We start from the raw sequence: 288,358 nt of genomic DNA, 5'->3' as shown, positions 1-288,358 counted from the left end.
GATTCTACATTTTACCCCAGCTTAGTGTTTTGTTGATGAGTGGTCATTCCTTGAGCCCTCATCTGGTTTGGTAGTGGCGTTCAAAGATTCGTTGGTTGCTGGGATTGTGGTGAAGTCTTCTGTTGCAATCTTTGTGATCTCTGTTTGATGTTGTCATGTGCATTTATACTTGTTAAAAATATATATATCTTGACTTGATTTGAATTCTTGTTTCTAAGGATCTCCAAGAGGAACATTACATACATAGATATATGTATGCATGCATTCAATGTATACATAGATATATGTAGGTATGTATGCATGCATGCATACATACATATATATGTCTGCATATATATACATACATACATTTATGGATGTATGCATCCATGCATGCATGTATGTATGCATCCATACATACATACATACATACATGTGTGTGTGTGTGTGTGTGTGTGTACATGCATGCATAGATATATGTATGTATGTATGTATGCAATATGTATGTATACATGTATCAATGCATCCATCCATATAGACATGTATCTATGTATACATTAATATTGCATATGCATGCATGCATGCATCTATGTATGCATACATGTATCTATGTATGTATACATGTATGTATGTATGCATGCATACATCCATACATACATGTATCTATGTATGTATACATGCATGAATACATACATCCATATGCATGTATACATAGATACATGTATGTATGGATGGATTCATGCATGCATGCATCCATACATATATCCATATATCTATGTAGGCATGTCTACATAGATATATATGTGTATGTATGCATGCATGCATATCTATGTATACATATATCTATACAATATCTATGTATAGATATTGTATACATAGATATATGTATAGATATATATATAAAATATCTATGTATAGATATATGTATGTATAGATATATGTATAGATATATATGTATAGATATATATGTATGTATAGATATATGTATAGATATATATATGTATAGATATATGTATGTATAGATATATGTATAGATATATATATATACACAATATCTATGTATAGATATATGTATGTATAGATATATGTATAGATATATATGTATAGACATATGTATAGATATATACATACAATATCTATACATATATCTATGTATACAATATCTATACATGCATGCATGCATATCTATGTATGCAATATCTATGCATCCATAGATGCATGCATGTATGAATGCATGCATACATACAAGATATATACATCTAGACATGTATCTATGTATATATGCATCCATGCATATATACATGCATGCATCATACATATTGTAGTGCCTCTCCCATCTAACTTTCGTAAGTTGTCCTGATGGATGCACCCTTGCTGATATTTTGTTGTGATGGATCATGATTGTGACCCTGAGTGGTCTACACCGTTGAGGTGTTTGGATTTATGTTTCTTTATCAGTTGCTTTGATTATGCTTTTGACTGATCTTTGAGATTATGATGTGATTTTTGGTTCACTGAGGTTTGTGCCAATGGTTACTAGGATCAGTGTGGTATCATGAGGTTGTTCCGTGATTACCTTGAGATGTGTGTAGAGATTTCTCTATGTACTATTACCATGCTACACTGGACTAGGTTCCTGTAGCAGTGGTTAGTCATGTTTATGACTATGGTTGTTTATGTGTTTTAAATACCTTTTTAATGCAGAGTAATCAATCATTATTAAATGCATTAATGATTAGAAATGGATTGTCCATGTTGATTTATTGGGTTATGTGCTAAAGGCATTTACCTTGTTTTATTTTGATCTGAGAGATATCTATTCTTATGTGATGTTTTACATTTGAGATGACCTAAGGGTCAAATGTTACTCTTTGATTCTAGTATCATAGATATTAGACTATTATGATGTTCAGTTAATCATATTGCATGATGATGCCATTTTGAGATGACAGTGTGTTTTATGATGTTATCTAGTTATCTGGTATTTGGACATATCTCTTATTATGTTGTATGATGGATTTAATGCTATGGTTATCTACTTCATTCCTGTGTTGCTATGCCTTTTGCGAACGTGAGTGATGTAAATAGATTATTTTAATATAATTAAATAAATGGTTAAATTAGGTGATTTAATACATTTATTGCTTCGACTATGTTATTATATGCAATTGCACTTGATCATGTTGTTTAGTGTGCAGGATTATATTCCTGGCAGTGGCACATGGAGTTAGTGATTCAACCATTCATATTTTACCAATGTTGTCCTTGTATGGTCGACATATCCTTAATTAAATGTTTAATTTAAACCTTTTAGTGATTATTAAATCCGAACTCATTGCATTATGTGATTAGACCAGTAAGCGTATCTATGCATTTAGAGGTTTGCATTGTCGCGAAAGTTGTTAAGGTGATTTTTGTGTTTTTGGGTTTTTGGGCTTTTTATTTGATTTGTTTTAATTTCTGGCAGCTTTGCGATAGATGAATTTCTATTTATAGGAATAGCCTATTTTTGTTTGGGTCGATTTGGGGTTTAACTGGATTGGCTGGTTAAATGCCCTAATCGATTATTCACCCGAAAAGTGAATAAATATCCAAAGAGGAATTTAATTCCTCACTTCTCACTTTCAAATTGGAAAGTTGGAGAGTAAAACCCAAAATCTTCTTCATGAGGATTTACTATTTTGTTCATTGTGGGAGCTACAGGCATGGGATCGTCGCGAGGTTGGGCTCGTTAGATCTAGCTCGGGGAAACCTTGGATTGCCGCGATTTTTAGCTACTTCTACAGGATATTTATTTTATGGTTCAGATTCTCATTTTTCCCTTTTGGCTATGAGGTAGGGATTTCTTGTTTTATTTTTTCTACTCCGTTTCTGCTTTTGTTTTTTGTAGCCATTTTTTTGGAGGCTGAGAACTAGTTTTCCCCTCCGTTTCTGTATGTTAGTTCTACCCGGTTGGGCGGGTATGAACATTTTCTTGTTTTTTGGGATGAGGGTTTTGGATTTTGCGTCATTATGCTGGTCATTTTTGCATACGGTGTCCGATTCCATTTATTTTTGGATTTTTGGGGTTTTAATGGGTTTTAATTTTGAAGTTTTCCAATTTTTTGGAGTTTTTACCTCGTTTTGCGTGTTGCCCTATTTTCTCTAGTTTTCTTGGCACAATGTCGGTCGTGGACCTTGATGATTCATTTGGCTATCAGTCAGACCACTTTTGCACTTTTATATTGCATTGGGATGCGTGTTGCATCCGTACTCCCAACGTTGTGTTCGGTTGAGTGATTTTACACTTCTTTTGGTTTCTTTTGGAGCTTTGCTTTTGTTCATGAATGTTAGGATTCGTGTAGAATCCATACTCTCAGATTGAGGTCGGTTGAGTGAGTTCATGATGTTTGGTCTTGTTGCATCATTGGGATTCGTGTAGAATCCATACTCTCGGATTGAGGCCGATTGAGTGATTTAATGATGTATGGTTTTATTGGCTTTGGGATTCGTGTAGAATCTATCCTTCCCATGTTGCTTTCAGTTGGGTGTTTTCTTTGCATTGTGTTCTCATTCTTGTCCTTGTGTTATGATCTTTGTGATGGTGGTGCACCACACACAAGTACGTGCACATACATTTGTTGGGTGACTTGCAAGGCCCTATCTTCCGTGGATTGCCTAAAGTTATGATCATTGGGGTTGGGATGGGAGTATGCATGCCCATGGGCACTTGTCGTAGGATGAGCATGGGTAGGGTAGCGTAGCATATGGAGGGGGTTTCTATCCTGTAACCTGGTGACTACTTCCCAGTTGACAAAGGAAGTTTATATAAGTGATAACTAAATAAAATGTGTGACTAGTAATAAAACTTAAGATAATAAAAAAGTTTGGGGTGCAAGAGCCTTTCCGTTGAGGGATGTTGAATCTGCACAAGTCCTAGCTTGGGCTTTTTGATTCCAAGCGACTCTCCATGATGTTAGTCCCTACATAGTAGCCTATTGAGTGTCTGACCAGGACCTATACTCCTTGCATTGTCTTAGGTTCTTGGTTGCAGCCATCATACTGTCTGGCATGAGTGTTAGCCATGGATGTTGTGTTATATGTGTGTTTTTGGTTGGATCATTATCTCCATCAGCATGGTGGGTGTGGACCTACGAGTTCCATGTGGTTGGGAGGTGTAGCTACCTTCAACACTGCTAGGGATCGGTGTATAGAGACGATCTTTTGTCCTAGTGTGACCATTGCTAGATATTTTCACTTGGTACTTCGGGTTCTAGAGTAGGCTTTCTTGTGATTTATGCTTTCATTGGGATGCTTGTATATCATGTTTAGATGATGTTATTTTATTTGGCACATTCCCTTATTATGATGTTTAGCAAATGATTAGATGATGTGATTTTCTTTAGTAGTATATTTGTTGTTTACTACTGTTTAGCATGTGATAGGTGATGTTTTTTACTGTAGGATTATCTTATGCATTATCACTAGCATGTTAGATTTTTTTATTCTATTATTATGCATGTTTTAGTAGTGACGTCCCTATTACGATAGTACTGATGATTTGGTCGGTGGCTTGGGATGTTACGCGCGGGGGATGGCTAGGACCCACGATGGTCTTATGATGCTATTGACGCTTGGGAGGAACCACATACTTAGTTTGGTTGTTTTGTTCCTTAGATGTATTTATGTACATTGCGATGTTGCTTTTGTTCTCTGCGATGTTTATATTCAGTGTGTTCTTTGCTGCTGTAGTTTAGATGGTTTGGTGTTCTTCTTTCTATGTTGTTCTTGCACTCGAGTGCTCATTCCTCGAACCTTTGTGGATCCAGTACTCCCCAGTGTGGATTTTCTTTTGTTGGTTTTTCCCCATTTTTGAGTTCTAGAAGTGTTTTTACTTTCTATGGGTGACATTTGTTCAGCATTGTGCGACACTGATAAAGTATTCCACGCCCATAGAAAGAATTTTGTACGATACTATAAAGTGTCGCATGCATTACTGGAGAAGTTTCATACAACACTAGACGAGTGTCGCATGGCTTTATGAGAAATGTCGCGCGATACTTTTCCAGTATTGCATGCCTTCTTGAGAAGTGTCGCCCTCCCTTAGTAAAAAGTGTCGCACGATTTTTGTGAAAAACCTGCACGTGCCATTAGCTGGCACTTTTCTTCATGATCTGATCTTTTTGAGAGTGGTTTTGGATACCCTTTTGGGCATTCTTGGAGCCTATGTTATTGCATTTTGAATTCAGGAGGTTTCTTTTGAAATTCAGTTTTTGGGTTTCTGTTGTAGTCCTTCGGGGTTTAAAATATATCGTTTAAGTATAAGTTGACGTAAATAATTCCTTATACTTAAGATATATTTTAATATATGCGTCAAATTGTTTGAGATAGGTTTCAGACCTCTTAGAGATAAGTTATGGATTCTAGGAAATTTCAGGGCTTCAGAAATCCAGACTTAGCCAATTTTTAGGGCTTCAGGATTTCAGGCTTAGCCAAATTTTGGGATTTCTCATTTTACCCCAGCTTGCTGTTTTGTTGATGAGTGGTCATTTCTTGTGCCCTCATCTTGTTGTGGTGGTTGTTGGCTTTTGTTTGGGTGTGTCAGTTAGGTAGTGGCGTTTGGAGATTAGTTGGTTGCCGAGATTGTGTTGAAGTCTTCCGTTGCGATCTTTGTGATCCCTGTATGATGTTGTCTTGTGCATTCATACTTTTAAAAAAAAATAAAAAATCTTGTCTTGATTTGAATCCTTGTTTCCAAGGATCTCTGGGCGAGGCATTACACATATATACATCTATGTATGACATAGATACATGTATGTATGCATCCATGCGTGCATGAATGCATGGATGTATGCATCCATGCATGCATAGATTCATGCATGCATGTATGCATGCATACATACAAGATATATAAATGTATACATGTATGTTTGTATGCATGCATGCACACATATATTCGTGCATGTACGTATGCATCCATAGATGCATGCATGTATGGATGCATGCATACATACATATGCAGACATACAAGATATATACATGTATACATGTATGTATGTATTTATGCATCCATGCATACACACATGCATCTATGCATGCATGAATATAGATGGATGCATTCATAGTCACATGCATGCATGCATGCATCCATACATTATCTATGTATGCAATATGTATGTATACATAGATACATGTATGTATGATGTATGCATGCATGCATGTATGTATGGATGTATGCATGCATGCATGCACGTATATATGGATGTATCTATGCATAAATCCATACATACAGGTATCTATATATACATTGCATGCATGCATAGATATATCTAAGTATGCATGCATGCATGCATAGATATACATAGATGCATGCATGGATGCATCCATGCATAGATCCATCATGCATACATGCATCCATGCATAGATATGCATGCATCCATGGATAGATATATCTATGCATGCATGCTTGCAATGTATACATAGATACATGTATGTATGCAATATGTATGTATCAATAGATGCATGCATGCATGCATGCATAGATACATTTATATATCTATGTATGCAATATGTATGCATACATAGATACATGCATAGATACATACATATATATATCTATGTATGCAATATGTATGCATGCATACACACATACATAGATACATGTATGTATATATATGTATGCATGCATGCATGTATACATATATGTATATGTATGCATCCATACATAGATACATGTATGTATACATAGATGAATGCATGCATACATGTATGTATGCATGCATAGATACATACATATATCTATGTATGCAATATATATATATATATATATATATATATATATATATATGATGCAGGAGCATCCAGAGGTATAAGGGCAATCCTGTGTCACCCAAAAAAAATATGTACTTAGACTTAGTTTCTATTTCATATGTTTTCATTTTTGGATACCCATTTGGGTCAAATAAAAGTTTCAACTCTCACAGTTCCACTATCAGTGTTCTAGGATAGAGTGTTTGAACACATCACATCCATACATAGATATATCTATGTATGCATGCATGCATATATTCATTTATGTATGCATGCATGTATACATACATACATTGCATACATATCTATGCATGCATGCATGTATGCACAGATACATGTATGTATGGATGTATGCATGCATACATACATCCATCCGTGCATGTATCTATGTATGTATGCATGTATACATAAATGCATGCATGTAAATATGTATTTATATGTATGAATGCATGCATCCATCCATACATACATGTATCCATCCATCCATATATGTATCTATGTATATGTATGCATGCATGCATGCATCCATTCATACATGCATGCATCCATTCATACATACATGTATCCATGTATATGCATCCATCCATACATACGTGTATTCATGTATATGCATGCATGCATACATACATGGATCTATCTATGTATGTACACATGTATCTATGTATGTACGCATGTATACATAGATGCATGCATGTATGTATGCATGCATCCATCCATACATACATGTATCTATGTATATGCATGCATACATACATTGATCTATCTATGTATGTATGCATGTACATGCATCCATCCATACATACATGTATCTATGTATAAGCATGTATGTATGCATGTATATGTATGTATGCATGCACATATCCATACATACATGTATCTATGTATATGCATGCATGTATGCATGCATCCATTCATACATACATATATCCATATGCATGCATCCATCCATACATACATGTATCTATGTATATGCATGCATGCATCCATTCATACATACATGTATCTATGTATGTATGTATGCATGCATGCATACATACAAGATGCATGCATATACATAGATACATGTATGTATGGATGGATGGATGCATGTATATGCATCCATCCATACATACATGTATCTATGGATATGCATGCGTGCATACATACATGTATCTATCTATGTATGTATGCATGTACATGCATTCATCCATACATACATGTATCTATGTATATGCATGTATCTTGTATCTATGGATATGCATGTATGCATGCATGCATGCATACATATATATGTATGTATGCATGCATGCATATGGATGTATGTAGATATATATCTATCTATACATGCATACATGCATATATATATCTATGTATGTATGCAATGTATGTATGTATGCATGCATGCATGCATACATCCATACATACATGTATCTATAGATGTATGCATGTATACGTAGATGCATGCATGCATACATACATCCATGTATCTATGTATCTATGTATGTATGCATGTATACATAGATACATGCATGCATGTATACATACATACATACATGTATGTATGTATATATAATGCATGCATGCATACATAGATATATATGTATGCATGCATACATGTATGTATGTATGTATATGTATGCATGCATACATATATATGTATGTATGCATGCATGGATACATAAATATAAATATCTATGTATGGATGCATGCATACATAGATATATGTATTTATATATCTATGGATGCATGCATGCATGCATCCATCCATACATACATATATCTTGCATGTATGTATGCACATATGGATGCATAGATACATACATACATGTATACATGTATGTATGCATGCATGCATGCATTCATCGATACATACATGTATCTATGTATACATAAATATATCTATGCCCATGTATGTATACATGTAAGCATGCATCCATGCATACACACATCTATCTTACATGTATGTATGCACATATGCATGCATCCATCCATCCATACATGTATCTATGTATACATACATATATCCATCTATGTATGTATGCAATGCATGTATGTATGCATGCATGCATACATCCATACATAGATGCATGTATGTATGTATCTATCCATGCATACATAGATGCATGCATGTATGTGTACACGTATGGATGCATATATATGCATGCATACATATATGCATACATATATATATATGTATGTATCCATGCATGCATATGTATTTATGTACATATATATATATATATATACATGATTGCATGCATAGATATATCTATGTACATGCATGCATCCATCCATACATACATATATCTTGCATGTATGTATGCATGTATGCATGCATGTATCTATGTACATGCATGCATATGTATGTATGTACATATATATATATCTATGTATACATGCATGCATGCATGCATACATCCATACATACATGTATCTATGTATGTATGCATATATGTATAGATGTATGCGTGCATGTATACATAGATGCATGCAATTACATAGATTCATACAATTACAATCATCTGACCAATTTACACCTCCTAGTTCACCAAAATGATGGCTCAATTACATACTACTATTTTTAAAATATTTTTGTGTATCCTACGGTGCTCAAATACTCTAACTTAGAACACTAATAGTGGATCTGTGAGAGTTAGAACCTTTATTTGAACAAAATGGGTATCCAAAAATGATAACAAATAAAACAAAAACTAAGTTTAAGTACTTTTTTTTTTGTGACACAGGATTGCCCTTATACCTTTCGATGCTCCTGCATACATACATGTATCTATCTATATATTTATGCATCTACATGCATCCTTCCATACATACATACATGTATCTATGTATATTCAAGCATCCATATATACATGTATCCATGTATATGCATTCATGCATACATACATGTATCTATCTATGTATGTATGCATGTACATGCATCCATCCATACACACATGTATCCATGTATATGAATACATGTATGGATGCATCCATACATGTATACATGTATATACATGCATGCATACATATATATGTATGTATGCATGCATGCATATGTATGTATGTACATATATATATCTATATATACATGCATGCATGCATAAATATATCTATATATGTATATATGGATGGATGCATTCATACATGTATACATACAGGATACATGCATGCATGCATACATAGATACATAGATGTATGTATGTATGCATGTATACATACGTACATGTATACATCCATAGATACATGTATGTATAAATAGATGCATGCATGCATGCATGCATATATCTATATACGCATGCATGCATGCTTGCATATGCAATATGTATGTATACACATATACATGTATGTATGGATGGATGGATGCATACATGTATACATACATAGATACATGCATGCGTGCATGCATACATATATCTATGTATGCAATATGTATATACATACATACATATATGTATGCAAGTATACAAAGATGCATGCATGGATGTATGCATCCATACATACATATGTATGCATGCATATATACATACATCCATACATGTATGCATGTATGTGTGCATGTATACATAGATGCTTGCATGGATGGATGCATCCATGCATGCATGTATGTATGCATGCATATATACAAGATATATACATGTATACATGTATGTATGTATTTATGTATCCATGCATGTATACATAGATGCATGCATGGATGTATGCATCAATGCATGCATAGATGCATGCATGTATGGATGCATCGATACATATATATGTATGCATTCATATATATACATACATACATACATACATAGATATATGTATGTATACATAGATACATGTATGTATGGATGCATGCATGCATATATCCATACATATATCTATGTATGCATGCATGCATACATGCATCCATACATACATGCATGCATGCCTTCATACATACATATATTTCTATATACATTGCATACATACATAGATATATCTATGCATACATGCATGTATACGTAGATATATATATGTATGTATGCATGCATGCATATCTATGTATGTATGCAATGTATACATAGATATATGTATGTATGGATGCATGCATGCATACATACATATATATATGTATGCATCTATAAACATACATACATGTATACATGTATGTATGCATATATAAATAGATGCATGCATGGATGTAGCATCCATGCATAGATGCATGCATGTATCTATGCATGGATACATGCATATGCATACATAAAAGATATATAAATGTATACATGTATGTATGTATGCATGCATCCATGGATACATACATGCATGCATATGCATGGATGCATACATACATATATGCATCCATGCATGCATGTATGGATACATACATGCATGTGCATATATACAAGATCTATACATGTATACATTTATGTATGGATGCATCCATGCATGCATCCATGTATGGATGGATAGATACATGAATGTATGGATGCATGCATGCATACATACAAGATATATACATGTATAGATGTATGTATGTATGCATGCATGCATCCATCCATGCATGCATGCATAGATGCATGCATGGATGCAATGCATACATACATGCATGCATGGATGTATGCATCAATGCATGCATACTTGCATAGATGCATGCATGCATGCATCTATGTATGGATGGATAGATGCATGAATGTATGGATGCATGCATGCATACATACAAGATATATACATGTATAGCTGTATGTATGTATGCATGCATGCATCAATCCATGCATGCATGCATAGATGCATGCATAGATGCATGCATGGATGCAATGCATACATACATGCATGCATGGATGTATGCATCAATGCATGCATACTTGCATAGATGCATGCATGGATGTATGCATTCATACATGCATCTATGCATGAATGCATCCATGTATGCATGCATATGCATGGGTGCATACATACATCCATGCATCGATGCATGTATGCATAGATGCATGCATGTATACATGCATATGCATATATAAAAGATATATACATGTATACATGTATGTATGTATAAATGTATGCATCCATGCATACATGCATGCATCTCTGCATGCATGGATAGATACATGTATGAGTGGATGGATGCATGCATATGCATCCATCCATACATACATGTATCTATGTATGCATGTATGGATGTATGCAATGTATGAATATATGTATGCATGCATGCATACATACATACATACATATATATATATATTGCATGCATGCATACATATATCCATACATATATCTATGTATGCATGGATGCATGCATCCATCCATACATACATGTATCTATGCATGCATGTATGGATGTATGCAATGCATGGATAAATAAATGCATTCAAGCATGGATGTATGCATAGATAGATGCATATATATATTTATGCATACATACATATATACATCTATACATAAATATATTTTTTATGTATGCATATGCATGTATACATACATCGATACATGCATCCACGTATGAATGCATACATACATGTATGCATCTATACATTTATGCATCAATAGATGCATGGATGTATGTATGCATGCATCCATACATACATACATGTATTATGTATGCATGCATGCATCCATCCATACATACATGTATCTATGTATACATGTATGGATGTATGTAGTGTATGTATCTATGTATCCACCCATCCATACATAGATAGATATATCTATGTCATACATAGATGCATGCATGTATATACATACATGCATGTATGTATAGATGCATGCATGTATACATACATAGATGTATCTATGTCATACATAGATGCATGCATGCATGTATGCATGGATACATATATGCATGTATGTATGCATATGCTTGTATGCATGCATCTGTGGATGCATACATGGATGCATGCATCTATTCTTGTATGCATCAATAGATGCATGCATGTATGTATGCATCAATCTATGCATCGATGCATACATGTATCTATGTATGTATACATAGATGCATGCATGTATGTATGCATGTATACATAGATCCATGTATGTATGCATCTATGTATGTATGTATGCATACATACATACATCTGTACATGTATATATCTTGTATGTATGCATATACATGCATGCATGCATACAAACATGCATGCATGTATGGATTGCATACATGCATGGATGCATCCATGCATGCATAGATGCATCCATGCATGCATAGATGCATACAAGTATCTATGTACGTATGCATAAATGTATCCATGTATGTATGCATGCATGTATCCATTCATGCATCTATGTATACATGCATAGATACATGTATGCATGCATCTAGTGCCTCTCCGATTTGACTTCTGTAAGTCATCCTGATGGATGCAACCTTGCTGATTTTTTTTTGTGATGGGATCATGATTGTGACCCTGAGTGGTTTACACCGTTGAGGTGTTTGGATTTATTTTTCTTTATCAGTTTCTTTTATTATGCTTTTGACTGATCTTTGAGATTATGATGTGATTTATGGTTCACTGAGATTCGTGCTAGTGGTTACCAGGATCGATGTGGTATCATGAGGTTGTTTCATGATTACCCTAAGATGTGTGCAGAGATTGCACTATGTTCTATTAGCATGTTACACTGGACTAGGTTCCTGTAGCAGTGGTTAGTCATGTTTGCGACTGTGTTTTCTTATGTGTTTTAAGTGCCTTTTTAATGCAGAATAATCAATCATTATTAAATGCGTAAGTAACTGAATGGATTGTTCACGTGGGATTATTTGGTTATGTGCTAGAGACATTTACCTTGTTATATTTCTGATTAGAGAGATATTTGTTACTCATGTATGTTACATTTGAGATGACCTGAGGGTCAGATAGTATACCTAGTTTTTTAGTATCATAGATGTTATACTACTATGCTATTCAGTTAATCATATTGCATGATGATGCCATTTTGAGATGATAGTGTGTTTTACGATGAGATCTTGTATTTGGACATATCTATAATTATGTTATGTGATGGATTTAATACTATGGTTATTTATTTCATTCCTGTGTTGTTATGCTTTATGCAAACGTGAGTGATGTAAATAGATTATTTTAATATAATTAAAAAAATGGTTAAAATTAGGTGATTTAATGTATTTATTGCTTTGGTTATGTTATTATATGCAATTGCACTTGATCGTGTTGTTTAGTGTGCAGGATTTATATCCTTGGTAGTGGCAGATGGAGTTAGTGATTAAGCCTTTCATAGTTTACCAATGTCATCCTTATATGGTCAACGTATCCTTTATTAAAATATTTAAATTAAACCTTTCGGTGATTCTTAAATCTGAACTCATTTGCATTATGTAATTAGACCAGTAACAGTGTTTGTGCATTTAGAGGTTCACATTTTCGCGAATGTTATTAAGGAGATTTTTGGGTTTTTGGATTTTTGGTCTTTTTAATATATTTTTTTAAATTTCTGGTAGCTTTCCATAGATAAATTCCTATTTATAGGGATAGCCTATTTTCGTTTGGGTCGATTCAGGGTATAACTAGGTTGGTTGGTTATTTTCCCTAATCAATTATTCACTGGAAAAGTGAATAAGTATCCAAAGAGGAATTTAATTCCCCACTTCTGACTTTCAAATTGGAAAGTTGGAGAGTAAAACCCAAAATCCTCTTCATGAGGATTTACTATTTTGTTCGTTGTGGGAGCTACGGGCATGGGATCGTCGCGAGGTTGGGCTCATTGAATCTAGCTTGGGAAAACCTTGGATTGCCATAATTTTTAGCTACTTTTGCGAGATATTTATTATATGGTTCATATTTCCATTTTACCCTTTTGGCTGTGAGGTAGGGCTTTCCTGTTTTATTGTTTCTGCTCCATTTCTACTTCTATTTATGGTAGCCATTTATTTGGAGGCTGAGAACTAGTGTTCCCCTCCGTTTTTGTATGCTAGTTCTACCGAGTTGGGCAGGTATGAACATTTCCCTATTTTTTGGGATGACGGTTTGCGATTTTATGCCGTTATGCTAGCCATTTTTGCATACAGTGTCAAATTCTATTTATTTTTGGATTTTTAGGGTTTTTGAACTCAAAGGTCAAATGGGTTTTAATTTTGATTTTTTTTTAAAATTTGGGATTTTTACCTCGTTCCACATGCCGCCCTGTTTTCTCAGGTTTTCTTGGCACAATGTGGGTCGTGGACTTGGATAATCTATTTGGATATCAGTTAGACCACTTTTGCACCTTTTTTTGCATTGGGATGCATGTCACACCTGTACTCCCAACTTTTTGTTCGGTTGAGTGATTTGTTACCTGTTATGTTTTCTTTTGGACCTTTGCTTTTGTTTTGTGAATGCTAGGATTTGTGTAGAATCCATACTCTCCGATTGAGGCTGATTGAGTGAGTTCATGATGTTTGGTCTTGTTGCATCATTGGGATTCGTGTAGAATCCATACTCTTGGATTGAGGCCGATTGAGTTATTTAATGATGTATGGTTTTATTGGCTTTGCGATTCGTGTAGAATCCATCCTTCCTATGTTGCTTTTAGTTGGGTGTTTTCTTAGCATTGTGTTCTCATTCTTGTCCTTGGGTTATGATCTTTGTGATGGTGGTACGCCACACACTAGTACGTGTGCATACATTTTTTGGGTGACTTGGGAGGCCTGATCTTCCATGGATTTGCCGGAAGTAATGATCATTGGGGTTGGGATGTGAGTATGCATGCCCATGGGCACTTATCGTAGGATGAGCATGGGTAGGGTAGGGTAGCATATGGAGGGGGCTTCTATCTTGCATCTAGATGATCATGACACCATGGGTATGGCTGAGAGAAGCTTGAATAAGTGATAATTAAAGAAAATGTGTGATTGGTAATAAAACTTAAGAGAATAAAAATTTGTGTGATGGTTCCAAGGGAGTACCTCGAGACAAAAATACCTTTCAAGTGTTTCCACATGTGAATAGAGCTTGGGCTTGTCCATACCAAGTGACTCTCCATGATGTCAGCCCCTACTTAGTATCCTTTTGAGTGTCTGACCAAGACCTTTACTCCTTGCATTGTCTTAGGTTCTTGGTTGCAGCCATCATACTGTCTAGTGTTAGTGTTAGCCTTGGATGTTGTGCTTTATGTGTGTTTGTGGTTGGATCATTATCTCCATTAGCACAGTGATTGTGGATCTACAGGTGCCACATAGTTGGGAGGCGTAGCTACCTTCACCACTACTAGGGGCCAGTGTACAGAGATGGTCTTTTGTCCTAGTGTGACCATTGCTTAATGTTTTCACTTGGTACTTCAGGTTCTGGAGTATGCTTTCTTTTGATTTATGCTTTCATTGGGATGGTTGTATATCATATTTAGATGATGTTATTTTATTTGATGCATTCCCTTATTATGATGTTTAGCATATGATTAGATGCTGTGAATTGTTGTATTAGCATATCTGTTGCTTATTGCTATTTAGCATGTGATAGGTGATGTTATCTACTATAGGATTATCTTATGCTTTACTACTAGCATGTTATATTTTCTTATGCATATATTGTTGCATGTTTTTAGTAGTGATGTCCCTATTACAAAGAATTGTGTACTAGTAGGAACCAGAGGAATGAGGGTTTTAACCACTCCCATGATCAAGACTTTGAAAATCAAAGAGGAATAGGTAGAGGACATGGACAAGGAAGAGGAGGGTTACATGGTACCTATTTCCATTGTAATGAAGAAGGTAATCATGCCTTTGAATGCCCTCAACAACAAGGAAGGATAGATAGGAGAGCTGAGGGCCAAGCTAGGGTTGCTCATGTGGATGAGGATGCACAATCATCACATTCAAAGGATGCAATAAGATGAGAGACCTTGGTGAATGAAAGGGTCCTACTAAGTGGTGAGATTGAACTAGGAAAAAGGAGGAGTTTGTTTTGTACCAGATGCAAGTGTGAGGATAAATGTTTAGACGTGATCATTGATGTTGGTAGCACTGATAACTTAGTATTAGAAGAGATGGTCTCTAAGCTGAAGCTCAAGAGTGAGAGAGATCCCCAGCCCTATCAGATTGCCTGGGTAAAAGATGATCATAAGGTCCTGGTAAGTGAACAATGTTTAGTGAAATTCAAAATTGGGAGTTACCATGATGAAGTTCTCTGTGATATTATTCTGATGGATGTTTTCCATCTATTTTTGGGTTGACCATGGCAGTTTGATAGACATGCAGTACATGATGGTCATGCAAACACATACTCTCTAACAAAGGATGGAGTTCACCACAAACTAAAGGCCATGAAAAAGGAAGGTGAAAATTTATGTAGCAGTGCTAGAATTTGTCTTGTTGATGGAAGGAAGTTTTTAGATGGAATGAAACATCAGCGTATGTGCTATGGTTTTATTCCTAGGAAAGATAAAGAAGGTAGTAGTAAAAGACACCTTGAAGTTTTAGATTTACTAGGTGAATTTGGAGATATTATCTCTGATAATGTTCTAGAAGGATTGCCACCAGTAAGGCAAGTTAGTCATCAGATAGATTTGATTCCAGGAGCTAGTTTGCCTAACAAGGCTACTCACAGGATGACTCCTACTGAAACTGAGGAGCTAAACAGACAGGTTCAGGAGCTCTTGAGGAAGGGCTTGATTGGAGAGAGCCTAAGTCCATGTGTAGTACCTACAATACTAGCACCAAAGAAGGATGGAGAGTTGAAGATGTGTAGAGACTCTCAAGCTATAAATAGGATAACCATCAAGTACTAGTTTCCTTTGCCAAGGATGGATGTTCTCATGGATTGCTTGAGTGGAGCTCAATACTTCACAAAGATAGATCTCAAGAGTGGCTATCATCAGATATGGATACAAGAAGGAGATGAGTGGAAAATAGCCTTCAAGACCAAGGAGGGTCTTTTATGAGTGGTTAGTCATGCCCTTTGGATTAATGAATGCCCCAAGCACCTTCATGAGGCTCATGAATGAGGTACTTAAGAAGTTCTTGGGAAAATTTGTTATTGCTTATTTGGATGATATTTTAATTTTCAGCAAGAGTTTGGAAGAACATTTATTGCATATTTGTAGTGTTCTTGAGAGGTTGAGAGAAGAAAAACTGTTAATTAATTTGAAGAAGTGTATCTTTGCTAAAAGAGAGTTAGTCTACTTGGGGTTTGTTATATCACCTAAAGGTCTTAAAATGGACCCAAAGAAGGTAAAAGCCATCTTGGAATGGCGTACTCCAAGGTCTGCTACTGAGATAAGATCATTTCATGGTTTGGTTAGTTTTTACAAGAAGTTCATAAAGAATTTCAGTGGCATATGTGCACCGCTAATTGACACAATAAGAGGGGATAGAAAAGAGTTCAAATGGACTGCAACAGCTACGAGAAGTTTTGAATTGCTGAAGGAGAAGGTAACAGAACAACCTGTGTTGGCAATTTTAGATTTTAGAAAGGTGTTCCAGGTGGATTGTGATGCCAGTGGCAATGCTATTGGGGTTGTATTAAGCCAAGAAGGTAAGCCTATTGCATATTTTAGTGAAAAATTGAGTGATGCAAAGAAGAAGTATTTTGTTTATGATCAAGAGTTCTATGCAATAGTTCAGGCCTTAAAGAAATGGAGATATTATTTGTTGCCAAAGGAATTTTTTTTATATACTAATCATCAGGCGTTACAGTACCTAAATAGCCAAGGTAAATTGAATAAGAGGCATATGAAGTGGGTAGAGTTCTTGCAAAACTATACATTTGTGTTGAAGCATAGAAGTGGAAAATCTAATAGGGTTGCAGATGCACTAAGTAGTGTTGGGTGATGCGACGCGCTCCCCTGCCCACAGGTGGTTAATTATGTGGTGTTCCATGTTCACTAATAGTCATGGCTTTTGGTGCAACTGTAAATGGGCCCAACAAGTAGGAGACAGTTGTTGCTTATAGTAATGCAGGTTGAAGTAGTTGGGTTTGATGAACTCAAGAATTTGTGCCCTAAGGATCCTAATTTTGTTGAAGCATGGAAAGCTTGTAAAGAGCCATTTTTTGTAGATAGAACCAAGTGGTTAGACTATTATATTCAGGATGGCACGTTGTTCAATGGTAGTCAATTATGCATTCCAAGGAGTTCCATGACAAAAAATCTGATTAAGGAGAAACATAGTGGAGGGATGGCAGGACATTTTGGTTGAGATAAGACCATTGCCATTATTAGAGAACATTATTTTTGGCCTCAAATTTAACAGGATGTGAAGAAGTTTTTACAGAGTTGCAAGCTTTGTCAAGTTGCCGAGGGATTTAGCCACAATACAGGACTGTATCAATCATTGTCTGTTCCATCAAAGCCATGGGAGGACATACGTATGGATTTTTTTCTTGGATTGCCAAGGACACAAAGGGGTAATGACTCAATATTTTTGGTGGTTGATAGGTTCTCCAAAATGGCATATTTCATTCCATGCCACAAAACTCATGATCTTGTCCATATTGCAGATTTGTTTTTCAGAGAGGTGATGAGGCTACATGGTCTCCCAAGGAGTATAGTTTCTAATAGAGATGCTAAATTTGTGGGGTATTTTTGGAGAACATTGTGGAAGAAGTTGAGAACAGACTTGAAATTTAGTTCCACACATCACTCATAGACTGACGGCCAAACAGAAATGGTAAACAGAAGTCTGGGCAATTTGTTGAGATGTTTAGTTGGGGATAAGCTCAAGGGATGGGATTTGATTCTACCACAAGTAGAGTTTTCTTACAATAACTCTATAAATAAGAGTACTGGAAAATCACCATTCCAAATTGTATATGGAAGTAGCCCAAGGACTGCATTGAAATTTAGGAAGATAGAACAAGGGGAGAGGACAAGTGCTAAAGCTAAGAAATTTGCTGAACATATCAAGCATCTACATGAGGAGGTTCAAGCACACATTACCAAGATGAATCAAGATTATAAAGCTAGGTATAATCAAAGGAGAAGGCATAAGGAATTTCAACTAGGGGATCTAGTCATGGTGCACTTACAAAAAGAAAAATTTCTAGCCGATACTTACAACAAGCTGAAAATGAAGAAATTCGACACCTGCAAAATTCTGAAGAAACATGACTCAGGAAATGCATATGAAGTGGAGTTTCTAGATGGTGTTCACATTTCTCCTATTTTCAACATTGCAGACTTAATAGAGTATCATGATGATGGTGTAGATGAGGAGCTGGTGTTAGAGCAATGTCCAATTCCTACTTCTAAGAAGGAGGAGATAGAAGACATTCTAGATCATCATGTGGGTAGAAGTACCAGAAATAGGTAGTATGAAGAATATTTGGTCAAGTGGAAAGGATAGCTGATCCAGGACTCAACTTGGATTTCAGTAGCTGAGGTTTCCCATTTAGGATTTCCTCTACCATTCAAAAAGTGATAGGGTCACCTTTCAATCTACCCTGGGTTTCTGATGTAGGAGCATCCAAAGGTATAAGGGCAATCCTGTGTCACCCAAAAAAAGTACTTAGTCTTAGTTTCTATTTCATGTGTTTTCATTTTTGGATACCCACTTAGGTCAAATAAATGTTCCAACTCTCATAGTTTCACTATCAGTGTTCTAGGATAGAGTATTTGAACACCTTGGGATAAGTGTAAATGTAAAAAAAATAGGAGTATGTAATTGGGCCATGATTTTGGTAAACTAGAAGGTGTAAATTGGTCAGATGAATGAAATTGTAATTTAGAGCATTCTAGAAAAAGAATCAGGTCAAAAGGCCCCACGGTTTGAAAGTTATTGCAATTTTTTGGGTTTTGGAGACCACCTAAGAATGCTTCAAAGTTAGGTTAGGGGAATTAAATGACTTTGAAAAGGGCCAAAAAATGGGGGACAAGCAAAGCTGGTCCATAGGGCTATAGATCACTTTGAGAGCTTTTTGAAAATGTAAACAGTTCGTCAATCAGAGCTACGGTTCAAAATTAATGCCTCCCAGAACTTCGGTTACCATTTCTGGATTCTTCTAGATTTGCGTCAACTTCTAAGATAGCTTCTAGAGCCTTCTATTTTGTTGGTTGATGCCTACTAGAACTTTCTAGAATGTATTCCTAGTCCTTAACCCTTTGGGGTCTATTTAAGGACATTTCTGGCATTGTAAAAGGCAGTTCGAAGTGGAGCTTGAGAGGAGGTACTGAAAGGAGAAATTATCTCCAGATTTATATTATTGTAAGCCCATAGGGCATGTTATGTAGTCTATTTTCTCTGTACTAGATGTATTAGCTTATTTACAAAGTTAATAAAATTTCCCTTTCCTATTGTGTCCATTTTGTGCATGGGTCATGTCCCCATCAGTCAGTTTGGTAGTGGCATTTGGAGATTCGTTGGTTGCTCAGATTGTGGTGAAGTCTTCTATTGTGATCATTGTGATCCCTGTATGATGTTGTCATGTGCATTCATACTTGTAAAAAAAAAAATCTTGGCTTGTATTTCATCCTTGTTTCCAAGGATCTCTAGGCGGGGAATTACATTTGGTATCAGAGCCCATGTTCAAACATTGGGATCTTTGTGTGTATGTTGCCCTTGTAGTTATTGCTGGGTTGGTTGAGTGCGAGTGTCTTGGTGAGAACTTGTGATCTTTTTTCCTTTGGTATCTACTTGTGATGGATTTTCTTGTCCAGTAGATGTGACTAGAGTAGTATGTGGAGAAGGAAGTGAGTCTTCCTGATTTTGTGAGCGAAATTGTTGTGCCTTGTTTGGTTGGTTGCTTGTGTGACCCTTTTTAGATGGAACCACTGATTGGTGTCCATGTGTTGGCTTTGAGTGCTGCTTTTTGTTTCTCCTTGTAGAGTAAGGTGCATTTTTTCCCTATTTTTCTCCTTATTGCAAGTATATAGATGAATCTTATTTGTGATTCTATGTTTTATCTTTAGGGTGATAAAATGGTTCCTTTCATTGAAAATGAGTTTTTATTGTGAATCATTGCAAAGAGTAGGTTTGAATTATATCCTTGGGTTAATGACTTAAGTCCCCAATTTGATTTCTTCTTAAGCTTATGTAAAACTATATTAATTTGATGGATATCTAAATGTTGCATTGCATGGAAATTATTGTTGTCTACATATGCATGAGGTTACTGATGGTATATTGCTTGATGTGTGTGAGTGTGTTCTCTAACATTGTTAGGATGATGTATTCCTTAGCATTGTGCAGTGACTTATCCCTCTTGTGTGACTATACTCAGTCATCACTTGTAATGTGATTTATTTGATGCCTTATTTTATTTGGCTAGAGGTATTTTCCTCATGTTGTTGGGCTAGTAGTGGTTTTTAGTATTTTCCTCTCTTGGAGCAGTCATTAAATTTGATCTATCGCTCTCTTTGTGACAGTTGTCACATTTGACTTATTGTTGAAATGAGCTCTTTTTGGTACTTACTATTGAAAATGATAATTTCCCCCATTTGGGCTTTTGATTTTATTCATGATGACTATTCTGGATGTGTTTTACTGCTGCCCAGTTGTGTGTTGTGACTCTATCATGTTCATCTCGAACCTCTGGTAGTACGTTCAAGGGATAATATCATGGAGAACATGCTAGTGTGTCTTTGTTAGATTTAAAGTTTTTATTGTTATTGAATGGTTTGAAAGATGAGTAAACATAGTGTATTCTTAAAGAAATTGAAAGGTATGTGCTTGTTTTATGGTGACTCTTGGACCCTTGCTTGAAAATCTTTCAGTTTCATCGTGCATTAGTGCTTATATTATGTTTAATTAATGAAATTATGAAAGAAGAGTAATGATGGTTTCAATGTGTGAACTACCTCTCATTCCATGTCTTATGTTGTTTTGGACATGTGTGCTCTTGTGTGGATTTGGACATTTTGTCCATCACTTGTCTTGGTAGCCAAGATTGTTGTGTTGCCTTTGTGGTTTTATTTTGAGTGGTGACTTAGATCTTGGGTCTTAGGACTCTCGAATCTCCATCTTGTTGTAGTTTCTGTCGTTGTCTTTTTGGCACTTTTTTGATGGAGCCAATCTAAGTCTAGACATGAAGCTATGACTTCTAGAGTTGTTGATCGTTGCTCCGAGTACCTTCTCGAGTAGAGGCCAATTCAATCATGATATATCATATTTATGGCCATTGGAGAAGTTTAACTCTTCATGTTATTCATAATGGAAGAGTTATCTTGTCTTCATAATCTTCTAGGTACTTGTTGGGGTTTGTGCTTGGGTTTTTGTGTTTTCTATTGCATTGAACTGCCCTTGTGAGGTGTAGTGTGGTTTGTGAGCATTCTGTGCTCAGGGTTGATGTTGCCTTGTCTTTTGGGAGTGACTCAATTCTTTGATGAGTTTAGATTCTCCTTCTTGGATGTTGTCTTGGGTGTACCTCTGTATCCTTTTCTCTCTTGTGAGAGTAGCCTAGTGTGGCTATGCCACTAGCTCAGTTAGTGTTTTTAGGTAAGTATGTTGATGGTTGGTGAAATTGTCAGTTTCCTAAAGCATCATGGACTGGTTAGTGTAGAGGTTGAGAGAGAGACTCCCTCTTAGTCCTAATACTCTGTAGTATCCTTCTCCCTAAGCTTATATCTTCAGGTGGATTTCCTCAGTCAAGTTTTCTCATTAAGTATTCACTTGAGGCTAGAGATTGAGTTTAGTGGTAGATTGGGTTTAGTTTTCCTAGCATGGTGCTAGAGGGACATGGTATCATTGGACACATGTTACCATCTTGTGAGTTGGTATGCAGACATTTGATGATTTTATACACTGACAAAAGTCTATGCAACCTTGTGGAAAGGTTATATCTTGTCTAGTTGGGTTATGTTACCCTAGTTTCTAGTGGTAGTTGAGCTTTTGTGCCTTCATGAGGTGTTGTGCTCCTACACTTGGTGGTGAGCAGTCTTTTGGAGTGTGTCCTTTTGTTGGTAAAATTTCATCCTCTTTGTTCTAAGGGTGAGTTTACGTGGATTCCAGAATGATCATGTGTGACATGATAGTATTCTTGGGAATTTTGGGATGGGTTTTTCGCGAGATTCAAACTCTTGTTGGAAGTGTGTCTTTTTTTGACCTTGTTTGTGGTCTGGTAGTTGGTGTATGTTATAGTTGGGCACCTGTTGACGAGGTAGAGAGGTTTTTTCCTTACCATGTACTGTTGAATCTATGGCTAGATGGGATCTTCGTAGTGCATAGAAGGCTCCTTGTTGGAGGACCTTGTGTTTATGTGACACCCATTCTCTCATGGTTAACCCATTTGACTTCTGTAAGTCATCTTGATGGATGCAACCTTGCTGATATTTTGTTGTGATGGGATCATGATTGTGACCCTGAGTTGTGTACACCATTGAGGTGTTTGGATTTAAGTTTCTTTATCAGTTGCTTTGATTATGCTTTTGACTGATCTTTGAGATTATGATGTGATTTATGGCTCACTAAAGTTTTTGCCAGTGGTTACCAGGATTGATGTGGTATCATGAGGTTGTTCTGTGATTACCCTGAGATGTGTGCGGAGATTACACTATGTTCTATTACCATGCTACACTAGACTAGGTTCTTGTAGTAGTGGCTAGTCATGTTTATGATTGTGTTTGCTTATGTGTTTTAAGTGCCTTTTTAATGCAGAGTAATCAATCATTATTAAATGCGTAAGTAACTGAATAGATTTTCCATGTGGGATTATTCAATTATGTGTTGTAGACATTTACCTTGTTATATTTTTGATTAGAGAGATATTTGTTACTCATGTATGTTACATTTGAGATGAGGTGAGGGTCAGATAGTATACCTGGTTTTTAGAATCATAAATGTTATACTACTATGCTATTTAGTTAATCATATTGCATGATGATGCCATTTTGAGATGACAGTGTGTTTTATGATGATATCTGGTATTTGGACATACCTCTGATTATGTTATGTGATAGATTTAATGCTATGGTTATTTACTTCATTCCTTCATTGTTATGCTTTATGCGAACGTGAGTGATGTAAATAGATTATTTTAATATAATTAAATAAATGGTTAAAATTAGGTGATTTAATGCATTTATTGCTTTGGCTATGTTATTATATGCAATTACACTTGATCGTGTTGTTTAGTGTGCATGATTTATATCCCTGGTAGTGGCACATGGAGTTAGTGATTCAGCATTTCATATTTTACCAATGTCATCCTTATATGGTTGACGTATCCTTTATTAAAATGTTTAAATTAAACCTTTTGGTGATTATTAAATCCGAACTCATTTGTATTATGTGATTAGACTAGTAAGCGTGTCTATGGAATTAGAGGTTTGCATTGTCGCGAAAGTTATTAAGGAGATTTTTGTGTTTTTGGATTTTCGGGCTTTTTAATTGATTTGTTTTAATTTCTGGCAGCTTTTCCATAGATGAATTCCTATTTATAGGAATAGCCTGTTTTCATTTGGGTTGATTTGGAGTTTAACTAGGTTGGCTAGTTATTTTCCCTAATCAATTATTCACTCAAAAAATGAATAAGTATCTAAAGAGGAATTTATTTCCTCAGTTCTCACTTTCAAATTGCAAATTTGGAGAGTAAAATCCAAAATCCTCTTCATGAGGATTTACTATTATGTTCATTGTGGGAGCTATGGGCATGGGATTGTCACGAGGTTGGGCTCATTGGATCCAGCTCGAGAAAACCTTGGATTGCCACAATTTTTAGCTACATCTGTGAGATATTTATTTTATGGTTCAGATTCTCATTTTTTCCTTTTGGCTATGAGGTAGGGCTTTCTTGTTTTATTGTTTTTTCTCTATTTTTGCTTTTGTTTTTGGTAGCAGTTTGTTTGGAGGTTGAGAACTATTGTTCCCCTCCATTTTTGTATGCTAGTTCTACCCGATTGGGTGGGTATGGACATTTCCCTTTTTTTGAGATGAGGGTTTGGGATTTTACGTCGTTATGCTGGCCATTTTTGCATATGGTATTCGATTCCATTTATTTTTGGATTTTTAGGGTTTTTGAACCCAAAGGTCAAATGGGTTTTAATTTTGAAATTTTTTTAAAATTTGGAGTTTTTACCTCGTTTCACGTGCTACCCTATTTTCTCAAGTTTTCTTGGCACAATGTGGGTCATGGACTTGTATGATCCATTTGGATATCAGTCAGACCAATTTTGCACCTTTTATTTGCATTGGGATGCATGTCGCACTCGTACTCCCGACTTTGTGTTCAGTTGAGTGATTTGTTACTTGTTATGTTTTCTTTTTGACCTTTACTTTTGTTTCCTGAATGCTAGGATTCGTGTAGAATCCATACTCTCAGATAGGTTTCAAACCTCTTGGAGATAAATTATGGATTCTAGGAAATTTCAGGGCTTCAGAAATCCAAACTTAGCCAATTTTTTGGGGCTTCAAGATTTTAGGCTTAGTCAAATTTCAAGATTCTACATTTACCCTAACCTGGTGTTTTGTTGATGAGTGGTCATTTCTTGAGCCCTCATCATGTGCGTTGTCGTTGTTGGCTTTGTTTGTGTGTGTCTATTTGGTAGTGGCGTTTGGAGATTTTTTGGTTGTTGAGATTGTGGTGAAGTCTTTCGTTGCAATCGTTGTGATCCCTGTATGATGTTGTCATGTGCATTCATACTTGTTAAAAAAAAAAAAAATCTTGGCTTGTATTTCATCCTTGTTTCCAAGGATCTCTAGGTGGGGCATTACAATGCATGCATACATACATTCATACATGTATCTATTTCATACATAGATGCATAAATGGATGTATGCATGCTTACATGCATGGATGCATGGATGCATACATACAAGATATATACATGTATACATTGATGTATGTATGTATGCATCCATGCATTCATGCATGCATCTATGTATGCATGGATGCATAGATGCATGCATGGATGCATAGATACAAGATATATACATGTATACATGGATGTATGTATGTATGCATACATGCATACATGCATGCATCTATGCATGCATGGATACATAGATGCATGCATGCATGGATGGATGCATACATGATGTATATATCTTGTATGTATGCATCCATGCATATAGTATGTATGGATGGATGCATACATACATACATCCATGTCTACATGTAAATATCTTGTATGTATGCATTCATGCGTACACATGGATGCATACATACAAGATTTTTACATGTAGACATGGATGTATGTTTGTATGCTTCCATCCATACATACATGCATGGATACATACAAGATATATACATTTATACATGTATGTATGTATGTATGCATCCATGCATACATACATGCGTGCATCTATTCATGCATACATCTATACATGCATACATAGATGGCTGCATTATCTATGTCATACATAGATGCATGCATGTATGTATGGATGGATGGATGTATACATACATACATTCATGGATACATGTATATATCTTGTATGCATCCATCCATGTATATATCATGTATGTATGCATGCATCCATGTATATATCTTGTATGCATACATCCATGTATATATCATGTATGTATGCATGCATCCATGTATATATCTTGCATGTATGTATATGCATACATACAAGATATATACATGTATACATGGATGTATGTATGTATGCATCCATCCATACATACAGGCACACATCTATGCATGCATGGATGCCTACATGTGTGCATCTATGTATGACATAGATACATATATGTATGCATCCATGCATGTATGCATACATCCATGCATGCATCTATGCATACATACATGTATACATGTATATATGTATGTATATATATGCATGCATACATATATATATATATATATATATATATATATATATATATATATATATATATATATATATATATATATATATATATATATGGATGCATACATCCATACAAGTATGTATGTATATAGATACATACATATATATGTATGCATGCATGCATGCATCCATACATACATAGATATGCATGTAGGCATACATACATAAATATATCTATATATACATGCATGCATGCATGCATGTATACATAGATATATGTATGTATACATGTATGCATGCATCCATTCATACATACATGTATCGATCCATGCATGTATACATGCAGGCATGTATGTATGCATGGATGCATACATACATACATACATGTATACATGTATATATCTTGTATGTATGCATGCATCTATCCATGCATCATGCATGTATCTATGCATACATGCATACATACATAGATGCATGAATGTATGTATGCATCCATGCATATGCATGCATTCAGACATACATGTATCTATGTATGTATACATGTATGCATGCATCCATCCATACATATATGTATCTATCCATGCATGCGTGCATGTATGCATGGATGAATACATACATATATACATGTATATATCTTGTATGTTTGCATGCATCTATCCATGCAGGCATGGATGCATTCATCTATGCATACATGTATACATAGATAGATGCATGCATGTATATATGCATCCATGCATATGCATGCCTGGATGCATGCATGCATGCATGTGCATTCATGCATGCATACATACATACATGTATACATGTATATATCTTGTATGTATGCATGCATACATACATCCATGCATCTATGTATCTATGTATGTATGCATGTATACATAGATGCATGCATGTATGTATACATGTATGGATGGATGGATGTATGCATTCATGTGATACATGTATGTATGGATTTAGGCATCCATCATGCATGCATGCATCCACTCATATATCTGTACATATATCTATGAATACATGCATGCGTGCATCCATACATATATTCATACATATATCCATGCATGCATGCATGATGGATACATACATATATCTATGCATCCATGTATGCATGCATGGATATATCTATGCATGCATGAATGCATGCATAAATATAGATATATCTATGCATGCATGCATGTATACATATATCCATGCATGCATGCATGCACAGATATATGGATGGATAAATGTATGGATGCATGCATGCATGCATAGATATATGGATGGATTTATGGATGGATGCATGCATGCATGATGGATGCATACATTCATACATACATGTATCGCATGCATGCATACATATGTAGATACATGCGTGCATGCTTGTATACATAAATATATATATATACGTACATACATATATATATATGCATGCATGTACATAGATACATGTATGCATACATACATATATACATGTATGTATGTATGTGTGTATGCATCCATACGTGTATACATTCATGCAAGATATATGTATGTATGGATGGATGCATGCATATGTATCCTTACATATATCTATGCATGCATGTATAGATATATCTATGCATGCATACATACATACATCTATGTATACATTTCATGCATGCATGCATAGATATATCTATACATATCATACATAGATATGTCTATGCATATATATATATATATATATATATATATATATATATATATATATATATATATATATATATATATATATATATATATATATATATATATATATAGATACATACATACATACATACATGTATACATGTATGTATGTATGCATCCATACATGCCTACATGCATGCATGGATGGATACATACATACATGCATGCATACATACATACATGTATACATGTATAGATCTTGTATGTATGCATAAGCATGTATGCATGCATCTATCCATGCATGCATGGATACATTCATTATGCATGCATCTATCCATGCATGGATGGATGCATTCATCTATGCATATATGCATACATACATAGATGGATGCATGTATTTATGCATCCATGCATATGCTCCATGCATATGCTCCATGCATGCATCTATGCATACATGCATACATACATAGATGGATGCATGTATGGATGCATCCATTCATATGCATGCATGCATGTATATGCATACATCCATGCATGCATACATACATACATGTATATATCTTGTATGTATGAATATGCATGTATTCATGCATACATACATCCATGCATCTATCCATGCATGCATCTACATCCATGCATGCATGCAGGTATTTATGGATCTAGGCACATGCATGCATCTATGAATGCATGGATGCATACATCCATGCATGTATCGATGTCATACATAGATGTATGGATGTATTTATGCATCCATGCATGCATTTATGCATCCATGCATGCTTGTATGCATACATCCATTCATACATACATGCATTCATGAATGCATACATTCATGCATGTATCTATGTCATACATAGATGCATGCATGTATGTATGCATGGATACATACATACATACATATATGTATATATTTTTTATGTATGCATACATACATGCATGCATCTATGCATGGATGCATCAATCCATGCATGCATCTATCATCTATGCATGCATGCATCTATATATACATGCATACATACATGCATACATGTATGTATGGATGCATACATACATGCCTGGATGCATACATCAATGCATGCATCTATGTATACATGTATACACACATGTATGTATGTATATACATTTTTCATACATAGATATATGTATGCATGTATGCATGCATGCCTGCATGCATACATAGATATATCTATGTATGCATGTATGCATACATAGATATAAGTATGTATGGATACATAGATATATCTATGTATGCATGCATGCATGCATACATAGATATATGTATGGATGCATGCATCCATACATCCATCCATACATGTATCTATGTATGTATACATGTATGCATACATATATTTTTCATTTAATGTTCTATGTATATGTATGTTGATGAAATCAATAAATGTAAGATTGATACTTTGATTTAAGAGATTTTAATGGTTAAGAAATGAGAGAAAATTCTGACTAATTTATTGATGTATGTTTTGATCTATGTGAATTTCTGATACGTAAATACATATGTACATGTGATTTTATGAGACTACTAATATGTGCAATTAGTGTGCAAGATATTTTAGATGAGAAACCCGACAGAGGAACAAAACTGATCCCTATATGCTAACTGTCAAAACCTTGTTGTTCGTAATCAAATGTATTGTGAGATGTATGTATGTATCTTTCTATGATCAGTAAATGTTAATGTTCATAACTATGTTCTTTTAGTGTTGCTTGACACTTGTGAATTGTTTGTGATCTTCAACATGCCTATTAGGGTTAGTTTTGTAACCTTTGGACCTAAGTCAGATTAAGTTAGTGTCTTTTTGCTAATTTGGTTCTTAATCGAGTTTAGTCATTCTTAATCTGGATTAGTGGTTAATCTGCATTGTTAGAGTTGTTAGATGGTCCTAAATTATTTCTTAACTTTTTTTTGGTTCCAAACCTATTCCTAAGGCTTTAAAACATGAAATATTTATACCCAAGGGGTATGGGTATGGGTTGGGGGTCTTTTCCAACCCCTAAGCCCCTTTTATTGAGTTTTGAGATCACTCAAAAAGTCTCTTTTTACCTTTGTGCGAAAATTGACTATGGCTACCTTAAGTTGCATCACCTCACCTCCACCTAGTGATTAACCATAGTGTGGGTTGAGTTAGGAACTTCTAGATTTGTAGGTGGGTGGGAGAAGTTATTGCTCCTTTTGGTGGGTGAGTTTGAGGCCTATTTAGAAGCCCTTCTTGGAGTAGTTTAGGTCGTTACCCAATCTCTACATTTATAGAGGAGTCTTGGAAGATTGAAGCAAGGAAGGCAAAAGCTCTACTCAAATTTGTTCAATTGCCATTACCTCTTTGTGAAGGTAGGAGTTCTTCATCTCCCTTGTTCAGATTTTCATGCTTGCTTCATGCTTATGCTACCTTGTTGTTGTTTGGATTCTTGTATGTATGTGGGTATGTTGGGAAGGATTGAAAACCATGTTCTTGAATGTTTTCCTTTCATGTTTATGTTTGAATTTTGAAATTTTCTTGCATGGGTGTTTTGGTATTACTCACCCTTGGATAGGGCAGAAGTGACCAATTTTGGGAAAGGTCTTTTTAGTTGGACTCCAACCAGTGTAGAGTCTCTTCTCAGGATGAGACGAGGGAGAGAGGGTAGGGTGTTATGGGTCCCTACCTATCAGCACAAAACTTTTATGAGTTTGGTATGTTAAAATGGAAGAACAGAAGTTCTTGGTTTATAGCCTCGATTGGGCATCTATTTTGGTGTTGTGCCTAACTTCTCCTATTAGAAGAATCCACCTTTCCCTAGTTTTGATTCATTATGAATCCTATTGTGTAAACCTTGTATGAATATGCATGTTTTCTTGTCTCTTGGTCATGCTTGTTGTCACTTGATCAGATTCTGTTCTCTCCACGATTCTTAGAAATGTGTTGCGGAAATTGTTATGGAACCCTTGATGAGGGTCATGAAGGAAATTCGATTAAATTTTTGTAATTCGAGATTGAAATCCTATGTAATTTGTATTTCAAACTTTGTTGTAATGGAAACAACGTCGAGTTTTCTTCCTGGTTCTTTCCCAGCTAAGCCTTTGAATCAAGTTTGCCAATAAAAATGGTGATTGAGTATATTTGTTTATCATGTGATTTAATCGTAATTTTCAGTTAGATGGATGCACATAAAAAATAAGATGATAGGATGATGGTTTAATTAAGAAAAATTTTCAAGTTCCTTAGATGTTAAATATGAAACAACTATGTTAAGGAAAGAAAAATGGTTATGGTTGCTAGTTAAATTCAAGTTGTTTAAGATATCAATTAATCTTGTATTATTTTGTCACAATGATTAAATCTTTGTTTTAAATCCATCCAAAAAAAAAATACACCTTGAAAAAAAAAATACATTACTTTGTAAATCCACACTTAGAAAAAAATTTGACAAAAGAAATTTATATCCTAGAGCCAAATAGGCTTTGGAATTTGTATGGGAGAAACTAATTAAATGGCCTTTGGTAACAGAGAATCAAAATGATTCCTTAAATATCCCTTTTTCTTTTAAAAAAAAAAATTATATTTAAAATGAAAAAACAATAATAAAATAACCATCAAAAAAAAAAAAAAAACATAACTAAATATCCTAAACTTACCTAATAAACTTGATGACTTAAATGTGTCACCATCTCCCCTTGGGCATTGCTCTTGGAATGAATTTTTAAAAAAAGTTTTACTAGAAAGTGTTTTGCAAAGTCTTTGGTCATCACATAGGATGACATCACCCCCTATCCCCTCCATTGTTTTTTGTAGACCATGCTTAGGAGATTTAATTGTTTTTAAAAGTCTTTTTTTTTTTCGCCTTGAAACTTGGTCACCACCTCACATAATGGTGGAGAGGGGGGTGTCAATATACCTCTCTTGGACTATGCACTATCCTAGGTTACAACAAAATATAGAGTAGCAGTTAGGGAAATTCCAATATTTCAAATTGTAATTTGATTCAAGTCTTCCAAAAAAATGAATTAGAAAGGTGAATCACTAGAGAATCCAAATATGTCACCCTCTCAGATCAATCTATCTGTACATGATGTTTGAACATCAATTTTGCAGGGAAAACATTGTGTTTTATTGATTGAAAAGAAAAATCACATCTCAATGATCCTACCACCCACCTATAAGGGATATTTAGGAATTTACAATGGTCACAACAATTTTTTAAACTAATTTGGCCATTTGGAAATGATTTAAAGTTGCTTGACAACTTTTTAGCAACAATGCAACTGATTATGCAACTTTGTAACTAATAACCAAACTTGGTTTCAAACCTATCAAAGTTATCCAAAAAGGACCAAAACATGTTAGTAGATGAAAATAACAATCTATCCTAAGATTTTGGGCTATTAGACACCTTTCACAATAGTTGACCAAGGGCTTATATTTGTGCCAAACTTGGAACTAGGCCTTACAAGTGGGTCCAAATGTACAACCACTATTCCTAACCTATCCTAAAAGTTTTAGGACCTTGAAGAATTCCTTGAAGTGTATTAAGAAACTTCATTTTTTTAGGGTGCTCCTATACCAGCCAAGTTACTTGATAGAGAAGTGCATAATGACTCTGAAGTTGACAAACCCATTGTAGAAAGAAGTGCATGACCAATATTGTCAAAGTATGTCAGAAGACATCACCCTACTAGACAAATTATTAGAGACAAATAAGCCAGATCAATGAGAAGGAATAGGCTAAGAAGTGATACATTTTTTAAAAGCATGCATAAGCCTAAGTGAGTGAAGGATGCATTAGAGAAAGAAAACCTAAGTAAACCCATGAAAGAAGAGATTGATTAGATTGAGAAGAAAAAAAAATGGAATCTAGTACCCAGACTAGAGAATAAGAATGTTATTGGAATCAAGTGGGTGTACGTAAAAAAATTTGATGAGAATGGTGAAGTCACAAGGAATAAGGCAAGATTAGTTTTCGAGGGGTATGCATAAGAAGATTAAATTGACTATGGAGAGACATTTACCCTAGTTGTAAGATTGGAAGGAGTAAGAAACTTCTTTCTTACTTTGCATAAAAAGGATTTAAGGTTTATCAAATGGATGTGAAATCATAATTTCTAAATGATATACTAGAAGATAAGGTTTACATTGAACAACCAAAAAGGATTTTTTGATCCAAACAACAAGAACATGGTATGTAAATTGTACAAAGATTTATATGGTTTGAAGCAAGCTCTAAGAGCATGGTATGAGAGGCTTCACAACTATCTTGTAAAGATTGGTTTTGAGAAAACCTATGATAACAACAATCTATACTTGAAGATAGAAGGAGGTGAAGGGATTTTACTAGCTGAAATATTTTTTGATGATATCATATTTGGAGGACTAAATGCATTGTGTAAGAAATTTGTAAATGAAATAAAGAAAGAGTTTGAAATGTCTATGTTTGGAGCGATAAATTTCTTTGTTGGATTGCAAGTATATTAGATGAAACATGGTATTTACACCACTCAGTCCAAGTATGTGAAGGAAATATTGAAATTCTTTAGTATGGAGGACTCAAAACTAGTTAGTACTCCTATGGTGATAGGACACAAACTATCCAAAATAGATGATTCTACTGAAGTAAATCAAACATTGTATAGGTCTATGAATGGTAAATTACAATATATAGTTCATAGAAAACCTGACATTGCATTAGCTATTGAGATTGTTTCAAGATTCTCTGCAAATCTTAAGGAGAATAATTTGATGGCTATTAAAAGGATAATGAGATATCTGAAAGGAACAAAAGACTATGGTCTATACTACAAGAAGAATGATAAGTTTGAATTAAGAGCCTATACAGATACTAATTGGGCTACAAATATTGATGACAAAATAAGTATAAGTGGTGAAGCATTTTTCTTAGAAAAAATATTAGTCTTATGTGCTAGTAAGAAACAAAGTTGTATATCACAATCTACTACAAAAGCTGAATATGTGGTTGTCACAATGAATTGTACAAATGTGGTATGGATCAAACAATTACTCAAAGAAATGGACGAAATTACTGAACCTATGATACTCTATTGTAACAATACAAGTGCTATAAACATATCTAAGAACCTTGCGATGCATACAAAGTCAAAGAACATTGTAATGAAGTATCATTACTTGAGAGAGGTGGTTCAAGACAAAGAAATGAGAATGGAATATGTGAATATAAAGGAACAAATAACTAATATATTCACAAAAGCTTTACCTAAGGATGCACATGAATATCTTAGTGGTAAATTAGGGTGATACCCCTATCCAAAGCACTAAAGAAGAAAGAATAGTACCCTACATCAACTAAGTTAAATGTCAGATTTAAAAATTCGATGTAGTGGATCTAACTTTAGGAGCTAACTAAAGTAATGGAGGAGTTGAAATAGAAGATTTACACTCATAAACAAGGTGATAGAGGGAGAACCTGAATTGATTATATTTACACATTGAGATGAAAAGTCTTTTTCATTGTTGTCAAAGAGGGAGATATAACATAGAAGTCAAAGGGACAAGATACATTGAAGGAGATTGACAAATATTACATTTCCCTATATAGGGGAAGGACAAATATTGATAGAGGGAGAGTTTCAAATGTATTAAGTCTCTTTTTGGTGTTGTTTTGGGGATTGGCTTGCCATCAACACCAAATAGGGAGATTGTTGATAAGAGATTATTTGAAGGATGGAACCTATCATGAAACAATCATTATTTTATTAATGATATCAAACTTGCTACTTCATGGTAAGATAATTACATTTAGTTTTAATGCTATCATTTTTTTGATTGATGAAGAGGATTTGAAAAGATAAGATTAACAAGAGTACCTAGAGAACTAAGACCAAATAAGACAAGAGTATCTAGAGAAAGGTTGAGTTATTTGGTGTATAAAAAGAGCACTAAGACCAAATAAGACATGGATGATATGATGTATTATTGATCTACTTAAGGCTAAAGTAAATGGTTACTTTGGCTAAGCCAAGAAGAAGAGTTTTCATAAAAAGTGTCTACCAATCCTGACTAAGAAAATAGTGTAAGCTGAGAAAACTTAGTTTAGGCCGAGCATAATTTAGTAAGTGTTGAGTGTCAAAAAATACAACAGGTGTTGAGCATTAGTTAAATTTAGTATGTGTCGAGTGTTATGGAAATAAAATTGATGACCAAGTGAGGAAGACTTAGTAGATGCTGAGAAACCTAGTGTTGGCTAAGCATCAGAAGCTTGTTATTGCTGAGTGAACAATGTGGATGCCGAGTGATAACTAAACAAGTTAAATCAAAGATTTGAAAAATTTGAGTTGACTAATTTAATTTCTTGAATTGTGTGAAGTGTGTGGAAGATAAGTATGATGAGTTGGTGGCACAAAATTCAAGATAAATAATTTTGAGTTGAATTCAAAGAGGATTGTAGAAGAATTTTTTAGAAGGGACTAAAATGGAAAGGTGGGTAGATTCATTAAATCTTATCTAACCCTAAAATGGACAATTGTGGTTAAGAAAAAAAAAGACCTAAATTCTCTTTATAAGAGGATACAAGGCCAGAAGCAACTATTTTCATGTGTGAGAAACTAAGCAAGACAAGGAGTCTAGGGTTTTGCTTCATATGGTGGCCAAGTAGAAGAGTCTACAATTGGCATACAATGAAAGAAGGCTTAAGACGATGAATGTTGAAGGGTAAACAAGTTGTTAGAATGAAGAATATGAATGCTAAGCAGAATGGAGGATTGAACCAAAGATCTATAATTTGGAAGTGAGTTATGTTTTATTATTAGATCAAGTCCTACTATTACTTTCTATCAACTATATTAGTCTAGATAAATCCTTTGGATTAAGGTTGAGCTAGTAGTCATTTGCAAATCCTTGAACTAGGTGACATTATAATAGAATGTTCTAAAGTACTCTAACAAGGCTCACTCCTAATAGGATGATTGAAATCATTTAACTAGGTCACATTTAATAATGTGATTTGTAACCTTTAATATGGTTAGCCTTCAACAGGGCATCACTTCAAAAGAGTGAAAATTGGTAGCATATTACTAGTGGTTTTTCCCAAATTAGGTTTCCATGTAAAATCTTTGTGTCAAATTGTGTGAATGAGTTTGTGGTATTTCATTTTTACATTACTGCAAAGTTATTTTGACCTAGGATAGTGACCTACTAAGTTAAGGTACTAGATGTTCTAATGGATGTATACATGATATGGTTTTATGGAAATGAATATTTGAAGTATTGAAAAAGTTTTATTTTTATATTTGGACCTTGGATAACTAATTCATACCCACTAGTTATTCTAAAGAATTCCAACAATTGTGTGTATATTCCTTCTCTAGATCTAGTGGTTTCCTTTATTAGATATAGTGGAGTCATCCATCAAGGAAAGGGGTATTCATGTTAGATAACTAAGAGGGGGGGTTAATCACTTATGTTCAATTATCCTATAGTCCCTTCAAACATTTTCAATACCATAAAATATCATAAACATTATTAGCAATCACCTGCTGTTGTTAGCATGAATATTGATGATATTCCTTTGGAGAAGTATCCTAAGAATTTGTGGAACATTTGGAAGATTGACATGTTACATTTATGGCTGTATTTTTCATTGATTTCAACATCATATTATATCTATTAAGACCCTAATAGTAACAGACAAAGAATGAGATTGTACAAATAGAGTATTGGTGATGAGGTCAATCAGAGTTGATGATATGTTCTATAGTGTATATGGATGATGTGGATAAGTGCACATATAAGAATTCAAAAATATGTGAAAGTTATTTGTGATTTACATAAGGTATTGTGTAGATAGAGTACCCGAGAAGTGTTTTCCAATGTTTGGATTATATCTCTTAATAGAGATAGAATCATGATGGGAAATGTTAGAAAATGACAATAGATAACCTAATGATGATGTCAGAAAGTGTTTGAGGTCTAAGGTCACACATGTAAAAAGTTCTGAAGATAGTGAGCCAATGATACTTTGTAATTGTGAAAAGATGCAATGAGTTATGTTATCTTAATAAGGTCCTATTATAATTAATTAGGAAAGCCTCAAGGCCAACTCAATTAATTAATTTGAGGATATGGTTTAAATTAAAGTTATTTTCCTTGTGATGATGGCATTGGTAAGTTTGATATAAGAAGTGACTAACGTATGTTGTTAGGATCTACCATGGATAGAAAGAACAATTACATGCAAATATAACCAATCTCAAAAAATAATAAATCGTACAGAAGAGAACATAAGACACAAACATTTAATGTGGTTCACCTAATCCCTAGGCTACATCCACCAACAAGTCTAATATTATTATTATCCATTGATTACAATCCATAATCACTTACAACTCAATACCACTGCAAGAATCTACAATCTCATCATACATTATGGAATTCCTAACCCTTGTTAGAAACTTACAATTGGAGCAATTATTTTTTTTTCATGGATGTCAAACTTATTGATAAGCGATATTGCCACCTAATCTAAATATTGTATCTATTTGATTGATGAAGAGGACTCAAGAAATTTCTCATAAAAATAACATCTAAAGAAAAGGTTGAGTTATTAAAAGGAAGTTACAATGGACATTCGATTAGATGGACTTTGATAAAGCAAAGTAATTGTTTATTTCAAGAAAGTTAAGCCAAGCCGAGCAATAGAGTAAAAGAATAAGGAATGCCAAGTGATGCTAGTCTTAATTGAGCTACAATTAGTGTTGAGAAAATCTAGTGTTGACTAAGTATTAGTATTGAATGAGCAAGATGGTTGATATCAAGCAAGATAGGTGATACCAAGCCAAAAGCTTTACAATGACCAAGTAAACTAGTGATGACTGAGTGCAAAAATTTAGAGATTGTTGAGTAACAATATGAGAGTGAATTTGAGGAAATCATGAGATTTAGCTGAATTAGTTGATTTCTTGGTAGATGTAAATCATGTTGAAGATAATATTGATGAGTCAGATCATTAAATTCAAGAAGAGGAATAGATAAAGACCTGATATACTAATTTTAGAGAAGTTTCTAAGGATAATCAAGAAGATAGAAAGATACAACAAACCACATCAAACTTGATTGTAACCCCTAAGATCTATAGTGATGATTAAAAATGATAAAGCAATAATTGCCTATTTAAAGAGGGAGAAAGCTGAAAAAATGAAAGAGTGTGAGTACAAGTAGATGTAAGGGAGGCATATAGACAATGGTGGGTCAAAAAAACACAAGTGAGTGAATGCAAAGCTAAAGGAGATTGCTTACTTAGATGATGTTGATGTTGATAAGTGAATCTAAGTAGAAGGTTTAAGTGTTTTTGAGAAGAGTGGATAGATTTCTTGAAGGGTTTCCAAGTGAATTGAGAACAAAGATGATGATGAAGAGTTTATCAATGAGTCAACACTTGAACTAAATAGAGATCTAAATTTGCAAAGTGTGTTGTAATCATACATATAATAACCTACTATTTTCTTTCTAATCATTGTAAACAATTTTTACTAAAATCCTTTTAACATAGGTTGACCTAATAGTCATTTAAAGATTTAACAATCTATGTAAATCCTTTAATAGGGTGACATTCTAAATGGAATGACCAAAGTCCTTTGATAAGGCCACTCCTAATAGGGTGATTAAATCCTTAACAAAGTCACATGTAATAGTGTGTTTTATAAACCTTTAATGGTGTTGGATCCTAATAGGGCTCACTTTGAAAGAGTGAAAAAATGGTGACATGTTGCTGGTGGTTTTTCCCAAATTGGGTTTTCATGTAAAATCTTAGTATCAAATTTTTGTTGCATGCTTTACATTTTTACATTTGATGATTTTTTCACTAAGGAAAGCATGTTATGTTTAAGACAATATTTTTGCAATAAAGACTGAGCAACAATAGGATAAGCATAATAATGAGTGTTTGTGTTTAATTGTTCAAGTGGTACTTAAGGACCTTGAGTAACTGATTCACCCCCCCAACCCTACCCCCACCTCATCTATTCTAAACATTTCTAATAGTTGGTATTAGAGTGTAGTGATTATGAAGAAAATTTTGAAAGTACTTAAAGCTAAAGATCATGACTCATAAGAGAGATGTATCCAAGCTGAAAAAGGAGAACTTTCCCACATGGAAATCCTTAATGAGGTTGCACATATCGAGTATTAGTGATTCTACTATCAACTTTGTAGACAATAAGTATGTAAAGGTAACCACTACTCATCTGACAATTGATCAATTGAAGTAGAAGCACGAATAGAATCAAGCAATTTTGGAGATTGCCTTAGCCCTAAGCTATGTTGAATTTGATGACTTAAAGGATTTTGATAGTGCAGATAAAATGTGGGACAAATTGAAAACCATATATGGAGATGATGACAATGTCTTGAGAGCTAAGTCTAAAATCCTGGGATGAAAATTTGATGATAGGAGAATGATGGAAGGTGAGAACATAGTGCAATACTACACAAGAGTCAAACACATTGTTAATGCTATTTATTGTGCAAATGGAGAATTAAAAGATGAAACATTAATAAGAAAGGCATTGAGGACTCTACTCCTTATTTATGTGATTAGAGTTTCTGCAATCTAAGAACTAAGATACACACTAGGTAACACTTCGGCCTTAGAAGGTGTAATTGGTAGACATACTACTTTTGAGATGTCTAACTTTGATAACTACACACCTACTACTATTGAATCTACATTCAAGTCACAATTAGTCCTTAGCAAAAGAAAAGGTAAACATGTGAAAAGTGATAGTGAGAATTCTAATGATGAGATTGATGAACTTGAAGCCATAATTGCAAAAATATGTGGAAGAGGAAAAGGTAAATTATAAGTAAAATTTCCTTCTTCTTTTTTCATGCAACAACGTTGGCTAGATTGCTACTAGGTGTCCTAACAGAGAGGATATAGATGAAAGGAGGGAAATAAAGTACAAAGGAAGAAGAGATGACAAAGACTACAAGAGAATAAAGGACGACAAAGGTAAGATATCTTGTTCTATTGTTGAAGAAGAAACTAATAATTAATCTTTGTGTAATAAAAATGAAGTTGTCTATGTTTCTGTGAAAGAAGATTCTAATGAAGATGAGAAAACTACATTAATGTCATATATAAAAAAGAGTGATAGATGAATAATTGATAGTAGATGCTCCAATCATATGACTAGTGATAAAGATAAATTTGAGGTTATTGGTCCATATAAAGGAGGGTGTGTTAAATTTGGTAATGATATCCCATGTGTTGTAAAAGATAAAGGCATTATTCAACTTACTGACAAGATAAAATGTGACAATATTTATTGAGTTAAAGGACTTAACTATAATTTGTTGAGAGTTTCACAGCTGAAAAAATCAGGTTACAAACTTGAATTTCACAATAGGAAGGCCAAGATACATGATGTTGATGGTAATTTCATTGGAACTGGTGGTTAGGCAAGAGATAACTCATTATATTTAGATTTATCAAATGAGACATTTTTGTTTGCACAAAAAGATGTTTAGTTATGGCACAAGAGATTATGGCATGTGAACTTTGACAATCTAGTGAATATAAGTAAAATAAGAAAGTAAGAGGGTTGTGTAAACTAAAGAAGCTTGACAATGCCATGTGTAAACAATGTCAATTGGGAAAAACAATCAAGTCTTTTTTAAGAGAAAAATATACTTTACTAGTGATATTTTGGAATTGGTTCATACTAACGTATGTTTCTTAAAGCTTAATCTAATGCTTTCAAGCTATTCAAGTGGTTTATAGCCAGAGTTGAAAAAGAAATAGGGAAGAATCTAAAATTCTTGAGATCTGATAGAGGTGGTGAATTCATTTAAAATGAGTTCAATACATTTTTCATTGATAGAGGAATTAAAAGATAGATGTCAGCACTAATGACCCCTCCTCAAAATGGGATAGCTGAAAGGAGAAATAGATCAATAATAGACTGTGCAAGAACATTAATGATTTAGAAGAGTGTATTAAAGAAGTACTAGAGAGAAGCTATTAATACTGTTGTCTATACTCTAAATAGAGTACAAGTAAAGAAAGGTACAAATGCTACACCTTTTCAACCATGGTATGTATATTCTCCTAATGTGAAATATTTTAAAACATTTGGAAATAGATTTTCTATACTAAAAGATAACAAGAATGGAAAAATTGATTCAAAGAGTGATGAAGGCATATTCTTAGGATATTCTACCAAACGAAAAGATAAATAAATAGTTAAATTTTAACACTAACAAAGTTGTGGAAAGTGCAAATGTGAAAGTTGACAAGTTTATAGAAAGAAGTGACATTTCATGTAATGAAGAACCTAAAGAGAAGGTCAAACTAGGGTGGGGATGAGAGCCACAATTCTTCACTACAATAGTAATAAAGTGTAGCCAATTAAGGTTACAATGGATTTACCATGCATCATGATCTGCCTTGTGAAAGGCATGCCCTATTAAAGGCTTACAAGGATTGTTAAGCCCCACCTTGTTAGAGGATTTCAACACCCTATTAAAAGTGTGCCTGGCTAAAGGACTTCATAACATCCACTTAGAATGTCACCCTATTAAAGGATTTACAATAGTCTGTAAGGACTACTCCACCTAGGAGATCTACCTAAAATCAATTATTAGGATGTTTCAACATAGATCTTGTGATTACCTCTGGTAGCCTAATTAAAGATCAAATGTGTATAGTATCTTTCTTGATCCTTCCTAATCTGATGTAACAATTGTTGTATTCCTCTATTTTTTGTTCTCCTCCAACTGATTCTACAATTCACTCTCTATAACTTCTAAGTCTCCATGAAATGCTCTATTTTTTGCATGCAAACTTCTCTATATTTCTCCTTCAATTCCTTACATGCTCATATAAAGTTTAGGGTTTTGTCCTCCTTAAGAAGACTAGAAGACTTAGGGTTAAGTATGAATCTATGACTAAGATTCATCCTTTTTGCCACTTAATCCTTCCTATTTTCTAATTGGCTGCATGTAATTGCATAGGGAGTCCGCATACAGATTCATCCTTATCTTCAAAGGATTGTATTCTATCCTTTGGTCAGTTTAACAATGGTTTACATAGTTATTTGTGCAATCACAAACAAATATTTCCAATTTGTGTTGCTCGAAACTTAAAGTTACTGATGCTTGGCTGTAATGCCCTAGCCGGAGATCCTTGGAAACAAGGATGAAATACAAGCCAAGAATTATTTTTTTACAAGTATGAATGCACATGACAACATCATACAGGGATCACAATGATCGCAATGAAAAACTTCACCACAATCCTGGCAACCAACGAATCTCCAAACACCACTACCAAATAGACACACACAAAAAAAGCCAACAACGATAATGCACCTGATGAGGGCACAAGAAACAACCACTCATCAACAAAACACCAAGCTGGGGTAAAATGTAGAAACTTGAAATTTGGCTAAGCCTAAAATCCTGAAGCCCTAAAAATTGGCTAAGTCTAGATTTTTGAAGCCTTGAAATTTCCTAGCCACCAACCAGATCATCAATACTGTTGTAATAGGGATGTCACTACTAAAAACATGCAACAATAAAAGCATAACAAAATCTAACATGCTAGTAGAAAAGTATGAGATAATCCTACAATAGATAACATCACCTATCACATGCTAAACAGCAAAAAGCAACAAATACACTAATACAACAATTCACAGCATCTAGTCATATGCTAAACATCATAATAAGGGAATGCGTCAATACAAGCATCCCAATGAAAGCATAAATGACAAGGAAGCATACTTTGGAACCCGAAGTACCAAGTGAAAACATCCAACAACGGTCACACTAGGACAAGGCCATCTTTGTACACTAGTCCCTAGCAATGGTGAAGGTAGCTACACCTCCCAACCATGTGGCACCTGTAGGTCCACACCCACCGTACTGATGGAGATAATGATCCAACCATAAACACACATAAAGCACAACATCCAAGTCTAACACTCACGCCAGATAGTATGATGGCTGCAACCAAGAACCTAAGACAATGCAAGGAGTAAAGGTCCTAGTCAGACACTCAAAAGGCTACTAAGTAGGGACTAGCATCATGGAGAGTCGCTTGGCATCAAAAATCCCAAGCTAGGACTTGTGTAGATTCAACATTCCTCAATGGAAAGGCTCTAGCACCTCAAACCTTACTATTATCTTAAGTTTTATTACCAGTCACACATTGTTTTTAATTATCACTTATTCAAGCTCCTCTCAGCCATACCCATGGCGTCATGATCACTGGGCTACAAGATAGAAGCCCCCTCCATATGCTACCCTACCCTACCCATGCTCATCCTATGACAAGTGCCCGTGGGCATGCATACTCCCATCCCAACCCCAATGATCATAACTTCTGTCGAAACCACGAAAGATCAGGCCTCGCAAGTCACCCGACAAATGTACGCACACGTACTCATGTGTGGCGCACCACCATCACAAAGATCACAAGACAAGGACAGGAATGAGAACACAATGCAAAGAAAACACCCAATTGAAAGCAACACAAGAAGGATGGATTCTACACGAATCCCAAAGCCAACAAAACCATACATCATAAAATGACTCAACCGGCCTCAATCTGAGAGTATGGATTCTACATGAATTCCAATGATGTAACAAGACCAAACATCATGAACTTACTCAACCAGCCTCAATCTGAGAGTATGGATTCTACACAAATCCTAGCATTTATAAAACAAAAGCAAAGGTCCAAAAGAAATCATAACAAGTAACAAATCACTCAACCAAACACAAAGTTTGGAGTACGGGTGCGACATGCATCCCAATGCAAAAAAAGGTGCAATAGTGGTCTGACTAATATCCAAATGGATCATCCAGGTCGAAGACCCACATTGTGCCAAGAAAACTTGAAAAAATAGGGTGGCACGCAAAATGAGGTAAAATCTCCAAAAATTGAAAAAACTTCAAAATTAAAACCCATTTGACCTTTGGGTTCAAAAACTCCCAAAATCCAAAAATAAATAAAAACAGACACTGTATGCAAAAATGGCTAGCATAACGGTGCAAAATTCCAAACCCTCATCCCAAAAAAAAAAAGGAAATGTTCATACCCGCCCAACCGGGTAGAACTAGCATACAGAAACGGAGGGGAACACTAGTTCTCAGCCTCCAAACAAACGGCTACCAAAAATAGAAGTTGAAACAAAGCAGAAACAACAAAATAGGAAAGCCCTACCTCACAACCAAAAGGGCAAAACGAGAATCTGAACTAAAAAATAAAACACTCACAGAAGTGGCTGAAAATTGCGGCAATCCAAGGTTTCCCCAAGCTGGATCCAACAAGCTCAACCTCGCGACGATCCCACACCCGTAGCTCCCACGAAAAACAAAACAGTAAATCCTCATGAAGAGGATTTTGGGTTTAACTCTCCAACTTTCCAATTTGAAAGTGAGAAGTGAGGAATTAAATTCCTCTTTGGATACTTATTCACTTTTCGAGTGAATAATCGATTAGGGCAAATAACCAGCCAACCTAGTTAAACCCTGAATCGACCCAAACAAAAAAAAGCTATTCCTATAAATAGGAATTCATCTATGGAAAAGCTGCCAAAAATTTAAATAAATCAACTAAAAAGCCTGAAAACCCAAAAACACATAAATTTCCATAATAACTTTCAAGACAATGCGAACCTCTAAATGCATAGACATGCTTACTGGTCTAATCACATAATGCAATGAGTTCAGATTTAATAATCACTAAAAGATTTAAATTAAATATTTAATAAAGGATACATCGACCATATGAGGACGACATTGGTAAAATATGAATGGCTGAATCACTAACTCCACGACGCACTGCCAGGGATCTATAAATCCTGCACACTAAACAACATGATCAAGTGCAATTGCATATAATAACATAGCCAAAGCAATAAATGCATTAAATCACCTAATTTAACCATTTAATTAATTATATTAAATAATCTATTTACATCACTCACATTCGCATAAAGCATAACAATGCAGGAATGAAGTAAATAACCAAAGCATTAAATCCATCACATAACATAATCAGAGGTATGTCCAAATACTAGATAACCAGATATCATCATAAAAACACACTGTCATCTCAAAATGGCATCATCATGCAATATGATTAGCTGAATAGCATAGTAGTCTAATATCTATGATACTGAAATCAAAGTGTAACATCTGACCCTCGGGTCATCTCAAATGTGAACATAACATGAGTAACAAATATCTCTCTAACCAGAAATATAACAAGGTAAATGTTTGTAGCACACAACCAAATAATCCCACATGAACAATCTATTCTAATTACTTAAGCATTTAGTAATGATTGTTTAAACAACATTAAGAAGGTGCTTAAAATACATACGCAAACACAGTCATAAACATGACTAACCACTGCTACAAGAACCTAGTCCAATGTAGCATGGTAATAGCATATAGTGCAATCTTTGTACACACCTCAAGGTAATCACTGAACAACCTCATGATACCACATCGATCTTGGTAACCACTAGCACAAACCTCAGTGAACCAAAAATCACATCACAATCTCAAAGATCAGTCAAAAGCATAATCAAAGCAACTGATACAAAAACATAAATCTGAACAACTCGAAGATGTAGACCACTTAGGGTCAAAATCATGATCCCATCACAAAAAAAGATCAGCAAGGTTGCATCCATCAGGATGACTTACAGAAGTCAAATGGGAGAGGCACTACATTGGCACATACTATAATTCTATTTTTCACTCGACACTTGAACTACTCTGCATCTACTATTTACTTGGCACTTGAATCACTCAACATGGTCTATCTGCTCAACACTTGAGTGACTCGGCACATGAGTGAATCGACACTCACTTCAACTCGACATGTATTATAGTGCCTCTCCCATTTGACTTTTGTAATTCATCTTGATGGATGCAACCTTGTTGATCTCTCCTTGATATGGGATCATGATTGGGACCATGAATGGTCTACACCATTGAGATGATTGGAGTTATTTTTTTGTATCAGTTGCTTTGTTTATGCTTAAACTAATTTTTGATATTATGATATGATTTATGGTTCATTGAGGTTTGTGCTAGTGGTTACCAAGATTGATGTGGTATCATGAGGTTGTTCCATGATTACACTGAGATGTGTCTAGAGATTGTACTATGTACTTTTACCATGCTACATTGGACTAGGTTCTTGTATTAGTGGTCAGTCATGTTTATGACTTTGGTTTCTTATATATTTTATGTGTCTTTTTATGTTTTTTTAGCAACCATTATTAAATGCTTAAATAATTAGAAATGGATTTTCCATGTTGGATTCTTTGGTTTTGTGTTGAGGATATTTACCTTGTTATGTTTTTTATCTAAGAGATATTTGTTACTTATGTTAAGGGTTGGATGTGGATTTTAGTATCATAGATATTAGACTACTATGTCATTCAATTGATCATATTGAGATGACAGTGTGTTTTATGCTGATATATGGTTAATAAGTATTTGGACATATCCCTGGTTATGTTATGTGATGGATTTAATGCTATGGTTATTTACTTCATTCCTGCATCGTTATGCTTTATGCGAATGTGAGTGATATAAATAGAGTACTTTGATATAATTAAATAAATAGTTAAATTAGGTGATTTAATGCATTTATTTCTTTGGCTATGTTATTATATGCAATTGTACTTGATTATGTTGTTTAGTGTGCAGGATTTATATCCTTGGTAGTGGCACAAGGAGTTAGTGATTCAGCTATTCATATTTTACCAATGTCATCCCTGTATGGTTGACTTATACTTATTTTAATTGTTAAATTAATCCTTTCAATGATTATTAAATCTGAACTCATTTGCATTATCTGATTAGACCAACGAGCATGTCTGTGCATTTAGAGGTTCACTCTATTGCAAAAGTGTTAAGTGATTTTTTGTGTTTTTGGTTTTTGGGCTTTAAATCTTCTCGAATTTAATTTCTAGCAACTTTTCCTTAGGTCAATTCTTGTTATGAGGAATAACCTATTTTTGTTTGGGTCAGTTTGGGATTTAAATAAATTGGCTGGTTAATTGCCCTAATCAATTATTCACTCAAAAAGTGAACAAGTATTGAAAAAGGAATTTAATTCCTCACTTCTCACTTTCAAATTAAAAAGTTGGAGAGTAAAACCCAAAATTCTCTTCATGAGAATTTACTTTTTTTTCATTGTGGGAGCTATGGGTGTGGGATTGTCACAACGTTGAGCTTCTTAGATCTAGCTCGGGGAGACCTTGGATTGCCAAAAATTTTAGCCACTTTTCTAAGCTTTTTATTTTTTGGTTGAGATTCTTGTTTTGCCCCTTTTGGCTGTGAGGTAGGGCTCTCCCATTTTATTATTTTTTCTCTGTTTAAGCTTTTGTTTTTTAAAAGCCATTTGTTAGGATATTGAGAACTAGTGTTCCCCTATGTTTTTGTATGCTAGTTCTACCTGGTTGGGTGGGTATAAACATTTCTCTATTTTTTGAGATGAGGGTTTGGGGTTTTGCGCTGTTATGCTGGCCATTTTTGCATATGGTGTCTTAATTATTTTTGGATTTTTGGGGTTTTTGTACCTGAAGGCCAAATGGGTTTTAATTTCAAAATTTTTCCAAAATTTGGCATTTTAACCTCATTTTGTGTGCCACCCTATTTTCTTGGGTTTTGTTGGCATGTGTTGGGTCGTGGACCTAGATTATCCATTTGGATGTTAGTCATATCATCGTTGCACTTTTTTGTTTGCATTGGGATATGTTGGTGTTTGAAAATGTTACACATTTCCAATTACCCTGATGAGAACAAAACACATCTAGGGGCAACTAACTCCCATTATCAGCACATCCATTCAAACACTAGGCCAACTATAAGGCTATACTCCTTTTGCACTTCAGGCTCTGCAAAACCTAGGAAGGTCAACCTATAGATTCCTTATATGGTACCAGTTGTCAAAGCATACACTAAATCTAATATGAAGTAGATAAAACCCTTATTTCTCCTATTAACTCATGAAATAACATGAATCTACAATAGTTAAATGAAGTAGATAAAACCCTTGTTTCTCCTATTAACTCATGAAATAACATCAATCTATAGTAGCTAAATGCAGATCTAGGATATTCATAAGCTGAGTGGGGGCATTCTATTATAGCTCTTCAACATGAAAGGGGAAAAGCGTTGATTATTGATGTTGATGTTCAACAAATCCTCAAACATGCAGCAAAACCTAAAGATCCTATCTCTGATCAGTGCCTAATCCATTGGAAAATTAAATGAATTATAACCATACATCTTTTGGAAATCTGAGACACATTGCTACATTTAGATCCCCGATCTATCCTTCACCTTGTGAATAGACATCTGCTTCAGATTTGAATCTCATACTCAAAATATCCCACCATGAAATCTGCAAGCCCTGTGATAAATACCAAGCAATTACATGGCTCTTTGATCCATATGCAAGACATTTTAAACACATACATTCCAAACGAGATGCAATCTAATCTATGATCCTTGATCACAAACTAGAAATATTACAGATCCATAAACAGGAGACAAGACTCAAATTGAATTTGGAAACCTTTGCTGTATTTTATTCATTCTCCTTGAAAATGAATACATGAAAGATGTACAAAAAATAACTCATAGATCACCTAACATAAAAGAACTATTTGCATAAAACATACATGTTGCTCAATACAATAGAGAAATGCTGAAGAATGGAGGTGGAATCACAATTTTGGATCCAAAAAAGTGGTCTCACAGAATGACTGCAACTTTCCTACCAACAATGGTCTCACAGTAACAAAAAAATGGAACCCTTGAAACAATGAAAGATAGAAAGATATAGCAAAGGAAAGAATCTTAGATCTGATCTTCATGTGACAAGTGTCCATTTGAAATGCAATCCTCTGTAACTGAAAAACTTCTTTCTTCCATCTCCCATCTTGATATGATTTTTATTCATCATTATCTGAAACTAATTTGCAAAAAATCTCTGCTTAATGATGAAAGCTTTTTGAATCACCAAAATATCTGATTGCCCTATGAAAAAGATAGTAAAAATGAGATTTTACTAAGTAAATTTGAACAAATTTGACCCTAACTACATTTCAATTTTCTTTTACTGATATTCAGGTCATTATCGTGACAAAAACTCAAAACTAAACTTTCGAGTCTAAATATGGTTGCAATTAAGGTACCTGATAGAAAACCTTGTACTCTTTAAACAGACAAATTCCTATGCAAAAACTAACCTTGGAATTAGAAAATTCATCTTCTCATGATTCCGACAGTGTATGATAAGGCATACTTTGCATACCAGGAGCCTCCAGAATCACAGTTTGAAAAAGTCCTCCTCTGCTATGAACTTTAGGTCTGTGACTCTTCACAATTTTAAAAATTGAAAAAAATAAATTAACCTAAAGTCTAGACTTTAGCCTAATTATCTTTTGAATTTAAAAGTCCTGCACGCCAGTCTCTTGACAAAATAATTTTAAAATGAAAATTTTAAAATTATTTTATTTTTCCTAGGCTCTTTAATTTTGGGTCAACTCAAGGTTTGACCAATGCCATGTGTAACTTCCTGATTGGATACCTAATCTGCATCATCCACCACATGTCATTGCCATCAAGATCTGCTACCACATGGCATCACCACATCAACCCTCGCTATGTTTCTACCTGAGTCAGCAATTGGCATGTCACTAGCGACAGAATGACACGTGTCATCCTTTGCCACATCATCACTTGCCTTGGAACTCATGCCATGTCATCATCTTCCAAACCTGCTGCCACATGTCAGCATCGCCTATCTCTTCGCTATGTCTCCATGGTTAACTAGCACAAACTTTTGGTTGGCAAGTTGCTAACACCCACTTGATAAAGACACGTGTCACAATCTCCTTCTTTGGTCTATTTTCTGCCATGTCATCTAGTGTACAGTTTGGTTTAAAATTTATGTACTCACTTCATCCTGCTGATGTCACCCAAGCCCCCCCGCGTGTTGTATGCCTTTCAAAAGGCTTCTTTCTTACAACAACAAACTTTTAGTGTGCACAAGCATTTAAGGAATGAAAACTTCACTATGGAAGCAATGTGGGATAAACAAAACATGTTCACGGCTTCCCCTACTGCCTTCAGTGGCTTCAAAACACACCCTCCTCGCATGAGCAGCTTTTATGCCTGCCACTTCTTTGCATTACGTGCTCTTTTATGCATGTGGCTTCTCATTTTAAACTACAGGTTGACTATATAAATGGTCGCTCCCTTTTGCTTGCTGGAAGCTTGCTTCAGGCATGTGGTCTTCCTTTAAGATGCCCCGATGCCATTCTTGGTCTACTGCGACTCCCTTCTCTCTTAGCTGAGGTTTATTGGTATCCATGATTTTGAATGGTGTCTCGCGTTACTCCACATGAGGCTTTGTTCCTCTTAATATGGCGTGAAGCTCACTCTAATTAAAAAATGATGTCTGTACTAAAAACTCGTGCAACATTTGCGCAATGGGTAATTGGAGCCTTCCCCTATTCTATCTGCTCATCCGTTTACAAAGATGGAAGTGGTTGTTTTACTATCAACAATTCATCAATAGGCAAAAAACTTGGATTTATCATGGTACCCTTGGAGGCCTCGCAAATTGGGAAAGGAAAACTTTGCCTTCCTCCACTATGGAATGTTGACTCTTATTGTCACAACATTTTCACATAGTTCTTGAATCGAAATCACTCATCCTTTGTTAAATTGGCTCTCTCCTTTTAAAAACTGCATTGATTTCCTCTTTAAAACATGGACCTTGTAGCTGAAGATTCCCCTTCTCTGCTAACTGGCGTTGATGAATGCATATTATTCTTTGTTAAATACGTTGATTGCTGGTGGTTTCTTTTCCTCATGCATGTGTTCTGCTTCTTAATTGTGTGACTGTTTGCTTTTCTTATGTGAGTCTTCTCTGTTGATGAATGTAGACTGGCTTCTTCAAATGTGAGACTCCCTATTTTAGCATTGAACTTCATTCCTATAGCTTGACTTTTCTCTCAAACCTTTTAGGCAATGGCTTCAATTTTCAAAAAAGTTGTTCTTCCTTCTTAAAATATATCAATGCTCGATAAACATCTGTTAATATGTAGGCAATTTGTTGTGTTTAGTATTTATCTTAATGGTTATTTGATCTTTTGTGCTAAGCATCTCTTAACATGAAAATCATTTTCTCTGCTTAATGGCTATATTTTAGAGACCCAAATACGAATGCTTGTTTTACCATAAGTGAAAGGACATGAACAGCGTGTCTTATTCATATATTACCCTTATTTGTATGATCTTTGAACCCATAAATTGAGCATAGATCAGATTTATTGAACACCATGCAATATATTGGGTGCCATCTCCATTAAGTTGATTGGTGTTGACAATAGGAATAAAAGCATCATTATATGAAAGCTATTCCGTGTATGGGGTCTGCTCTTTCTTGATGTCTTATGTCTTTGAATTGCCTCTTCTTAACATGTGCATTACCAGTAATACCCAAACCACTGAAGATATAAATTTTACTTTTTGACTCAACCATAAGAGGGCTCAATGGACAATTTCAATCATGCCTGACACTTATACGCTCCTAGTTAATCTGATGAAGATTAATCGGGCCCCAAGGTGGGTCCGACTAAAAAATTTCATTTCCAAAACACTGATCCTTGAGATTAATCTATTTGGCATCTTGAACTGATTGAAAATGAACTCTATTACTGAAAACACAATTAAAACTCATTTTACAACTTAATTGCAAACTATGAAAATCATGTCAGGAGGTCCTTTGACTCGCTTTAAAAATTGATCCAAACACCTGAACGAGCTCTGAAAGTTGGCATACTAATTTTCTGTTCTGCATACTTTACCCCGCTAAGTCTCATCTCATGATGAATTTAGGGTCAAAAGATATTGACCATCAAAGTCGCCCTTTTAGAATTACCTACACCAAAACATGTTAGAAAAGTAATAACTGGGTTTGGATTTGGTTCGGAAAACTAGGCAAATGAGCACATGGGGAAACAAAAATTGGGACACTGTTTCTATGTCATGAGGTGAAAACGAATATGCAATTTGGGTTCATGACGAATCACAGGGTGCGAATGGTGGACATTCAAAGTAGGCTACTTGGATTTTGCAGATTAAAAACACTGACAGAAAACATTTTTTGCGAATGGAAATGACCTCAAAACGTGTGCAAATGGATTTGTTAAAGCTCAAAAACTGGCACACTTATAGTATTTTTAGTGGAAAATATAGGGGAACAAACCATTTGATCTAGCCAATCACAAATTAGGAGTTATGAAATCACAAACAGGGGTTCCAATCAATCTGCAAATGCTGACACCAGTAAAACTTTAGAAATTCGATTTGGAATCGCATTTGAAAATTGGTCAAATGGATTCGTCAAGATTTGAACATTGAAACATAAGAAGTCTCTGACATCTAAAATGCAATGCAAAAGGAATTTCAACATTTGGGTCAACTGGTCAGAAGTTACAACACGTCAAACAAGGCTTCCTAGAATTTTGAATATTTTGTAAAAATATGAAAACAATAACTGACCAACTTTGAGGGATTCAAAACCTAGTCAAACAGACTCAAAACAAATCAAAATTTGAAAAATAGGTTCTTTGTTATGCATACTAAACATCCCCCAAAGTGGCAGGTCATGAAACATTCCTGGCTAAAAGATATTCAAATGCAAACTGGGCCTCTGGTCACTATTTGACACAGGCAGAATTGCAAATTTTGACACTAGCTCAAAATGGGACTTCGCAGACTGGTTTGAAATGTCAGTTTAACTTCATAGAACACATAGAAGCACTAAATGAAAGGTGTTAGAAGCATTAAACACCTCTTAGGCCTTAGATTAACAACCAGGTACAATCTCATCAAAAGGGCATTTATGGGGCTTGATTTTTTCAATGGTTCTCAAGTTGACCGTGCAATTTCTAGTCCCAACAGTGGCTCTGTCTGGGGATGCATGTCCCTTGTGAGCATGGCAAGATTTCAGATCTCTGGAAGAAGCAGACCATTCCCAAAGTAGCAAAAACTTTTCTTTCTCGAATAGCTTTATTGAAAGCAAGGAAACAACTACACTATTATGTACACACGATGGCCCTGGGCCACCCAAAATTTTCAAAACTTCTTACCTCTGTCAAAAACCTAATTCTCATTCACATCTCCCTGAGGTACCCAACATGTCAACACTTTCAGTCAGCTCATTAGGTAAAACAAAACTACTGTCATCATCTTCATAATGCGTATAGAAATCAAAGAAAATTTCTATACCTTGCACACTATGAAAATATGCATCAGTGTGATCATAATAACTAAAATCAAACTGAAATTGATCACTACTGACATAGTCATGGATTCCTTTAACTAGAAACACAAAAGCTTGATATTCTACTTCATTGAACGAGTTACATGAATCAGATGGTAACTAACCTTGTGCCTCTGAATATGAAGAGTATGAAAAATTTGATCTATCCTTACTTGCAACCATGTTACTCATCGAATCAGATTTATCCTTTGTTGAAACCTCTTCACATTCAAACAACTGATTAGTCACCAAAATTGAAAACTCATTATGAAAGTACTGATCCAAACTATGTTGATCACTATCATCTTCTTCATCAAACTGAAAGTCTGAATACACCTTGAACTTATCGTCACAAGACCTATCAGCATATAAAGAAAATCTATAATCAGATTGACAACACTCACTGTTTTCCACTTCACCATATGAAACATCAAAACAATGTTCAGCAAGATCAACATAAAAAGAATCTAAAGCAGCATTAACCTTCCCTTCATTAACATTCCCTACATCCAGCAAATCATCATGTGCAAAAACATTTGAGGTTCTGTTATATACACCTCCAAAGTCTAACAAAGATTGTTCGGATTCTACCTCTTTTTCCACATCAAAATTTGGGGAATTAATTTGACTAAATGAGAAAGTATTATGAGAGAACCTATGAAGATCCTTAGAGATACTGACGTGCTTTTCAAAATCACGAGCTAACAAAACAGAGATTTCATCAGAGCTCAAGAAGATTGCCTCACAAATCTTCTCTTGGCTATGATTGTCATCTGGATAACATGAAGAACTTACAACAAGTAGATGATTAGTGTAACAATCTGGAAAATTAGAATTATTATAACATTCTTTCTTATCATGGCAATCATTCCCCTTATTGCTGTTACAAATTTCTTCAACTTCATATTCACTATAACAAAGTTTAGCTTCTCTTTTATATCCATCTTTTTCATGCTGATTTCTATTACTTTATTCATTAACATTTGAATCCACCTCTTCACATTCGGAAGACAGATTATCTTGCTCTACAGACTCATTGTAATCATTACTACCTTGGCTTTCAACACACTTATTATCATTAGAAGATATGTCATGAAATCTATAATCACGGCTTTCCATCTCCTAAATGAATCTTTCAATTTGCAAAAATCTTTGTAATCTTATAGGTGCTGGCCAATTCACTGAATTAGGTACTAGAACATCAAGGAAAAAACTAGGTAGGGAAGATTCCTTAGGTCTACAATGAAAAGGCATCTTACTAATTACTGACCTAAGCCTTAAATAACATTGTTCGACACTTAAACCTTGAGTACTACCTAATTCAATTCTTATAAGATCGACAATCCTTTTGTAAACCAGTCTATTCAACATAGCAATGTTATTACTCACAGTTTCTAAACTCTCAGAATTTGGTAAACTAATCTCAAATCTTAGATCTGACTCCATCCTAAGATAAGATTTCTACCTCTTCCTTCTAGTGTTGCAAATCACTAAATAGAGGTACTAATTCTAACATTTGACTTTCATGAAATGAAAACATGAAAACTAAAATACCTCAAGTGTTGATGCTGAAATTCAATCTGCTGATTTGGCATAGGTGCAAGACTGAAAATCCTTTACACCACTGATCAAACTTTGTAGAGTTGCCATCTCTTTGCAAGAGGAAAATAATAATCATTTTTGTGATTCACCTTTTACACTTCAATTTCTTATAACAACAGATTTTAAATAGCACTTTAAAAACTTATCAAGAATTTAAAACTTCCTTTCCAAGAGACATCAACAGTTTCAAATTTGCCCATACAATTGAAAGTCCTTCAAAAATTTACAATGAAATCAACTAGGAACAAATTGGTATAGAGATTTGAGAGTCACCACTCACACTTGGTGAAAAATAAAACATGATTTGTCACTTGAAAAATCTAAACCAGACCTTCAATGTAGGAGAAACTTGTAGATCACTGACATCCTAAAAAGAATTTACACTTTATAAATGAATTCTTGACTCTGAAACTTTCTCAATAGTATTTGCAAATTGGACTGATTGAAGATAGACCTATGACAGTCATAGAACACAATTTTCATCTAGTTTCAACATACTGCTGATAATGAATAAAGCTTAATTGGGGAATATGAAACTTTAGCAAGGAAAAGGAACACATCTTGCTACATATTTGATGTATCCAATCTATTTCATGGCAGAGATTTTGGTTCTTTCTGAATGCAACCCCCCAGCAGAGTCACCATTTTGTTGGTGTTTGAAAATGTTACCTGTTTCCAATTACCCTAATGAGAACAAAATGCATCTAAGGGAAGTTAACTCCCATTATCAACACATCCATTCAGACAACAAGCCAACTATAAGGCTATACTCCTTCTGCACTTCAGGCTCTACAAAACCTAGGTAGGTGAACTTATAGATTCCTTATATGGTACTAGTTGTCAAAGCATACACTGAATCTAATATGAAGCAGATAAAACCCTTATTTCTCCTATTAACTCATGAAATAACATCAATCTACCGTAGCTAAATGTAGATCTACGATATTCATAAGCTGAGTGAGCGCATTCTATTATAGCTCTTCAACATGAAAGGGGAAAAACATTGATTATTGATGTTGATGTTCAACAAATCCTCAAACATGCAGCAAAACCTAATGATCCTATCTCTGATCAGTGCCTAATCCATTGGGAAATTAAATGAATTATAACCATACATCTTTTGGAAATCTGAGACACATTACTACATCCAGATCCTCGATCTATCCTTCACCTTGTAAATAGACATCTACTTCAGATTTGAATCTCATACTCAAAATATCCCACCATGAAATCTACAAACCTTGTGATAAATACCAAGCAATTACATGGCTCTTTGATCCATATGCAAGACATTTTAATCACATACATTCCAAAATGAGATGCAACCTAATCTATGATCCTTGATCACAAACTAGAAAGATTACAAATCCATAAACAGGAGACAAGACTCAAATTGAATTTGGAAACCTTTGCTGTATTTTATTCATTCTCCTTGAGAATGAATACATGAAAGATGTACAAAAAATAACTCATAGATCACCTAACATAAAAGAACTATCTGCATAAAACATACATGCTACTCAATACAATAGAGAAATATTGAAGAATGGAGGTGGAATCACAGTTTTGGATCCAAAAAAATGGTCTCATAGAATGACTACAACTTTCCTACCAACAATGGTCTCACAGTAACAAAAAATTGGAACCCTTGAAACAATGAAAGATAGAAAGATATAGCAAAGGAAAGAATCTCAGATCTGATCTTCACGTGACAAGTGTCCATTTGAAATGCAATCCTCTGTAACTGAAAAACTTCTTTCTTCCATCTCCCATGTTGATCTGATTTTGTTTCATCATTATCTGAAACTGATTTGCAAAAAATCTCTGCTTAATGATGAAAGCTTTTTGAATCACCAAAATATCTGATTGCTCTATGAAAAAGCTAGTAAAAATGAGATTTTACTAAGTAAATCTAAAAAAATTTGACCCTAACTGCATTTCCATTTCCTTTTATTGATATTCAGGTCATTATCATGACAAAAACTCAAAACTAAACTTTTGGGTCTGAATATGGTTGCAATTCAGGTACTTGATAGAAAACCTTGTACTACTAAAATAGACAGATTCCTGTGCAAAAACTAACCTTGGAATCAAAAAATTCATCTTCTCACGATTCCGACAGTATATGACAAGGCATACTTTGCATACCAGGAGCCTCCAGAATCACAGTTTGAAAAAGTCCTCCTCTGCTAGGAACTTTAGGTCTGTGACTCTTCACAATTTTAAAAATTGAAAAAATTTAATTAACCTAAAGTCTAGATTTTAGCCTAATTGTCTTTTGAATTTAAAAATCCTACACGCAAGTCTCTTGACAAAATAATTTTAAAATGAAAATTTTAAAATTATTTTATTTTTCCTAGCCTCTTTAATTTCGGGTCAACTCCAGGTTTGACCAATGCCATGTGTAACTTCCTGATGGACACTTGATCTGCATCATCCACCACGTGTCATTGCCATCAAGATCTGCTGCCATGTGGCATCACCACATCAACCCTCGCTATGTCGCTACCTGAGTCAGCAACTGGCACATCACTAGCGAAATAGCGATAGAATGACATGTGTCATCCTTTACCATATCATCACCTGCCTTGGAACTCATGCCATGTCATCATCTCCCAAACCTATTGCCACATGTCGGCATCACCTATCTCTTTGCTATGTCACCATGGTTAACTAGCGAGCACTTTCGATTGGCGAGTTAGTGACACCCACTTGATTGAGACACGTGTCACAATCTCCTTCTTTGGTTTAGTTCCTGCCATGTCATCTAGTGTGCAGTTTGGTTTAAAATTTATGTAATCACTTCATCCTGCTGACATCACCCAAGCCCCCCGTGCATTGTATGCCTCTCAAAAGGCTTCTTTCTTACAACAAACTTTCGATGTGCACAAGCATTTAAGGAATAAAAACTTCACCACGGAAGCAATGTGGGATAAACAAAACATGGTCACGGCTTCCCCTACTGCCTTCAGCGGCTTCAAAACACACTCTCCTCACATGAGCAGCTTTTATGCCTATCACTTCTTTGCATTAAGTGCTCTTTTATGCATGTGGCTTCTTTTTTTAAATTGCAGGTTGACTATATCAATGGTCACTCCCTTTTGCTCGCTGGAAGCTTGCTTCAGGCATGTGGTCTTCCTTTAAGATGCCTCGATGCCATTCTTGGTTTGTTGCGATTCCCTTGTCTCTTAGTTGAGGTTTATTAGTTTCCATGAGTTTGAATGGCATCTCACATTACTCCACATGAGGCTTTGTTACTCTAAATATGGCGTGAAGCTCACTCTAATTAAAAAATGATGTTTGTACTAAAAACTTGTTCAACATTTGCGCAATGGGTAATGCGAACATTCCCCTATTCTATCCGCTCATCCATTTACAAAGATGGCAGCGGTTGTTTTACTATCAACAATTCATCAATAGGCAAAAAAATTTGATTCATCATGGTACCCTTGGAGGCCTCGCAGATTGGGAAAGGAAAACTTCGCCTTCCTCCACTATGGAATGTTGACTCTTATTGTCACAACATTTTCACATAGTTCTTGAATCAAAATCACTCATCCTTTGTTAAATTGGCTCTCTCCTTTTAAAAACTACATTGATTTTCTCTTTAAAACATGGACCCTGTAGCTGAAGATTTGCATTCTCTGTTAACTGGCGTTGATGAATGCATATTCTTCTTTGTTAAATACGTTAATTTCTGGTGGTTGCTTTTCCTCATGCACGTGTTCTCCTTCTTAATCATGTGACTGTTTTCTTTTTTTATGTGAGTCTTCTCTATTGATGAACGTAGACTGGCTTCTTAAAACATGAGACTCCCTGTTTTAGCATTGAACTTCATTCCTATAGCTTGACTTTTCTCTCAAACCTTTCAGGTAGTGGCTTCAATTTTCAAAAAAGTTGTTCTTCCTTCTTAAAATATATCAGTGCTCGTTAAACATCTGTTAATATGTAGGCAATTTGTTGTGTTTAGTATTTATCTTAATGGTTATTTGATCTTTTGTGTTGAGCATCTCTTAACATGAAAATCATTTGCTCTGCTTAATGGCTATATTTTAGAGACCCAAATATGAACGCCTGTTTTACCATAAGTGAAAGGACATGAATAGTGTGTCTTATTCATATATTACCCTTATTTGTATGATCTTTGAACCCATAAATTGGGCATAGATTAGATTTATTGAACACCGTTCAATATATTGGGTGCCATCTCCATTAAGTTGATTGGTGCTGACAATAGGAATAAAAGCATCATTATATGAAAGCTATTCCGTGTATGGGGTCTGCTCTTTCTTGATGTCTTATGTCTTTGAATTGCCTCTTCTTAACATGTGCATTACCAGTAATACCCAAACCACTGAAGATATAAATTTTACTTTTTGACTCAACCGGAAGAGGGCTCAATGGACAATTTCAATCATGCCTGACACTTATACGCTCCTAGTTAATCTGATGAAGATTAATTGGGCCCCAAGGTGGGTCCGACTAAAAAAATTCATTTCCAGAACACTAATCCTTCAAATTAATCCATTTGGCATCTTGAACTGATTGAAAATAAACTCTATTACTAAAAACACAATTAAAACTCATTTTACGAATTAATTGCAAACTGTGAAAATCATGTCAAGAGGTCCTTTGACTGGCTTTAAAAACTGATCCAAACACCTGAATGAGATCTGAAAGTTGGCATACTGATTCTCTATTCTACATACTTTTACGTCGCCAAATCTCATCTCATGATGAATTCAGGGTCAAAAGATATTGACCATCAAAGTCCCCCTTTTAGAATTACCTGCACCAAAACTTGTCAGAAAACCATAAACTGGGTTTCGATTTGGTTCAAAAAACTAGGCAAATGAGCACATGGGGAAACAAAAATTGGGACACTAATTCTACGTCATGAGGTGAAAACGAATATGCAATTTGGGTTCATGAAAAATCACAGGGCACGAATGGCGGACATTCAAAGTATGCTACTTGGATTTTGCAGATTAAAAGCACTGACAAAAAACATTTTTTGCGAATGGAAATGACCCGAAAAAGTGTGCAAATGGATTTGTTAAAGCTCAAAAATTGGCACACTTATAGTATTTTCAGTGGAAAATATAGGGGAACAAGCCATTTGATCTAGCCAATCACAGATTAGGAGTTATGACATCACAAACAGGGGTTCCAATCAATCTGGAAATGCTGACACCAGTAAAACTTTAGAAATTCCATTTGGAATCACATTTGAAAACTGGTCAAACGGATTTGTCAAGATTTGAACATTGAAACATAGGAAGTCTTTGACATCTACAATGTAATGGAAAAGGAATTTCAACATTTGGGTCAACTGGTCAGAAGTTACAACACGTCAAACAGGGCTTCCCAGAATTTTGAATATTTTGCAAAAACATGAAAACAATAACTGACCAACTTCGAGGGATTCAAAACCTAGTCAAATGGACTCGAAACGACTCAAAATCTGAAAAATAGGTTCTTTTTTTTGCATACTAAATATCCCCCAAAGTGGCAGGTCATGAAACATTCCTAGGTAAAAGATATTCAAATGCAAACTGGGCCTCTGGTCGCTATTTGACACGTGGGCAGAATTGCAAATTTTGACACTAGCTCAAAATGGGACTTCGTAGACTGGTTCGAAATGTCAGTTTAACTTCATAGAAAATATAGAAGCACTAAATGAAAGGTGTTAGAAGCATTAAACACCTCTTAGGCCTCATACTGACAACTGGATACAATCTCATCAAAAGGCCATTTACGGGGCTTAATTTTTTCAATGGTTCTCAAAATTGACCGTGCAATTTCTAGTCCCAAAGGATATGTGTCACATCTATACTTTTGACTTTGTGTTTGGTTAAGTGATTTTGTACTTGGTGTTATGGTTTCTTTTGGACTCTTGTTATTGTTTCCTGGACACTAGGATTCGTGTAGAATCCTTACTCTCAGATTGAGGATAGTTGAGTGAGCTCATGATTTTTGGTCTTGTGGCAACATTGAGATTCGTGTAGAATCCATACTCCCAAATTGAGGCTGATTGAATGATTTCATGATGCATGGTTTTATTGTCTTTGAGATTCATGTAGAATCCATCCTCTCGAGTTGTTTTTAGTTGAGTGATCTTTTGTATTGTGTTCTCATCCAATCCTTGTGTTATGATTTTCATGATGGTGGTGTGCCACACATGAGTAGTGCACATACATTTGTTGGTTGACTTGTGAGGCCTAAATAAAATATTGGGTGGTAATAAAACTAAAGATAATAAAATGCTTGTGTCGAGCCATTCCATCGAGGGATGTTGAATCTACACAATCTGAGCTTGAACTTTTTGATGCCAAGTGACTCTCCATGATGTCAACCCCTACTTAGTAGCCTTTTGAGTGTCTAACTAGGACCTATACTCTTTGCATTGTATTAATTTCTTGTTTATAGCCATCATACTATCTGGTGTGAGTGTTAGCCATGGATGTTGTTCTTGTGTGTTTGTGGTTGGATCATTATCTCCCTCAGCATAGTGGGAGTAGACCTATGGGTACCATGTGGTTGGGAGGCATAGTTACCCATACCACTACTAGGGACTGATGTACAGAGATTGTCTTTTGTCCTAGTGTGACCATTGGTGGATGTTTTCACTTGGTACTTTGGGTTCCAGAGTATTGTTTCTTTTGATTTATGCTTTCATTGGAATTCTCATATATCATGTTTAGATGATGTTAGTTTATTTGATTCATTTCCATATTATGATGTTTAGCATATGACTAGATGATGTGAATTACTTTATTTTATTATCTATTGCTTATTGGTTTAGCATGTTAGATTTCCTATTCGTATGATGTTAGCATGTGATAGGTGATGTTATCTACTTTGTAGGATTATCTTATGCTTTATTACTAGCATGTTAGATTTCCCTATGCTTTTATTGTAGCATGTTTTAGTAGTGATCTCCCTATTATGATAGTACCAATGATCTAGTTAGTGTCTTGAGATGTTATGTGTGAGGGATGGCTAGGATCCATGATGATCTTATGGTGCTATTGATGGTCAGGAGGAACTACATACTTAGTTTTTTTGTATTTCTTATTGTGATGTTAATTCTATTTAATTGTGATATTGCTTTTAGTTCGCTGTGATGTTCCTTCTATTCTTTTCCTTCATTGTATGATTAGATGGTTAGATTCTAGTTGTTTGTCTTTTAGTGCTTGTTGAGTGTTTTCTCCTTGAAATATGGATCCAGTACTCCCCAGTGTGGAGGAATGTTGTTACCTTGTTTCCTTAGCTTTTTGTTATGTTTCATGTTTGTGTTTTGATTTAAGATCTCAAGCAAGATTGCACTTTCTTGCGTGAGGATACAAGTCTTTGCGCAACTCAGTACTTTCTCATGTGGAACCCTACGCTAGTCCTGAGGTGTTTTGGTGGTACAACCAACACTTCCTCACATGAAAATGCACTTTCTCACATGGAAATGGATTTCTTCACATGCCACAATGCACTTCTTCATGTGAAACCTTGGTAGAGGTAAGTTCTCGTATGAGAAATAGGAGGTGTGTCCTTCAATTTCTAGAGTTTCTAATACCCATGGGGTTGACCTAATTTACCTTGGTTGTGAAGTTTGGAGATTCCTTGTTCTGTTGTTAGTTTCTAGTGTTTTGGTTCTTGTAGGGTTGTGCTTGTTCAATCGTGGCATTAGGAGGTCTGTTGGTTGCTAGGATGGTGGTTAAGTCTTCCATTCTAATCTTAGTGATCCCTATATGATGTTGACATGTACATTCATACTTGTTAAAAAAGAATATTGGCTTGTATTTCATCCTTGTTCCAAGGATCTCCAGGCAGGGCATCACTTCTTGTATCAGAGCGCATGTTCAAACATTGGGATCTCAGCATATATGTTGCCCATATAGTTGATGATGCGTTGTGTAAGTGCAAGTGTCTTGGTAAAGAGCTCATGATCTTTGTTGCTTTAGTATCTACTTGTGATGGACTTTCTTTTCCAAGAGATGTGACTAGATCAATGTGAAGAGAAGGAAGTGAGTCTTCCTAGTTCTATAGATGGAATTGGTGTGCCTTGTTTGGTTGGTGTGCCTTGTCTCTAAGATTGCAAAGATGATGTATTCCTTAGAATTGTGTGGTGATTTATCCCTCTTGTGTGACTATTCTTAGTTGTCACATGTGATGTGATTTTTTTGATGCCTTATTCTATTTGGCTAGAGGTATCTTCCTCATGTTGTTGGGCTAGCATTGGTTTTGAGTATTTTTCTCTCTTGGAGTAGTCATCAAATTTTCTCTATTGCTCTCTTTGTGATAGTTGTCACATTCAACTTATTGTTGAACTAATATCCTTTTTTATTTACTATTGGAATTGAAAATTCCCCATTTGGACTTTTTTTTTGGTTCATGATGACTATTCTGAATGTGTTTCTAACTGATGCCTAGTTGTGTATTGTGACTCTACCATGTTCATCTCGAACCTCTAGTAGTATGTACAAGGGATAATATCATAGAGAATATACTAGTGTGGTTGTCATAGATGTAAAATTTCTTATGTAATTGGATGGTTTAAATTATGAGTAAACGTAATGTTATTATTGAAATAAATTTAAAAGATATGTACTCGTTTTAGGGTAAGTGACTCTTGAACCCTTGCTTTGAAAACCTTTAAGTTCTTTCTGTATTAGTGCTCATGTTATGTTTAACTAATGAAATTATGAAAGATAAGTAATGATGCTTTTAGTGTGTGAACTACCTTTCATTCCATGCCTTATGTTGTGTTGGGCATGTGTGTTCTTGAGTGGTTTTGGACATTTTGTCTATCATTTGTTTTGGTAACTGAGACTATTGATTTTTCCTATGATGTTTTTTCTGGAGTGGTGATTAAACCTCCTAAGTCTTAGAACTCTCTAAGCTTCATCATGTTTTAGGCCTTGTTGATATGTTTCTAACACTTTTCAAATGGAGCCAATCAAAGTTTGAATGTGAAAGTTATGGCCTCCAAAGTGTAGGTAGTTTTGTGTTATTTTGAAATTTCATGCGAGAATCTAGTGGTCATGCACTTTCTCACCTAGTTCATTTCACTTTCTCACTTGGTTTGATGAGAAACTTCACATGAGATTATACTAATGCAAAATTTTGCATGGGGAACATCAAGCAATTCTTTTGCACTTCTGAAGGTGCAGATCACTGTTTTGAGTACTTTTTATTGAGTAGAAGCCAATTCAATCATGACATGTCACATTTATGGCTATTGGAGAAGTTTAACCCTTCATGATTATTCTTAGGGAGGTGTTAACAAATCTTGATAATTTACTAGGTACTTGTTTGAATTTGTGCTTGGGGTTGTATGTTTCCTATAGCACCATCCCAACCTTGTGAGGTGAAGTGTGGTTTGTGAGCATTCCTTGCTCAAGGTTGATGTTGCCTTGTCATTTGGGAGTGACTTAGTTCTTTGATGAGTCTAGATTCTACTTTTTGGACTTTGACTTTGGTACATCTCCACATTCTTTTCTCTCTTGAGAAAGTAGGCTAGTGTGGTTATGCCACTAGCTCAGTTAGTGTTTTCAAATGAGTATGTTGATGGTTGGTGGGATTGTGAGTTCCCTAATGCACCTTGGGTTGATTTAGTGCAAAGGTTGAGAGAGACTCCCTCTCAATCCTAATACTCTGTAGTTTCTTCCTCCCTAAGCTTGTTTCTTCAAGAGGATTGTCTCAGTCAAGTTTTCTCTTAGACCATTGACTTGATGCTAGAGATTGAGTTTAGCAATAGGTTGGGTGTGGTATTCCCAACATGGTGCTAGAGGGACATGGTATTGTTGGACACATGTTACCATCTTATGAATTGGTATGAAAATATAACATGATTGGGTCCACTGACGAAAGTCTTTGCAACCTTGTGGAAAGGTGATATCTTGTCTGGTTGGGTTGTGTAACCCTAGTTCTCGGTGATAGTTGAGCTTTTGTACTTTGGAGAGGCATTGTGCTCCCACACTTGGTGGTTAGTGATAGTGAGTAGTCTTTTGGGGTGTGCAATTTTTTTAGTAAATTTTCATCCACTTTGTTCAAAGGATGAGTTTACGTGGTTTCAAGAATTCTCATGTGTGACATGATTGTGTTCTTGGGAATTTTGGGATGGTTATTTGCTCGTGATTCCAACTCTTGTTGGAAATGTGTAGTGTTTTTGACCTTGTTTTGTGATTATGTGGTAGGCACATGTTCAGTTGGGCACCTATGGACGAGGTAGAGTGGCTTTTTCCTTCCCTTGTATTGTTGACTTTATGGCTAGATGGATTTTTTCCTAGCATTTAGGAAGTTCCTTGTTGGAGGACCTTATGTCAGTGTGATACCCATTCTCTTGTGGTTGACATGTTTGGGGTTGATGTGATGCTTTGAGAATGTTTGAGTGATTTGGGTTTGACTTGTGGAGAGCTTCTTGAGTCATTCCTATTGCTCAGTTTTGATTTTTCTCTTGGTGTATTTTGGTTTCTATTCTTGGATTGTAGGCTTCTAGGAGTAAGCCTAGTCTTTGGGGGGGATGATGTAGTGTCTTTCCCATTTGACTTTTGTAAGTCATCCTGATGGATGCAACCTTGTTGATCTCTCCTTGATATGGGATTGTGATTGGTACCATGAGTGGTCTACACCATTGAGGTGATTGGAGTCATGTTTCTATATCAATTGCTTTGTTTATGCTTTGACTGATTTTTGAGATTATGATGATTTATGGTTCACTGAGGTTTGTGCTAGTGGTTACTAGGATCAATGTGGTATCATGAGGTTGTTCTGTGATTACCTTGAGATGTGTGCAGAGATTGCACTGTGTACTTTTACCATGCTAAATTGGACTGGGTTCCTATAGCAGTGGTTATTCATGTTTATGACTATGGTTGCTAATGTATTTTATGTGCCTTTTTATGTTGTGTTAGTAACCATTATTTAATGGTTAAATAATCATAAATGGATTGTACATGTTGGATTATTTGGTTTTGTGTTGAGGATATTTACCTTGTTATGTTTTGGATCCAAGAGATATTTGCTACTTATGTTATGTTTTAGTTTTGAGATGACCTAAGGGTCAGATGTTATACCTTGATTTCAGTATCATAGATATTAGACTACTATGTTGTTCAGTTGATCATATTGTATGATGATGCCATTTTGAGATGACAGTGTGTTTTATGATGATATATGGTTATCCAATATTTGGAGATATCCCTGATTATGCTATGTGATGGATTTAATGCTATGGTTATTTACTTCATTCCTACATTGTTATCCTTTATGCAAATGTGAGTGATGTAAATAGAGTATTTTGATATAATTAAATAAATAGTTAAATTAGGTGATTTAATGCATTTATTTCTTTGGCTATATTATTATATGCAATTGCACTTGATCGTGTTGTTTAACATGCAGGATTTATATCCCTTGTAGTGAGTGGCACATGGAGTTAGTGATTCAACTATTCATATTTTACCAATGTCATCCCTGTATGGTTGAAATATCCTTATTTTAATTGTTTAGTTAATCCTTTTGGTGATTATTAAATTTGAGCTCATTTGAATTATGTTATTAGACCTGTGAGCATGTATGTGTATTTATAGGTCACTCTGTCATGAAAGTGTTAAGTGATTTTCTGTGTTTTTGGGTTTTTAGGCTTTAAATCTTCTTGAAATTAATTTCTAGTAGATTTTCCTTAAATGAATTCTCATTATGAGGAATAACCTATTTTTGTTTTAGTCAATTCGAGGTTTAACTAAATTTTTTGGTTAATTGCCCTAATCGATTATTCACTCAAAAAGTGAATAAGTATTCAAAAAAAAAATTAATTCCTCCCTTCTCACCTTCAAATTAAAAAGTTGGAGAGTAAAACCCAAAATCATCTTCATGAGGATTTACTATTTTGTTCACTGCAGGAGCTGCGAGCATGGGATCATCGCAAGGTTGAGCTTGTTAGATCTAGTTTGGGGAGGCCTTGGATTACCATAATTTTTAGCCACTTCTACGAGATTTTTATTTTCTAGTTTAGATTACCATTTTGCCTCTTTTGGCTATGAGGTAGGGCTTTGCCATTTTTTAATTTTTGCTCCCTTTCAGCAGTTGTTTTTGGTAGTTGTTTGTTAGGAGGCTGAGAACTACTATTTCCCTCCATTTTTTTACACTAGTTCTACCTAGTTGGGCAGGTACGAACATTTCTTTATATTTCAGGATGAGGGTTTGGGGTTTTGCACCATTATGCTAGCCATTTTTGCATACGATGTTCGAACTTAATTATTTTTGGATTTTTGGGTTTTTTTACACAAAAGCCAAATGGGTTTTAATTTCAAAGTTTTTCCAAAATTTGGGGTTTTTACCTCATTTTGCATGCCACACTATTTTCTTGTTGTTTTTTGGACACTAGGATTCATGTAGAATCCATACTCTTGGATTGAGGCTAGTTTATTGAGTTCATGATGTTTGGTCTTGTTGCATCATTGGAATTCGTGTAGAATCCATACTCTCAAATTGAGGCGTGTGGAGTGATTTCATGATGTATGGCTTTATGTCTTTGAGATTCGTGTAGAATTCATCCTCCCAAGTTGTTTTCAATTGAATGATCTTTTGTATTGTGTTCTCATCTAGTCCATGCGTTATGATCTTCATAATGGTGGTGCACCATACATTAGTATGTGTGTGTACATTTCTTAGGTGACTTGTGAGGCCTAATCTTCCATGGTACTTTCAAAAGTTATGATCATTGGGGTTGGGTTGGGAATATACATACCCACAAGCACTTTTCATAGGTTGAGCATGAGTAGGGTAGGGTAGCATATGGAGGGGGCTTCTGTCATGCATTTTGATGTCCATTTACCATTTGATTGAAGAAGTTTTTAATTAAGTTATAACTAAAGAAAATATTGGGTGGTAATAAAACTAAAGATAATAAAATGCTTGTGGCAAGAGATTCCGTTGAGGGATGTTGAATCCGCGTGATTTGAGCTTGGGGTTTTTGATGCCAAGTGACTCTCCATGATGTCAATCCCTACTTAGTAGCCTTTTGAGTGTTTGACTAGGACCTATAGTCCTTGTATTGTCTTAGGTTCTTGGTTACAACTATCATAGTATTTGGTGTGAGTGTTAGCCATGGATATTGTTCTTGTGTGTTTGTAGTTGGATCATTATCTCCATCAGCATGGTGGGATTGGACCTATGGGTTCCATGTGGTTGGAAGGCATAGCTACCCATACCACTACTAGGGACTAGTGTGTAGAGATAGTCTTCTTTCCAAGTGTGATATTTCTTTTAGTTCATTGTGATGTTCCTTCTGTTATTTTCCTTCATTGTATGATTAGATGGTTAGATTCTAATTGTTTGTCTTTTAGTGCTTGTCAAGTGTTTTCTCCTTGAAATATGGATCTAGTACTCCCTAGTGTGGAGGAATGACATTACCTTATTTCCTTAGCTTATTTTTGTGTTTTGTGTTTGCGTGTTGATTTAAGATCTCATGCGAGATTGCACTTTCTCATGCAAGGATGGAAGTCTTCACGTGGTGTGTTGGGTTTCTTGGCATAGCTTGGTACTTTCTTTCACCAAACCCTATGCGAATCCTAAGGTGTTTTTTTGGTATAGCCAACATTTCCTCATGCAACAATGCACTTTCTTGCATGAAATTGTGTTTCTTCATGTGCCACGATGCACTTCTTTGCATGAAACCCTGGTAGAGGGCAAGAAACAAGACATGTCTCCTTTAGTTTTTTGAGTTTCTAATACCCATGGGATTGACCCAATTTACCTATGTTGGGTAGTTTGGAGATTTCTTTTTCTATTGTTAGTTTCTAGTTGTTTTGTTCTTGTAGTGTTGTGTCAGTTCGGTAGTGGTGTCAGGAGGTCCGCTAGTTCCTAGGATGGAGGTTAAGTCTTTTATTGCAATCATAGTGATCCCTATATGATGTTGACATGTGCATTCATACTTGTAAAAAATGATAATCTTGGCTTGTATTTCATCCTTGTTCCAAGGATGTCCAGGCAAGGCATCACATGTATTACTAGTTCGGCATGAACTAAGTAAATGATTTAAGTGTGTTGACACTCAATTGTCAAAACCAATCTGATATCAACAATCTCCCCCTTTGACACGAGTGTCAAAAACACTTGACAGTAAATAACTATCTAATATTCTTGAGTATAATATATTCATGAGTATCAAAAACACTTGACTATACATAACTATATAATATTCTTGAGTATAATATATTCACAACTCTTCTTATATACAAAACTTGAAAATTTCAAAATTTTGTAATAGACTATATACCTCAAAATTTTGTAACTCCCTCTGAGTTAATGTTCCTAATCTACATCAAAAATCTATTCTCCATTATGAGTAGATCTATCCCTTGCTGATACTCTTTCTCTTCAATGTATTTTCATCTGATGCTCTATCATCTAATATATTCTTTGCTCTATATTTGTCTCTGTATCTATTTTCTTCAAAATATATATCATTGGGGTCAAAAACTAATTTAGCTTCCCCTTTCATTTCTCTCTTCTTGCTTCTTCCTATTTTCTCCCCCTTTGGTTTAGTTTCCCCCCTTTTTCATCACCCCCTTTTCATTCACTTGTATCTCCCCCCTTCTCTTTTCTTTTATCTCCCCTTTTGCTTTTTTATCTCACCATTTTCGACACTTATGTCAAAGGGTCTATACACTTATGGTGTATTTGTCAAAAAAATATTTGTGGACCTCCATGATTATTTTTAGAAAAATATCCCAATTGTCACATGAAAAATGTATTGACTTTATTTTGATTGCTAGCTCTGTTGCAAGGTGAACTAGTCCATCTAACATAGAAAGATTAAGATGTTTCTTCAACAAAGTTTTCACATATCCTTGTTCTTTGTGGAGTATCTCCATATGGAGGGTAAGGAAGACTTTGATATTAATCAACTTGGCTCTTATATTAGCCTCTTTTGGTATTAACATAGCTAATTGACTTTGTGATTGAAGCAATGAGTTAAAATACTTCTCAGTCTGAGTTGGGTTCTAAGGTAGTTGCATACATAAGACTTTTAAAATTATCTCCAGACTCAAAATTTTATGGCTTGTTTCTTGAGTGAAGAGTGTGGGATCACACAGTTTGGTGTACAATGAGAAAATGTTATCAAGTACCTTATTTACTTTCTCAATTTTTGTAGCCAATTACACTTGCATCAATGCTATGTAACCAGATATCTTTTCATTCACTTTTTCTTGAAATTTCCTTTCAGACCATTCCAAAAGTTTTGCATTAGTGTATTGATCTTCATTGTTCACCAGTTCCACAAAGCAAGTGTTTTCAAGATGAATGCATCTAAGAAGATGTCTTTGATTTCTTTTAATGCTTGCCTCTGTCTATACTCGTTTCTCACAATTTCTTGATTTTTCTTCTTTACTAAGGCTTTTTGCATTATGCCTATCTATTCTAATGTTATGTTTACATAATCATACTTAGGTATCACTATTTCTTCATTTAGAGTTACATCTCCATAGTGAACTACCTTAGAAACTTTGAAGGAACTTGAGCCCGGTACCGAGATCTACAATGGTACAACTTCAGTATTTGGCTCTTGAAGGACTTTTTTAGGAGTGCCAGATGTTGGTAATCTTACCAATGCTTGGGTGGCCTTTTATTCCTTCTCCTTTGGTATGTCCTTACTTTCTTCAAATATTCTATGATCAATTATTGTTGGTGTAAATAATTATTCACTGTTTACACTTAAGTTTACTTAGGTTAATGTATTACTTTAATATTTATTTATTAGTCAGCTAGGAGTATGTCCACTCTTGTGAGTTGTCATCTTGGCAACACAAGAGTTCACACCTCTTTTATGCAGATGGTGTCTACAACATCTCCACTTGTGATACACCTTGTCATTCTTATCCTCTCATCTAGAATGATGGATAAGATGTGTTCTTAGTTGTCGTGTTTATCTTGTCTCCTAGCTCTTTCTGGAGACATTCTTGGTGCTTCTTGAGAGGCCTTTATATATAGGTACTCCTAGTGTGTTTGTACATACAATACAGAGAAATGAATGAGGACATACTCTGATATATTGACCATACTCCTTTTTGGGATATAGTTGTGCTTGTGTTCAAGTTCTTTGATCTTGGGTGAATTTTCCCTAAGAAAAATTCTTACATAGTATTAGAGCTATGCCAAATTCTTACATGGTATCAAAGCTTGGAGAATCTCTCTTCACATAGTCATTTGAGACCATTGTTGCTTCAACACCTCAACCTGAATTTGGAATACTACAAAAATTTGGAGTATCTAGAGCCAGAATAGACATTGCCATTGCATCCAAAATGTTAATTTGGTGAAGATTGGCTACAAAGTTTGGGAAGCTCTTTCCACATCTGGCAGCTTGTTATTTTACTACTATGGGAATGGGTTTTTAAACCCTTTGCATTCCTAAATCCCCATCGATGTGGGATAAAATTTTACCCTATTGGTTTTTATTAAGTAGGGCCTACTTACTCCTTTTCCAACAACAAGTAACAACTTTTCGCAACATTTTTTCCATTCTAACAGCAACTGTTTCAACTTTTAGCCCCCATGAATGGATTTCCCTCCTAGCAACATTTTGTTTGTGCGGCACATTTATTGTAATCTAGTGTCATGAACACTGCATTTTTTAGTCATTTGTTTCATGTTTCTAGTGTAGTTGTTAAGGCTCTGGCCCCTACCAAGTTGAAGACTACCGTCAAATTTTCCCAACCATTCTCCTTTCTCAACCCTCAAAAATATACTTTCGGCATTGGTTTTCAAAAACCTAGCAACCACATGAGGATTTTGGGCACTATTGACTATTTGCCACATGGCATTTCCTAGCCTCACCATGCAGTAATCTAGATTGCCACGTGTGACCTACAAAATGTAGTTCACTTGCCATATAAATAGACCCACCCACATCAAGTTTAACACTTGTCTGCCATTTTGGACTGACAACTCAGCCAACCATACCACTGGCTAAACAAACTTGTAGACTACCACAAGGATTGCCAATAAGAAGCCATGTCACACTTTTCTATATTGTTCCATATAGGTGATGTCATCTAGCCATACGACCGTACACCACGTCATCCTAGGGGACTTTTTTTGCTAATGTCAGACAGACATAAAGTTAAATTTGATGACCATTTAACCATCAAAACTAGGCATTTTATAACCACTATGAAGGCCATTTGACCATCAAATTTAAGCACACAATTTTCCTTCCAGATCCCTCTCCAAATTGTTTTTTGATTCGACAGTTTGACTTTGAGAGCCCATAACTCATACATCCAAATTCAAAATTAGGTGCAATTTTTTTTTTGAATTTGGCTAGAATTTCCTAAGAATTTTAGTGGTGGTGTTCTTTTCTAGTTTTGGTGAAAGGATTTGTTAGAATTTACATTTTTTGGTGAGTGTACCTATTCAATCCTACATATTGCAACTTCAAATGCTCCATACGGGCTCATCTGGACACAAAAATGGTTCCATTTTTTTGAAAGTGCATTATTTTTCATCTACTTTCTAGATTTGCAAATAGATTCTAGGGTTGTTTGGAAAAAAATCTCACTTTTAGAACTAGGTCTTTTTTTGCATACTTACAGGTTGACCATGGGAAGTGCTTTCTAGAAGCCTACATTTGATTCATTTGCAAAGATGTTGATTGTTGAACAATCTCACTTGATAGATTTGGGACTTCTGATGACATCAAAGACCAAAGCATTGGTCACTAGTGATGAGCACCAATCAAGTCAAGGAGGGAAAAGTTCTAACTATAGCAAGAAGAAGTAGTGGAAGTAGAAATCACAATATGAGACATAGCAATCCTCCTCATAGCAAGACAATTATTCTTCCAATAAGAAGGGAAGTAATGAAAAGAAGGACAAACCTTTTTGTACATATTGCAAAAAGCCAAACCATGATGAGCATCAATGCAAGACTAAAAGAATCAATGAGTTGGAAAACCTACTCAAGAAGAACAAAATTCAAGTGCCAAGTACTTCCAAGGATTCAACTCCAACCACTTCAAAGGGAAAATGGAAAGTAGTTATGGCAAACACAAGTTATTCTTTAGAATGGATACTTGAATTAGGTGCCTCCTATAATATGGGTTCTTCAAAGGGAGGCTTTTCTTCATTGAAGTAGTCACAAGTACCACACATCTTCATGGGAAATGATACAAAAAGTGGAAGTTGAAGGGAAAGGACACATGGAAATGGAAAATGGGTAATTTAGGGATGTTCTCTTTGTTCCAAACCTTAGCTCCAATCTCCTCTTAGTTTACCAAATCACTCACCTTGGAGATGGTCATAAAGTTGAATTCCTTCCAGATTTAGTGATCGTGCAAAGTTTTATAGATGATTCATTGGTCATAGTGGAGAAAGTAAATCATGGAAAAAGGCTTTATTCCTTCTCCTACTTTGTGCCTAAGTCTCTTTCACATGCCTTGTTAACTCAATCTAATTCAAAAATCAAAGTATGGCATGAGCAGTTTGGTCATCTTGCCTTCTGCTATCTTTAGCAACTTTTCTCAAAACACATGGTCGAAGGTCTACCTAACATTAAGTTTTCTAAGGGTGAGTGTTCTTCATGTTTAGTGGATATGTATCTTGAGGAGAAGTATGATAAAAGGAAGTCTTCTAGAGAACTAGTTATTCTCTAGTTGGTTCACATGGTATTAGTAGGACCTTTTGTAGTGACTTCAGTTAGCCAAGGCTACTACATGCTTACTTTTTTTGATGACTTTTCATGGTTCACATGGGTCTATTTCCTTCATCAAAAGAATGAAGTGGTTGATAAGGTTCAAGCCTTTAAGATTCATGTTTAACACAAATCTAGGAAAGCCATCAAGGTTATACAAATGGACAATGGAAGCAGATATGTGGATAGAAGACTTAAGGACTTTTCCAAACTTGAGGGAATTTATCTTCAAAATCCACCAGCATTCAGTCCACACAAGACAAATATTGCAGCCATGAGGATTAGAATTCTTAAGTCCTTGGAAAGTTGCATGATTAAAGCCAAGTCTCTTGATTCAACACTTGAAGTTGAAGCCATTAGCAGTGCGACTCACATACTTAGTAGGTCTCCTCATAATGCCCTAGATGGGAAGATCCCTTTTGAGGCATGGTGCATTAGAAAAGTAGTTGTGAGTCACTTCAGAGTCTTTAGTTGTCTAGCATGGGAAAACCTATCTTCCAGGGGATGCAAGGCACCAACACCTAGGCTAGATGGTGTTAAGGCTTACAGATTTATGGATCTTGAGACTCTAAGATTTTTGTGGAGAAGGATGTTCACTTTGAGGAAAGTTCACCCAACTTATCATCTAATCCTCTCCACACTTCATACACTGTGGAAACTAATTGTGACACCAATGATAGTGCTTCAACACATTTAGATACGTGGGGTTCTATCAATAGTTGTAGCAAAAGGTCATGGCATCAATATAGTCCACATGCTTATATTGCCACAGTGAAAGTTCCAGTATAGTAGGGTACATGTTGTCTTCCAGCTCTAGCTTTAGTTGATGACTTCTTGGCAGTCAATGTAGGTATCTTCATGGAGTCACACACCATAGATTTGGGAGACAACCTTGATAATTTTCATCTTCTCTTTGATGATGATGATCCTTCTACAATTGTTGTGAGGGCTCACTTTGAGCCTCATGTCCATTCTCTACATGATCCATATTTACAGGCTAATGTGATTGTGGATAATTATGTACAACAATTGTCGATGGTCTCTTTGTTAGTTAAGGAGATAGATGGTTACTTGAAATAGGTTTTGCATCACTCCTTGCTAGATCTGCACTTCTTCTCAATAGGTTTGGAAGGAGCCATCATTAATATTGACATAGGGAAACTTGAATAGGTTTTAGAGACACCTTACATCATTGAGATTCTTTCTATACAAAGGGGAAGTTTCTCACCAGTACCTCTACTATTGTTTCTTCCAAAGGGGAGGTACATCATTCAATGGTCATGGATTAGCTTCTACATTGGAGCATTTCTCACTGATCAAAAAACTACCTTTAGGGGCAAGACTACCTTTTCTCCTTCTTCTTCTCCTTTACCGAGGGGGAGTTTTTCCTCTTAAGGGGTTTTTTCCTTCTCCCATTTCTCTCTTGTATATACTGGATGTATGTTGAAGGGGGGTGGGCAAGGGGGTGTGGTTCTTGATTACTCCATCCATCCATGCATCTTGTCTCTTCATCTTTCTTTTTGGTGGAGGGTTTTTCCCATGAGATTTTCCCTCTTTCTTCACTTTATGAGGGACTTTATTTTTATTATGTACATGGGTACCTAACATGTCCTAGTAGCTGCAGCCCATTTTGCATTTCATCCTAGTTTTCATGAGCTTAAGTGCATTCCCCTAAGTTTCACTTAAAGGGGGGTGTTGGTGTAAATAATTATTCACTATTTACACTTACTTAAGTTTACTTAGGTTAATGCATTACTTTAATATTTATTTATTAGTCACCTAGGAGTATGTGCACTCTTGTGAGTTGTCATCTTGACAACACAAGAGTTAGCACACTAATTAAGCACATGGTGTCTACAACATCTCCACTTGAGATACACCTTGCCATTCTTATCCTCTCATCTAGAATGATGGATAAGATGTGTGTTTAGTTGACATGTTTATCTTGTCTCCTAGCTCTTTCTGGAGACATTCTAGGTGCTTCTTGAGAGCCCTTTATATACAGGCACTCCTAGTGTGTTTGTACATACAATACAAAGCAATGAATGAGGACATACTTTGATATATTGATCATACTCTTTTTTGGTCTATAGTTGTGCTTGTGTTCGAGTTCTTCGATCTTGGGTGAATTTTTCCTAAGACAAATTCTTACAATTATAATGATTTGAGTTTCACCTTGGATTTCTGTTATGTCCCCTTTTGGGACATTAGGGTTTATAACCTTATTCTATATATATTTTCTCCTTTTGCTCCCAGATTGTGAATTATTCATTTTTATTTCCCTTTATATTTCTCCTTATCATATCCCCCTCAATATTATATTTCTCAATGTATATAGTTTTCATTTCTAGGTGTCACGTCTTTTTATAATATTAATTATATTATATTAGTAATAATAATATAATTATATATTTATATTAATTATATACTTATATTAATAAGCTTGATTCATTAATATCATAAGATATATTATATTAATAATAATTATATTGTAACATATATTATTTTAATAATATATCAACTAAATAAATTATATTATTATATTACAATACTTTATATTAATAGTGTTTCTATATTAAATCATATCTTAATAATTAAAATATAATTATTTATTTATAATTATATTAGCTTATTATTTAATTAATTTCATAATTCCATATTGTTATTATAATGTGAGGATATTATTATATAATATTACATATAAAATATTATTACTTTAATATTTTTATTAATATAACTTTATATATAATACTTATTTATTATTTAATTTATATATTATAGTGGGGACATCATAGTTTTTGTTGTAGGTACATATGTCTCTTTCTGTCCTATTTTCTCTATTGTGGTTTCCTTTTCCTCTTCTCTTACAGCCTGTTGCTATTTAACCAAATCAAATTTCACATTTGTGTCAACCTTTGTCGATATGTCTACTGATGTTTGTATTAAAGGTTGAGCACGAGTAGCTAAAGGGATGGTAGAAGGTGGTTCTTTTATATTCACCTTATCCCTTGTAATGTTAGCTACTACCTTTTGAAGTTCATCAACACTAACCAATACTGTATTTTCACACAATCTGGCTTGTAGTGTGGATTGGTCAAGAATCTTCTTTAGATCTTTTGGAATTAAAGGATTGATGTTTGGAGCTGAATTATTAGGAAAATCCTTAACAATTATAGTTTCTACAGGTATGCTTGTGTCATGTGGAGGTCTCATGCTAGGCATTTGTGTGTCTTGCACACTCTATTCTTCTTGTTACTCTTCGGCTGTAGCCATGTTATCTTTTTCCTTTTACATCTCCTCTATAGTAGTATCCTTTTCTATGTCTTCTTCTTCCTTATCATTGTTTTCATCATCATTATTTCTTCCCTCAAAGGAATCTTCTTCTCCTTCTTTGACAGTTGTCAACCCATAGATCAATTTCCACATTTGAGTGGATTTCTTGACAACATCTTCAAAATTGTTCTGAAGGATCCTAAATGCCCTGTATTTTGGTGCAAAACATCCACCATATTGCTTATTTTCTTTTACAATTTGTCCTTTTGTCAAATCTGGCATCACTTGGGCTAGTGTTGATTCTTTGATTTGTTTCTCTAGGTTTAAACAATAATGCCACTTATTTTCAATAGTTGTATATAGATCCTTAGGCATTGTATTATCCAATTCAAGTGGAGTGTTCTTGAATTTTTACATCATTGCATATATTAATTCCTCAATCAAATTTTTTTCTTCTCTACCAACTTTCCCAAAATCAATATTTTGGAAATCTATCAAATTTGCATTGTTTCTAACATTTTCATAGAGATTCTCAAGATTATATTTTTTTGGATGACTTACCACTCTAAACTAGCTTGTATCTTCAAATTTTGTTGTTTCATCATCTGCTCAATATATTCATTGATCTGTACAACTACTAATCTATTAGTCTTCTAGCCGATTTTGCCAAAGGATGGGAATTCATTCTATACATAGAAAAATATGCATACAAGTAGATGATCAATGATGGTATCAATTGGCATTCCTCTCTTGTTCCATTTAGCTCATGTGTTCTTCTCAATTACTTCTTTTGAGTCACTTCATAGGGTCTTTGGTCAATCTCGGGTTGGAAAACCAGTCACCCTATGAACAATTCTTTTTGAAATATTGATTGGTACTCCTTCCAACCATAGACATCCATGATGTATCCTACTTAACACTATCTTGATCCATTCCATCTTGAACATCGTGAAAAATCTAGGGCATGGGTCAAACCTTTTCTCTCTACTATCTTAAATTCATCCTTTAAAATGTCATTTTCACACAACTTATCATAATCTTGCCTTATTTCCATATCACCTATGCCTCCTACTTTTTAGTTACAACATTTTCTTACATCTTGGACCATTATAACCTTAGGTGGAATCATGGATAATGTACCCGATGAGCCATTTTGTTAGGCTATATCTAGGATGGCTTTCAAATTCAATTGTTTGACATCATTGCTAACTAATTGGACATCAAAAACTTCTTTCTCCTTCACATTATTTGAACTAGAAGCCATTCTATCAAACTAGGGTTTTACAAATTTTAAACTGCATAACTCGGCTTATGGAGAATACCTCAAAAATTTGATGAACTAGTGCTTGATTATTGCTAGGAGCTTTGAAATACACTTCAAACTAGATTTTGAATCACCTCTTTTCTCTACTTGCTCTTGCTTGAATTTGTAATAACAAAAAAAGGTGAAAATTAACCTTATATGCTTCAAAACTTTGCATTTAATGCTTGGTGCTTGTACAACTATAAACTCGACATCAACACAATTTTTGTTCCACTCATTATCTATAGAGACTTTTCTCACTCAAAAATTACTATAGGCTTAGCTCTAACTATCTTTGACTAGTAGCTTGGTACTCAATAGTATTTCACTCAGTATATACAGAAGACTTTTAATGCTTGACAAAAACATGAGAACTTGAAGATTTAACATTGAATTTTCCACAACTTCTTGCATCTTAATTCATGCTAATGTAATCTTTTTAGTGATAATTTCTTTTGGAACTAATTTATAATACAAGACTTTAAGTATCAGTCCCACATACCTCTTGTTTGCTTAGTTTGATGAAGTGTGACCACTTTACCCCATTGGGTGAAGCGGTCCCTTCATTTGATGTACTGCCACCATCTTTCTTCTTCCATGTCTTGTTCATCTCATTTTTGATATGTTTAACTTCTTCCTTGCCTTTACCTTTATCAAATTCACAACTTGGTGCCTTGGACCTAGCTAAACAATACTTAGTTATGTGATCAGTCTTGTGATAGCTGAAACATATAGTTTGACTCAACCATCTTTTGTAGTTACCATTGAAGTGAGTCCTACTGTAGTTTTTAGGTACATGTCCATATTTCTGGCAATAGTGATAGCTATATCTTTTATTTTAATTCCAATCATAAGGGTTTTCATGGCTTCTTACCTTTGTTGGCTTGCTTGATGATTAGGTGGACTTGGATGTGCATTCAAAGGCTCTATGCCCATTCTTCTGACAATTGTAGCAGTGTCCTTCAAATTTTGGTACATGCATGGTTCTAGTTCTACATTCATGTCCTTGATGACCTTGTTTGTTGCACTTATGAAAATGAGTCATGTTCTTAGGCTTAGAATTCTAATTTGTATTCTTGTTCATGTACACATTAGCAGTATGTCCTTTCTTGCCACAATGATGACAAGTAGGTTTGGAGTTCTTACCTTTGTTGTTCCTTTTCTCAATAGCTTTGAATGATTATCCTTCTTTAGTGCTTGTGTAGCCCAGTATTGATGTATCTATACTAGATCTAGGGGATTTTATTAGTTTCTCAAAGTACTTGATGGCTTCATTTGGCTTGTTGAACCTTTCAATAAATTCTTTTTCTCTTTTTAGGTCATTTTGAAATTGTTCATTTGGAAACTTCAATGTAGTTATCTCAATGTCCTTGACAATAAACTCATGATGAGCATTCATTATTTGGATTAAGGTATCCAATTGATGTTTGAGATCCTAGATAGTTCTATTGACTTTTGTTCCAATCTATTTGCCAAAATTATTTTTTCTTCTTCAATCATGGCCTTATCTTCTATAGCTTTCTTCTTTTGTTCAATCACTTCACATAGCAGTATAGCTTGTGATTCTTACTCCAACTTGAGATTTATGATTTCTTTAGCTTGTGCTCTATTCTTTTCCATTAGATCTACAATTGCTACATCAAATTCACTAGAGCTACCATCTGAAAATAGCTTTGTTGTGTTGATCTCTTTGTATTATGTGTCATTTTTTACTATAGAAATCTCTTTCCTTCTATTTAAGGAACTCTTCAAAGCATCTCTAGCTTTATTTAGTTGATGTAGTATGAGATGTATCTCAATCTCTTGGTTCTCAATGTTGTTTCTAAACTTGTAGACTTCCATTTCAAGATCTTTTCTTTAAGCTGCAAAGCTTCTTCCTCTGGGAACTTAGCTCTAGTACCAATTGTTGGGATTACAAGTAGGAAAGATAAATTTTTGAGAGGGGCAGGGGGGGGGTTGTGGGGGGTGAATCAGAAGTCAAAACATGAACCCATAAAACTTTTGACCACTTATCCATCTCATGCATTCAATAGATAAACTGAAATAACATGTAAACCACATACATCTAAATCATGTAAACATATAATCAATCACACATTTGACAACTAATATGATTACCAAGAAAACCTCCAAAAAAAGGTAAAATTGGGGTGGGGATTATACCCACAATTCTTCACTATTCTAGCAATAAAGTGTAGACAATTAAGGTTACATTAAATTGTCCATGAATCATGATTTAACTTGTGAAAGACATGCCTTATTAAAGGCTTACAAGGACTATTAAGTCCCACCTTGTTAGAAGTATTCTTGGCTAAAGGACTTCAAAATATCCACTTGGAATGTCATCCCATTAAAGGATTTACAATAGTCTATAATGAGTACTCTGTTTAGGAGATTTAACTAAAATCACCTGTTAGGATGTTTCAACATGGATCTTGTGATTAGCTTTGGTAGCTTGATTAAAGATAAAATCCATATAGTTTCCTTCTTGATCCTTCCTAATCTGATGTAACAATTGTGGTATTCCTTTGTTCTTTGTTCTCCTCCAATTGATTTTGCAATTCACTCTCTAGAACTTCTAAGTCTCCATGAAACGCTCTATTTTTCACATACAAACTTCTTTATATTTCTCCTTCAATTCCTTACATGCTCATATAAAGTTTAGGGTTTCATCCTCCTTAAGAAGACTAGAAGACTTAGGATTAAGTATGAATCTATGACTGAGATTCATCCATTTTACTACTTAATCCTTCCTATTTTCTGATTGGCTATATGTAATTGCATAGGGAATCTATATACAGATTCATCCTTATCTTCAAAGGATCAGATTCTATCCTTTGGTCAGATGAAAAATGATTTACATAGTTATTTGTGCAATCACAAACAAATATCTTCAATTTGTGTTTCTTGACACTTGAAGTTACTGATGCTCATCACATACTATAATTCTATTTCTGACTTGACACCTAAACTACTTGGCATCTGCTATTTACTTAGCACTTGAATCACTTAGCATGGTCTATCTACTCGGCACTCGAGTGACTTGACACATGAGTGAGTTGACACTCATTTCAACTTGATATAATCTTGTATTTACATATTATACTCAACATATATTACTAGTTTGGCATGAACTAAGTAAATGACATAAGTGTGTTGACACTCAATTGTCAAAACCAATCCGAGATCAACACTAGCACTCAAAATAAACAAAAAAATCAAGATACAATTTTCCAAAAAATGAGAAATGATGAAGTGCAAATACTAATTGTTGAGCAATACAGAGTGGGTGTTGAGCAATAAACTAAAGATGCTGAGTCATAGATAGGGAATGTTAACCATCTGATAGAAAATGCTTAGGATGCAGAACACGAATTGGAACCTAAACAAGAAAGATCAAATGAGCTTGAGATTATTTTTCTAGATGAACTTGTAGAAGAACTAAGAAGGGAACTATTTGTGCTATAAAAATATGTGAGAAGACATCACAAACCTAGACAAATCATTGGTGATGTTAAATCAAGTGTTATGACAAGGAAAAGACTCAAAGATGACACATTCTTACTTTGTCAATTTGAGTGGGCAAGATAGTAAAAGATGCTTTAAACAATGAATAAGGAAATTGACCAGATTGAGGAGAAAAATACTTGGAATTTAGTGCCAAGATCAAGACCTAAATACAAAAATGTTATTGGGAAACACTAGGGTTATAGGAAAAAAAAATGAAAATGGGGAGGTAACAAGAAACAAGGCAAGACTGGTATGCAAGGGTTATGCTCAAGAAGAAAGAGTTGATTATGGAGAAATTTTTTGATGCAAGAGCATCCAGAGGTATAAGGGCAATCCTATTTCATGTCTTTTCATTTCTGGATACCCATTTGGGTCAAATAAAGGTTCCAACTCTCACAGTTCCACTATTACTGTTCTAGGATAGAGTATTTGAACACCTTAGGATACGTGTAAATGCCAAAAAAATAGGAGTATGTAATTGGGCCATTATTTTGGTAAACTAGAAGGTTTAAATTGGCTAGATGAAAGTAATTATAATTTAGAGCATTCCAAAAAAATAATCAAGTCAAAAGGCCCCACGGTTTGAAAGTTATTGCAGTTTTTTGGATTTTAGAGACCTCTTAAGAATGATTCAAAGTTAGGGTAGGGGCATTAAATGACCTTGAAAAGGGCCAAAAAATGGGATACAAGAAAATCTTTTCCATAGGGCTGTAGAGCACTTTGAGAGATTTCCAAAAATGTAAACGGCTCATCAATCGGAGCTACAGTTCAAAAGTTATGCCTCCCGAAAGTTTGATTACCATTTTTGGATTCTTCTAGATTGGCGGTGACTTCTAACGCAACTTTTGGAGCCTTCTATTTGGTTGGTGGATGCCTACTAGCAATTTCTAGAATGTATTCCTAATCCTTAACCCTCTGGGGTCTATTTAAGAACATTTCTAGCATTGTAAAAGGCAGTTCGGAGTGGAGTTTGAGAGGAGGTACTAAAAGGAGAAATTATCTCCAGATTTATGCTATCATAAGCCCTTAGGGCATGTTTTGAAGTCTATTTTTCTCTGTACTGAATGTACTAGTTTATTTTCACAGTTAATAAAATTTCTCTTTCCTGTTATGTCCATTCTATACTTGTGGGTTGTGTCCCCATCAAGTGGTATCTCATTATTTGGGTCATGTTATATCGAGTGATGGTGTCTCAGTAGACCCATCAAAGATCAAGGCTATCATGGATTGGCCAGCACCCACCAGTTTTACTGAAGTGAGGAGCTTTATGGGGCTAGCAGGTTATTACCGACGCTTCATTTTAGGATTCTCTAAATTGGCACACCCCATCACTTCTCTTCAGAGGAAGGGGAAGAAGTAAGAGTGGACGGAGAAGTGTGGTAGAGATTTTGAAGAGCTCAAGAGAGCCCTCACGAGTGCACCAATTCTTACAGTACCAGATCCTATTGCAAATTTTGTGGTGTGCACCGATGCATCTTTAGATGGTTTAGGAGCAGTCCTTATGCAGGGAGGACAACCTATTTCCTTTGAGTCTAGGAAGTTGAAAACTCATGAACTCAATTATCCTACTCATGACCTAGAATTAGTGGTAGTGGTTCATGCCTTGGTGAGATGGTGACATTTCCTTCTGGGTCATAGATTCGAGCTTCATTCCAATCACCAGAGCTTGTAGTACATATTTTCTCAGCCAAACCTTAATGCTAGGCAAAGAAGGTGGATGGAGTTCCTGTGTGAGTATGATTTTGATGTTCATTACATCAAGGGAAAGGAGAATGTGGTTGCAGATGCCTTAAGCAGAAGGCACCATGAACTTTCAGCGGTGACTACTTGCACTGACTTGAGGGAGCAGGTTTTGCAGCATTTGCCAGTTGATGAGCTTTATGCAGAAGTAAGTCAGTTAGTACATTCTCAGAGACCCTTGGAGGGGAAGTTTGCAAATTATTCTTTGGAGTCTGATGGACTTTTGTGGCATAGGGGACGTATGTATGTACCTTCCATTGGGAGTTTGTGCGAGCTCATTGTACTTGAGGCTCACAGAGCACCTTACGTAGTGCACCCTGGTGTTAAGAAGTTACATGCAGATCTGAGGCAGTTGTATCATTGGCCAGGCATGAGAGTGCAGATTGCTAGCATAGTTGTGAGATGCCTCGAGTGCCAGAGGGTGAAGGCGGAGCACCATCATCCTGGCGGGCTTCTCCAACCACATGAGATTGCAGTATGGAAATGGGACACTATATCTATGGATTTTATTGTTGGTCTTCCTATGTCACCTCGTCGCCATGATGCCATTTTGGTGATAGTTGACACATTGACCAAAGTTGCCCATTTCTCACCTGTGCGTACTACATTCACAACCCAAGACATAGCTCAGGTGTTCTTGTGGGACATTGTTAGACTTAATGGTGTTCCCCGTAAGATCATATCTGACAGAGACTCTTTGTTCACTTCCTAATTTTGGAGAGAGTTGCATTTGGCTTTGGGCACTAGGCTCAATTTTAGTACAGCATACCATCCTCAGACCAATGGCCAGACAGAGCGAGTGAATCAGGTTTTGGAGGACATGCTGCGTATGTACGTGATGGACCATCAGGTCAAATGGGAGGCATACCTTCCTCTTGTCTAGTTTTCCTATAACAATGGGCATCATTCTTCCATAGGTATGCCACCGTATGAGGCTTTGTATGGGAGACCGTGTAGGACACCCTTGAGTTGGGATAGGATTGAGGATCGAGTATCTATTGGGCCCCAGTTAGTGAAGGAGATGGAGCAGCAGGTGACCCAGATTAGACAGCGCCTGAAAGAGGCACAGGATAGGCAGAAGAAGTATGCAGATGCGAAAAGAATAGATCGAGAGTATCAGGTTGGTGATAGAGTGATCCTGAGGGTACGACCACACAAGAGTCTGATTCATTTCGGAAAGGGCTCTAAGTTGGCACCCTAGTTTGTTGGGCCATTCGAGATCCTTGAGAGGATAGGACCTGTTGCATACCGTTTAGCTTTGCCACCTAGCCTGTCACACATCCACAATGTGTTTCATATTTTAGTACTTAGAGGATACATTTATGACGAGTCTCATATTATTGATTGGGATGCCTTATAGGTGGAGTTAGACGGATAGCTAGCACTGGAGCCTATCCGCATTATTGCCCGACGGACCCTAGCACTTTGAGGCCGAGAGCTGGACTAGGTTAGGGTCCAATGGGATTGTTACGATGAGGTCACGGCTTCATGGGAGGATGCAGCGCAGATACGATCTGAGTACCCATACCTTTTTGATGAACTCCAGGAGGAAGTTCATAGCTAGTGGGGGAGGATGTGAGGCCTCGCCCTGACCCATCGTAGCATAGTGATACATTGCTCTTATTTTGTTATCCATGACTCGACATGTCGAGACATTATATGATACTTAGAAAATATTTTATTATTTCATGTTGTGTGATGTTATTTCTAGATATATTTGATGATTGTCATTTAATGATCATGTATATGTATGTTGATGAAATTAGTAAAATTGAGATTTGATTTAAGATATTTCAAATGGTTAAGAATTATGTAGGATGAAGAAACTCTTATTGATGTATGTTTTAATTTATGAAAATTTTTGATACATATGCATTTATATACATGTGATTTTATGGGACTACTAATGTGTGCAATGAGTGTGCAGATATTTATCTGAGAAACCCTACGGAGGAACAAAACTGATCTCCATGTGCTAAAATTTGGAAACCCTATTGTTCATAATTATGTTCTTTCAGTATCGCTTGATACTCGTAAAATGTTTATGTGCTTCGGTATGCTAGTTAGGGTTAATTGTTTAACCTTTGGATTCAAGTTGGTTCAAGTTAGTGTCAATTTTCTATTAGGTTCTTAATTAGGGTTAGTCATCCCTATTTCGATTTTGTGCTTGATTTGCAAGTTAGAGTTGTTAGATAGACCTATTTTATCTCTAGATTTTATTTGACTCTAACCTCTTCCCTAAGGCTTTAAAAAATGTTTTTTTTTCTAACCAATGGGTGTGGGTATGGGTTAGGGGTCTTTTCCAACCCCTAAGCCCCTTTTTTTGACTTTTGAGGTCACTCAAAAGTCCCCTTTTTTCCTTTGTGCGAAAATTGCAAGTGGTTGTCATGAGTTGTCTTACCCCACCTTCTTTTAAGGTTTAACCATAGTGAGGGTAGAGTTAGGAGTTTCTAAAATGGCTAGTGGGTGGGAATAGTTATTGCTCCTTTTGGGTGGTTGAGTTGGGGGCTTATTTGGAGGCCTTCCTTGGACTAGTTGTTTTGGGGGGACCCAATCTCTAAATTTAGAGAAGATTTCTTGAAGCTTGAAGGAAGGAGGGATACTCTACTCAAACTGGTTCATTGCCATTACTTCTTGTGAAGGTAGGAAACTCCCATCTCCCTTATTTAGTTCTTATGTTTTGTTTCATGTTCTTGTTACCTTGTTGTTGTTTCACTATTGTATGGTTGTGGGTATGTTGGGAAGATTTGTAAACCATGTCTTTTTGGTTGTTTTCCTTTCTTGGTTATGTTTGAAATTTTGAGTTTTCCTTGCATGGGTGTTTTGGTATTACTCACCTTAGGAGAGGGCAGAAGTGACCAATTTTGGGAGAGGTCTGTTTAGTTGGACTCCAACTTGTGTAGAGTCTCTTCTCAGGATGGGAAGAGGGATAAAGGGTAGGGTGTTATGGTCCCCCCTACCTGTTAGCACAAACCTGGTATGAGTATGGCAAGTTTAAATGGAAGAACGGAAGTTCTTGGTTATTGGCCCCGATTGGGCATCTGAATTGGTGTTGTGCTTGACTTCTCCAGTTGGAAGAATCCACCTTTCCCTAGTCTTGATTCATGGTGAATCCTATTTTGTAAACTACGTATGATTATGCATGCTTGATGTTCTTTTGGTTCTGCTTAATTGTCACCCGATCAGATATTGGTTTTCTCTAGGGTTCTGGAAATGAGATTCAGAAAACATTACAAACTCCTTATTTATGATCACGAAGAAAATTGGATAAAATTGTTGAAATTTAGGATTGAGATCCTATTGTAAATTGTATTTTTAAACCTTATTGTATATGGCAATGAAGCCAGGTTTTCTTCCCGATTCTTTCCTGGCTGAGCCTTGAATCAGGTTTGCCAATAAAATTGGTGTTTTGAGCATAATTGTTGGGTGTGTGATTAAAATTTTTAATACATTATTTTGCATGGATGCACATCAAAGATTAGGAGGAAATGGTGATAGCTTAGTAAGGAAGGTTTTTCCAGTTCTTTTATGTTCAAAATGAGAATAATGATGGAGGAAAGAAAACAATGGCTATGGTTATATTATTGCAATTCAAGTTATTTAAGGGATCAAATTACCATGCATTATTGTGACCACCACCTTTGGGTAGTATAAGAATACCAAGGAAGAGAAGTCCTTTGCCTAAAATTTGGTTGTCTCATTGTCTTGGATAGAAACATCTCTCAAGAAATTAGAATGCTTGATAATTGAGGGATAAACAAAGTATTTCTCCAAACTAAGTTGATAGCATAGCAGAGATAGTATTCATAGAAATGATTATCCTTGTTGAATTATTTCTATCATTTTGGTTCTAGTGTATAGTAGCTATAAATGTACATTCAAATTTAAATTTGCATGAGAATATAATGTCAGTCTTTGAGAGAGTGGTGTTTAAACTTCATAATGCATAGATAGGAAAAGAAAATTCAAATAGTTTCATATCAAGCTTTATCATGGAATGTATGTCCATTGTACTAAGTTTAATGTTGAATGCTAAGTGAATCACCATTTTAAAGACTATACTTAATTTATAAATATTTCAAATATACTTGCACTAACTTATCTTGAATATTCTAGATTATAAAAGAAGAAATCAAGCGAATAACATAAAATAAATAAGAGCAAGAAATAACTTGTTGTAGGTGTCCATTTATCTCTCTGGAAAATGTATGAGAGAACCAAAATATGAAACTATCTATTACAGTTCAATATTAAATTCACAAAGAATATTCCCCTTGACCTCTTTGAAAAAAAAAAGAAATTAAAATATAAAATACATTCTAATTTGAATAACTTTTAAATTTGTTATGACTATTTTTATCCTACCTACCTAATAAACTTTATTGTCTTTTCATCATTTATTCTTCCCCCTTGCACGTCAACTTGAAAGCAAGTTATTGGGGTTTTAAAAAAAAAATTTGCTATCTTTTAGCATGAAGTGGGGGTGACGTCACCCTGGTCACTCCCATGTCTCGTCCGCCCCTATGCGATTGGATTGCATACCTTTTGTGGTTGGGGCCTTTATTGTTTGGCATGACTTTATAAGTCCGCCGTCCCCTTTTTGTGGTCAACTCACCTTTTGGTGAGGTCTGCACAGGTTGTGTGGGGCAGTGCACTATCCCAAGGATAGCGCTTGGGAAGCGCCGCCCATAGCATAGGGTGTAGGGTCTTAGGGGTATAGGGTAGTTTTGTAGGAAGTTTTATATTTAGTGTTTTTTTTTATGTTTATTGTTTATTTGTAATGGTGTTTTGATAAATGTTAAAATAAATTAGAGATAGGTTTTAGATTTATTTGTATTAGTTTGTAAGTTATCTTTAGTAGTTAGTTAATTAATTTGATTTGCAAGATATTTTAGATTAGCTAGTTTAAGTTAAATCAATTTAGTTATTTAATAAATTTTAGAAAGGGTTCGTTATTATTCAGTTAAATTAATGCTTAGTAATTAAATGTTTATATAGTTAAATATTAATTGGTTAAGTTTTAATTCGATTAGTTATAGTTTAGGTTTGCTTGTTTTAATTATGTTAGATTATGTTGTTTTGTTAATGGTAAATAGTATTTAATTAATTTAAAGATTAGATTTCATTAGATGTGATCAGTTTAGTTTTGCAATTAGTTTAGTTGTAAATCAACTTAGAAAGTCATAACATAATGATTAGATTTGTTGTCGAATATATATATATATATATATATATATATATATATATATATATATATATATATATATATATATATATATATATATATATATATATATATATATATATATATATTTTCTTTTGTATAGTTTAGTTGTTAATAAAATTTTATTTTTGTGCCAATTGAATTTGGTAATGGATATGTGATTTCATGAGTATTAAAATGGTAAGTGTAGTTTGGTTATGAATTAAGTAATATGTTAAATTAATATTAATCATAGGTTCTACCATCTTTTAAATAAGTGTAACGTTAGTGCTACATTGATATGATTTTAACTAGTTTAAATGTATTTTGATTTATATTTAGTAAGATTTTGATGGTTTATTAATTTGTTAAAAATAGTTGAAAGGTTAAAGTAATAAATTTGATATACATATATTCAGTTGAATGCTAGTCAAATTGTTTTTTTCCTTAAAGTGACTTTTCAATATCGATTGGGTTGTAAATTGATTATTGTCTAAAAAGTTATAGTTGATTTTGATTATACATTTTCAATGAATCTAAACTCGAATACAATTGCCTTGTCATTTAAATAATTGTTTTCTTATTGTTGAAAGATAATGTAAGAACATAATTTTATCGATTTAAATCTTATAACTTAAGTTTCGAAGCTTAATAATATAACCGTCCTCTTGTTTATACTCTTCAGACGTAATGTAGAGAGATTGACTTAAACTGTAATCACAATCATTTTTCAAACTTAGAGTAATTTTATCGTTATTAAAAAAAAAATTTGTGTGTGTTTTTGCCCTCGTGGTTTGGGCATGACAGAGGCATAGCTACCTTCACCACTACTAGGGATTGATGTACAGAGATGATCTTTTCTCCTAGTGCGACCGTTGCTAGATGTCTTCACTTAGTACTTCGGGTTCCAGAGTTTGCTTTCTTGTTTAGATGATGTTAGTTTATTTGACACATTCCCATGTTATGATGTTTAGCATATGATTAGATGATGTTATTTGATTTAGTAGTATATCTATTGCTTACTATTGTTTAGCATGTGATAGGTGATGTTATCTACTATAGGATTATCTTATGCATTTTCACTACTATGTTAGATTTTCTTATGCTGATATTATGCATGTTTTAGTAGTGATGTCCCTATTACGACAGTACTGACAATTTGGTCAGTAGCTTGGGATGTTACGCGAGGAGGATGGCTAGGACCCACAATGGTCTTATGATGCTATTGACGGTTGGGATGAACCACGTACTTAGTTTGTTTGTTCAGTTCATTGCGATATTTATTTTAGTATGTTCTTTGTTGTTGTAGTTTAGATGGATAAATGTTCTTTGTTCTGTGTTGTTCTTTCACTCGAGTGTTCATGCCTCGAGATGTGGATCCAGTTCTCCCTGGTGTGGAGGTTCTTTGGTCTATTTTTCCCCTTTTTGAGTTCTAGAAGTGTCTTTGTTCTATGGGTGAAATTTGTTTAGCAATGTGTGACATTTAAAAAGTATCACATGCCCATACAAACTATATCGTACGACACTGTAAGTATTGCACACTTTCTTGAGAAATGTCATGCAACATAGTGCATGCCTTTTAGAGAAGAGTCATGTGACACTTTTTCAGTATCACACACCTCTTAGAGAGGTGTCATATGACACTATTGAAGTGTCACATGCCTTAAAGAAAAGTATAGCCCAGTCCCTAAAAGTGTTGCACTCCTTCTTGAGAAATGTCGTACGACACTTTTCTATGCTGCATTATAGTATCGCACTGTTTTTGTAAAAACCTGCATAGCTGAACAGTGAGCATTTTTCTTCATGATCTGAACTTTCTGAGAGTTGTTTTGGGTACCCTTTTGGGCATTCCTTGACCCTATGTTGTTGCATTGTGAATTTTGTTGGCTTCTCTTGAATCCAGTTTTTGTGTTTGTGTTTTAGTCTCTTGGGGTTTAAAATATATCTTTTAAGTATAAGTTGACATATATTTAATTCCTTATACTTAAGATATATTTTAATATATGCAACAAATCTTTTGAGATAGGTTTCAGACCTCTCAAAGACAAATTAAGGATTCTAAGAAATTTTAGGGCTTCAGAAATCAAGACTTAGCCAATTTTAAGTGCATCAGGATTTCAGGCTTAGCAGAATTTCAAGATTTTGCATTTTACCCTAGCTTAGTGTTTTGTTGATAAGTGGTCATTCCTTGAGCCCTCATCTGGTTTGGTAGTGGAATTCAAAGATTCATTGGTTGCTGGAATTGTGGTGAATTCTTCTGTTGTGATCTTTGTGATCTTTGTTTCCAAGGATCTCCAATCGGAACATTAATATATCTTGACTTGACTTGAATCCTTGTTTCCAAGGATCTCCAAGCGGAACATTACATACATAGATATATGTATGTATGGATGCATGCATGCATACATACATATATATGTCTGCATCTATATACATACATACATATATGGATGTATGCATCCATGCATGCATATGCATGCATGTATGTATGCATCCATACATATATATGTATTCATGCATATATATATATATACATACATACATGTATGTATGCATGTATACATAGATGCATGCATGGATGTGTGTATCCATGTATGCATAGATGCATGCATGTATGTATGCAAGCATACATGCATATGCATACATACAATATATATACATGTATGTATGTATGTATGCATCCATACATACATATATCTATGTATACATTGCATACATACATAGATATGCACGCATGCATGCATACATACATACATATATATATCTATGTATACATGCATGCATAGATATATCTATGTATATCTGCAATGTATACATAGATATATGTATATATGTATGTATACATGTATGAATGCATCCATCCATAAAGACATGTATCTATGTATACATACATATTGCATATGCATGCATGCATCTATGTATACATACATGTATCTATGTATGTATACATGTATCTATGTATGCATGCATGAATACATTCATCCATATGTATGTATACATAGATACATGTATGTATGGATGGATTCATGCATGCATGCATCCATATATATTGTACACTAGAAAAGGTGCACTTCTCTAAATCATTCTATCCGAAATTCTCCATAGATTGAAAAGCTCGAATTCTGACTTAGAGCTCCCTAGTCATGGAGTGCAAGGGGCATACAAATGAGTATATAGGAGCTCTCAGCTGAGTCTTAGAAATATAGTCCTTTCTAGTAAACCACAAAATGGGAGATTCTTTAGACAAGAGCAAGAGTGCTAGTGTCAAAGAACTCTTAGATCATGCAATGCAAAAAGGAAACTAGATTAGGATGAGATGCACAATGCAAGCTATGCTAACAATGAGATGGGAATGTTACAAATCCAACTATTAATCTATGTGATCTAATTATTTTCAAAGGAATCAAAGTTAAACTAAAATGCAACTATTCTAAGAATGTCATATGATCTTATGCTAATGTGATGGAATGAGAGAATGAGACAAGAAATGAGAAGTTCTCCACAAAGCTCCAAAGAAACTTGTTAGAAAACCTACAACATAAAAATATTCAAATGAGGATGGATCCTTTGAGGGGAAAGCTCTCTCCCTTTTAAATATGTATGGACAGTGGAGATCAAGATGAAGATGGTGGATGATCAACGGTTGAATTCGAAAATAGGAGTGATCCATGTGCACACACAAGTCAACCAATAGAATATAAGTTGACTTGTCATATAAGACAAAAGTCACAAAGCCTTTTCTTTTAATTGCAAAATAGAAAAAGGATTTTATGTGTGCACTTTAAGTGGGTTAGAAGAATGGGGTCTTTTATTTAATTAAAAGGGGACATGTTCTTTTAATCAAATAATGAACTTAGGATAGCATAGTCAAACTATAGGTTATAATCAAATAAATTAATTATTAGCAATTTGGTCTGGGTAAATGATTAAATTAATTTAGCCAAAACACTGAGAAGGGGGCTAATAGTCTAGATGACCATTTTTAGGTGATTACATTTTCCCCTCTTTGACTAATGCGTGATCAATCTGGGAACACATTATGTCAAAGAAAATTGAAGCCAAGTAGGTGATAGATATAGATATCTGATTCCAAAGAATGAAATGCAGAAATAGATAGCAAGTCCTAAATGCATAGCCTGATAGCGGTAGTACTATACATTAGGAAAATGATGTTAGGATCCAAAAAGAATTTTTAACATCTAGCAAAGTGAATAGATTGAGAGCAAGTGATAAGGTCAAACAAATGCTCCTAAGAAATAGATAGCTGTAACAAATAGCAATAGAGTATTTTTGCCCCCTCGAGATCGAAATTGAAATGAGGTAAGGGGATGCAAAAACTAGCTAGACATGAGAAAATTAGAATAGAGCAATGTCCAAGATGACAGATAGATGATTAGAACCCAAGAATGACTATAAGAAACTGATAAAATGCCCCAATTTGACTAGAGTTGACCTTGAAGGATATAGCATAAAAATTAGGTCAAAATGAGCAGAAAGGTGATTTTAGACATGAAATAGTGAATTTAAGTAGATATGAAGTATGGAAATGATGAAGACATGAAGAAATGAAGATGCCCCAACGATGATTTAAAGATTAGACCTCAAATGGTCAGCTAACTGCTCAGAAGAAGGTAGAATTTTAAAAGACAATTTTGACCATCAAGATGAACTCAAATTTGGATTTCAATCCCAAAAATGGATCCAAGACGTCGAAATTAGCTAGGGGTGCAATTTTTACGCAATTCCAAGGAGTAAAAAAATTAGGTCAAAATGAGGTTGGAGGCTATAAAAGGGGTCAAAGTGCCATTTTCACTATTCATTTGTCTTTTTGTGATTTGAGAGATTTTGTGTGGTCCACATAGCATCATGGCTTAGGCGAACATTCCTCTTCATCGACACCATTTTGAGCGCAGCCAGTTGCACAATCGGCCAGAGTGATATGGGGCGCCGGTAAGTGACTATCTTTTTGTTGCTTTTTTGAGCTTTTTGTGAGTTTTTTGCATGTTTTCAAGATTTTTGGAAAAAAAGTCGCGCGATAATTTTTAAAGTATCACACGGCTTCAGAAGTATTATCACGCGATACTTTTTTTGAAAAAAATGTTGCACTGCTTAGGAAAATGTGTCGCTCGAAGGACACCCAAATGTCGCATGACGTGGTGTGAAGTGTCGCACCATGTAAAAATGTCACACTTCTATTGAAAAAAGTGTCACACGACACTGTTTCAGAAAAAGTGTCGCACTCTTATTTAAAATAGTGTCGCGTGACACTGTTTCAAAAAAAGTGTCATTCTTTTTTTTGAAAAAAATGTCGTATAGATAGTTTTTTTGTTTTTCTGAATGCTTTTTTCTTTGTCATGTGACTATTACTGATGATTGCTTGTTTTACCTGGACAGGAGGTATTCTCGGCATTATAGATTAGAGCTCCTAGGGTGGTTGGTTTACGCATTGTGCAGCATTTGAGCGATGAGGAGCAGACTGCGGTAGTGGCTATGGGCTTGTACTGGGTTACACGAATGCCCCATATTCGAGAAAACCATTATTTGTTGTCTACGCTGGCAGAGAGGTGGCATAGCAAGCACAAAACCTTTCACTTACCGACCGGCGAGGCATCGATTACTTCAGAGGATGTATATCGCATTCTGTGAGTGCCATGCCATGGCGAGCCGGTAAGTTACTTGGTTAGTAGTTTGTTGATTTAGCCATTTCAATGTTGGATGCCAGGTGTACTGATGTTAAGTTTTCATGATGGTATAGGTGTACTATGATACGACCCCGACAGAGGGGCGAGCGCGAGTGCAGGAGCTTTTCCAGGATGTGACCATTTTGGATTGTCACCTGAGTTGGGAGAGATTGATGACTGAGTATGGATATGATTATCCTTTGCCCAGCTTATTATGTTCTTTGGTAGCCCAAGCCCTGGTGACAGACTGAGGCCAGAAGGACTTTCCACTAGGATGGGGTTGGCTAGTATATGATCTGATCTCCCGACCACGTAGGATGGCATGGGGGCCTATGATATTGGCAGAGATGTACCACGAGCTTCATGAGATAGTGTATCATGAGGGTGGATCATGGGCATGCAGAGCAGTGTTAGCTTAGATCTGGGCTTGGGAGCACATTGCTGTGATCCGACCACAGGTGCAGCCACGAGAGCGCAGCCAGCCATACATTTTTTGTTATAGCGGTTTCATCCCACAGAGACATAGTGGAGATGTGACCTATTATTGACGCGTGTTTGATGAGCTAACAACATTCACATGGCGACCATATCGAGAGTGTCAGCGATGGTCAGACTCATGGGAGTTAGATTACATGCGATATAGCAGACCGCTGGTGGGTCGGAGCATAGACATTGTGGAGTGGTTTGTGATTAGTCACGTATGGTGATAGTTTGCAGAGTGACAGGTGGTATTAGTGGAGACTACTACCTATGCCTAGATGCGCATAGATGAGGGATTGGGATGGTTGTCGATGTTGGACTATCATACAGTAGTTCAGGATACCGCAGCACTAGTGGCAACTCCCTGGGATTATCGCCCAGATGTGGCAGATGCAAGGGATGATCTGGGGTATCTTTATGAGATGCAGAGGCACCTGTTCCCTCGATTCACACATCCAGATGCAACACCTACAGGAGTGGGAGGTGGAGGTGGCGACGGAGGAGGAGGAGGCAGAGGAGGAGGGAGAGGGGGGAGGCAGATGGAGGGGGAGAGTTCTCGAGCAGGGCGGAGGAGGATGCGAGCACAGGCAAGGCATGCGGCAGAGGGGTCCTTAGAGTCGGAGGAGGAGGGGGTGCCCTTGAGGAGGCAGTGAGCGGTGGGAGTGGAGGCACCTGTAGAGTAGCCGGTAGGAGGAGAGGAGGAGGTGCGCTTGAGCCAACAGCGAGCGGTGGGGGTGGAGGCACCTGCAGAGCAGCCAGCAAGAGGAGATGAGCAGTGTGTGAGGATCCGTGCCTTGGAGGCAAAGATGCAAGCACTTCGGGTGACTATCGTAGTATGGGATTAGTAGCTGATGGACGAGCAAGCATGAGCAGATGAGTTGCACCGAGAGCGGGATGCTGCGAGACGAGAGTCAGTGCATCATGGTGCTCGAGCTGCCTACTATTATGCCACCTATAGGAGTGTGGTACCACCAAGATAGGGTCTTCCTGATTATTCAGAGCAAGAAGGCAGATCAGAGGGTGCAGTGTAGGCACTAGATAGGAGACAAGCTCCTCCACTAGGGCCAGCACCAGCCGCGAAGGGTGGCAGTCAGACATGACATTGTGTTTTGATTTGTACCTTATGTATTTTTGAGACATATATCCAGATTTTGGATCTCACATTTGTATATGTACCATGACACATTTGATATATATATGAGATACTGAGTTTATTGATATTCTTGTGTACTTGTCTCAAAAATGTATGTTTTCAGCTTTCATGTGATGTTTCAGCTTTTTTTGTTTCTAGCTCATGCATGTGTATATGCTTATGTGTATTGTTTTTGATCTCTCATATGGGTTGTATAGATTTAAATGTTTTCGTAAAAATGTGACACTTGGATAGATCATATGTGATGAATTTTTTGGATTAACCCCTTGTGATGACAGGTAAAGAAATGTAGTGAAAGATTAAGAAGGTGAAAAGACATGAACAAGAAGAAAGAAATATATGAAAGGAGTTAGCTGATATGTCCACAAAAATGATGAAGAGAGAGCTTACCCCATATGCAAGAATGCAAGACTAAGCTAGAAAATGAGCCTAAAATGCAAGCTAATATGCAAAGTGGTTTACCATCAAGAAGCGCATAACATTTAGACTCTTAATTTCATCATTGAGCATTTATTAGGGACATCATGAGATCATACAACCCTCACTAGTATAACTATGAGGATATGAATATGATCGATATTAGATAGGTATGTGGAAATCCAATCTAAGCATCAGAGACATGTAAGTCAAGATAACTACATAATTAGATTCCCTAAGTTTAATTTAGCAAGATTAGACCTGTATCAAGGCATAAGTGCCAGGATAAACCCTAAGTGCGGTCTTGCAAAACAGTCAAGGATGATACATTTATAAGTCAAAGTGTTGAATAGGACAAGCATGAATGCTTACAACACTATAGACAAACAAAAGTATACCAACAAGCAGAAATCAAGAAAATATGTCCCATGCCCCAGGTCTTCTAGTCAATGACATCCTTGAAAGACTATTAGGGAGGGAATACATGGCAAAGAAATCATCATAGATAGCACACAAAGTAGATAAATGTCGAGATAGCTCAGTTGTTTAAGTGTTAAAGTGTGTGTGTGCAAGTTACTTGGCCATTTCTTCAAGACTTGATTTTGATAGTGAGAAATATCGCAACATCGGAGACCATAGGTAAACTATCTGAAAAGTGTTGAAAAACACTTGATGTCAAAGTGGGGGAAGTGTTGAGAAACACTATTTTGTGAGTTGTCAAAGAAACCCTAATGCACAAGAATACCTCAATAGGCTAAGTAGCTATGCCCCCAAGATGAGGACAAGAAAAAATTCCAAGCTAGGAAATGTGTTGCGAAGTGGATGATTGAGTTTGACAGACATAGGTGCAGGGGTTTCAAGTAGCCCCTATTTCCAGGTTTTCACCACTTGACAGATTTTTTCAAGACATTTTTCATTTTTTTTTTAATTTTTTTATTTTTTGGTGATACATCAAAGTGTCTATTGCTAGGTTTTCACTAAGATGATCATTTTTTCAGGACATTTTTTCATTTTTAGGATTTTTTCAGCATCATAGATATATACAAGATAGCTGAGCAGCAAGCCTCTAAGTATATAACTTCTTCAAGTGTAGGATGTTGATAGGTTCTGCAAGTTCTTCACCCTCTGAAGTAGACAACTGGTAAGCACCAGACCCAAATGCTGCTATGATAATGTAAGGACCTAACCAATTAGGTTCAAATTTCCCTTTCTGTTCTCGATTTTGCTGATTTTTGGGATTCTCTCTAAGCACGAGTTCACCAACTTGGAACTCACGGGGGTGAACCTTTTTGTTATATTGTGTAGACATGCACTTCTGATAAGCTCTCATGTGATCAAAAGTAGCCTTGCGCCGTTCATCTAGAGTCTCTAATTCTTGTACTCGCATAGCTCTATGATCTTCATCGGTTATTAACCCATGTAAGGAGACACGCAAAGAAGGTATCTTGACTTCTAATGGGAGAACAGCCTCAGAGCCATAGACTAGAGAAAAGGGTGTAGCCCCTGTAGGAGTACGAATAGAGGTTCTATAGGCCCAAAGTGCCAAATTTATTTGCAAGTGCCAATCTTTCCTAGACTTGTGAACTATGTAGTGTAGGATTTTCAGCAGTGTTTTATTAGAGGCCTCAGCTTGGCCATTCCCTTGGGGATAGTAAATGGAAGACCAGTGTTGCTTAATTTGAAACTTTTTGCATAGCTATTTTAAGTCTTTATTTTTGAACTGTCCTCCATTATCTGTAACAATAGAGGATGGGATACCATATCGACAAATGATGTGATTTAGTATAAACAGGGCAACATGTTTTCCTGTAGCAGCAGATAATGGTATAGCTTCAACCCATTTAGTGAAATACTCCATTGCTGTGATGATGAATTTATGATTGCTGGATGAGCTTGGATGGATCTTTCCTACCAATTCAAAGGCCCATTTCTAAAATGGCCAATATGTCACAGAAGGGATTAACTCTCGCCCAGGAGCATGTATCAAGTTACCATGTAGCTGACATTTCTGATAGGACTTTGCATAGCGCACAGCATCAGCTTGCATGGTGGGCCAGTAATAACCCGTCCTAAGCAGTTTTTGGGCAAGTGCAAGGCCATTAGAATGCGCCCCACAAATGCCATCGTGGACTTTGGCAAGTGCCTTCTCAGACTCTTCTAGCTCTAAACACCTAAGCAACTTTCCATCTAGACCCCTCCTATACAAGTCACCAGAGACCAAAGTGTAGTGTGAGGTATTACGAAGGAGTTGGCATTTTTGGTTGCGCACGAGGGTTTCGAGAATAACTTGATCATGTAGGTACGAGAAAATAGCTGCATAGCAGGAGGAATCGTGACCCACAATAGTGTATATCACCTGGTTATCTAAAGAATCATAGGTTGGATGACACAATTCTTCCACCAGGAACTCAAATCATGATTCATGTTCTTGTAATTGGAGGATAGATGCTAAGGTGGCCATAGCATCAGCAACCTTGTTTTCTTCTCTAAGAATTTGTTGGAATGTTAAAAAGGTAAAATAGTTCCTTAGAGCATCTATCAACTTTTTATAAGGGATCAATTTATCATCCTTTGTTTGATATTCATTATTCACTTGGTTCACAACCAGTTGAGAATCCCCATAGATGTGTAGCTTAGTTATTTGCCATTCAAGGGCCATTTTGATCCCGTTTGTTAATGCTTCATACTCTGCAATATTGTTTGTACATGGGAACATTAATTTGTAGGATTTTGGGATCGTATAACCATGAGGGGAAACAAACAACACCCCTGCTCCTGCTCCATTATGTGAATGGGATCCATCAAAAAACATTTTCCATGTTCTGTCAGTAATGTTCATGATTGAGGCATCTGGAAACTCAATTTGTAGAGGTGCTACATCTTCAAGTGGGAAGTCAGCCAACTGGTCAGCTATGGCCTATCCTTTGATTGCCTTACGTTCAATATACTGAATGTCAAATTCAAAAAGAATCATCATCCATTTAGCAAGGTGACCAGTAAGTGCAGCTTTACTCAATAAATATTTCAAAGGATCTATCTTGGCAATCAAGTGAACTGTATGGGCAACAATATAATGCCGAAGTTTTTGGGAGGCAAAAACTACAGCAAGGCATGCCTTCTCTATACTTGTATAATTTAGTTCATAAACCACCAAAGTTTGACTAATATAGTATATGGCTCTTTCTTTACCCGTCTCATCACTTTGGGCTAAGAGTGCTCCTAGAGAAGAATTCGTAGCTGAAATGTACATAATCAAAGGTTTTTCCAGAATGGGTGGCATCAAAACTGGCGATTTCGCCAAGTAGCCTTTGATTTGGTCTAAGCTTTGTTGACAGTCACTGTTCCAAATATGGGTAGATCCTTTATGTTGATTTTTATTGAAAGGTTGACCCTTATCAGCTAATTGAGAGATAAATCTTCTTATGGATTGTAGCCATCCTTGCAGACCTCTAAGCTAACTGATAGTCTTTGGTGGAGGCATATCCATGATAGCTTGGACCTTTTCAGGGTCAACCTCAATGCCTTTTTCTGAGATGATATAACCTAGCAATTTTCCAGAAGTGACACTAAAGGCACATTTTTTTGGATTCAACCTAAGTTGGAATTGTTCCATACAGTCCAATATCAAACTAAGGTCTTTGAGATGTGTGTCTCGTTTCTTTGATTTCGCCAGTGTGTCATCAACATAGTCTTCCATGTTTTTATGCATCATATCATGAAAGATGGTTGTCATTGCTCTTTGATATGTAGCGCCAGCATTTTTGAGCCCAAAAGGCATGACATTCCAGCAAAAGGTACCCCATGCACATGTAACGGCTATCTTTTCTTGGTCTGCTAGAGCTATCTTTATTTGGTTGTACCCAAAAAATCCATCCATGAGTGAGTACATCTCATAACCCGCAGTCATGTCCACTATCATATCGATGTTTGGTAGTGGAAAGCCATCCTTGGGGCACGCTTTATTGAGATCTCTAAAATCAGTACAGACTCGTATGGATTTGTCATGCTTGGAGACAGGTACAATGTTGGAAATCCACTCAGCATAATCAATGGCCCTAATGAAGTTTGCATTCAATAGTTTTTCTAACTCTGTCTTGACCAGTAGAGCCACATGTGGATGCATTTTTCTTAACTTCTGTTTGATAGGCTTGACATCTGGTGAGATTGATAAGTGATGCATGATGAGATCTATATCAAGCCCTGGCATGTCAGAGTATGTCCATGTGAAGTTGACCTTCTTGTCTTGAAAGAACTGAGAAAACTGTGTCTTTTCTTTGTTTGACAAAGATTGAGCTACATGGATAATTTGAGGACATTCTTCTATTCCCAAGTTGATAGGTTGTGTAGGTTCAACTAGAACCAAAGATCTATCCTAGAAATAGCTTGGCAGACTACCAAGTACCTCATTCGCAGGTGCCTCAGAGAGTTTTCACCATTAGATACATCTTTATTTTTACTTTTTTGAGGGTTAGACACTACCACAATGTGGTTTTCGCCATCTGATCGCTTATTTTTTCTTTTAATTTTTTGACTGAGGTACTTGACATATGATTTTGTCATGTTAACTGTGGGTTTGCTAGTGGAAGAAATGACAGGTTCAATTGCGTTTAGATAACAAGCGATCTCATAGTCATTTTGGAAAGACCGTATTTCAAGTTTTTGATTTTGGATAGACCAATCTATGAGCTCTGGGTAAATTAGTGAGAGTGAGGGAGAAGTTTCAATGTGATTAATATGGAAGGAGTCATCTCTGGTGACCTATGAAGTTGAGCCTATAGAAAATGTCACAAAAGAGTCCAACTCAGGAATAGTCCTAGAGGAACTAGCGTGACCCATTGAGACATGTTGTGAGTCAAACTCATCTGACCTCATACTAGATCGTTTGACTACATTGGATTGGGTTGCATAGGCATGAATGACATCCACCCCTAGCTCGCAAGATGCATCAGAGAGGCTTTCCCATTCATACTCATGAGAATCTATACTTTGGCCCCTATTTATGAGATGAGCAATATTCTGCCTAATTTGTCCTCTATTTATGTCCTCAGAAGTAGACCCTTCTTGTTCCTGTTGTTGGGAGGTAGAAGCTTCTTCATTATTAGCAGTAACTATGTCTTCTCCCCAAAGGAGGGAAGTGAGAGGAACAAAGTCTTCATCTTGTGTAGTAGTAACAATTACGGGAGAGTCATCATCCTCTGATTCACTAGACATGAGTAATCTTTGACTACAGTTTGGTGTATTATTGTCTAGCCCAAAGCCTAGACCAGTGGTGTCTCTAGCATCATGACCTTGAGTGTGACTTAAAGGTTCAACTAGAGCATTCTTACAACAAGTTAAGGACCCGTGGCCCTGGTAGCCCATTTTTGTCAAAAATTTATAGCCTTTTCCATATTTTTTGGGAGAAATAGGGATAGTCATTGTAACCTCCTTGTCTTCTTCTTCTCTGTAGATCCAGTCCCTAATGGCTTGTTCTTCCTTCTCTGCTTCCAGTGGTATGGAAGATTGCACAAAAGTGCCAAAAAGTGTCATAGCAAAAGCATAAGACTTCTTTGCAACAGTTGGTTTTCCATAAGATCGAGGGGAAATTGGTAAGGCAGCAATAGAATCCAAAGTATACTTGCCCATACCAAGGCTCATCATTTTCAGTTTTTGTTCACATTCTATGAAAGATGGTGCTAGGTCATGAGAAGAGAGATTGTGCAGGACTAGCGTTTCGGTAGTAGATAATGTGTTGATAGACATGGAGTTGTCACCAGGGACAACTACTTCAGTACCATTAAAAGGAAACTTAATGCATTTATGGTATGTAGAGGGTACTGCTTGCATATCGTGAATCCATGGTTGTCCCAACAACAAGTTGTATGCAAGTGGTATGTCTAAGACTTGGAAGACGACATTCTTCTCAACTAGACCAACTCTGATTGGTAGTACAATTAGACCTTTAGAAGGCCTTTCAACCTCATCATAGGCCTTTATAGTGATCTTGCACTTAGGATCAATGGTAAATTTAGACATGCCCAATTGTTGGATTACATTGAACAAAATGGTATTTAACCCTGCACCATTGTCTATCAGGACTCGACGGATGCAGGTACGAAAGATTTGAACTTCGATATGAAGAGCAAGGTTATGGGGATGACTGAGAGCTCGATCATCTTCTTCAGAAAAGGTGAGATAGTGAGGCGAGAAGATGTGGTTAACCATAGCTTGGAATTGTTCCACATCAATATCTGTGGGAACATTGGAAGTACGTAAAGCTTTCTCAAGGATATCCCTGTGCAAAGGAGATAATTCTAGCAATTCGAAAATGGAGATTTGTGCTTGTGTGTGTTGCAGTTGGGTAACAAGATCATAGTTGGAGATTTTGGAAGTAATTGGCTATTTAGATGATGAAGCAATTTTAGGATCATTAGCAACTTTTAGGACAACCTTAGATTGCCCCCTAGTGACAGCGTTGAGTGGTTCACCTTGAGAAGATGAAGACTCAGCCACCTGGAGTACCACCTTGGGTCTAGTATCAGTATGATTTTGAGGAGTGGATCGTGTCCTTAAGACCACTTTTGGTCATTCATCTTCAGCATCATAATTTTGCCAGTTGTCATTGTTGGAGCTTGTCATACATACGTATTCAATGGGCTCAAGCATGCTTATAACATTATCAGTTTCAGCGTAAGCATTACTGATTTTGGCATCATGATTCTTTTTGGCAGTTACCCTTGAGGTCTCACCCTTTTCATATTCAGGTAATGGTTCTTGGAAAGCCTTATGATCAGTATTCTTAACAAGGCCATCTGTAACAACTTTTCCAACTTCGATGAGGTCTTGAATTACATCTTTGAGTTTGAAGCAATTCTCTGTGTTATGTCCCTTACTTTGGTGATAGCTGCAAGTATGATCTTCTCTCCACCATGGAGGTCTAACGGGTGGATCATAAGGATGTGAGTTGTCTGGCAAGGTGACCAATTTGTTTGTAATTAAGGTTTTTAAAACCACTTCATAAGGTTCGACCATAGGTGTGTAAACACGTTGCTTCTTTGCAAATTTAGAGCCTTTGTCAAAGGTTTGTGGTTTCGAACCTTCTTGTTGCTTTGCTGCATAAATGGCATTGGAAAGGTTAAATGCAGGTTCCTTAGTCTTAGGGGTGTCCACTACTCCGTCATTGACAACATACTTGTTTTTGTTCCAAGGTTTGCCTTTGTCTTTACTGTTCCCATTGTTAATCCTATCCTTGTTTATGGTAATATCACCTTTTTTGACAGCAACATCCTCAATGCGATATGCACTTTCTACCATGGCGTTGAAGGATGTGAATAACTGTTTTCTTATATCAAAGTATAATTCGGGTACAAGCATGTTGACAAAGATGTCAATTTTTTCAGCCTTGGGCACTTGCCGAGGATACCGAGAGTATAAAGATCTCCATTGTTGAAGGTATATTGCAAAAGACTCTCCTGGTCTTTGTTTGATGTTGCATAAGTCTAGCACTGTCATAGGATGTTGAATGTTGTACGAATATTGCTGGATGAAACATTGCGCATGTTCATCAAATGTTTTAAGAGGAGGACTCAATTTTGTGAACCACTCCATAGCTTGTCCTCTTAGACTTCTAGGGAACAAACGCATAAGAAAGGTGCCTTCATGCATAAAGTCCATGCTAATCGCATAGAAATGTCTCACATGGTCGTGAGGGTCACCATTTCCATCGTATTTGTCATACTTAGGAACCTCTATATCCTTAGGAAATGGTAGCATGTATAGACCCCTATCAAATGGAAGAGCACAAATTGATTCAACAAATGATGTCTTAGGTGGCTCTTTTGAAGTTTGCAGTTGTGTAAATTGTTTTCTTAGTTCTTGTATTTCTTCCCTTAATATTTCAGCCTTAGTGGGCTCTCATTTTGGGATAATATGTTCAACATTAAAACCTTGAGGGAGTTTTCATCCCCTAGCTACCATGTATCGGAAGTATTGGTCTCCATTTTCCTCTAAAGCTCTGAGCATTAGTTTTTGGGCGAAGCCATCTTGTTGAAATTTGATCACATCTTCGCTAGTTACTTCTTCATCACTATCATGATGAGATGGTTTAGGTGAAGGACATGTGCCAGCAGTAGCTCTAGGAGTCCTTGGAGGCATGTGATTACCATCATTATTTTCAAAGGGATTTCGAGGACAAGTTCCTTTATATCCTTCGTAGCGTGCCTGATTGTCAGTTTTAGCTTGTTGATTTTCTCTCTCTGTAGCGTATATAGCCTCCAAAGTCTTTTGGGTTTCACGTGCTTGTTCTTCTAAGAAACATTTAATTTCATCAGGATGCACCATAGTGACTATACCACTCATACCCTCGGGTGTCTCAAAGGGTGTACCAAATGGATTTTCGAAACTATAAAGTGGGTTCTGCCGAATGTTAGCTGTTTGCGTTTGATCAAATTCGAGGTTCTTATCACAAAGTTGTTTGCGAGGACATTTGGGTGGTGTTTCCAATTGTTTGAAAATGAAAGGCGTGTGGCTATTTTTACCACCTTGATATCTAGTTGTGACCGGCATGTAAAGAGTTGTCTTTGTTTAGTAGGACAAGAAAAGTGAGCCAAATTTGAAGCTTTTACGATCAGGACTAGTCACTTGTCAAAATGTGATTAGATGGCTTGTCAAACAGTGCTCAAGATCTTACAACACGGGTGACTTGAGCCAAGCGGATGAGCGAGAAGCTCAATAGTGGATAGCTATAAAGATAATAGCTGAATTTTGACAAGTGATTTATCAAGACGTTTCAAGACTTACATTCGACAGACTAAACCCATCTTTTCAACTTAGGATGAATTCTTCACACACTGATACATGACTAGGATCAAGGGTGACTAGTGTGATGCTCCTTAGACCAAACAAATCTAACGGAAAACTCTGTTTTTGACCCAAAATGACTCTGGGTGATACTTTTTCAAAAGGAGGGCGACATAAGTTCAGCAAATAATGTCATGCAACAGAATTTCAGGAACAGTGCGATACTTTTTGTCCAGGCGATAGATATTTAGACCAAGTGCGACATAATATTAGACACAGTGCAACATAATTTAATACTGACGTGCGACATAATTTTTGAAAAAAATGTTGTGCGATATTTCTCGTCAAAGCGTGCGACAGAGTGCTAGTCTTGTGTAAAAAAAAGTCAATTTTTTGGTTTGGAGTTCATTTCAATTTGTCAATCAGATAGTCATTTCAATCAGACAGTGTTTCGTCTCAGCTTGTATCAGTAATCAACAAAGTTTGTAAACAGTAAGTGTTGTAACATGTCTTCAAAACAATTGATCAAGGGTAAAAACAACCTTGTCAATACGCACTTGGGATATCAGAACAGCCTTTCTAACAACTCTTTATCGGAATGTTTATGTTGCAAGAATGTTAACACTGGTCAAAACATTGAAAACAATAGCCAAGCAATCTACCTTAGAGTCACGGTTCATTACTCAACAACTTAGCCCAAGCTTGATGCTCCTTCGCCTCACACCAAGTGGTTGCCCACAAGAGATATTGGCTTTGTCATGGAAGTGCCATAAGCACAACCAAGGGAACACATATGGTGAGTGTAAATCTTGGGGCGATCCAGGTAGTCCACTAGGATCGATCCTTGCACCAAGAAGTTGAGCGGCTAAAAAGGGTAGTTACTAACTTAGAGTTTTTAGATCGGGCTTTCGTTCATAGTGTTCCTCTTGCTCCCAATTATGGGACACCTCACCTTGCAATGAGTAACCGATCTCGCAATCACAAGAGTACCTTAAGCATTCTTGCCTAGTGATTTCCCTATGGTCAAAATCCCATAAGCGATCACACTAGGCAAAGACAAACACTACGTCTACCAAAGTTTTGTGTCCTTGGTAGCCTTGAGTTTATAGTGGGTTGGAAGAGCTAGGTAATCGACTTGTCCCCACTTGTGTCATCCCTCTCAGGTTGTCCAAGAGTAGGCCCTCTAAAGGATCTTAACTATACAAAGTGGATAAACTTTCGGAAGTCAAGATTTCTGATTCACCACAAGGGTGAAGAGCATACTCTCCTATTCCAATTGTTTTCTCCCAAACATGCTAAGAAGATTTAGTTACCCCTTGCTTTTGAAACCAAATGGCAAGTCAAGATTTTTGATTCACCACAAGGGTGAAGAGCATACTCTCCTATTACCAAAAGACTCCAATCACAAGTTTTATGTGCCTATAAAAGATGAACAATTTATTCAATGCCGCGCATGGAAACAAAAAAAAAAAAAAAAGCAAGTTTGGATTTTTATGCTTTGGGCAGCCCTACAAACAACGTTAGTAGCCCTTGTGCATTTGAAGCTTTGACATGCCTTCTTTTTGTATGCAAGGTTTCGATATTTTCTTCACAAAAAAAAGCAACCTGCAATCACAACTCATTAGCCCATAAGTTAGCACAAAATAATCATAAAAACTATGAATTAAACCTCTGTAAAATAGTTTAGAAATTTGTTTAAAGATGACAGTAAACCAGCTACGAAGAAATTTGGTCAAATTCCTCAAGGAATGAGCAAAAAAAAAGTCAGGCGATACTTTTTTCTGAACAAAAGTCACGTGATACTTCGCAGTATAAGAGGGTGACAATACTTTTCTAGGTGACAGTATTTGCATATCCGTGTGACATAATTCTGGACAGAGGGTGACAATATGTAGGCTGTAAGTGCGACACTATTTCCAAAAAGGTGTCGCACGACAGTACTGTGAACTGTCGCGCAATACTGGAAAAATGTCACCCAATACTACGACTGTAAAAAAAAGAAAATACAGAGCAGTATGGAAAATGTGAGCAAAAACAAGAAAAAGTAGGGCGAAACGTACAGTCCTGCCCCACGGTGGGCACCAAAAATGTACACTAGAAAAGGTGCACTTCTCTAAATCATTCTATCCAAAATTCTCCATAGATTGGAAAGCTCGAATGCCGACTTAGAGCTCCCTAGTCATGGAGTGCAAGGGGCATACAAATGAGTATATAGGAGCTCTCAGTTGAGTCTTAGAAATACGACCCTTGCTAGTAAATCACAAAATGGGAGATTCTTTAGACAAGAGCAAGAGTGCTAGTGTCAAAGAACTCTTAGATCATGCAATGCAAAAATGAAACTAAATTAGGATGAGATGCACAATGCAAGCTATGCTAACAATGAGATGGGAATGTTACAAATCCAACTATTAATCTATGTGATCTAATTATTTGCAAAGGAATCAAAGTTAAACTAAAATGCAACTATGCTAAGAATGTCATATGATCTTATGCTAATGTGATGGAATGAGAGAATGAGACAAGAAATGATAAGTTCTCCACAAAGCTCCAAAGAAACCTGTTAGAAAACCTACAGCATAACAATATTCAAATGAGGATGGATCTTTTGAGGGGAAAGCTCTCTCCCTTTTAAAGATGTACGGATGGTGGAGATCAAGATGAAGATGGTGGATGATCAACGGTTGAATTTGAAAATAGGAGTGATCCATGTGCATACACAAGTCAACCAATAGAATATAAGTTGACTTGTCATATAAGACAAAAGTCACAAAGCCTTTTCTTTTAATTTCAAAATAGAAAAAGGATTTTATGTGTGCACTTTAAGTGGGTTAGAAGAATGGGGTCTTTTATTTAATTAAAAGGGGACATGTTCTTTTAATCAAATAATGAACTTAGGATAGCATAGTCAAACTATAGTTTATAATCAAATAAATTGATTATTAGCAATTTGGTTTAGGTAAATGATTAAATTAATTTAGCCAAAACGCTGAGAAAGGGGCTAATAGTCTAGATGACCATTTTTAAGTGTTTACACATATATCCATATATCTATGTAGGCATTCATGCATGCATGCATATCTATGTATGTATGCAATGTATACATAGATATATGTATGTATGGATGCATGCATGCATACATACATATATATGTATGCATGCATATATATACATAAATACATGTATATATGCATGTATACATACATACATCCATACATATATATGGATGCATGCATATACATACATACATACATACATACATACATGTATACATGTATGTATGTGTGTATACATAGATGCATGCATACATGTATATATCTTGTATGTATACATCCATGCATGCATACATACAAGATATATACATGGATGCATGCATATGGATGCATGCATGTATGTATGCGTGCATACATGCATATGCATACATACAAGATATATACATGTATACATGTATGAATGTATGTATGCATCTATGCATACACACATGCATGCACGAATGTATGCATCCATGCATGCATGTATGTATGCATGCATACATACAAGATATATATGTATGCATGTATGTATGCATATGGATGCATGCATGATATATACATGTATGTATGTATGCATGGATGGATGTATGCATGCATGTAAGTATAGATGCATGCATGGATGGATGCATCCATGCATGCATGTATACATACAAGATATATACATGTATTTATGTATGGATGCATATGGATGCATGCAAGATATATACATGTATACATGTATGTATGTATGTATCCATCCATGCATACATGCATGCATGGATAGACACATGTATGTATGGATGGATGTATGCATGCATGTATACATAGATGCATCGATGGATGTATGCATCCATGCATGTATAGATGCATGCATGTATGGATGCATGCATACGTACAAGATATATACATGTATACATACATAGATACATGTATGTATACATAGATACATATCTGTATGCATGTATGCATGCATGCACGCATATATTCATACATATATCTATGTATGCATGCATATATCCATACATATATCTATGGATGCATGCATGCATTCATACATACATATATCTATGCATGAATGCATTCATATATATATATATATATATGTATGTATGTATGTATGTATGCACGCATGCATATCTATGTATGTATGAAATGTATACATAGATATATGTATGTATAGATGCATGTGTGCATCTATATACATACATGCATGTATACATGTATGTATGCATATATATCTATGTATCCATGGATGTATGCATCCATGCATGCATGCATATCTATGTATACATGCATGCATGCATATATATATCTATGTATGTATGCAATGTATACATAGATATATGTATGTATGGATGCATGCGTGCATACATACATACATATATGTATGCATGTATCTATATACATACATGCATGTATAGATTCATATATGTATGTCTGCATCTATGGATGCATGTATGGATGTATACATGCATGCATCCATGAATGCATATGTATGCATCCATAGTTGCATGCATGTATGAATACATGTAAACATGCATATGCATACATACAAGATATATACATGTAGACATGTATGTATGTATGCATGCATCCATGCATACATACATGCATGCATGCATCCATGCATACATACATGCATGCATCATATGTATATACATATATGTACGACATAGATACATGTATGTATGTATGTATGCATGAATAGATTCATTCATGTATGTATGCATGCATATGCATACATACAAGATATATACATGTATACATGTATGTATGTATGCATGCATCTATGCCTTATGCCTACATGCATGCATGCACCCATAGATTCATGTATGTATGTATGCATCCATCGATGCATGCATGTATGGATGCATGCATACATGCATATGTAGACATACAAGGTATATACATGTATACATGTACGTATGTATTTATGCATCCATGCATACACGCATGCATCTATGCATGCATCTATGTATCACATAGATCCATGTATGTATGCATGCATGCATATGGATGTATGCATTCATAGACACATTTATGCATGCATGCATCCATACATTATCTATGTATGCAATATGTATGTATACATAGATACATGTATGTATGATGTATGCATGCATGCATAGATATATGTATGATGTATGCATGCATGCATTGATATATCTATGTATGATGTATCCATGCATGCATGTATGTATGGATGTATGCATATATGCATATATATATATCTATGCATTCATGCATCTATGCATGCATGTATGTATGGATGTATCTATGCATACATCCATACATACATGTATCTATATATACATTGCATGCATGCATAGATATACATGTATCTATGTATGTATGCATGTATACATAGATGCATGCATGGATGCATCCATGCATAGATCTATCATGCATCCATGCATAGATATGCATGCATCCATGGATAGCTATATCTATACATACATGCTTGCAATGTATACATAGATACATGTATGTATGGATGCATGCATCCATGCATGTATCTATGTATGGATGCATGCATAGATACATGTATGTATGCAATATGTATGTATTCATAGATGCACGCATGCATGTATGAATAGATACATATATATATCTATGCATGCAATATGTATGCATACATACATACATACATACATATATACATACATACATACATACATACATATATATATATATATATATCTGCATATGTATGCATACATACATAGATACATGTATGTATATATATATGTATGCATGTATACCTAGATACATGTATGCATGCATGCATACATATATATATGTATGCATCCATACATAGATGCATGCATGCATGTATGTATGCATTCATAGATACATACATATATTGATGCAGGAGCATCTAGAGGTATAAGGGCAATACTGTGTCACCAAAAAAAAAAATGTTTTTAGATTTAGTTTCTGTTTCATGTGTTTTCATTTTTGGATACCCATTTGGGTCAAATAAAGGTTTCATCTCTCACAGTTTCACTATCAGTGTTCTAAGATAGAGTATTTGAACACCTTGGGATATGTGTAAATGTCAAAAAAATAAGAGTATGTAATTGAGCCATCATTTTTGTAAACTAAGAGGTGTAAATTGGCTAGATGAATGTAATTGTAATTTAGAGCATTCCAGAAAAAGAATCAGGTCAAAAGGCCCCACGATTTGAAAGCTATCACAATTTTTTGAGTTTTGGAGAACTCCTAAGAATGCTTCAAAGTTAGGATAGGGGCATTAAATAACCTCAAAAAAGGGCCAAAAAATGGGGAATGAGCAAATTTGGTCCATAGGGCTATAGAGCACTTTGAGAGCTTTCTAAAAATGTAAACTATTCATCAATCGGAGCTACAGTTCAAAAGTTATGCCTCCCAAAAGATTGGTTACCATTTTTGAATTCTTCTAGATTTGTGTCAACTTCTAACACAGCTTCTAGAGCCTTCTATTTGGTCAGTGGATGCCAACTAGCACTTTCTAGCCTGTATTCCTAGTCCTTAACCCTTTGGGGTCTATTTATGGACATTTCTGGCATTGTAAAAGATAGTTCGGAGTGGAGTTTGAGAGGAGGTACTACAAGGAAAAATTATCTCCAAATTTATGCTATTGTAAGCCCATAGGGCATGTTTTGAAGTCTATTTTCTCTATACTGAATGTACTAGCTTATTTTCATATTTAATACAATTTCCCTTTTTCTGTTGTGTCCATTCTATGCTTGGGTTGTGTCCCCATCAAGTGGTGCCAGAGCTGGTTTTCCTGAGTGTGTAGACAGAGCGCCGACTGTGAGATAGTTTGCACTAGGACTGTGTGGTTGTGGGTTTGAGTTAAGAAGATGCCTCCATGAAGAGAGCATGGTGGAAGGGCCAGAGTTGTTAATCTTGAGGAGGTTAGAGCCCTTCAAAGGTAGGTACAAGAATTGCAAGAGGAGCTCTATAGAGGAACAAATGTTGCCGTAGGTGATGACAGTGAGGATGACAATGAAGAAGAAGAAATTGGACCATAAGGGGAATTTGATGGGGAAGTTCTGAATCAAGCAGAGGAAAGGCTTTTTAGGGCTATTACTAAGTTTGGGAAAAGACCTACAATTGAAGTGGGTGTATTTTCAAGAAATCTGAAACCAGATGAGTTGATCAATTGGATCAATGAACTAGAAGAATACTTTGAGTATTAGGATATCAGGGACCTAGATAGGGTTAAGTTTGCAAAGGCCAAACTGAAAGGCCATGCCAAAATCTAGTGGCAAGAGGTCCAATTGGAAAGAAACAGAAGAGGAAAGGAAAAGACCACAAGGTGGGATCGCATGGTGGACTAATTGAAGAAGCAATTCATTCCTGTGGACTACGAGCTTGATTTGTTTAAGAAGATGCATGGGTTAAAGCAAGCAGGAAGATCAGTCCAAGAATATAAAGAGGAGTTTTACTGACTCTTGATTAGATTAGGGCATGTAGAAGCAAATAAGGAGAAGGTTACTTGTTATATCAGTGGATTTCCACCTAGCATCTAGGAGGAATTAAGTCTAGTAAGAATGACCAGCATTGAAGAGGCATATCAGTTTTCCCTATGAGTTGAAGAGAAGCTAAATAAAAGATTTGAAGGGAGACAAAGAGGGCATGGTCAAGGAGGAAGGGGAAGTGGTAGGTCATCTAGAGGTTGAAATGAAACCCAAAAGAAAAATAAAGATGTGGGTTCTAGCAGGAACTAGAGGAATGAGGGTTTCAACTACTCTTGTGATCAAGACTTTGGAAATCAGAGAGGAATAGGTAGAGGACATGGAAAAGGAAGAGGAGGCTTCCATAGTACCTATTTCCATTGTAATGAAGAAGGTCATTGTGCCTTTGAATGCCCTCAATGACAAGCAAGGATAGATAAGAGAGCTGAGGGCCAAGCTAGGCTTGCTCATGTGGATGAGGATGCACAATCATCACATTTAGAGGATGCAAAAAGAGGAGAGACCTTGGTGAATGAAAGGGTCCTACTAAGTGGTGAGATTGAACCAACACAAAGGAGGAGTTTGTTTTGTACCAGATGCAAGTGTGAAGATAACTGTTGTGATGTGATCATTGATGGTGGTAGCACTAATAACTTGATATCAGAAGAGATGGTCTCTAAGCTGAAGCTCAAGAGGGAGAGACATCCCCAGCCCTATTGGATTACTTGGGTGAAAGATGAGCATAAGGTCTTGGTAAGTGAACAATTTTTAGTGAAATTCAAAATTGGAGGTTACCATGATGAAGTTCTCTGTGATGTTATTCCAATGGATGTTTTCCATCTATTGTTGCGTAGATCATGACAGTTTGATAGGCATGCAGTACATGATGGTCATGCAAACACATACTCTCTAACAAAGGATGGAGTTTGCCACAAACTCAAGCCCATGAAAAAGGAAGGTGAAAAGGTATGTAGAAGTGCTAAGATTTGTCTTGTTGATGGAAGAAAGTTTTTAGATGGCATGAAACATCAGCGTATGTGCTATGCTTTTATTCCTAGGAAAGATAAAGAGGGTAGTAGTGAAATACCACTTGAAGTTTTAGATTTACTAAGTGAGTTTTGAGATATTGTCTTTGATAATATTCTAGAAGGATTGCCACTAGTAAGGCAAATCAGTCATCAGATAGATTTAATCTCAAGAGCTAGTTTGTCTAACAAGGTTGCTCACAGGATGACTCCTATAGAAACTGAGTAGCTAAACAGACAAGTCGAGGAGCTGTTGAGGAGGGGCTTGATTCAGGAGAGCCTAAGTCCATGTGTAGTACTTGCAGTACTAGCACCAAAGAAGGATGGAGAGTGTAGGATGTGTACAGAATCTTGAGCTATAAATAGGATAACCATCAAGTATCAGTTTCCTTTGCCAAGAATGGATGATCTTATGGACTGCTTGAGTAGAGCTTAGTACTTCACAAAGATAGATCTCAAGAGTGGTTATCACTAGATATGGATTTGAGAAGGAGATGAGTGGAAAATAGCCTTCAAGACCAAGGAGGGTCTTTATGAGTGGTTAGTCATGCCCTTTGGATTGACAAACGCCCCGAGCACCTCCATGCGGCTTATGAATGAGGTACTTAAAAATTTCCTTAGAAAATTTGTTATTGTCTATTTGGATGATATTTTAATTTTCAGCAAGACTTTGGAAGAACATTTATTGCTTATTTGTAGTGAAAAATTGAATGATGCAAAAAAGAAGTATTCTGTTTATGATCAAGAGTTCTATGTAATAGTTCAGGTCTTAAAGAAATGAAAGCATTATTTATTGCCAAAGGAATTTGTTTTGTATACTGATCACCAGGCATTACAGTACCTAAATGGCCAAGGTAAATTGAATGAAAGGCATATAAAGTGGGTAGAGTTCTTGTAGAGCTATACATTTGTGTTGAAGCATATAAGTGGAAAATCTAATAGGGTTGCAGATGCACTAAGCAGGAGATAGTTGTTACTTACAGTAATGCAAGTTGAAGTAGTTGGGTTTGATGAACTCAACAATCTATACCCTGATGATCCTAATTTTGTTGAAGCATGGAAAGCTTGTAAGGAGCCTGTTGTTGTAGATAGAACTAAGTGGTTATACTATTTGATTTAGGATGGTATACTATTCAAAGGAATTCAATTATGCATTCCAAGGAGTTCCATGAGGGAAAATCTAATTAAGGAGAAACACAGTGGAGGGATGGCAGGACATTTTGGTTGAGATAAAACCATTGCCATTCTTAAAGAATATTGTTTTTGGCCTCATATTTCACAGGATGTGAAAAAGTTTGTACAGAGTTGCCAAGTTTGTCAAGTTGCCAAGGGATTTAGTCACAATACTAGACTATATCAACCATTTCCTATTCCATCAAAGCCATGGGAGGACATAAGTATGGATTTTGTTCTTGGATTGCCAAGAACACAAAGGGGTAATGACTCAGTATTTGTGGTGGTTGATCAGTTCTCCAAAATGGCACATTTCATTCTATGCCACAAAACTCATGATGTTGTCCATATTGCAGACTTGTTTTTTAGAGGGTTGGTGAGACTACATGGTCTCCCAAGGAGTATAATTTCTGACAAAGATACTAAATTTGTGGGGTATTTTTGGAGAACATTGTGGAAGAAGTTGAGAATAGATTGAAATTCAGTTCCACACATCTCTAGCAGACTAATGGCCAAACAGAAGTGGTAAACACAAGTCTGGGCAATTTGCTGAGATGTTTAGTTGGGGATAAGCCCAAGGGATGGGATTTGATTCTACTACAAGCAGAGTTTTCTTACAATAACTCTGTAAATAGGAGTACTGGAAAATCACCATTCCAAATTATATATGGAATTAGCCCAACGACTGCACCAGAATTGAGGAAGATAGAACAAGGGGAGAGGACAAGTGCTAAAGCTGAGGAATTTGTTGAACATATCAAGCATCTACATGAGGAGGTTCAAGCACACATTACCAAGATGAATCAAGATTATAAAACTAGGGCTGATCAAAGGAGAAGACATAAGGAATTCCAAGTAGGGGATCTAGTCATGGTACACTTATGAAAAAAAAGATTTCCAACCAGTACTTACAACAAGCTGAAAATAAAGAAACTTGGTCCCTGCAAAATTCTAAAGAAACATGAATCAGAAAATGCATATGAGGTGGAGCTGCCAAATGGTATTCACATTTATCCTATTGTCAACATTGTAGACTTAATCGAGTATCATGATGATGATGCAGATGAGGAGTTGAAGTTAGAGCCATGTCTAATTCCTACTTCCAACAAGGAGGAGATAGAAGACATTCTAGATCATTGTGTGGGTAGGAGTACTAGAAACAGGCAGTATGAAGAGTATTTGGTCAAGTGGAAAGGATGGCCGATAGAGGACTCAACTTGGATTTCAGCAGCTGAGGTTTCCCATTTGGGATTTCCTCTACCATTCTTAAAGTGGCAGGGTCACTTTTCAATCTACCCTAGGTGTTTGATGCAAGAGCATCCAGAGGTATAAGGGCAATCCTATGTCACCCAAAAAAAAATGTACTTAGAGTTAGTTTTTGTTTCATGTGTTTTCATTTCTGGATACCCATTTGGGTCAAACAAAGGTTCCAACTCTCACAGTTCCACTGTCAATTTTCTAAGATAGAGTATTTGAACACCTTAGGATATGTGTAAATGCCAAAAAAATAGGTGTATGTAATTTAGCCATCATTTTGGTGAACTAGGAGGTGTAAATTGGCTAGATAAATTTAATTGTGATTTAGAGCATACTAGAAAAAGAATCAAGTAAAAAGGCCCCACGGTTTGAAAGTTATCGCAATTTTTTGAGTTTTGGAGACCTCCTAAGAATGCTTCAAAGTTAGAATAGGGGTATTAAATGACCTCAAAAAGTGCCAAAAAGTGAGGGACGAGTGAAGCTAGTCCACAAGGCTATAGAGCAATTTGAGAGATTTTCAAAAATGTAAACAGTTCGTCAATCGAAGGTACAGTACAAAAGTTATGCCTCTCGAAAGATTGGTTACCATTTTTGGATTCTTCTAGATTTGTGTCAACTTCTAACGTAGTTTCTAGAGCCTTTTATTTGGTCGATGGATGCCAACTAGCACTTTCTAGAATGTATTCCTAGTCCTTAACCCTTTGGGATCTATTTATGGACATTTCTGGCATTGTAAAAGATAGTTCAGAGTGGAGTTTGAGAGGAGGTGCTGCAAGGAGAACTTATCTCCAAATTTATGCTATTGTAAGCCTATAGGGCATGTTTTGAAGTTTATTTTCTCTATACTGAATGTACTAGCTTATTTTCATAGTTAATACAATTTCCCTTTTCTTGTTGTGTCCAATCTATGCTTGGGTTGTGTCCCCATCATATATCTATGTATGCAATATATATATGGATGCATCCATACATAGATACATATATGTATACATAGATGCATGCATGCATAGATACATACATATATCTATGTATGCAATATGTATGTATACATAGATATATGTATGTAGGGATGCATGCATGCATGTAATATATATATATATATATATATATATATATATATATATATATATATATATATATATATTACATGCATGCATGCATCCCTACATACATATATCTATGTATACATAGATACATGCATGTATGCATGCATGCATAGATACATACATATATCTATGTATGCAATATGTATGTATACATAGATACATGTATGTATGGATGCATGCATGGATACATGCATACATACATAGATACATGCATGCATACATACATAGCTACATATATGTATGGATGCATCCATCCATACATAGATATATATATGTATGGATGGATTTATATATGTATGTATGGATGGATGCATGCATACATGTATACATACATAGATACATGCATGCATACATACACAGATACATGTATGGATGCATGCATGTATACATACATACATACATACATACACACACACACACACACACACACACACACACACACACACACATATATATATGCATGCATGCATATACATACATCCATAGATATATCTATACATGTGTGCATGCATGCATAGATATATATATGTATGCATGCATGCATGGATACACACATCTATATGTATGCATACATACATAGATACATGCATGCATGCATACATACATACATATATCTATATATGCAATATGTATTCATACATAGATACATGTATATATATATATATATATATATATATATATATATATATATATATATATATATATATATATATATATGCATGCATGCATCCATACATACATGCATCTATCCATGTATATGCATGCATGCATACATACATGTATCTATGTATATGCATGCATGCATCCATACATATATGTATCTATGTATATACATGTATGTTGTATGCATGCATCCATCCATACATACATCTATGTATATATATATATATATATTGTATGTATGCATATGCATGTATGAATGCATGCATACATACATACATACATACATACATACATACATACATACATACATACATATATATATATGTATGTATGTATGTATACATGCGTGCGTGCTGTTAGTGTAGTTTTTTATTTTTCCTATTTTGATAGGTTTTTCTTACACTTTTAATAATCTCGCTTAGGTTAATAAAGCATGTCTTATTAGGTGAATGGTTGTGAGGTGTCACCTTCCTACATGTGAGCATCCATTAGCTATCTTGGGAAGATACTTTGCTATCTTTAGTCCAATAGATGGTTGCTCCTCATTGGTTGGTGTTGTCACCTCCTCCCTCTTCCTAGCCTATATAAGCATGCTACCTGGCTTGTATTTGGATCTCTTATTTTTGCATCCTCTTAATGCTATTTTGCTTCCAGCATTTGCATTACTCTCTTGGAGACTAACTCTATGATGCTATTTTGATTTTGTATCATTTGCATTCATAGTTTAGATATTTACTCTTTGCACTAGTTTTCTGGATTATTAATCTTTTCAGATTCTAACATGGTATCAGAGCTTTTTTATGTGCAAGAGTAGATTTTAGTTTCCTTATTTGAGAGATTTGGGGGGGGCAAATAAATTTTATTGTAGTTTTTTGAAAAAAAAAGTATGCTCTTCTCTTGCATCTTTGGATGATCCTGAGAATCAGAAAAGTTTTGACAAAAACTATTTTTCTCTGGGGTTTCAATCTCAAATTTGACAACCAACTTGCATATTTGGAGTTTTCAATTAGTTTTGTAGGTTCCAGCATGCCATTGATGGACTTAAGAAGCTGATCCAGCATTTTCATGTCATATTTTGATTGCTGGGGTTGTTTTCTGATTTTTGGAGCCATTTTTTACTATTAAAGGCATCTGATTTACACTACAACAACATCTTCTGTTCATCACCAAGAAAAATACTTTTTGGGTTTTGTTCGCAGCCCCGAAAAACCATTTGGGTATCTTTTAGATTTTGCATGCAAGTTGTATATTTTTTAGAATCGAGCATGCAAAGCTACAGCCATACCCCTCTCCGTTGGTAGCCGCAGATTTGAATGCAGTTTTCAAATGTCTCGTTCTTTCTCATACAGACTTCGATTTTGATGATTCTTATTATGAACTTGGCTATTTTTTTGTGCTCTATCCACTAATGGAGTTAGTTTTTGATTTTCATGCATGAATTCTTCAGAAATTGTAGATTCTCAGCCGTGACTGTGCACAGTTCTCATTTTGGAAACTTCGGAGGATCATAACATTCTCATACGACCTCGTATTGAGGCGATTCTTTTTTTGAAAGTGCATGATTTTTCGAGTAGATCATAGTGGTGCTATTTGTTTCCTTGATTATTGTGCCCAAGTTTCACTTTTAGCATATGCTCTTCATGAGGGTTTGTAATGCATTGAAATCAAGACCACTAAATATCTCTTTCTAGTGGTAATTGTAAATGCACTAAAATAAAGTACCAAATCATATTTCTTTGGGGGGGGGTTCTTTGATTGAGTAAAAAGGGGGGGGCATTGTCGTGGCTGGATTCTCTTCCTTTTAGCATTTCTTTGCATTCCTTCATCATGGATCAAACAAATATGCCCATCCTAACTCCATACAATTACTTTGAGTGGAAATCATGCATGATAATTCACTTAAAGAAAGCTGGATTAGATAGGATAACTATGGGACTTGAAACTGAACCTACTAAAGATGAAGACAAGCCTAAGTGGTTTAACAAATGTGATGAGGCATATGGAACATTGTGTTTGTCTGTTTCTCCTGACTTGCTATTTCACATTGAGTCTTTGGATACACCAAATGAAGTATGGACAAAGCTAGAGACACTATTTGGCACACAAGATTCAATGAGGGGTCATATGTTGGAAAATGAATTAATTAGTTTGAGTCTAGGAAATTTCAACACAATTCAAGATTTCTTCACCAAATTGAAATCACTAAGGCTACAGTTAAAACAATGTGGAATTGAAAAGAAAGATGAACAACTAATTCTTAGTATTCTCTCTAAGCTAAGTTTAGAATATTCTGTGTTTATTTCTACCTTCTATGCTACTAAGGGTGCACTTGGTACTCAATTCACCATGCCATCTTTAGATGATTTTGCTGTCAATCTCACTCGAGAACAGGACAAGCTAATCCAAATGGGCATTCTTAAGTCCTTTAAGTCACATGCCTTGGCTGCTAACCAAGGCACAAAAGAACAACAAAGACAAAGTAGTAACAACAATAGTAAGGACAAGAAACAAAAGAATAGCAAGGAGAAGAAGGATCAGACGTTGGTTTCTTCAACTATTGATACACCATCTTCCAAGGGCGATAAGCCTAAGAAAGAAAAGGTCAAATGTGCTTATTGTAAAAGACCTAGTCATGATGAACATAAATGTTTGCAGAAACAACTTGATCACTTGACATACATTCTTGAGAAGAATAATATCAGTGTTCCTGAGTCTATCAAACAAAGTTCTAATGAAGGGTCTAACAAGGAAAAAGAAAATAGAAAGGGGAAAGGAAAGGGCAAGGCCCTTCTTTGCAGTCACTTCCTCACCATCCACTTGGGTTCTTGATTCGGGTACTTCACACCAAATGGCTTCATCTAAGGAAGAAATTTCATCCTTGGAGTCGTTTACTATGCCTTCTATTTTGATGGGTGATAACACTCTTGTTGAGGTGTGTGGGAGAGGGTCTGTTGATGTGGGGGACGGTACATTCCATGATGTTCCTTATGTACCCTCATTGTCAACTAATCTCCAATCAGTACACCAGATCACTCACACGAGTTTAGGCAAGCAGGTTGAGTTCACTCCTAGTTCAGTGGAGATATGTGAGTTGCACAATGATTCTACAGTTGCAGTTGGGAGAGCAGATCATCAGTCACGACTCTATATGTTTTCTCACTTTGTTCCTGATCCTCCTTTGACTGTTTCACTCACTCACTTTAATGATGTGAGCAGATTATGGCATGAGTGGTTTGGCCATCTTAACTTCCACTACTTGCATCAGCTTAACCAGCAAAGCATGGTCACAGGGTTGCCTTCTACTTTGACATTGGAGTCACTTGGAATACATGATGGGTTAGATTCACTTGAGCAGTCTTCTACCTCCACTTCTGATGCAGAGAGTGATTTAGAGGACTCACCTCCTTCCTCTCCTAGTCATCATTTACAGGTTGATGTTTCTCCTCTAGATTCTCCATCTTTTGGTCCACTTTGGGCTAGACAGACCTTGCAGTTTATAGGTGATTGGGTTGGGGATCCATCAGACACCAAGCAGACTCGTTCACAATTCCAGGATGCTCTACATATCTTCATTGCTACTTCCTCAAATCCACAGTCCTTTCATGAGGCTTCTGGTATTTTTGAGTGGGATACAGCTATGCAGGAAGAGTATAGTTCCTTGATGAGGAACCACACTTGGGATCTTGTCCTTTTTCCTAAGGGAAGAAAACTTGTTCGATGCAAGTGGATCTACCGGACAAAATTTGCAAGCTTTGCTGGAGGTGCGGGATGCTACATCTTTTGGGGGGGGCTCTTCCTCTCACTTGGAGTCCTAATCTTCTTTGGGGAGTCTCTTTTCTCTCTCTTTTGGGGGAATTTTATTTTTCCTATTTTGATAGGTTTTTCCTACACTTTTAATAATCTCGCTTAGGTTAATAAAGCATGTCTTATTAGGTGAATGGTTGTGAGGTGTCACCTTCCTACATGTGAGCATCCATTAGCTATCTTGGGAAGATACTTTGCTATCTTTAGTCCAATAGATGGTTGCTCCTCATTGGTTGGTGTTGCCACCTCCTCCCTCTTCCTAGCCTATATAAGCATGCTACCTGGCTTGTATTTGGATCTCTTATTTTTGCATCCTCTTAATGCTATTTTGCTTCTAGCATTTGCATTACTCTCTTGGAGACTAACTCTATGATTCTATTTTGATTTTGTATCATTTGCATTCATAGTTTAGATATTTACTCTTTGCAATAGTTTTCTACGTTATTAATCTTTTCAGATTCTAACACATGCATAGATATATCTATGTATGTATGTGATGTATGTATGCATGTATACATAGATGCATGAATGCATGCATACATACATACATACATGTATACATGTATGTATGGATGTATATATATGCATGCATTCATATATATGTATGTACACATACATACATGTATACATGTATGTATGTATGTATATATATACATGCATGCATACATACATACATTGCATCCATGCATAGATATATGCATGTATGTATGTATGTATATGTATGTATGCATGCATCCATCCATACATGCATGCAATCCATATCCATGCATCCATCCATAAATACATGTATCTATGTATATGCATGCATACATACATACATACATGTATCTATGATAGATGTATGCATACATACATACATTGCATCCATGCATAGATATATCTATACATGCATGCATGCATACATGCATACATGCATTTATGTATGATGTATGCATACATACATACATTGCATCCATGCATAGATATATCTATGCATGCATGCTTTTATGTATGCATTCATGCATAAATATATACATTTCATACATATACATAGATACATGTATGTATGGATGTATCTATGTATTATTTATGCATCCATACATACATTGCATCCATGCATAGATATATCTATGCATTCATGCATACATGCAACTATGTATGATGTATGCATACATACATACATTGCATCCATGCATAGACATATGCATGTATGTATGCATGTATATGTATGTATGCATCCATCCATCCATACATGCATGTATCCATCCTTGCATATTGATGGGGACACAATTTAAGCATAGAATGGACACAACAGGAAAGGAAAAATTGTATTAACTGTGTAAATATGCTATTACATTCAGTACAGAGAAAATAGACTTCAAAACATGCTCTAAGGGCTTACAACAGTAATAATCTGGAGATAATTTATCCTTTTAGTACCTCCTCTCAAACTTCACTCTGAACTGCCTTTTACAATGCCAAAAATGTTCTTAAATAGACCATGGAGGGTTAATGATTAGGAGGACATTCTAGAAAGTGCTAGTTGGCATCCATTAACTAAATAGAAGGCTCCAAAAGTTGTGTTAGAAGTGGATGCAAATCTAGAAGAATCCAAAAATGGTAACCAAACTTTAGGGAGGCATAACTTTTGAACTGTAGCTCCGATTGATGAACCATTTACATTTTTAGAAAGCTCTTGAAGCGCTCTATAGCCCTATGGACCAGCTTCACTTGTTCTCCATTTTTCATCCCTTTTTGAGATCATGTAATGCCCCTAACCTGACTTCAAAGCATTCTTAAGATGTCTCCAAAAATTTAAAAACTCTGATAACTTTCAAACCGTGTGGCCTTTTGACCTGATTCTTTTTTTAGAATGCTCTAAATTATAATGACAATCATCTGGCCAATTTACACCTTCTAATTCACCAAAATGATGGCTCAATTACATACTCCTATTTTTTTGACATTTACACATATCCCAAAGTGTTCGAATACTCTATTCTAGAACACTGGTAGTGGAACTGTTAGAGTTGGAACCTTTATTTGACCCAAATGGGTATCCAAAAATGAAAACACATGAAATAGAAACTAAGTTTAAGTACTTTTTTTTTCTTGGTTGACACAGGATTGCCCTTATACCTCTGGATGCTCCTGCATCAGACACCCAGGGTAGATTGAAAAGTGACCCTATCACTTTATGAATGGTAGAGGAAATCCCAAATGGGAAACCTCAGCTGTTGAAATCCAAGTTGAGTCCTCTATCAGCCATCATTTTCACTTGACCAAATACTCTTCATACTACCTATTTCTAGTACTCCTACCCACATGATGATCTAGAATGTCTTCTATCTCCTCCTTCTTAGAAGTAGGAATTGGACATGGCTCTAACATCAGCTCCTCATTTGCACCATCATCATGATACTTTGTTAAGTCTGTAATGTTGAAAATAGGAGAAATGTGAATACCATCTCACAACTTCACCTCATACGCATTTCCTGAGTCATGTTTCTTTAGAATTTTGTAGGGGCCAAATTTCTTCATTTTTAGCTTGTTGTAAGTACCAGCTGGAAATTTTTCTTTTCTAAAGTGTACCATGACTAGATCCCCTACTTGGAATTCCTTATGTCTTCTCTTTTGATCAGCCCTAGCTTTATATTCTTGATTCATCTTGAAAATGTGTGCTTGGACCTCCTCATGTAGATACTTGATATGTTCAAAAAATTCTTCAACTTTAGCACTTTTCCTCTCCCCTTGTTCTATCTTCCTCAATTCTGGTGCAGTCCTTGGGCTACTTCAATATACAATTTGGAATGGTGATTTTTCAGTACTCCTATTTACAGAGTTATTGTAAGCAAACTAGACTTATGGTAGAATCAAATCCCATCCCTTGGGCTTCTCCCCAACTAAACATCTTACCAAATTGCCTAGACTTCTGTTTACCACTTCTGTTTGGCCGTCAGTCTGTGGGTGATGTGTGGAACTGAATTTCAAGTTTGTTCTCAACTTTTTTCACAATTTTCTCCAAAAATACCCTACAAATTTAGTATCTCTATCAGAAACTATACTCTTTGGAAGACCATGTAGTCTTACCACCTCTCTGAAAAACAAGTCCGCAATATGGACAGCATCATGAGTTTTGTGGCATGGAATGAAATGTCCCATTTTGGAGAACCTATCAACCACCACAAATACTAAGTCATTACCCCTTTGTGTCCTTGGACATCCAAGAACAAAATCCATAATTATGTCCTCCCATGGCTTTGATGGAATAGGAAATGGATGATATAGTCCAGTATTCTGACTAAATCCCTTGGGAAATTGACAAATCTGACAAGTTTGTACAAACTTCTTCACATCCTATGACATTTGAGGACAAAAATAATGTTCTTTAAGAATGGAAATGGTCTTATCTCAACCAAAATGTCCTGCCATCCCTCCACTATGTTTCTCCTTAATCAGATTTTCCCTCAGGGAACTCCTTGGAATGCATAATTGACTACCCTTGAATAACACACCATCCTGAATTAGATAGTCTAACCACTTAGTTATGTCTATAGCAACAGGCTCTTTACAAGCTTTCCATGCTTTAGAAAAATCAAGATCCTCAGGGTACAGATTCTTGAGTTCATCAAACCCAACTACTTCAACTTGCATTACTATAAGAAACATCTATCTCCTACTTAGTGCATCTACAACCCTATTAAATTTTCCATTTTTATGCTTCAACACAAATGTATAGCTCTACAAGAACTCTACCTACTTCATATGCCTCTAATTCAATTTACGTTGGCTATTTAGGTACTGTAATGCATGATGATCAGTATACAAAAAAAATTCCTTTGGCAATAAATAATACCTCCTTTTCTTTAAGGCCTGAACTATTGCATAAAACTCTTGATCATAAACAGAATACTTCTTTTTCACATCATTCAATTTTTCACTAAAATATGCAGTAGACTTACCTTCTTGGTTTAATACAACCCTAATAGTGCTGCCACTAGCATCAAAATCCACTTGGAACACCTTTCTCAAATTTGGAAGTGCCAACACAGGTTGTTCTATTACCTTCTTCTTCAGCAATTCAAAACTTCTCGCAGTTGCTATAGTCCATTTGAACTCTTTTCTATCCCCTCTTATTTTTTCAGTCAGAGGTGCACATATGCCACTGAAATTCTTAATGAAGTTTCTGTAAAAACTAACCAGACCATGGAACAATCTTACCTCAGTAGCAGACCTTGGAGTAGGCCATTCCAAGATGGCTTTTACCTTCTCTAGATCCATTTTTTGACCTTCAGGTGATATAACAAATCCCAAGTAGACTAACTCCCTTTTTGCAAAGATACACTTTTTCAGATTAATCAACAATTTCTCTTCCCTTAACCTTTCAAGGACACTATGAATATGTAATAAATTTTCTTCCAAAGTCTTGCTAAAAATTAAAATATCTGGTATTTCGACATACCTCTGATTATGTTATGTGATGGATTTAATGCTATGATAATTTACTTCATTCCTACGTTGTTATGCTTTATGCAAACCTGAGTGATGTAAATAGATTATTTTAATATAATTAAATAAATAGTTAAAATTAGGTGGATTAATGTATGTATTGCTTTGGCTATGTTATTAAATGCAATTGCACTTGATCATGTTGTTTAGTGTGCAAGATTTATATCCCTGGCAGTGGCACATGGAGTTAGTGATTCAGCCTATCATATTTTACCAATGTCATCCTTATATGGTCAATGTATCCTTTATTAAAATGTTTAAATTAAACATTTCAGTGATTATTAAATCTGAACTCATTTGCATTATGTGATTAGACTAGTAAGCATGTTTATGCATTTAGAGGTTCGCATTGTTGCGAAAGTTATTAAGGAGATTTTTTTGTTTTTATATTTTTGTGCTTTTTAATTGATTTGTTTAAATTTCTGGTAGCTTTTCCATAGATGAATTCCTATTTATACGAATAGCCTATTTTCATTTAGGTCGATTCAGGGTTTAACTAGGTTGGTTGGTTATTTTCCCTAATCGATTATTCACTCAAAAAGTGAATAAATATCCAAAGAAGAATTTAATTCCTCACTTCTCACTTTCAAATTAGAAAGTTAGAGAGTAAAACCCAAAATCTTCTTCATGAAGATTTACTGTTTTGTTCATTGTGGGAGCTACAGGCGTGGGATCGTCACGAGGTTGGGCTCATTGGATCTAGCTCAGGAAAACCTTGGATTGCCACATTTTTCAACTACTTCTGCCATATATTTATTTTATGGTTCAGATTCTCGTTTTGATCTTTTCGATGTGAGGTAGGGCTTTCCTGTTTTATTTTTTCTGCTCCATTTCTGCTTCTTTTTTTGGTAGCCATTTGTTTGGAGGCTGAGAACTAGTGTTCCCCTCTGTTTCTGTATGCTAGTTCTACCCAGTTGGGCAGGTATGAAAATTTCCTTATTTTTTGGGATGAGGGTTTGGGATTTTATGCTGTTATGCTAGCCATTTTTGCATATGGTGTCCGATTCCATTTATTTTTGGATTTTTAGAATTTTTGAACCCAAAGGTCAAATGGGTTTTAATTTTGAAATTTTTCTAAAATTTGGGGTTTTTATCTCGTTTTGTGTGTCACCCTATTTTCTTGAGTTTTCTTGGCACAATGTGGGTCATGGACTTGGATGATCCATTTGGATATCAGTCAAACCACTTTTGCACCTTTTGTTGCATTGGGATGCATGTCACACCTGTACTCCTGACTTTGTGTTCGGTTGAGTGATTTGTTACCTATTATGTTTTCTTTTGGACCTTTGCTTTTGTTTTGTGAACACTAGCATTCGTGTAGAATCCATACTATCGAATTGAGGCTAGTTGAGTGAGTTCATGATGTTTGGTCTTGTTGCATCATTGGGATTTTTGTAGAATCCATACTCTCAGATTGAGGCTGATTGAGTGATTTAATGATGTATGGTTTTATTAGCTTTTGGATTCATGTAGAATCCATCGTTCCAATGTTGTTTTTAGTTGGGTGTTTTCTTGGCATTGTGTTCTCATTCCTATCCTTGGGTTATGATCTTTGTGATGGTGGTACGCCACACACCAGTATGTGTATGTACATTTTTTGTTTGACTTGTGAGGCTCGATCTTCCATGGATTTTTTGGAAGTTATGATCATTGGGGTTGGAATGGAAGTATGCATGCCCACACGCACTTGTCGTAGGATGAGCATGGGTAGGGTAGGGTAGCATATGGAGGGGGCTTCTATCTCGCAGCTCAGTGCTCATGACACCACGGGTATGGCTAAGAGGAGCTTGAATAAGTGATAATTAAAGGAAATGTGTGATTGGTAATAAAACTTAAGATAATAAAGTTTCATGTAATGGTTCCAAGGGAGTACCTTGAGAGGAAAGTACCTTGCGAGTGTTTCCACATGTGATCCGAGCTTGGGTTTGTTGATGCCAAATGACTCTCAATGATGTCAGCCCCTACTTAGTAGCCTTTTGACTATCTGACCAAGACCTTTACTCCTTGCATTGTCTTAGGTTCTTGGTTGTAGCCATCATACTATCTGGCGTGAGTGTTAGCCTTGGATGTTGTGTTTTATGTGTGTTTGTGTTTGGATCATTATCTCCATCAGCATGTTGGGTGTGGACCTATGGCTGCCATGTGGTTGGGAAGCATAGCTACCTTCACCACTGCTAGGGACCAGTGTACAGAGATGGTCTTTTTTCCTAGTGCGACCATTGTTGGAGGTTTTCACTTGGTACTTCAGGTTTCAGAGTATGCTTTCCTGTGATTTATGCTTTCATTGGGATGCTTGTATATCATGTTTAGATGATGTTATTTTATTTGACGCATTCCCTTATTATGATGTTTAGCATATGATTAGATGTTGTGAATTGTTGTATTAGCATATCTGTTGCTTACTGTTGTTTAGCATGTGATAGGTGATGTTATCTACTATAGGATTATCTTATGCTTTACTACTAGCATGTTAAATTTCCTTATGCTTATATTGTTGCATGTTTTTAGTAGTGATGTCCCTATTATGACAGTACTGGCAATCTGGTCGATGGCTTGGGATGTTACACATGGGGGATGGCTAGGACCTATGATGGCCTTATGATGCTATTGACAGTTGGGAGGAACTGCGCACTTAGTTTGGTTGTTCAGTTCACTATGATGTTTATTTCAGTCTATTCTTTGCTATTGTAGTTTATATGGATAGGTGTTCTTCTTTCTATGTTGTTCTTGCACTCGAGTGTTCATTCCTTGAGCCTTTTTGGATCTGGTACTCCCTGGTGTGGAGGTTCTTTGCTCTATTTTTGGTCATTTTTGCTTCTGGGAGTGTTTTCATGTTTCTATGGGCAACATTTTGTCAGCATTGTGTGACATAAAAATTTATCGCATGCCTATGCAAAGTATGTCATACAACACTATAAAGTATCACACGCCTTCTTGGAAAATATTGTACGACACTGGAAGAGTGTCACATACCTTCTTGAGAAATGTCGTACGATGCTAAAAAGTGTCGCATGGCTTCTTGAGAAATGTTGTATGACACTGGAAGAGTGTCACACACCTTAAGGAGAAGTTTCGCCCTCCCTTAGTAAAAAGTGTCACATGATTTTTGTAAAAAACCTGTGTGTGCCATCAGCGAGCACTTTTCTTCATGATTTGAACTTTCTAAGAGTTGTTTTGAAGACCCTTTTGGGTGTTCTTCAACTCTATGTTGTTGCATTTTGAATTCTGTTGGGTTCTCTTGAATCCATTTTTTGTGTTTCTATTTTAGTCTCTTGGGGGTTTAAAATATATCATTTAAGTATACTTAAGATATATTTTAATACTTATGACAAATCTTTTGAGATAGGTTTCAGACCTCTTGGAGATAAGTTATGGATTCTAGGAAATTTCAGGGCTTCAGAAATCCAAACTTAGCCAATTTTTCAGGGCTTCAAGATTTCAGGCTTAGTTGAATTTCAAGATTCTGCATTTACCCTAACTTGGTGTTTTTTTGATGAGTGGTCATTTTTTGAGCCCTCATCATGTGCGTTGTCGTTGTGGGTTTTGTTTGTGTGTGTCAGTTTGGTAGTGGCATTTGGAGATTCATTAGTTGTTGGGATTGTGGTGAAACCTTCCGTTGCGATCATTGTGATCACTGTATGATGTTGTCATGTGTATTCATACTTCTAAAAAAAAAATATTGGCTTTTATTTCATCCTTTTTTGCAAAGATCTCCAGGCGGGGCATTACATCTAGTATTAGAGCCATGTTCAAACATTGGGATCTCTGTGTGTATGTTGCCCTTGTAGTTATTGCTGTATTGGTTGAGTGTGAGTGTCTTGGTGAGAACTTGTGATCTTTGTTGCTTTGGTATCTACTTGTGATGGATTTTCTTGTCTAATACATGTGACTAGAGTAGTATGTGGAGAAGGAAATGAGTCTTCCTGATTTTGTGAGCGGAATTGTTGTGCCTTGTTTGGTTGGTTGCTTGCGTGACCCTTTTTGGACAGAACCACTAATTGGTGTCCATGTGTTGGCTTTGAGTGCTGCTTTTTGTTTCTCCTTGTAGAGTAAGGTGCATTGTTTTCCTATTTTTCTCCTTATTGCAAGTATATAGATGAATCTTATTTGTGATTCTATGTTTCATCTTTAGGGCGATAAAATGGTTCCTTTCATTGAAAATGAGTGTTTATTGTGAATCATTGCAAAGAGTAGGTTTGCATTATATCCTTGGGTTAATGACTTAAGTCCCCAATTTGATTGCTTCTTAAGATTATGTAAAATTGTATTAATTTGATGGATATCTAAATGTTGCATTGCATGGAAATTATTGTTGTCTGCATATGCAAGAGGTTACTGATGGTATACTGCTTGATGTGTGTGAGTGTGTTCTCTAACATTGCTAGGATGATGTATTCCTTAGCATTGTGCAGTGACTTATCCCTCTTGTGTGACTCTACTCAGTCATCACCTATAATGTGATTTGTTTGATGCCTTATTTTATTTGGCTGGAGGTATTTTCCTCATGTTGTTGGGCTAGCATTGGTTTTTAGTATTTTACTCTCTTGGAGTAGTCATCAAATTTTATCTATCGCTCTCTTTGTGACAGTTGTCACATTTGACTTATTATTAAAATGAGCTCTTTTTTGTACTTACTATTGGAATTGATAATTTCCCCCATTTGGTCTTTTGATTTTGTTAATGATGACTATTCTAGATGTGTTTTTCTCCTACCTAGTTGTGTGTTGTGACTTTATCATGTTCATCTTGAACCTTTTGTAGTACGTTCAAGGGATAATATCATGGAGGACATGCTAGTGTGTCTTTGTTAGATTTAAAGTTGTTATTTTTATTGAATGGTTTAAAATATGAGTAAACGTAGTGTATTCTTAAAGAAATTTAAAGGTATGTGCTTGTTTTATGGTGACTCTTGGACCGTTGCTTTAAAATCTTTCAGTTTCATCCTACATTAGTGCTTATATTATGTTTAATTAATGAAATTATGAAAGAAGAGTAATGATGGTTTCAATGTGTGAACTACCTTTCATTCCATGTATTATGTTATTATGCATGTGTGCTCTTGTGTGGATTTGGACGTTTTGTTCGTCACTTGTCTTGGTGGCCAAGACTATTGTTTTGCCTTTGTGGTTTTTTTTTGAGTGGTGACTCAGATCTTGGGTCTTAGGAATCTCGAAGCTCCATCTTGTTGTAGTTTTTGTCGTTGTCTTTTTGGCACTTTTCTGATGGAGCCAATCTGAGTCCAGACGTGAAGCTATGGCTTCTAGAGTTTCTGATCGTTGTTTCAAGTACCTTCTCGAGTAGAGGCCAATTCAATCATGATATATCATATTTATGGCCATTGGAGAAGTTTAACTCTTCATGTTATTCATAATGGAAGATTTATCTTGTCTTCATTATCTACTAGGTACTTGTTGGGCTTCGTGCTTGGGTTTTTGTGTTTTCTATTGCACTAAATTGCCCTTGTGAGGTGTAGTGTGGTTTGTAAGCATTCCTAGCTCAGGGTTGATATTTCCTTGTCATTTGGGAGTAACTCAGTTCTTTGATGAGTTTAGATTCTCCTTCTTGGACATTGTCTTGGGTGCACCTCTGTATCCTTTTCTCTCTTGTGAGAGTAGGCTAGTGTGGCTATGCCACTAGCTCAGTTAGTGTTTTCAGGTGACTATGTTGATGGTTGGTGAAATTGTGAGTTTCCTAACGCATCATGGACTAGTTAGTGTAGAGGTTGAGAAAGAGACTCCCTCTTAGTCCTAATACTCTATAGAATTCTTCTCCCTAAGCTTATATCTTTAGGTGGATTGTCTCAGTCAAGTTTTCTCATTAACTGTTGACTTGAGGCTAGAGATTGAGTTTAGCAGTAGATTGGGTGTAGTTTTCTTAGGTGTAGTTTTCTTAGCACGGTGCTAGAGGGACATGGTATCGTTGGACACATGTTACCATCTCATGAGTTGGTATGGAGACATTTCATGATTGTGTCCACTAATTAAAGTCTGTGCAACCTTGTGGAAAGGTGATATCTTGTCTGGTTGGGTTATGTTACCCTAGTTTCTTGTGGTAGTTGAGCTTTTGTGCCTTGGTGAGGTATTGTGCTCCTATGCTTGGTGGTGAGCAGTCTTTTGGAGTGTCTCCTTTGGTTGGTAAAATTTCATCCTCTTTATTCTAAGGGTGAGTTTATGTGGATTCGAGAATGATCATGTCTGACATGATAGTATTCTTGAAAATTTTGGGATGGCTTTTCCCCAAGATTCCATCTCTTGTTGGAAGTGTGTCTTGTTTTTGACCTTGTTTGTGTTCTGGTAGTTGGTGCATGTTGTAGTTAGGCACCTATTGATGAGGTAGAGAGGGTTTTTCCTTACCTTGTATTTTTGACTCTATGGCTAGATGGGTTCTTCGTAGTGCATAGAAGGCTCCTTGTTGGAGGACCTTGTGTCTGTGTGACACCAATTCTTTCATGGTTAACCTATTTGGGGGTTAACGTGATGGTTTGAGAAAGTTGGAGTGATTTGGGTTTGACTTGTAGAGAGTTTTTGAGTCATTCCTATTGCTCACTTTGGATTTTTGTTCTTGGTGTGTTTGCTTTCTATTCATGGATTGCAGGCTTCTAGGAGTAAGCCTAGTCTTTGGGGGAGATGATGTAGTGCCTCTCCCATTTGAATTCTATAAGTCATCCTGATGGATGCAACCTTGCTAATCTTTTGTTGTGATGGGATCATGATTGTGACCCTGAGTGGTCTACACTGTTGAGGTGTTTGGATTTATGTTTCTTTATCAGTTGCTTTGATTATGCTTTTAACTAATATTTGAGATTATCATCTAATTTATGGCTCACTAAGGTTTGTGCCAGTGGTTACCAAGATCGATGTGGTATCATGAGGTTGTTCCATGATTACCCTGAGATGTGTGCAAAGATTGCACTATGTTCTATTACCATGCTACACTAGACTAGGTTCTTGTAATAGTGGTTAGTCATGTTTATGACTGTTTTTGCTTATGTGTTTTAAGTGCCTTTTTAATATAGAGTAATCAATCATTATTAAATGCGTAAGTAACTGAATGGATTGTTCATGTGGGATTATTTGGTTATGTGCTGCAGACATTTATCTTGTTATATTTTTTATTAGAGAGATATTTGTTACTCATGTATGTTACAGTTGAGATGACCTGAGGCTCAGATAGTATACCTAGTTTTTCAGTATCATAGATGTTATACTACTATGCTATTCAGTTAATCATATTGTATGATGATGCCGTTTTGAGATTACAATGTGTTTTATGATGATATATGGTATTTGGACATACCTCTAATTATGTTATGTGATGGATTTAATGCTATGGTTATTTACTTCATTCCTGCATTGTTATGCTTTATGCGAACGTGAGCGATGTAAATAGATTATTTTAATATAATTAAATAAATGGATAAAATTAGGTGATTTAATGCATTTATTGCTTTATCTATGTTATTATATGCAATTGCACTTGATCATGTTGTTTAGTGTGTAGGATTTATATCCCTGGCAGTGGCACATGGAGTTAGTAATTCAACCTTTCATATTTTACCAATGTCATCCTTATATGGTCAATGTATCCTTTATTAAAATGTTTAAATTAAACCTTTCAGTGATTATTAAATCCAAACTCATTGGCATTATGTGATTAGACCAGTAAGTGTGTCTGTGCATTTAGAGGTTCGCATTGTCGCGAAAGTTATTAAGGATATTTTTGTGTTTTTGAATTTTTGGGCTTTTTAATTGATTTTTTAAAATTTCTAGTAGCTTTTCCATAGATGAATTCCTATTTATAGGAATAGCCTATTTTCATTTGGGTCAATTTGAGGTTTAGCTAGGTTGGCTGGTTATTTTCCCTAATCGATTATTCACTCAAAAAGTGAATAAGTATCCAAAGAGAAATTTAATTCCTCACTTCTCACTTTCAAATTGGAAAGTTGGAGAGTAAAACCCAAATTCCTCTTCATGAGGATTTATTGTTTTGTTTGTTGTGGGAGCTATGGGTGTGGGATCATCATGAGGTTGGGCTCATTGGATCTAGCTCAGGAAAATCTTGGATTGCTGCAATTTTTAGCTACTTCTGCGAGATATTTATTTTATGGTTCAAATTTCCGTTTTTCCCTTTTGGTTGTGAGGTAGGGCTTTCCTTTTTTATAGTTTCTGCTTCATTTCTGCTTCTATTTTTGGTAGCCATTTGTTTTGAGGCTGAGAACTAGTGTTTCCCTCTATTTCTGTATGCTAGTTCTACCAAGTTGGGCTGGTATGAACATTTCCCTATTTTTTTGGATAAGGCTTTGGGATTTTATGGAATTATGCTGGCCATTTTTGCATACGGTGTCTGATTCCATTTATTTTTGGATTCTTAGGGTTTTTGAACCCAAAGGTCAAATGGATTTTAATTTTGAAATGTTTCTAAAATTTGATGTTTTTACCTCATTTTGCATGCCACCCTATTTTCTCAAGTTTTCTTGGCACAATGTGGGTCATGGACTTGGATGATCCATTTGGATATTAGTCAGACCACTTTTGCACCTTTTGTTGCATTGGGATGCATGTCATACCCGTACTCTCGACTTTGTGTTCGGTTGAGTGATTTGTTACCTATTATGTTTTCTTTTAGACCTTTGCTTTTCTTTCATGAATTCTAGGATTCGTGTAGAATCCATACTCTCAGATTGAGGCCGGTTGAGTGAGTTCATGATGTTTGGTCTTGTTGCATCATTGGGATTCGTATAGAATCTATACTCTTAGATTGAGGTCAATTGAGTGATTTAATGATGTATGGTTTTATTGGCTTTGGGATTCATGTAGAATCCATCCTTCTTGTGTTTCTTTCGGTTGGGTGTTTTCTTAGCATTGTGTTCTCATTCCTGTCCTTGGGTTATGATCTTCATGATGGTGGTACGCCACACACTAGTACGTGCGCATACATTTTTTGGGTGACTTGCGAGGCTCAATCTTTCGTGGATTTGTCGAAAGTTATGATCATTGGGGTTGGGATGGGAGTATGCATGCCCATGAGCACTTGTCATAGGATGAACATGGGTAGGGTAGGGTACCATATGGAGGGGGCTTCTATCTTGCAGCCTGACAATCATGACACCATGGTTATGGTTGAGAGGAGCGTGAATAAGTAATAAATAGAAAAAATGTGTGACTGGTAATAAAACTTAAGATAATAAAACTTCGTGTGATGGTTTCGAGGGAGTACCTCGAGAGGGAAGTACCTTGCGAGTGTTTCCACATGTGATCTGAGCTTGGGCTTGTCGATGCCAAGTGACTCTCCATGATTTCAGCCCCTACTTAGTAGCCTTTTGAGTTTCTGACCAAGACCTTTACTCCTTGCATTTTCTTAGGTTCTTGGTTGCAACCATCATACTGTCTGGCGTGATTGTTAGCCTTGGATGTTGTGCTTTATGTGTATTTGTGGTTAGATCATTATCTCCATCAACATGGCGGATGTGGACCTATGGGTGTGACGTGGTTGGGAGGCATAGCTACCTTCACCACTGCTAGGGACCGTTGTATAGAGAAATTTTTTTGTCCTTATGTGACCGTTGCTAGATGTTTTCACTTGGTACTTTGGGTTTCGGAGTATGCTTTCTTGTGATTTATGCTTTCATTGGGATGCTTATATATCATGTTTAGATGATGTTATTTTATTTGATGCATTCCCTTATTATGATGTTTAGCATATGATGAGATGCTATGAAGTGTTGTATTAGCATATCTGTTGCTTATTGTTGTTTAGCATGTGATAGGTGATGTTATCTACTATAGGATTATCTTATGCTTTACTACTAGCATGTTAGATTTCCTTATGCTTATATTGTTGCATGTTTTTAGTAGCGACATCCCTATTACGATAGTACCGACGATCTAGTCAGTTGTTTGGGATGTTACGCATAGGGGATGGCTAGGACCCACGATGGTCTTACGATGCTATTGACGGTTGGGAGGAACCGCACATTTAGTTTGGTTGTTCAGTTCACTGCGATGTTTATTTCAGTGTTTTCTTTGCTGCTGTAGTTTAGATGGATAGGTGTTCTTCTTTTTTTGTTGTTCTTGCACTCGAGTGTTCATTCCTTGAGCCCTTGTGGATCCAATGCTCCCTGGTGTGGAGGTTCTTTGCTCTTTTTTTGGTCCTTTTTGTTTCTGGGAGTGTTTTTGTGTTTCTATCGGTGACATTTTGTTAGCATTGTGGGACATAAAAATGTATCACATGCCCATGCAAACTATCTCGTACGACACTGTAAAGTATCACATGCCTTCTTGAGAAATTTTGTATGACACTGGAAGAGTATCGAACAACTTCTTGAGAAATGTCGTACGATGCTGAAAAGTGTCGCATGTCTTCTTGAGAAATGTTGTATGACACTGGAAGAGTGTCACACGCCTTAAGGAGATGTGTCACCCTCCCTTAGTAAAAAGTGTCACACAATTTTTGTAAAAAACTTGCGTGTGCCATTAGCAGGAACTTTTCTTCATGATCCAAACTTTCTGAGAGTTGTTTTGGATACCCTTTTGGGCGTTCTTCAACCCTATGTTGTATTTTGAATTCTGTTGGTTTCTCTTGAATCAATTTTTCATGTTTCTGTTTTAGTCTCTTGGGGGTTTAAAATATATCATTTAAGTATAATAAAATTTATTATACTTAAGATATATTTCAATATATGTGACAAATCTTTTGAGATAGGTTTCAGACCTCTTGGAGATAAGTTATGGATTCTAGGAAATTTTAGGGCTTTAGAAATCCAAACTTAGCCAATTTTTTAAGGCTTCAAGATTTTAGGGTTAGTCAAATTTCAGGATTCTACATTTACCCTAACTTTGTGTTTTGTTGATGAGTGGTCATTTCTTGAGCCCTCATCATGTGCATTGTCATTGTTGGCTTTGTTTGTGTGTGTCAATTTGGTAGTTGCGTTTGAAGATTCGTTGGTTGCCGGGATTGTGGTGAAGTCTTCCATTGCGATCGTTGTGATCCTCGTATGATGTTGTCATGTGCATTCATACTTGTAAAAAAAAAATTCTTGGTTTGTATTTCATCCTTGTTTCCAAGGATCTCCAAGTACGGCATTACATCTGGTATCAAAGCCCATGTTAAAACATTACTGATGGTATACTGCTTGATGTGTGTGAGTGTGTTCTCTAACATTGCTAGGATGATGTATTCCTTAGCATTGTGCGGTGACTTATCCCTCTTGTGTGACTATACTCAGTCATCACCCGTAATGTGATTTGTTTGATGCCTTATTTTATTTGGCTGGAGGTATTTTCCTCATTTTGTTGGGCTAGCAGTGGTTGTCAATAATTTCCTCTCTTGGAGCAGTCGTCAAATTTTATCTATCTCTCTCTTTGTGACAGTTGTCACATTTGACTTATTTTTGAAATGAGCTCTTTCTAGTACTTATTGTTGGAATTGATAATTTCCCCCATTTGGGCTTTTGATTTTGTTTATGATGACTATTTTGGATGTGTTTTACTACTGCCTAGTTGTGTATTGTGACTCTATCATGTTCATCTTGAACCTCTGGTAGTACATTCAAGGGATAATATCATGGAGGACATGCTAGTGTGTCTTTGTTAGATTTAAAGTTGTTATTGTTATTGAATGGTTTAAAAGATCAGTAAACGTAGTGTATTCTTAAAGAAATTTAAAGGTATGTGCTTGTTTTATGGTGACTCTTGGACCCTTGCTTGAAAATCTTTCAGTTTCATCCTGCATTATTGCTTATATTATGTTTAATTAATGAAATTATGAAAGAAGAGTAATGATGGTTTTAATGTGTGAACTACCTTTCATTTCATGTATTATGTTATTTTGGGCATGTGTGCTCTTGTGTGGATTTGGACATTTTGTTCATCACTTGTCTTGGTGGCCAAGACTGTTGTTTTTCCTTTGTGGTTTTGTTTTGAGTGGTGACTCAGATCTTGGGTCTTAGGAATCTTGAAGCTCCATCTTGTTGTAGTTTTTTTCATTGTCTTTCTGGCACTTTTTTGATGGAGCCAATCTGAGTCTAGACGTGAAGCTATGGCTTCTAGAGTTGCTGATCGTTGTTTCGAGTACCTTCTTAAGTAGAGGCCAATTCAATCATGATATATCATATTTATGGCCATTGGAGAAGTTTAACTCTTTATGTTATTCATAATGGAAGAGTTATCTTGTCTTCATATCTACTAGGTACTTTTTGGGGTTCGTGCTTGGGTTTTTGTGTTTCCTATTGCACTAAACTGCCCTTGTGAGGTGTAGTGTGGTTTGTGAGTGTTCCTTGCTTAGGGTTCATGTTGCCTTGTCTTTTGGGAGTTACTCAGTTCTTTGATGAGTTTAGAGTATCCTTCTTGGACATTTTCTTGGGCACACCTTTGTATCCTTTTCTCTCTTGTGAGAGTAGGCTAGTGTGGCTATGCCACTAGCTCAGTTAGTGTTTTCAAGTGAGTATGTTGATGGTTGGTGAAATTGTGAGTTTCCTAACACATCATGGACTTCTTAGTGTAGAGGTTGAGAGAGACACTCCCTCTTAGTCCTAATACTCTATAGTATCGTTCTCCCTAAGCTTATATCTTCAGGTGGATTGTCTTAGCCAAGTTTTCTCCTTAACTGTTGACTTGAGGCTAGAGATTGAGTTTAGCGGTAGATTGGGTGTAGTTTTCCTAGCATGGTGCTAGAGGGACATGGTATCATTGGACACATGTTACCATATCATGAGTTGGTATGCAGACATTTGATGATTGTGTCCACTGATGAAAGTTTGTGCAACCTTGTGGAAAGGTGATATCTGTCTAGTTGGGTTATGTTACCCTAGTTTCTAGTGGTAGTTGATATTTTGTGCCTTGGTGATGTGTTGTGCTCCTACGCTTGGTGGTGAGTAGTCTTTTGGAGTGTGTCCTTTTGTTGGTAAAATTTCATCCTCTTTGTTCTAAGGGTGAGTGTATGTGGATTCTAGAATGATCATGTGTGACATGATAGTATTCTTGAGAATTTTGAGATGGCTTTTCCCTAATATTCCAACTCTTGTTGGAAGTGTGTATTGTTTTGACCTTGTTTGTGGTTTGGTATTTGGTGCATGTTGTAGTTGGGCACCTGTTGATGAGGTAGAGAGGGTTTTTCCTTACCTTCTATTGTTGATTGTATGGCTAGATGGGTTCTTCGTAGCACATAGAAGGCTCCTTGTTGGAGGACCTTGTGTCTGTGTGACACCCATTCTCTCGTGGTTAACCTATTTGGGGGTTAACGTGATGGTTTGAGAATGTTGGAGTGATTTGGGTTTGACTTGTAGAGATTTTTTGAGTCATTTCTATTGCTCACTTTGGATTTTTGTTCTTGGTGTGTTTGGTTTGTATTCATGGATTGTAGGCTTCCAGGAGTAAGCCTAGTCTTTGGGGGAGATGATGTAGTACCTCTCCCATTTGACTTCTATAAGTCATCCTGATGGATGCAACCTTGCTGATCTTTTGTTGTGATGGGATCATGATTGTGACCCTGAGTGGTCTACACCGTTGAGGTGTTTGGATTTATGTTTCTTTATCAGTTTCTTTGATTATACTTTTGACTAATCTTTGAGATTATCATGTGATTTATGGTTCACTAAGGTTTGTGCTAGTGGTTACCAAGATCGATGTGGTATCATAAGGTTGGATTGATTGCACTATGTTCTATTACCATGCCTCACTGGACTACGTTCCTATAGTAGTGGTTAGTTATATTTATGACTGTGTTTTTTTATGTGTTTTAAGTGCTTTTTTAATGTAGAGTAATCAATCATTATTAAATGCATAAGTAACTGAATGGATTGTTCATGTGGGATTATTTGGTTATGTGTTGCAGACATTTACCTTGTTATATTTTTGATTAGAGAGATATTTGTTACTCATGTATGTTACATTTGAGATGACCTGAGGGTCAGATAGTATACCTAGTTTTTTAGTATCATAGATGTTATACTACTATGTTATTCAGTTAATCATATTGCATGATGATGCCATTTTGAGATGACAATGTGTTTTATGATGATATCTGGTATTTGGACATACCTCTGATTATGTTATGTGATGGATTTAATGCTATGGTTATTTACTTCGTTCTTGTGTTGTTATGCTTTATGCAAACGTGAGTGATGTAAATAGATTATTTTAATATAATTAAATAAATGGATAAAATTAGGTGATTTAATGAATTTATTGCTTCGGCTCTGTTATTATATGCAATTGCACTTGATCATGTTATTTAAATTAAACCTTTCGGTGATTAATAAATCTGAACTCATTTGAATTATGTGATTAGACTAGTAAGTGTGTCTGTGCATTTAGAGGTTCGCATTGTCGTGAAAGTTATTAAGGATATTTTTGTGTTTTTAGATTTTTGAGCTTTTTAATTGATTTTTTTTAATTTTTGGCAGCTTTTCCATCGATGAATTCCTATTTATAGGAATAGCCTATTTTCGTTTGGGTCGATTCGAGGTTTAACTAGGTTGGCTGGTTATTTGCCTTAATTGATTATTCACTCAAAAAGTGAATAAGTATCCAAAGAGGAATTTAATTCCTCACTTCTCACTTTCAAATTGGAAAGTTGGAGAGTAAAACCCAAAATCCTGTTCATGAGGATTTACTGTTTTATTCATTGTGGGAGCTACGGGCATGGGATCGTCGCGAGGTTGGGCTCGTTGGATCCAGCTTGGAAAAACCTTGGTTTTCTGTGACTTTTAGCTACTTCTACAAGATATTTATTTTATGGTTCAGATTCCCATTTTGCCCTTTTGGCTATGAGGTAGGGCTTTCATGTTTTATTGTTTCTGCTCCATTTCTACTTCTGTTTTTGGTAGCTATTTTTTTGGAGGCTGAGAACTAGTGTTCCCCTCCATTTCTGTATGCTAGTTCTACCCGATTGGGAGTGTAATACCTTGCCAAGAGATCCTTGGAAACAAGGATGAAATACAAGCCAAGAATTTTTTTTTTACAAGTATGAATGCACATGACAACATCATATAAGGATCACAATGATCGCAACAAAAGACTTCACTACAATCTTGGCAACCAACGAATCTCCAAACACCACTACCAAACTGCCAGACACAAATAAAGCCAACAACAACAATGCACATGATGAGGGTACAAGAAACAACCACTCATCAATGAAACACCAAGCTAGAGTAAAATGCAAAAACCTAAAAATTTGGCTAAGCCTGAAATCCTGAATCCCTGAAAATTGGTTATTCCTAGATTTTTGAAGCCCTAGAAATTTCCTAGAATCCATAATATAGTTTGCATGGGCATGCGATACTTTTTAAACTGTCGCACCATGTTGAACAAATATCACCCATAGAAACACAAAAAAACTCCTAGAAGCAAAAAGGGACCAAAAAACGAGCAAAGAACATCCACACCAGGGAGTACCGGATCCACAAAAGCTCGAGGAATGAACACTCGAGTGCAAGAACAACACAAAAAGGAGAACATCTATCCATCTAAACCATAATAGAAAAGAACGTACTAAAATAAACATCGAAGAGAATAAAAGCAACATCGCAATGTACAGAAATAAATCTCAGGAACAAAACAACCAAACAAAGTACACAGATCCTCCCATCCGTCAATAGCATCATAAGACCATCGTGGATCCTAGCCATCCCTCGCACGTAACATCCCAAGCCACTGACCAGATTGTCAGTACTGTTGTAATAGGGATATCACTACTAAAACATGCACAATAATAGCATAAGAAAATTTAACATGCTAGTGATAATGCAAAAGATAATCTTATAGTAGATAACATCACCTATCACATGCTAAATAGTAGTAAGCAATAGATATACTACTAAAGCAAATCACATCATCTAATCATATGCTAAACATCATAATAAGAGAATGCGCCAAATAAAATAACATCATCTAAACATGATATACACGCATCCCAATGAAAGAATAAATCATAAGAAAGCATACTCTTGAACTCAAAGTACCAAGTGAAGATATCCAACAATGGTCGCACTAGGACAAAAGATAATCTCTGTACACCGATCCCTAGTAGTGGTGAAGGTAGCTACACCTCCCAACCACGTGGCACCCATAGGTCCACACTCATCATGCTGATGGAGATAATGATCCAACCACAAACACACAAAATAACATCCAAGGCTAACACTCACGCTAGATAGTATGATGGCTACAACCAAGAAACTAAGACAATGCAAGGAGTACAGGTCCTGGTCAGACACTCAAAAGGCTACTAAGTAGAGACTAACATCATGGAGAGTCACTTGGCATCAAAAAGCCCAAGCTAGGACTTGTGTAGATTCACCATCCCTCAACAGAAAGGCTCTAGCACCCCAAACCTTTTTATTATCTTAAGTTTTATTATCATTCACACATTTTATTTAATTATCACTTATATAAAGCTTCCTCTGCCAACCCATGATGCCATGATCATTGAGCTGCGAGATAGAAGCCCCCTCCATATGCTACCCTACCCTACCCATGCTCATCTTACGAAAAATGTATGTGCATGTACTCATGTGTGCCGCACCACCATCACAAAGATCATAACACAAGGACAGGAATGAGAACACAATGCAAAGAAAACACCCAACTAAAAGCAACACGGGAAGAACGGATTCTACACGAATCCCAAAGCCGATAAAATCATACATCATGAAATCACTCAATCGGCCTCAATCTGAGAGTATGGATTCTACACGAATCCTAATGATGTAACAAGACCAAACATCATGAACTCATTCAACCGGTCTCAATCCAAGAGTATGGATTCTACATGAATCCTAGTGTTCATGAAACAAAAGTAAAGGTCCAAAAGAAATTGTAACAGGTAACAAATAACTCAACTGAACACAAAGTCGGGAGTATGGTAAGACATGCATCCAAATGCAAAAAAAGGTACAATAGTGGTTTGAATGATATCCAAATAGATCATTTAGGTCCATGACCCACATTGTGCCAAGAAAACCCAAGAAAACAGGGCAGCACACAAAATGAGGTAAAAACCCCAAAAATTTGGAAAACTTCAAAATTAAAACCTATTTTGCCCTTGGGTTAAAAAACCCCAAAAATCCAAAAATAAATGGAATTGGACACCGTATGAAAAAATGGCCAGCATAACGGTGCAAAATCCCAAACCCTCATCTCGAAAAATAGGAAAATGTTCATACCTGCCCAACCGAGTAGAACTAACATACAAAAACAGAGGGGAACACTAGTTCTCAACCTCCAAACAAATGGCTCCCAAAAATAGAAGTAGAAACAGAGTAGAAACAATAAAATAGGAAAGCCCTACCTTATAGCCAAAAAGGCAAAATGGAAAACTGAACCAGAAAATAAAATGCCTGCATAAGTGGCTGAAAATTGTGGCAATCCAAGGTTTCCCGAGCTGGATCCAACGAGCTAAACCTCATGATGATCCAACGCCCGTAGCTCCCACAATGAACAAAAACAGTAAATCCTCATGAAGAGGATTTTTGGTTTTACCCTCCAACTTTCCAATTTGAAAGTGAGAAGTGAGGAATTAAATTCCTCTTTGGATACTTATTCACTTTTCGAATGAATAATCAATTAGGGCATTTAACCAGCCAATATAGTTAACCCCCAAATCCACCCAAATGAAAACAAGCTATTCCTATAAATAGGAATTCATCTATGGAAAAGCTGCCAGAAATTAAAATAAATCAATTAAAAAGCCCAAAAACCCAGAAACACATAAATCTGCTTAATAACTTTCGCGACAATGCGAACCTCTAAATGCACAGACACACTTACTGGTCTAATCACATAATGCAAATGAGTTCAGATTTAATAATCACTGAAAGGTTTAATTTAAACATTTTAATGAAGGATACGCCAACTATATAAGGATGAGACTGGTAAAATATGAATGGTTGAATCACTAACTCCATGTGTCACTGCTAGGGATATAAATCTTGCACACTAAACAACATGATCAAGTGCAGTCTAATATCTATGATACTAGAATCAAAGAGTAACATTTGACCCTCAGGTCATCTCAAATGTAAAACATCACATAAGAATAGATATCTCTCATATCAAAATAAAACAAGGTAAATGTCTAAAGCACATAACCAAATAATCCAACAAGAACAATCCATTCTAATTACTTATGTATTTAATAATGATTGATTACTTTGCATTAAAAAGGCATTTAAAACACATAAGAAAACACAGTCATAAACATGACTAACCACTGCTATAGGAACCTAGTCCAGTGTAGCATGGTAAAAGAACATAGTGCAATCTTTGCACACATCTCAAGGTAATCACAAAACAACCTCATGATACCACATCGATCCTGGTAACCACTGGCACAAACCTTAGTGAACCAAAAATCACATCATAATCCTAGAGATTAGTCAAAAGCATAATCAAAGCAACTAGTAAAGAAACAAAAATCCAAATACCTCAACGGTGTAGACATTTCCTTTTTTTTGCAATGAGGGTTTGGGATTTTACAGGGTGGTATGAACATTTCCTTTTTTTCGCGATGAGGGTTTGGGATTTTACGCCGTTATGCTAGCCATTTTTGCATATGATATCCGATTTTATTTATTTTTGGATTTTTAGGGTTTTTGAACCCAAAGGTCAAATAGGTTTTAATTTTGAAATTTTTCTAAAATTTGGAGGTTTTTACCTCGTTTCATGTGTTGCCCTATTTTCTTGAGTTTTCTTGGCACAATGTGGGTCATAGACTTGGATGATCCATTTGGATATTAGTCAGACCACTTGTGCACCTTTTGTTGCATTAGGATGCATGTCGCACCTGTACTCCCGACTTTGTGTTCGGTTGAGTGATTTGTTACCTGTTATTTTTTTTTTTGGACCTTTACTTTTGTTTTCTGAATGCTAGGATTTGTGTAGAATCCATACTCTCAGATTGAGGCCAGTTGAGTGAGTTCATGATGTTTGGTCTTGTTGCATCATTGGGATTCGTGTAGAATCTATACTCTCAGATTGAGGCCGATTGAGTGATTTAATGATGTATGGTTTTATTGGCTTTGGGGTTCATGTAGAATCCATCCTTCCTATGTTGCTTTTAGTTGGGTGTTTTCTTGGCATTGTGTTCTCATTCCTGTCCTTGGGTTATGATCTTTGTGATGGTGGTACACCACACACTAGTACATGCACGTACATTTTTTTGGTGACTTGTGAGGCCCGATCTTCCATGGATTTTCTAGAAGTTATGATCATTGGGGTTGGGATGGGAGTATGCATGCCCACGGGCACTTATCATAGGATGAGCATGGGTAGGGTAGGGTAGCATGTGGAGGCGGCTTCTATCTCACAACCCGATGATCATGACGCCATGGGTATGGCTGAGAGGAGCTTGAATAAGTGATAATTAAAGAAAATGTGTGACTGGTAATAAAACTTAAGATAATAAAACTTTGTGTGATGGTTCCTAGGGAGTACCTCGAGAGGGAAGTACCTTGCGAGTGTTTCCACACGTGATTCGAGCTTGGGCTTGTCAATGCCAAATGACTCTCCATGATGTCAGCCCCTACTTAGTAGCCTTTTGAGTGTCTGACCAGGACCTTTACTCCTTGCATTGTCTTAGGTTCTTGGTTGCAGCCATCATACTGTCTGGCGTGAGTGTTAGCCTTGAATGTTGTGCTTGATGTGTGTTTGTGGTTAGATCATTATCTCCATCAGCACGGTGGGTGTGGAGCTACAGGTGCCACATGATTAGGAGGCATAGCTACCTTCACCACTGCTAGGGACCGGTGTACAGAGACTATCTTTTGTCCTAGTGCGATCGTTACTAGATGTTTTCACTTGGTACTTCGGGTTCCAGAGTATGCTTTCTTGTGATTTATGCTTTCATTGAGATGCTTGTATATCATGTTTAGATGATGTTATTTTATTTGATGCATTCCCTTATTCTAATGTTTAGCATATTATTAGATGCTGTGAATTGTTGTATTAGCATATATGTTGCTTATTGTTGTTTAGCATGTGATAGGTGATGTTATCTACTATAGGATTATCTTATGCTTTACTACTAGCATGTTAGATTTCCTTATGCTTATATTGTTGCATGTTTTTAGTAGCGACATTCCTATTATGATAGTACCGACGATCTAGTCGGTTGTTTGGGATGTTACGCACAGGGGATGGCTAGGACCCACGATAGTCTTATGATGCTATTGATAGTTGGGAGGAACTGCACACTAAGTTTGTTTGTTTAGTTCATTGCGATGTTTATTTCAGTATGTTCTTTGTTGCTGTAGTTTAGATGGATAGGTGTTCTTCTTTCTATGTTGTTCTTGCACTCAAGTGTTCATTCCTCGAGCCTTTGTGGATCCGGTACTACCTGGTGTGGAGGTTCTTTTTTCTTTTTTTGGTCCTTTTTGCTTTTGGGAGTGTTTTTGTGTTTCTATGGGCGACATTTTGTCAGCATTGTGTGACATAAAAATGTATCGCATGCCCATGAAAACTATGTTGTACAACACTATAAAGTATTGCATGCCTTTTTGAGAAATGTCATACGACACTTGAAGAGTATCACACACCTTGAGAAATGTCATACAATGCTGAAAAGTGTGGCATGCCTTCTTGAGAAATGTCATATGACACTGGAAGAGTGTCGCATGCCTTAAGGAGAAGTGTCCCCCTCCTTTAGTAAAAAGTGTTGCACAATTTTTGTAAAAAACCTATGTGTGCCGTCAGCGGGCACTTTTCTTCGTGATCCAAACTTTCTGAGCATTGTTTTGGATACCTTTTTGGACGTTCTTCGACCCTATGTTGTTGCATTTTGAATTTCGTTGGTTTCTCTTGAATCCATTTTTTGTGTATTTGTTTTAGTCTCTTGGGGGTTTGAACTATATCTTTTAATAATAAGTTTAAGTATATTTTAATATATGCGACGAATATTTTGAGATAGGTTTTAGACCTCTCAGAGATAAGTTATGGATTCTAAGAAATTTTAGGGCTTCAAAAATCAAGACTTAGCCAAATTTTCAGGGCTTCAAGATTTCAGGCTTATTCAAATTTAAGGATTTTACATTTACCCTAACTTTGTGTTTTGTTGATGAGTGGTCATTTCTTCAGCCCTCATCATGTGTGTTGTCACTATTGACTTTGTTTGTGTGTGTCAGTTTGGTAGTGGCATTCGAAGATTCGTTGGTTGCCGAGAATGTGGTGAAGTCTTTCGTTGTGATTGTTGTGATCCTTGTATGATGTTGTCATGTTCATTCATACTTGTAAAAAAAAAAAAAAATCTTGGCTTGCATTTCATCTCTGTTTTCAACGATCTCCAGATGGGACATTACAATGCATGCATACATACATACATACATATATCTATTTCATACATAGATGCATGAATGGATGTATGCATTCTTACATGCATGAATGCATGGATGCATACATACAAGATATATACATGTATACATGGATGTATGTATGTATGCATGGATGCATGCATACATACATCCATGTATACATGTATATATCTTGTATGTATGCATGGATACATACATACATCCATATATACATGTATATATCTTGTACGTATGAATCCATGCATACAGTATGTATGGATGGAAGCATACATACATACATCCATGTATACATGTATATATCTTGTATGTATGCATATGCATACATACAAGATATATACATGTATACATGGATGTATGTATGTATTCATCCATCCATACATACATGCATGAATTTGCATGGATGCATACATACAAGATATATACACTTATACATGGATGTATGTATGTATGCATCCATGCATACATGCATGCATGCATCTATACATGCATACATACATGGATGCATTATCTATGTATATGTATGCATTATCTATGTAATACATAGATGCATGCATGTATCTATGGATGGATGCATACATACATACATCCATGTATACATGTATATATCTTGTATGCATGCATGCATCCATGTATATATCTTGTATGTATGTATATGCATACATACAAGATATATACATGTATACATGGATGTATGTATCCATGCATGTATGCATGGATGCATACATACATACATGTATACATGTATATATATATATATATATATATATATATATATATATATATATATATATATATATATATATGGATGCATGCATACATATATATGCATGCATAGATGCATACATATATATGAATGTATGCATGCATGCATCCATACATACATATATCTATGTATACATTGCATACGTACATAGATATGTATGGAGGCATACATCCATATATATATATATATCTATGTATACATGCATGCATGCATAGATATATCTATGTATGTATGCAATGTATAAATAGATATATGTATGTATGGATGCATGCATACATGTGTGTATGGATGCATGCATATGCATCCATGCATCCATGCATACATATATCTATGTATACATGCATGCATGCATGCATCCATACATACATGTAATTATGTATGTATACATGTATGGATGCATCCATCCATACATACATGTATCTATCCATGCATGCATGTATGTATGCATGGATGTATACATACATACATACATGTATACATGTATATAACTTGTATGTATGCATATGCATGTATGCATGCATCTATTTATGCATCAATGCATGCATTTATGCATACATGCATACATACATAGATGCATGAATGTATGTATGCATCCATGCATATGCATGCATCCATACATACATGTATCTATGTATGTATACATGTATGCATGCATCCATCCATACATATATGTATCTATCCATGCATGCATGTATGTATGCATGGAAGCATACATACATATATACATGTATATATCTTGTATGTATGCATGCATCTATCCATGAAGGCATGGATGCATTCATCTATGCATACATGCATACATAAATGCATATGCATGCATGTATGCATGGATGCATGAATGCATGTATGTGCATTCATGCATGCATACATACATACATGTATACATGTATATATCTTGTATGTATGCACACATACATACATCCATGCATCTATGTATCTATGTATGTATGCATGTATGGATGGATGCATGTATGCATGCATGCATGATGGATACATACATATATCTATGCATGCATGAATGTATACATAAATATAGATATATTTATGCATGCATGCATAGATATATGGATGGATAAATGTATGTATGCATGCATGCATGATGGATGCATCCATTCATACATACATGTATCGCATGCATGCATACATATATAGATAGATGCATGCATGCTTGTATACATAAATATATATATGTACATACATACATATGCATGCATGTACATAGATACATGTATGCATACATACATGTATACATGTATGTATGTATGTATGCATCCATACGTGCATACATTCATGCAAGATATATGTATGTATGGATGGATGCATGCATATATATCCTTAAATATATCTATGCATGCATACAAACATGTATACATGCATGCATGTATAGATATATCTATGCATGCATGCATGCATAGATATATCTATGCATGCATGCATAGATATATCTATGCATGGATGCATGCTACATACATATATCTATGTATACATGCATGCATGCATAGATATATATATATATATATATATATATGCATACATGCATGCATATAGATACATAGATACATACATGTATACATGTATAGATCTTGTATGTATGCATAAGCATGTATGCATGCATCTATTCATGCATGCATGGATGCATTCATCTATGCATATATGCATACATACATAGATGCATGCATGTATGTATGCATCCATGCATATGCTCCATGCATACATGCATACATACATAGATGATTGCATGTATGGATGCGTCCATGCATATGCATGCATGCATGGATGCATACATCCATGCATGCATACATACATACATGTATATATCTTGTACGTATGCATACGCATGTATGCATGCATACATACATCCATGCATCTATCCATGCATGCATCTACATCCATGCATTCATACATACATAGATGCATGCAGGTATTTATGCATCCAAGCACATGCATGCATCTGTGAATGCATGGATGTATACATCCATACATGCATCCATGCATGTATCTATGTCATACATAGATGCATGCATGTATTTATGCATCCATGCACATGCATGCATCTATGCATGCTTGTATGCATACATCCATGCATGTATCTATGTCATACATAGATGCATGGATGCATATATACATACATACATGTATATATCTTTTATGTATGCATATGTATGCATGCATGCATACATACATGCATTCATCTATGCATGGATGCATCAATCCATGCATGCATCTATCTATGCATGCATATATGTATATATATAGATGCATACATATATATGTATGTATGCATGCATGCATCCATACATAAATATATCTATGTATACATTGCATACATACATATATACATACATACATACATGTATACATGTATATATCTTGTATGTATGAACGCATGCATACATACATCCATGCATCTATATATACATGCATACATACATGCATACATGTATGCATGTATGTATATATATGCAAGCATACATATATATGTATGGATGCATACATACATGGATGCATCTATGCATGGATGCATATATCAATGCATGCATCTATGTATACATGTATGCATACATGTATGTATGTATATACATATTGCATACATAGATATATGTGTGTATAGATGCATGTATGCCTGCATGCATGCATAGATATATCTTTGTATGGATACATAGATATAAGTATGTATGGATGCATGCATGCATACATAGATATATGTATTGATGCATGCATCCATACATCCATCCATACATGTATCTATGTAAGTATACATGTATGCATACATATATATGTATGTATACATCTATGCATGCATCCATCCATACATACATGTATTTATGCATGCATGCATGCATGCATATATATATATATATATATACATGCATGTATGCATGTATGCGTGCACATGTATGGATGCATGCATGCATACATACATGTATATATCTATGTATACATGCATGCATAGATATATCTATGTATGTATGCAATGTATACATAGATATATATATATGTATGAATGTATGCATGCATATCTATGTATGGATGCATGCATATATATGTATGGATGCATGCATGCATACATACATGTATATATCTGTGTACATGCATGGGTAGATATATCTATGTATGTATGCAATGTGTACATAGATATATGTATTTATGAATGCATACATGCATGCATGTATGTATGCATGCATGCATGCATACATACATGTATGCATGCATGCATACATACATGTATGCATACATATATATGTATGCATGCATGCATACATACATGTATATATCTATGTATACATGCATGCAAAGATATATCTATGTATGTATGCAATGTATACATAGATATATGTATATATGGATGCATACATTTATGGATGATTATGTATGCATGCATACATCCATGCATGTATAGCTGCATGCATGTATGTATGGATAGATTTTATGATGTGATGCTAAAATCATCAAAATCCACACTTTTATCTGAACTTCAAACTGTTATAACTTTCACATTTGATCTTTTTTTTTTTGATGAAATGAACGTCATTGGAAAGCTCTCATCAGGCTCTTCATTTTGAATACCATTGTTGACCACTTTTGAGATAGCCTAATTTCACCCTTTATCTAACCCTCTACTTTGCGTATTGACATAAACTTTGACTGAGCGTAACTTTTGCATACGAGCTCTTTTTTCGCCTGTTCAAGTTGCATCAGGTTCTATTCTCTGAGCTCTTTGTAGTGATACAAAATTTGAGAGATTATCAGACTATTGAATTTTATGCCTTTTGGATCCACCTTGATCAGTCCTCCCCACTGAGAGGCTTTTGGACCTCCAAAAGTCTATTTTTATGTACATTTTGAACAAGGGCAATGTTGCCCCACTTGCCCAGTATCATTTGTATGTCCTATTGGAATTTTGAACATATGACCCACCACAAACATAAAGACATATGAGATAGCATTGTTGACATAATTAACCATAAATCCACCAGTTTCCACTATTACATCCATCACCCACATAGCATCAACTAGTAGAAGTAGAAGTAACAAAATTGAAATAACTAATGAAATGGAAAGAGTATCATTATTTTGAACCTCTCGTACAGAAACATTGTTAGAAAATGAGCCTTTCAAATCCTCTTTTACCATTACTAGCTGAAGACTTGATTCTACTTGCACCTGATCCTCACTAGCTGCTACAAACATGAGAGTCAGTTTACTGCTTGCATTTACAATCATTTTCAAATGTCCTGTATTTACAATTGATCCTCCTGTATACACAATCCCATAGATATCAACTGGAACCACATCAAATTCAACCTCATCTATGAACTTAGATGTTATTGCAAATCTTAACTTACATTTCTTAGTAACTCACAATCTATTATCATTGCACACCCAACCTAATGGATAAGGTCTTCTATGTGACTTAGTTTCCAATCCCAATTGTTTAACAATTTCTTCTAAAATTAGATTAACTTGGGACACACTATCTATCAGTGTGTCAATTTTAGTGTTCTTTGAAATCACCCTTATATGAAGAAGTTCACACCTTTTACTATGTTCAAGAACAACATGACTTTTTGAAGTGGAACTATATGAAACATCAGTGGTAGAATCAACAAAAATTTTACCTTTCAAACCCATAGCTGATATTGTTGCTTCATCACTAGAATCTGATCCAAGATCCTGAACAACAACCATAGATTTTTTCTTACCCTTATGATCCTTAAACCACTTTGGTTTCAATTCTAGATACAATTTCCAACACTTCTCTTTTGCATGTCCTTTCTTTTGATAATGCGAACATGTAGGTTTGTCACCTTCCTCTTTCTTCACCATGGCTACCTTCTTTCCTTTCTTGATGCTGTTAGGAGGAGAAAATTCTTTCTTTGAACTAAAACTTACATTTCCTCCACCTGCTTCAATATGAGTAGCTTTAACACATACTTCATCAAAGTTAGAAGTACTAAACATCAATATTGTATGCTTAAAATATGAATGCATTCCACCTATATACTTTAATAAAGTATCTTGGGTATAAAGAGGAATTCCAAGAGTTAATGCCTTCTTCCTAAACACCTGTGTATACTCTTGCACAGACTACCCTTTACCTTGCTTAAGATTTTGCCAATTCATAATGACTTGTTGCATATAACCCAATTGATAAAACTGTTTCTTCAAAGCAGAAGTAAATTCATACCAAGATGAAGTGATTTTACCATGTGTAGCAAGATCATCCTAGATTTTACTCTCCCACTAGACTAATGCAGTACCTCCTATTCTGAGAGTAGCTAACTGGATTTTAGAAGAATCATTAAAAATATTTTGAACCTTGCAATACACTTTGATCTGCTTAAGCCAATTATCCAATTTTTCAGCATCCAATTCACTATTATATATAGGCAAATCAAACTTTACATCAAGCTTTAACAATGATTTCTTCACATAATGTTTCTTTTTAGAAGAATTAGATAGAGAAGAAGAAGAAAATGAAGAAGATGAGGAGGATGGAGATGAAGGTTCAAGAGGGTCACTACCATTTCCTACTCCTTTGCCTTTTCTATCTTTTGCTGAAGATTTAACTTCTTCTTTCTTCTTAGCCTTATCCACCTTTCTTAATTTTTGTTCATGTCTCTCTTGGAGAAGAATGTTGACCAAAGCCTTTAATTCCACAAAAGATCTTTGGAATTCTTCTGCATCAAACTCAAAAACATGTTGTTCAAATTCCATCTTTGATTGAGGAAAAATCCTTCTTTTTCCAATTTTTGGATTGAACTCTTCAAGTTCACCTTCTCCTTGCTTCAACTTCAACTTGGTTAACATTCACCACCTATAATTTCTTGACAAGAATAGGCTCTGATACCAAACTTGATCTATAAACTAGGATTTACAAGTTTTGAACTTAAATTCAAATTACATATTTAATTCCCAATCTAGGTAGTAATTGTGTGGTTCTATATCTTAAACCATTGAAATTACAAGAAGATTTATGCTTTAAACACTCAAAATTAACAATGTGTTTAATAACAATAAATTCAAGAACATAACTTTAAAAAGTGAGAGAAATAAGAAAGAGATAGAAGAGATGCAAACAATTTGATAATAGAGTTGATCGGGTTAGGACTACATCTCTTGGTCCAATTCTCAATTTGAGGACCTCTTTATTAATGTTACCAGGCAAAACACACCTTCTTACAACATCCAAGCTTCAACCTTTACAGTTTCTCTCTCTTTTGCACTTGAAAATAATAACTTCATGCTTACAATAATCTCTCACCTACAAACTCTCTCAAGAATTACAAAACATTCCCCCAAGAGTAAATTTTCCTTCCAAGCTAATTGTTCATCTCTTCTAAATCCCCTCCTTTTATACATGAAATTTAGCCAAAAATGGGCTAAAACAATTAACCAACATAATCTCCTATTTTGGTTACATAAATTCAAATCTCCCCCTTTACCAATTTATGGTTGTGAGTTTACTCCATGAATAGGGGTTTGTTTTAACAAATAACCTTATTCAAATAAGGTTGGGCAGATTTTTTTATGGATACATAACAACTCTTCCTCTAAAATTACATATGCCATAAATAACCGATTGGTTGACCTTAATTTTAGGAGGGTAATGGTTGGGAGTTCAAATCCCATTATCCCTTTTCTTAAATTCGAATTAAATAACTATTTAAATTTGAATTTGAACTTTTTTCCTCATTTTAAGATTTTATGATGTCATGCTAACATCATCAAAATCCACACTTTTATCTGAACTTCAAACTATTATAACTTTCACATTTGATCTAAATTTTTTATGAAATGAATGTCATTGGAAAGCTCTCATCAGGCTCTTCATTTTGAAATCCATTGTTGACCAATTTTGAGATAGCCTAATTTCACCCTTTATCTAGCCCTCTAGTTTGCTTGTTGACCTAAACTTTGACCGCGTGTAACTTTTGCATATGAGCTCCTTTTTTGCCTGTTCAAGTTGTATCAGATTCTATTCTCTAAACTCTTTGTAATAATACTAAATTTGAGAAATTATGAGACTATGAATCTATGTATACATACATGTATCTATGTATGTATCCATGTATGCATACATATATATGTATGTCCTTACATACATGTATCTATGTATGTATACATGCATGCATATGGATAGATGGATGCATGCATAGATATATGTATGCATGTCTCCATGTATGAATGTCTGCATGCATGCATGTATGCATGTCTGCATACATCCATACATGTATGCATCCATAGACATGTATGCATACATGCATCATACATAGATGCATGCACGCATGCATGCATGCATAGACATATCTATGCATGATATCCATGCATCCATCCATAAATACATGTATCTATGTATACATACATATTGCATACATAGATATATGTATGTATGGATACATGCATGCATGCATGCATACATGCATGTATGTATACATACATGTATCTATGTATGTATACATGTATGCATACATATATATGTATGCATGCATGCATGCATACATAGATACATACATGTATCTATGTATACATACATATTGCATACATAGATATATGTATGTATGGATGCATGCATGCATGTTTGTATACATACATGTATCTATGTATATATATATGTATTCATACATATATATGCATGTATGTATCTATGCATACATACATACATACATATATCTATGTATGCAATATGTATTTTTACATAGATACATGTATGTATGGATGGATGATATGTATGCATACATACATACATATATCTATGTATGCAATATGTATGTATACATAGATACATGTATGTATGGAAGAATGCATTCATACATGTATGCAATATGTAGGAATACATAGATACATGTATGTATGGATGGATGCATGCACGCATTCATCCATACATATATCTATGCATGCATGCATGGATGCCTCCATAGATATATCTATGCATGCATGCATGCATACATAAATACATACATAGATATATGTATGCATGCATTCGTACATACATATATTTATGTATGAATGCATCTATGCATATATATATATATGGATGCATAGATATATCTATGCATGCATGCATGTAGAGATATATCTACATGTATATATCTTGTATGTATGGATGCACGCATATATATGTATGCATGCATGCATAGATATATCTACATGTATATATCTACTATGTATGCATGCATACATACGTTCATGCATCTATGGATGCATACATACATGCATACATACATGTATCTATGTATGCATGCATGCATGTTTGCATACATCCATATATACATGTCTCATGCATCCATATGCAAGTATGCATACATATATATGTATATGCATGTATGCATGCTTGCATGTATGTATGCATGCATACATCCATACATACATGTATCTATGTATCTATGTGTGTATGCAATGCATGCATCCATCCATATGCATGTATGTATGCATGTATATATAAATACATACATACATACATGTATACATGTATATATATGCATGCATGTATCTATATATGGATGCATCGATATATCTATGTATGTATGCAATGCATGCATCCATCATATGCATGTATGGATTCATGTATGGATGCATACATACATACATACATTTATACATGTATGTATATATATGCATGCATTAATATATATCCATGTATTCATGCATGCATCCATACATATACATACATATATATATCTATGTATACATGTATTCATGCATAGATTCTCTATGTATGGATGCAATGCATGCATCCATCCATATGCATGTATGGATACATAGATATATCCATACATATATCTATGTATGCATGCATCCATCCATACATATATCTATGTATACATCGCATTCATAATATATGTATGTATGCATGCATGCATGCATATACATACATACATACATACATACATGTATACATGTACGTATGCATGTATACATAGATGCATGTATGGATGAATGCATCCATGCATGCATATGCATACATACAAGATATATACATGTATAAATACATACATGCATGCATCTATGTATATATGCATGCATACATATATATCTATGTATGCATGCATGCATCCATACATATACATACATATATATATCTATGTATACATGTATGCATGCATAGATTTTCTATGTATGTATGCAATGCATACATCCATCCATATGCATGTATGTATGCATGTATGGATACATAGATATATCCATACATATATCTATGTATGAATGCATCCATCCATGCACATATCTATGTATAAATTGCATCCATAATATATGTATGCATGCATGCATACATGCATACATATGTATGCATGCATATATACATACATACATATATACATGTATACATGCACGTATGCATGTATACATAGATGCATGCATGGATGTATGCATCCATGCATGCATAGATGCATGCATGTATGTATGCATCCATGCATGCATCTATGTATACATGCATACGTGCATGTATACATGTATACACATACATACAAGATATATACATGTATACATGTATAGATACATACATGCATGCATCTATGTATACATTCATACATATATAGATACATGTATGTATGGATGCATATGCATGCATACATAGATACATGTATGTATGGATGTACGCATGCATGCATATATGTATGTACATACATACATATGCATCCGTACATATATCTATGTATGCATGCATATAGATATGTTCGTACATACACATGCATGCATGCATATATATATATATATATATATGTACATACATCCATATGCATGCATGCATGCATCTATACATATATCTATGTATGCATGCATATATATATGTACATACATCCATATGCGCGCATGCATGCATCCATGCATCCATACATATATCTATGTATGCATGCATATATATATATATATATATATGTACATACATACATATGCATGCATGCATACATGCATCCATTCATATATCTATGTAAGCATGCATGCATACATCCATACATATATCTATGTATACATAGCATACATACATAGATATATCTATGCATGCATGCATGTATACATAGATATATATATGTACATACATACATATGCATGCATGCATATATATGTATGCATGCATATATATACATACATACATACATGTATACATGTATGTATGTATGTATGCATCCATACATGCAAGATATATGTATGCATGGATGGATGCATGTATACATACATACATACATGTATGTATCGATGGAAGCATGCATATGTATGTATGTATAGATGGATACATATATCTATGTATGCATGCATGCATCCATACATAGGCATGCATGCATATATACATATATACATGTATGTATGGATAGATGCATGCATGCATGCATCTATACATATATCCATACATAAACATATCCATACATTGCATGCATACATAGATATATGTATGCATATGTATGTATGGATCCATAAGTGCATACATACATGCAGGATATATGTATGTATGGATGGATGCATGCATATGTATGTATGTATGGATGTATACATACATACATATATACATATATATATATATACATATATATACATGCATACATACATGCAAGATATATGTATGTATAGATGGATGCATGCATACATGTATACATACATAGATACATGTATGTATATATAGATACATTTAAGTATGGATGGATGCATGCAGATGTATGTAAGTATGGATGGATACATATATCTATGTATGCATGCATGCATCTATACATATATGCATACATAGATATATCCATACGTTGCATACATACATAGATATATCTATGCATGCATGCATACAGACATAGATATATGCATGCATGCATACATATATATATGTATGTATATGTATGTATGCATCTATACATGCATACATACATGCAGGATATATGTATGTATGGATGGATGCATGCATACATGTATATATACATAGATATATATTTGTATACATAGATACATGTATGGATGGATGGATGCATGGATGCATCTATACATATAACCACACATATATGCATGCATGCATGCATGCATACATACATATATCTATATATATGTATGCATGCATATATATATGCATACATATGTATGCATGCATATATATACATACATGCATGCATATATATACATACATACATACATGTATACATGTATGTATTTATATATGTATGCATCCATCCATGCATACATATGTATGCATGCATATACATACATACATACATACATGTATACATGCATACATACATGTATCGATACATTGATACATGTATGTATGGATGTATGAATGCATCCATACATGCATGCATACATATACATATACATATATACGTATATACATCTACGTATACATACATACATACATATATGTATCTATGCATACATACATGGATACATGTATGCATTCATACCTACATATATGTATACATGCATACATACATGGATGTATACATAGATACATGCATGCATCGATCCATACATATATCTATGTATGCAATATGTATGTATACATATTGTATACATAAATACATGTATATATACATACATTCATACATCCATACATATATCTATGTATACATGCATGCATGCATGCATCTATACATAAATATATCTATGTATGCAATATATATGGATACATAGATACATGTATCTATACGTAGATACATGTATGTATTGATGCATGCATGCATGCATCCATACATATATCCATACATATATCTATGCATGCATGCATGTATCTACATATATGTACATGTATCTATGTATGCATCCATATATATGTATGCATACATGTATACATACATAGATACATGTATGTATACATCTATACATGCATGCATTGTAGTGCCTCTCATGTTTGCAGTCTATGTCTTGTCTATTTTGATTCAAGAGATACTTGATACTCTTATTATTTTGTACCTTATGATGACCTGAGAGTCGAATGTTATACTTGGATTCAGTACCATAGATGCTTTACTACTATACTATTTAGTTTATCACATTTTCATGTTGATGCTATTTTGAGATGATAGTAGATCTATGATGGTATCTAGTTTTATGATGTATTGGTCCTATTTGTTGATTATGTTATGAGATGGATTATATACTATGGTTATTTACTTCATTCTTGTATATTTATACTTTCTGTGAATGTGAGTGATGTAAATGGATTAAATAGGTATTTTAATACATGTTTCTTTGGCTATGATATTATTTACCATTGCACTTGATCGTGTGTTTTAGTGTGCAGGAATTATATCACTAGCAGTGGCACAATTGATGTGGGTGTATTTTTAGGAAATCTGAAACCAGATGAGTTGATTGACTGGATCAATGAACTAGAAGAATACTTTGAGTATGAGGATATTAGGGACCTAGATAGGGTTAAGTTTGCAAAGGCCGAACTGAAAGGCCATGCCAAAATCTAGTGGCAAGAGGTTCAATTGGAAAGAAACAGAAGAGGAAAGGAGAAGATCACAAGGTGGAATCGCATTCTGGACAAATTGAAGAAGCAGTTAATTCCTATGAAAATAAGAGAGGAAGAGGTAGAGGACATGGACAAGGAAGAGGAGGCTTCCATGATACCTATTTCCATTGCAATGAAGTTCATCGTGCCTTTGAATGCCCTCAACGACAAGGAAGGACAGATAGGAGAGGTAAGGGTCAAGCTAGGGTTTCTCATGTGAATGAGGATGCACAGTCATCACATTCAAAGGATGCAGAAAGAGGAGAGACTTTAGTGAATGAAAGGGTCCTACTGAGTGGTGAGATTGGACTAGGACAAAGGAGGAGTTTATTCTATACTAGGTGCAAATCTGAGGAAAAATTTTGCGATGTGATCATTAATGTTGGTAGCACTGACAACTTGGTGTCAGAGGAGATGGTCTCTAAGCTAAAGCTCAAGAGGGAGAAACACCCCCAGCCCTATCGGATTGCTTCGGTGAAAGATGATCATAAGGTCCTAGTACGTGAACAATGTCTAGTGAAATTAAAAATTGGAAGTTACCATGATGAAGTTCTTTGTGATGTTATTCCAATGGATGTTTTCCATCTATTGTTGGGTAGACCATGACAGTTTGATAGGCATGCAGTACATGATAGTCATGCAAACACATACTCTCTAACAAAGGATGGAGTTTGCCACAAACTGAAGCCCATGAAAAAGGAAGGTGAAAAGGTATGTAGCAGTGCTAGGATTTGTCTTGTTGATGGAAGAAAATTTTTAGATGGAGTGAAACATCAGCATATGTGCTATGCTTTGATTCCTATGAAAGATAAAGAAGGTAGTAGTGAAATACCACTTGAAGTTTCAGAGTTACTAGGATAGTTTTAAGATATTATATCTGATAATGTTCCAGAAGGATTGTCACTAGTAAGGCAAATTAGTCATCAGATAGAACTAATTCCAGGAGCTAGTTTTCCTAACAAGGTTGCTCACAGGATGACTCCTACTAAAATAGAGAAGCTAAATAGACAAGTTCAGGAGCTATTGAGGAAGGGCTTGATTCGGAAGAGCCTGAGTCTATGTGTAGTACCTGTAGTACTGACACCAAAGAAGGATGGAGAGTGGAGGATGTGTACAGGCTCTTGAGCTATAAATAGGATAACCATCAAGTATCAGTTTCCTTTGCCAATAATGGATGATCTTATGGACTACTTGAGTGGAGCTCAGTACTTCACAAAAATAGATCTCAAGAGTGGCTATCATCAGATATGGATACGAGAAGGAGATGAGTGGAAAATAGCCTTCAAGACCAAAGATGGTCTTTATGAGTGGTTAGTCATGCCCTTTGGATTGACGAACGCCCCAAGCACCTTCATGCGGCTTATGAATGAGGTAGTTAAGACGTTTTTGGGAAAATTTATTATTGTCTATTTGGATGATATTTTAAGTTTCAGTAAGACTTTGGAAGAACATTTATTGCATATTTGTAGTGTCCTTGAAAGGTTAAGGGAAGAGAAACTATTAATTAATTTGAAGAAGTGTATCTTTGCAAAAAGGGAGTTATTCTATTTGGGATTTGTTATATCACCTAAAGGTCTCAAAATGGATCCAGAGAAGGTAAAAGCCATCTTAGAATCGCCTACTCCAAAGTCTACTACTGAGTTAAGATCATTTCATGGTCTGGTTAGTTTTTACAAGAAGTTTATTAAGAATTTTAGTAGCATATGTGAACCCCTAACTGACACAATAAGAGGGGATAGAAAGAGTTCAAATGGATTGCAGCAACTACGAGAAGTTTTGAAAAGCTAAAGAAGAAGGTGACAAAACAACCTGTGTTGGCACTTTCAGATTTTAGAAAGGTGTTCCAGGTGGATTGTGATGCTAGTGGCAGTGCTATTGAGGTTGTCTTAAGCCAAGAAGGCAAGCCTATTGCATATTTTAGTTAAAAATTGAATGATGCAAAGAAGAAGTATTCTGTTTATGATCAAGAGTTCTATGCAATATATATATATATATATATATATATATATATATATATATATATATATATATATATGTATGGATGCATGCCTATATATATATATATGCATGGATGTAGATGCATGCATGGAAGTAGATGCATGGATAGATGCATGAATGTATGTATCCATGCATAGATGCATGCATACATACAAGATATATACATGAATGTATGTATGCATGCATCAATGCATACATACATGCATGTATTTATGCATGCTTGGATAGATACATTTATGTATGTATGGATGCATGCATATGCATGGAGTCATACATACATATGCATACATACAAGATATATACATGTATACATGTATGTATGTATGCATGCTTTCATACATAAATACATGCATCCATGTATGCATGCTTGGATAGATACATGTATGTATGGATGCATGCATATGCATGGAGTCATACGTACATGCATGCATGCATGGATACATACAAGATATATACATGTATGTATGTATGCATGCATCGATAGATACATGTATGTATGAATGGATGCATGCATAGATGTATACATAAATACATATATGTAGTCATGCATCCATACATACATATATCTATGTATACATTGCATACATACATATATATATCTATGCATGCATGCATGTATACATAGATATATATGTATGTATGTATGGATACATGCATATCTATGCAAATGCAATGGATGCGTGTGTGTGTGTGTGTGTGTGTGTGTGTGTGTGTGTGTGTGTGTGTGTGCATCCATACATATATATATATATCTATGTATACATTGCATAGATACATAGATATATTTATGTATACATGCAATGTATACATAGATATATGTATCTATGCATGCATGCATGCATGCATTTATATTTATGCATCTATATACATACATATATGTATGGAGGTATGCAACCATACACATATATGTATGCATGCATATATATATATCCATACATACATGTATACATGTATGTATGCATGTATACATAGATGCATGCATACATGCCTATGCATCCATACATACATATGTCTATGTATATATTGCATACATCCATAGATATGCACGCATGCATACATACATATATATATCTATGTATACATGCATGCATGCATAGATATATTCATGTATGTATGCAATGCATACATAGATATATGTATATATCTATGTATGCAATATGTATGTATACATGTATGAATGCATCCATCCATACATACATGTATCTATGTGTAGATACATATTGCATATGCATGCATGCATGCATGCATCTATGTATACATACATGTATCTATGTATGTATACATGTATGCATGCATGCATGCATACATCTATACATACATGTATTTGTGTATGTATGCATGTATACATAGATGCATGGATGTATGTATGCATCCATGCGTGCATGTATGGATGGATGCATCCGTACATCCATGTATCCATGTATGTATACATGCATGCATACATATATATGTATATACGTATATGTATATGTATGCATGCATATCAATAGATATATGTATATGTATGTATGCATGCATCCATTCATACATGCATGCATACATACATACACATACATACATACATACATACATGTATGTATATTGCATACATATATGTATGTATGCATGCATGTATACATTCATGCATGCATATATACATACACATACATACATACATACATACATGTATGTATGTATTGATACACACATGCATGCATGCATCATACATACATATATGCATGTATGAATACATGTATGTATGGATGTGTATATATGTATACATACATACATACATGTATGCATGTATGCATGTATGTATTGACACAGACACATGCATGCATCATACATATGTATATGTATGTATGCATACATGAATGTATGTATGCATCCATGCATGCATACATACATAGCATACATGCATAGATATATCTATGTATGCATCTATGTATACATGCATACATTCATAGATACATGATGCAGGAGAATCCAAAGGTATAAGGGCAATCCTATGTCACCCAAAAAAAAAAAGTACTTAGACTTAGTTTCTGTTTCATGTGTTTTCAATTTTGGATACCCATCTGGGTCAAATAAAGGTTCCAAGTCTCACAGTTTCACTATCAATGTTCTAAGATAGAGTATTTGGACACCTTGGGATACGTGTAAATCTTTAAAAAAATATGAGTATGTAATTGGGCCATCATTTTGTGTAAACTAGAAGGTGTAAACTGGCTAGATGAATCTAATTGTAATTTAGAGCATTCCAGAAAAAGAATCAGGTCAAAAGGCCCCACAGTTTGAAAGTTATTACAATTTTTTGAGTTTTGGAGACCTCCTAGGAATGCTTCAAAGTCAAATTAGGGGAATTAAATGATCCCAAAAAGGGCCAAAAAATGAGAGATGAGTGAAGTGGTCCATAGGGCTATAGAGCACTTCAAAAGCTTTCCATAAATGTAAACGGTTTGTCAATCGGAGCTACGGTTCAAAAGTTATGCCTCCTAGAAGTTCAATTACCGTTTCTAGATTCTTCTAGATTTGTGTCGACTTCTAACATAGCTTTTGGAGCCTTCTATTTGGTTAGTGGATGCCTACTAGAACTTTCTAGAATATATTCCTAGTCCTTAACCCTTCGGGGTCTATTTAAGGAGATTTCTAGCATTGTAAAAGGCAGTTCGGAGTGGAGTTTGAGAGGAGGTATTGAAAGGAGAAATTATCTCCACATTTATGTTATTGTAAGCCCTTAGGGCATGTTTTGAAGTTTATTTTCTCTGTACTATATATAGTAGCTTATTTTCCTAGTTAATAAAAATTCCCCTTTTGTTTTGTGTCCATTTTGTGCTTGGGTTGTGTCCCCATCAAGTGGTATCAGAGCCAGTTTAGCTGAGTGTGTAGATAAAGCACCGACTGTGAGGTAGTTCGCACTAGAACTATGTGGTTGTGGGTTCAAGTTAGAAGATGCCTCCACAAAGAGAGCATGGCAGAAGGGACAAAGCTATTAATCTTGAGGAGGTTGGAGCCCTGCAAAGGCAGGTATAGGCATTGCAAGAGGAGCTCCGTAGAGGAGCCACTGGTTCTGTAGGTGATGACAGTGAGGATGACAATGAAGAAGAAGAAATGGGACTAGAAGGGGAAGTTGATGGGGAAGTTCTGAATTAGGTAGAGGAAAGGCTTTTTAGGGCGATAACTAACTTTGAGAAAAGACCTACAATTGAAGTGGGTATATTTTCAGAAAATCTGAAACCAGATGAGTTGATCAATTGGATCAATGAACTGGAAGAATACTTTGAGTATGAGGATATCAGGGACCCAGATAGGATTAAGTTTGCATTGGCAAAACTGAAAGGCCATACAAAAATTTAGTGGCAAGAGGTTCAATTGGAAAGAAATAGAAGAGGAAAGGAGAAGATCACAAGGTGGGATCGCATGGTGGACAAATTGAAGAAGCAGTTAATTCATGTGGATTATGAGCTTTATTTGTTCAAGAAGAAGCATGGGTTAAAGAAAGCAAGAAGATTAGTCCAAGAATATAGAGAGGATTTTTATCGACTTTTGATTACAATAGGGCATGTAGAAGCAAATAAAGAGAAGGTTGCTTGTTATATCAGTGGGTTGCGACCTAGCATCCAGGAGAAATTAAGTCTAGTAAGAATGACCAGCGCTAAAGAGGCATACCAGTTTTCCCTGTGAGTTGAAGAGAAGATGAATAAAAGGTTTGAAGGAAGACAAAGAGGGTGTAGTCAAGGATGAAGGGGTAGTGGTAGGTCATCTGGAGGCTGAAATGAAACCCAAAAGAAAAATGAAGATGTGGGTACCAACAGAAACTAGAGGAATGAGGGTTTTAACCACTCCCATGATCAAGACTTTGAAAATCAGATAGGAAGAGGTAGAGGATGTGGAAAAGGAAGAGGAGGCTTCCATGGTACCTATTTCCATTGTAATGAAGAAGGTCATCGTGCCTTTGAATCCACTCAATGACAAGGAAGGATAGATAGGAGAGCTGAGGGCCAAGCTAGGGTTGCTCATGTGGATGAGGATGCACAATCATCACATTCAGAGGATGTAGAAAGAGGAGAGACCTTGGTGAATGAAAGGGTGCTACTAAGTGGTGAGATTAAACTAGGACAAAAGAGGAGTTTGTTCCGTACCAAATGCAAGTGTGAGGATAAATGTTGTGACATGATCATTGTTGGTGGTAGCATAGATAACTTGGTATCAGAGGAGATGGTCTCTAAGCTAAAGCTCAAGAGGGAGAGACATCCCTAGCCCTATCGGATTGCTTGGGTGAAAGATGATCATAAGGTCTTGGTAAGTGAACAATGTTTAGTCAAATTCAAAATTGGGAGTTACCATGATGAAGTTCTCTGTGATGTTATTCTGATGGATGTTTGCCATCTATTGTTGGACAGACCATGGCAGTTTGATAGACCTGCAGTACATGATGGACATGCAAACACATACTCTCTGACAAAGGATGGAGTTTGCCACAAATTGAAGCCCATGAAAATAGAAGGTGAAAAGGTATGTAGTAGTGCTAAGATTTGTCTTGTTGATGGAAGAATTTTTTTAGATGGCATGAACCATCAGCATATGTGCTATGCTTTGATTCCTAGGAAAGATAAAGAAGGTAGTAGTGAAATAGCACTTGCAGTTTTAGATTTACCTAGGTGATTTTGGAGATATTATCTCTGATAATGTTCTAGAAGGATTGCCACCAGTAAGGCAAATCAGTTATCAGATAGATTTGATTCCAGGAGCTAGTTTGCCTAACAAGGCTGCTCACAGGATGACTCCTACTGAAACAAAGGAGCTAAGTAGATAGGTTCATGAGCTATTAAGGAAGGGCTTGATTAGAGAGAACCTAAGTCCATGTGCAATACCTGCAGTACTTGCACTAAAGAAGGATGGAGAGTGGAGGATGTGTATAGATTCTTGAGCTATTAATAGGATAACAATCAAGTACCGATTTCCTTTACCAAGGATGGATGATCTTATGGACTACTTGAGTGGAGCTCAGTACTTCACAAAGATAGATCTCAAGAGTGGCTATCATCAAATATGGATACGAGAAGGAGATGAGTGGAAAATAGCCTTCAAGACCAAGTAGGGTCTTTATGAGTGGTTAGTCATGCACTTTGGATTGACGAACACTCTAAGCACCTTCATGCGGCTCATGAATGAGGTACTTAAGAAGTTCTTGGGAAAATTTGTTATTGTTTATTTGGATGATATTTTAATTTTTAGAAAGAATTTGGAAGAACATTTATTGCATATTCGTAGTGTCCTTGAAAGGCTAAGGGAAGAGAAACTATTAATTAATCTGAAGAAGTGTATCTTTGCAAAAAGGGAGTTAGTCTATTTGGGATTTGTTATATCACCTGAAAGTCTCAAAATGGATCCAAAGAAGGTAAAAGCCATCTTGGAATGGCCTACTCCAAGGTAAGATCATTTCATGGTTTGGTTAGTTTTTACAGGAAGTTTATTAAAAAATTTAGTGGCATATGTGCACCCCTAACTGATACAATAAGAGGGGATAGAAAAGAGTTCAAATGGACTGCAACAGCTGTGAGAAGTTTTGAATTGCTAAAGAAGAAGGTGATAGAATAGCCTATGTTGGCACTTCTAGATTTTAGAAAAGTGTTCCAGGTGGATTGTGATGCTAGTGGCAGCACTATTGGGGCTTTATTAAGCCAAGAAGCTAAGCCTATTGCATATTTTAGTGAAAAATTGAATGATGCCAAAAAAAAGTATTCTGTTTATGTTCAAGAGTTCTATGCAATAGTTCAAGCCTTAAAGAAATGGAGACATTATTTATTGCCGAAAGAATTTTTTTTGTATACTGATCACTAGACATTACAGTACCTAAATAGCTAAGGTAAATTGAATCAGAGGCATATGAAGTGGGTAGAGTTCTTGCAGAGCTATACATTTTGTGTTGAAACATAGAAGCAAAAAATCTAATAGGGTTGCAGATGCACTAAGTAGGAGATAGTTGTTGCTTACAGTAAGGCAGGTTGGAATAGTTTGGTTTTATGAACTCAAGAATTTGTACCCTGATGATCCTGATTTTGTTGAAGCATGGAAAGCTTGTAAAGAGCCTGTTGCTATAGATAGAACTAAGTGGTTAGACTATCTGATTCATGATGGTATGTTATTCAAGGGCAGCCAATTGTGCATTCCAAGGAGTTTCATGAGAGAAAATTTGATTAAAGAGAAACATAGTGGAAGAATGGAAGGACATTTTAGTCGAGATAAGACCATTTCCATTCTTAGAGAACATTATTTTTGGCCTCAGATTTCACAAGATGTAAAGAAGTTTGTACAAAGTTGCAAGGTTTGTCAAGTTGCCAAGGGATTTAGCCACAATACTGGACTATATTAGCCATTGCCTATTCCATCAAAGCCATGGGAGGATATAAATATGGATTTTATTCTTAGATTTCCGAGAACACAAAAGGGTAATGACTCAATATTTGTGGTGGTTGATAGGTTCTCCAAAATGGCACATTTCATTCCATGCCACAACACTCATGATGTTGTCCATATTGCAGACTTGTTTTTCAGAGAGGTGGTAAGACTACATGGTCTTCTAAGGAGTATATTTTTTGATAGAGATACTAAATTTTTAGGGTATTTCTAGAGAACATTGTGGAAAAAGTTGAGAACAGACTTAAAATTCAGTTCCACACATCACCCATAGACTGACAGCCAAACAGAGGTGGTAAACAAAAGTCTGGGCAATTTGCTGAGATGTTTAGTTGGGGATAAGCCCAAGGGGTGGGATTTGATTCTACCACAAGCTGAGTTTTCTTACAATAAATTTGTAAATTGGAGTACTGGTAGATCACCATTCCAAATTGTATATGGAAGTAGTCCAAGAACTGCACCAGAATTGAGGAAGATAGAGCAAGGGGAGAGGACAAGTGCTGAAGCTAAAGAATTTGCTGAACATATCAAGCATCTACATGAGGAGGTTCAAGCACACATTACCAAGATGAATCAAGAGTATAAAGCTAGGGCTGATCAAAGGAGAAGACATAAGGAATTCCAAGTAGGGGATCTAGTCATAGTACACTTATGAAAAGAAAGATTTCCAGCTGGCACTTACAACAAGCTAAAAATGAAGAAATTTGGTCCATGCAAAATTTTGAAGAAACATGACTCAAGAAATGCATATGAGGTGGAGTTGCCAGATGGTATTCACATTTCTCCTATTTTCAATATTTTAGACTTAACAAAGTATCATGATGATGGTGCAGATGAGGAACTAATGTTAGAGCCATGTCCAATTCCTGCTTCTAAGGAGGAGATTGAAGACATTCTAGATCATCGTGTGGGTAGGAGTACCAAAAATAGGTAGTATGAAGAGTATTTGGCCAAGTGGAAAGGACGGCCGATAGAGGACTCAACTTAGATTTCAGCAGCTATGGTTTCCCATTTGGAATTTCCTCTACCATTCATAAAGTGACAGGGTCACTTTTCAATCTACCTTGGGTGTCTAATGCAGGAGCATCCAAAGGTATAAGGGTAATCCCGTGTCACCCAAAAAAAATGTACTTAGACTTAGTTTTTGTTTCCTGTGTTTTCATTTCTAGATACCCATTTAGGTCAAATAAAGGTTCCAACTCTCACAGTTCCACTATCAGTGTTCTAGGATAGAGTATTTGAACACCTTGGGATACATGTAAATGTCAAAAAAATAGGAGTATGTAATTGAGCCATCATTTTGGTTAACTTGAAGGTGTAAATTGGCCAAATGAATGTAATTGCAATTTTGAGGATTCTAGAAAAAGAATCAGGTCAAAAGGCCCCATGGTTTTAATGTTATCGCAGTTTTTTAATTTTTGGAGATCTCCTAAGAATGCTTCAAAGTCAGGTTAGGGGCAATAAATGACCTAAAAAAGGGCCAAAAAATGGGGGAAAAGCAAAGCTAGTCCATAGGGCTATAGAACGCTTCAAGAGCTTTCCCATTTTTGTAAACAGTTCATCAATCGGAGCTAGAGTTCAAAAGTTATGCCTCTCGAAAGTTCAGTTAACATTTTTGGATTCTTCTAGATTTGGACCAACTTCTAATGTGGGTTCTGGAGACTTCTACTTGGTTGGTGGATGCCTGGTAGCACTTTTTAGAATGTATTCCTAGTCCTTAACCCTTTGAGGTCTATTTAAGGAAACAAAGAAAAGGTCCAAAAGAAACCATCACAGGTATAAAATCACTCAACCGAACACAATGTCAGAAGTATGGATGCAACACACATCCCAAGGAAACATAAAAGTGCAAAAGTGGTCTGACTGATATCCAAATGGATCATCAAGGTCCATAACCCACATTGTGCCAAGAAAATTGGAGAAAATAGGGCGGCATGCAAAACGAGGTAAAAACCTCAAATTTTGAAAAAATTGCAAAATTAAAACCCATTTGGCCTTTGGGCACAAAAATCCCAAAATTCAAAAAATAAATGGAATCAGACACCATATGAAAAAATAGCCAGCATAACGGCATAAAATCCAAAACCCTCATCCCAAAAAATAGGGAAATGTTCATACCTGCCCGACCAGGTAGAACTAACATAAAGAAATGGAGGGGAACACTAGTTCTGAGTCTCCACACAAATGGCTACCAAAAACAGAAGCAAAAATAGAGGAGAAACAATAAAATGGGAAAGCCCTACCTCACAGCCAAAATGGCAAAATGGGAATCTGAACCATAAAATAAATAGCCCACAGAAGTAGCTGAAAATTGTGGCAATCCAAAGTTTTTTTGAGCTGGATCTAATGAGCCCAACCTCATGATGATCCCATGCCCATAGCTCCCACAATGAACAAAATAGTAAATCCTCATGAAGAGGATTTTGGGTTTTACTCTCCAACTCTCTAATTCAAAAGTGAGAAGTGAGGAATTAAATTCCTCTTTGGATATTTATTCACTTTTCGAGTGAATAATTGATTAGGGCAAATAACTAGCCAACCTTGTTAAACTCCGAATCGACCCAAATGAAAAAAAGCTATTCCTATAAATAAGGATTCATCTATAGCAAAGTTGCTAGAAATCACCTTAATTACTTTCGTGACAATGTGAAACTCAAAATGCACAAACACGCTCACTATTCTAATCACATAATGCAAATGAGTTCAGATTTAATAATCACAAATAGGTTCAAATTAAACATTTAATAAAGGATACGTCGACCATATAAGAGTGATATTGGTAAAATATGAAAGGTTGAATCACTAACTCCATTTTCCAATGCCAGGGATATAAATCTTGCACACTAAACAACACGATCAAGTGCAATTGCATATAATAACATAGCCAAAGCAATAAATGCATTAAATCACCTAATTTAACAATTTATTTAATTATATTAAAATAATCTATTTACATCACTCATGTTCGCATAAAGCATAACAACGCAGGAATGAATTAAATAACCATAGCATTAAATCCATCACATAATATAATCAGACGTATGTCCAAATACTAGATAACCAGATATCATCATAAAACACACTGTCATCTCAAAATGGCATCATCATGCAATATGATTAACTGAACAACATAGTAGTCTAATATCTATGATACTGAAATCAAGGTATAACATCTGATCCTCGGGTCGTCTCAAATGCAAAGCATCTCATGAGTAACAAATATCTCTCTAATAAGAAATATAAGAAGGTAAATGTCCGCAACACATAACCAAATAATCCAACAAGAACAACCCATTTTAATTACTTAAGCATTTAATAATGATTTCTTATAGAATCAACAAAAGGACACTTAAAACATAAAAGAAAACATAGTCATAAACATGACTAACCACTACTACAGGAACCTAGTCCAATGTAGTGTGGTAAAAAGAACACAGTCCAATCTCTGCACACATCTCAAGATAATCACGAAACAACCTCATGATATCACATCGATCCTGGTAACCACTGGCACAAACCTTAGTGAACCTTCAATCACATCATAATCTCATAGATCAGCAGAAGCATAAACAAAGCAACTAAAACAGAAACATAAATTCAAACACCTCGACGGTGTAGACCACTCAGTGTCACAATCATGATCCATCACAACAAAAGATCAACAAGGTTGCATCCATCAAGATGACTTATAGAAGTTAAATGGGAGAGGCACTACAATATATATATATATATATATATATATATATATATGCATGCGTGCATAGATATATCTATGTATGTATGCAATGTATACATAGATATATGTATGTATGGATGCAAGTATGTATGCATACATGCATACATACATACATAAAACTATACATCTATATATCTTATATGTATGCATGCATCTATCCATGCATGCATAGATGCATGCATGGATGCAAGCATGCATAGATATATCTATGTATGTATGCAATGTATACATAGATATATGTATGTATGGATGCATGCATGCATGCATCCATCCATGCATACATATATCTATGTATACATGCATCGATATATCTATGTATGTATACAATGTATACATAGATATATGTATGTATGGATGAACGACTGCATATATGTATGGATGCAAGCATGCATGCATCTATACATACATTTATCCATCCATACATACATGTATCTATGTATGTATACATGTATGCATGCATCCATCCATACATACATGTATCTATCCATGCATGCATACATGCATGCATGCATACATACATACATACATGTATACATGTATATATCTTGTATGTATGCATATGCATGTATGCATGCATCTATGCACACATGCATGAATCCATACATACATGTATCTATGTATGACATAGATACATGCATGGATGTATGCATCCATGCATGCATGGATATGCATGGATGTATATATACCCGAATGCAAGTATGCATGGATGTAGATGCATGCATGCAACCATGCATGCATACATGCATACATCTATGTATGTATGGATAGATGCATGGATGTATGTATGATGTATGTATGCATGCATACATGCATATGCATACATACAGGATATATACATGTATACATGTATGTATGTATGCATGCATGGATGTATGCACATATATGCATCCATGCATCCATGCATGCATGGATAGATGCATGTATACATACAAAATAGATACATGTATACATGTATATATGTATGTATGCATCCATCTATGTGCATGTCTATACATGCATGCATCTATGTATGCATGCATACATGCATCTATACATACATACATATATCTATGGATGCATACATGCATGCATGTATGGATAGATGCATACATGCATGCATGCATGGATAGATGCATCCATGCATATGCATGCATGTATGCATGGATGCATGCATGCACATACAGGGATGAATATATACATGTATACATGTCTATATCTTGTATGTATGCATCTATCCATGCATGCATGATTGCATGGATGCAGATGCATGCATACATGCATATTCATCCATACAAGATATATACATGTATGTATGTATGTATGCATCCATGCATACATACATGCATGCATGTATGCATGCAAGGATAGATACATGTATGTATGCATGGATGCATGCATCTATGCATACATACATAGATACATGTATGCATGCATGTATACAAGATATATACATGTATGTATGGATGGACACATGCATACATTTATGTATACATAGATACATGTATGTATGTATACATAGATACATAGATATATGCATGCATGCATCCATACATACATATATCTATGTATACATTGCATACATACATAGATATAACTATGCATGCATGCATGTATACATAGATATATATGTATATATGCATGCATGCATATATCTATATATAGATTGCATACATACATAGATATATCTATGCATGCATGCATGTATACATAGATATATCTATGTATGTATGCAATGTATACATAGATATATGTATGTATACATATATATACGTATGTATACATATATATATGTATGTATGGATGCATGCATGCATGAATCCATACATACATATATATATGTATACATACGTATATATATGTATACATACATATATCTATGTATACATTGCATACATACATAGACATCCATACATACATAGATATATGTATATATCGATGTATGCAATATGTATGTATACATGTATGAATGCATCCATCCATACATACATGTATCTATGTATACATAAATATTGCATATGCACGCATTCATGCATGCATCTATGTATACATACATGTATAAATGTATGTATACATGTATGCATGCATGCTTGCATACATCCATAGATGCATGCATGTATGGATGGATGCATCCGTTCATACATGCATCTATGTATGTATATGTGCATGCATACATATATATGTATATGCTTATATGTATATGTATGCATGCATATGCATACATACATACATACATACATACATGTATGTATGTATGTATGTATGCATGGATATGTATATATTTATATGTACACGTATATGTATGTATATGTATATGTATGTATGCGTGCATATGTAGATATATATGTATGTATGCATGCATGCATCCATACATGCATGCATACATACATACATGTATGTATGGATGTGTATGTATGTATAGATACATACATCTATGTATGCATGTATGTATGTATGTATTGACACACACACATGCATGTATACATACATATTGCATACATAGATATATCTATGCGTGCATGCATGTATACATAGATATATATATGTATGCATGCATGCATAGCTATGTATGTATGCATGCATATACATAGATATATGTATGTATGGATGCATACATCCATACATACATACATACATACATGTATACATGTATATATCTTGTATGTATGCATTTGCATGGATGCATTCATACATACATGCATGCATCTATGCATGCATGGATGAATACATCCATCCATGCATCTATGTATACATGCATACATGCATTTATACATGTATGTATGTATGTATATATGCATGCATACATATATATGTATGGATGCATGCATGCATGCATATATCCATACACATATATATGTATATAGATGCATACACACACACACACACACACACACACACACACACACACACATATATATCTGTGTGTGTGTGTGTGTGTGTGTGTGTGTGTGTGTGTGTATTCTTGCATCCATACAGATATATATCTATGTTTACATTGCATACATAAATAGATATATCTATGTATACATTGTATGCATACATAGATATGCATACATACATACATACATACATACATACATATATATATATACATTGGATATGCATAGATATACATATATACATACATACATACATATCTATGGATACATGCATGCATGTGTGCATGCATCCATACATACATACATATATCTATTAATGCATGCATACATGCATGCATGTATGCATGGATGTATACATACATACATACATCTATACATGTATATATCTTGTATGTATGCATATGCATGCATGCATACATACATAGATGCATGCACGTATGTCTGCATCCATACATACATGTATCTATTTATGACATAGATACATGCATGCATGGATGGATGCATCCAAGCATGCATAGATGCATGCATAAATACATGCATGCATCTATGTATGACATAGATACATGCATGGATGCATACATTATGCATCCATGCATGCATATGCATGGATGCTTAAATACTTACATTCATCTATGTATATATGCATGTATGCATGGATGTAGACACATGCATGTCCATGCATCTATGCATGCATGGATAGATGCATGGATGTATGCAAATACATGCATGCATATGCATGGATGCATCCATCCATGCATGCATCTATGTATGGATGCATGCATGCATGGATAGATGCATGCATACATGCATATGCATACATACAAGATATATACATGTATACATGTATGTATGTATGCATGCATATGCATGGAGTCATACATACATATGCATACATACAAGATATATACATCTATACATGTATGTATGTATGCATGCTTGGATAGATACATGTATGTATGGATGCATGCATATGCATCGAGTCATACATACATGCATGCATCTATGTATGTATGCATGTATGCATAGATGCATGCATGGATAGATGCAAGCATACATGCATATGCATACATACAAGATATATACATGTATACATGTATGTATGTATGCATGCATCCATGCATACATACATGCATGCATGGATAGATACATGTATGTATGAATGGATGCATGCATACATGTATACATAAATACATATATGCAGTCATGCATCCATACATACATATATCTATGTATACATTGCATACATACATAGATATATCTATGCATGCTTTCATGTATACATAGATATATATATGTATGCTTGCATATATACATAGATATATGTCTATATGGATGCATGCATGCACACATATATATGTATGCATCTATATACATACATACATGTATGGATGTATGCATCCATGAAAGCATAGATGCATGCATGTATGTATGCATCCATACACATATATGTATGCATGCATATATATACATCCATACATACATGTATACATGTATGTATGCATGTATACATAGATGTATGCATGGATGTATGCATCCATGGATGCATAGATGCATGCATGCATGTATGCATGCATACATGCATACATACAAGATCTATACATAAATATATCTATGTATATATATTGCATACATTCATAGATATGCATGCGTGCATACATACATATATATATATCTATGTATACATGCATGCATGCATAGATATATCTATGTATGTATGCATTGTATACATAGATATATGTATATATCTATGTATGCAATATGTATGTATACATGTATGAATGCATCCATCCATACATACTTGTATTTATGTATTTATGCATGTATAGACAGATGCATGGATGTATGTATGCATCCATGCATGCCTGTATGGATGGATGCATCCATACATCCATGTATCCATGTATGTATACATGCATGCATACATATATATGTATATACGCATATGTATATGTATGCATGCATATGTATATGTATGTATGTGTATATGTATATGTATGTATGTATGCATGCATCATATATACATATATGTATCTATGCATGCATGCATCCATACATGCATGCATATGCATAGATATATGTATATGAATATGCATATGTATATGTATGTATGCATGCATATGTATATGTATATGTAGATGTATGTATGCATGCATGCATGCATCCATACATGAATGCATACATACATACACATACATACATACATGTATGTATGTATGCATGCATCATACATACGTATATGTATGTATGTATGCATGCATGTATACGTACATGCATGCATACATACATACACATACATACATGTATGTATGTATGTATGTATGTATGTATTGATACACACATGTATGCATGCATGCATCATACATATGTATATGTATGTATGGATACATGTATGTATGGATGTGTATATATGTATACATACATACATACATGTATGCATGTATGTATGTATGTATTGACACACACACATGCATGCATCATACATACGTATATGTATGTATGTATGTATGCATCCAAGCATATATACATACATAGCATACATGCATAGATGCATAGATACATGTATGCATCTATATATACATGCATACATCCATAGATACATGATGCAGGAGCATCCAGAGGTATAAGGGCAATCTTGTGTCACCCAAAAAAAAATGTACTTAGACTTAGTTTGTGTTTCATGTGTTTTCATTTTTGGATACCCATTTGGATCAAATAAAGGTTCCAACTCTCATAGTTTCACTACCAGTGTTCTAGGATAGAGTATTTTGACACTTTGGGATACGTGTAAATCTAAAAAAAAATAGGAGCATCTAATTGGGCCATCATTTTGGGGAAACTAGAAAGTGTAAATTTTCTAGATGAATGTAATTGTAATTTAGAGCATTCCATAAAAAGAATTAGGTCAAAAGGCCCCACGGTTTGAAAGTTATTGCAGTTTTTCGAGTTTTGGAGACCTCTTAAGAATACTTCAAAGTCAAGTTAGGGGCATTAAATGACCTTGAAAAGGGCAAAAAAATGGGGGATGAGTGAAGCTGGTCCATAGGGCTATAGAGCACTTCAAGAGCTTTTCAAAAATGTAAATGGTTCATCAATCGGAGCTATGGTTCAAAAGTTATGCCTCCCAGAAGTTTGATTACCGTTTTTGGATTTTTCTAGATTTGTGTCGACTTCTAACGTAGCTTCTGGAGCCTTCTATTTGGTTGGTGGATGCCTACTAGCAATTTCTAGAATTTATTCCTAGTCCTTAACCCTCTGGGGTATATTTAAGGAGATTTTGGCATTGTAAAAGGCAGTTCGGAGTGGAGATTGAGAGGAGGTACTGAAAGGAGAAATTATCTCCAGATTTATGTTATTGTAAGCTCTTAGGGCATGTTTTGAAGTTTATTTTCTCTATACTATATGTACTAGCTTATTTTCCTAGTTAATACAATTTTCTCTTTTCTGTTATGTCCATTCTGTGCTTGGGTTGTGTCCCCATCAAGTGATATCAGAGCTGGTTTTCCTAAGTGTATAGACAGAGTGCCGATTGTGAGGTAGTTTGCACCAGGACTGTGTGGTTGTGGGTTCGAGTTAGAAGATGCCTCCACAAAGAGAGCATAGAAAAAGGGCCAGAGCTATTAATCTTGAGGAGGTTAGAGCCCTCCAAAGGCCGGTACAGGCATTGCAAGAGGAGCTTCATAGAGGAGCCAATGTTGCCGCAGGTGATGACAGTGAGGATGACAATGAAGAAGAAGAAATGGGACCAGAAGGGGAATTTGATAGAGAAGTTCTGAATCAGGCAAAGGAAAGGCTTTTTAGGGCCATTACTAAGTTTAGGAAAAGACTTACAATTGAAGTGGGTATAGTTTCAGGAAATCAGAAACTAGATGAGTTGATTGATTGGATCAATGAACTGGAAGAATACTTTGAGTATGAGGATATCAGGGACCCATATAGGGTTAAGTTTGCAAAGGCCAAAATGAAAGGCCATGCCAAAATCTTGTGGCAAGAGGTTCAATTCAAAAGAAATAGAAGAGGAAAGGAGAATATCACAAGGTGGGATCACATGGTGGACAAATTGAAGAAGTAGTTCATTCCTATGGACTACGAGCTTGATTTTTTCAAGAAGATGCATGGCTTCAAGCAAGTAGGAAGATCAGTCCAAGAATATACAGAGGAGTTTTAACAACTTTTGATTAGAGAAGGGCATGTAGAAGAAAATAAGGAGCAGGTTTCTCATTATATCAGTGGGTTGTGATCTAGCATCTAGGAGGAATTAAGTCTGGTAAGAATGACCAGCGTTGAAGAGGCATACCAGTTTTCCCTACGAGTTGAAAAGAAGCTGAATAAAAGGTTTGAAGGAAGACAAAGAGGGTGTGGTCAAGGAGGAAGGGGTAGTGGTAGGTCATCTGGAGGCCGAAATGAAACCCAAAAGAAAAATGAAGATGTGGGTACCAGTAGAAACTAGAGGAACGAGAGTTTTAACCGCTCCTGTGATCAAGACTTTGGAAATCAGAGAGGAAGAGGAGGCTTTTGTGGTACCTATTTCCATTGTAATGAAGAAGGTCATCATGCCTTTGAATGGCCTCAACAAAAAGGAAGGACAGATAAGAGAGCTAAGGGCCAACCTAGGGTTGCTCATGTGGCTGAGCATGCATAATCATCACATTCAGAGGATGCAGAAAGAGGAGAGACCTTAGTGAATGAAAGGGTTCTACTAAGTGGTGAGATTGAACCAGGACAACAGAGGAGTTTGTTCCATACCAGATGCAAGTGTGAGGATAAACATTGTGACATGATCATTGATGGTGGTAGCACAGATAACTTGTTATCAGAGGAGATGGTCTCTAAGCTAAAGCTCAAGAGGGAGAGACATGCCCAGCCCTATCAGATTGCTTGGGTGAAAGATGATCATAAGGTCCTGGTAAGTGAACAATGTTTAGTAAAATTCAAAATTGGGAGTTAACATGATGAAGTTCTCTGTGATGTTATTTCGATGGATGTTTTCCATCTATTATTGGGTAGACCATGGTAGTTTGATAGACATGCAGTACATGATGGACATGCAAACACATACTCTCTGACAAAAGATGGAGCTCGCCACAAATTGAAACCCATGAAAAAAGAAGGTGAATATATGTATGTATGTATGCATACATATCATCAATCCATATATACATGTATCTATGTATACATACATAGATACATGCATGCATGCATCCATACATATATCCATGCATCCATACATACATATATCTATTTATGCAATATGTATGTATACATAGATACATATATGTATCTATGTATGCATTATGCATGCATACATATATGTATGCATACATGTATACATACATAGATACATGTATGTATACATACATACATGCATACATGTATACATACATGCATACATGTATACATACATGCATACATGTATAAATGTATGCATACATGCATACATTTCTACATACATAGATGCATGTATGTATACATACATGCATGCATGCATGCATGCATGCATCCATACATACATATATCTATGTATGCAATATGTATGTATACATAAATACATGTATGTATGGATGGATATATGCATACATCTATGCATGCATATCATGCATAGATATGTCTATGCATGCATTCATGCATGCATGTATCTATTTATGATGCATGTACGGATGTATGCATGTATGCATCCATCTATCCATATGCATGCATGCATGCATACAGAGATACATGTATGTAAGGATGTATGCATGCATACATACATATATGTATGCATACATGTATATATACATAGATACATGTATGTATACATAGATGCATAGTCTCATAATTTCTCAAATTTAGTATTACTACAAAGAGTTTAGAGAATATAATCCAATACAACTTGAACAGGCAAAAAAGGAGCTCATATGCAAAAGTTACACTTGGTCAAAGTTTAGGTCAACAAGTAGACTAGAGGGCTAGATAAAGGGTGAAATTAGGCTATCTCCAAAGTGGTCGACAATGGATTTCAAAATGAAGAGCCTGATGAGAGCTTTCCAATGACATTCATTTCATCAAAAATGAAGATCAAATGTGAAAGTTATAATAGTTTGAAGTTCAAATAAAAGTGTGGATTTTGATGATGTTAGCATGACATCATAAAATTTTAAAAAGAGGGAAAATGTTCAAATTCAAATTTAAATAGTTATTTAATTCGAATTTAAGAAAAGAGATAATGGAATTTGAACTCCCAACCATTACCCTCCTAAAATTAAGGTCAACCAATAGGTTATTTATGGCATATGTAATTTTAGAGGAAGAGTTGTTATGTATCCATAAAAAAATCTGCCCAACCTTATTTAAATAAGGTTATTTGTTAAAACAAACCCCTATTCATGGAGTAAACTCACAACCATAAATTTGTAAAGGGGGAGATTCGAATTTATGTAACCAAAATTGGGGATTATGTTGGTTAATTGTTTTAGCCCATTTTTGGCAAAATTTCATGTATAAAAGGGGGGGATTTAGAAGAGATGAACAATTAGCTTGGAAGGAAAATTTGCTCTTGGGGGAAAGTTTTGTAATTCTTGAGAGAGTTTGTAGGTGAGAGATTATTGTAAGCATGAAGTTATTATTTTCAAGTGCAAAAGAGAGAGAAACTATAAAGGTTGAAGCTTGGATGTTGTAAGAAGGCATATTTTGCCTGGCAACATTAATAAAGCAGTCCCTAAATTGAGAAGTGGACCCAGAGATGTAGTCCTAACCCGATCAACTTTGTTATAAAATTGTTTGCATCTCTTCTATCTCTTTATTATTTCTCTCACTTTTTAAAGTTATGTTCTTGATTTTATGTTATTAAACACATTGTTAATTTTGAGTGTTTAAAGCATAAATCTTCTTGTAATTTCAACAGTTTAAGATACAAAACCACGCAATTACTGCCTAGATTGGGAATTAAATATGTAATTTGGATTAAGTTAAAAATTTTAAATCCTAGTTTATAGATCAAGTTTGGTATCAGAGCCTATTCTTTCCGAGAAATTGTAGGTGGTGAATGTTAACCAGGTTGAAGTTGAAGCAAGGAGAAGGTGAACTTGAAGAGTTCAATCCAAAAATTTGAAAAAGAAGGATTTTTCCTCAATCAAAGATGGAATCTGAACAACATGTTCTCAAGTTTGATGTAGAAGCATTCCAAAGATCTTTTATGGAATTAAAGGCTTTGGTCAACATTCTTCTCCAAGAGAGACATGAACAAAAATTAAGAAAGGAAGATAAGGCTAAGAAGAAAGAAGAAGTTAAATCCTCATCAAAATATGGAAAAGGAAAAGGAATAGGAAATGGTAGTGACCCTCCTAAACCTTCATCTCGATCCTCTTCATCTTCTTCATCATCTTCTTCTTCTTTATCTAATTCTTCTAAAAAGAAACATTCTGTGAAGAAATCCTTGTTAAAGCTTGATGTAAAGTTTGATTTGCCTATACATAATGGTGAATTGGATGTTGAAAAATTGGATAATTGGCTTAAGTAGATTGAAGTGTATTGCAAGGTTCAAAATATTTTGGATGATTCTTCCAAAATCCAGCTAGCTACTCTCAGAATAGGAGGTACTGCATTAGTTTGGTGGGAGAGTAAAATCCAGGATGATCTTGCTACACATGGTAAAATCACTTCATCTTGGTATGAATTTACTTATGCTTTGAAGAAATAGTTTTATCAATTGGGTTATATGAAACAAGCCATTATGAATTGGAAAAATCTTAAGCAAGCTAAAGGGTAGTCTGTGCAAGAGTATATACAGGTGTTTAGGAAGAAGGCATTAACTCTTGGAATTCCTCTTTATACCTAAGATACTTTATTAAAGTATATAGGTGGAATGCATTCATATTTGAAGCATACAATATTGATTTTTAGTCCTTCTAACTTTGATGAACTATGTGTTCAAGCGACTCATATTGAAGCAGGTGGATGAAATGTAAGTTTTAGTTCAAAGAAGGAATTTTCTCCCCCTAACAGCATCAAGAAAGGAAAGAAGGTACCATAGTGAAGTAAGAGGAAGGTGAAAAACCTACATGTTCGCATTTTCAGAAGAAAGGACATGTAGAAGAGAAGTGTTGGAAATTGCATCTGGAATTGAAACCAAAGTGGTTTAAGGATCATAATGGTAAGCAAAATTCTACGATTGTTGTTTAGGATCTTGGATCAGATTCTAGTGATGAACTAACAATATCAGCTATGGGTTTGAAAGGTAAAATTTTTGTTGATTCTACCACTGATGTTTCATATAGTTCCACTTCAAAAAGTCATGTTGTTCTTGAAGATAGGAAAAGGTGTGAACTTCTTCATATAAGGGTGATTTCAAAGAACACTAAAATTGACACATTGATAGATAGTGGGTCCCAAGTTAATCTAATTTTAGAAGAAATTGTTAAATAATTGGGATTGGAAACTAAGTCACATAGAAGACCTTATCCATTAGGTTGCGTGTGCAATGATAATAGATTGTGAGTTACTAAGCAATGTAAGTTAAGATTTGCAATAACATCTAAGTTCATAGATGAGGTTGAATTTGATGTGGTTCCAGTTGATATCTGTGGGATTGTGTTGGGTAGCCCATACTTATATGATAGGAAAGCTATCTTCTATAGGAAACATAACAAGTATCATTTCTTTAAAAATGGGATTGAATACATTATAAGAGCTCATCACATGAAGAATGGAAGATCAATTGCAAATACATGACATTTGAAAATGATTGTAAATGCAAGTAGTAAACTGACTCTCATGTTGTAGCAGCTAGTGAGGATCAGGTGCAAGCATAATCAAGTCTTCAGCCAGTAATGGTAAAAGAGGATTTGAAAGGCTCATTTTCTAACAATGTTTCTATATGAGAGGTTGAAAATGTTGATACTCTTTCCATTTCATTAGTTATTTCAATTTTGTTACTTCTACTCCTACTAGTTGATGCTATGTGGGTGATGGATGTAATAGTGGAAACTAGTGGATTTATGGTTAATTATATCAACAATGCTATCTCATATGTCTTTATGTTTATGGTGGGTCATATGTTCAAAATTTCAATAGGACATACAAATGATACTTGACAAGTGGGGCAACATTGTCCTTGTTCAAAATGTACATAAAAATAGAGTTTTGGAGGTCCAAAAGCTTCTCAGTGGGGAGGAATGATCCAGGTGGATCCAAAAGGCATAAAATTCAATAGCCTGATAATCTCTCAAATTTAGTATCACTACAAAGAGCTCAGAGAATAGAACCCGATGCAACTTGAACTGGTGAAAAAGGAGCTCGTATGCAAAAGTTGTGCTCGATCAAAGTTTATGTCAACATGCAGAGTAGAGGGTTAGATAAAGGGTGAAATCAAGCTATCTCAAAAGTGGTCAACAATAGATTTCAAAATGAAGAGCCTGATGAGAGCTTTCCAATGACGTTCATTTCATCAAAAAAGAAGATCAAATGTGAAAGTTATAACAGTTTGAAGTTTAGATAAAAGTGTGTATTTTGATGATGTTAGCATCACATCATAAAATCTATCCATACATACATGCCTGCATCTATACGTGCATGGATGCATGCATGCATACATATTCATCCATACATATATCTATGTATGTATCTATACATACATATATCTATGTATACATTGCATACATACATAGATATATCTTTGCATGCATGTATACATAGATATATACATGTATGTATGCATGCATGCATACATATATCTATGTATACATGCATGCATGTATGCATTCATACATACATATATCTATGTACACATTGCATACATACATAGATATATCTATCCATGCATGTACACATAGATATATACATGTATGTATGCATGCATGCATCCATACATATATATGCATGCATACATACATTCATACATACATACATAGATATATATATATATATATATATATATATATATATATATATATATATATATATATATATATATATATGTATAGATTGCATACATACATAGATACATCTATGCATGCATGTATACATAGATATATACATGTATCTATGCATGCATGCATCCATACATATGCATACATGCATGTATACATACATAGATACATGCATGCATGTAACGCCCCACCTAGAGGTCCTTGGAAACAAGGATGAAATACAAGCCAAGATTTTGTTTTTCAAGTATGAATGCACATCACAACATCAAACATGGATTACAACGATCACATCAGAAGACTTCACCACAATCTCGACAACCAATGAATCTCCAAATGCCACTACCAAACTAACACACACAAACAAAGCCAAAAACGACGATGCACATGATGAGGGCACAAGAAAAAACCACTCATCATCAAAACACCAAGCTGTCATAAAATGCAGAAACCTGAAATTTGGCTAAGCCTGAAATCTTGAAGCCCTAAAAATTGGCTAAGTCTGGATTTCTGAAGGCCTAAAATTTTCTAGAATCCATAACTTATCTCTGAGAGGTCTAAAACTTATCTCAAAAGAAAACAAAGACACTTCTAGAACTCAAAAACGTGAAGAACCGACCAAAGAACCTCCACACCAGGGAGTACCAGATCCACGCGCATCGAGGAATGAACACTTGAGAGCAGCAATAGAAAGGAAAGAGGCACATCTATTCATCTAAACCATAACAGTAAGGAACATACTGAAATAAACATTGTAGTGAACAAAAGCAACATCGTAATGAATAGAAATACACCACAAGAACAAAACAACCAAACTCAGTACGTGGTTCCTCCCATCCATCAATAGCATCATAAGACTATCGTGGGTCCTAGCCATCCCCCACGTGTAACATCCCAAGCCACCAACCAGATCGTCAGTAATGTCATAATAGGGATGTCACTACTAAAAACATGCAACAATATAAGTATCAAGAAATCTAACTTGCTAGTAGAAAAGCATAAGATAATCCTACAATAGATAACATCAATAAGCAATAGAAATGCTACTACAACAATTTCACATAATTTAATCATATGCTAAACAGCATAATATCGAAATGTGTCAAATAAACTAACATCATCTAAACATGATATCCAAGCAATCTAATAAAAGTATAAATCACAAGAAAGCATACTTCGTAACCTGAAATATCAAGTGAAAACATCTAGCAATGGTCGCACTAGGACAAAGATCATCTCTGTACACCGATCCCTAGCAGTGGTGAAGGTAGCTACGCCTCCCAACCATGTGGCACTCATAGGTCCACACCCACCATGCTGATGGAGATAATGATCCAACCAAAAACACAAAAAATAACATCCAAGGCTAACACTCACGCCAGACAGTATGATGGCTGCAACAAAGAACCTAAGACAATGCAAGGAGTACAGGTCCTAGTCAGACACTCAAAAGGCTACTAAGTAGGGACTAACATCATGGAGAGTCACTTGGAATCAAAAAGCCCAAGCTAGGACTTGTGCAGATTCAACATCTCTCAACAGAAAGGCTCTAGGACCCCAAACCTTTTTATTATCTTAAGTTTTATTATCATTCACACATTTATTTAATTTTCACTTAATTAAAGCTTCCTTTGCCAACCCTCTAGGCACAATGATCACCAGGCTATCAGGTAGAAGCACCCTCCATATGCTACCCTACCCTACCCATGCTCATCCTATGACAAGTGCCCCTGGGCATGCATACTCCCATCCCAACCCTAATGATCATAACTTTCGACAAATCCATAGAAGATCGGGCCTCGCAAGTCACCAATCAAATGTACGTGTACATACTCGTGTGTGGCACACCACCATCACGAAGATCACAATACAAGGATAGGAATGAGAACACAATGCAAAGAAAACACCCAACTAAAAGCAACATGGGAAGGACGGATTCTAGACGAATCCCAAAGCTAATAAAATCATACATCATGAAATCACTCAATCAGCCTCAATCTGAGAGTATGGATTCTACATGAATTCCAATGATGTAACAAGACCAAACATCATGAACTCACTCAACTGGCCTCAATCTGAGAGTATGGATTCTACATGAATCTTAGCATTCACGAAACAAAAGCAAAGATCCAAAAGAAACCATAACAGATAACAAATCACTCAACCAAACACAAAGTCGAGAGAACAGGTGCGACATGCATCCCAATGCAACAAAAGGTGCAATAGTGGTCTGACTGATATCCAAATGGATCATCCAGGTCTATGACCCACATTGTGCCAAGAAAACTCGAGAAAATATGGTGGCACAAAAAATGAGGTAAAAACCCCAAAAATTTGAAAAACTTTAAAATTAAAACCCATTTGGCCTTTGGGTTCAAAAACCCCAAAAATCCAAAAATAAATAGAATCGAACATCGTATGAAAAAATGGCTAGCATAATGGTGTAAAATGCCAAACCCTCATCCCAAAAAATAGAGAAATGTTCATACTCGCCCAACCAAGTAGAACTAACATATAGAAACGGAGGGGAACACTAGTTCTTAGCCTCCAAACAAATGGCTACCCAAAAAAGAAGCAGAATGGAGCTGAAATAATAAAACAGGAAAGCACTACCTCACATCCAAAAGTGCAAAACGAAAAACTGAACCAAAAAATAAAATGCCTATAGAAGTGGCTGAAAATTGCGGCAATCCAAAGTTTCCCTGAGCTGGATCCAACGAGCTCAACCTCGCGACGATCCCATGCCCGTAGCTCCCCACAAAAAACAAAATTGTAAATCCTCATGAAGAGGATTTTTGGTTTTACTCTCCAAATTTCCAATTTGAAAGTGAGAAGTGAGGAATTAAATTCCTCTTTGGATATTTATTCACTTTTCAAGTGAATAATCAATTAGGACAATTAACTTGCCAACCTAGTTAAACCCCGAATCGACCCAAAAGAAAATAGGCTATTCCTATAAATAGGAATTCATCTATGGAAAAGCTGCCAGAAATTAAAATAAATCAATTAAAAATTCTAAAAACTAAAAACACATAAATCTCCTTAATAACTTTCATGACAATGCGAACCTCTAAATGCACAGACACGCTTACTGGTGTAATCACATAATGAAAATGATTTCGGATTTAATAATCATCGAAAGGTTTAATTTAAACATTTAATAAAGGATACATCAACCATATAAGGACGACATTGGTAAAATATGAATGGTTGAATCACTAACTCCATGTGGCACTGCCAGGGATATAAATCTTGCACACTAAACAACATGATCAGGTGCAATTGCATATAATAACATAGCCAAAGCAATAATGCGTTAAATCACCTAATTTAACCATTTATTTAATTATATTAAATAAATTTATTTAATCACTCACATTCGCATAAAACATAACAATGCAGGAATGAAGTAAATAGCCATAGCATTAATTCCATCACATAACAAAATCAGAGGTATGTCCAAATACCAGATAACCAGATATCATCATAAAACACACTATCATCTCAAAATGGCATCATCATGCAATATGATTAACTAAAAAACATAGTAGTCTAAAATCTATGATACTGAAATTAAAGAGAACATATGACCCTCAGGTCCTCTCAAATACGAACATAACATAAGTAAAAAATATCTCTCTAATCAAAAATATAACAAGGTAAACATCCAGAACACATAACGAAAGAATCCAACAAGAGAAACCCATTTAATTACTTATGCATTTAATAATGATTGATTACAACACATTAAAAGGGCACTTAAAACACATAAGCAACCACAGTCACAAACATGACTAACCACTGCTACAGGAACCTAGTCCAGTGTAGCATGGTAAAAGGTAAATAGTGCAATCTTTGCACACATCTCAAGGTAATCACAGAACAACCTCATGATACCACATTGATCTTGGTAACCACTGGCACAGACTTTAGTGAACCAAAAATTACATCATAATCTCAAAGATTAGATAAAAGCATAATCAAAGCAACTAATACAGAAACATAAATCTGAACATCTCGACAATTTAGACCACTCAGGGTCAAAATCAAGATCCCATCACAATAAAAGATCAACAAGGTTGCATCCATCAGGATGACTTACAGAAGTCAAATGGGAGAGGCACTAAATCATCCCCCCCAAAGACTAGGCTTACTCTTGGAAGCTTGCAATCCAAGAATAGAAACCAAAACACACTAGAACCAAAATCCAAAACTAAGCAAAAGGAATGACTCAACAACTCTCTGCAAGTCAAACCAAATCACTCCCACATTCTCAAACCACCATGTTAACCCCCAAATAGGTTAACCACAAGAGAATGGGTGACACACAGACACAAGGTCCTCCAACAAGGAAACTTCTATGTGCTAGGAAAAACCCATCTAACCATAAAGTCAACAATACAAGGTAAGGAACAACCCTCTCTACCTCATCAACAGGTGCCCAACAATGACATGCACCAATCACATGACCACAAAACTAGGTCAAAACAATACACACTTTCAATAAGAGTTGGAATCATGGGGAATAACCATCCCAAATTCCCAAGAATACTATCATGTCACACATGATCATTCTGGAATCCACGTAAACTCACCCTTAGAACAAAGAGGATGAAAGTTTACCAAAAAAAGGACACACTCCAAAGGACTACTAACCACCAAGTGTAGGAGCATGATGCCTCAACACGACACAAAAGCTCAACTACCATTAGAAACTAGGATAACACAATCCAACCAGACAAGATATCACCTTCTCACAAGGTTCAAAGACTTTTTTCAGTGGACACAATCATCAAATGTCTGCATACCAACTCACGAGATGGTAACATGTGTCCAATGATACCATGTCCCTCTAGCACCATGCTAGGAAAACTACACCCAAACTACTGCTAAACTCAATATCTAGCCTCAAGTCAATGGTTAATGAGAAAACTTGACTGAGATAATCCACATGAAGATATAAGCTTAGGGAGAAGGATACTACAGAGTATTAGGACTGAGAGGGAGTTTCTCTCAACCTTTGCACAAAATCAGCCCAAGATGCATTAGGGAACGTCATAAATCCACTAACCATCAACATACTCAACAAAAAACACTAACTGAGCTAGTGGCATAACCACATTAGCCTACTCTCTCAAGAGAGAAAGAGTATAGAGATGCGCCAAAGACAACATCCAAAAAGGAGAATCTAGACTCATCAAAGAATTGAGTCACTCTCAAATGACAAGGCAACATCATCCTTGAGCAAGGAATGCTCACAACCCACACTACACCTCAAAAGGGTGGTTCAGTGCAATAGGAAACACAAAAACCCAAGAACAAACCCCAACAAGTACCTAGTAGATTATGAAGACAAGATAACTCTTCCATATGAATATAATGAAGAGTTAAACTTCTCCAATGGCCATAAATATGATATGTCATGATTGAATTGGCCTCTACTCGAAGAGGTACTTGGAACAACAATCAACAACTCCAAAAGCCATAGCTTCACATCCAGACTCAAATTGAATCCATTTAAAAAGCATCAAAAAGATATCGAAAAGGGCTACAACATGAAGAAACTAAAAGAGACCTAAGACCTATGATTGACTCACCACTCAAAACAAAACCACAAAGGCAAAAACAACAGTCTTGGCCACCAAGACAAGTGATGGACAAAACGTCCAAAACCACTCAAGAACACACATGCCCAAACAACATATGACATGGAAAGAAAGGTAATTCACTCATTGAAACCATCATTACTCCTCTTTCATAATTTCATTCATTAAACATAATATAAGCACTAATGCACAATGAAAATGAAAGGTTTTTTTTTCAAGCAAGGGTTCAAGAGTCACGTTCCTTAAATCAAGTACATATCTTTCAATTTCTTAAATAAACTATGTTTACTCATCTTTTAAACCATTCAAAAACAATAACAACTTTAAATCTAACAAAGACACACTAGCATGTTCTCCATGATATTATCCCTTGAACGTACTACCAGAGGTTCGAGATGAACATGATAGAGTCACAACACACAACTAGGCAGCAATAAAACACATCCAGAATAGTCATCATGAAACATAATTAAAAAGCCCAAATGGGGGAATTATCAATTCTAGCAATAAGTACCAAAAAGAGCCCATTTCAACAATAAGTCAAATGTGACAACTATCACAAAGAGAGTGATAGCTAAAATTTGATGACTACTCCAAGAGAGGAAGAAACTAAAAACTAATGCTAGCCAAACAACATGAGGAAAGTACCTCCTGCCAAATAAAATAAGGCATCAAACAAATCACATTATAGGTGATGACTGAGTACAGTCACACAAGAGGGATAAATCACCACACAATGCTAAGGAATACATCCTCCTAGCAATGTTAGAGAACACACTCACACACATCAAGTAGTATACCATCAGTAACCTCATGCATATGTAGACAACAATAATTTCCATGCAATGCAACATTTAGATATTCATCTATCTAATACAAATTTCCATAAGCTTAAGAAGTAATCAGATTGGGGACTTAAGTCATTAACCCAAGGATATAATGCAAACCTACTCTTTGCAATGATTCACAATAAACACTCATTTTCAATGAAAGGAACCATTTTATTATTGTAATCAACAAAATAAAGAATCACAACAAGATTCATCTATTTACTTACAATAAAGAGAAAATAGGGAAACAATGCTCCTTACTCTACAAGGAAAAACAAAAAGTAGCACTCAAAGCCAACACATGGACACCAATCAGTGGTTCCATCCAAAAAGGGTCACACAAGCAACCAACCAAACAATCAAACCCACCTACAAAGCTAGGAAGATTCACTTCCTTCTCCACACACTACTCTAGTCACATCTACTGGACAAGAAAATCCATCACGAGTAGATACCAAAGCAACAAAGATCATGAGTTCTCACCAAGACACTCACACTCAACCAATGCAACAACAACTACATGGGCAACATAAACACAGAGATCCCAATGTTTGAACATGGGCTCTGATACCAAATGTAATGCCCCACCTAGAGATCCTTGAAAACAAGGATGAAATACAAGCCAAGAAATTTTTTTTCAAGTATTAATGCACATGACAACATCATACATGGATCACAACGATCGCAACAGAAGACTTCACCACAATCTCGAGAACCAATGAATCTCCAAATGCCACTACCAAACTAACACACACAAAAAAAGCTAACAATGATGATACACATGATGAGGGCACAAGAAACAACCACTCATCAACAAAACACCAAGCTGGGGTAAAATGCAGAAACTTGAAATTTGGCTAAGCCTAAAATCTTGAAGCCTTGAAAACTGGCTAAGTCTGGATTTCTGAAGCCCTGAAATTTCCTAAAATCCATAACTTATCTCCGAGAGGTCTGAAACCTATCTCAAAAGATTCATCGCATATATTAAAATATATTTTAAGTATAAGAAATTAAATAAATTTCAACTTATACCGGGGAGTACCGAATCCACGTGCATCGAGGAATGAACACTCGAGAGCAACAACAGAAAGGAAAGAGGAACATCTATCCATCTAAACCATAAAAGTAAGGAACATATTGAAATAAACATCACAGTGAACAAAAGAAACATCATAATGAATAGAAATACATCTCAAGAAAAAAATAACCAAACTAAGTATGTGGTTCATCCCATCCATCAATAGCATCATAAGACCATTGTGGGTTCTAGCCATCCCCCGCGCGTAACATCCCAAGCCACCAACTAGATCATCGATACTATCGTAATAGGGATGGCACTATTAAAAACATGCAACAATATAAGCATCAGAAAATCTAACATGCTAGTAGAAAATCATAAGATAATCCTACAGTAGATAACATCACCTATCACATGCTAAACATCAATAAGAAATAGATATGCTACTACAACAATTTCACATCATCTAAAGATAATAATATGGAAATGCATCAAATAAACTAACATCATCTAAACATTAGATATCTAAGCAATCCAATAAAAGCATAAATCACAAGAAAGCATACTTCGGAACTCGAAGTATCAAGTGAAAACATCCAGCAATGGTCACACTAGGACAAAGATCATCTCTGTACACCACTCCCTAGCAGTGGTGAAGGTAGCTATGCCTCCTAGTCATGTGGCACCCATAGGTCCACTCCCACCATACCGATGGAGATAATGATCCAACCATAAACACACAAAATAACATCCAAGGCTAACACTCATGCTAGACAATATGATGGTTGCAACCAAGAACTTAAGACAATGCAAGGAGTACAGGTCCTAGTCAAACACTCAAAAAGCTACTAAGTAGGGACTAACATCATGGAGAGTCACTTGGCATCAAAAAGCCCAAGCTAGGACTTGTGCAGATTCAACATCCCTCAACGGAAAGGCTCTAGCACCCCAAACCTTTTTATTATCTTAAGTTTTATTATCATTCACACATTTATTTAATTTTCACTTAATTAAAGCTTCCTTTGCCAACCCTCTAGGCACAATGATCACCAGGCTATCAGGTAGAAGCACCCTCCATATGCTACCCTACCCTACCCATGCTCATCCTATGACAAGTGCCCCTGGGCATGCATACTCCCATCCCAACCTTAATGATCATAACTTTCGACAAATCCATAGAAGATCAGGCATCACAAGTCACCAATCAAATGTACGTGCACGTACATTTGTGTGGCACACCACCATCACGAAGATCACAATACAAGGATAGGAATGAGAACATAATGCAAAGAAAACACCCAACTAAAAGCAACACGGGAAGGACAGATTCTACACAAATCCCAAAGCTAATAAAATCATACATCATGAAATCACTCAATAGGCCTAAATCTGAGAGTATGGATTCTACATGAATCCAAATGATGTAACAAGACCAAACATCATGAACTCACTCAATCGGCCTCAATCCGAGATTATGGATTCTACACGAATCCTAGCGTTCATGAAACAAAAGCAAAGATGCAAAAGAAATCATAACAGGTAACAAATCACTCAATTGAACACAAAGTCAAGAGTACGAGTGCGACATGCATCCCAATGCAACAAAAGGTGCAATAGTGGTCTGACTGATATCCAAATAGATCATCCAGGTCCACGACCCACATTGTGCCAAGAAAACCTAAGAAAATAGGGTAGCACACAAAATGAGGTAAAAACCCCAAAAATTTGAAAAATTTTAAAATTAAAACCCATTTGGCCTTTGGGTTCAAAACTCCAAAAATCCAAAAATAAATGGAATCAGACACCGTATGCAAACACAGCCAGCATAATGGTGCAAAATGCCAAACCCTCATCTCGAAAAATAGGGAAGTGTTCATACCCACCCAACCGAGTAGAACTAACATACAGATACAGAGGGAAACACTAGTTCTCAGCCTCCAAACAAACGGCTACCAAAAATAGAAGCAAAAATGGAGCAAAAACAATAAAATAGGAAAGCCCTACCTCACAGCCAAAAGGAAAAAATGGAAAACTGAACCAAAAAATAAAATGCTCGTAGAAGTGGCTGAAAATTGTGGCAATCCAAGCTTTCTCTGAGATGGCTCTAATGAGCTTAACCTTGAGACGATCCCATGCCTGTAGCTCCCACAACGAACAAAATAGTAAATCCTCATGAAGAGAATTTTGGGTTTTACTCTCCAAATTTCCAATTTGAAAGTGAAAAGTGAGGAATTAAATTCCACTTTGGATATTTATTCACTTTTCGAGTGAATAATCAATTAGGGCAATTAACCAGCCAACCTAGTTAAACCCCAAATCGACCCAAACAAAAATAAGCTATTCCTATAAATAGGAATTCATCTATGGAAAAGCTACTAGAAATTAAAATAAATCAATTAAAAAGCCTAAAAATCCAAAACACATAAATCTCCTTAATAACTTTCATGACAATGCGAACCTCTAAATGCACAGACATGCTTACTGGTCTAATCACATAATGCAAATGAGTTCAGATTTAATAATCACCAAAAGGTTTAATTTAAACATTTAATAAAGGATACATCAACCATATAAGGATGACATTGGTAAAATATGAATGGCTGAATCACTAACTCCATGTGCCACTACCAGGGATATAAATCCTGCACACTAAACAACACGATCACGTGCAATTGCATATAATAACATAGACGAAGCAATAATGCATTAAATCACCTAATTTAACCATTTATTTAATTATATTAAAATAATCTATTTACATCACTCATGTTCACAGAAAATATAACAACTCAAGAATGAAGTAAATAACCATAGCATTAATTCCATCACATAACAAATCAAAGGTATGTCCAAATACTAGATAACCAGATATCATCATAAAACACACTGTCATCTCAAAATGGCATCATCATGCAATATGATTAACTAAATAGCATAGTAGTCTAAAATATATGATACTGAAATTAAAGTGAACATCTTACCCTCAGGTCCTCTCAAATGTGAACATAACATGAGTAACAAATATCTCTCTAATAAGAAATATAACAAGGTAAATGTTTGCAACACATAACCAAAGAATCCAACAAGAGAAACCCATTTAATTACTTATGCATTTAATAATGATTTATTACACCACATTAAAAAGGCACTTAAAACACATAAGCAACCACAGTCACAAACATGACTAACCACTACTACAAGAACCTAGTCCAGTGTAGCATGGTAAAAAGTACACAACACAATCTCTGCACACATCTCAAGGTAATCACGGAACAACCTCATGATACCACATCGATCTTGGTAACCACTGGCACAAACCTCAGTGAACCAAAAATCACATCATAATCTCAGAGATAAAAAAAAAAGCATAATCAAAGCAACTAATACAAAAACATAAATCTGAACACCTTGACAGTTTAGACCACTCAGGGTCAAAATCAAGAGCCATCAGAACAAAAGATTAGCAAGGTTGCATCCAGCAGGATGACTTATAGAATTCAAATGGGAGAGGCACTACAATGCATACATACATAGATACATGGTTGTATGTATGTATGCATTCTTGAATACATACATAGATACATGTATGTATGGATGTATGCATACATAGATACATGCATGCATAGATACATAGATACATGGTTGTATGTATGCATGCATGCTTGTATACATACATACATACATGTATGTATGGATGTATGCATGCATACATACATATATATGTATGCATACATGTACACATAAATAGATACATGTATGTATACATAGATACATGTATGGATGGATGTATGGATGCATGCATCCATACATATATCTATGTATGCATGCATACTTATATGTATGTATGCATGCATACATACATAAATCTATGCATGCAATATGAATATACATACATACATGTATGTATACATGTATACATAGATGCATGCATTGATGTATGCATCCATGCATAGATGCATGTATCTATGTATGCATCCATACATATATATGTATGCATGTATATATAGATGCATGCATGTATGTATGTATGCATGCATGGATACATACAAGATGTATACATGTATACATGTACGTATGTATGTATGCATCCATGCATAGGTGCATGCATGTATGTATGCATCCATAGATGCATGCATATACATGTATAAATGTATGTATATATGTATATATGTATGTATGCATGCATGCACATCTTTGTATGTATGCAATTTATACATAGATATATTTATGTATAGATGCATGCATGCATACATACATATATATGTATGCATCTATATACATACATGCATGCATGCATGCATACATACATATGCATACATAAAAGATATATACATATATGTATGTATGTATGCATCCATGCATACATACATGCATGCATCTACGTATGACATAGATACATGCAAGGATGTATGCATACAAGCATGCATAGATGCATGCGTGTGCATGGATGCATAAATATATGCATGCATCTATGTATGACATAGATACATGCATGGATGTATACATCCATGCATACATGTCCCTGGATATATATGCATTCATAGATGCATGCATGTGTCTGGATGCATGTATGCATCCATGCATTCATAGATGCATGCATGTATCTATGTATACATCCATGTATCCATGTATGTATGCATGTATATATAAATGTATGTATGGATGCATACATGTATCCATGTATATATGCATAGATACATATATGTATGTATGCATGTATACGTATATGTATATACATATATATGTATATGTATATGTATGTATGCATGCATGTATGCATTCATACATCTATAAATACATGTATTTATGTATCGATATATGTATGACTGCATGTATACATGTATGTATGTATGTATATATATGCATACATACATATATATCTATGTATGCATAAATGCATATATACATATATATCTATGTATGCATGCATGTATACATAGATATATGTATGTATGCATGCATGCATGCATGCATCCATCCATACATACATGTATCTATGTATGTATACATGTATGCATGAATACATATATATGTATGTATGCATGCATGCATATACATACATACATGTACATATCTATGAATATGGATATGTATGTATACGCAGATATATGTATGTATGGATGCATGCATGCATCATACATAGATACATGTATATATCTACGCATATATATATATATATATACACACACACACAGACACATTCATGCATGCATATATCCATACATAGATATATATGTATGTATGCATGCATGGATACGTACATATATATATCTATGTATACATGCATGCATGCATAGATATATCTATGTATGTATGCAATGTATACATAGATATATGTATGTATGCGTGCATACCTATGTATATACATATGCATGTATAGATATATGCATAAATGCATGCATGCATGTATAAATATGCATGCATATATATATCTATATAGCTACGCATACATACATACATACATACATACATACATACATACATACATACATATATATATATATATATATATATATATATATATATATATATATGAATGCATAGGCATGTATGCATGCATCTATTCATGCATATGCATGCATGCATGCATACATATATACATAAATACATGTATGTATGGATGGATGCATGCATGCATAGATATATGTATGGACGGATGAAGCATGCATGCATCCAATAGATATATGTTTGGACGGATGAATGCATGCATGCATCCATCCATAGATACATGTATCTATGTATGTATACATGCATGCATGCATCCATCCATGCATATATGTATCTATGTATACATACATATATTCATAGATACATGTATGTATGGATGCATGCATATATATATCTACACATGCATGCATCCATACATACATGTATCTCTGAATGCATATGCATGCATGCATGCATTTATTCATGCATATGTATGCATACATATATACATAGATACATGTATGTATGGATGCATGCATGCATGCATAGATATATGTATGGATGGATGAATGCATGCATGCATCCATCCATAGACACATGTATCTATGTATGTATACATGCATACATGCATCCATCCATACATACATGTATCTATGTATACATACATATATTCTCAGATACATGTATGTATGGATGCATGCATGCATGCATTGATACATACATGTATCTATGAATGCATATGCATACATACATATGCATGCATGCATGCATCTATTCATGCATATGCATGCATACATATATACATAGATACATGAATCTATGTATGTATACGTGGATGCATGCATCCATCCATACATACATGTATCTATGTATACATACATATTGCATACATAGATATATGTATGGATATATGTATGGATGCATGCATGCACGCATGCATGTATACATACATGTATCTATGTATGGATACCTGTATGCATCCATATTTATGTATGTATAAATGTATGCATCCATATATATGGATGCATACATGTATAAATACATAGATATATGTATGGATCCATGCATGCATGCATGTATGTATGTATACATGTATGCATACATATATATGGATGCATACATGTATACATACATAGATACATGTATGTATACATAGATACATGGATGCATGCATGTATGGATGTATACATACATGTATCTATGTATGTTTACATGTATGCATCCATATATATGTATGCATACATGTATACATACATAGATACATGTATGTATACCTAGATACATGCATGTATGCATAGATATATGTATGGATATATGTATGGATGCATGCATCCATCCATCCATCCATACATGTATCCATGCATGCATCCATACATACATAAATACATGTATGTATACATAGATGTATGGATGCATGCATGTATGTGTCAATGGGTGCATGCATGCATATATATATGTATGGATATATGTATGGATGCATGCATCCATACATACATGTATCTATGTATATATACATGAATGCATGCATCCAACCATACACACATTTATCCATGTATTCATATATATTGCATACATAGATATATGTATATATGGATGCATGCATGCATGCATGTATACATAGATATATGTATGGATGCATGCATGTATGTATACATACACGTATTTATGTATACAATATGTATACATACATATTTCATACATAGATATATGTATGGATATATGTATGAATGGATCCATGCATGTATCTATGTATACATCCATGTATCCATGTATGTATGCATGTATACGTATATGTATATGTATTTTTATGTATGCATGCATGTATGGATGCATTTATACATCCATACATACATGTATCTATGCATCGATATATGTATGTATGCATGTATACATGTATGTATGTATGTATATATATGCATGCATACATATGTATGCATGGATCGATGCATACATACATACATACATGTATATATGTATCTATATATATGCATGCATGGTTGTATATATATGCATGCATACATATGCATGGATACATATGTATGCATGTATGGATGCATATATACATACATACATGCATGCATACATAGATATATATATGCATGCATGCATATATAGATATATCTATGTATGTATGCAATGTATACATAGATATATGTATGTATGCATGCATGGATATATGTGTGGTTATATGTATAGATGCATGCATGCATCCATCCATCCATACATACATGTATCTATGTATACATGCATGCATGCCTATGTATGCATACATAAATATATGTATCCATCCATACATACATGTATCTATATATATATACATGTATCTATGTATGTATACATGTATGCATGCATCTATCTATATATACATATATCTTGCATGTATGTATGCATGTACATAGATATATCTATACATCCATATGCATGCATCCATCCATACATACATATATCTTGCATGTATGTATGCACTTATGGATGCATACATACATATACATACATATATCTATGTATACATGCATGCATAGATATATCAATGTATGTATGCAATGTATGGATATATGTATAGATGCATGCATGCATGCATCTATCCATACATACATGTATATATGTATATATGCATGCATGGCTATGTATGGATGCATGCATGCATACATAGATATATGTATCCATCCATCCATACATACATATGCATGCATCCATCGATACATACATGTATCTATGTATGTATACATACATCCATCCATGCATACATATATCTTGCATGTATGGATGCATGTATGAATGCATACATACATACATACATGTACACATGTATGCATGCATGCATACATAGATATATGGATGGATGCATGTATGCATGCATGCATATGTATGTATGTACATATATATGCATGCATACATAGATATATGTATGGATGCATTCATGCATGCATATGGATGTATGTACATGTATGTGTGTGTGTGTGTGTGTGTGTGTGTGTGTGAACATATATATGCATGCATACTTAGATATATGTATGGATGCATGTATGCATGCATGCATATGTATGGATGCATATGTATATATACATGCATGCATATGTATGTATGTACATATATATATATCTATGTATACATGCATGCATGCATAGATATATCTATGTATGTATGCTATGTATACATAGATATATGTATGGATGTATTAATGCATGCATACATAGATATATGGATGGATGCATGTATGCATGCATGCATATGTATGTATTTACATATATATATGCATGCATATATAGATATATGTATGGATGAATGCATGCATGCATATGGATGTATGTACATATATATATATATATATATATATGCATGTGTATGTATGAACATATATATATGCATGTATACATAGATATATGTATGGATGCATGTATGCATGCATGCATATGAATGTATACATAGATGTATGCATAGATATATCTACGTATGTATGCTATGTATACATAGATATATGCATCCATACATATGCATGCATCTCTGTATACATGCATACGTACATGTATACATGTATGTATGTATGCATGCATCCATACATATGTATGCATGTATGCATGCATGCATGCATACATAAATATATTATGGATGCAATTTATACATAGATATATGCATGGATGGATGCATGCATACATAGATATATGTATGGATATATCTATGTATCCATACATGCATATGGATGGATGCATGCATTGCATACATACATAGAGAATCTATGCATGCATACATGTATACATAGATATATATATGTATGTATATATATGGATGCATGCATGTATGTATCTATACATGTATACATGTATATATCTTGTATGTATGCATATGCATGCATGGATGCATACATCCATGCATTCATTTATGTATACATGCATACATACACTCATAGTTTCAACACTCATAGTTCAACTATCAGTGCGTTTGAAAATTCTAAAAAAATAAGAGCATGTATTTGGGCCATCATTTTGGTAAACTCGAAGGTGTGAATTGGTCAGATAAATGTAATCATGATTTAGAGCATTCCAATAAAAGAATCAGGTCAATAGGCCCCACGGTTTGAAAGTTATTGTAGTTTTTTGGGTTTTGGAGACCTCCTAAGAATGCTTCAAAGTCAGGTTTAGGGCATTAAATGACCTTGAAAAGGGTCAAAAAATGGGAGATGAGAGAAGCTTGTCCCTAGGGCTATAAAACACTTCGAGAGCTTTCTGAAAATGTAAACAGTTTGTCAATCGGAGCTACGGTTAAAAACTTATGCCTCCCAGAAGTTCGGCTACCGTTTCTAGATTCTTCTAGATTTTCACCAACTTCTAACGCAGCTTTTGGAACCTTCTATTTTGTCGGTGGATGCCTAATAGCACTTTCTAGAATTTACTCCTAGTCCTTAACCCTCCGGGGTCTATTTAAGGAGATTTCTGGCATTGTAAAAGGCAGTTCGGATTGGAGCTTGAGAGGAGGTGCTAAAAGGAGAAATATTCTCCAGATTTATGCTATTGTAAGCCCGTAGGGCATGTTTTGAAGTTTATTTTCTCTGCACTGTTTGTACTAGCTTGTTTTCTCAGTTAATATAATTTCCTTTTTTTATTGTGTCCATTCTGTTGTTGGGTTGTGTTCCATCAAGTGGTATCAGAGCGAATTTTCTTGAGTGTGTAGACAAAGCACCGACTGTGAGGCAGTTTGCACCAGGATTGTTTGGTTGTGGGTTTGAGTTAGAAGATGCCTCCACGAAGAGATCATGGCAGAAGGGCCAGAGCTATTAATCCTGAGGAGGTTAGAGCCCTCAAGAGACAGGTACAAGCATTGCAAGCAGAGCTTCGTAGAGGAGCAAATGTTGCTGCAGATGACAATAGTGAGGATGACAATGAAGAGGAAGTAATGGAAGTTGACAGGGAAGTTCTGAATCCTGTAGAGGAAAGTCTTTTGAGGGCCATTACTAAGTTTGGGAAAAGACCTACAATTGAAGTGGGTATATTTTTGGGAAATTTGAAACCAGATGAGTTGATCGATTGGATCAATGAACTGGAAGAATACTTTGAGTATGAGGATATAAGGGACCCAGATAGGGTTAAGTTTGCAAAGGCCAAACTGAAAGGCCATGCCAAAATTTGGTGGCAAGAGATTCAACTGGAAAGACTTAGAAGAGGAAAGGAGAAGATCACAAGATGGGATTGCATGGTGGAAAAATTAAAGAAGGAGTTCATTCCTATGGACTACGAGCTTGATCTATTTAAGAAGATGCATGGGTTAAAGCAAGTAGGAAGATAAGTCCAAGAATATACAGAGGAGTTTTACCAACTCCTGATTAGAGCAGGGCATGCAGAAGCAAATAAGGAGAATGTTTCTCGTTATATCAGTGGGTTGCAACCTAGCATCCAGGAGGAATTAAGTCTGGTAAGAATGACTAGCATTGAAGAAGCATACCAGTTTGCCCTACGAGTTGAAGAGAAGCTGAGTAAAAGGTTTGAAAGAAGAAAAAGAGGGCGCGGTCAAGGAGGAAGGGGAAGTGGTAGATCATCTGGAGGCCGCAATGAAACTCAAAAGAAAAATGAAGATGAGGGTACTAGCAGGAACCAAAGGAATGAGAGTTTCAACCACTCCCGTGATCAAGACTTTGGAAATCAAAGAGGAAGAGCTAGAGGATGTGGACAAGGAAGAGGAGGCTTCTGTGGTACCTTTTTCCATTGCAATGAAGAAGGTCATCGTGCCTTTGAATGCCCTCAATGAAAAGGAAGGACAGATGGGAGAGCTGAGGGCCAAGCTAGGGTTGCTCATGTGGATGAGGATGCACAATCATCACATTTAGAGGATGCAGAAAGAGGAGAGACCTTGGTAAATGAAAGAGTCCTACTAAGTGGTGAGAATGAACTAGGACAATGAAGGCATTTGTTTCGTACCAGATGCAAGTGTGAGGATAAATGTTGTGATGTGATCATTGATGGTGGTAGCACTGATAACTTGGTATCAGAAGAGATGGTCTCTAAGCTGAAGCTTAAGAGGGAGAAACATACCTAGCCCTATCGGATTTCTTGGGTAAAAGATGATCATAAGGTCCTGGTAAGTGAACAATGTTTAGTAAAATTGAAAATTGGGAGTTACCATGATGAAGTTCTCTTTGATGTTATTTCGATGGATGTTTGCCATCTATTGTTGGGTAGACCATGGTAGTTTGATAGACATGCAATACATGATGGACATGAAAACACATACTCTCTGAAAAAGGATGGAGTTCACCACAAATTGAAGCCCATGAAAAAGGAAGGTGAAAAGGTATGTAGCAGTGCTAGGATTTGTCTTGTTGATGGAAGGAAGTTTTTAGATGGCATGAAACATCAGCGTATGTGCTATGCTTTGATTCCTAGGAAAGATAAAGAAGGTAGTAGTGAAATACCATTTGAAGTTTCAGATTTACTAGGGGAATTTGGAGATATTATCTTTGATAATGTTCTAGATGGATTGCCACCAGTAAGGAAAATCAATCATCAGATAGATTTGATTCCAGGAGCTAGTTTGCCTAACAAGGTTGCTCACAGGATGGCTCCTACTAAAACAGAGGAGCTAAATAGATAGGTTCAGGAGCTGTTGAGGAAGGGCTTGATTCGAGAGAGCCTGAGTCCATGTGCAGTACCTGTAGTACTTGCACCAAAGAAGGATGGAGAGTGGAGGATGTGTACAGATTCTCGAGCTATAAATAGGATAACCATCAAGTAACGGTTTCCTTTACCAAGGATGGATGATCTTATGGACTACTTGAGTGGAGCTCAGTACTTCACAAAGATAGATCTGAAGAGTGGCTATCATCAGATACAGATTCAAGAAGGAGATGAGTGGAAAATAGCCTTCAAGACCAAGGAGGGTCTTTATGAGTGGTTAGTCATGCCCTTTGGATTGACGAACGCCCCAAGCACCTTCATGCGGCTCATGAATGAGGTACTTAAGAAGTTCTTGAGAAAATTTGTTATTGTCTATTCGGATGATATTTTAATTTTCAGCAAGACTTTGGAAGAACATTTACTGCATATTCCTAGTGTCCTTGAAAGGCTAAGGGAAGAGAAACTGTTAATTAATCTAAAGAAGTGTGTCTTTGCAAAAAGGGAGTTAGTCTATTTGGGATTTGTTATATCACCTGAAGGTCTCAAAATGGATCCAGAGAAGGTAAAAGCCATCTTGGAATGGCCTACTCCAAGGTCTGCTACTGAGGTAAGATCATTTCATAGTCTGGTTAGTTTTTACAGGAAGTTTATTAAGAATTTCAGTGGCATATGTGCACCTCTAACTGATACAATAAGAGGGGATAGAAAAGAGTTCAAATGGACTGCAGCAGCTATGAGAAGTTTTGAATTGCTGAAGAAGAAGGTGACTGAACAACCTATGTTGGCACTTCCAGATTTTAGAAAAGTATTCCAGGTGGATTGTGATGCTAGTGGTAGTGCTATTGGGGCTATATTAAGCCAAGAAGGTAAGCCTATTGCATATTTTAGTGAAAAATTGAATGATGCAAAGAAGAAGTATTTTGTTTATGATCAAGAGTTCTATGCAATAGTTTAGGCCTTAAAGAAATGGAGGCATTATTTATTGCCAAAGGAATTTGTTTTGTATACTAATCATCGAGCATTACAGTACCTAAATAGCCAAGGTAAATTGAATCAGAGGCATATGAAGTGGGTAGAATTCTTGCAGAATTATACATTTGTGTTGAAGCTTAGAAGTGGAAAATCTAACAAGGTTGGAAATGCATTAAGTAGGAGACAGCTATTGCTTACAACAATGCAGGTTGAAGTAGTTGGGTTTGATGAACTCAAGAATTTGTACCCCAAGGATCCTGATTTTGCTGAAGCATGGAAAGCTTGTAAAGAACCTATTGCTGTAGATAGAACCAAGTGGTTAGACTATTTGATTCAGGATGGCATGTTTTTCAAAGGTAGTCAATTGTGCATTCCAAGGAGTTCCATGAGGGAAAATCTGATTATGGAGAAACACAGTGGAGGGATGGCAGGACATTTTGGTTAGGATAGGACCATTGCCATTGTTAGAGAATATTATTTTTGGCCTCAAATTATACAGGATGTGAAGAAGTTTGTACAGAGTTGCCAGGTTTGTCAAGTTGCCAAGGGGTTTAGTCAAAATACTGGCCTATATTAGCCATTGCCTGTTCCATCAAGGCCATGGGAGGACATAAGTATGGATTTTGTTCTTGGATTTCCAAGGACACAAAGGGGTAATAACTCAGTATTCGTGGTGTTTGATAGGTTCTCCAAAATGGCACATTTCATTCCATGCCACAGAACTCATGATGTTGTCCATATTGCAAACTTCTTTTTCAAAGAGGTGGTAAGACTACATGGTCTTCCAAGGAGTATAGTTTCTGACCGAGATACTAAATTTGGGGGGTATTTCTAGAGGACATTGTGGAAGAAGTTGAGAACAGACTTGAAATTTAGTTCCATGCATCACCCACAGACTGATGGCCAAATAGAAGTGGTAAATAGAAGTCTAGGCAATTTGTTGAGATGTTTAGTTGGAGATAAACCCAAGGGATGGGATTTGATTCTACCACAGGAAGAGTTTGCTTATAATAACTCTGTAAATAGGAGTACTGGAAAATCACCATTTCAAATTGTATATGGGAATAGCCCAAGGACTGCACCAGAATTAAGGAAGATAGAACAAGGGGAGAGGACAAATGTTGAAGCTGAGGAATTTTCTGAACACATCAAGCGTCTACATGAGGAGGTTCAAGCACACATTATCAAGATGAATCAAGAGTATAAAGCTAGGGCTATCAAAGGAGAAGACATAAGGAATTCCAAGTAGGGGATCTAGTCATGGTGCACTTACGAAAAGAAAGATTTCCAGTTGGTACTTACAACAAGCTGAAAATGAAGAAATTTGGCCCCTTCAAAGTTTTGAAGAAACATAACTCAGGAAATGCATATGAGGTGGAGCTGCCAGATGGTATTCACATTTCTCCCATTTTGAACATTGTAGATTTAATAGAGTATCATGATGATGGTGCAGATGAAGAGTTGGTTTTAGAGCCGTGTCCAATTCCTGCTTCTAAGAAGGAGGAGATAGAAGACATTCTAGATCATTGTATGGGTAGGAGTACCAGAAATAAGCAGTATGAAGAGTATTTGGTCAAATGGAAAGGACGGTCGATCGAGGACTCAACTTGGATTTCAGCAGCTGAGGTTTCCCATTTGGGATTTCCTCTACCATCCATAAAGTGACAGGGTGACTTTTCAATCTACCTTGGGTGTCTGATGCAGGAGCATCTAGAGGTATAAGGGCAATCCTGTGTCACCCAAAAAAAATGTACTTAGACTTAGTTTTTGTTTCATGTCTTTACATTTTTGGATACCCATTTGGCTCAAATAAAGGTTCCAACTCTCATAGTTCAACTACCAGTGCATTTGAAAATCCCAAAAAAATAGGAGCATGTATTTGGGCCATCATTTTGGTAAACTAGAAGGTGTGAATTGGCCAAATGAATGTAATCATGATTTATAGTATTCCAGAAAAAGAATCAGGTCAATAGGCCCCACCGTTTGAAAGTTATTGCAGTTTTTCGGGTTTTGGAGACCTCCTAAGAATGCTTCAAGGTCAGGTTTGGGGCATTAAATGACCTTGAAAAGGGTCAAAAAATGGGGGAGAAGCAAAGCTTGTCCATAGGGCTATAGAGCGCTTTGAGAGCTTTTCAAAAATGAAAACGGTTCGTCAATCAGAGCTATGGTTCAAAAGTTATGCCTCCCAGAAGTTTGGCTACTGTTTCTAGATTCTTTTAGATTTGCACTGACTTCTAACGCAGCTTCTAAAACCTTCTATTTTGTCAGTGGATGCCTACTAGCAATTTCTAGAATGTACTCTTAGTCCTTAACCCTCCGAGGTCTATTTAAGGATATTTCTGGCATTGTAAAAGGCAGTTCGGATTGGAGCTTGAGAGAAGGTGCTAAAAGGAGAAATATTCTCCAGATTTATGCTATTGTAAGCCCGTAGGGCATGTTTTAAAGTTTATTTTCTCTGCACTATTTGTACTGGCTTATTTTCTCAGTTAATATAATTTCTCTTTTTTATTGTGTCTATTTTGTTGTTGGGTTGTGTTCCATCAATATATATGCATGCATGCATTCATTCATACATGTATCTATGCATGCATGCATGCATAGATATATGTATGGATATATGCATGCATGCATCCATACATACATGTGTGTATACATACATGCATAGATATATCTATGGATGCATGCATGCATGCATGCATGCATCCATCCATACATTATATGTATGTATGTATGCATACATATCATCCATTCATACATACATGTATCTATGTATACATACATATTGCATACATAGATATACGTATGTATGTATGCATAGATACATATATACATATACATATATATTTATGCATACATGTATACATACATAGATACATGTATGTATACATACATGCATGCATGCATCCATACATACATATATCTATGTATGCAATATGTATGTATACATTGATATATATTCATGCATGCATGCATACATACATATGTATGCATACATGTACACATACATAGATACATGTATGTATACATACATACATGCATGTATGCATTCATGCATCCATACATACATATATCTATGTATACATACATGTATCTATGTATACATACATATTGTATACATAGTTATATGTATGTATGTATGCATACATATCATCCATCCATACATACATGTATCTATGTATAAATACATGTTGCATACATAGATATATGTATTTATGTATGTATAGGTACATACATACATATATATATATATATATATATATATATATATATATATATATATATATATATATATATATATATATATATACATGCATGCATGCATCCATCCATACATATATCTATGTATGCAATATGTATGTATACATAGATACATGTATGTATCTATGTATGCATGCATGCATGCATACATATATATGTATGCATACATGTATACACACATAGATACATGTATGTATACATACATACATGCATGCATCCATACATACATATATCTATGTATGCAAAATGTATGTATACATAGATACATGTATTTATGGATGGATGCATGCATATCATGCGTAGTTATGTCTATGCATGCATGCATGTATCTATGTATGATGCATGTATGCATACATGTGTATGTATGCATACATGTATGGATATATGCAAACATGCATACATGCATGCATGCATACATATCTATGTACTTATGTCTATGCATGCATGTCTATGTATGCATGGATGTATGGATGTTTGCATGCATGCATCCATCTATCCATATGCATGCATGCATACATACATAGATACATGTATGTAAGGATGTATGCATGCATACATACATATATATATGTATGTATACATGTATACATACATAGATACATGTATGTATACATAGATGCATAGTCTCATAATTTCTCAAATTTAGTATTACTACAAAGAATTTAGAGAATAGAATCTGATACAACTTGAACAAGCAAAAAAGGAGCTCATATGCAAAAGTTACACTCGGTCAAAGTTTAGGTCAACAAGCAGACTAGAGGGCTAGATAAAGGGTGAAATTAGGCTATCTCCAAAGTGGTCAATAATGGATTTCAAAATGAAGAGCCTGATGAGAGCTTTCCAATTACATTCATTTCATCAAAAATGAAGATCAAATGTGAAAGTTATAATAGTTTGAAGTTCAGATAAAAGTGTGGATTTTGATGATGTTAGCATGACATCATAAAATCTTAAAAAGAGGGAAAAAGTTAAAATTCAAATTTAAATAGTTATTTAACTTGAATTAAAGAAAAGGGATAATGGGATTTGAACTCTCAACCATTACCCTCCTAAAATTAAGGTCAACCAATAGGTTATTTATGGCATATGTAATTTTAGAGGAAGAGTTGTTATGTATCCATAAAAAAATCTGCCCAACTTTATTTAAATAAGGTTATTTGTTAAAACAAACCCCTATTCATGGATTAAACTCACAACTATAAATTGGTAAAGGGGGAGATTCGAATTTATGTAACTAAAATAGGAGATTATGTTGGTTAATTATTTTAGACCATTTTTGGCTAAATTTCATGTATAAAAGGAGGGGATTTAGAAGAGATGAACAATTAGCTTGGAAGGAAAATTTTTTCTTGGTGGAAGGTTTTGTAATTCTTGAGAGAGTTTTTAGGTGAGAGATTATTGTAAGCATGAAGTTATTATTTTCAAGTTCAAAAGAGAGATAAACTGTAAAGGTTGAAGCAAGGAGAAGTTGAACTTGAAGAGTTCAATTCAAAAATTGGAAAAAGAAGGATTTTTCCTCAATTAGAGATGGAATCTGAACAACATGTTCTCGAGTTTGATGCAAAAGAATTCCAAAGATCTTTTGTGAAATTAAAGGCTTTGGTCAACATTCTTCTCCAAGAGAGACATGAACGAAAATTAAGAAAGGCAGATAAGGCTAAGAAGAAAGAAGAAGTTAAATCCTCAGCAAAAGATGGAAAAGGCAAAGGAGTAGGAAATGGTAGTGACCCTCCTAAACCTTCATCGCCATCCTCTTAATCTTCTTCATCATCTTCTTCTTCTTTATCTAATTCCTCTAAAAAGAAACATTTTGTGAAGAAATCCTTGTTAAAGCTTGATGTAAAGTTTGATTTGCCTATATATAATGGTGAATTGGATGCTAAAAAATTGGATAATTGGCTTAAGCAGATCGAAGTGTATTGCAAGGTTCAAAATATTTTGGATGATTCTTCCAAAATCTAGCTAGCTACTCTCAGAATAGGAGGTACTGCATTAGTCTGGCGGGAGAGTAAAATCTAGGATGATCTTGCTACACATGGTAAAATCACTTCATCTTGGTATGAATTTACTTCTGCTGTGAAGAAATAGTTTTATAAATTGGGTTATATGTAACAAGCCATTATGAATTGGAAAAATCTTAAGCAAGGTAAAGGGCAGTTTGTGCAAGAGTATACACAGGTGTTTAGGAAGAAGGCATTAACTCTTGGAATTCGTCTTTATACCCAAGATACTTTATTAAAGTATATAGGTGGAATGCATTCATATTTGAAGCATACAATATTGATGTTTAGTCCTTCTAACTTTGATGAACTATGTGTTCAAGCGACTCATATTGAAGCAGGTGGAGGAAATTTAAGTTTTAGTTCATAGAAGGAATTTTCTCCCCCTAACAGCATCAAGAAAGGAAAGAAGGTAGCCATAGTGAAGAAAGAGGAAGGTGACAAACCTACATGTTTGCATTGTCAAAAGAAAGGACATATAGAAGAGAAGTGTTGGAAATTGCATCTAGAATTGAAACCAAAGTGGTTTAAGGATCATAAGGGTAAGCAAAAGTCTACGGTTGTTGTTCAGGATCTTGGATCAGATTCTAGTGATGAACTAACAATATCAGCTATGGGTTTGAAAGGTAAAATTTTTGTTGAATCCACCACAGATGTTTCATATAGTTCCACTTCAAAAAGTCATGTTGTTCTTGAAGATAGTAAAAGGTGTGAACTTCTTCATATAAGGGTGATTTCAAAGAACACTAAAATTGACACATTGATAGATAGTGGGTCCCAAGTTAATCTAATTTTAGAAGAAATTGTTAAACAATTGGGATTGGAAACTAAGTCACATAGAAGACCTTATCCATTAGGTTGGGTGTGCAATGATAATAGATTGCGAGTTACTAAGCAATGTAAGTTAAGATTTGCAATAACATCTAAGTTCATAGATGAGGTTGAATTTGATGTGGTTCCAGTTGATATCTGTGGGATTGTGTTGTGTATCCCATACTTATATGATAGGAAAGCTATCTTCTATAGGGAACATAACAAGTATCATTTGTTTAAAAATGGGATTGAATACATTATAAGAGCTCATCGCATGAAGAATGGAGGATCAATTGTAAATACATGACATTTGAAAATGATTATAAATGCAAGTAGTAAATTGACTCTCATGTTTGTAGCAGCTAGTGAGGATCAGGTGCAAGCAGAATCAAGTCTTTAGCCAGTAATGGTAAAAGAGGATTTGAAAGGCTCATTGTCTAACAATGTTTCTATACGAGAGGTTCAAAATGTTGATACTCTTTCCATTTCATCAGTTATTTCAATTTTGTTACTTCTACTTCTACTAGTTGATGCTATGTGGGTGATGGATGTAATAGTGGAAACTGGTGGATTTATGGTTAATTATGTCCACAATGCTATCTCATATGTCTTTATGTTTGTGGTGGGTCATATGTTCAAAATTCCAATAGGACATACAAATGATAATCGGCAAGTGGGGCAACATTGCCCTTGTTCAAAATGTACATAAAAATAGACTTTGGAGGTCCAAAAGCTTCTCAGTGGGGAGGAATGATCCAGGTGGATCCAAAAGGCAAAAAATTCAATAGTCTGATAATCTCTCAAATTTAGTATCACTACAAAGAGCTCAGAGAATAGAACCCGATGCAACTTGAACAAGCGGAAAAGGAGCTCGTATGCAATAGTTACGCTTGGTCAAAGTTTATGTCAACATGCAGAGTAGAGGGTTAGATAAAGGGTGAAATCAAGCTATCTCAAAAGTGGTCAACAATGGATTTCAAAATGAAGAGCCTAATGAGAGCTTTCCAATGACATTCATTTCATCAAAAGAGAAGATCAAATGTGAAAGTTATAACAGTTTGAAGTTCAGATAAAAGTGTGGATTTTGATGATGTTAACATCACATCATAAAATCTATCCATACATACATGCATGCATCTATACATGCATGGATGCATGCATGCATACATATTCATCCATACATATATCTATGTATGCATCCATACATACATATATCTATGTATACATTGCATACATACATGGATATATCTTTGCATGCATGTATACATAGATATATACATGTATGTATGCATGCATGCATACATGCATACATACATACATGCATGTATGCATTAATACATACATATATCTATGTACACATTGCATACATACTATAGTGCCTCTCCCATTTGACTTTTGTAAGTCGTCCTGATGGATGCAACCTTGGTGATCTTTTGTTGTGATGGATCATGACTGTGACCTTGAGTGGTCTACACTGTTGAGGTGTTTAGATTTATGTTTCTGTATTAGTTGCTCTGATTATGCTTTTGACTAATCTTTGAGATTATGATGTGATTTTTGATTCACTGAGGTTTGTGCCAGTGGTTACCAGGATTGATGTGGTATAATGAGGTTATTCTGTGAATACCCTGAGATGTGTGCAGAGATTACACTGTGTACTATTACCATGCTACACGAGACTAGGTTCCTGTAGCAGTGGTTAGTCATGGTTATGACTATGGTTTTTTATATGTTTTAAATGCCTTTTTAATGTAGAGTAATCAATCATTATTAAATGCTTAAGTAATTAGAATGGATTGTTCATTTTGGATTCTTTGGTTATGTGCTACGGACATTTACCTTGTTATATTTCTGATTAGAGAGATATTTGTTACTCATGTTATGTTTTACATTTGAGATGACCTGAGGGTCAAATGTTACTCTTTGATTCTAGTATCATATATATTAGACTACTATGTTGTTCAGTTAATCATACTACATGATGATGCCATTTTGAGATGACAGTGTGTTTTATGATGATATCTGGTTATCTAGTTATCTGGTATTTGGACATACCTCTGATTTTGTTATGTGATGCATTTAATGCTATGGTTATTTACTTCATTCCTGTGTTGTTATGTGAACGTGAGTGATGTAAATAGATTATTTTAATATAATTAAATAAATGGTTAAATTAGGTGATTTAAGGCATTATTTCTTTGGCTATGTTATTATATGCAATTGCACTTGATCATGTTGTTTAGTGTGCAAGATTATATCCATGGCAGTGGTACATGGAGTTAGTGATTCAGCCGTTCATATTTTACCAATGTTGCCATTGTATGGTCAACATATCCTTAATTAAATGTTTAATTTAAACCTTTTGGTGATTATTAAATCCAAACTCATTTTCAGTATGTGATTAGACCAATAAGTGTGTCTGTGCATTTAGAGTTTCACTTTGTCGCGAAAGTTGTTCAAGAGATTTATGTGTTTTTGGGTTTTCAAGCTTTTTAATTGATTTATTTTAATTCCTGGCAGCTTTTCCATAGATGAATTCCTATTTATAGGAATAGCTTGTTTTCATTTGGGTCGATTTGGGGTTTAACTAGATTGGCCAGTTAAATGCGCTATTCACCCGAAAAGTGAATAAGTATTCAAAAAGGAATTTAATTCTTCACTTCTCACTTTTGAATTGGAAAGTTGGAGAGTAAAACCCAAAATCCTCTTCATGAGGATTTATTGTTTTGTTCGTTGTGGGGGCTACGGGCATGGGATCATCGTGAGGTTGGGCTCGTTGGATCCAGCTCGGAGAAACCTTGGATTGCCGCAATTTTCAGCCACTTCTGCAGGCGTTTTATTTTCTAGTTCAGTTTTCTGTTTTGCATTTTTAGCTGTGAGGTAGGGCTTTCGTTTTTTATTGTTTCTACTCTATTTTTGGTAGCCATTTGTTTGGAGGCTAAGAACTAGTGTTCCCCTTTGTTTTTGTATGTTAGTTCTACACAGTTGGGCAGGTATGAACATTTCCCTATTTTTTGGGATGAGCGTTTGGGATTTTGCACGGTTATGCTGGCCATTTTTGCATATGGTGTCCGATTCCATTTATTTTTGGGTTTTTGGAATTTTTGAACCCAAAGGCCAAATGGGTTTTAATTTTGAAGTTTTCCAAATTTATGGAGTTTTTACCTCGTTTTGCATGCTGCCCTATTTTCTCAGTTTTTCTTGGCACAATGTGGGTCATGGACCTTGATGATCCATTTGGATATCAGTCAGACCACTTTTGCACTTTTATGTTGCATTGGGATGCATGTTGCATCCGTACTCCCGACGTTGTGTTCGGTTGAGTGATTTTACACCTGTTATGGTTTCTTTTGGACCTTTGCTTTTGTTTCGTGAACACTAGGATTCATGTAGAATCCATACTCTTGGATTGAGGATAGTTGAGTGAGTTCATGATGTTTGGTCTTGTTACATCATTGGAATTCATGTAGAATCCATACTCTCGGATTGAGACCGATTGAGTGATTTCATGATGTATGATTTTATTGACTTTGAGATTCGTGTAGAATTTATCCTTCCTGTGTTGCTTTCGGTTGGGTGTTTTCTTTGCATTGTGTTCTCATTCTTGTCCTTGTGTTATGATCTTCATGATGGTGGTGCACCAGACATGAATACATGCACGTACATTTGTTAGGTGACTTGCGAGGCCCAATCTTCTGTGGATTTGCTGAAAGTTATGATCATTGGGGTTGGGATGGGAGTATCCATGCCCACGGGCATTTGTCATAGGATGAGCATGGGTAGGGTAGGATAGCATATGGAGGGGGCTTCTACCTCGCAGCCTGGTGATCATTGTGCCCAAAGGGTTGGCAAAGGAAGCTTTAATTAAGTGAAAATTAAATAAAATGTGTGACTGGTAATAAAACTTAAGATAATAAAAAGGTTTGGGGTGCAAGAGCCTTTCTGTTGAGGGATGTTGAATCTGCGCAAGTCCTAGCTCGGGCTTTTTGATGCCAAGTGACTCTCCATGATGTTAGTCCCTACATAGTAGCCTATTGAGTGTCTGACCAGGACCTATACTCCTTGCATTGTCTTAGGTTCTTGGTTGCAGCCATCATACTATCTGGTGTGAGTGTTAGCCATGGATGTTATGATTTTTGTGTGTTTGTGGTTAGATCATTATCTCCATTAGCATGAAAGGTGTAGACCTATGGGTGCCATGTGGTTGGGATGTGTAGCTACCTTCACCACTACTAGGGACTGGTGTATAGAGATATTCTCTTATCCTAGTGTGACCGTTGCTAGGTGTTTTCACTTAGTACTTCGAGTTTTGGAGTATGCTTTCTTGTGATTTATGCTTTTATTGGAATGCTTGGATATCATGTTTAGATGATGTTAGTTTATTTTATGCATTCCCTTATCATGATGGTTAGCATATGATTAGATGATGTTATTTGATTTAGTAGTATATCTATTGCTTACTACTGTCTAGCATGTGATAGGTGATGTTATCTACTATACGATTATCTTATGCTTTTCTACTAGCATGTTAGATTTCCTTATGCTTTTATTGTTGCATATTTTTGTAGTGACATCCCTATTACAATAGTACTAATGATCTATTCAATGGCTTGGGATTTTATGTGTGGGGGATGGCTAGGACCCATGATGGTCTTATGATGCTATTGACGATTGGGAGGAACCGTGCATTTATTTGGTTGTTTAGTTCTGAAATGTATTTTTTTCATTGCGATGTTTATTTCAGTATGTGATTTGCTTTTATGTTTTAGATGGTTAGATGTTCCTCTTTCCTTGCTATTAGTGCTCTCGAGTGTTCAGTCCTTAATTTACATGGATCCGATAGTCCTCGATGTAGAGGTTTCCTTGTTTGTTTAGCTTTTTGTTTGCGTGAGATTGTTTCTTCCTCGTGTGAGACTGTTTCTTCCTCGCGTGAAAGAATACACTTCTTGCGCGAGAATGTAAATTTTCACGTGGTGCATAGGGAATCCTCGTGCAATAATGTGAATCCTCACGCGAAGCTCATTCATCCTCGTGTGAAGTGCACACTTTCTCGCGCGAAGCAGTGAAAGATCTCCTGTGAAACTCGAGACCAATTTTCTTTCTCGTGCGAGAAATAGGGGCTATCTAAGCTTGTTGGATGAAAGTTTGAAAGTTGGTTTTGGACACCCTTTTGGTTTTTACACCTTCCTGGTTCAAAATAGATTTCCTAGGGGTTTAAAATATATAGTTAAGATATATTTTAATATATGCGACAAATCGTTTGAGATAGGTTTCAGACCTCTCGGAGATAAGTTATGGATTCTCAAAAATTTCAGGGCTTCAGAAATCCAGACTTAGCCAATTTTTAGGGCTTTAGGATTTCAGGCTTAGTCAAATTTTAAGATTCTTCATTTTACCCCAACTTGGTGTTTTGTTGATGAGTGGTCATTTCTTGTGCCCTCATCTTGTTGTGGTGGTTGTTGGCTTTTGTTTGGGTGTGTCAGTTGGGTAGTGGCGTTTGAAGATTCGTTGGTTGTCGAGATTGTGTTGAAGTCTTCCGTTGCAATCTTTGTGATCCATGTATGATGTTGTCTTGTGCATTCATACTTGTAAAAAAAAAATATCTTGACTTGATTTGAATCCTTGTTTCCAAAGATCTTTGAGAAGGGCATTACACATACATAGATATATCTATCCATGCATGTACACATAGATATATACATGTATGTATGCATGCATGCATCCATACATATATATGCATGCATACATGTATACATGCATGCATACATTCATACATATATATATCTATGTATACATTGCATACATACATAGATATATCTATGCATGCATGTATACATAGATATATACATGTATGTATGCATGCATGCATGCATACAAGTATGCCTATATATATATATATATATATATATATATATATATATATATATGCATACATGTATACATACAGAAATACATGTATGTATACATACATGCATGCATGCATGCATAAATACATGTATGTATGGATGGATGCATGCATACATGTATACATGCATAGATACATGCATGCATACATACATAGATACATGGTTGTATGTATGTATGCATGCTTGCATACATACATAGATACATGTATGTATGGATGTATGCATGCATACATACATATATATGTATGCATACATGTATACATAGATATATGTATGGATGGATGTATGGATGCATGAATGCATACATAGATATATCTATGTATGCATGCATACATACATATATCTATGTATGCAATATGTATATACATACATACATGTATGTATACATGTATACATAGATTCATGCATTGATGTATGCATCCATGCATATATGTATGCATGTATGTATGCATCCATACATATGTATGTATGTATGTATGCATCCATGCATAGGTGCATGCATGTATGGATGCATCTATAGATGCATGCATCCATAGATGCATGCATATACATGTATACATGTATGTATGTATGTATATATGTATGTATGCATCTATATACATACATACATGAATGCATAGATGATAGATGCGTGCATGGATTGATGCATCCATGCATAGATGCATGCATGTATGTATGCATGCATACATACATATGCATACATAAAAGATATATACATGTATGTATGTATGTATGCATCCATGCATACATACATGCATGCATCTATGTATGACATATATACATGCATGGATGTATGCATACAAGCATGCATAGATGCATGCATGTGCATAGATGCATGCATGTGCATGGATGCATAAATACATGCATGAATCTATGTATGACATAGATACATGCATGGATGTATGCATCCATGCATGCATGTGCCTGGATGCATAAATACCTGCATGCATCTATGTATGTATGCATGCATGGATGTAGATGCATGCATGGATATATGTATGCATGCATACATCCATATGCATACATACAAGATATATACATGTATGTATGTATGCATGCATAGATGCATTCATGGATGTATGCACATACATGCATGCATCTATGTATGTATGCATTTATGCATAGATCAATGCATCCATGCATGCATACATACAAGATCTATACATGTATACATCTATGTATGTATGCATGCATTCACAAATACGTGCATAGATGCATGCATGCATGTATGCATGTATGGATGCATACATACATACATGTATACATGTTAGTATGTATGTAGCTATATGCATGCATACATGCAGACATAGATATATATATATATATATATATATATATATATATATATATCTATGTATACATGCATGCATGCATAGATATATCTATGGATGCATGCATGCAATGTATACATAGATATATGTATGTATGTATGCATGCATGCATGTATAGATATATCTATACATGCATGCATGTATGCATGTTTGTATGCATGCATAGATATATGTAAGGATATATATGCATGCATCCATCCATACATACATGTATCTATGTATTTATACATGTATGCATGCATCTATCCATACATACATATATCTTGCATGAATCTATGCACGTATGGATGCATACATACATGTATACATGTATGTATGCATACATGTATCTATATACATGCATGCATATGTATGTATGTACATATATATATTTATGTATACAAGCATGCATGCATGCATGTATCTATATATGTATGCATGCATGCGATACATGTATGTATGTAGCCATCATGGATGCATTCATCCATCCATAAATCCATCCATATATCTATGCATGCATGCATGCATCCATACATTTATCCATCCATATATCTATGCATGCATATATCTATGTATACATGCATGCATGCATAGATATATCTATATTTATGTATACATTAATGCATGCATAGATATATCTATGCATGCATACACGGATGCATAGATATATGTATGTATCCATCATGCATGCATGCACGGATATATGTATGAATATATGTATGGATGCATGCATGCATGCATGTATACATAGATATATGTATAGATATATGTATGGATGCATACATCCATACATACATGTATCACATGCATGCATATATGCATCCATCCATACATGCATACATACATGCATGCATCTATGTATACATGCATACAACAATAGATAAATAGATGCATGGATGTATGTATGCATGCATACATACAAGATATATACATGTATACATGTATTTATGTATGCATGCATGAATGCACATACATGCATTGATGCATCTATGCATACATACATGCATGCATATGCATCTATGTATGCATGTATGCATAGATGAATGCATCCATGCTTGCATGGATGCATACATACATTCATGCATCTATGTATATATGCATGTATGCATAGATGCATGCATTGATGCATGCATGATGCATGGATAGATGCATGCATACATGCATGCATAAATGCATATGCGTACATACAAGATATATTGAAGGGGACAAAACCCAAGCATAGAATGGACACAACAGAAAAGAGAAAATTATATTAATTGGAAAAATAAGCTAGTACAAATAGTACAAAGAAAATAAACTTTGAAACATTCCCTAATGGTTTACAATAGCATAAATTTGGAGATAATTTCTCCTTTCAGTACCTCCTCTCAAACTCCACTTCGAACTACCTTTTACAATGCCAAAAATGTCCTTAAATAGACCCCTGAGGGTTAAGGACTAGGAATACATTATAGAAAGTGTTAGTAGGCATCCACTGACCAAATAGAAGGCTCCAAAAACTATGTTAGAAGTTGACGCAAATCTAGAAGAATTCAGAAACGGTAACCAAACTTTCGGGAGGCATAACTTTTGAATTGTAGCTCCGATTGACGAACTATTTACATTTTTAGAAAGCTCTCAAAGTGCTCTATAGCCCTATGGAAGAGCTATGCTCATCCCCCATTTTTTGGCCCTTTTTAAATGTCATTTAATTCCCTTAACCTAATTTTGAAGCATTCTTAGGAGGTCTCCAAAACTTGAAAAATTGCAATAACTCTCAAACCATGGGGCCTTTTGACCTAATTCTTTTTTTGGAATGCTCTAAATTACAATTACATTCATCTAGCCAATTTACACCTTCTAGTTTACCAAAATGATGGCCCAATTACATACTCCTATTTTTTTGGCATTTACACGAACACTAATAGTGGAACTGTGAGAGTTGGAACCTTTATTTGACACCCAGGATAGATTGAAAAGTGACCCTGTCACTTTATGAATGGTAGAAGAAATCCCAAATGGGAAACCTTAGCTATTGAAATCCAAGTTGAGTCCTCAATTGGCTATCCTTTCCATTTGACCAAATACTCTTCATACTGTCTATTTCTGGTACTCCTTCCCACATGATGATCTAGAATGTCTTCTATCTCCTCCTTATTAGAAGTAGGAATTGGACATGGCTCTAACACTGGCTCATCATCTGCACCATCATCATGATACTCTATTAAGTTTGCAATGTTGAAAATAGGAGAAATGTGAATACCATCTGCTAGCTCCACCTCATATTCATTTCTTGAGTCATGTTTCTTCAAAATTTTGTAGGGGCCAAATTTCTTCATTTTTAGCTTGTTGTAAGTACTGGCTAGAAATCTTTCTTTTCGTAAGTGCACCATGACTAGATCCCCTACTTGGAATTCCTTATGTCTTCTCCTTTGATCAGCCCTAGCTTTATACTCTTGGGTCATCTTAGTAATGTGTGCTTGAACCTCCTCATGTAGATGCTTGATATGTTCAGCAAATTCCTCAGCTTTAGCACTTGTCCTCTCCTTTCATCTATCTTCCTCAATTCTGGTGCAGTCCTTGGGCTACTTCCATATACAATTTGGAATGGTGATTTTCCAGTACTCCTATTTATAGAGCTATTATAAGAAAACTTTTCCTATGGTAGAGTCAAATCCCATCCCTTTGGTTTATCCCCAACTAAATATCTCAACAAATTGCCTAGACTTCTGTTTACCACTTCTGTTTGGCCGTCAGTCTGTGGGTGATGCATGGAACTAAATTTCAAGTCTATTCTCAACTTCTTTCACAATGTCCTCTAGAAATACCCCACAAATTTAGTATCTCTGTCAGAAACTATACTCCTTAGAAGACCATGTAGTCTTACCACCTCTCTAAAAAATAAGTCTGCAATATGGATAGCATCATGAGTCTTGTGGCATGGAATGAAATGTGCTATTTTGGAGAATCTATCAACTACCACAAACACTGAGTCATTACCTCTTTGTGTCCTTGGAAATCAAAGAACAAAATCCATACTTATGTCCTCCCATGGCTTTGATGGAACAAGAAATGGCTGATACAGTCTAGTATTGTGGCTAAATCCCTTGGCAACTTGACATACCTGGCAACTTTGTACAAACTTCTTCACATCCTATGAAATTTGAGGCCAAAAATAATGTTTTGTAAGAATGGCAATGGTCTTATCTCGACCAAAATGTCCTGCCAACCCTCCACTATGTTTCTCCTTAATCAAATTTTCCCTCATGGAACTCCTTAGAATGCACAATTGACTACCCTTGAACAACATGCCATCCTAAATCAAATAGTCTAACCACTTAGTTCTATCTACAGCAACAGGCTCTTTACAAGCTTTCTATGCTTCAACAAAATCAGGATCCTCAGGGTACAAATTCTTGAGTTCATCAAACCCAACTACTTCAACCTACATTACTATAACCAACAACTGCCTCCTACTTAGTGCATCTGCAACCCTGTTAGATTTTCCACTTCTATGCTTCAACACAAATGTATAGCTCTGCAAGAACTCTACCCACTTCATATGCTTCTGATTCAATTTATCTTGGCTATTTAGGTACTGTAATGCCTGATGATCAGTATACAAAACAAATTCCTTTGGCAATAAATAATGCCTCCATTTCTTTAAGGCATGAACTATTGCATAGAACTCTTGATCATAAACAGAATACTTCTTCCTTGCATCATTCAATTTTTCACTAAAATATGCAATAGGCTTACCTTCTTGGCTTAATACAACCACAATAATGCTGCCACTAGCATCACAATCCACTTGGAACACTTTTCTAAAATCTGAAAGTGCCAACACAGGTTGTTCTGTCACCTTCTTCTTCAGCAATTCAAAACTTCTCGCAGCTGCTACAGTCCATTTGAACTCTTTTATATCCCCTCTTATTGTATCAGTTAAGGGTGCACATATGCCACTAAAATTTCCAATAAACTTCTTATAAAAACTAACCAGACCATGAAATGATCTTACCTCAGTAGTAGACCTTGGAGTAGGGCATTCCAAGATGGCTTTTACCTTCTCTCGATCCATTTTGAGACCTTTAGATGATATAACAAACCCCAAATAGACTAACTCCCTTTTGCAAAAATACACTTCTTCAAATTAATTAACAGTTTCTCTTCCCTTAACCTTTCAAGGACACTACGAATATGCAATAAATGTTCTTCCAAAGTCTTGTTGAAAATTAAAATATCATCCACATAAAAACTAACAAATTTTCCCAAGACCTTCTTAAGTACCTCATTCATGAGCCACATAAAGGTGGTTGGGGCGTTCGTCAATCCAAAGGGCATGACTAACCACTCATAAAGACCCTCCTTGGTCTTGAAGGCTATTTTCCACTCATCTCCTTCTCGTAGCTATATCTAATGATAGCCACTCTTGAGATCTATCTTTGTGAAGTACTGAGCTCCACTCAAGAAGTCCATAAGATCATCCATTCTTGGCAAAGGAAATCGATACTTGATGGTTATCCTATTTATAGCTCAAGAGTCTGTACACATCCTCCACTCTCCATCCTTCTTTTGTGTGAGTACTGTAGGTACTACACATGGACTTAGGCTCTCTCGAATCAAGCCCTTCCTCAATAGCTCCTGAACCTATCTATTTAGCTCCTCTATTTCAGTAAGAGTCATCCTGTGAGCAGCCTTGTTAGGCAAACTAGCTCCTGGAATAAGATCTATCTGATGACTGATTTGCCTTACTAGTGGCAATCCTTCTGGAACATTATCAGAGATAATATCTCCAAACTCACCTAGTAAATCTGAAACTTCAAGTGTTATTTCACTACTACCTTCTTTATCTTTTGTAGGAATTAAAGCATAGCACATACGCTGATGTTTCAGGCCATCTAAAAACTTTCTTCCATCAACAAGACAAATCCTAGCACTACTACATATCTTTTCACCTTTCTTTTTCATGGGCTTTAGTTTGTGGTGAACCCCATCCTTTGTTAGAGAGTATGTGTTTGCATGACCATCATGTACTGCATGCCTATCAAACTACCATGGTCTACCCAACAATAGATGGCAAACATCCATTGGAATAACATTACAGAGAACTTCATCATGGTAACCCCCAATTTTGAAGTTTACTAAACATTGTTCACTTACCAAGACCTTATGATCATCTTTCACCCAAGTAATCTAATAGGGCTGGGGATGTCTCTCCCTCTTGATCTTTAGCTTAGAGACCATCTCCTCTGATACTTAGTTATCTGTGCTACCACCATCAATGATCATGTCACAACATTTATCCTCACACATGCATCTCGTACGGAACAAGCTCCTCCATTGTCTTGGTTCAATCTAACCACTTAGTAGGACCCTTTCATTCACCAAGGTCTCTCCTCTTTCTGCATCTTTTGAATGTGATGATTGTGCATCATCATCCACATGAGCAAACCTAGCTTGGCCCTCAACTCTCCTATCTTTCCTTCCTTGTCGTTGAGGGCATTCAAAGGCATAATTACCTTCTTCATTAAAATGGAAATAGGTACCACAGAAGCCTCCTCTTTCTTGTCCACGTCCTCTACCTCTTCCTCTCTGATTTCCAAAGTCTTGATCTTAAGAGCGATTAAAACTTTTGTTCTTCTGGTTTTTGATTGTACCCACATCTTCATTTTTCTTTTGGGTTTCATTTCGGACTCCAGATAACCTACCACTACCCCTTCCTCCTTAACTGTGCCCTCTTTGTCTTCCTTCAAACCTTTTATTCAGCTTCTCTTTAGCATGTAGGGAAAATTGGTATGCCTCTTCAATGCTAGTCATTCTTACCAGACTTAGTTCCTCCTAGATGCTAGGTTGCAACCCACTGATATAATAAGAAACCTTCTCCTTATTTGCTTCTACATGTCCTGCTCTAATTAAGAGTCAGTAAAACTCCTCTGTATATTCTTGGACTGATCTTCCTGCTTGCTTTAACCAATGCATCTTCTTTAACAAATCAAGCTCATAGTCCACAGGAATGAACTTCTTCTTCAATTTGTCCACCATGCGATCCCATCTTGTGATCTTCTCCTTTCCTCTTCTATTTCTTTCCAATTGGACCTCTTGCCACTAGATTTTTGTATGACCTTTTAGTTTGGCTTTTGCAAACTTAACCCTATCTGGGTCCCTGATATTTTCATACTAAAAGTATTCCTCCAGTCCATTGATCCAATCGATCAACTCATCTAGTCTCAAATTTCCTAAAAATACACCCACTTCAATTGTAGGTCTTTTCCAAAACTTAGTAATGGCCCTAAAAAGCCTTTCCTCTACCTGATTCAGAACTTCCCAATCAAAATCCTCTTCTGGTCCAATTTTGTCTTCTTCATTGTCATCCTCACTTTCATCACCTGCGGCCACATTTGTTCCTCTACAGAGCTCCTCCTACAATGCTTGTACCTACCTTTGGAGGGCTCTAACCTCCTCAAGATTAATAGCTCTAGCCCTTCTGCCACGCTCTCTTCATGGAGGCATCTTCTAACTTGAACCCATAACCACATAGTCCTAGTGCAAACTGCCTCATAGTCGGCGCTCTATCTACACACTCAGGAAAACTTGCTCTAATACAACTTGATGGGGACACAACCCAAGCACAGAATGGACACAACAAAAAAGGGGAAATTATATTAATTGGGAAAATAAGCTAGTACAAATAGTATAGAGATAATACACTTCAAAACATACCATAAGGGCTTACAATAGCATAAATTTGGAGATAATTTCTCCTTTCAGTACCTCCTCTCAAACTCCACTCCGAACTGCCTTTTATAATGCCAGAAATGTCCTTAAATAGACCTCTAAGGGTTAAGGACTAGGAATAAATTCTAGAAAGTGCTAGTAGGCATCCGCTGACCAAATAGAAGGCTCCAAAAATTGCATTAGAAGTCGACACAAATCTAGAAGAATCTAAAAATGGTAACTGAACTTCCGGGACGCATAACTTTTGAACCGTAGCTTCGATTGATGAACCGTTTATATTTTTGGAATGCTCTCAAAGTGCTCTATAGCCCAATGGATGAGCTATGCTCATCCCCCATTTTTTGGCCCTTTTTGAGGTCATTTAATTCCCCTAACCTAACTTTGAAGTATTCTTAGGAGGTCTCCAAAACTCAAAAAACTGCAATAACTCTCAAACCATGGGGCCTTTTGACCTGATTATTTTTTTGAAATGCTCTAAATTACAATTACATTCATCTAGCCAATTTACACCTTCTAGTTTACCAAAATGATGGCCCAATTACATACTCCTATTTTTTTGGCATTTAGATGAACACTAATAGTGGAACTGTGAGAGTTGGATCTTTTATTTGACCCAAATGGGTATCCAGAAATGAAAACACATGAGACAGAAACTAAGTCTAAGTACATTTTTTTGGGTGACACAGGATTCCCCTGATACCTCTGGATGCTCCTGCATCATATATACATGTATACATGTATGTATGTATGTATGCATCCATGCATACATACATGCATGGATAGATACATGTATGTATGGATGCATGCATGCATCCATACATACATATATCTATTTATACATTGCATACATACATAGATATATCTATGCATGGATGCATGTATACATAGATATATATATATATATATGGATGTATGCCTACATGCATATCTATGTATGTATGCAATGTATACATAGATATATCTATGTATGGATGCATGCATGCATACATACATATATATTTATGCATCTATATACATACATACATGTATGGACGTATGCATCTATGCATGCATAGATACATGCATGTATATGTATGCAAGCATAGATGCATGCATGTATGTATGCATCCATATATATATATATATATATATGAATGCATGCATATATATACATACATATATACATGTATACATGTATGCATGCATAGATGCATGCATTGATGTATGCATCCATGCATGCATAGATGCATGCATGTATGTATGTATGCATCCATGCATCCATGCATGGATACATACATACATGTATCTATGTCATACATAGATGCATGCATGTATGTATGGATGGATGCATACATACATACATCCATGTATACATGTATATATCTTGTATGTATGTATATACAAACATACAAGATATATACATGCATGCATGCATACATACATGATATATGCATACATCATATGTATGCATATACATACATACAAGATATATACATGCATGCATGCATACATACATGATATATGCATGGATGGATGCATACAAGATATATACATGTATACATGGATGCATGTATGTATGCATCCATCCATACATACATGCATGCATCTATGTATGACATAGATAATGCATCCATCTATGTATGCATGTATAGATGCATGCATGTATGTATGCATGGATGCATACATACATACATCCATGTATAAATGTATATATCTTATATGTATGCATCCATGCAAATGCATGCATGTATGTATGGATGGATGAATACATACATATATCCATGTATACATGTATATATCTTGTATGTATGCATATGCATACATACAAGATATATACATGTATACATGGATGTATGTATGTATGCATCCGTCCATACATACAGTATGCGTGGATGTATATATACAAGATATATACATGTAGATATCGATGTATGTATGTATCCATGCATACATACAAGATATATACATGTATACATGGATGTATGTATGTATGCATCCATGCATACATGCATGCAGACATGCATCCATGTGTGCATGGATTCATACATACATACATCCATGTATACATGTATATATCTTGTATGTATGCACTCATGCATGCATGTATGCATGGATGCATACATACATACATCCATGATACATGTATATATCTTGTATGTATGCATCCATGCATCCATGCATGTAATCATGCATACATCCATTCATGCATCTATGTATGAAATAGATACATGTATGCATGCATTGCAATGTCCCGTCTAGAGATCCTTGGAAACAAGGATGAAATATAGGCCAAGATTTTTTGTTTTTTTACAAGTACAAATGCACATGATAACATTATATAGGGATCACAACGATCACAACAGAAGACTTCACCACATTCTCGACAACCAACAAATCTCCAAACACCACTACCACACTAACACACACAAACAAAGCCAACAACGACAACACACATGATGAGGGCTCAAGAAATGACAACTCATCAACAAAACACCAAGTTAGGCTAAATGCAAAATCTTGAAATTTGACTAAGCCTAAAATCTTGAAGCCCTAAAAAATTGGCTAAGTCTGGATTTATGAAGCCATGAAATTTCCTAGAATCCATAACTTATCTTTGAGAGGTCTAAAACCTATCTCAAAAGATTCGTCGCTGACAAAATATCACCCATAGAAACACAAAAATAATCCCAGTAGCAAAAAGGACCAAAAAAAGAGCAATGAACCTCCACACGAGGGAGTACCAGATTCACAAAGGCTCGAGGAATGAACATTTGAGTGCAAGAACAACATAGAAAGAAGAACACCTATCCATCTAAACTACAGTAGCAAAGAACACACTAAAATAAACATCGCAGTGAATTGAACAACCAAACTAAGTGTGCGGCTCCTCCCAACTGTCAATAGCATCATAAGAGCATCCTGGGTCCTAGCCATCCCCCATGCATAACATCCCAACCCACCGACTAGATTGTTGGTACTATCATAATAGGGATGTCTCTACTAAAAACATGCAATAATATAAGCATAAGGAAATCTAAAATGCTAGTAGTAAAGCATAAGATAATCCTATAGTAGATAACATCACCTATCACATGCTAAATAGCAATAAGCAATATATATGCTAATACAACAATTCATAGCATCTAATCATATGCTAAACCTCATAATAAGGGAATGCATCAAATAAAATAACATCATATAAACATGATATACAACCATCCCAATGAAAGCATAAATCACAAGAAAGCATACTCTAGAACCCAAAGTACCAAGTGAAAACATCTAGCAATGATCGCACTAAGAAAAAAAACCGTCTCTGTACACCAGTCCCTAGTAGTGGTGAAGGTAGCTATGCCTCCCAACCACATGGCACCCGTAGGTCCACACCCACCATGCTGATGGAGATAATGATCCAACCACAAACACACATAAAGCACAACATCCAAGGCTAACACTCAAGCCAGACAGTATGATGGCTACAACCAAGAACTTAAGACAATGCAAGGAGTAAAGGTCCTGGTCAAACACTCAAAAGGCTACTAAGTAGGGGCTAACATCATGGAGAGTCGTTTGGCATCGACAAGCCCAAGCTCAGATCATGTGTGGAAACACTCGCAAGGTACTTCCCTCTTGAGGTACTCCCTTGAAACCATCACACGAATTTTTATTATCTTAAGTTTTATTACCAGTCACACATTTTCTTTAATTATCACTTATTCAAGCTCCTCTCAGCCATACCCATGGCATCATGATCACTGGGCTGCGAGATAGAAGCCCCCTCCATATGCTACCCTACCCTACCCATGCTCATCCTATGAAAAGTGCCCATGGGCATGCATACTCCCATCCCAACCCCAATTATCATAACTTTTGACAAATCCATGGAAGATCGGGCCTCACAAGTCACCCAGCAAATGTACATGCACGTACTAGTGTGTGGTGTACCACCATCACGAAGATCATAACCAAAGGATAGGAATGAGAACAAAATGCAAAGAAAACACCCAACCGAAATCAACATAGGAAGGATGGATTTCACACGAATCCCAAAGCCAATAAAACCATACATCATTAAATCGCTCAATCGACCTCAATCTGGAAGTATGGATTCTACATGAATCCCAATGATGCAACAAGACCAAACATCATGAACTCACTCAACTGGCCTCAATTCGAGAGTATAGATTCTACACAAATCTTAGCATTCATGAAACAAAAGCAAAGGTCTAGAAGAAAACATAATAGGTAACAAATCACTCAACTGAACACAAAGTCGAGAGTACAGGTGTGACACTCATCCCAATGCAACAAAAGGTGCAAAAGTGGTCTGACTAATATCCAAATGGATCATCCAAGTCTACGACCCACATTGTGCCAAGAAAACTCGAGAAAATAGGGGGCATGTGAAACGAGGTAAAAACTCCAAATTTTAGAAAAATTTCAAAATTACAACACATTTGACCTTTGGGTTTTAAAACCCTAAAAATCCAAAAATAAATAGAATCGGATACCGTATGCAAAAACAACCAGCATAATGGCATAAAATCCCAAACCATCATCCCAAAAAATAGGGAAATGTTCATAGCTGTCCTGTAGTGCCTCTCCCATTTGACTTTTGTAAGTCATCCTGATGGACGCAACCTTGCTGATCTTTTGGTTGTGATGGGATCATGATTGTGACCCTGAGTGGTCTACACCGTTGAGGTGTTTGGATTTTTGTTTCTTTATTAGTTGCTTTGATTATGCTTTTGACTGATCTCTGAGATTATGATGTGATTTTTGGTTCATTGAGGTTTGTGCTAGTGGTTACCAGGATCGATGTGGTATCATGAGGTTGTTTTGTGATTACTCTGAGATGTGTGCAGAGATTGCACTATGTTCTTTTACCATGCTACACTGGACTAGGTTCCTGTAGCAGTGGTTAGTCATGTTTATGATTGTGTTTGCTTGTGTTTTAAATGCCTTTTTAATGCAGAGTAATCAATCATTATTAAATGCTTAAGTAATTAGAATGGATTGTTCTTGTTGGATTATTTGGTTATGTGCTGCGGACATTTACCTTGTTTTATTTTGATTTGAGAGATATCTGTTCTTATGTGATGTTTTACATATGAGATGACCTGAGGGTCAAATGTTACTCTTTGATTCTAGTATCATAGATATTAGACTACTATGTTGTTTAGTTAATCATATTGCATGATGATGCCATTTTGAGATGACAGTGTGTTTTATGATGATATCTGGTTATCTGGTATTTGGACATACCTCTGATTATGTTATGTGATGGATTTAATGTTATGGTTATTTACTTCATTTCTATGTTGTTATGCTTTATATGAATGTGAGTGATGTAAATAGATTATTTTAATATAATTAATTAAATGGCTAAATTAGATTATTTAATGCATTTATTGCTTCAACTATGTTATTATATGCAATTGCACTTGATCTTGTTGTTTAGTGTGTAGGATTTATATCCCTGGCAGTGGCACATGGAGTTAGTGATTCAACCGTTCATATTTTACCAATGTCGTCCTTGTATGGTTGATGTATCCTTAATTAAATGTTTAATTTAAACTTTTCCATGATTATTAAATCCGAACTCATTTGCATTATGTGATTAGACCAGTAAGCGTGTCTCTGCATTTAGAGTTTCGCTTTGTCACGAAAGTTGTTAAGGAGATTTATGTGTTTTTGAGTTTTTAGGCTTTTTAATTGATTTATTTTATATTTTTGGCAGCTTTGCCATAGATGAATTCCTATTTATAGGAATAGCCTATTTTCGTTTGGGTCGATTCGAGATTTAACTAGGTTGGCTGGTTATTTTCCCTAATCGATTATTCACTCGAAAAGTGAATAAATATTCGAAAAGGAATTTAATTCCTCACTTCTCACTTTTGAATTGGAAAGTTGGAGAGTAAAACCCAAAATCCTCTTCATGAGGATTTACTATTTTCTTCGTTGTGGGAGCTACGGGCATGGGATCATCGTGAGGTTGAGCTCGTTGGATCCAGCTTGGGGAAACCTTGGATTGCCGCGATTTTCAGCTACTTCTGCGAGATATTTATTTTATGGTTCAGATTCCTATTTTGCCCTTTTGGCTGTGAGGTAGGGCTTTCCTGTTTTATTGTTTCTGCTCTGTTTCAGCTTCTATTTTTGGTAGCCATTTGTTTGGAGGCTGAGAACTAGTGTTCCCCTCCATTTTTGTATGTTAGTTCTACCCGGTTGGGCGGGTATGAATATTTCCCTATTTTTTGCGATGAGGGTTTGGAATTTTGCACCGTTATGCTGGCCATTTTTGCATACGATGTTCAATTTTAGTTATTTTAGGATTTTTGGGATTTTTGAACACAAAGGCCAAATGGGTTTAATTTTGAAGTTTTTCAAATTTGTGGGGTTTTTACCTCATTTTGCGTACCGCCCTATTTTCTCGGGTTTTCTTGGCACAATGTGGGTCGTGGACCTTGATGATCCATTTGGATATCAGTCAAACCACTTTTGCACTATTGTGTTGCATTGGGATGCGTGTTGCATTCGTACTCTCAACGTTGTGTTCGGTTGAGTGATTTTATGCCTGGTGTTATGGTTTCCTTTAAACCTTTGCTTTTGTTTCATGAATGCTAGGATTCGTGTAGAATCCATACTCTCGGATTGAGGCCGATTGAGTGAGTTCATGATGTTTGGTCTTGTTACATCATTGGGATTCGTGTAGAATCCATACTCTCAAATTGAGGCCGGTTGAGTGATTTTATGATGTATGGTTTTGTTGGCTTTGGGATTCGTGTAGAATCCATCCTTCTCGTGTTGCTTTCGGTTGGGTGTTTTCTTTGCATTGTGTTCTCATTCCTATCCTTGTGTTATGATGTTCATGATGGTGATGCGCCACACATGAGTACGTATGCATACATTTGTTGGGTGACTTGTGAGGCTCAATCTTCCGTGGATTTGCCGAAAGTTATGATTATTGGGGTTGGGATGGGAGTATGCATGCCCACAGGCACTTGTCGTAGGATGAGCATGGGTAGGGTAGGGTAGCATATGGAGGGGGCTTCTATCCTGTAACCTGGTGACTACTTCCCAGTTGGCAGAGGAAGTTTTATATAAGTGGTAATTAAATTAAAACTTTGGGTGGTAATAAATACAAGATAATTAAAATGTGTGGGTTGTGCGCCTTCCATCATGAAGAGTAGCTACCCTAGGTTGTGCGCCTTCTATTGAGAAGAGTAGTTGCCTATACTAGCTTGGGCTTGTCGATGCCAAGCGACTCTCCATGATGTCATTCCCTAAATAGCAGCCTTTTGAGTGTCTGACCAGGACCTGTACTCCTTGCATTGTCTTAGGTTCTTGGTTCAGCCATCATACTGTCTGGCATGAGTGTTAGCCTTGGATGTTGTTCTTTATGTGTGTTTGTGGTTGGATCATTATCTCCATCAGCACGGTGGGTGTGGACCTACGGGTGCCATGTGGTTGGGAGGCGTAGCTACCTTCACCACTGCTAGGGATCGGTGTACAGAGACAATCTTTGTCCTAGTGCGACCGTTGCTGCATGTTTTCACTTGGTACTTCGGGTTCCGGAGTATGCTTTCTTGTGATTTATGCTTTCATTGGAATGCTTAGATATCATGTTTAGATGATGTTAGTTTATTTGACGCATTCCCTTATTATGATGTTTAGCATATGATTAGATGATTTGAATTATTGTATTAAGCATATCTGTTTCTTATTGTTGTTTAACATGTGATAGGTGATGTTATCTACTATAGGATTATTTTATGCTTTACTACTAGCATGTTAGATTTCCTTATGCTTATATTGTTGCATGTTTTTAGTAGTGACGTCCCTATTATGATAGTAGTGACGATTTGGTCGGTGGCTTGGGATGTTACGCGCGGGGGATGGCTAGGACCCACGATGGTCTTATGATGCTATTGACGGTTGGGAGGAATTGCATACTTAGTTTGGTTGTTTTTTTCCTAAGATGTATTTATGTACATTGCGATGTTGCTTTTTTTCTCTGTAATGTTTATTTCAGTGTGTTCTTTGCTGCTGTAGTTTAGATGAATAGATGTTCTCCTTTCTGTGTTGTTCTTGCGCTCGAGTGTTCATTCCTCGAGCCTTTGTGGATCCGGTACTCCTCGGTGTGGAGGTTATTTTGTTGGTTTTTCCTTTTTTTTGAGTTCTGGAAGTGTTTTTACTTTCTATGGGTGACATTTGTTCAGCATTGTGCAACATTGATAAAGTATCGCATGCCCATAGAAAGAATGTCGTACGATACTATAAAGTGTCGCACACATTACTAGAGAAATTTTGTATGACACTGGAAGAGTGTCACACGGCTTTATGAGAAATGTTGCACGATACTTTTCTAGTATCACACGCCTTCTTGAGAAGTGTCGCACTCAGTAAGGGAGAAGTGTCGCCCTCCGTTAGTAAAAAGTGTCGCACGATTTTTGTGAAAAACCTATGCGTGCCATCAGCGGGCACTTTTCTTCGTGATCCGATCTTTTTGAGAGTGGATTTGGATACCCTTTTGGGCATTCTTTGAGCCTATGTTGTTGCATTTTGAATTCAGGACGTTTTCTTTGAAATTCAATTTTTGGATTTCTGTTGTAGTCATTCGAGGTTTAAAATATATCATTTAAGTATTAAGTTGACGTATATTTAATTATTTTAACATATGCAACAAATTGTTTGAGATAGGTTTCAGACCTCTCAGAGATAAGTTATGGATTCTAGGAAATTTCAGGGCTTCAGAAACCCAGACTTAGCCAATTTTCAGGGCTTCAGGATTTCAGGCTTAGCCAAATTTCGAGATTCTGCATTTTACCCCAACTTGGTGCTTTGTTGATGAGTGGTCATTTCTTGTGCCCTCATCTTGTTTTTGTCATTGTTGGCTTTGTTTGTGTGTGTTAGTTTGTTTGTGTGTGTTAGTTTGATCGTTGTGATCCATGTATGATGTTGTCATGTGCATTCATACTTGTAAAATATATATATATATATATATATATATATCTTGGCTTGATTTGAATCCTTGTTTCCAAGGATCTCTGAGTAGGGCATTACATCTGGTATCAGAGCCCATGTTCAAACATTGGGATCTCTGTGTTATGTTTCCCTTGTAGTTGTTGTTGCGTTGGTTGAGTGCGAGTGTCTCGGTGAGAACTCGTGATCTTTGTTGCTTTGGTATCTACTCGTGATTGACTTGCTTGCCCAATAGATGCAACTAGAGCAATGTGTGGAGAAGGAAGTGAGTCTTCCTGGCCTGGTAGGCTAGATCAATGTGCCTTGGTTGGTTGGGTGCTTGTGTGACCCTTTTTGGATGGAACCACTGATTGGTGTCCATGTGTTGGCTTGTGTGCCTCTTTTGTTTCTCTTTGTGGAGTAGGTGCATTGTTTCCTTGTTTTCTCCTGATTGTAAGTTGATGAATGAATCTTATTTTTGATTCTTTATTTTTTTGATATAATGATGAAATGGTTCCTTTCATTAAAAATGAGTGTTTATTGTGAATCATTGCAAAGTTGTAGTTTTGCATTATATATTTGGGTTAATGACTTAAGTCCCCAATCTAATTGTTTCTTAAGCTTATGTAAAATTGTATTAAATTGATGAATATTTAAATGTTTCATTGCATGGAAATTAGTGTTTCTACATATGCATGAGATTACTGATGGTATATTGTTTGATGTGTGTGAGTGTGTTCTCTAACATTGCTAGGATGATGTATTCCTGAGCATTGTGTGGTGATTTATCCCTCTTGTGTGACTGTACTCAGTCATCACTTGTAATGTGATTTGTTTGATGCCTTAATTTATTTGGCTAGAGGTTCATTCCTCATGTTGTTGGGCTAGCATTGGTCTTTAGTATTTTCCTCTCTTGGAGTAGTCATCAATTTTATCTATCGCTCTCTTTGTGATAGTTGTCACATTTGACTTATTGTTGAAATGAGCTCTTTTTGGTACTTACTATTGGAATTGACAATTCCCCCACTTGGGCTTTTTGATTATGTTTCATGATGACTATTCTGGATGTGTTTTACTGCTACCCAGTTGTGTGTTGTGACTCTATCATGTTCATCTCGAACCTCTGGTAGTACGTACAAGGGATAATATCATGGAGAACATGCTAGTGTGTCTTTGTTAGATCTAAAGTTGTTATTGTAACTGAATGGTTTAAATGGTGATTAAACTTAATGTTATTTTTGAAAGAAATTGAAAGGTATGTACTTGTTTTATATTGACTCTTGGATCCTTGCTTGAAAATCTTTCAATTCATTATGCATTAGTCTTATGTTATCTGTAATTAATGAAATTATAAAAGAAGAGTAATGATGGTTTCAATGTGTGAATTACCTTTCTCTCCATGCCTTATGTTTTTTTGGGCATATGTGCTCTTGTGTGGATTTGGACATTTTGTCCGTTGCTTTTCTTGGTGACCAAGGCTGTTGGTTTTGTCTTTGTTGTTTTGATTTGAGTGGTGGCTCAAATCGTAGGTCTTGGTCTCTATTAGCTTCTTCATGTTGTAGTCCTTGTTGATATCTTTTCGACACTTTTCAAATGGATTCAATCCGAGTTCAACTGTGAGGCTATGGCTTCTAGAGTTGTTGATCGATGTTCTGAGTACCTTTTCGGGTAGAGGCCAATTCAATCATGACATATCATATTTATGGCCATTGGAGAAGTTTAACTCCTCATGTTATTCATAACTGAAGAGTTATCTTGTCTTCATAATCTACTAGGTACTTGTTGGGTTTCGTGCTCGAGTTTTTGTGTTTCCTATTGCATTGACCCACCCTTGTGAGGTGTAGTGTGGTTTGTGAGCCTTCCTTGCTCAAGGTTATTGTTGCCTTGTCTTTTGGGAGTGACTTAGTTCTTTGATGAGTCTACATTCTCCTTTCTAGATGTTGACCTTGGCACATCTCTGTATTATTTCTCTCTTGAGAGAGTAGGCTAGTGTGGTTATGCCACTAGCTCAGTTAGTGTTCTCTTGTGAGTACGTTGATGGTTGGGGGAAATTGTGAGTTCCCTAATGCATCTTGGGCTGATTTTGTGTAGAGGTTGAGAGTGACTCCCTCTCAGTCCTATACTCTGTAATATCCTCCTCCCTAAGCTTATATCTTCATGTGGATTGTCTCAGTCAAGCTTTCTCTTAAATCATTGACTTGAGGCTGGAGATTGAGTTTAGTGGTAGTTTGGGTGTAGTTTTCCTAGCATGGTGCTAGAGGGACATGGTATCGTTGGACACATGTTACCATCTCGTGAGTTGGCATGCAGACATTTTGTGATTTTGTCCACTGACATAAGTCTTTGAACCTTGTGAGAAGGTGATATCTTGTTTGGTTGGGTTGTGTTACCCTAGTTCCTAGTGTTAGTTGAGCTTTTGTACCTTGGAGAGGTGTTGTACTCCTACACTTGGTGGTGAGTAGTCCTTTGGAGTGTGTCCTTTTGTTGGTAAACTTTCATCCTCTTTGTTCTAAGGGTGAGTTTACATGGATTCCAGAATGATCATGTGTGACATGATAGTATTGTTGGAAAGTTTGGGATGGTTATTCCCCATGATTCCAACTTTTTTTGGAAGAGCTTAGTGTTTTGACCTGGTTTTGTGGTCATGTGGTTGGTGCATGTCGTGGTTGGGCACCTGTTGACAAGGTAGAGTGGCTTGTTCCTTACCTTGTATTGTTGACTCTATGGCTAGATGGGTTCTTCCTAGCGCATAGAAGGTTCCTTGTTGTAGGAACTTGTGTCTATGTGACACCCATTCTCTCATGGTTAACCTATTTGGGGGTTAACATGATCGTTTGAGAATTTTGGAGTGATTGGGGTTTGACTTGTACAGAGTTGTTGAGTCATTCCTATTGCTCACTTAGGATTTTGGTTTTTGTGTGCTTTGGTTTCTATTTTTGGATTGCAGGCTTCTTGGAGTAAGCCTAGTCTTTAGGGGGGATGATGTAGTGCCTCTCCCATTTGACTTTTGTAAGTTGTCCTTATGGATGCACCCTTGCTGATCTTTTGTTGTGATGGATCATGATTGTGACCCCGAGTGGTCTACACCGTTGAGGTGTTTAGATTTATGTTTCTATATCAGTTGCTTTGATTATGCTTTTGACTGATCTTTAAGATTATGATGTGATTTTTGGTTCACTAAGGTTTGTGCAAATGGTTACCAAGATTGATGTGGTATCATGAGGTTGTTCTATGATTACCCTGAGATGTGTGCAGAGATTGCACTGTATACTATTACCATGCTACACTGGACTGGGTTCCTGTAGCTGTGGTTAGTCATGTTTATGATTGTGTTTGCTTATGTGTTTTAAATGCCATTTTAATGCAGAGTAATCAATCATTATTAAATGCTTAAGTAATTAGAATGGATTGTTCTTGTTGGATTATTTGGTTATGTGTTGTGGACATTTACCTTGTTTTATTTTGATCTGAGAGATATCTGTTCTTATGTGATGTTTTACATTTGAGATGACCTGAGGGTCAAATGTTACTCTTTGATTCTAGTATCATAGATGTTAGACTACTATGTTGTTCAGTTAATCATATTGCATGATGATGCCATTTTGAGATGACAGTGTGTTTTATGATGATATCTGGTTATTTTGTATTTGGACATACCTCTGATTATGTTATGTGATGGATTTAATGCTATGGTTATTTACTTCATTCCTGCATTGCTATGCCTTTTGCGAATATGAGTGATGTAAATAGATTATTTTAATATAATTAAATAAATGGTTAAATTAGGTGATTTAATGCATTTATGGCTTCATCTATGTTATTATATGCAATTGCACTTGATCGTGTTGTTTAGTGTGTAGGATTTATATCCCTGGTAGTGGCACATGGAGTTAATGATTCAGCCATTTATATTTTACCAATGTCGTCCTTATATGGTCAACGTATCCTTAATTAAATGTTTAATTTAAACCTTTCAGTGATTATTAAATCCAAACTCATTTGCATTATGTGATTAGACCAGTAAGCGTGTCTATGCATTTAGAGTTTCGCTTTGTCGTGAAAGTTGTTCAGGAGATTTATGTGTTTTTGAGTTTTTGGGCTTTTTAATTGATTTATTTTATATTTCTGGTAGCTTTGCCATAGATGAATTCCTATTTATAGGAATAGCCTATTTTCATTTGGGTCGATTCGAGATTTAACTAGGTTGGCTGGTTATTTGCCCTAATCGATTATTCACTCAAAAAGTGAATAAATATCCAAACAGGAATTTAATTCCTCACTTCTCACTTTTGAATTGGAAAGTTGGAGAGCAAAACTCAAAATCCTCTTCATGAGGATTTACTGTTTTGTTTGTTGTGGGAGCTATGGGCGTGGGATCATCGCGAGGTTGAGCTCGTTGGATCCAGCTTGGGGAAACCTTGGATTGCCACAATTTTTAGCTACTTCTACAAGATATTTATTTTATGGTTCAGATTCCCGTTTTGCCCTTTTGGCTGTGAGGTTGGGCTTTCCTGTTTTATTGTTTCTACTCCGTTCCAGCTTCTATTTTTGGTAGCCATTTGTTTGGAGGCTAAGAACTAGTGTTCCCCTCTGTTTTTGTATGTTAGTTCTACCTAGTTGGGCGGGTATGAACATTTCCCTATTTTTTAGGATGAGGGTTTGGGATTTTGCACCGTTATGCTGGCTGTTTTTGCATACGATGTTCGATTTTAGTTATTTTTGGATTTTTTGGGTTTTTGAACCCAAAGGCCAAATGGGTTTTAATTTTGAAGTTTTTCAAATTTTTGGGGTTTTTACCTCGTTTTGCATGCCACCCTGTTTTCTCGGGTTTTCTTGGCACAATGTGGGTCGTGGACCTTAATGATCCGTTTGGATATTAGTCAAACCACTTTTGCACTATTATGTTGCATTGGGATGTGTGTTGCATCCACACTCCCGACGTTTTGTTCGGTTGAGTGATTTTATACCCGATGTTATGGTTTCCTTTAGACCTTTGCTTTTGTTTCGTAAACGCTAGGATTCATGTAGAATCCATACTCTCGGATTGAGGCCGATTGAGTGAGTTCATGATGTTTGGTCTTGTTACATCATTGGGATTCATGTAGAATCCATACTCTCGGATTGAGGCCGATTGAGTGATTTTATGATGTATGGTTTTGTTGGCTTTGGGATTCGTGTAGAATCCATCCTTCTCGTGTTGCTTTCGGTTGGCTGTTTTCTTTGCATTGTGTTGTCATTCCTGTCCTTTTGTTATGATCTTCGTGATGGTGGTGTGACACACATGAGTACGTACGCATACATTTGTTGGGTGACTTGCAAGGCTCGATCTTTCATGGATTTGTCGGAAGTTATGATCATTGGGGTTGGGATGGGAGTATGCATGCCCACGGGCACTTGTCATAGGATGAGCATGGGTAGGTTAGGGTAGCATATGGAGGGAGCTTCTATCTTGTAACCTGGTGACTACTTCCCAGTTGGCAGAGGAAGTTTTATATAAGTGATAATTAAATTAAAACTTTGGGTGGTAATAAATACAAGATAATTAAAATGTGTGGGTTGTGCACCTTCTGTCGTGAAGAGTAGCTGCCCTAGGTTGTGCGCCTTCTATTGAGAAGAGTAGCTGCCTATACTAGCTTGGGCTTGTCGATGCCAAGTGAGTCTCCATGACGTCAGTCCCTACATAGCAGCCTTTTGAGTGTCTGACCAGGACCTGTACTCCTTGCATTGTCTTAGGTTCTTGGTTCAACCATCATACTGTCTGGCGTGAGTGTTAGCCTTGGATGTTGTGCTTTATGTGTGTTTGTGATTGGATCATTATCTCCATCAACATGGCAGGTGTGGACCTATGGTTGTGGACCTACGGGTGCCATGTGGTTGGGAGGCGTAGCTACCTTCACCACTGCTAGGGATTGGTGTACAGAGACAATCTTTGTCCTAGTGCGACCGTTGCTGCATGTTTTCACTTGGTAATTCGGGTTTTGGAGTATGCTTTCTTGTGATTTATGCTTTCATTGGAATGCTTGGATATCATGTTTAGATGATGTTAGTTTATTTGACGCATTCCCTTATTATAATGTTTAGCATATGATTAGATGCTGTGAATTATTGTATTAAGCATATCTGTTTCTTATTGTTGTTTAGCATGTAATAGGTGATGTTATCTACTGTAGGATTATCTTATTCTTTACTACTAGCATGTTAGATTTCCTTATGCTTATATTGTTGCATTTTTTTAGTAGTGACGTCCCTATTACGATAGTACCAATAATTTGGTCGGTGGCTTGGGATGTTACGCACGGGGGATGGCTAGGACCCACGATGGTCTTATGATGCTATTGATGGTTGGGAGGAACCGCGTACTTAGTTTGGTTGTTTTGTTCCTGAGATGTATTTATGTACATTGCAATGTTGCTTTTATTCTCTACGATGTTTATTTTGGTGTGTTCTTTGCTACTGTAGTTTAGATGGATAGATGTTCTCCTTTTTGTGTTGTTCTTGCACTCGAGTGTTCATTCCTCGAGCCTTTGTGGATCTGATACTCCCTAGTGTGGAGGTTATTTTGTTATTTTTTCCTCATTTTTGAGTTCTGGAAGTGTTTTTGCTTTCTATGGACGACATTTGTTCAGCATTGTGTGACACTGATAAAGTATCACACGCCCATAGAAAGAATGTCGTACGATACTATAAAGTATCGCACGCATTACTAGAGAAATGTCGTACGACACTGGAAGAGTGTCGCACGACTTTATGAGAAATGTCGCATGATATTTTTCTAGTATCGCACACCTTCTTGAGAAGTGTCGCACTCAGTAAGGGAGAAGTGTTGCCCTCCCTAAGTAAAAAGTGTCACGCGGTTTTTGTGAAAAACCTATGCGTGCCATCAGCGGGCACTTTTCTTCGTGATCCGATCTTTTTGAGAGTGAATTTGGATACCCTTTTGGGCGTTCTTCGAGCCTATGTTGTTGCATTTTGAATTCAGGAGGTTTTCTTTGAAATTCAATTTTTGGATTTCTGTTGTAGTCGTTCGAGGTTTAAAATATATCGTTTAAGTATAAGTTGACGTATATTTAATTATTTTAATATATGCGACAAATCGTTTGAGATAGGTTTCAGACCTCTCAAAGATAAGTTATGGATTCTAGGAAATTTTAGGGCTTCAGAAAGCCAGACTTAGCCAATTTTTAGGGCTTCAAGATTTCAGGCTTAGCCAAATTTTGGGATTCTGCATTTTACCCCAACTTGGTGTTTTGTTGATGAGTGGTCATTTCTTGTGCCCTCATCTTGTTGTTGTCGTTGTTGGCTTTGTTTGTGTGTGTCAGTTTGGTAGTGGCGTTCGGAGATTCATTGGTTGCCGGGATTGTGTTGAAGTCTTCCGTTGCGATCGTTATGATCCCTGTATGATGTTGTCATGTGCATTCATACTTGTAAAAAAAAAACAAAAAAAATCTTGGCTTGATTTGAATCCTTGTTTCCAAGGATCTCCGGGCGGGGCATTACAAATCCATACTCTCAGATTGAGGCCAGTTGAGTGAGTTCATGATGTTTGGTCTTTTTACATCATTAGGATTCATGTAGAATCCATACTCTCAGATTGAGGTCGGTTGAGTGATTTCATGATGTATGATTTTATTGGCTTTGGGATTTGTGTAGAATCCATTCTTCCTATGTTGCTTTCAGTTGGGTGTTTTCTTTGCATTATGTTCTCATTCCTATCCTTGTGTTATGATCTTCATGATGGTGGTGCGACACACATGAGTACATGCGCATACATTTTTTGGGTGACATGTGAGGCCCAATCTTTCGTGGATTTTCCAGAAGTTATGACCATTGGAGTTAAGATGGGAGTATGCATGCCCACAGGCACTTGTCATAAGATGAGCATGGGTAGGGTAGGGTAGCATATGGAGGGGGCTTCTATCTCACAGCCCGACGATCATGGCATCATGGGTTGGAAGAGGTAGCTTTATATAAGTAATAATTAAATAAAATGTGTGAATGATAATAAAACTTAAGATAATAAAAAGGTTTGGGGTGCTAGAGCCTTTCTATTAAGGGATGTTGAATCTGCACAAGTCCTAGCTTGGGCTTTTTAATGCCAAGTGACTCTCCATGATGTTAGTCCCTACTTAGTAGCCTTTTGAGTGTCTGACCAGGACCTGTACTACTTGCATTGTCTTAGGTTCTTGGTTGCAACTATCATACTGTCTGGCGTGAGTGTTAGCCTTGGATGTTATTTTGTGTGTTTGTGGTTGGATCATTATCTCCATCAGCATGGCAGGTGTGGACCTATGGGTGCCACATGGTTGGGAGGCATATTTACCTTCACCACTACTAGGGATCGGTGTACAGAGATGATCTTTTGTCCTAGTGCGACCGTTGCTAGATGTCTTCGCTTGGTACTTCGAGTTTCAGAGTATGCTTTCTTATGATTTATGCTTTCATTGGGATGCTAGTATATCACATTTAGATGATGTTACTTTATTTGGCGCATTCCCTTATTATGATTTTTAGCATATGATTAGATGATGTGATTTTCTTTAGTAGTATATCTATTGCTTACTACTATTTAGCATGTGATAGGTGATGTTATCTACTATAAGATTATCTTATGTGTTATCACTAGCATGTTAGATTTTCTTATGTTGTTATTGTGCATGTTTTAGTAGTGATGTCCCTATTACAACAGTATCGATGATCTGGTTGGTGGCTTGGGATGTTATACGCGGGGGATGGCTAGGATCCATGATGGTCTTATGATGCTATTGATGGATTGGAGGATCCGCGTACTTAGTTTGGTTGTTTTTTTCCTGAGATTTATTTTTGTACATTGCGATGTTTCTTTTGTTCTCTTCGATGTTTATTTTAGTACGTTCTTTACTATTATGGTTTAGATGGATAGATGTTCTCCTTTTTGTGTTTTTCTTGCACTCGAGTGTTCATTCCTTGAGCCTTTGTGGATCTGGTACTCCCTGGTAAAGTATTGCATGCCTATGCAAACTATGTCGTACAACACTGTAAAGTATCGCACACCTTCTTGAGAAATGTCGTACGACACTAGAAGAGTGTCTCATGCCTTCTTGAGAAATGTCGTATGATGCTGAAAAGTGTCACATGCCTTCTTGAGAAATGTCATACGACACCAGAAGAGTGTCGCACACCTTAAGGAGAAGTGTCACCCTCCCTTAGTAAAAAGTGTCGCACAATTTTTGTGAAAAACTTGCATGTGCCATCGGTGGGCTATTTTCTTCATGATTTGATCTTTTTGTGAGTTGTTTTGGATACCATTTTGGGCATTCTTCGACCCTATGTTGTTGCATTTTTTATTCTGGCGGTTTTCATTCCATGCAATTTTTTGTGTTCTGTTGTTGTCTCTTAGGGTTTAAAATATATTGTTTAAGTATAAGTTGATTTCTTATACTTAAGATATATTTTAATATATGTGACAAATCTTTTGAGATAGGTTTCAGACCTCTCAGAGATAAGTTATGGATTCTAAAAAATTTTAGGGCTTCAGAAATCTAGACTTAGCCAATTTTCAAGTCTTCAGGATTTCAAACTTAGCCAAATTTTTAAGTTTTTGTATTTTACTCCAGCTTGGTATTTTGTTGATGAGTGGTTGTTTCTTATGCCCTCATCATGTGCATTTTTGTTGTTGGCTTTCTTTGTGTCTGTTAGTTTGGTAGTGGCATTTAGAGATTCGTTGGTTGCCAAGATTATGGTGAAGTCTTCTATTGCGATTGTTGTGATCCTTGTATGATTTTGTCATGTGCATTCATACTTGCAAAAAAAAAATTCTTCACTTGTATTTCATCCTTGTTTCCAAGGATCTCTTGGCGGGGCATTAAACGCCCAACCGGGTAGAACTAGCATACAAAAATGGAGGGGAACACTAGTTCTCAGCCTCCAAACAAACGGCTACCAAAAACATAACCAAAAATAGAGCAGAAACAATAAAATAGGAAGCCCTACCTCACAGCCAAAAGGGAAAAATAGGAATATGAACCATAAATAAAATATCTCACAGAAGTAGCTAAAAATCACAGCAATCCAAGGTTTTCTCAAGCTAGATCCAGCGAGCCCAACCTCGTGACCATCCCACGCCCATAGCTCCCACAACAAACAAAACAATAAATCCTCATGAAGAGGGTTTTGGGTTTTACTCTCCAAATTTTCAATTTGAAAGTGAGAAGTGAGGAATCAAATTCTTCTTTGGATACTTATTCACTTTTTGAGTGAATAATCGATTAGGGAAAATAACCAGCCAACCTAGTTAAACCCCGAATCGACCCAAACGAAAATAGGCTATTCCTATAAATAGGAATTAATCTATGGCAAAGCTGCCAAAAATTAAAACAAATCAATTAAAAAGCTCAAAAATTCAAAAACACAAAAATCTCCTTAATAACTTTCGCAACAATGCAAACCTCTAAACGCATAGACACACTTACTGGTCTAATCACATAATGCAAATGAGTTTTGATTTAATAACCAATGAAAGGTTTAATTTAAACATTTTATTAAATGATACGTCGACCATATAAGGATGACATTCGTAAAATATGAAAGGCTGAATCACTAACTCCATGTGCCACTGCCAGGGATATAAATCTTGCACACTAACAAACATGATCAAGTGCAATTACATATAATAACATAGCCGAAGCAATAAATGCATTAAATCACCTAATTTTAACCATTTATTTAATTATATTAAAATAATCTATTTAGATCACTCACGTTCGCATAAATTATAACAATGCAACAATGAAGTAAATAACCATAGCATTAAATCCATCACATAACATAATCAGAGGTATGTCCAAATACCAGATATCATCATAAAACACACTGTCATCTCAAAATTGCATCATCATGCAATATGATTCACTGAATAGCATAGTAGTATAAGCAAATAATCCCACATGAACAATCCATTTAGTTACTTACACATTTAATAATGATTGATTACTCTGCATTAAAAAGGCACTTAAAACACACAAGAAAACATAGTCATAAACACGACTAACCACTGCTACAGGAACCTAGTCTAGTGTAGCATGGTAATAGAACATAGTGCAATCTCTACACACATCTCAGGGTAATCACGAAAAAACCTCATGATACCACATCGATCCTAGTAACCACTAGCACCAACCTTAGTGAACCATAAATCAAATCATAATCTCAAAGATCAGTCAAAAGAATAATCAAAGCAATTGATAAAGAAACATAAATCCAAACACCTCAGCGGTGTAGGCCACTCAGGGTCACAATCATGATCCCATCACAACAAAATATTAGCATGGTTGCATCCATCAGGATGACTTACAGAAGTCAAATGGGAGAGGCACTACATCATCTCCCCCAAAGACTAGGCTTACTCCTGAAAGCCTGCAATCCATGAATAGAAACCAAACACACCAAGAACAAAAATCCAAAGTGAGCAATGGGAATGACTCAACAACTCTCTACAAGTCAAAACCAAATCACTCCAACATTCTCAAACCATCACGTTAACCCCCAAATAGGTTAACCACGAGAGAATGGGTGTCACACATACACAAGGTCCTCCAACAAGGAGCCTTCTATGCGCTACAAAGAACCCATCTAGACATAGAGTCAACAATACAAGGTAAGGAAAATCCCTCTCTACCTCATCAATAGGTTCCCAACTACAACATGCACCAAGACAAAAAAAAAGGTCAAAACAAGACACACTTCCAACAAGAGTTGGAATCTCGAGGAAAAGCCATCCCAAAATTCCCAAGAATACTATCATGTCACACATGATCATTCTTGAATGCACGTAAACTCACACTTAGAACAAAGAGGATGAAATTTTACCAAAAAAAGGACACACTCCAAAAGACTACTCACCACCAAGCATAGGAGCACAACACCTCATCAAGGCAGAAAAGCTCAACTACCACTAGAAACTAGGGTAACATAACCCAACTAGACAAGATATCACCTTTCCACAAGGTTGCATAGACTTTCGCCCGTGGACACAATCATAAAATGTCTGCATACCAACTCACAAAATGGTAACATGTGTCCAATGATACCATGTCCCTCTAGCACCATTCTAGGAAAACTACACCCAATCTACTACTAAACACAATCTCTAGCCTCAAGTCAATAGTTAATGAGAAAACTTGATTGAGACAATCCACCTAAAGATATAAGCTTAGGGAGAAGGATACTACAGAGTATTAGGACTAAGAGGGACTCTCTCTCTCTCTCAACCTCAACACTAACCAGTCCATGATGCATTAGGAAAATCACAATTTCACCAACCATCAACATACTCACCTGAAAACACTAATTGAACTAGTGGCATAGCCACACTAGCCTACTCTCACAAGGGAAAAAAGGATATAGAGGTGTGCCCAAGACAATGTCCAAGAAGGAGAATCTAAACTCATCAAAGAATTGAGTCACTCCCAAAAGACAAGGCAACATCAACCCTGAGCAAGGAACGTTCACAAACCACACTACACCTCACAAGGGCAGTTCAGTGCAATAGGAAACACAAAAACCTAAGCACGAACCCCAACAAGTACCTAGTAGATTATGAGGATAAGATAACTCTTCCATTATGAATAACATGAAGAGTTAAACTTCTCCAATGGCCATAAATATGATATATCATGATTGAATTGGCCTCTACTCAAGAAGGTACTCGGAACAATGATCAACAACTCCAAAAGCCATAGCTTCACGTCTGGACTCAGATTGGCTCCATCAGAAAAGTGCTAGAAAGACAATGAAAAAAACTACAAAAAGATGGAGCTTTGAGAGTCCCAAGACCCAAGTTCTGAGTCATCACTCAAAACAAAACCACAAAGGAAAAATAATAGTCTTTGCCACCAAGACAAGTGACGAACAAAACGTCCAAATCCACACAAGAGCACACATGCCCAGAACAACATAAGACATGGAATGAAAGGTAGTTCACACATTGAAACCATCATTACTCTTATTTCATAATTTCATTAATTAAACACAATATAAGCACTAATGCATGATGAAAATGAAATATTTTCAAGAAAGGGTCCAAGAGTCACCATAAAACAAGCACATACCTTTCAATTTCTTTAAGAATACACTATGTTTACTCATCTTTTAAACCATTCAATAAAAATAACAACTTTAAATCTAACAAAGACACACTAGTATGTTCTCCATGATATTATCCCTTGAATGTACTACCAGAGGTTCGAGATGAACATGATAGAGTCACAACACACAACTGGGCAGCAGTAAAACACATCCAGAATAGTCATCATGAACAAAATCAAAAGCCCAAATGGGGGAAATTATCAATTCCAATAGTAAGTATTAGAAAGAGCTCATTTAAACAATAAGTCAAATGTGACAACTGTCACAAAGAGAGAGATAGATAAAATTTGATGACTATTCCAAGAGAGGAAATTACTGAAAAGCACTGCTAGCCCAACAACATGAGGAAAATACCTCCAGCCAAATAAAACAAGGAATCAAAAAAATCACATTATAGGTGATGACTAAGTACATTTACACAAGAGGGATAAGTCACCACACAATGCTAAGGAATACATCATCCTAGCAATGTTAGAGAACACACTCACACACATTTATAAAGAAGGCGTGCGACACTCTTCCAATTTCATGTGACATTTCTCAAGAAGGTGTGCGATACTTTACAATGTCATATGACATAGTTTTCATGGGCATGTGATACATTTTTATGTCACACAATGCTAACAAAATGTCGCCCATAGAAATACGAAAACACTCCCAAAAGAAAAAAGGACCAAAAAAAGAGCAATGAACCTCCACACCAGGGAGTACCGGATCCAAAAAGGCTCAAGGAATGAACACTCGAGTGCAAGAACAACATAGAAAGAAGAACACCTATCCATCTAAACTACAGCAGAAAAGAACACACTGAAATAAACATCACAGTGAACTGAACAACCAAACTAAGTGCACGGTTCCTCCCAACCGTCAATAGCATCATAAGACCATCGTAGGTCCTAGCCATCCCGCATGTGTAACATCCCAAGCCATCGACCAGATCATCGGTACTATCGTAATAGGGACGTCACTACTAAAAACATGCAACAATATAAGCATAAGGAAATCTAACATGCTAGTAGTAAAGCATAAGATAATCCTATAGTAGATAAAATCACCTATCACATGCTAAATAGCAATAAGCAATAGATATGCTAATACAACAATTCACAACATCTAATCATATGCTAAACATCATAATAAGGGAATGCATCAAATAAAATAACATCATCTAAACATGATATACAAGCATCCCAATGAAAGCATAAATCACAAGAAAACATACTTCGAAACTTGAAGTACCAAGTGAAAACATCCAACAATGGTCGCACTAGGACAAAAGACCATCTCTATACACCGGTCCCTAGCAATGGTGAAGGTAGCTATGCCTCCAAACCATGTGGCACCCATAGATCAACACCTGCTGTTCTAATGGAGATAATGATTCAACCACAAACACACATAAAGCACAACATCCAAGGCTAACACTCACGCCAGATAGTATGATGGCTACAACCAAGAACCTAAGACAATGCAAGGAGTAGAGGTCCTGGTCAGACACTCAAAAGGCTACTAAGTAAGGGTTGACATCATTGAGAGTTGCTTGGCATCGACAAGCCCAAGCTTGGATCATGTGTGGAAACACTCGCAAGGTACTTCCCTCTTGAGGTACTCCCTTGGAACCATCACACGAAGTTTTATTATCTTAAGTTTTATTACTCGTCACACATTTTCTTTAATTATCACTTATTCAAGCTCCTCTCAAAAATACTCATGGTGTCATGATTGTTAGACTATGAGATAGAATCCCCCTCCATATGCTACCCTACCCTACCCATGCTCATCCTATGATAAGTGACTGTGGGCATGCATACTCCCATTCCAACCCCAATGATCATAACTTCCAGCAAATCCATGGAAGATCGGGCCTCACAAGTCACCCAACAAATGTACGTGCATGTACTGGTGTGTGGCGTACCACCATCATGAAGATCATAACCCAAGGATAGGAATGAGAACACAATGCCAAGAAAACACCCAACCGAAAGCAACACAGGAAGGATGGATTCTACATGAATCCCAAAGCCAATAAAACCATACATCATTAAATCACTCAATCGGCCTCAATTTGAGAGTATGGATTCTACATGAATCCCAATGATTCAACAAGACCAAACATCATGAACTCACTCAACCAGCCTCAATCCGAGAGTATGGATTCTACACGAATCCTAGCATTCACAAAACAAAAGCAAAAGTCCAAAAGAAAACATAATAGGTAACAAATCACTCAACCGAACACAAGGTCAGGAGTATGGGTGCAACATGTATCCCAATGCAACAAAAGGTGCAAAAGTGGTCTGACTGATATCCAAATGGATCATCCAAGTCCATGACCCACATTGTGCCAAGAAAACTTGAGAAAATAGGGTGGCACGTGAAATGAGATATAAACCCCAAATTTTAGAAATATTTCAAAATTAAAACCCATTTGACCTTCAGGTTCAAAAACTCTAAAAAAAAAAAAAAAAATGGAATCGGACATCGTTTTCAAAAATGGCCAGCATAACAGCATAAAATCCCAAACCCTCATCCCATAAAATAGGAAAATGTTCATACCGGCCCAATCAGGTAGAAATAGCATATAGAAATAGAGGGGAACACTAGTTCTCAGCCTCCAAACAAATGGCTACCAAAAATAGATGCAAAAATGAAGCAAAAAAAATAAAACAAGAAAGCCCTACCTCACAGTCAAAAGGGCAAAATGGGAATCTGAACCATAAAATAAATATCTCATATAAGTAGTTGAAAATCACGAAAATCCAAGGTTTTCTTGAGCTGGATCCAACGAGCCCAACCTCGCGACGATCTCATGCCCATAGCTCCCACAATGAACAAAACAATAAATCCTCATGAAGAGGATTTTGGGTTTTACTCTCCAACTTTCCAATTTGAAAGTGAGAAGTGAGGAATTAAATTCCTCTTTGGATACTTATTCACTTTTTGAGTGAATAATCGATTAGGGAAAATAACCAGCCAACCTAGTTAAACCCTGAATCAACCCAAATGAAAACAAGCTATTCCTATAAATAGGAATTCATCTATGGCAAAGCTGCCAAAAATTTAAAAAAATCAATTAAAAAGATCGAAAATCCAAAAACACAAAAATATCCTTAATAACTTTCGCAACAATGCAAACCTCTAAATGCATAGACACACTTACTACTCTAATCACATAATGCAAATGAGTTCAATTTTAATAATCACTAAAATGTTTAATTTAAACATTTTAATAAAGGATACATCGACCATATAAGGATGACATTGGTAAAATATGAAAGGCTGAATCACTAACTCCATGTGCCATTGCCAGGGATATAAATCCTATACACTAAACAACACGATCAAGTGCAATTGCATATGATAACATAGCTGAAGCAATAAATGCATTAAATCCATCACATAACATAATCAGAAGTATGTCCAAATACCAGATATCATCATAAAAGACACTGTCATCTCAAAATGGCATCATCATGCAATATGATTAACTGAATAGCATAGTAGTATAACATCTATGATACTGAAAAATCAGGTATACTATCTGACCCTTAGGTCATTTCAAATGTAACATACATGAGTAAAAAATATCTCTCTAATAAGAAATATAACAAGGTAAATGTCTGCAGCACATAACCAAATAATCCCACATGAACAATCCATTCAGTTACTTACGCATTTAATAATGATTGATTACTCTGCATTAAAAAGGCACTTAAAACACATAAGAAAACACAGTCATAAACATGACTAACCACTGCTACAGGAACCTAGTCCAGTGTACCATGGTAATAGAACATAGTGCAATCTCTGTACCCATCTCAGGGTAATCATGGAACAACCTCATGATACCACATCGATCTTGGTAACCATTGGCACAAACCTCAGTGAACCACAAATCACATCATAATCTCAAAGATCAGTTAAAAGCATAATCAAAGAAACTGATAAAAAAACATAAATCCAAACACCTCAACGGTGTAGACCACTCAGGGTCACAATCATGATCCCATCACAACAAAAGATTAGCACAGTTGCATCCATCAGGATGAGTTACAGAACTCAAATGAGAGAGGCACTACATGCATACATACATACATGGATACATTTATGCATACATACATAGATACCTGTATCCATCTATGCATGCATGGATGCATCCATGCATGCATGCAATACGTACATGGATGCATGCATCTATGTATACATACATAGATACACATATGAATCGATGCATACATTGATCCATACATACGTGCATGCATCTATTGATGCATACAAGCATAGATGCATGCATGCATGTATGCATCCATATATACATGCATATATTTATGCATGCATACATGCATATGCATACATACAAGATATATACATGTATAGATGTATGTATGTATGTATGCATACATACATAGATGCATACATACATGCATCTATCTATCCATGCATACATACATGCATGCATCTATGTATGACATAGATACATCTATGTATGTATGTATGTATACATACATACATGCATCTATGTATACATGCATACATACACGCATGCATCTGTGTATATACATGCATGCATGGATGCATACATACATGCATGCATCTATACATACATGCATCTATGTATATACATGCATGCATCTATTTATGACATAGATACATCTGTGTATGTATGGATGGATGGATACATACATACATACACTGCATACATCCATACATGTATACATAAATACATGTATGTATCGATGGATACATACATACATGTATGCATGTATGGATACATGCATGAATGCATCTATTGATGCATAAATGCATAGATGCATGCATGTATGTATGCATCCATACGTGGATGCATGTATGGATGCATGCATACATGCATATGCATACATACAAAATATATATATGTATAGATGTATATATGTATATATGCATACATATATACATGCATCTGTGTATGCATACATACATGCATGCATGGATTTATTTATCCATGCATTGCATACATCCATACATGCAAACATAGATACATGTATGTATGGATGGATGCATCCATGCATGCATACATAGATATATGTATGGATATATGTATGCATGCATGCAAAATATATATATGTATAGATGTATGTATGCATGTATGCATACATATATAAATGCATCTATGTATATATGTATATGTCTTTTATATATGTTAATGCATGTATGCATGCATGCATCTATGTATACATGCATCGATGCATGGATGTATGTATGCATCCATGCATACATGGGTGCATTCTTGCATAGATGCATGTATAGATGTATACATGGATGCATGCATAAATTCATGCATGGATGTATGCATTGCATCCATGTATGCATCTATGCATACATGCATGGATGGATGCATGCATGCATGCATACATACATACATGTATACATGTATATATCTTGTATGTATGCATGCATCCATCCATACATTCATATTTCTATCCATCCATGCATAGATGCATGCATGGATGCATTCATACATACATACATGTATACATGTATATGTCTTTTATATATGTTAATGCATGTATGCATGCATGCATCTATGTATACATGCATCGATGCATGGATGTATGTATGCATCCATGCATATGCATGCATATATGAATGAATCCATGCATACATGGGTGCATTCTTGCATAGATGCATGCATAGATGTATACATGGATGCATGCATAAATTCATGAATGTATGTATGCATTGCATCCATGCATGCATCTATGCATACATGCATGGATGGATTCATGCATGCATGCATACATACATACATGTATACATGTATATATCTTGTATGTATGCATGCATCCATCCATACATTCATGTTTCTATCCATCCATGCATAGATGCATGCATGGATGCATTCATACATAAATGTATACATGTATAGATCTTGTATGTATGCATATGCATGTATGCATGCATCTATGCATGGATGCTACATCCATGCATGCATCTATGTATATATGCATACATACATGTATAGATGTATGTATGTACATAGATGCATACATAATTAGGAAAAGAAAGATTTCGAGCCGGCACTTACAACAAGCTAAAAATGAAGAAATTTGGTCCCTGCAAAATTTTGAAGAAACATGACTTAGGAAATGCATATGAGGTGGAGTTGCTAGATGGTATTCACATTTCTCCTATTTTCAACATTACAGACTTAACAGAGTATCATGATGATGGTACAGATGAGGAACTGATATTAGAGCCATGTCCAATTTTTGCTTCTAATAAGGAGGAGATAGAAGATATTCTAGATCATTGTGTGGGTAGGAGTACAAGAAATAGGTAGTATGAAGAGTATTTGGTCAAGTGGAAAGGACGGTCGATAGAGGACTCAACTTGGATTTCAGCAGCTAAGGCTTCCCATTTGGGATTTCCTCTACCATTCATAAAGTGATAGGGTCACTTTTCAATCTACCCTGGGTGTCTAATGCAGGAGCATCCAAAGGTATAAGGACAATCCCGTGCAACCAAAAAAAAAAAGTACTTAGACTTAGTTTTTGTTTCATGTGTTTTCATTTCTGGATAACCATTTGGGTCAAATAAAGGTTCCAACTCTCACAGTTCCACTATTAGTGTTCTAGGATAGAGTATTTGAACACCTTGGGATAAATGTAAATGCCAAAAAAATAAGAGTATATAATTGAGGCATCATTTTGGTGAACTTGGAGGTGTAAATTGGCCAAATGAATGTAATTGCAATTTAGGGCATTCTAGAAAAAGAATCAGGTCAAAAGGCCCCACGGTTTGAAAGTTATCTCAATTTTTCAGTTTTTGGAGACCTCCTAAGAATGCTTCAAAGTCAGGTTAGGGGCATTAAATAACCTCAAAAGGGCCAAAAAATGGTGGATGAGCAAAGCTGGTCCATAGGACTATAGAGTGCTTCAAGAACTTTTCAAAAATGTAAACGGTTCATCAATCAGAGCTACGGTTCAAAAGTTATGCCTCCCGAAAGTTTGGTTACCATTTTTGGATTCTTCTAGATTTGGACTAACTTCTAACATAGCTTCTAGAGCCTTCTACTTAGTCAGTGTATGCCTGCTAGAACTTTCTAAAATGTATTCCTAGTCCTTAACCCTTCGAGGTCTATTTAAGGACATTTCTTGCATTGTAAAAGACAATTCGTAGTGGATTTTGAGAGGAGGTACTGAAAAGAGAAATTATCTCCAGATTTATGCTATTGTAAGCCCATAGGGCATGTTTTGAAGTCTATTTTCTCTATACTAGATGTATTAGCTTATTTACAAAGTTAATAAAATTTCCCTTTTCTATTGTGTCCATTCTGTACTTGGATGGTGTCCCCATCAACCAAGGGTCATGAACTCACTCCATCAACCTCAATCCAAAAGTATGGATTCTACAAAAATCCCAATGTCCATAAAACAAAGAAAAGGTCTAAAAGAAACCATAATAGGTATAAAATCACTCAACTAAACACAATGTTAGGAGTATGGATGCAACACGCATTCCAAGGCAACATGAAAGTGCAAAAATGGTCTGACTGATATCCAAATAGATCATCAATGTCCACAACCCGCATTGTGCCAAGAAAACTCGAGAAAACAAGGTGACATGCAAAATGATGTAAAAATCTCAAATTTTTGAAAAATTGCAAAATTAAAATGCATTTGGCCTTTGGGCACAAAAATCCCAAAAGTCCAAAAATAAATGGAATCAGACACCGTATGCAAAAATAGCCAGCATAATGGCATAAAATCCCAAACTCTCATCCTAAAAAATAGGAAAATGTTCATACCTCCCCAACTAGGTAGAACTAACATAAAGAAATGGAGGGGAATGCTAGTTCTCAGCCTCCACACAAACGGCTACCAAAAATAGAAGCAGAAATAATAAAACGGGAAAGCCCTACCTCATAGCCAAAATGGAAAAATGAGAATTTGAACCATAAAATAAATAGCCCACAGAAGTAGCTAAAAATTGCAGCAATCCAAGGTTTTTTCGAGTTGGATCCAATGAGCCCAACCTCGCAATGATCCCACGCCCATAGCTCCCACAATGAACAAAATAGTAAATTCTCATGAAGAGGATTTTAGGTTTTACTCTCCAACTCTCTAATTCAAAAGTGAGAAGTGAGGAATTAAATTCCTCTTTGGATATTTATTCACTTTTCGAGTGAATAATCAATTAGGGAAAATAACTAGCCAACCTTGTTAAACTCTGAATCGACCCAAACGAAAACAAGCTATTCCTATAAATAGGAATTCATCTATGGTAAAGCTGTGAGAAATTAAAATAAATCAATTAATAAGCCTGAAAACCCAAAAACATAGAAATTGCCTTAATGACTTTCGTGACAATGCGAAACTCTAAATGCATAGACACGCTCACTAGTCTAATCACATAATGCAAATGAGTTTGGATTTAATAATCACCGAAAGGTTTAATTTAAACATTTAATAAAGGATACGTTGACCATATAAGAGCGATATTGGTAAAATATGAAAGGTTGAATCACTAACTCCATGTGCCACTGCCAAGGATATAAATCTTGCACACTAAACAACATGATCAAGTGCAATTTCATATAATAACATAGTCAAAGCAATAAATGCATTAAATCACCTAATTTAACAATTTATTTAATTATATTAAAATAATCTATTTACATCACTTACGTTTGCATAAAGCATAACAATGCAAGAATGAAGTAAATAACCATAGCATTAAATCCATCATATAATATAATCAGAGGTATGTCCAAATACTAGATAACTAGATATCATCATAAAACAGACTGTCATCTCAAAATGGCATCATCATGCAATATGATTAACTGAACAACATAGTAGTCTAATATCTATGATACTAAAATCAAGGTATAAAATCTGATCCTCGGGTCATCTCAAATGTAAAGCATCACATGAGTAACAAATATCTCTCTAATAAGAAATATAAGAAGGCAAATGTCCACAAAACATAACCAAATAATCCAAAAAGAACAACCCATTTTAATTACTTAAGAATTTAATAATGATTGTTTATAGAATCAACAAAAAGACACTTAAAATGCAAAAGCAAACATAGTCATAAACATGACTAACCACTACTACAGGAACCTAGTCCAATGTAGTGTGGTAAAAATAACACAGTCCAATCTCTACACACATCTCAAGATAATCATAGAACAACATCATGATATCACATCGATCCTGGTAACAATTGGCACAAACTTTAGTGAACCTTAAATCACATCATAATCTCATAGCTCAGTAGAAGCATAAACAAAGCAACTAAAATAGAAACATAAATCCAAACACCTCGACGGTGTAGACCACTCAGTGTCACAATCATGATCCATCAAAACAAAAGATCAACAAGGTTGCATCCATCAAGATGACTTATAGAAGTCAAATGGGAGAGGCACTACAATGTATACATATATATATATAGACATGCATGCATGCATAGATATATCTATGTGTGTATGCAATGTATACATAGATATATGTATGTATGGATGCATGCATGCATACATACATATATCTATGTATACATGCATGCATGCATGGATATATCTATGTATGTATGCAGTAGTAGACCTTGGAGTAGGCCATTCCAAGATGGCTTTTACCTTCTCTAGATCCATTTGAAGACCTTCAGGTGATATAAAAAACCCCAAGTAGACTAATTCCCTTTTTGCAAAGATACACTTCTTTAGATTAATTAACAATTTCTCTTCCCTCACCCTCTCAAGAACACTCCGAATATGCAATAAATGTTCTTCCAAAGTCTTGCTGAAAATTAAAATATCATCCAAATAGACAATAACAAATTTTCCCAAGAACTTCTTAAGTACCTCATTCATAAGCCGCGTGAAGGTGCTTGGGGCATTTGTCAATCCAAAGGGCATGACTAACCACTCATAAAGACCCTCATTGGTCTTGAAGGCTATATTCCACTCATCTCCTTCTCTTATTTGTATCTAATGATAGCCACTCTTGAGATCTATCTTTGTGAAGTACTAAGCTCCACTCAAGCAGTCCATAAGATCATCCATTCTTGGCACGGGAAACTGATACTTGATGGTTATCCTATTTATAGCTTGAGAGTATGTACACATTCTCCACTCTCCATCCTCCTTTGGTTCTAGTACTACATGTACTGCACATGGACTCAGGCTCTCCCAAATCAAGCCCTTCCTCAATAGCTCTTGAACCTATCTATTTATCTCCTTAGTTTTAGTAGGAGTCATCTTGTGAGCAGCCTTGTTAGGCAAACTAGCTCCTAGGATTAAATCTATCTAATGACTGATTTGTCTTATTAGTGGCAGTCCTTCTGGAACATTATTAGAGATAATATCTCCAAACTCACCTAGTAAATCTGAAACTTCAAGTGGCATTTCACTACTACCTTCTTTATCTTTCCTAAGAATCAAAGCATAGCAGATACGCTGATGTTTCATGCCATCTAAAAACTTCCTTCCATCAATAAGACAAATCCTAGCACTGCTACATACCTTTTTACCTTCCTTTTTTATGGGCTTCAATTTGTGGCAAACTCCATCCTTTGTTAGAGAGTATGTGTTTGCATGACCATCATGTACTGCATGCCTATCAAACTACCATGGTCTACCCAACAATAGATGGCAAACATCCATTGGAATAACATCACAGAGAACTTCATCATGGTAATTGTCAATTTTGAATTTCACTAAACATTTTTCACTTACTAGGACCTTATGATCATCTTTCACCCAAGCAATCTGATAGGGCTGGGGATGTCGCTCACTCTTGAGCTTTATCTTAGAGACCATCTCTTTTGATACCCAGTTATCAGCACTACCGCCATCAATGATCACGTCACAACATTTATCCTCACACTTGCATATGGTACAAAACAAACTCCTCCTTTGTCCTGGTTCAATCTCACCACTTAGTAGGACCCTTTCATTTATGAAGGTCTCTCCTCTTTCTACATCCTTTGAATGTGATGATTGTGCATCCTTATCCATATGAGCAACCCTAGTTTTTCCCTCAGCTCTCCTATCTATCCTTCCTTGTCATTGAGGAAATTCAAAAGCACAATGACCTTCTTCATTACAATGGAAAAAGGTACCATGGGAACCTTCTCTTCCTTGTCCACATCCTCTACCTCTTCCTCTCTAATTTCCAAAGTCTTGATCATGGGAGCTATTGAAACCCTCATTCCTCTGGTTCATGCTGGTACCCACATCTTCATTTTTCTTTTGGGTTTCATTTCGGCCTCTAGATGACCTACCACTACCCCTTCCTCCTTGATTGTTCCCTCTTTTCCTTCTTTCAAATCTTTTATTCAACTTCTCTTCAACTTGTAGGGCAAACTAGTATGCCTCTTCAATGCTGGTCATTCTTACCAGACTTAATTCCTCCTAGATGCTGGGTCACAACCCACTGATATAACGAGCAACCTTCTCCTTATTTTCTTCTACATGCCCTACTCTAATCAAGAGTTGGTAAAATTCCTCTGTATATTCTGGGACTAATCTTCCTACTTTCTTTAACCCATGCATCTTCTTAAAAAAATCAAGCTTGTAGTCCATAGGAATGAATTGCTTCTTCAATTTGTCCACCATGCGATCCCATCTTCTAATCTTCTCCTTTCTTCTTCTGTGTCTTTCCAATCAAACCTCTTGCCACAAGATTTTGGCATGACCTTTTAGTTTGGCCTTTGCAAACTTAACCCTATCTGGGTCACTGATATCCTCATACTCAAAGTATTCTTCCATTTCATTGATGCAATCAATCAACTCATCTGATTTTAGATTTCCTGAAAATACACCTACGTCAATTGTAGGTCTTTTCCCAAACTTAGTAATGGCCCTAAAAAGCCTTTCCTTTGCCTGATTTAGAACTTCCCCTTCTGGTCCAATTTCTTCTTCTTCATTTTCATCCTCACTATCATCACCTATGGCAACATTGGTTCCTCTATGGAGCTCCTCTTGCAATGCTTGTACCTGCCTTTGGAGGGCTCTAACCTCCTCAGGATTAATAGGTCTAGCCCTTCTGCCATGCTCTCTTCATGGAGGCATCTTCTAACTTGAACCCACAACCATGCAGTCTTGGTGCAAACTGCCTCATAGTCGGCACTCTATCTACACACTCAGGAAAACCAACTCTAATACAACTTGATGGAGGTATTCTCTACTACCACTAACAAAGGTATGCTCTGATACCACTTGATGGGGACACAACTCACAAGTACAAAATGGACACAATAGGAAAGGTAAATTTTATTAACTATGAAAATAAATTCGTACATTCAATACAAAGAAAAATAGACTTCAAAACATGCCCTAAGGGCTTACAATAGCATAAACCTAGAGATAATTTCTCCTTTTAGTACCTCCTCTCAAACTCCACTCTAAACTACCTTTTACAATGCTAGAAATGTCCTTAAATAGACCCCAAAGGGTTAAGGACTAGGAATACATTCTAGAAAGTGCTAGTAGTCATCCACCGACCAAGTAGAAGGCTCCAAAAGCTATGTTAGAAGTCACAACAAATCTAGAAGAATCCAAAAATGGTAATCAAACTTTCAGGAGGCATAACTTTTGAATTGTAGCTCCGATTGACAAACTGTTTACATTTTTTGAAAGCTCTCGAAGCGCTCTATAGCCCTATGGACAAAATTTTCTTGTCTCCCACTTTTTGGCCCTTTTCAAGGTCATTTAATGCCCCTACCCTAACTTTAAAGCATTCTTAGGAGGTCTCCAAAACTCAAAAAATTGCAATAAATTTCAAACCGTGGGGCATTTTGACCTAATTCTTTTTTTGGAATGCTTTAAATTACAATTAATTTCATCTAGAAAATTTACACCTTCTAGTTTACCAAAATGATGGAATAATTACATACCCCTATTTTTTTGGCATTTACACGTATCCCAAGGTGTTCAAATACTCTATCCTAGAACATTAATAGTGGAACTGTGAGAGTTGGAACCTTTATTTGACCCAAATGGGTATCCAGAAATGAAAACACATGAAATAGAAACTAAGTCTAAGTACATTTTTTTGGGTGACACAGGATTACCCTTATACCTCTGGATGCTCTTGCATCAAAAATTTTCTCCATAATCAACTCTTTCTTCTTGAGCATAATCCTTGCATACCAGTCTTGCCTTATTTCTTGTTACCTCTCCATTTTCATTTTTTTTTCCTAAAACCCTAGTGTTTCCCAGTAACATTTTTGTCTTTAGGTCTTGATCTTGGCACTAAATTCCAAGTATTGTTCTTCTCAATCTGTCAATTTCCTTATTTATTATTTAAAGCATCTTTTACTATCTTGCCCACTCAAATTCACAAAGTAAGAATGTGTCATCTTTGAGTCTTTTCCTTGTCATAACACTTCATTTAACATCACCAATGATTTGTCTAGGTTTGTGATGTCTTCTCACATATTTTTCTAGCACAAGTAGTTCCCTTCTCAGTTCTTCTACAAGTTCATCTAGAAAAATAATCTCAAGCTCATTTGATCTTTCTTGTTTAGGTTCCAATTTTTGTTATGCATCCTGAGAATTTTCTATTAGATGGTTAACATTCCCTATCTATGACTCAGCATCTTTAGTTTATTGCTCAACACCCGCTCTGTATTGCTCAACAATTAGTATTTGTAGTTCATCATTTCTTGTTTGTTGGGAAATTTTATCTTGATTTTTTTGTTTATTTTGAGTGCTAGTGCTGATCTCGAATTGGTTTTGACAATTGAGTGTCAACACACTTATGTCATTTACTTAGTTCATGCCAAACTAGTAATATATGCCGAGTATAATATATATGCCAACTGAGTAATATATGCCAACCATTTTTCATCTGACCAAAGGATAGAATATGATCCTTTGAAGATAAGGATGAATCTGTATATAGATTCTGTATGCAATTACATATAGCCAATTAGAAAATAGGAAGGATTAAGTAGCAAAAAGGATGAATCTCAGTCATAGATTCATACTTAACCCTAAGTCTTCTAGTCTTCTTAAGGAGGATGAAACCCTAAACTTTATATGAGCATGTAAGGAATTGAAGGAGAAATATAAAGAATTTTGTATGTGAAAAATAGAGTGTTTCATGGAGACTTAGAAGTTATAGAGAGTGAATTGAAAAATCAATTGGAGGAGAACAAAGAACAAAGGAATAAAACAATTGTTACATCAAATTAGGAAGGATCAAGGACACTATATGGATTTTATCTTTAATCAAGCTACCAAAGCTAATCACAAGATCCATGTTGAAACATCCTAACGGGTGATTTTAATTAAATCTCCTAAACAGAGTAGTCATTACAGACTATTGTAAATCCTTTAATAGGATTACATTCCAAGTGGATATTCTAAAGTCCTTTAGCTAGGAATACTTCTAACAAGGTGTTGAAATCCTCTAACAAGGTGGGACTTAACAGTCCTTGTAAGCCTTTAATAGGGCATGTCTTTCACAGGGTAGATCATGATTCATGGTCAATCTAGTGTAACCTTAATTGTCTACACTTTATTGCTACAATAGTGAAGAATTGTGGGTATCATCCCCACCCCAATTTTACCTTTTTTTGGAGGTTGTCTTGGTAATCATATTAGTTATAAAATGTGTTATTGATTATATGTTTACATGATCAAGAAAGATCATACTTATGATCTTGCAAAACTTTAATTGCAATAGATAAATGAGAACCTAGGTGCCATTAGAAAGATAAAAAGTGCATAGTGTAAATTTGGATCAATACTTGTAAACATATTTTTCTATGTATAGAATGAATTCCCATCCTTTGGCAAAATAAACTAGAAGACCAATAGATTAGTAGTTATACAGATCAATGAATATATTGAGCAGATGGGTGAGAACTTTGAAACAGTTATGAAAAGCTATTTTGAAGACTTTGAGAAGTCTATGAAGTAGAGGTTGAGGATACCTATCTCCTTAGTTGAACAATACTACAATGACATATGTTTTCTTGTAGATATTGATTACACATGCATACAAGTAATAGTACCTAGGGTAAGATAGTTAAGACCTCTAGGATATGAGATAAATGTTGATAAAGTCTTAGCTACCATCACTACACTCCTAGCAAAGGAGATTGATAAAGGTGCCAAGATATTTGGTTATTATGATGTTATGAAATCCAAATTTGAAATTGAATTGAAGACTACTTCTACACTAAAGAAGAAAGATAAGTTGATAAAGAAGTTCAAGGCTAAATTTCTTGAGAGTGTAGAAGAGGAAGAAGAAGATGATGAAGAAGAAGAAGAGGAAGAGAAAGAACAAGCCCAAGAACCTCTTTCTTTAACCCAAGGCATGGGTGAGGATATTGAAGAAGAAGGTGTTGAGGAAGTAGAGGAAGCACCAAAATAGGTAGAACCAAAGAAGAGAAAGGCCAAAGCACAACCTATAGTAAAGACAAAGGCTAAAAGAATTGTTAAGCCAAGCCAAACAAATCTTACAACACCAACAACTAGGAAAAACAAAAGGGCCACTACACAAAATGCCAAAGAGCAAGCCAAAGAAAAGGCTAGGGCTACAAAACAAGAAGGGCTAGAGTAGAAGATGCAAAGGAGAAAATGCATTGCATAGCAAGAGACTGATAATAAAAGAACAAAATTTGAAGATACAAGCTAGTTTAGAGTGGTAAGTCATCCACAAAAATATAATCTTGAGAATCTCTAGGAAAATGTTAAAAACAATGCAAATTTGATAGATTTGCAAAATATTGATTTTGGGAAAGTTGGTAGAGAAGAAAAAAATTTGACTAAGGAATTAATATATGCAATGATGTCAAAATTCAACAACACTCCACTTGAATTGGATAATACAATGCCTAAGGATCTATGTACAACTGTTGAAAATAAGTGGCATTATTGTTTAAACCTAGAGAAACAAATCAGAGAATCCACACTAGCCCAAGTGATGCCAGATTTGACAAAAGGACAAATTGTCAAAGAAAATAAGCAATATGGTGGATGTTTTGCACCAAAATATAGGGCATTTAGCATCCTTCAGAACAATTTTGAAGATGTTATCAAGAAATCCACTCAAATGTGGAAATTGATGTATGGGTTGACAACTGTCAAAGAAGGAGAAGAAGATTCCTTTGAGGGAAGAAATAATGATGATGAAAACAATGATAAGGAAGAAGAAGATATAGAAAAGGATACTACTATAGAGGAGACATAAAAGGAAAAAGATAACATGGCTACAACCGAAGAGCAGCAAGAAGAACAGACTATGCAAGACACACAAATGCCTAGCATGAGACCTCCACATGACACAAGCATACCTATAGAAACTATAAATGTTAAGGATTTTCCTAATAATTCAGCTCAAAACATCAATCCTTTAACTCCTGAAGATCTCAAGAAGATTCTTGACCAATCCACACTACAAGCCAAATTGTGTGAAAATACAGTATTGGTTAGTGTTGATGAACTTCAAAAGGTAGTAGCTAACATTACAAGGGATAAGGTGAATATAAAAGAACCACCTTCTGCCATCCCTTTAGCTACTAGTGCTCAACCTTTAATACAAACATTAGTAGACATATCGACAAAGGTTGACACAAATGTGAAATTTGATTTGGTTAAATAGCAACAGGCTATAAGAGAAGAGGAAAAGGAAACCACAATAGAGCAAATAGGACAGAAAGACACATCTGTACCTACAACAAAAACTATGATGTCCCCACTCTAATATATAAATTAAATAATAAATAAGTATTATATATAAAGTTATATTAATAAAAATATTAAAGTAATAATATTTTATATGTAATATTATATAATAATATCCTCACATTATAATAACAATATGGAATTATGAAATTAATTAAATAATAAGCTAATATAATTATAAATAAATAATTATATTTTAATTATTAAGATATGATTTAATATAGAAACACTATTAATATAAAGTATTATAATATAGTAATATAATTTATTTAGTTGATATACTATTAAAATAATATATGTTACAATATAATTATTATTAATATAATATATCTTATGATATTAATTAATCAAGCTTATTAATATAAGTATATAATTAATATAAATATATAATTATATTATTATTACTAATATAATATAATTAATATTATAAAAATTTGTGACTCCTAGAAATGAAAACTATATATACATTGAGAAATATAATATTGAGGGGGATATGATAAGGAGAAATATAAAGGGAAATAAAAAGGAATCATTCACAATCTGGGAGCAAAAGGAGAAAATATATACACAATAAGGTTATAAACCCTAATGTCCCAAAAGGGGACATTACAAAAACCCAAGGTGAAACTAAAATCATTGTAATTGTAAGAATTTGTCTTAGGAAAAATTCACCCAAGATTGAAGAACTCAAACACAAGCACAACTATAGACCAAAATAGAGGATGATCAATCTATCAAAGTATGTCCTCATTCATTTCTCTGTATTGTATGTACAAACACACTAGGAGTGCCTATATATAAAGGCCTCTCAAGAAGCACCTAGAATGTCTCCAGAAAGAGCTAGGAGACAAGATAAACATGACAACTAAGCACACATCTTATCCATCATTCTAGATGAGAGGATAAGAATGACAAGGTGTATCTCAAGTGGAGATGTTGTAGACACCATGTGCTTAATTAGTGTGTTAACTCCTATGTTGTCAAGATGACAACTCACAAGAGTGCACATACTCTTAGGTGACTAATAAATAATTATTAAAGTAATGCATTAACCTAAGTAAACTTAAGTAAGTGTAAATAGTGAATAATTATTTACACCAACACCCCCCTTTAAGTGAAACTTAGGGGAATGCACTTAAGCTCATGAAAACTAGGATGAAATGCAAAATGGGTCCTGGCTACCAGGACATGTTAGGTACCCATATACATAATAAAAATAAAGTCCCTCATAAAGTGAAGAAAGAGGGAAAATCTCATGGGTAAAACCCTCCACCAAAGAGAGAGATGAAGAGACAAGATGCATGGATGGATGGAGTAATCAAGACCCACACCCCCCCTCCCCCCACCCCCCTACAACATACATCTAGTATATACAAGAGAGAAATGGGAGAAGGACAAAACCCCTTAAGCGGGAAAACTCCCCCCCCCTGGTAAAGGAGAAGAAGAAGGAGAAAAGGTAGTCTTGCCCCTAAAGGTAGTTTGTTGATCAGTGAGAAATGCTCCAATGTAGAAGCTAATCCATGACCATTGAATGATGTTCCTCCCCTTTGGAAGAAACAATAGTAGAGGTACTGGTGAGACACTTCCCCTTTGTATAGAAATAATATCAATGATGTAAGGTGTCTCTAAAACCTATTCAAGTTTCCCTATGTCGATATTAATGATGGTTCCTTCCAAACCCATTGAGAAGAAGTGTAGATCTAGTAGGGAGTGATGCAAAACCTATTTCAAGTAACGATCTATCTCCTCAACTAACAAAGAGAACATCGATAATTGTTGTACATAATTATCCACAATCACATTAGCTTGTAAATATGGATCATGTAGAGAATGGACATGAGGCTCAAAGTGAGCCCTCACAAAAATTGTAGAAGGATCATCATCATCAAAGAGAAGATGCAAATCATCAAGGTTGTCTCCCAAATGTATGGTTTGTGACTCCACGAAGATACCTACAATGTCTGCCAAGAAGTCATCAACTAAAGCTGGAGCTGGAAGACAACATGTAACCTACTATACTGGACCTTTCACTGTGGCAATATAAGCATGCGGACTATATTGATGCCATGATCTTTTGTTACAACTATTGATAGAACCCCATGTATCTGAATGTGTTGAAGCACTATCATTGGTGTCACAATTAGTTTCCATAGTGTATGAAGTGTGGAGAGGATTAGACAATAAGTTGGGTGAAATTTCCTCAAAGTGAACATCCTTCTCCAAAAAAATCTCAGAGTCTCAAGATCCATAAATCTATAAGCCTTAACACCATCTAGCCTAGCTTCTGGTGCCTTGCATCCCCTAGAAGATAGGTTTGCCCATGCTGGACAACTAAAGACTCTGAAGTGACTCACAACTACTTTTGCACCGCACCATGCCTCAAAAGGGATCTTCCCATCTAGGGCATTATGAGGAGACCTACTAAGTATGTGAGTGGCACTGCTAATGGCTTCAACTTCAAATGTTGAATCAAGAGACTCGGCTTTAATCATGCAACTTTCCATGGACTTAAGAATTCTAATCCTCATGGATGCAATATTTGTCTTGTGTGGACTGAATGCTGGTGGATTTTGAAGATCAATTCCCTCAAGTTTGGAAAAGTCCTTAAGTCTTCTGTCCACATATCTGCTTCCATTGTCCATCTGTAGAACCTTGATGGCTTTCCTAGATTTGTGTTAAACATGAATCTTAAAGGCTTGAACCTTATCAACCACTTCATTCTTTTGATGAAGGAAATAGACCCATGTGAACCATGAAAAATTGTCAGAAAAAGTAAGGATGTAGTAGCCTTGGCTAACTGAAGTCACTACAAAAGGTCCTACTAATACCATGTGAACCAACTGGAGAACAACTAGTGCTCTAGAAGACTTCCTTTTATCATACTTCTCCTCAAGATGCATATCCACTAAACATGAAGAACACTCACCCTTAGAAAATTTGATGTTAGGTAGACCTTTGACCATGTGTTTTGAGAAAAGTTGCTAAAGATAACAGAAGACAAGATGACCAAACTGCTCATGCCATATTTTGATTTGTGAATTAGATTGAGTTAACAAGGCATGTGAAGGAGACTTAGGCACAAAGTGGGAGAAGGAATAAAGCCTTTTTCCATGATTGACTTTCTCCACTACAACCAATGAATCATCTCTAAGACTTTACACGATCACTAAATCTAGAAGGAACTCAACTTTATGACCATCTCCAAGGTGAGCGATTTGGTGAATTAAGAGGAGATTGGAGCTAATGTTTGGAACATAGAGAACATCCCTAAATTCCCCATTTTCCATTTCCACATGTCCTTTCCCTTCAACTTCCAATTTTGTATCATTTCCCATTAAGATGTGTGGTACTTGTGACTACTTCAATGAAGAACAACCTCCCGTTGAAGAACCCATATGATAGGAGGCACCTAAGTCAAGTATCCATTCTAAAGAAGAAATTTTGTTTGCCATAAGTGCTTTCCCTTTTCCCTTTGAAGTGGTTGGAGTTGAATCCTTGGAAGTACTTGGCACTTGAATTTTGTTCTTCTTGAGTAGGTTTTCCAACTCATTGATTCTTTTAGTCTTGCAATGATGCTCATCATGGTTTGGCTTTTTGCAATATGTACAAAAAGGTTTATCCTTCTTTTCATTACTTCCCTTCTTATTGGAAGAATAATTGTCTTGCTATGAGGAGGATTGCTATTTATCATATTGTGATTTCTACTTCCACTACTTCTTCTTGCTATAGTTAGAACTTTTCCCTCCTTGACTTGATTGGTGCTCATCACTAGTGACCAATGCTTTGGTCTTTGATGTCATGAGAAGTCCTAAATCTATCAAGTGATATTGTTAAACAATCAACATCTTTGCAAATGCATCAAATGTAGGCTTCTAGAAAGCACTTCCCATGGTCAACCTATAAGTATTATAACTCAAAAAAAAGGAAGCATACTTGAAGGTAGCCTCTTTAGGATGTGATGAATCAACTTGTCATCCTTTATGGGATTTCCACAATCTTTAAGTAGTGTCCTATACTCATTGGCTTTGTTTTTGTAATCATGAATTTTGTCAAAGTTCTTTGGATCCAAGAGAAGTAGATCATCCTCAATCTAAAATCCCTTTTTTGTCATCCACCTTACTATACAATGATTCAAGTTTGTCCCATATAGGTTTGGATTCCATGAAACTAGCAATGTGGAAGAAGAGATCTCTATCTACACAAATCCTGATAATTCCTAATGCTCGATTGTCTATAATTTTCCAATCAATGAGTTCTTTAGCATCAATTGGTTTTAGATTTGTACCATCAACATAAAGATTTAGACCTTTTTCCATTAATCTACCCCATACAATATCTTTCCATGTAGAAGAATTGTGTAAAGTTAGAAGAGGACATTTAGGTGAACCCGTGATGCAGAAAAGTAAAAGAGCACAAGAGAGAGATACAATACACAATACACACCCCCCCTTTTCACTCAATCAAAAGACCCCCCCCACCCCGACAAAAAAAAAGGGATGCTTTTGGCACTTTATATGTAGTGTGTGTATAATAGGCCAGTTGTCAAAATGAACAAAGTGGATTTGTAATTTTTCTTTTTCTACAACTACCTTTTGAGCCCCAAATCTATCACTAAGCATTGTAGCTCAGATGTACAACAATTCTGAAAAGTAATCAAAGTAATACAATGTAGAAAAACACCTAGTTCTAAAAGTGAGATTTTTGTCCAAACAACCCTAGAATCTAACTACAAATCTTGAAAGTAGATGAAAAATAGTGCACTTTCAAAAAAATGGAACCTATTTTTGTGTCCAGATGAGCCCGTATGGAGCATTTGAAGTTGCAATATGTAGGATTGAATAGGTACAATCACCAAAAAATGTAATTTCTAACAAATCCTTTCACCAAAATTAGAAAATAACAACACCACTGAAATTCTTAGGAAATTCAAAAAGAAAATTGCACCTAATTTGGAATCTGGATGTATGAGTTATGGGCTCTCAAAGTCAGACTGCCAAATCAAAAAACAATTTGGAGAGGGATCTGGGAGGAAAACTATGTGCTTAAATTTGATGGTCAAATAGCCTTCATAGTGGTTATAGAATGCCTAGTTTTGATGGTCAAATGGTCATCAAATTTAACTTCATGTCTGGCTAACATCAGCAAAAAAAGTCCCCTAGGATGATGTGGTGTACGGTCGTATGGCTGGATGAAATCACCTATATGAAATAGTATAGAAAAGTGTGACATGGCTCCTTATTGGTAGTCCTTGTGGTAGTCTACAAGTTTGTCTAGCCAGTGGTATGGTTGGCTGATTTTTTAGTCCACCATAGTAGACAAGTGTCAAACCTAATGTGGGTGGGTCTATTTATATGGCAAGTGAGCTACATTTTTTAGGTCACAGGTGCAAATCTTGATTACTGCATGGTGAGGCTAGGAAATGCCATGTAGAAAATAGTTAATAGTACCCAAAATCCTCATGTGGTTGCTAAGTTTCTGAAAACCAATGCTGAAAGTGTATTTTTGAGGGTTGAGAAAGGAGAATGGTTGGGAAAATTTGATGGTAGTCTTCAACTTGGTAGGGGCCAGAGCCTTAACAACTACACTAGAAACATGAAACAAATGACTAACAAATGCAGTGTTCATGACACTAGATTACAATAGATGTGCCACACAAACAAAATGTTGCTAGGAGGGAAATCCATTCATGGGGGCTGAAAGTTGAAACAATTGCTTTCAGAATGGAAAAAATGTTGCGAAGAGTTGTTACTTGTTGTTGGAAAAGGAGTAAGTAGGCCCTACTTAATAAAAACCAATAGGGTAAAATTTTTATCCCACATCGATGGGGATATAAGAATGCAAAGGGTTTAAAAACCCATTCCCATAGTAGTAAAATAACAAGCTGCTAGATGTGGAAAGAGCTTCCCAAACTTTGTAGCTTGGTCAACTCACTAGAGCTATGTGTGGATTTGGCCAGTTTGATTATGGAAGGTGGAACAGCCAAAATTTGTACTCCAATCTAGATTTGGTTTAGTTTGTTGTTTGAAGGGAATATTCTATGAAATAGGAGGAATATTCCACATGTGTGTAGGGTTGGGACATGACTAGCTAATTTTGCACAAAAAATTTGTCTACAAGGCCGCCTAACCTTAAAAAAATTCAAAAAAAATTCAAAAAAAAATGTAGAGAAAAATAAATGACAGATCTGAAAAACAATTAATTAGATCTACAAAATGACCATACCTAAATTGTAAATTGGAGCCTGTAGGTCCTAATTTGCAAAATAAATTTTCCTCACAATTGACTTTGGCCTAGGGTAGCCTAATTTATAGCCAATCTTCACCAAATTAACATTTTGGATGCAATGGCAATGTCCGTTCTGGCTCTAGATACTCCCAATTTTTGTAGTATTCCAAATTCAGGTTGAGGTGTTGAAGCAACAATGGTCTCACATGACTATGTGAAGAGAGATTCTCCAAGCTCTGATACCATGTAAGAATTTGGCATAGCTCTAATACTATGTAAGAATTTGTCTTAAGGAAAATTCACCCAAGATCAAAGAACTTGAACACAAGCACAACTGTAAACCAAAAAGGAGTATGGTCAATATATCAGAGTATGTCCTCATTCATTTCTCTGTATTGTATGTACAAACACACTAGGAGTACCTATATATAAAGGCCTCTCAAGAAGCACCTAGAATGTCTCCAAAAAGATCTAGGAGACAAGATAAACATGACAACTAAGAACACATCTTATCCATCATTCTAGATGAGAGGATAAGAATGACAAGATGTATCTCATGTGGAGATGTTGTAGACACCATGTGCATAAAAGAGGTGTGAACTCTTGTGTTGTCAAGATGACAACTCACAAGAGTGCACATACTCCTAGCTGACTAATAAATAAATATTAAAGTAATACATTAACCTAAGTAAACTTAAGTAAGTGTAAATAGTGAATAGTTATTTACACCAACAATAATTGATCATAGAATATTTGAAGAAAGTAAGGACATACCAAAGGAGAAGGAATAAAAGGCTGCCCAAGAATTGGTAAGATTACCAACATGAAACTCCTAAAAAAGTCCTTCAAGAGCCAAATACTAAAGTTGTACCATTATAGATCTTAGTACTGGGCTCAAGTTACTTCAAAGTTGCTAAGGTAGTTCACTATGGAGATGTAACTCTAGATGAAGAAATAGTGATACCTAAGTATGATTATGCAACCATAATATTAGAATAGATAGGCATAATGCAAAAAGCCTTAGTAAAGAAGAAAAATCAAGAAATGTTGAGAAAGGAGTATAGACAGAGGCAAGCATTAAAATAAATCAAAGACATCTTCTTAGATGCATTCATCTTGAAAACACTTGCTTTGTGGAACTGGTGAACAATGAAGATCAGGACACTAATGCAAAACTTTTGGAATGGTCTGAAAGGAAATTTCAAGAAAAAGTGAATGAAAAGATATCTGATTCCATAGCATTGATGCAAGTGTAATTGGCTACAAAAATTGAGAAAGTAAATAAGGTACTTGAGAACATTTTCTCATTATACACCAAACTGTGTGATCCCACACTCTTCAATCAAGAAACAAGCCATAAAATTTTGAGTCTAGAGATAATTTTAAAAGTCTTAGGTATTCAACTACCTTAGAACCCAACTCAGACTGAGAAGTATTTTAAGTCATTGCTTCAATCAAAAAGTCAATTAGCTATGTTAATAGCAAAAGAGGCTAATATAAGAGCCAACTTGATTAATATCAAAGTCTTCCTTACCCCCCATATGGAGATACTCCATAAAGAACTAGGATATGAAAAAAAACTGTTGAAGAAACATCTTAATCTTTCTATGTTAGATGGACTAGTTCACCTTGAAACAGAGCTAGCAATCAAAATAAAGTCAATACATTTTGCATGTGACAATTGGGATATTGTTCTAAAAATAATCATGGAGGTCCACAAATCCTTTTTTGACAAATACAACATAAGTGTATAGACCCTTTGACATAAGTGTCGAAAAGGGTGAGATAAAAAAGTAAAGGGGGAGATAAAATAAAAGAGAAGGGGGGAGATACAAGTGAATGAAAAGGGGGTGATGAAAAAGGGGAGAAACTAAACCAAAGGGGGAGAAAATAAGAAGGAAGAAGAGAGAAATGAAAGGGGAAGCTAAATTAGTTTTTGACCCCAATGATATATATTTTGAAGAAACCAGATACAGAGACAAATACAGAGCAAAGCATATATCAGATGATAGAGCATTAGATGAAAATACATTGAAGAGAAAGAGTATCAGCAAGGGACAGATCTACTCAGTATCAGCTAGGCACATTAACTCAGAGGGAGTTACAAAATTTTGAGGTATATAATCTATTACAAAATTTTGAAATTTTCAAGTTTTGTATATAAGAAGAGTTGTGAATATATTATACTCAAGAATATTAGATAGTTATGTATAGTCAAATGTTTTTGATACTCGTGAATATATTATACTCAAGAATATTAGATTGTTATGTACTGTCAAGTCTTTTTGACACTCGTGTCAAAGGGGGAGATTGTTGATCTCAGATTGGTTTTGACAATTGAGTGTCAACACACTTAAGTCATTCACTTAGTTCATGCCAAACTAGTAATACACGTGATGCCTTGCCTGGACATCCTTGGAACAAGGATGAAATACAAGCCAATATTATCATTTTTTACAAGTATGAATGCACATGTCAACATCATATAGGGATCACTATGATTGCAATAAAAGACTTAACCTCCATCCTAGCAACTAGCGGACCTCCTGACACCACTACCGAATTGACACGACACTACAAGAACAAAAACACTAGAAACTAACAATAGAAAAAGAAATCTCCAAACTACCCAACACAGGTAAATTGGATCAACCTCATGGGTATTAGAAACTCAAAAAATTGAAGGAGACATCTCTTGTTTCTTGCCCTCTACCAGGGTTTCATGCAAAGAAGTGCATCATGGAACATGAAGAAACACATTTTCATGCAAGAAAGTGCATGTTTGCATGACGAAGTGTTGGCTATACCAAAAAAACACCTTAGGATTGGCATAGGGTTTGGTGAACAAAAGTACCAAGCTATGCCAAGAAACCTAACACACCACGTGAAGACCTCCATCCTCGCATGAGAAAGTGCAATCTCGCATGAGATCTTAAATCAACACACAAACACAAAACACAAAAAAAAGCTAACGAAATAAGATAACGTCATTCCTCCACACTAGGGAGTAATGGATCCATATTTCAAGGAGAAAACACTTGACAAGCAGTGAAAGACAAACAATTAGAATCTAACCATCTAATCATACAATGAAGGAAAAGAACAGAAGGAACATCACAACGAACTAAAAGAAATATCACACTTGGAAAAAGGACTATCTCTATACACTAGTCCCTAGTAGTGGTATGGGTAGCTATGCTTTCCAACCACATGGAACCCATAGATCCACTACCACCATGCTGATGGAGATAATAATCCAACTACAAACACACAAGAACAACATCAATGGCTAACACTCACACCAGATAGTATGATAGTTGTAACCAAGAACCTAAGACAATGCAAGGAGTGCAGGTCCTAGTCAGAAACTCAAAAGGCTACTAAGTAGGAACTGACATCATGGAGAGTCACTTGGCATCAAAAACCCCAAGCTCAGATCATGCGGATTCAACATTCCTCAACGGAATGGCTTGGCACAGGCATTTTATTGTCTTTAGTTTTATTTCCACCCAATATTTTCTTTAGTTATAACTTAATTAAAAACTTCTTCAATCAAATGGGAAATGTACACCAAAATGCATGACAGAAGCCCCCTCCATATGCTACCCTACCCTACCCATGCTCAACCTATGAAAAGTGCTTGTCAGCATGCATATTCCCAACCCAACTCCAATGATCATAACTTTTAAAAGTGCCATGGAAGATTAGGCCTCACAAGTCACCTAACAAATATACACACACATACTCACGTATGGTGCACCACCATTATGAAGATCATAACACAAGGACTAGATGAGAATACAATACAAAAGATCACTCAACCAAAAACAACTTGGGAGGATGAATTCTACACGAATCTCAAAGACATAAAACCATACATCATGAAATCACTTAACCAGCCTCAATTTGAGAGTATGGATTCTACACAAATTCCAATGATGCAACAAGACCAAACATCATGAACTCAATAAACTAGCCTCAATCCAAGAGTATGGATTCTACATGAATCCTAGTGTCCACAAAACAACAATAAAATATGGTGGCATGCAAAACGAGGTAAAAACCCCAAATTTTGAAAAAACTTTGAAATTAAAACCCATTTGGCTTTTGGGTAAAAAAATGCAAAAATCCAAATATAATTAAGTTCAGACATTGTATGCAAAAATGGCCAGCATAATGGTGCAAAACCCCAAACCCTCATCCTAGAAAATAAAGAAATGTTCATACCCACCCAACCAGGTCGAACTAGTGTACAAAAATGGAGGGAAACACTAGTTCTCAGCCTCCTAACAAACAACTACCAAAAAAAAATGTTGAAAGGGAGAAGAAACAAAAAAATGGCAAAGCCCTACCTCACAGCCAAAAGAGACAAAATGGTAATCTAAACTAGAAAATAAAAAGCTCGTAGAAGTGGCTAAAAATTGTGGTAATCCAAGGCCTCCCCAAACTAGATCCAACAAGCTCAACCTCATGATGATCCCATGCTCACAACTCCCACAATGAACAAAATAGTAAATCCTCATGAAGATGATTTTGGGTTTTACTCTTCAACTTTTTAATTTGAAGGTGAGAAGTGAGGAATTAAATTTCTTTATCAATACTTATTCACTTTTCGAGTGAGTAATTGATTAGGGCAATTAACTAGCCAATTTGGTTAAACCTCGAATTGACCCAAACAAAAATAGGTTATTCCTCGTAATGAGAATTCATTTAAGGAAAATCTACTAGAAATTAATTTCGAGAAGATTTAAAGCCCGAAAACCCAAAAACACAAAAAATCACTTAATACTTTCATAATAGAGTGACCTCTATATACACATACATGCTCATAGGTCCAATCACATAATTTAAATGAGCTCAAATTTAATAATCACCAAAAGGATTAACTAAATAATTAAAATAAGGATATATTAACTATACAAGGATGACATTGGTAAAATATGAATAGCTAAATCACTAACTCCATGTGCCACTACCAGGGATATAAATCTTGCATGCTAAACAACACGATCAAGTGCAATTGCATATAATAATATAGGAAAAGAAATAAATGCATTAAATCACCTAATTTAACTATTTATTTAATTATATCAAAATGATCTATTTACATCACTCACATTTGCATAAAGGATAACAATGTAGGAATGAAGTAAATAACCATAGCATTAAATCCATCAGATAGCATAATCAGAGATATGTCCAAATATTGGATAACCATATATCATCATAAAACACACTGTCATCTCAAAATGGCATCATCATGCAATATGATCAACTGAACAACATAGTAGTCTAATATCTATGATACTGAAATCAAGGTATAACATCTGACCCTTAGGTCATCTCAAAACTAAAACATAACATAAGTAGCAAATATCTCTTGGATCCAAAACATAACAAGGTAAATATCCTCAACACAAAACCAAATAATCCAACATGTAGAATCCATTTATGATTATTTAACCATTAAATAATGGTAGCTAACACAACATAAAAAGGCACATAAAATACGTTAGCAACCATAGTCATAAACATGACTAACCACTACTATAGGAACCTAGTCCAATTTAGCATGGTAAAAGTACATAGTGCAATCTCTACACACATCTCAAGGTAATGATAGAACAACCTCATGATACCACATTGATCCTAGTAACCACTAGCACAAACCTCAGTGAACCATAAATCATCATAATCTCAAAAATCAGTCAAAGCATAAACAAAGCAATTGATATAGAAACATGACTCCAATCACCTCAATGGTGTAGACCACTCATGGTACCAACCACAATCCCATATCAAGGAGAGATCAACAAGGTTGCATCCATCAGGATGACTTACAAAAGTCAAATGGCAAAGACACTACATCATCCCCCCCAAAGACTAGGCTTACTCCTGGAAGCTTGCAATGTAGTGCCTCTCCCATTTGACTTTTGTAAGTCATCCTGATGGATGCAACCTTGATGATCTTTTGTTGTGATGGGATCATTATTGTGACCCTGAGTGGTCTACACCGTTGAGGTGTTTGGGTTTATGTTTCTTTATCAGTTGCTTTGTTTATGCTTTTGACTGATCTTTGAGATTATAATGTGATTTTTGGTTCACTGAGGTTTGTGCTAGTGGTTACCAGGATCGATGTGGTATTATGATGTTGTTCCGTGATTACCTTGAGATGTGTGCAAAGATTGTACTATGTTATTTTACCATGCTACACTGGACTAGGTTCCTGTAGTAGTGGTTTATCATGTTTATGACTGTGTTTTCTTATGTGTTTTTAATGCCTTTTTAATGTAGAGTAATCAATCATTATTAAATGCTTAAGTAATTAGAATGGATTGTTCTTGTTGGACTATTTGGTTATGTGCTGCAGATACACCCTTTGTTTTATTTTGATCTGAGAGATATATGTTCTTATGTGATGTTTTACATTTGAGATGACTTGAGGGTCAAATGTTACTCTTTGATTATAGTATCATAGATATTAGACTACTATGTTGTTCAGCTAATCATATTGCATGATGATGCCATTTTGAGATGACAGTGTGTTTTATGGTGATATCTAGTTATCTAGTATTTGGACATACCTCTGATTATGTTATGTGATGGATTTAATGCTATGGTTATTTACTTCATTTCTATGTTGTTATTCTTTATGCGAACATGAGTGATGTAAATAGATTATTTTAATATAATTAATTAAATGGCTAAATTAGATTATTTAATGCATTTATTGCTTCAGCTATGTTATTATATGCAATTGCACTTGATCATGTTGTTTAGTGTGCAATATTTATATCCCTGACAGTGGCACATGGAGTTAGTGATTCAGCCTTTCATATTTTACCAATGTCGTCCTTGTATGGTCGACGTATCTTTTATTAAAATGTTTAATTTAAACCTTTCGATGATTATTAAATCTGAACTCATTTGCATTATGTGATTAGACCAGTAAGTGTGTCTGTGCATTTAGAGGTTCGCATTGTCATGAAAGTTATTTAGATGATTTTGGTGTTTTTGTGTATTCAGGCTTTTTATTTGATTTATTTTAATTTCTGGTAGCTTTTCCATAGATGAAATCCTATTTATAAGAATAGCCTATTTTCGTTTGGGTCGATTCGAGGTTTAACTAGATTGGCTAGTTAAATACCCTAATTGATTATTCACCTAAAAAGTGAATAAGTATCCAAAGAGGAATTTAATTCCTCACTTCTCACTTTCAAATTGGAAAGTTGGAGAGTAAAACCAAAAATCCTCTTCATGAGAATTTACTATTTTGTTCATTGTGGGAGCTACAGGCGTGGGATCGTCGTAATGTTGGGCTCATTGGATCCAGCTCCCGGAAACCTTGGATTGCCACAATTTTCAGCTACTTCTACGAGATATTTATTTTATGGTTCAGATTCTCATTTTGCCCTTTTGGCTGTGAGGTAGGACTTTCCCATTTTATTGTTTCTTCTTCGTTTCTACTTCTATTTTTGGTAGCCATTTGTTTGGAGGCTAAGAACTAGTGTTCCCCTCTGTTTTTGTATGTTAGTTCTACCCGGTTGGGTGGGTATGAACATTTCCCTATTTTTTGGGATGAGGGTTTGGGATTTTATGCCGTTATGCTGGCCGTTTTTGCATATGGTGTCTGATTCCATTTATTTTCAGATTTTTGGGGTTTTTGAACCCAAAGGCCAAATGGCTTTTAATTTTGAAAGTTTTCCAAAATTTGGGATTTTCACCTCATTTTGCTTGTCACCTTGTTTTCTCGAGTTTTCTTGGCACATTGTGGTTCGTGGACTTGGATGATCTTTTTGGATATTAGTCAAACCACTATTGTACTTTTATATTGCATTGTGATGCGTGTTGCATCCGTACTCCCGACGTTGTGATCGATTGAGTGATTTTATTCTTGTTATGGTTTTTGTTGGACCTTTTCTTTTGTTTCGTGAATGCTAGGATTCGTGTAGAATCCATACTCTCAGATTGAGGCTATTTGAGTGATTTCATGATGTTTGGTCTTGTTACATCATTTGGATTTGTGTAGAATCCATACTCTCGGATTGAGGCCGGTTGAGTGGTTTTATGATGTATGGTTTGATTGGCTTTGGGATTCGTGTAGAATTTGTCCTCTTGAGTTGCTTTCGATTGGGTGTTTTATTTTGCATTGTGTTCTCATTCCTGTCCTTGTGTTATGATCTTCATGATGGTGGTGTGCCACACACGAGTACATACGCGTAAATTTTTTGGGTCACTTGCGAGGCTCAATCTTCCGTGGATTTGTCGAAAGTTATGATCATTGGAGTTGGGATGGGAGTATGCATGCCCACGGGCACTTGTCGTAGGATGAGCATGGGTAGGGTAGGGTAGCATATGGAGGGGGCTTCTATCTCACAGCCTGGTGACCTTAGTCCCATAGGGTTGGCAGAGGAAGTTTTAAATAAGTGATAATTAAAGAAAATGTGTGACTATTAATAAAACTTAAGATAATAAAATGTCTATGCGGGGCCCTCCGTTGAGGAGTTGAAATGCATGATCTAAGCTTGGGCTTGTCGATGCCAAGTGACTCTCCATGATGTCAACCCCTACTTAGTAGCCTATTGAGTGTCTGACCAGGACCTGTACTCCTTGCATTGTCTTAGGTTCTTGGTTGCAACCATCATACTGTCTGGCGTGAGTGTTAGCCATGGATGTTGTGTTTTATGTGTGTTTGTGGTTGGATCATTATCTCCATCAGCATGGCAGGTGTGGACCTATGGGTGCCATGTGGTTGGGAGGCATAGCTACCTTCACCACTGCTAGGGATCGATGTATAGAGATGATCTTTTGTCCTAGTGTGACCATTGCTGGATGTTTTCACTTGGTACTTTGAGTTCTGGAGTATGCTTTCTTGTGATTTATGCTTTCATTTGAATGCTTGGATATTAGGTTTAGACGATTTTAGTTTACTTGACGCATTCCCTTATCATGATGTTTAGCATATGATTAGATGATGTTATTTTCTTTAGTAGTATATCTGTTTCTTACTACTATTTAGCATGTGGTAGGAGATGTTATCTACTGTAGGATTATCTTATGCATTATCACTAGCATGTTAGATTTCCTTATGCTTATATTTTTGCATGTTTTTAGTAGTGACATCCCTATTACAACAGTACCGACGATCTGGTCGGTGGCTTGGGATTTTACACGTGGGGGATGGCTAGGATCCATGATGGTCTTATGATGCTATTGATGATTGGGAGGAACCACATACTTAGTTTGGTTGTTTTGTTGCTGAGATGTATTTATGTACTTTGCGATGTTGCTTTTGTTCTCTGCGATGTTTATACTCAGTGTGTTCTTTGCTGTTGTAGTTTAGATGGGTTGATGTTCTTCATTCTGTGTTGTTCTTGCACTCGAGTGTTCATTCCTCGAGCCTTTATGGATCCGGTACTCCCTGGTGTGGAGGTTCTTTGCTCTAATTTTGTTCCTTTTTGCTTCTGGGAGTATTTTCGTGTTTCTATGGGTGACATTTGTTCAGCATGGTGCGACACTTTATAAAGTATCGCACGCCCATAAAAACTATGTCGTATGACACTATAAAGTATCGTACACCTTCTTGAGAAATTTTTTACGATGCTGAAAAGTGTTGCGTGCCTTCTTGAGAAATGTCATACAATGCTTAAAAGTGTCGCGTGCCTTCTTGAGAAATGTCATACGACACTGGAAGAGTGTCGCACGCCTTAAGGAGAAGTATCGCCCTCCCTTAGTAAAAAGTGTTGCACGATTTTTGTGGAAAACCTGCACGTGCCATCAGTGGGCACTTTTCTTCATGATCCAATCTTTTAGAGAGTGGTTTTGGAAACCCTTTTGGGCATTCTTCAACCGTATGCTATTGCATTTTGAATTCTGTCAGTTCCTTTTGAAATCAAGTTTTCATGTTTCTGTTTTAGTCTCTTGGGGTTTAAAATATATTGTTTAAGTATAAGTTGACATATATTTAATTTCTTATACTTAATATATATTTTAATATATGTGAAAAATCATTTGAGATAGGTTTCAGACCTCTCAGAGATAAGTTATGGATTCTAGGAAATTTTAGGGCTTCAGAAATCTAGACTTAGCCAATTTTCAGGGCTTCAGGATTTCAGGCTTAGCCAAATTTCAGGATTCTGCATTTTACCCCAGCTTGATGTTTTGTTGATGAGTGGTCATTTCTTGTGCCCTCATCTTGATGTGGTGGTTGTTGGCTTTTGTTTGGGTGTGTCAGTTGGGTAGTGGCATTTAGAGATTCGTTGGTTGTTGGGATTGTGTTGAAGTCTTTCGTTGTGATCTTTGTGATCCCTGTATGATGTTGTCTTGTGCATTCATACTTGTAAAAAAAAAATAATCTTGGCTTGATTTGAATCCTTGTTTCCAAGGATCTCCAAGCGGGGCATTACATGCAATCCAAGAATAGAAACCAAAACACACCAAGAGAAAAATCAAAACTGAGCAATAGGAATGACTCAAGAAGCTCTTCACAAGTCAAACCCAAATCACTCCAACATTCTCAAAGCATCACATAAACCCCAAACATGTCAACCACAAGAGAATGGGTGTCACACTAACATAAGGTCCTCCAACAAGGAACTTCCTAAATGCTAGGAAAAAATCCATCTAGCCATAAAGTCAACAATATAAGGGAAGGAAAAAGTTACTCTACATCATCCACAGGTGCCCAACTAAACATGTGCCTACCACATAACCACAAAACAAGGTAAAAAACATTGCACACTTCCAACAAGAGTTGGAATCATGAGCAAATAACCATCCCAAAATTCCCAAGAATACAATCATGTCACACATGAGCATTCTTGAAACCACGTAAACTCATCCTTTGAACAAAGTGGATCACAATTTACTAACAAAATTGCACACCCCAAAAGACTACTCACTACCACTAACCACCAAGTGTAGGAGAAAAATGCCTCTCCAAACTACAAAATCTCAACTATCATCAAGAACTAGAGTTACACAACCCAACCAGACAAGATATCACCTTTCCACAAGGTTGCAAAGACATTTTTCAGTGGACACAATCATGTAATATTTGCATACCAATTCATAATATGGTAACATGTTTCCAATGATACCATGTCCCTCTAGCACCATGTTGGGAATACCACACCCAACCTACCGCTAAAATCAATCTCTAGCATCAAGTCAATGGTCTAAGAAAAAACTTGACTAAGACAATCCTCTTGAAGAAACAAGCTTAGGGAGGGAGAAACTGCAGAGTATTAGGACTAAGAGGGAGTCTCTCTCAACCTTTGCACTAAATCAACCCAAGGTGCATAAGGGAACTCACAATCCCACCAACCATCAACATACTCATTTGAAAACACTAACTGAGCTAGTGGCATAACCACACTAGCCTACTTTCTCAAGAGAGAAAAGAATGTGGAGATGTACCAAAGTCAAAGTCCAAAAAGCAAAATCTAGACTCATCAAAGAACTAAGTCACTCCTAAATGACAAGGCAACATCAACCTTGAGCAAGGAATGCTCACAAACCACACTTCACCTCACAAGGGTGGGATGGTGCTATAGGAAACACAAAACCCCAAGCACAAATTCAAACAAGTACCTAGTAAATTATCTAGATTTTTTAACACCTCCTTAAGAATAATCATGAAGGGTTAAACTTCTCCAATAGCCATAAATGTGACATGTCGTGATTGAATTGGCTTCGACTCAATAAAGAGTACTCGAAATAGTGATCTACACCTTCAGATGTGCAAAAGAATTTCTTGATGTTCCCCATGAAAAATTTTGCATTAGCACTATCTCATGGGAAGTTTCTCATCAAACCAAGTGAGAAAGTGCAATGAACTAGGTGAGAAAGTGCATGACCACTAGATTCTTGCATGAAATTTCAAAACAACACAAAACTACCTACACTTTGGAGGCCATAACTTTCACATTCAAAATCTGATTGGATCCATTTGAAAAGTGTTAGAAAGATATCAATAAGGCCTACAACATGATGAAGCTTAGAGAGTTCTAAGACCTAGGAAGTTTAATCACCACTCCAGACAAAACATCATAGGCAAAATCAATAGTCTCAGTTACCAAAACAAATGATAGACAAAACGTCCAAAACCACTCAAGAACACACATACTTATCTTTCATAATTTCATTAGCTAAACATAACATGAGCACTAATACACAAAGAACTTAAAAGTTTTCAAAGCAAGGGTTCAAGAGTCACTTACCCTAAAACAAGTACATATCTTTTAAATTTCTTTCAATAATAACATTACGTTTACTCATAATTTAAACCATCCAATTAAATAAGAAATTTTACATCTATGACAACCACACTAGTATATTCTCTATGATATTATCCCTTGTACATACTACCAGAGGTTTGAGATGAACATGGTAGAGTCACAATACACAACTGGGCATCAGTTAGAAACACATTCAGAATAGTCATCGTGAACCAAAAAAAAAGTCCAAATGGGGAATTGTCAATTCCAATAGTAAATAAAAAAGGATATTAGTTCAAAAATAAGTTGAATGTGACAACTATCACAAAGAGAGCAATAGAGAAAATTTTATGACTACTCCAAGAGAGAAAAATATTGAAAACCAACACTAGCCCAAAAACATGAGGAGAATACCTCCAACCAAATAAAATAAGGCATCAAACAAATCACATCACATGTGACAACTAAGAATAGTCACACAAGAGGGATAAATCACCACACAATTCTAAGGAATACATCATCCTAGCAATGTTAGAGAACACACTCAGACACACCAAGTAGTATACCATCAGTAACCTCATGCATATGCATACAACAATACTTTCCATGAAATGCAACATTTAGATATCCATCACTTTTAATAAAAATTTGCACAATGCTCAACAAGTAATTAAATTGGGGACTTAAGTCATTAACCCAAGTATATAATACAAAACCTACTTCTTTGCAATGATTCAAAATAAACACTTATTTCTCAAACAAAAGAACCATTTCATTAGTATAACGACATAATACAGAGTCACAAATAAGAATCCTTTATTTACTTACAAGTAGAAGAAAATAGAGAAACAATGCACCTTACTCCAAAAGGACAAATAGAAGAGGCACTCTAAGCCATCACATGGACACCAATCAGTGGTTCCATTGAATACAATCACACAAGAAACCAACCAAACAAGGCACATCAATTCCATCTACAGAACCATGAAGAATCACTTCCTTCTCTTCACACTGATCTAGTTGCATCTCTTAGACAAGCAAGTCCATCACAAGTAGATACTAAAGCAACAAAGATCATGAGCTCTTTACCAAGACACTTGCACTTACACAACACAACATCAACTATATGGGCAACATATATGCTGAGATCCCAATATTTTAACATGGGCTCTGATATGAGAAGTGATGCCCCACCTAGAGATCCTTGGAACAATGATGAAATACAAGCCAATAATTTTTTTTTAACAAGTATGAATGTACATGTCAACATCATATAGGGATCACTAAGATTAGAATGGAAGACTTAACCACCATCCTAGCAACCAATGGACCTCTTGATGCCACTATCGAACAAGCACAACACTACAAGAACAAAAACACTAGAAACTAACAACAAAACAAGGAATCTCCAAACTTCATAACCAAGGTAAATTAGGTCAACCCCATGGGTATTACAAACTCTAAAAATTGAAGGAGACACCTCCTGTTTCTCGTACGAGAACTTACCTCTACCAAGGTTTCGCATGAAGAAGTGCATTATGGCATGTGAAGAAATCCATTTCCATGTAAGAAAGTTCATTTTCATGTGAGGAAGTGTTGGTTGTACCACCAAAACACCTCAGGACTAGCGTAGGGTTCCACGTGAGAAAGTACTGAGTTGTGCAAAGACTTGTATCCTTGCGCAAGAAAGTGCAATCTTGCTTGAGATCTTAAATCAACACACAAACATGAAACATAACAAAAATATAAGGAAAAAAGGTAACAACATTCCTCCACACTGGGGAGTACTGGATCCATATTTCAAGGAGAAAACACTCGACAAGCACTGAAAGACAAACAACTAGAATCTAACCATCTAATCATACAATGAAGGAAAAGAACAGAAGGAACATCATAGCGAACTAAAAGCAATATCACAATTAAACAGAATTAACAGTACAATGAGCAATACAAAAAAACTAAGTATGCAGTTCCTCCTAACCATTAATAGCATCATAAGATCATCATGGATCCTAGCCATCCCTCATGCATAACATCTCAAGCCACTAACTAGATCATTGGTACTATCATAATAGGGACATCACTACCAAAACATGCTACAATAAAAGCATAGGGAAATCTAACATGCTAGTAATAAAGCATAAGATAATCCTACAAAGTAGATAACATCACCTATCACATGCTAACATCATATGAATAGGAAATCTAATATGCTAAACCAATAAGCAATAGATAATGCAATAAGTTAATTCACATCATCTAGTCATATGCTAAACATCATAATATGGCAATGCATCAAATAAACTAACATCATCTAAACATGATATACAAGCATTCCAATGAAAGCATAAATCAAAATAAAGCATACTCTGGAACCCAAAGTACCAAGTGAAAACATCCAGCAATGGTCACACTAGGAAAAAAGAACGTCTCTGTACATTAGTCCCTAGTAGTGGTATGGGTAGCTATGCCTCCCAACCACATGGTACCCATAGGTCTACTCCCATTGTGCTGAAGGAGATAATGATCCAACCACAAACACACAAGAACAACATCCATGGCTAACACTCACACCAGATAGTATGATGGCTATAAACAAGAAATTAAGACAATGCAAGGAGTATAGGTCCTAGTTAGACACTCAAAAGGCTACTAAGTAGGGGTTGACATCATGGAGAGTCGCTTGGCATCAAAAAGTTCAAGCTCAGATTGTGTAGATTCAGCATCCCTCAATGGAATGGCTCGACACAAGAATTTTATTATCTTTAGTTTTATTACCACCCAATATTTTATTTAGTTATCACTTAATTAAAAACTTATTCAGTCAAATGGGAAATGGACACTAGAATGCACAACAAAAGCCCCCTCCATATGCTACCCTACCCTACCCATGCTCATCCTATGACAAGTGCTTGTGGGCATGCATATTCCCAACCCAACCCCAATGATCATAACTTCTAGAAGTACCATAGAAGATTAGGCCTCACAAGTCATCCGACAAATGTATGTGCACTACTCATCTGTGGCACACCACCATCATGGAAATCATAACACAAGGATTGGATGAGAACACAATACAAAAGATCACTCAACTAAAAACAACTTGAGAGGATGGATTCTACATGAATCTCAAAGACAATAAAACCATGCATCATGAAATCACTCGATCAGCCTCAATTTGGGAGTATGGATTCTACATGAATCCCAATGATGCAACAAGACCAAAAATCATGAACTCACTCAACTGGCTTCAATCTGAGAGCATGGATTCTACACGAATCATAGTGTCCACAAAACAATAACAAGGGTCCAAAAGGAACCATAACACCAAGTACAAAATCACTTAACCAAACACAAAGTCAAAAGTACAGATGTCACACATATTCCAATGCAAACAAAAAAGTGTATCGATGGTATGACTAATATCCAAATGGATAATCTAGGTCCACGACCCAACACATGCCAAGGAAACCCAAGAAAATAGGGTGGCACACAAAATGAGGTTAAAATCCCAAATTTTGGAAAAAATTTGAAATTAAAACCCATTTGGCCTTCAGGTACAAAAACCCCAAAAATCCAAAAATAATTAAGACACCATATGCAAAAATGGCCAGCATAACAGTACAAAACCCCAAACCTTCATCTCAAAAAATAGAGAAATGTTTGTACCCACCCAACCAGGTAGGACTAGCATACAAAAATAGAGGGGAACACTAGTTCTCAGTTTCCTAATGAATGGCTACCAAAAACAAAAGCTTAAACAGAGCAAAAATAATAAATTGGGAGAGCCCTACCTCACAGCCAAAAGGGGCAAAACAAGAATCTCAACCAAAAAATAAAAAGCTCGCAAAAGTGGCTGAAAATTGTGGCAATCCAAGGTCTCCTCAAGCTAGATTGAACAAGCTCAACCTTGTGACAATCCCATGCCCATAGCTCCCACAATGAAAAAAAAGTAAATTCTCATGAAGAGGATTTTGGGTTTTACTCTCCAACTTTTTAATTTGAAAGTGAGAAGTGAGGAATTAAATTCCTTTTTCAATACGTGCTCACTTTTCGAGTTAATAATTGATTAGGGCAATTAACCAGCCAATTTATTTAAATCCCAAATTGACTCAAATAAAAATAGGTTATTCCTCATAACAAGAATTGACCTAAGGCAAAGCTGCCAAAAATTAAATTCGAGAAGATTTAAAGCCCAAAAACCAAAAAACACAAAAAATCACTTAACACTTTCACAACAGAGTGAACCT

Source organism: Cupressus sempervirens, chromosome 8 (assembly GCF_028749045.1).
Source record: "Cupressus sempervirens isolate cs-2001-9-10 chromosome 8, ASM2874904v1, whole genome shotgun sequence".
NCBI classification, from domain to species: Eukaryota; Viridiplantae; Streptophyta; class Pinopsida; order Cupressales; family Cupressaceae; genus Cupressus; species Cupressus sempervirens.
Note: the sequence above shows the minus strand (reverse complement) of the source record.